Source organism: Anoplopoma fimbria, chromosome 11 (assembly GCF_027596085.1).
Source record: "Anoplopoma fimbria isolate UVic2021 breed Golden Eagle Sablefish chromosome 11, Afim_UVic_2022, whole genome shotgun sequence".
NCBI lineage: Eukaryota > Metazoa > Chordata > Actinopteri > Perciformes > Anoplopomatidae > Anoplopoma > Anoplopoma fimbria.
This window is the reverse complement of record NC_072459.1, coordinates 16,457,340-16,699,625: the sequence shown is the minus strand read 5'-3', so window position 1 is coordinate 16,699,625 and position 242,286 is coordinate 16,457,340. Positions and strand designations below refer to the sequence as shown.

At 40.9% G+C, this 242,286-nt stretch overlaps 21 protein-coding genes across 31 annotated transcripts; 11 read left to right on the top strand and 10 right to left on the bottom strand.

Moving 5' to 3' along the window:
• Positions 1–4,856: 4,856 nt before the first annotated feature.
• Positions 4,857–12,041, bottom strand: wipi2 (WD repeat domain, phosphoinositide interacting 2). 2 transcript variants are annotated; one of them, XM_054607017.1, is made up of 12 exons: positions 11,650–12,041; positions 10,701–10,783; positions 9,814–9,983; positions 9,534–9,630; positions 8,933–9,030; positions 8,493–8,585; positions 8,265–8,335; positions 8,012–8,119; positions 7,691–7,855; positions 6,897–7,004; positions 6,652–6,746; positions 4,857–6,354 (listed from the first exon to the last, which is right to left on the bottom strand). In XM_054607017.1, exons 1-12 carry the CDS (start codon positions 11,721–11,723, stop codon positions 6,242–6,244), a joined length of 1,275 nt encoding a protein of 424 aa, XP_054462992.1. In that variant the 5' UTR covers positions 11,724–12,041; the 3' UTR covers positions 4,857–6,241. The 2 variants fall into 2 exon arrangements, with proteins under 2 accessions (XP_054462992.1, XP_054462991.1); XM_054607016.1 differs by having other exon boundaries at positions 8,006–8,119; positions 11,650–12,039.
• A 4,040-nt stretch (positions 12,042–16,081) lies between these two features.
• LOC129098706 (monocyte to macrophage differentiation factor 2-like) lies at positions 16,082–25,403 on the top strand. The gene is made up of 7 exons (XM_054607792.1): positions 16,082–16,400; positions 20,268–20,349; positions 21,051–21,211; positions 21,883–21,957; positions 22,037–22,138; positions 22,313–22,382; positions 23,196–25,403. Exons 1-7 carry the CDS (start codon positions 16,372–16,374, stop codon positions 23,394–23,396), a joined length of 720 nt encoding a protein of 239 aa, XP_054463767.1. The 5' UTR covers positions 16,082–16,371; the 3' UTR covers positions 23,397–25,403.
• A 59-nt stretch (positions 25,404–25,462) lies between these two features.
• Positions 25,463–33,016, bottom strand: ap5z1 (adaptor related protein complex 5 subunit zeta 1). Of its 2 annotated transcripts, XM_054607789.1 has the most exons (18): positions 32,907–33,016; positions 32,269–32,406; positions 31,743–31,923; positions 31,248–31,398; positions 31,009–31,121; positions 30,688–30,862; positions 30,477–30,530; positions 29,366–29,506; positions 29,143–29,180; positions 28,495–28,657; positions 28,170–28,348; positions 27,872–28,014; positions 27,564–27,682; positions 26,884–27,011; positions 26,683–26,780; positions 26,418–26,550; positions 25,967–26,181; positions 25,463–25,870 (listed from the first exon to the last, which is right to left on the bottom strand). In XM_054607789.1, the coding sequence occupies exons 1-18, from the start codon at positions 32,945–32,947 to the stop codon at positions 25,618–25,620; spliced, it is 2,463 nt and encodes an 820-aa protein (XP_054463764.1). In that variant the 5' UTR covers positions 32,948–33,016; the 3' UTR covers positions 25,463–25,617. The 2 variants fall into 2 exon arrangements, with proteins under 2 accessions (XP_054463764.1, XP_054463765.1); XM_054607790.1 differs by lacking the exon at positions 30,477–30,530.
• On the top strand, positions 31,968–55,864 carry card11 (caspase recruitment domain family, member 11). 3 transcript variants are annotated; one of them, XM_054607787.1, is made up of 25 exons: positions 31,968–32,061; positions 40,776–40,975; positions 41,182–41,319; positions 43,392–43,568; positions 44,719–44,867; positions 45,017–45,196; positions 45,919–46,065; positions 46,612–46,737; positions 46,833–47,027; positions 47,184–47,339; positions 47,912–47,975; positions 48,074–48,270; positions 48,486–48,592; positions 48,765–48,805; positions 48,927–49,050; positions 49,142–49,343; positions 49,951–50,077; positions 50,165–50,408; positions 50,929–51,010; positions 51,292–51,387; positions 51,569–51,686; positions 52,385–52,567; positions 53,221–53,342; positions 54,200–54,315; positions 55,445–55,864. In XM_054607787.1, exons 2-25 carry the CDS (start codon positions 40,786–40,788, stop codon positions 55,647–55,649), a joined length of 3,486 nt encoding a protein of 1,161 aa, XP_054463762.1. In that variant the 5' UTR covers positions 31,968–32,061; positions 40,776–40,785; the 3' UTR covers positions 55,650–55,864. The 3 variants fall into 3 exon arrangements, with proteins under 3 accessions (XP_054463762.1, XP_054463763.1, XP_054463761.1); XM_054607788.1 differs by lacking the exon at positions 31,968–32,061 and adding an exon at positions 32,079–32,097; XM_054607786.1 differs by lacking the exon at positions 31,968–32,061 and adding an exon at positions 34,218–34,644.
• A 4,990-nt stretch (positions 55,865–60,854) lies between these two features.
• chst12a (carbohydrate (chondroitin 4) sulfotransferase 12a) lies at positions 60,855–65,755 on the top strand. The gene is made up of 4 exons (XM_054607791.1): positions 60,855–61,220; positions 61,689–61,841; positions 62,123–62,302; positions 62,549–65,755. Exons 1-4 carry the CDS (start codon positions 60,855–60,857, stop codon positions 63,095–63,097), a joined length of 1,248 nt encoding a protein of 415 aa, XP_054463766.1. The 3' UTR covers positions 63,098–65,755.
• A 1,022-nt stretch (positions 65,756–66,777) lies between these two features.
• Positions 66,778–72,569, bottom strand: c1qtnf6a (C1q and TNF related 6a). Of its 2 annotated transcripts, XM_054607908.1 has the most exons (4): positions 72,491–72,569; positions 69,163–69,366; positions 68,242–68,775; positions 67,141–67,165 (listed from the first exon to the last, which is right to left on the bottom strand). In XM_054607908.1, exons 2-4 carry the CDS (start codon positions 69,356–69,358, stop codon positions 67,152–67,154), a joined length of 744 nt encoding a protein of 247 aa, XP_054463883.1. In that variant the 5' UTR covers positions 69,359–69,366; positions 72,491–72,569; the 3' UTR covers positions 67,141–67,151. The 2 variants fall into 2 exon arrangements, with proteins under 2 accessions (XP_054463882.1, XP_054463883.1); XM_054607907.1 differs by having other exon boundaries at positions 66,778–68,775.
• Positions 72,570–80,500: 7,931 nt separating this feature from the next.
• il2rb (interleukin 2 receptor, beta) lies at positions 80,501–91,289 on the bottom strand. Its single transcript, XM_054607173.1, has 10 exons — positions 91,034–91,289; positions 90,063–90,166; positions 89,742–89,886; positions 89,562–89,628; positions 89,316–89,409; positions 88,914–89,059; positions 88,167–88,350; positions 86,588–86,690; positions 86,424–86,502; positions 80,501–84,633 (listed from the first exon to the last, which is right to left on the bottom strand). Exons 2-10 carry the CDS (start codon positions 90,157–90,159, stop codon positions 83,857–83,859), a joined length of 1,692 nt encoding a protein of 563 aa, XP_054463148.1. The 5' UTR covers positions 90,160–90,166; positions 91,034–91,289; the 3' UTR covers positions 80,501–83,856.
• Positions 91,290–96,358: 5,069 nt separating this feature from the next.
• Positions 96,359–101,563, bottom strand: LOC129098076 (SUMO-conjugating enzyme UBC9-like). 2 transcript variants are annotated; one of them, XM_054607031.1, is made up of 7 exons: positions 101,464–101,563; positions 100,877–100,962; positions 100,622–100,705; positions 100,072–100,144; positions 99,288–99,397; positions 98,272–98,351; positions 96,359–97,760 (listed from the first exon to the last, which is right to left on the bottom strand). In XM_054607031.1, the coding sequence occupies exons 2-7, from the start codon at positions 100,940–100,942 to the stop codon at positions 97,697–97,699; spliced, it is 477 nt and encodes a 158-aa protein (XP_054463006.1). In that variant the 5' UTR covers positions 100,943–100,962; positions 101,464–101,563; the 3' UTR covers positions 96,359–97,696. The 2 variants fall into 2 exon arrangements, with proteins under 2 accessions (XP_054463006.1, XP_054463005.1); XM_054607030.1 differs by having other exon boundaries at positions 101,212–101,560.
• A 2,162-nt stretch (positions 101,564–103,725) lies between these two features.
• On the bottom strand, positions 103,726–106,653 carry LOC129098361 (3-mercaptopyruvate sulfurtransferase-like). Its single transcript, XM_054607354.1, has 2 exons — positions 105,959–106,653; positions 103,726–104,564 (listed from the first exon to the last, which is right to left on the bottom strand). The coding sequence occupies exons 1-2, from the start codon at positions 106,545–106,547 to the stop codon at positions 104,266–104,268; spliced, it is 888 nt and encodes a 295-aa protein (XP_054463329.1). The 5' UTR covers positions 106,548–106,653; the 3' UTR covers positions 103,726–104,265.
• Positions 106,654–106,749: 96 nt separating this feature from the next.
• LOC129098362 (3-mercaptopyruvate sulfurtransferase-like) lies at positions 106,750–109,944 on the bottom strand. The gene is made up of 2 exons (XM_054607355.1): positions 109,220–109,944; positions 106,750–107,652 (listed from the first exon to the last, which is right to left on the bottom strand). The coding sequence occupies exons 1-2, from the start codon at positions 109,806–109,808 to the stop codon at positions 107,357–107,359; spliced, it is 885 nt and encodes a 294-aa protein (XP_054463330.1). The 5' UTR covers positions 109,809–109,944; the 3' UTR covers positions 106,750–107,356.
• A 5,520-nt stretch (positions 109,945–115,464) lies between these two features.
• On the top strand, positions 115,465–121,300 carry si:ch211-256m1.8 (uncharacterized). Its single transcript, XM_054607348.1, has 4 exons — positions 115,465–115,908; positions 116,019–116,420; positions 117,051–117,148; positions 117,371–121,300. Exons 1-4 carry the CDS (start codon positions 115,465–115,467, stop codon positions 120,954–120,956), a joined length of 4,530 nt encoding a protein of 1,509 aa, XP_054463323.1. The 3' UTR covers positions 120,957–121,300.
• A 1,061-nt stretch (positions 121,301–122,361) lies between these two features.
• Positions 122,362–124,012, top strand: LOC129097915 (MIEF1 upstream open reading frame protein-like). 3 transcript variants are annotated; one of them, XM_054606811.1, is made up of 3 exons: positions 122,747–122,825; positions 123,577–123,656; positions 123,763–124,012. In XM_054606811.1, the coding sequence occupies exon 3, from the start codon at positions 123,800–123,802 to the stop codon at positions 124,010–124,012; it is 213 nt and encodes a 70-aa protein (XP_054462786.1). In that variant the 5' UTR covers positions 122,747–122,825; positions 123,577–123,656; positions 123,763–123,799. The 3 variants fall into 3 exon arrangements, with proteins under 3 accessions (XP_054462787.1, XP_054462785.1, XP_054462786.1); XM_054606812.1 differs by lacking the exons at positions 122,747–122,825; positions 123,577–123,656 and adding an exon at positions 122,362–122,439; XM_054606810.1 differs by lacking the exon at positions 123,577–123,656 and having other exon boundaries at positions 122,741–122,825.
• Positions 124,013–124,333: 321 nt separating this feature from the next.
• mief1 (mitochondrial elongation factor 1) lies at positions 124,334–128,933 on the top strand. Its single transcript, XM_054606808.1, has 4 exons — positions 124,334–124,480; positions 124,625–124,805; positions 125,229–125,500; positions 125,700–128,933. The coding sequence occupies exons 1-4, from the start codon at positions 124,334–124,336 to the stop codon at positions 126,537–126,539; spliced, it is 1,440 nt and encodes a 479-aa protein (XP_054462783.1). The 3' UTR covers positions 126,540–128,933.
• Positions 128,814–134,295, bottom strand: napsa (napsin A aspartic peptidase). The gene is made up of 9 exons (XM_054606809.1): positions 134,081–134,295; positions 133,554–133,707; positions 132,958–133,081; positions 131,939–132,057; positions 131,607–131,806; positions 131,247–131,369; positions 130,619–130,763; positions 130,324–130,422; positions 128,814–129,759 (listed from the first exon to the last, which is right to left on the bottom strand). The coding sequence occupies exons 1-9, from the start codon at positions 134,146–134,148 to the stop codon at positions 129,598–129,600; spliced, it is 1,194 nt and encodes a 397-aa protein (XP_054462784.1). The 5' UTR covers positions 134,149–134,295; the 3' UTR covers positions 128,814–129,597.
• A 3,913-nt stretch (positions 134,296–138,208) lies between these two features.
• LOC129098354 (uncharacterized) lies at positions 138,209–142,035 on the top strand. Its single transcript, XM_054607347.1, has 11 exons — positions 138,209–138,277; positions 138,509–138,655; positions 138,745–138,894; positions 139,048–139,161; positions 139,299–139,421; positions 139,568–139,663; positions 140,121–140,249; positions 140,333–140,407; positions 140,761–140,800; positions 141,029–141,083; positions 141,291–142,035. The coding sequence occupies exons 1-11, from the start codon at positions 138,209–138,211 to the stop codon at positions 142,033–142,035; spliced, it is 1,743 nt and encodes a 580-aa protein (XP_054463322.1).
• A 423-nt stretch (positions 142,036–142,458) lies between these two features.
• On the top strand, positions 142,459–145,634 carry atf4b (activating transcription factor 4b). The gene is made up of 3 exons (XM_054607712.1): positions 142,459–142,622; positions 143,599–144,054; positions 144,215–145,634. Exons 2-3 carry the CDS (start codon positions 143,703–143,705, stop codon positions 145,201–145,203), a joined length of 1,341 nt encoding a protein of 446 aa, XP_054463687.1. The 5' UTR covers positions 142,459–142,622; positions 143,599–143,702; the 3' UTR covers positions 145,204–145,634.
• A 2,261-nt stretch (positions 145,635–147,895) lies between these two features.
• Positions 147,896–153,864, bottom strand: si:dkey-110g7.8 (GTPase IMAP family member 8). The gene is made up of 6 exons (XM_054607839.1): positions 153,371–153,864; positions 151,975–152,533; positions 151,096–151,193; positions 150,859–150,990; positions 149,504–150,094; positions 147,896–149,414 (listed from the first exon to the last, which is right to left on the bottom strand). Exons 1-6 carry the CDS (start codon positions 153,399–153,401, stop codon positions 149,341–149,343), a joined length of 1,485 nt encoding a protein of 494 aa, XP_054463814.1. The 5' UTR covers positions 153,402–153,864; the 3' UTR covers positions 147,896–149,340.
• A 688-nt stretch (positions 153,865–154,552) lies between these two features.
• adsl (adenylosuccinate lyase) lies at positions 154,553–160,847 on the top strand. Its single transcript, XM_054607424.1, has 12 exons — positions 154,553–154,910; positions 156,733–156,936; positions 157,150–157,194; positions 157,436–157,515; positions 158,387–158,558; positions 158,660–158,706; positions 158,921–159,011; positions 159,533–159,602; positions 159,700–159,847; positions 160,058–160,238; positions 160,323–160,499; positions 160,610–160,847. The coding sequence occupies exons 1-12, from the start codon at positions 154,767–154,769 to the stop codon at positions 160,694–160,696; spliced, it is 1,446 nt and encodes a 481-aa protein (XP_054463399.1). The 5' UTR covers positions 154,553–154,766; the 3' UTR covers positions 160,697–160,847.
• A 720-nt stretch (positions 160,848–161,567) lies between these two features.
• On the top strand, positions 161,568–164,764 carry tmem150b (transmembrane protein 150B). Its single transcript, XM_054608035.1, has 6 exons — positions 161,568–161,764; positions 162,310–162,369; positions 162,503–162,570; positions 162,789–162,916; positions 163,017–163,194; positions 164,145–164,764. Exons 1-6 carry the CDS (start codon positions 161,700–161,702, stop codon positions 164,354–164,356), a joined length of 711 nt encoding a protein of 236 aa, XP_054464010.1. The 5' UTR covers positions 161,568–161,699; the 3' UTR covers positions 164,357–164,764.
• A 22,077-nt stretch (positions 164,765–186,841) lies between these two features.
• pdgfbb (platelet-derived growth factor beta polypeptide b) lies at positions 186,842–199,215 on the top strand. Its single transcript, XM_054607752.1, has 8 exons — positions 186,842–187,575; positions 192,726–192,822; positions 193,516–193,572; positions 194,852–195,045; positions 195,161–195,343; positions 195,779–196,625; positions 196,857–197,006; positions 197,146–199,215. Exons 1-7 carry the CDS (start codon positions 187,510–187,512, stop codon positions 196,988–196,990), a joined length of 1,578 nt encoding a protein of 525 aa, XP_054463727.1. The 5' UTR covers positions 186,842–187,509; the 3' UTR covers positions 196,991–197,006; positions 197,146–199,215.
• A 4,036-nt stretch (positions 199,216–203,251) lies between these two features.
• csf2rb (colony stimulating factor 2 receptor subunit beta) lies at positions 203,252–214,334 on the bottom strand. 3 transcript variants are annotated; one of them, XM_054607416.1, is made up of 16 exons: positions 214,258–214,329; positions 212,381–212,454; positions 212,069–212,256; positions 211,070–211,187; positions 210,775–210,956; positions 210,511–210,665; positions 209,272–209,416; positions 208,842–208,974; positions 208,601–208,755; positions 207,607–207,740; positions 207,336–207,510; positions 207,046–207,142; positions 206,546–206,612; positions 206,381–206,460; positions 206,064–206,235; positions 203,252–205,165 (listed from the first exon to the last, which is right to left on the bottom strand). In XM_054607416.1, exons 3-16 carry the CDS (start codon positions 212,172–212,174, stop codon positions 204,767–204,769), a joined length of 2,118 nt encoding a protein of 705 aa, XP_054463391.1. In that variant the 5' UTR covers positions 212,175–212,256; positions 212,381–212,454; positions 214,258–214,329; the 3' UTR covers positions 203,252–204,766. The 3 variants fall into 3 exon arrangements, with proteins under 3 accessions (XP_054463391.1, XP_054463392.1, XP_054463393.1); XM_054607417.1 differs by lacking the exon at positions 212,381–212,454 and having other exon boundaries at positions 214,258–214,334; XM_054607418.1 differs by lacking the exons at positions 212,381–212,454; positions 214,258–214,329 and having other exon boundaries at positions 210,775–210,978; positions 212,069–212,148.
• Positions 214,335–242,286: the final 27,952 nt, after the last annotated feature.

The window sequence follows — 242,286 nt, the reverse complement described above, 5'->3', positions numbered from 1 at the left end:
TTAAACTGATAAATACCAGCTTTTGGCAGTAATGTCGCGTAAACTGGAGGTAAACTGTGTATTAATGAACATTATCGAGTTTCGAGACTATATCCTGCAGAAATATGTTTTAGGAGGCTTAAAGTCATAAATAGCAGCTTTTGGCAGTTATGTAGCGTTAACTACAGGTAAACTGTGTATTAATGAACATTATCGAGTTTCGGGACTATATCCTGCAGAAATGCCTTTTCGGAGCCTTAAAGTGATAAATACCAGCTTTTGGCAGAAATATGGCGTAAACTGTGTATTAATGAACATTATCGAGTTTCGAGACTATATCCTTCGTATTGGGCTTAAAGTGACAAATAGCAGCTTTTGGCAGTAATGTCGCGTAAACTGGAGGTAAACTGTGTATTAATGAACATTATCGAGTTTCGAGACTATATCCTGCAGAAATGTGTTTTAGGAGGCTTAAAGTGATAAATAGCAGCTTTTGGCCGTTATGTAGCGTTAACTACAGGTAAACTGTGTATTAATGAAAATTATCGAGTTTCGAGACTATATCCTTCGTTTTTGGCTTAAAGTGACAAATATCAGCTTTTGGCAGTAATGTCGCGTAAACTGGAGGTAAACTGTGTATTAATGAACATTATCGAGTTTCGAGACTATATCCTGCAGAAATGTGTTTTATGAGGCTTAAAGTGATAAATAGCAGCTTTTGGCAGTAATGTCGCGTAAACTGGAGGTAAACTGTGTATTAATGAACAATATCGAGTTTCGGGACTATATCCTGCAGAAATGTCTTTTGCGAGCCTTAAAGTGATAAATAGCAGCTTTTGGCAGTAATATCGCATTAACTTCAGGTAAACTGATAATGTTCATTAATACAAGCTGCTATTTATCACTTTAAGCCCCAAAAGCAGGATATAGTCTCGAAACTCGATAATGTTCAATAATACACAGTTTTTACTGATATTTGGGTAATGTTCAATAATACACAGTTTACCTGCAGTTTACGCAACATTCATACCAAAGGCTGCTATTTGTCACTTTAAGCCTAAAACGCGATAATGTTCATTAAGCCTCCCAAAAGACATTTCTGCAGTATAGTTACTGAAATAACACAGTTATGTGGCGTAAACTGCAGGTAAACTGTGTATTATTGAACATTACCCAAATTTCAGTAAATGTCCAGCAGAAATGTGTTTTGGGAGGCTTATAGTGGTAAACAGTTTTTGACGGTAATATGGCGTAAACTGTGTATTAATGAACATTATCGAGTTGCGGGACTATATCCTGCAGAAATGTCTTTTCGGAGCCTTAAAGTGATAAATACCAGCTTTTGGCAGAAATATGGCGTAAACTGTGTATTAATGAACATTATCGAGTTTCGAGACTATATCCTTCGTTTTGGGCTTAAAGTGACAAATAGCAGCTTTTGGCAGTAATGTCGCGTAAACTGGAGGTAAACTGTGTATTAATGTGTATTAATGAACATTATCGAGTTTCGAGACTACATCCTGCAGAAATGTCTTTTGCGAGCCTAAAAGTGATAAATACATCTGGCAGTTAGGGTTAGGGTTAGGGTTAGGGGTTAGGGTTAGGGGTTAGGGTTAGGGTTAGGGTTAGGGGTTAGGGTTAGGGGTTAGGGTTAGGGGGTAGTGTTAGGGGGTTAGGTTAGGGTTAGGGTTAGGGTTAGGGGTTAGGGTTAGGGTTAGGTTAAAAACTGGGTATCCAACACCCTAAGGTGTTGGGCGTGCACAGGCACGGGCCATCTACTTTTTTACTGTGTTTTAAAACCAACCCTTTTATAAAAAAATAAGGGGATAAAATAAATAAAACAAATACAAGAACCAGGCAAAGACACTGGGGAAGGGAGGGAAGGAACAATTCAAGGGGATAAAAACTGATAAAACTAATAAAAAGCTAGAGGGTTGGGGTTAGGGCTGGACCAGTGGTGTGGTTAGGTTTAGGAAAGGGTTGTGGGTGTGGTTAAACCCTTTCCTTTGTCTCCGCAGGTCCTCTACCACTGGCTGGAGACATGTCTCCTGCCCATGGAAGGTAAAACAAGAGAAGGTAAGTGCCCAAGGTTTCTATGTGTCCATATTAGTTTTTAAAGGAAATTCATAAAGGAAATTCATAAAAGAAATTCATAAAAGAATGCCTAGGTGTTAGGGACTAGGCATTCTAGGTAGGTGTTGTTGGTATACATGCACATCACACAATAAAATATTAAAATGAATGTCTCCTGCCTGGAAGGAAGGAAGGATAACACATACATATTGTGTTGTTTCTTCCCTTGGATCAAGGAGATGGAGAATGAGCTGGACTGGGACGACTCAAGGAGTTGATCTTTAGATAGGATATTTGACTTTTTTATTTTTGTCTAACTGGCCAACAACTAGCAAGTTATTAGCCTGCTGGCTGAAGCCTTATATTTAACAGACCAAGTTGCATCAATCTTCTCATCTAACTCTCCGCCAGCATGTTTCACAAATTGTTAAACAATTCCTTTTAATTATGTCACTTTTAATTATGCTACTTGGATCCCATTACAGTCTAGAACATAAAAAATGTGTCAATCAAAAAATGGGCCACTTCCTTGTAATTCCTCAGAAGCAGACAAGTTAGAGAGAATGCTGAAGACATTGTGCAAGACGTTTTGTGACGTAACAAACCTCTCGCCTGTGTCACTGCAGGTCAACAGCAGCCTGTCTAAATACAGGAAGACCTTCCACGAACTGGACGATGCTGAGGATCGTGCAGAGGTGGCAGAGATGACCCTGAATAAAATGAGGATGAGGAACCGAGCCTCCACCTCTAAGGGCTTCACCTCGGTTGAGATCGTCCAGGTCACTAAGCCCGCCAGTGGAGGACAGGACGGATAGAGGGGGAAAACACACACACACACACACACACACACACACACACACACACACACACACACACACACACACACACACACACACACACACACACACACACACACACACACACACACACACACACACACACACACACACGTAGGCATTAAACAACTTCCAAAGCACGTCATCGTTGGAACAATATTGTTCAGTCTGGCCTGTCTTTGTGCCCCCACAGAGTGACACGCACCCATTCAGCCCTCCAGAAGACACTCGTCTGAGGAAGGATGATCTCAGGCTCCCCCCGGGGAAAATGGAAAAAAAAGGACCCAGACAGAACTCCTTAGAAAGTCTTAAATAGTTTAAAGAGTCTTCAACATCACCGATAGTCTTAATCAATGCAGTCTTACGATTGGTCACTTCACGTCTAGTCGCTAGCCTGCACGCTAAGTATGTTTTACTGTTAGTGTGCATTGAATATACTGTGTGTGTCTATATGCTTTAAATGTACATTCAAAAGTGTTTTTATTTGGAACTTTCAGGTACAAAGCTTTGGTTGTGTCCAACTTTTGCTTTGAATCCCATCCATCCATCTTCCGTAACCTGCTTATCCAGTTAAGGGTCGCAGGGGTGCTGGAGCCGATCCCAGCTGTCAATGGGCGAAGGCAGGGTACACCCTGGACAGGTCGCCAGTCTATCACAGGGCTGACATATAGAGACAGACAACCATTCACACTCACACCTACGGGCAATTTAGAGCATGTCTTTGGACTGTGGGAGGAAGCCGGAGAACCCGGAGAGAACCCACTCTGACACAGGGAGAACATGCAAACTCCACACAGAAGGTTGTCCAGCCCGGGAATCGAACCCAGGTCCCTCTTGCTGTGAGGCGACAGTGCTAACCACTACACCACTGTGCAGCCCTGCTTTGAATCCCATATTGTTTATAAGTATGTGTGAATGTGCCTTGCATGATCTCAGTGAGTGTCTCTACACTGGAGGGGGGATGTGGGTAAAGCTGTGCTCTGTGTGTGTGTGTGTGTGTGTGTGTGTGTGTGTGTGTGTGTGTGTGTGTGTGTGTGTGTGTGTGTGTGTGTGTGTGTGTGTGTGTGTGTGTGTGTGTGTGTGTGTGTGTGTGTGTGTGTGTGTGTGTGTGTGTGTGTGTGAGAAAAGTGTGTGTGTGTAGTGGCCGGCTGCAAAGTCTTAATAAACTACAAGCAAATGAGCAGAGAGGTCTATGGCTTATTCAGAGGAAAGGTGGGGGGTCACACTTAATGAAGCAGCCTGCAACAATAAATGGAGTGTGTGCATCTCTAAGAAACTTCATTAAAGCTGCTCTAATCAATGAGCAACAATGCACAAGTGTAAGAGGTCACTTGCAGCGACCCAACACTGCACTTTGTCACAGACCTGCTGAGCTTTTTAGCTTCTCTCAGCTCGCTGTGTTGGTTCATTCCCATCCATCTTATTGGCCTTTTCAGCAAGAACACTATGCTAAAACCACTGTGAGATATGCTAGCTGGACAGAACCAAACGGCAGACGGGTACAGTTAGAGATTAGCCAGAGAACACAGCAGCATTTAGCAGCTAAAAGAGTCAAATAGCTGTTGGAGATAATAATAGAGCTAAAAAGGAGAGTGCATGTTGGACTCGCATTCATCAAGTGACCAGAAACACGACTCCACATGACTGCTAATGTTGCTCTGTGTCTGCTGGATGTGCACAAACGGGGAGAATACCTGTTTTTTATAGATTGCTGCACTGCCCCCAAGTGGAGAAATTCAATTCATGCAGGTTTAGATTTTTTACCTATTCCATGAGATTATTGTAAAATCAAAGTCAAATAATATTTTGTAGTTAAGAACGAACTAAAGAACTAGCTGACAGGAAGTAAACTTGGATCAATGCTGTTGCCATAGCAACAGAAAGGCAATGAGTCCTATAAGCAAATTACCAAAGTTACCAAAGTGTAACAAGAACAAAAAGGCACTTTATCTCATACATCAACATGGAATTTATTTTCATTTTTATGTTTCAGATGAACGTTTCACATTTTGTACAAAATCATTAGAAAATGCTAGACAATCCCTCGGCTGATCCTCGTTAAGCGGCTTCAGACACCAAAGGATTAATGTTGGGACTCATGCAGCATCCTGGACCAGTCGATGAGGCTCAGCCTGAGCTCAAGATCAATCAAACTAAGAATCCACAGATTAACTGACTATCCCGGGGAGTGTGAACTCTTCCGTCGTAACCTGACAACATGGTGTGTGGTGATATCTTTCCACATCTAGTAATGTACAGAATAGAGTTACAGTGAGGAGGCTGTCAATAAAGACGCTGACAGCTTCCCGTCTTTCTCATCTGATCCTCAACAACCCAAAATGTCTTCGATGTATGGACAAAGTACCACGTCAACAACACCATGCATGTTTTCTTACGCATGACACATCGTTGGCTATGATCGGTTATTTAGATATAAGAAAAAGATCATTAATATCAAGAGTTTAAAATCAACCAATGACGGCGGGCCTGAGGAGGGCGGGGAGAGGACGGAAAGGTCCGACGAGCCTCTGTATGGATGAGGTGAAAGGGGGAGGGGCGGGTGGTGTGGGGGGTTTGGGGACAAGTTGAGTCTAATTACTCAGTGTTTTGCTAATGTACATGCCCAGCACACACACAGATGAGGTCTCAGCAACAAGCGCACAAGCACACTCTTTAACGCAAACACCTCTGCCTCATGCCAAAGGCTTCTAAATCATTCTTTGGAGGGTAAAGTTGAGCCAGACGAGTGATGCAACACTCCTGTATGTCAGAGAGGAAAGGGTGAAAAAAGATGGTACACACCGTCTGTTAAGATCCGACAACTGAAAATAGATTTTATTTAGCCAATGCAAAGAGATCCCCCCACTCTCATAACAGAAGAAAGCACGACGCTGGGGCAGAGAGGCACTTACACAAACACTTTCATGTTACACAGTGCTTGCGTCTGTGTCTTAAGTGAAGACACAGCTACATTTTTTTTCTTTTATCAAACGTCCAACACACACACACACACACACACACACACACACACGCATACACACACACTCGCATATACTCGTTTTCACATTGGAGCAAGTTTTTAGCAGTTGGCACATGTACATGCAAAGCGTCAGTTTGTCCTGCACAGGCAAACTGAGAGAAAGGGGGAGCCGATGAGGGAGGGAGGAAGGGAGTGAGGGAGAAAAGATAGACATGTATGTGAACAGACAAACGCACAAACAGACTGACAGACAGACTCTTGAACACTTTTTGAGCGTTTAAAAACACCCCCGTCTTGGATCCTGCCCCCTGCCCCCCTTGTGTCACATGTTCATAGCAGCACCAGAGGAGCCCTCTGATTGGTGGTTACTAGGTCAGTCAGTTTCGAGGATGAGCGGCGGTTGCTCGTTCTCGTCCTCTAAGCGCAAGTCGTTGAGGTCATCTTCTAGCCCCGCTCCTCCCACGGCTCCCTGCTCTTCACAGTAACCTAAAATAAACACGAGGTCGAAGGTCATTTATTCAGACAAACAACTTTGTACGTGCATTTCTGTAACAAAGTCAAATGTCATAAAGAAAGAAAGATTTTTCTCGATTTCCTTCCTGAAATTACTAACTTCTAAAAGGATATAAATATAATATATCTGCAAATGTACAACGGCTTATTTATTCAACATAGCTAATGCAATACAATAACCAAATTAAATCATCCTTTCCACCAAACTTCCTGGCTAAAAAATGAAAAGAAAAAAAAAAGGTGGTACTTGTGAGCATTTGAGTGACATACCTTTAGTGACAGCAGCACTGTAGGTTTGGGCCACAAGTGGACGGTCATGTGACTGCTCAAGGATCTCATTGCCTGGCTCAGCACTGCCGTCCAACCTGAGGACATCCAGGAGCACAAACTCTCAGAACAACTCCCAAAACTTCAGGCTGTTGGTTGTGTAAAAAACTTCAGATTATGGTGTTGGGGAAACGGTTCATCTGCTACATTCGCTCTGTATTTACTGCGCGTGTCTGTGTGTGTGTTACCTGTGCTGCTTCATAAGTGTGCACTCCCCTCCCTCCTGTGGATCCAGGTTGTACAGATACAGGTAACCATCGGCCGCTGCCACCAACAACCTGGGAATCTTCTGAATCCTGATTTAAAACAAACAAAAACAAAGTATTTTAGTTCCATTTAATGATGAAAAACTGCCTTCAGCTACCACGGCTTGTATGTTGCTGCCGTCATGCAATTGCTTAAACTGTGTTTGGATCAGTTATCTTTGGCTGAATAAATGATCTGCAGCACTTTCTCATCAAATGGCTCGATTACAGCCAAATATAGAACACAAAAGTGATTAGGACTCCTTCAACTCCTTCTGAACCATGTAGGGTAACATTTTCTTGGATAAAATCCAGGGCCAAAGGAGGTTAGGTGATTCATAATTTATAGAAGCAGCAAAACTGGTAGTTAGCATGACAGAGCTGGACTGCATTAGTTAACATCATCAGCTGGAGTTTAAACATCACAGATGATTGACCCGACTGACATCTCAGGGGTGTGCAAGGACAAAACGATCTAAGTGACCAAAACATAAAGAACCAGCACAGGTGACCATGATGTAAATAATAACTGAAGAGGGACTGAAAGGCACAACACTAATTTGCATGACCTGTCTGGCCCTGAGAGCAGACGGGCATTGAGTCATGCATTTTACTTCCGATTCCACTTTCACATCATGTTATAAAGGCAGGACCCATACAACAACAACAACAACAACAAACAAATAAACAACCACAGTGCTGTATGTGTACATACGTGTGTGTATATATACACTCACACAGCTAAGGCGCAGATGTTCTTGTGTCCACAGAAAGGCAGACGTACGGTGGCGAAGGCTCGCCCCTGGGTGAACATTTCCGTAACCTGAGAAGGCAGGTAGGTGGTGGACGCCATCAGGACCTTGCCTAGGTACCCTCCCCATGTGGTGGGCTCCTCCGCTGGCCTATACACACACACATACAGAATGTGAGAAGCCTCTGTTACTCTGAGGAATATGAAGCTTAAGTAAATGGGCAGTAATCCCCACCCCCAGCGGCTTTTTTTTTTTTTTTTAAAGTCTGACGTAAAAGAACGGAGACCAAAAGGTACGTACACATACTTCTCCTTCTGCGTCTCTAATTTGAAGATGTGGACCGTCTCCGTGTTGCTGGAGGCCGACAGGTACAGGCCTTCCATGCTGAACGCCAACGAGCAGATGCTCACACACCTAAAATAAGAAACCCACACGTACGGGGAAGCAGGTGAACAAAAATGTGCGGCACATATGAAAAGCAAACACAAAAAAAAAATTCGGTTCATCACAGTAAAACAGCTTTCATTTCTGAAGTGTAGTCAAAGATCAAACCATCTACCTCTTGACTCCTCTTCGAAACTCAAAGAGCTTCTGTCCCTCTGGGATTGAGAAGACACGAATGACTGTGCCCTGGGAGGAAGCGAGAGACACAAGATACGCAGAGGATGACAAAGATTAGAGGCGAGGCAACGACAGTGATCCGTATTTGCTCAGGCGGAAAACAAAAGCACACACAAATAAAGCCAGATAGACATCGGGTCAGTGCACTGTACTGTAAGTGTCGTACCTTCTCTGAGGCTGTGGCCAGTTTGGTTCCACTGGCATCGAAGGCCAGAGCCGCTAATGGGCTGTCATGGGCTGGAATCATGTTAGCCGCTCGCTGGAAAAAACACACACAGACAATAGTTAGAGATGTGATGCTTCAAATTGGACAAAAACAATTGAGAGTATTAGCTGTGACTGATGAGAGGAAGCACTGGCTGTGCAGTGAGGACAGAGTCTCTCAGGACAATTTACTTTTCATTTCAGCTTTGGGCGTTTTATAGAATGACATACAATAAACACTATACAATTTAATAAGCAACAGAAACAGCACCTCAGCTATACATGCAACAAGTATTTCTGTGCCATGACATGTAAGCAAGGAATTACGGTTTGTGTGGAAGATTCAATATAAGAGCTTTTCATTGAAGGGCAGGGGGCTTTACAGTGTTGTGGTTCACCTACCAGGTTGACTGTGTCAAACACCTGGACTTCTCCTATCGTGGCACTGCCTGGGTAAGCCAGATAGCAGTTATCATTGCTGATGGAAAGGGCGCACAATCCTGGAGGAACACGAGCACAAATACAAACTGATTAACAAAAGGAAGCCAAAGAAAGAAAGATAAATCAGAATCCAAAATAACCCCATTCATCTCAGTTTGACATTGAGTGAAACTGAAAGAATGACATGGTGACACCACAATCATCTAGATGTTTATAATAGTACATGGTGACACTGCTGTCATTTAAATGTTACAATAGTTCTGACAGCATGAGTGGGTTTTTGTTCAGTGGTTGCATTAGAAAGACAAATATCACAGAAATAACTCAGACTGCAGTGAAAGTTTTTTTTAGCCGTTAGGGCAAAAGCAAAGAAAATGGAAGTAATTGTGAACTAAAAATAAACTTAAAAATATGAACGAGAAACCAAATATACTGAAAAAAATAACTTTTTTTGTATAGTTTTATGTTTTTTCACCCAAATGAGCATTTTACTGTAGTGTACCACATACTATGCCTACTATGCATATACTATACTTTGTTGCTCGTCATTCTTCACACTCACCTGAAGGGTTGGGTGGAGTTTCTCTGATAGTGTGCAGCACTTTCATGTCTCTGATGTTGTGAATGTAAAGGGACTCCTCCAGACACACAATCAGCCTCTGCAGAGAAACCACAAAACATCAACAGCATCACTGTCAAGGGTAAACACTAATTAGAAATTGATATATTAACAAATTATGATATCTGCACAGGATAAATACATCTTCTGTCGTTTAAAGAATATGTGACTGCGTGAGACAGAATGTCTGACAGACAGGCATTTATTACCCCCCTCCTCCTACCTGTCTGTTGAGCTTCACAGCCAGTATAGTGTTGGAATAGGAGTAGTTGCAGATCTCGGTTCCCTTCTTGAAATGACAGACTTTGAGCTTCCTGGGGGCCTTCAGGCTGACGATGGCCACCAGGCTGCTGGAGAACAGACGCTCCACAATGCACACATCCTCCGTGTCCGCTGCAGGGACAAACACAGATTTACACATCACCACAACGTTCAATGGTGCAAATGAACGCATCGCATATTACCCCACATTTGGACAGTTATCTGATTCACAGACGCTTCGTTGCTCCTGAACACACCGGCAAAACTTTAAGCACACTATGTATGTTCAGTAAACATATCGAGCAATAGATAGGTTCATGAATTATAGATTATGGCACTTACTGTCTTAAAACACTCATCGCCTTCGTCTGACTACACAACTTAAGTCTCCTACTGCCTGATTTGCATTTGCTATTTAAATTGAACAGGATTATCAGAAGATACAGGTTAGCTCACTATACATGGGTAGTTCCCATGCGTTATAAAGACTGCTGCAGAGAACAGATCATATTGTAAATTATGTAAATCCAATAACGAGGAGGAAGCTTGATGTTGCATGATGGTATATGGGTGGGGGACAAGTGCTGTTAAAACTTTATGAATATTTAAAGTGACAGCTATGCTCTCATGGTGCAGTGATTGTGTCTCAACCGAGCGTCCATTTAAAAACATTGACTCAAAAAATGACCGAACAATAATATAACCATAGTGATACTGTCAGTGTAGAACAAGAACAACAAACAAGACATTACACAAGGAGGGTGTACCAAGTCTGCTCCCTGACAGACTAAATAGACTGTACACATAAGTGGGGAGAGGGTCATTAGAAAGTGGGTAGACAATACTTACTACATTCATATATCTGCTCCAATTTGTCCACAGAGGACAGGGAGAAAAACTTGTATCCTGATTTGGTGCCAACAGCTAAGGACCTACACAAATAACAGAAACAGACACAACAGCAGCAGTGAAACAATCATCATATCAGCAAGTTACTAAAACCACACACACACACACACACACACACACACACACAATATTGATAGGCTACAATATATAGTCTTTGCAGCTCGCAGAGGCCTTTCATACTGGACCTGCAGGGATCCGGTTAATTGCTGGTCGCAGCCTCACCGGATGTACTGGTCAGACTGTTACAGTCGTCACACGACTGCAGCGGTTTTGCAATAAAAACAGGCCTCTGCGGTCTGGAGCAGAGGAGCAGGCAGCAGTACATTTAGCAGACTACCACTCACTGCACTACAAAGACGTATCTACATAACGTTACTTATATCCGTGACGTACGTTTACAAGAAACACAGCGACCAGGTTTGAGACTTACAGCGTGAACAAACCAGTCCTACAATAACAGGCACGCAACGCTAGCGTCACAAAACGTACAAAATCACAGACTTCAGCTAAGTCTTTCTTCTACAAAACTGTATATTAATCACAACAACCGTGCCCACCGCCCGTCATGAAGTCAGATGACACCTAACCTACATGTGTGTTGTGGCTAAAGTTAGCCTCGGAGCGCACAGCACCACGTTAGCCTCACCAGCTATGCTAGTGGCGGGTGCAATAACACGCAACGTCGTCCCGCGTCACCAGCACAGTTTACACAGACAGCTAAAGTTGTGTTGGTTAGTCATGTATCACAAGAGAAAGGGCCTCCACGCTAATTCACATCTAGAGCTGTCAACCCGCGACCAGTCCTCACTGAGCTAGCTTTAGCTCGCGTCCCCTAGCCTGACAGCACGCAGGCCGTCGGATCCCCGGACTCTCTCCCGGCCTGTCTTACGTGTTGTCCTGGTTGAAGTTGGCGAAGAGAAGCTGGCTTCCGCCAGCATCCCCGCTTTGACTGGCCAAGTTCATGGGCTCGACACCATCGATATATACAGCTCCGGTAGAAACAGCAGCAGTTCGGCCGGGACTAGTACTGCGATAAGGGCCAGAAGTGTTGAGCTTCAAGGAGCCATGTCTTTTTGCTGGCCCCGCTGTAGTGATTGTTGTTGTTTTTCAGAGGGGCTGTTGCTCCCCCCTACTGCGCATGCTCCGAGCACGCAGCGTGCAGAACCTTTAAAGAGCCAGGGCAGTTTTGTGGAGTGCAGAGGGCTGATGATAAGACATGTAATCATATACGGTATGAATGAGAATTGTATGTTTTTGTCCGTTGTCTCGGCTCCACGGCAAAGAGAGACAGCAGTAGCAAACACGGCTCTCTTGGAAACACCGCAGTGTACAATAAGTATTTGTGATTTGATCTAACAGCGCCACCCATCGTCAATATGTGCAAACAACATCTGAACAGAGCTCCTATCTCCTCTTAGGTCCATCCTAAAGTAGAATATTAATGTTTTATATAGTTTTTATCGCACCATTTTTAAAGCTGCTCTTCACTTCTTTACGTTAATTAGAAATAATTATCTTTATTTGAATACATTTTTTACTTTCCTAAACATTTTGAATATTTCCATGTTTGAACAAACACTGAATATATAACTATAACGCTGTGCAGCTCAACATGGTAAAATTTGGTGATCTAAATATAGCCGACTGTTTTTATATGAAGAGACAAAACTGTACTGTAAACTTGCTCTGTTCTTTCAGTGCATTTTCTGTCACTGCAAAAAATAACAGTTGAGTCACTCATGTCTTTCTGTTGTACCGCTCTGGTATAATGAGTTAGATATCTCTAAAAACAGCACATCCTCCTGCTTTTGAATTTACTAATATTCTATTGAACAAGGGTAAATTACATTAACAAATAACACACACACAGACACACACACACATGCACACACACACACACACACACACACACACACACACACACACACACACACACACACACACATACTGTATATAGGCATAGGATGAGGCGTGGGATGAGAAGGAAATGGTTAGTGATCTGATGTGTGTCACTGAGTAATTTTGGGTGTGAGTCACAGTTTCTGTTTCCCCGTACTCGTTTCATTGTAGTTTCAGGTGTAAGTCTGAGCATGTCAGAGAGTTATTGTGAACCATACAAATTATTCAAAATGATAACTTCATAAAGTCAGAGACAGATTCCGCAGACAGCTGCTCACCCTGTGAGAGGATCCCATAGAACAACTAATTGATTTAGAGTAGTAACACGATCAGCTAGTTGGCACAAGTTTAACAAAAGGAAAGAAAGCAAGACAAAAAATGATCAAAGGTGAGAAAACTATAAATGCTCAGCTGCACTGGGAATCCATCTTTATGAACTAGTAGCCAGTGGTGGAAGAAGTATTCAGATATTTTACTCAAGTAAAGGTATTGCAGTGCAAACAATTCTGTGTAAAAACTCCTGCATTCAAAATCTTACTAGGGTAAAAGTATTAGCGTTATAATATACTTAAAGTACCAAAAGCAAAAGTATCATAAGGAGCCCATTTCCCAACGATATATGTATTATGATATATTACTGGATTATAATTTAATGATGTATTTATGTGATCATCATTTGAATGTTGCAGCTGCTAGAGGTGGGGCTCATTTGAAGTACTTCATATACTACTGGGCAGCTTTATCAATAGTAATACATCATAATTTACAAGTAGATTTATATTTGTATTAATCATTTAGATCTAATGTTGTCATATCAATTTATTGTAGTACAAAGTACAATATTTGTATCCAAAATGCAGAGGAGTAGAAGTATAAAGTTGCATGAGATTGTATAAGAACAGTACTTGAGTAAAGGTACTTTGTTTCTTTAAACCACTGTTTTTTGCCTAATGAAAATGTCTCTGTTGTCGTTAGCAGCGATGATGTTAATTTAACCCAACGTTGCATGAGTTCAGTAACTAAATGTCAAAGTAGAGTATTCTCTGAATGATAAACCTGAGTGTACTTAATCCTTTATTAAAGCACTATTAAGCAGAACAGAGGTCAACTAAAGAGCATCACAGACACATTTATCATGACATTTCCTCTGTAGGAAGACCACAGTGACTCCATCCGTTTAGTTAATCAGAAGGCTCTTTGTTTGCTCCTGTGTGGTCGTGATTCTGTGCCAGCTGTGTCCTTTGGTCCAGTTTACTGTTTTCAGGGGCCGCGTGTCAGCCCCTCCAATAGAGGTCTGTCAGCAGAGGCAAAGCTCCAACACACTGTGTACTGGCCTTTGGTTTACACAAGCCGGAGCCTCCAAATAAACATGACGGACGGAGAGACAGAGGCGGGGTTTGTGAAATAGAAGGGAAAGCTGCATATCCAGCTTGAAGAGAAAAGGTTAACTTTTTTTGGATGATAATAATACGACGCTATGATGGTTACACACAGAAAATATACATTGGGTATATACACTTATATACTATAAGTCCCAGCAGGAATATATATATTTTATGTATGGTTTATGGCTTCAATATGAAGTCAGTCTACCTGCTGTAATTTTTTTAACGTTTATTACTCTGATCTACATATTTACATGCACAGTGTTAGTTGTACCCACAGTGTTGTAGGAATAGCCCATGCGCTGTACAAATATGCTTGTCTGGCCACTGTCATTGATGTTTTGAATCTTATCTCTAAACAGTACTCGTAACACGTTTCTGTTGGAAACTTGTTTGGATGCCTGTGCGTGTGTGTGTGTTTGCATAATGTATCTGTTCTGTGTCACACAGCTGCTGCACAGTGCCACAAAGGGCCTTTGCTGGCCACAGTTATTGTTGGGTAATATTTAATTTTCCATTCAGTTGGAGCGCGTGTGTTATGTGAAAGGGAAGCATGAGTGGATCTGCAAAATTTAATTTAGCGCGAGGGAACAAAACACTGCTACAAAGATTAACCATATCTGTTGGAATACCAATATACTGCTACAGCCGTGTTTGAGACTGAACCCTATGACATGTTAAATCATTTACTTTTTAGGTTTAGGATTGCATTTTTTGACGCATTGGTGAGAGAATGTGTTGGAATGCAAGACCATACATCTTTATTTTTGGGGAAATACTGGGCTGTTAGGAACCTGGAATGGGAGCTTCCATTCTATAAAAAAAAAACTAACACTTTGAGGGGATTTTACAGGCTGAATCATAAATGTTTTGTGCAAATAATATTTACATTTCACCACTTGTAGGCTAATAAATAAATACAGGACTCCACCTGTTTATTTCTGACAGGTTGGAGTAGGCAGGGAATTTAGGAAATAAAAAGAAAACACCTCATTGCTGGTAGTCCTTCATTAAAAGTTCCTCTGAAGTAAAAGTACATTATCAACAACATATACCAAAGTAAAAAAAATGACTTTTTCTGCAGAAACATGCCCCCTATGACTGATATATTATAGATTACAATAACGATTGTTACGCATTATTGTAAAAGCAGCGTTTTAAAGTTGTAGCAAAGTCACAATATAAATCAGAGGGGTTGTGAGATGACCGGTGTGAGAGGAAACAAGGCAAAGTTACACCAAATTATGTTTTTTAATTTTCTACCTTTCAGCAATCTTTGTTTTTCCTGTTAAGTATTCTGTTAAAAAAACAACACTTTTTGACCATGAACAGTTATTTAAATGAAACCATATGAGAAGTTTAAAAGTGGAATCACTCTAACAACTCATCAACAATAATGTTGAGAACCACTGGTTTAATCTTAAACAATGTGTTGTATTTCATAAATGTATCATTACTTATGACATATTGTTAAGTCTTAATCTGAAAAGTAACTATTATATATTAACTAAACTGTCAGATGAATAGCAGAGTAAAAAGCACAATACTAACTTACAACATAAAAATTGTACTTCTACTGAAGTATTTAAATACATGTAAAAATCACTTTCCAGCAGAAAACATCATTAAACAGTTGACAGCAAAATTAAAAATTAAGAATCCAAATAATGAGAAACATATTTTTTTGTGTTCTCCAAGGGGGTCAGAGGTGCGTTTCAGAAACCTTGGACTTCTGAAATCCTGCTGAAAACAGCTGACAAAATGTGTTTGCATTATTTTCTCACCCACGACAATATTTTATAATAAATTGGTCAAGTTGTACACCTGTGTTGCATTCTCTGTATTTTCTTTTAGATTATGATCCAAAAACATTCAAATCAGAGGCAGGGGAGTGAGTTGTTGTGGTGCGGGGAGCTGTTGCTGTTTGCTGGCGTGTTATCATCGGCCTGGATAGGGGAAAGGGGAGGGGAGGAGGGGGGAGGAGGGGTTACAAACCCAGTCCCGCGGAACATCCTGCAAACACATCTGAGACTCGGAACAAAACTCTGCACAGTTTCCCCTCACACGTCGCCTCCTCTGTTCCCAGCGGGATGGCTCGCTGTTTTCCCCCATCGGAGATGTCCCGACACTTGAGATAAAGTCGTGTAGTTGTTGTTGACTCTGCAGGTCGATGTTCCTGTTGGACTTTTTTGTGTTTATGTTTGGACGTGCGGCTGTGGGACATCCGGAATGGGGGATCCGTAGGAGGAGAGACGACGCTCGCTGGTGTGCTGTTGGTAAATAGAGCGCACCAACGCGCGCGCGTGCACAGAGCCACAACGCACGAGATGGACTTTAAGAGGACAAAATTTGGAAGGTATTTTTTTATTTATTTATATAAATTCACAGGAAAGTTTGACTGCTAAAATCTTGCAGCATGTTTTTCATGTGTGACACATCCTGTGCATCCATGCGAACTGACGCGCTGGCACAGGGACAAGGGATGTTATAGATTATAGATTAGTGTGTGTGTGTGTGTGTGTGTGTGTGTGTGTGTGTGTGTGTGTGTGTGTGTGTGTGTGTGTGTGTGTGTGTGTGTGTGTTTGTCAGAGAGAGATGAAGAGAGAAGCAACAAGCTTGGTCACCATTACTTTCATGAAGTACCAAAACGGCCTGAAATATGCATGATTTCATTTTCAGTTTCACCATCGAATCACTTTATTTCTCACTCCACAGTTCTTCTACATCTATGTTCCCAACCATCTCTCTGCTGTTCAGGTTCCTTTAATGGCTCTAGCTCAGCAGTAGTGAGCTTTTTGTATCATTTGCTCCTGCGTTTCACGGGACATGGCATCGCATACACAGCAGTTTACAGTATATCACATTGAATTCAGCTTGAGTGCATTCATCTGGCAGTTAGTCTCCATGTCTGTGTATTTCTTCCTGTGTGTGTCTGTGTGTTTGTGCGTGTGTGTATGTGTGTGTGTGGGAGAGGACGATCATCGTGAGAACCAGAGTTTGAGTCCCAGAGGAGGTGAAATTAATCTTAGTTGTAAAAGGAATAGCCCTGGAGTTACAGAGAGTGTGTACACAAACAATCACAAACACACACACACACACACACATTCCTTTAGTGTACATTATCCCACCATGATCCAAAAGTTCTGATCCTCTTAGATGCAACCGATCCTATTAATGTATGGAATGTGCTGTAATGGGCTTTTGTAACATGGAAAACCCTCGCTTTGTGAGGTTAAAATCACGCCACACACATGACGAACATATATATCCAAACCATATGACACACACGTGAGCACAAGAACAACAAAAAAAACAAAGTCATAATCTCAGTACATGAAAGAGAGAAAAGAGAAAGAATAGTGTGCTGATGAGGACAACAATGCTCTCTCTGATCAGAGCCTGTGAATCTCTATCCCGTCATTTCAGTTCACTACACACACAGACACACACACACACACACACACACACACACACACACACACACACACACACACACACACACACACAGAGCTCTGTCATAACCGATTAGAGGACATCAGAGTGCTACATTCAGGTCCATTGATATCCCTACAATACCGCAACAGTGCTCGGAAAAAAAACCTGCTCTCTTGTTATGCACTTGGCACGGCCTGTGGAACTGCAGGGGAAAACTAAAGGAATGGCAGACATGCAATAGTCTAATGTTACTAAATGTTTATTTAATGTTGATTACATGTTGAGAGTGATAGAGCATGTGACACAAGTTTATTTACTGATATTTGCAGAAGGAAACATACAGACATTCCTACATGAGCAGAACTTTTAAAGCTGCTAAATTTAAAATTCAGAGCATTAATATAGTAGCAAACAACTAATTACTATGTACAGATATAGTGGAGTTATTTCCACCTGAGCAGAGAAATATCACCCTCCCTCTGTGTGTGTTATAATCTTATTTTCTGTGCTTTGTTTTCAATGATGGGCCGGCTAGTGTGTGTTCCCCACTAGCTATTTTAACAGCACCACTCTGACCTGTGCTCGTACGGCGGATGTTTGTTAGCGCTGTTTGCGAACCGCGGGCCTAGCTGTTGCCTTGTTGAGAGCCATGTGGAGACAACAGATATGCTCTGAATTTGGAACTCAGCACTTTTTAAAAAAGGTGAAAAAAGTCTGTAATATAATACTAAACTGATAGGAAGCCTTGAAAAGTATTTTCAAAGCAGTAAAGTGAGTCAGACTGATGTAATGACTCTGTAATGAGCAAAAAACCTAACAGACGAGATATATGGAAAAGAGTGTGCGTGTTTGTGGAGGTTGTGTGTGAAAGACAGATGTTGTTTGAGCATTAGAGAGCCCTGATGCCTTTTTACCAGCAGCCTGACCCACAACAGGAAAACATACCACATTCTTGTTATGAGGGTTCTGGTGGTGAGAGCACAAACACACGCACCCTCAAGCTCTAACATAAAGAAGGTTGACCAATAGATTTTATTTTCTAGTTATTTTCCTGTCCACCAAACCGCAGGCACACATAACATTTTTTAAAGTTGAAATTTGTTATCAAAATATCCCATGTGCAGAACCATGAAATAAAATGTATCCATTATAAAGTCAGATATGTAGCGTGTACTCTAAATGTAGATATGATGCCTTTTATCACATAATGACGTCTTAACTAGGTTTCTTTTTACTGCAGAAAAAAATGATCTTGTGATCTCAGAGACTATTCTAACTTGTTTCTAGTCAATGTCCATCCTGGGAGAAGGATCCCTCCTCTGTCGTTCTCCCATAGGTTTCTTCCTTTTTTCTCCCTGTTAAAGGGGTTTTTTAGGGGAGTTTTTCCTGTGCCGATGTGAGGGAAGGACAGAGGATGTCGCATGTGCACAGATTGTAAAGCCCTCTGAGGCAAATTTGTAATTTGTGATTCTGGGCTATACAAAATAAACTGAATTTAATTGAATTGAATAATATAGAAGTCACTCTTTCACAAAAATGGTTGCAGCTTGAAAGGTTGGGACTTTTTTTCCAGATGTCAGCTTCATTACCAGGAGTGTTTTGGTAATCAGGTGTTTTATAGACTTTAATTGGAGGGTTCTGGAAAGTGATGGCGTCGGTTTGTCTGGTTCTTCTTCTCCTGATTCACTTCCTCCTCCCCTGTGTAGAATTAACAGTTAACAGACTCTTACAACAACAAACAGCTATGGAAGGTGTGTGTGTGTGTGTGTGTGTGTGTGTGTGTGTGTGTGTGTGTGTGTGTGTGTGTGTGTGTGTGTGTGTGTGTGTGTGTGTGTGTGTGTGTGTGTGTGTGTGTGTGTGTGTGTGTTGGATGAGGCGTGATATCTGTGTGTGCATGTGATGAGGCGGCGTCGGCCTAAATGTGTAATCACATAACACAGCTGACCGACGCAAACACACCTGTGGCCCTGCACGAGAGGCTGCGTTCAAATTATTCTGCGTGTGTGCCGTTAGTATGTGTGTGTGCTTGTTTGTGTGTGTGTGTTGTGTGTGTGCATCTAGTCGTATAAAATGTGGTTTCGTAACATCTCCAGATGTGTTTTTTCCTGTAAACTGGGATTGAGAGATTTGCTACTGATTAAATAGCCTACACAGCACGCACACACACGCACACGCACACACACGCACACACACACACACACACACACACACACACACACACACACACACACACACACACACACACACACACACACACACACACACACACACACACACACACACACAGTATATTTCTCAGTAGTATATGGCAACATAACAAAAAATGCAAATGCAAATATAGTTAATGGTTAGTGGTTAGTGGTATCCTGTTGTTGGAGTACAGCCACTGACATCACTGGTGACCATAGCGACGTGTACGGTTGCCCCAGCAACGATGAGGCACACTAAAATTCAGACAACGTGATGTGGATTAGAGACCTGTAAATCCTCCAAGAATGACCATCACACACACACACACACACACACACACACACACACACACACACACACACACACACACACACACACACACACACACACACACACACACACACACACACACACACACACACACACACACACACACACATTGGCCTTCGTGGGTTTAGCACACAGTAACTTATTAACTAATAAAGCAGTACCTTGTTTTGCCTCTAGATCTGCATTCATTGCCTGAACACTCCCCCCCATCTCTCCCCTCTTTTTGTCTCTCTCACTCCGCCTCCCCCACCTCCCTCACCTCCCTCAGGTTCATGAACTGCAGGGTCCCAGCCAGTAAGAGATACCAGCCCACTGAATATGAACATGCTGCAAACTGTGCCACACATGGGGTGAGCCAAACAGACATACAGAAATACACTTTCAGAGTAAAAGTGAGCTTCTCTAAGTTTTTTCTAGTTCACTCTCTCTTTGGTGAGTCTGTCAGTTCCGAGAAGCCTCTGAAAAGATGGAGAGAATTGCGAAGAATGAGGTGGAATACGGATGATTTTTTGGCCGTGCAATAGAGGCTTTAATCTGTGATTCAGCCTGTAGCTTTCTCTAATCTGCTGTAATCCCTGTGCGCTTCCGCCTCGAACAGAAAGTGAATGAAACAGACGGACGGACATGAAGGAAACAGAGAGAAAACATGTCCGTAATGACTGTAAAGCCTCAAATGGGCTTGGGATTTTATCATTCCATTCTTTCATTCATTTATTCATTCATCCATTCATTCACTTAAACAGTGCAGTGTATCCCACAAACATCAAGTAACATATTCACCCATACTAGATACAGAATGGATTAAAGGAGTAATAATAATAATAATAATTATTATTAGTTTGATGTTTTGGGAAATAAACTTTTGCCGAGAGTTGGATGAGGACACTGATACCAATCTCAGTCTCAATGTGAAGCTACAGCCAGCGGACGGATAGCTTAGCTTAGTTTAGCATCAAGACTGGAAACAGCATTCATGAATTAGCATGCATACATGAGAGTGGTATCAAACTCAAACTCGCAAATAAGCAAATTTCTTTCTTATCTTTTCTAGTTGTGGATTCTTCCCAGCCTGGTGGGCGGGTCTGTGCTCTTGTTCCTGTCTGTGGACCAATGGCATCGCGTGGCTGCCTGGCTCTACGGGAGCGGTCTCACCGGCCTGTTTGTCACCTCAACACTCTTCCACACTGCTGCTTGGAAAATCAGCCATCTCCGGTGTGTGTCCGTGCGTGTGTGCGTGTGTGCGTGTGTGTGTGTGTGTGTGTGTGTGTGTGTGTGTGTGTGTGTGTGTGTGTGTGTGTGTGTGTGTGTGTGTAGCAGAAAAAAACTCTGGTAGGGATTTGGCAGATGTGCATATTTGTGTGTTTATGTGCTGCTCCAGTAGACATTTACATCACACTCAGACGTACAGTTTGTTAATTATGACAGAGCCAGAAGGGCCAGGGAGCACACGACAGATGTGGCCTGCTAATGAAAATACTTCACATGAACTTCAGCTCACACCCTCTAAAAAAAGCCTTCACTCACATGTTAACAGTCAAACACACACTCACACTGCATAACTAAGAATGTTACTCTTAAACAACTCCTCTGGGGCATATCACACATAGTAGTCCAAAAAGACAGAACAAGCCCTGTTTTATGTGTTGAAGGACAGGGTCACGGGACGTTTGCATCTGAGAATGTGTGTGTGTTTGCACAACAACCAAATTTGTCTTCTAAAATGGGAAACCTGCCATGTAGTGAAACAAACTTCAGTTCCTAGGTAACTCAATCCCTTTCCTTATGAATGGGTTTTCTGCAGACCTGAATAGTTAGAGATTATGGATTAAACTACATTGTCATGAATCGGAAAATGAGCTCCCTCTCTCTTTGTCTGTGTGCAGGAAGGTGGAGCAGCGTTTCCACATGTGTGACAGAATGGCCATCTACTTCTTCATAGCTGCCTCCTACTCTCCATGGTGGGTCAAGAAGTCAAATACAGTCTGTGTGGATAATTTAACCAGTTCAGAGAGTGAATGTCCTGCTGCGTCTCCTCAGGTTGATGCTGAGGGAGCTGGGGCCCTGGACGTGCCACATGCGCTGGCTGATATGGGTCATGGCTACCGTAGGATCCATGTACGTCTTCTTCTTCCACGAGAGGTAACACAGCCGGTCTTTGTGTCCTTTTTGTGTCCCCGGTTTAACACAATTAACTTGAAACCAAACTCTCGTCCTCAAGTGTTTACAGCAAACACTGGGCTGCTGTTTGAAGCAGAAACAATTACACAGAGGATTGTGTGTTGTGTTTTTACATCGTCTGTTTTCTACCTGCAGGTACAAGCTGGTGGAGTTGTTTGGATATGTGGCCATGGGGTTAGTTCCTGCTTTGGTCATCCTGTCTATGGTAAGTTTCAAAAGGCTGCTTCTGAGAAAAAAATGTGCTTTCTTTCGTGAGGCGTCTTCCGCTGCAGCAGGCTTCCTGCTATTGTGTGGAAATCAAACAGGTGGTTTGTTTTAGCCCATTACCTTCAAACCACATTTAGTTACTGTAACATCACTGCAGACTCAAGTGTATGATTTAGATTTGACTGTTCTCAGGTATAAGATTTTATTATATTGTAATATATTCTTTATATTTTTATTATCTTCAAACCTTATGGATTAAAAGACCAAAACCAATTAATCTTTTATCTGTCTGTCAATAATTTTCTACCTCATCTGTGGTTCTCATCCTCAAGCCCCTTCATTCCTGCTAAAATGTAAATATTTTTAAATGGATCAGAAACATATAATTGTAAGCATTTTTTTGTAAAAAGATAATTTACTAAAGCTGATTGGTTCTGAAGTTATTGTTTCTTTTGAAAAAAATATTGAAAAAGGTGTGAATAGAGTAAATAATTTGTTAGGGACAATTTCTATTGCAGATTAATTCACATTTTGACCAAAAACAGTGTTCTTTGGAAAACAGTTGGCAAAAAAATTCAAAACACACAGAATTAACAATGTGAAATTCTTTGGTTTTTCCAGATACTAACTTCCACCACACCAAAACTATTTTTCTTTTGTATTTATTAAGTTTTTAAACATTAACAGTGTTGGAACACTATTGTTGTTTTTTTTGTTGAATGTGCTCTTTAAAAATAGACATGGTTTGATTTACCTTTATATTCTTTACCCCACCAACTCTTCACTTATGAGACTGCTTGAACTGTTGCAGGTGGAGCGTGCAGGTGTGTGTGAACTGGCAGTGGGAGGGGTCTTGTATGTGGTGGGCGTGGTCTTCTTTAAGAGCGACGGCCTTGTCCCTTTCGCCCACGCCATCTGGCATCTCTTCGTTGCAGCGGGAGCATGCGTTCATTATTACGCCATCTGGAGGTACCTGTACTTACCTGGGCCGCTGCTGCAGACATCGAGGTGACTAACCGCTCTCACCTGAGATCGCCACATGGTTCCACACCACGCGGACTGACTGTGAAAAAGTACATTTTAAGTCATGAGACCACTGTGTTTGGACTACAGCTTACCTGAATCATGAGGCTACACCTGGAGGGATTGCGATAGTCAGCAATGACTGCCGCAGATCAGATGAAATGTTCCACTGTTGGGGCCAGAACCCTGGGACCAAACACTAAACTATCAAAGAGGAGACTGATGCGTGAACATTCAGCCTGACGGGACCAAACATACACATGTTCAGTTAAAAGATTAGTTTTACAATTTGCTAATGTGCTTCTTCAGCAAAAAAGCCTATTAAAATGTCAAACTATTTCCTTAATTAAACATCTCAGAAACAGAACTCACAAAATGCAGTATCTGTGACTACACTTGCTAAACTAGCCTATGCTAGTTAACTCCACCCTTTCCATATTCTAACCATAAGTGAAGTGCCAAAATTACCACAGAGGCATTGCTTTAAATTGGTGCTAACCCCGACTATATGTTAGTTTTGTCCATTTTACACATTGGCAAGGTATGAAAATATAGAGCTGGTACTCTAGCACCCTTGCTTCCACTGGTTTCATAAACAAACATACTGTTTAGGTTGACTGAGGCTGTGTTCGAAATAGCATACAAACATACTTCATACTTAGTCGTTACGTACTGCACACTGCACTACTAATTGGTTTATGCCATTACCAGTAGACTGTTCAAACTAATGTAAACTCAAACAACACGTGAATGGGAACTTCTCCTTTGAGCAAAGCGTGTAGGAAATCCATGGTGGCGGATGGCCCTCTCTAGAGCCAGTGTTTGGTTTGTCCATTCTGGGCTACTGTAGCAATACGGCAGTGCAACAAAGCGGACGCTGTGAAGAGGATCCACTCCCCATATAGATTTAAACATCTCATTCTAAGCTAACAAAAACTTGACTCTTATTTTCAGGTAATTTTAAACAAACGAAAAGGTACTTACTAATATTATATTCCACTTCTGCCAATAAATCCCCCTAAATGCTTATACTGGCCCTTTAACGCAAATTTAAATTATTAAATATTTGAGAGTTAAATATGTTTTCTACAGTACATCATTTCAACTGTAACTTCGTGTAATTTGCCTCCTTTGGTAATTATTTTATCCAACGGTTAATTATCTGTTTTCCTCCCAATCTGCAATTGAACCGTCATACTCAGAACTTTCTGCTCATGTATACATGCTACATTCACATACTATGCAGTTGAACCACACTACATACATCAAATTAAGTCGTCAAATTTGGTATTAATTCTAGGTTAGTATGATATCTCGAACACAGCCTTTGACTGCATTAAGCAGCCTGCAGACAGAAGGTCACTGTATATCCGCTGAGTGACGCACTGATGTGAATTAACAGTTGAGCTGCTTTTCTTGCAGATAAAGGTCGACGGTTGATGATAACTGGCCTAAGTAGAAGTGGTCCATTTGTGATTCTACTGTGATTTACATTTGTCTTGAATTTGCCAAATAATCAAGTCTTATAATTTACTGTGATGTTATTTGAAAGATGAAAAAAGTCTGATCTAGAGCTAGTGTAACACTGTTTTCTGGGTCACATGTTAAATTGTCAAGGCTGTATGCGTTGGTAATCTTGTTTGGAAGTCGATGATTGCGAGTTGTTTTGTTTAAGTGATTCACTCTCACACACTTGAGCACTTTTTCTATCAGCAACAGAAGAATTTCCTAAAATCCTCAGAATATAACTGATTTAACAGATGGGCATGTTATACACCACTTTTACAGTCTTACTTTTTATACTTCTGCATCCACTGTATAGATCACATTGCAGGTTCTCCCTTACCCTCTTGTAGTTAAACTGTTTCTGTTTTTACAGAAAAATGGAGCACTTACTCAGGAAGTGAGCTTTTGTCTTTATTTTTATTTTTTTTAAATCAGATGATCTATTTTGTTAAATTGTATTTTCACTGAATTAAAGAAAAGACACTATATTACACTGGGAGGGGTCTGTGTATTTTGTGGTTGCCAAAAATGTTTCATCACATCAAGTGCCAATCAAATAATGTCATTTATTAACAAAAATAATGTGCAAGTATCATAAAAGATTCATTTCATGAGGGAATCTCTAAGTGCGAATTCAAAACAACGATGTGTTGTGTGCAGGTCAGTGTGCATGTATGTGTGTGTGTGTGTATGTGTGTGTGGTATCACTGTGAGTGTGTGAGGTTGGTGAGGGCCCTCAGTCGCAGGGGCATGGCCATGTTGGTGTCTCTGTGCCACTGGGGCGTGGTGACAGGAGGGGGTGGGGTCAGGACGCTCTGAGCCACACCGGGAGCCTTCAGCAGCGACCACAACTCCTCACCTCTGGTTACTATGGCAACAAGGTCCTCTTCATCTGAGCACCAGGCTACTGTCCCACCTCTGGTTACTGTTCTTAGCTTGGAGAGGAACAGAGACACCCTGAAATAGAAATCAACACACAATTACATGACATTACATTTGCCTGTATGAGTGAGAAAAAAAAAATCTATTAAAATATATGTGTATGGCTGTTACCTGGGTATGAGGTCATGTGATCGTGACGCCAGCTTAGCCAGCGCGCTCATTAGAGAGGTGACGACTCTCGGGACGGGGCAATCTGCCCCAGGGGGCGGGGCAGATGAAGTGATCTCAAACAGCACGGCCTCCAACGTCTCAAAACAGGAAGTGATGAGCCTCACGGAGCAGCGAGAGTCACACGACACGGAGAGGTATTCTCCCAGCACCCACACCTAAAAAACAAAATAATTAAATATTATCCCAGTGTCAGGTTTCTTTTGCACATTTTATTTGTTGTGATATTTGACCATAGTCCAATACACTTGAAAGGATGATGCGATTTGACTAAAGCCTGAGATTTGAACAGGATCCAAAACATACGCAAAGGAAAGAGAATCATCCTTAAGCCAGCATGATCCTCCTCTCTGCCACCCTCCGTCTTATGCAGACACACATACAGCTTCATTACCACGTGTGTGTAGATTTCTTCTTTGCTGTAGACCTTGGCTGTGGCTCCAGCGAACTCCAGCAGCTCGTGAGACTGGTCCACCACCAGAGACGGGTGGAGCTTACACAACCTCAGCAGGTGGCTGCTGAACACCCTGCAGAAAGAGAGTAAGAGAGAGAGAGAGAGAGAGAGAGAGAGAGAGAGAGAGGGAGGGAGGAAACAAGTGAGGAGATGAAGACATTCAGCAGAGTAACACTTTAGCTCTACTGCGTTTATTTTAGTTTACCTGTGTATCTCTTTATTGTATTTTGGGATGTTGAGGAGGAGGCTGCTTCTCTCCAGCATCACTTGAACCAAATGTGCTAAAAGCTTCTCATCAGCTACCTACACATACAGAAGAGGTTTTTTATAAGCTGAATTTAAACATCCAGCATTCTAATGTACAGTTCTTGCACTTTGAATTGAATTAAACGTTTAATCTCTTTACCTCAATGACTTTGTTGAAAAAAATATGCAACAGCACGGGCACAGTCTGGGCACACTGAACAACTCTCGGCCAATCAGCAGTCTCGGCTAGCAGCTCATGGAGCGTGCCAAGTCGGTCAATTGTGTCACCTGTGGTGCGAGAAAGAAAAGTGATTCAATTCGTTATTTTTCCAGACCAAAATTTACCAGCAGCTTTCCCGAGCTACTGTTACGATAGATAGTCTTAAAGACAGTCAATATTTCTTGAGAATTAAAATACACTATCTAATGTCATAGATATCTAGATCAGATTTATGAAAACTATTGTAAATATTCACTTCATTCATTCATTCATTTTCCGTAACCTGCTTATCCAGTTAAGGGTCACAGGGTTGCTGGAGCCGATCTCAGCTGTCAATATTCACTTATATACAAATATTACAACAACATATTCTTCATAAACCACTGTCTTTTAAAGGAATAGTTCAGAATTTTAGGAAATATACTTATTTGCGTGTACAGTAAATATGAAGCAACAACCGGCAGCCAGTTAGCCTTGCTTAGCATAAAGATGAAGAAACAACTGTCCTGGCTCTGTCCAAAGGTTACAACATCTGCCTACCAGCACCTCAAAAGAAAAAAATGAAAAATCCCCAAAATGTCAAACTATTCCATTATTATTAATTGTGTGACTGTGATTACCTGAGCCTGCTTCCCCTCGAAGCAAGAAGAGGAAAAGCCCTCGATAAGATTGGCTTCGAAATGCATCAAGTGACAGGAGGCCACGCCCTCCTGGCTCAGAGATGGGCAAACAAGTTGACCTGCAACACACACACACACACACACACACACACACACACACACACACACACACACACACACACACACACACACACACACACACACACACACACACACACACACACCCAGTAAAGATGGTGGTCAATTCAGTCTGTTCGGTAGTTTGGACTTTCTTTTAAAAAGAGTTTTTGCTCTGAAGTCTAGTGCACCTGACTTGCAAGACCAGCGTGGCAGAGAGACAGGGCAGGTCCAGCAGAGTGTGGAGAAGCTCCACTGCAGTTCCAGCTGTCACCAGAGAAGGCAGCAGATCCACAAAGTCATCCACCACTGCTGGGCTGTCCCATGCTAAGAACTACAGAAACAGACAGATAAAGAGCAGAAAGCTTGCGTATCGCTCATGTGGTATAACATGTTCTCCTCACTAGCCTACAGGAGGTATGTGTAGAGTATACAACAGTCAAAAAGATCTCTACAGCTCTGTATGGATGGGTTATCTCAGGTTTTTACCTTCAGCAGGTTTGGGAAGGAGTGGGTGTACTGTGGGACTCGGAGCTGTAGGCTTTTGAGGTTCAGTCGAAGGAAGCGTAGAAACTCGTGTGCCAGGAGTTGGTTGTTGAACAGCTCAGCAGGGAATCGGCCAAACACCAGCTTCCACACACTCTCACAATCCACTGCAGCCATCTCCCCTGGGTAGGTTCAAGTACACCGTTTAAAAATGTGAATGCTTTTGTTGTTATTGAATAAAGCTACCGAACTGTCAATGTGAAAGAACTTATATGCTAAAATCCATATTCGTGTTTATGTACATATGTGATCTGATGTGAATACACACCATGGTTGAGGTAGAACTGAGCTATGGGCAGCAGCACTCTGGCAAACGACAGGTCTGAGCTGAGCCGCCCGAAGAGCGCCTTAATGCACGGGAACGTTCGGAAGACCAGCGAGGCGTCCTCCCCACACACACAGTCGAGGATACACACCGCCTCCACCAGACACTAAGAGAGGAAACAGGACAGATGCAATAATAAATAATAATCTGGTTTCCAATGTTGATGGATTACGAGATTAATACAGCATTATTTCCCACAAGGGCTTTCTGCTCGCCGATATATTGGATTAGATTGTATTCAGCCCTTACAATGTAGTTGTGCAGGGACTTGGTAAAAGCATAGGAACAGAAGAGACTGCAATATTGAGACACTACACTATTTCACACTACCGACGGTTATTATTGATAATGTATCAGAAGTGAGAAAAATACACCAAACAGAAAACTATTTAAGGTGTTTTCTTCCCTTAATGTAAGTTAAGTTCAGCTTGTCTCTGCACAAGGTGTTTGAAATGGATTAGTGCCCATACACAGGACACTAAGGACATGTCGGATGTTGAGGGGGATGCTTGTTTATACCAGAACCTAACCAGTATGAGTGTATGAATGTTCTATCTATTCCAATAGTCCTAATGATAAATACACACTCACCGCTTTCTGCAGATCTGTATCTGTCCTTTTGTGTGCCTCTGAGACAAAAAGAAGAACACACATTACAACTGTAATACCTTTACACTGAGGAAATATAATGTACTGATACAAGAGAATACAAGTCAACCTTATCTGTAAGCTTTTAATTCAAAATCTGGATTTAGAACTACGCGACCAACTTTTCTCTCCCACAAACATCACAGTTTGACGCCCACACACTCACTGCGATCGCTCTGTTCGATGAGGCGTTGACAGTACTGGAAAGCCTTCTCTCTCAGACGCTCCTTTGGAGGCAGCAATCGGCTGGAGGAGGAGGTCGCTGAAACCATGGAAACCACTGATCCGTCCACCTCCGACCGGTCATCTGTAACGCGGGAGATCAGGAGTGAGAGGTCACGACTCATAACCTTCTGAGAGAAATCATCACATTCCGCATGATGTATTCTCAAACTTATGTTGCCGAATGTGAACAGAGAACAGGAGTTATAATTATTTGAAATGTTTTCTTTATAAATCACAACCAATGCGTTGAATAAAAGAAAGAAAAAACTTAAATCAAGAGGGATTTCTCATTTTAGCCTCCAGAACTACATGATTTAGTGACAATTTTTGATTTATAACCAGAAACCTTTGTTAGTTGTACAAAAAAAACTCCACCAGGCAGTTAAACTTAAACCTTTAAGATTAAACTTGCTGTTGATCAGAGATAATCAGAAAGGTTTAAAAACAGTTAGGTTAATCATTGACGCATACCTTTAGAAAGAAGAGAAAGTAACAGTTGGAAATATAACACAGCATTTAAAAAGCCCCAAATCAACCAGAATTAATATAAATTATATATCTATATGGATACACTGTACTTTGATTGAATTAAATGAAGATTGAAGACCTGGAACATCCACTCACAGAAGTGTCGAGAGTAAACAATCAAACTTTTAAAAAGGCAGCATCTGACTTATTCCTCATAATAAACACTTTACAACAAGCAACATGTACTGTAGCTCTACAGCAGATGTATGTTAAGTATAGTAACATGAATGAGAATCTGAATGTGGCCACTGTCAGAGCAGTTTATTAGTCATTCATCACCGTGATTCATCCACGATAACAAACTCACCAGGAGGTTAAAGGAAGAGTAAAAGGTGCACCCACCGGTGAAAGAGTAGTAAAGAAGTCACAGATCAGGACGGTTAGTTAGATCAAGTGTGAGTCATGATCATGTCAACTGTTGTGAGTTGACCTGTGCCGCCCCGAGGTTAAAAGAGTTTAGTTTATGTGCAGCTTCTTAGAAGCACGCGCATGCAGGGAACGTCCATGAAACTCGCTGGTCTTACCATTAGAAAAGGAGTGGGAGTGGGAGAGCGAGAGGCTGAGCTGCAGCCTGTTTGCTGGAGATGATGAAAACACAGAGCAGGTCATCTGAGACGAATGATATGAATGACTGATGTTCCTTGTATGTTCTCTGTGGCTATGACATGAGGCAGTGAGCCTTTCTAACATGGGGAGGCAAATGGTTGTGGTTTTTATTCGTTGGGAAGGTCATACCAGTGTCAGATGTGTTGTTGCTGTTGGAAACAGAGTGGTAGGTGAGGAGCCAATGGCGAAGCATGGAAAAGGAGTAGACGTTCATCCACTGGTCCTCAGTGAAGCCCTGGCCCACACACAGCACAGTGAAGAAATCCCCCGACACCGTCCCATCCAGCTCTGCTGTAGGTACCGGCTGATAGACAACACAGATACAAATATAAACAACAAAGAAGTGAAGCTTGACAAAAAAAAGCAGAAGGTAATGTCTATATATTCTCCACTTTTTACATGAGTGAAAGAGTTGAAAGCATAGACCGAATGTGAAAGTGGATTGCTTACCTGACGTGACCTGGGCCCTGTGAAGAACCCTCCTGAGGAAGCATTGCCTCCCTGAGTGATGCTAGCATAACGCAACCAATCGACAAGCTTTTTACTCAGGAGGGTCACGTGATCTGTAAGTCGGGTGGAGGAAAGGACAAAGGATGCTGATTTACGTGCACTGATAGGATGTCTTTTAACTTTCAATTTCAACTTTGCTTAATTTTGCTGTAAACTTTGCCCTACTCTCTGTCTGTTACCTTCAGTGAGGCACTCTGGGCTGTGTGTGAGAATGGTGTTGAGGATCGGCAGGGTGTGTGTGAGCGAGTTGGCCGACCCCTCTGATTGTCGGCTTTCCAGACTGCGGAGCAGCTGAGCGCAGAGTGATGACAGATCAGCCATGGATCCAACCTGTTGGGGTTTAAGTTTGCAGGACAGTGTTTAGGTCATCAGAAAACTAAACAAACTCCTTTATATATTGATGTGTCACTGTGTCCTGAATCCATGAATTGTGTTTGTGTCTTTATGTATTGTCACTGTCTTCAAACAATCTCATTCTAAAATGATTTACCTAAATACACACCAAAACAACCTATGGTAAGTTTTACTCTTGTTACTCAAAGAAATATTTTGTTGCAAAAGGATTTTGACAAAATCAACACCATATTGTCTGATTAGACAACAAACAGCCTCTTATAATCTCATATATTTCTAAAAATAAATATGGATGGAAAAACACCAGCATTACTTCACACCTGTGAGAGCAGCAGGGCAGCAGCATGACTGTTGAGTTGACTGAAGTTCTCCTGGTTGTAGTTCACTTCCTGACCAGAGAGGGGCAGCGTCTCTCTGAGCACAACTGAGCTCAGCACCTGAAACTGCTCCGCAGGTGAGGAGAGGAGGGATTGAAGTCTCCTCTGAAGCTCTGGGGGCAACCTTTGACCGATGACAACAGAGGAGAAATGTAGCAGATGTGTGACTCAAAGCGCCAAAACAGAAGAAGAAGAAGAAGAAGAAGAAGAAGAAGAAGAAGAAGAAGATTGATGACTTGGGAGGTTGAAGCTCAACATTGTGGTAATTTGTGTTTGAGCTAGCTGACTGAGAGGGCAGGTGAGATCACCACTGACAGTAATGGGTGTTCAGAGAGGGAGGATGAGAGAGAGATGGGAGAAGGAAGGAGCTGGAGTATGATGGAGCAGATTGAAAAGGAATGAGGACAGGAAGGGGACTGGACAGAGGGCTCGTGCATGGTGTCTGGTGGGTTTCAGTGGGTGCTCTTACGTCCTGGTGTACTTGGTAGCAGAGAGAATGAGGTGCAGCCTCTGCAGGGAGTCGACAGCCTCATGACCGAGCTCCTTCCCCTGGAGCAGCTTGACTAATCTGCTGTGAAACTTCTGCAGCTCAGGCTCCTGAATCGCTCTAGAAATGAGACACACAGAGCACCTGGTTTTGTCTCTGTAAAAGTCCTTCGAGACATATCGCTTAAATATGTTACAACCCAATTATTGACACAATATTAATTGACTCCATATTTGACTATTAATCAACCCTTTACTGTTAGTTCGTTTAGTTGTAGAAAGTTACATAAATACACAATATTGCAGCCTTTTACAGTGACACGAAAGCAACAGTTTTAAAACAACAAACACATTTATTTGACAATTTACAGAAAATTACGTTAAATTACTAAGAAAAACATCAGGTAAATAATTAAGCCGCCCTACTGGTGATAAACAGCTATTAAAGTCACGCTAAATGACACATGACAATTGTAAGTAATATGACAAAGCGTAGTGGGGTTTTGACAGGCTACCTAGCTTTAGCATCGTTAGCTTATTAGAGGAAATGCTGACACGACCAGTTGAAGAGAGAAACTGAAGGTGGCGAAACAAGTTTTTTTTAATTTATTTTGTTCCTACCTTGCCTGTTTAATTAAACTCTCCGAGCCGTGAGAGTACATTATGGGTGAAACTCGGGCATTCCTCTGCTATTTCTGTGTGCAGCGAAAGGTAAACAGTGCGGTCGCTAATCATGTCCTGACTGGAATCACATGACCGTCACTTTAGTTCCGCCTTCACTTTAGGGAAGCTCCGTCCTACTGCTAACTCACTCATGCTTAATATAATACACCATAAACAATGATGCATGTAAAACCATAATCTCCAGTCAATGATGTTTTTTGGCTAACAGCCTGTTTTTTTTCACTTAAATTAAGTATTAGTTGGTTACTTTAAATTTCTGTTTCACATTCTTACTTTTTCTTCAACTGTTTAATTGTCTAAAAATGATATCACGTGCATTTTACTTTTATACAAATGATCCCATAAGAACCATTTTTTCATCTTATGAGGACCAAACAGAAACAAAAAGCTGTATTATTCAGCAGGTGTCATTAATATGTCTACCCTCACGGATACCGGAGGAATAACACCTGTACTGTACTGGTGTTCTGCACTCGATTTTCCAAAGGTCATCAAAACGCTACAGAAATTATGCAAATTATACCTACATGCATTTTTTGAGGTAGTTGCACTTTACAATTTCCCTTTGCCATATAATCCTAAATTTCAAATAGAATATGGTACAAATTACCCACTATTTTCCAATTGTCTAATCACAGTACTTTGTAAGTAAAACAATTAAAGGATTTCTATCCACCACTTAAAATAATCAGATATTTACTTAGACTTTTTAATTACTGAATAGCAATGTCATTTTCCTACTAAGTAATATTAAAATATTAAATAACCCATTAATAAATGTACTAGATGAAATCAAAAGTACTCATTCTTCAGAAAAATGGCCCCTGTGATTTTCATAGCCTACTATTATAGGTTATATACAATTATTGGATTATTATCATCACATATGCATTAACGTAAGCAGCATCTTACTGTTCTTCTATAATTATCTCTAAGTGCAACATATTTTATAAGATCATCATGTTTTGTAGGCTGTGTGAAACTGTAAAGTCACTACAGATGTCCGATGGAGTAAAAATCTGCATATATAACTTCATAGACTGGAAATACTGAAGAGAAGTATAAATGCAGGTAACTTTAGTATTAATAGTACTATTTCCACGTTGCAAGAAGCTGACGTTGATTTCATGCAGCTGAAGGAGTAAACAATGATGTTAGATGAAACTGATTTCTGAACAATTATACACTTGACACTTAAAAATGAATATACGTCCATACGGCCACCGTACCTGATGACGGACGCAGAGCACAAAGTGAGACAGGTCACAAAAGCTGCGGGTGCGCTCTTCCTCACCTCTCTGCAGTAAACTTGTTATTTCCATCCGAGCTCACACCACCCGCCTCCGCTCTCTCTCTCTCTCTCTCTCTCTCTCTCTCTCTCTCTCTCTCTCTCTCTCTCTCTCTGTCTATCTCTCTCTCTCTGTCTCAGTTTCTCTGTGTCTATCTTTATGCCACTCAGTGCGTCGGTGCCACAGTTCCCATGCGCTCCTCACTTACTTTAAAAGTCACCTTTCTTGTGAATAAATGGAGACAACCTGAGCAGCTGGGATTCATGGTTAACCAACCGCTTTAAAACAAACAAATAAACAAACAAACAAACAAACAGGCTACCACACCTCGGGCCAAGTTTGACTACACTTCAGCTCTTTTTGGACAACTCTCCGCCGCATCTCAGGTAGGCAAAATACCTCTAATATAAATAATATAACTCTTTGTGACACATGTAAGTGACGTGTTGATCAGTTCAGAAATAAGGAAATATATTAGAAAAGTGTCCGAACAGGTGTGTAAACGTGCGCTGGTATGAATGGAAAGAAAACCGAGAAGCTGAGAAGTGATATTAGTTACATCCCGTATCACCGCAGCGGTGACAGCTTGTCACAGTATGTGTCATCCACAGGCAAACACACATCTGTCCAAACACAAGTCACTTTGACTTTCAGGAGAACTTTAATAACTCCAAGTTTGTCCCTTAACAGATGCCCAAATAACTTAATTATACTCAGATGCAAACTGTGACACCCATTCTGAAATCCAGTTTTGCACCTCTGTTTATCTTTATTGGCCCATAGTTAATTAAAGCTTTCACTGGCATCTTCTTGGCTTGTAAATTAAGGCATTTATTATTTTAGTAACACAATAGCTTCAGTTCTGTCATCATCGGGCCCTTGTCTTCCATCATCAAAATATTTGGGATTCCAATGGCAGGGAGAATGAGGGAGATGCAGAGGGACACGAAGGTTATGTGCAGTGCATTCACACTGACGTGACTGCGTTCTGCTTATTCATAAGTTTGCATTGATCTCAACTTTTTGCTGCAATATGTTTTATTATGAATGTTTCAGAATACGTTTTACGCAATAGAAAGATCTCCTCCCTTTTCGAATAATGCACAAAAAACCCCAATTATTTCCATTCCACCTTGTAACCAATGTGTATTAACCTGTCAAACGTAATATTATTAAGCAGAAAACTCTCCATAGGAAGATAGAATTCAGTTACTCTTGGATATCAATGCAACTTCTAAATATCTATATTAAAGTAAGCTGACTGTCCGTTTTCAAAAGAATAAATACCACTGCATATGTGTGCCTTTAGAAGAGCTGGATCTCTATCTCTCTTCCTCTCCGCATGGACCGAGCTCACATATCAAATTCTAATAAGTGCCAGCTATTTTGCCAAACAATGGAGCCTTTATTATGGTGTGTACACCTGAACCAATCATATCTGCCTATCAGCTAGCTGGCCAGCCAATCCCCGTCTAGTGCACCAACAGTAAACCATGCAACACAGCCTCTATAGGATCACTGAACCATGTTTCACTCACATGGACTTAAGAGAGCTCAAACCACCAGTTTCCACCCTGAAGAACATGGTCATGTATGTGCTGCAGATATTAGAAACATTATCAACAGGGGAAAGAAAAACATTCTCCATTTTCAGTGAATTTGGTACACATTATATGTTGTTGGATTGATTTGCACTATAATCTTATAACTTACCTATGGGTCAGTGGGACATTTACTTCCCTCTGTGTGTGTGTGTGTGTGTGTGTGTGTGTGTGTGTGTGTGTGTGTGTGTGTGTGTGTGTGTGTGTGTGTGTGTGTGTGTGTGTGTGTGTGTGTGTGTGTGTGTGTGTGTGTGTTGGTGCAGAAAATACCTGTGGTTGGCAGAGAGTGTACTCAAGTCCATGCAGGTTTGGCACTTTGATGAAAACAAAGTGGAAATGAATGATTTATGTGTCATAGTGACTCCTCAGAAATCATTTGGACTTCTCAATCTTAGTTAAAGTGAAAATGTGTCCACAGGTGTAATAAGACATTTAGATTATCTACAGAAAATGAAATCAGCATAACAGAAAATTGTTTTGCATTTCCACTAAACCATTAGCAAAATCGCTGCTGCTCCATCAATAACAGAAAGTAGCAAACCTTTAAACCTACTTTAACGCCTCTTCTAAAAACACTGAACCAACAATACAAAATGATTTACTTGTTTTAAGGATGCTTAGTTATTTTAGCAGCAAAAGCATGACAGACAATTATAATATATCATAAGAAATTAAAAGCAATTAAATAATCAAATATGAATATAAATAATCACATGCAGTGACTGTGGTGCATGATAATGATACATTGTAGAAGAGAATTGATTATACAAACACTTTGATGTTAGTTATTGGATGCAGATGCTGTTAGGATCCAAGAAACCTGCATGATGTCTTTTTAGAAATAAATGTAGGTATTAACGTAAATAAGTTATGCTTCTCAATCGTGAAAACGTCCGGAAAGAAGATATAAAAACAACAGGCATTAAAAAAAACATTTTATTTGTACCCTTTATAATAAACACTTTTAATAGAGTTAGCTAGGACCTGCATCCACACATGTCATAATCTCTAGAGCTCTAAAAAAACAGTGGCCCTATTTTTGGCTTGTTTGTGCATCTTTCTTCTTCTTTTTGGCTCCATCTTTAAAGGGGAAATCTCAGCCATCATTGATTCTCATTTCTTTAATGTTAAAATGCACAGATTGGATTTGGATTTTTGTAAATGCACAGATTAAAACCTTTTTTCAATAGTGTGGTGCCAACAAACTGATTTGCACTAAAAGGAGCACTTCTATGTGTTTCATTATATTTTCAAAACTGTTTGCTACAAGTTAGTTAGTCTCTATTTTCAGCTTACTTCACTGCTTTCCAGAGCAGATTTTGTCAATCATTTTATAGAAGATTGGTGACAATCTGGAGTTAGATATATTCAGATTACATGAAAGAACATTGAATTGACCGTAAAAATATATACATTTAGACATTGTGCTGCAAAAATCAAGAAATTACTAGATCGTTGGATCAAATTTACTTTCCAGTTTTTTATATATCTGCTTACTGTATGATGAAGGCAAAAATATTTGACCTTCAGTTTCATCTTAAATGGCCCTGATAGAGTACAAACTGTCTCAGTTTCATTTTAGCAATAATGATTCATTTTCAAACACCAGATCAGTCTAACTTAAATGTCATCATACTGTGCATTATGTGCTCACATGATATATGAAATTAAAGTTTAGTTTGTTTGAATAATCTTGGTAGGCTATCTGTACGTCCTTTATTGACAAAATGGTGGTCTACAACAAAGAGTATTTTACATTGAGTATGATTTCCCATTTTCCTAGCAGGGTAGCTGATATTCAGAGTGCTAATGTTATTAGTCGTATCCTGGTTTATTGTGATGTATAAGAGACATAAATGCAGAGCAAGGCGAGGTGGTAAACAGTTCAAATACTTAGCAGAGTGTTAGGAAAGTATGGAAACAACCACGCTGCTCTCTGATGCATGACAGTTATGTTTGTGTGTCTGCCTCTTTTAAGTCTGCAGTTGCTGAAAAAAAAAGGGAAAATGCAAGGTTTAGCGCAAGGACACAGACACACACACACACACATACACACGCACTGTGCACATACACTGCTCTAAAAAGCCATTCAACTCCTCTGACCACAATACTATGAAGAAAAGTGTTGGACTGAGAGGACTAAAACAGCATAGAGCAAGAGAGCTACTACCCACATCTGGTCTGAAAAGGAGGAAGCAAGGATGAGCTTTCTCGGTAATGATCTCCAAAATAAGAGAAGAGAGAAGAGGAAACATGTATGTGGTTACTGAGCGAGTCAGTGTGTGTGTGTGTGTGTTCAACGTGTGTCTGCACATGCACTGCGTACTTCTGCATGAGTGCATGGGTGTGTGTTGGTGTGAGCGCTTGTGGTTTCACCGTATACCGTGACTGTGGCAGTATACACACTGTAGAGAGAAATAATAGCTTCAAGTGTTGAGAGGGTGAGATATTTCTGTCTGCCTCAGACTGCATTTAAAAAGCAGCTTATCATTAATGTTGTTCATTGACAATCTGAGGGTCTAAATATTTGAAAATTTGTAAGAACAATATAGAGAAAGTCCCTGAAATGAGCTGCATCTGACTGAAAATCAGTTATGTTGAAACTTGTGAAGCTGACGTTGCTGATTCATTATTTCCATGCTATATAACCAGCATGTGTCTGCATGTGTATTGGTCTGCAGCATGAAGGCACAAGCACTCACTTTCACATGCAGGGTTCAGATGACAGCTGTATGCAAACGTATGTGTGAGTATGTGTGTTTATATGAGTAATGGCATCAGATAGCATTGATTTTGCCTAACTGTCACGCAAGTCACAAAGCAGGATTGTTGGGTAACACCCACGAGGTCAAACAGCATGCAAATCCCAGAGATGCATGGACAGGGTTTGTGTGTTTGTTTGTGAAATGATAAGAGAGAGGAAGTAAAGTGGGAGTGAGAGGAAGGTAAAAAGATTCAAAATGCGTCTCTGGAAAAAAAAAAAGGAGAGATAAATGGAAAGACGTCGGTTGATTAAAGTTGATGTTGTTTACAGAGGAAACGGATGAAGTGGAGGATGTGTGGGCTTGAATAAGCAAAGCCTCTTACATGCTTCTTTTGCAGATAATTATCAGTGATCATATTACAAGGAGCATGTCACTTATAAATAATGCTAATGCTTGTCGATGTTAGCTTGTTGCAGATATATCCTTACCTGTGTCTATGACCGATATTATAGTACAGAAATGCAACACAATTTTTTTTAAAGGCATTTTTTTTGTCTTTTATTGGACAGATGAAAGTGTGGAGGCAGCCATGAACGCCATGTGCCAATGCATAAGTGCCTTAAACTTGCATTCTTTATAAAAAGCATCAGGGGGCGACTCCTCTGGTTGCAAAGGGAAGTTTGATTGTATAGAAGTCTTTTTGAAAATGACTCTACTCCAGTGGTTCTCAAATGGGGGTACGTGTACCCTTGGGGGTACGTGAAGGCACTCCAGGGGGTACGTGAGATTTTTAAAAAATATATTTAAAATTAGCATCCTTTCAAAAATCCTTTAGAAATAGTTATTTAATAAATATTCAATAAAATATAAGTGTAAGTTTATCAACTGAATTCAATGCAACAATGCAATCTTCAGTGTTTAATAAGTCAGACACTGATGGCAGAGCGCTGTGTATTACATCTTTTTTTCAACCTAAAATGCTTTGCGCTGGTTAGGGGGTACTTGGCTGAAAAAATATTTCACAGGGGGTACATCACTGAAAAAAGGTTGAGAACCACTGGTCTACTCTAGTTTATGGTCTCAATCGCTAGTTTCAAGTCTTCTTCAATTAAGCATGATCTTCTTTTAGTAAATTATGTTCCTATTTAGATTAGAATAGACCATAATGCAGAGTATGCTTTAGGTCGTGGCTACCTTATGATTGACAGGTTGCTCCCACGGCATTGTCCGGTCTGGGAGTGGCTGTGATTTCGTCTTAAGACTTTAACCCTTCACAGTGTGTTTTTGGTTCATGAAAGTTAAAATGTTGCATTTTTTAGATACCTAAATATTCAGTGTTGTACTTAGCTCCACCCACTGGTGTCACTTCTGCTTGCAAAAAGCCATGACGGCGATAGCCAAAAACCGGCGATAGCCAAAAACCAAATTGGCGCCGGCCAAAAACAGCAGTCCACAGAACAATGGGTGAATTCAGACTGACTACATCCACTTCTTAGTTACAGTCTATGGTCTCCTCCTCTCTCTTTTCAATGCTACTTACTACATATCCCTGCCAATGACATGTAGACTGTAATGCAAGATGTTCACTTTGTCCCCTCGTCCCTACGGTGCTTATGTCACTCAAACTCTAGATTTTAAGTCACTTAACACTTACACTTCATCCTGAGGGAGACTGACTGTCAATGTGTGTATCAAACTTAATGACACTTCATTCAACAGTTGCTGAGACGCTTCACCTATAACCCTAGCATAGCTTAAAATAAAGCTCTATGCGTAAGATGATCTACATCAAATTCATAACCATTATTATAAATATTCACTGTTGCACAAATTAAAACTTCAACAGCGTGTTTTAACCCATTGACTTTATTCGGTGACTGATAACCTGAGCCTGTTTTCCCTTGAAGCAGGAAGAGGAAAAATCGTGCATCAGGGCCCATTTTCTGATTTGGTTTATCTCCCTAAGTCTTTCGGAGAACTAACTACAAGTAAACTAAGAACTCATGTCAGCTTCTTTTTCCTCAGAACCCAAAATAAATCACTTATTTGTTCCTGTTTTCTTTTCATTCACCATTTTATGCCAACATTTGAATATAATACAGGAGAAACCAGTCAGATAACAACCACAGGCGGCAACTCTCCACCAACAGTTCATATGAATACGAATAAATATTAATAAAATGACAAAAGAAAGTTTGTACCACTTTTCAGGGTGTAAGAGATGGAAAATGGGGCATGTGATGATGTGGAGGCGCTGTGGGAGAAAGTGGAGTGCAAACGTTACGAACTGTGTCGCGCCATCTCTCCGTCCAAGCTCACCCCCTACCTCCGGCAGTGCAAAGTCCTGGATGAGCAGGATGAGGACGAGATCCTCAACTCCATGCTGCTGGTCTCCAAAGCGAACCGTACAAGTAGGTAGAGGGATGTGGGTGCATGTTTGTGTACTTTTGTCTTCATCCTAGTGTTTCTATGATTGTATCTTGTATTTTTTTCTCATGTATTAGTCGTGTTGTCCTTCATCCAATAGTTTTTTCATCCTCTTAACCTGTGTGCAATGAATCTAGATACTTTTGTGTTAATGTGTGTTTAACTTAAAGTATGTCAATCCAACTCTCAGGCCGTCTACTTGACATCCTCCACACTAAAGGAGAGCGGGGGTACGTGGCATTTTTGGAAAGTCTGGAGTTTTACTACCCTGAGCTGTACAAGCTGGTCACAGGGAAAGATCCAACACGACGCTTCTCCACCATCGTAGGTGAGGCACACCTTCGGGTGCAGGCACACTCACGTGTGCAATGACACACAGCTTTTACATACCGCACACACACCTCATTACCGTTTGATTGTAATGGGCTATAAGGATCAATATACTTCTGAACTGAAGCAACTTGTATACTGTAAAGCTATTTGCCTCAAACTAAGTGCGTAAAAGTTTTTAAAAGATTTGATTATTATATGAAACCTTAAATTGCTTTTTTAAAATGAAAAGTAGCAGTTTACGACCCAGCAATTTGTGGAATGGGACAAACTCATATCCAGATATATATGGAACGGCAGAAAGCCAAGGATTAAATATAAAACCTTACAACTCAAGAAAGAACACGGGGGAATGGGGCATCCATGCTTGTTAGAGTATTATTATGCAGCCCAGCTGAGACACCTTGTGTGCTGGTGCAATCCGAGCTACCTGGCTAGGTGGAAGGAGTTAGAGTTAGCAATGGCAGACAAGATCCCACTTCAATCAATTATCTCTAACCAAACACTAATCAGACAACTATTGGATAGAACAAATCCCTTTATTAATTTGTCTCTAAAGATTTGGAAGGAAACTCAGAAACTGTGCAATATACAGAAAATATCAAAATTATTAAGATGGTGTGCTTTTGATAGTGACTTTCCCCCCAATGTGAGTTATAAGAGATTTGGTACATGGGCAAGAAAAGGAGTGACTGCTTTCTGTACTCTGATAGACAAGGGGGCTCTAAGGAGTTTTCAGTCTATGAGAGAAAAATACCAACTTGACCAACAAGATTTCTACAGATTCCTCCAAATGCGGCATTATTTTAGAACAATCATGAAGGACATTGACTTGACAAATTTAGAGGATGGATTAATGAAAATCTTTATATCTGCATACAAATCTGACTCCAGTACTAAAATTATTTCAAGGATATACAATTGTTTCTTAAATAGAAAATCAGGAGAGGCATTATATATTAAGGAAAAATGGGATATGGAAAGTGGCGGAGCTCTTCTAGGGAGGAGTGGCATACAATTTGCAAAGTACAGTGGAAAACTACAAGTTCTCTTATTTGGAGAGAATTCAGTTGGAAGAATTTGGTTCGATTCTTCATTACTCCTCTGCAAAAGCCGCACAGGATGAGTAACTCAGAATGTTGGAGACAATGTCAGGTCAACAATGCTGACCACTTTCATATATTTTGGTCCTGCTCTATACTCTCCACCTTTTGGAAGAATATCCACCAGACTTTAGAGGAGTTATTCAGAACTGATATCCCTTATAGATTTGATGTTCTATATCTAGGGAATATCCCACAAAAGCTCTGCTCCCTGGATAGATCACTTATGGTTAGTCTGTTGGCTGCAGGTAAAAAAGCGATAACCCGCAAGTGGCTGAAGCCCCAGGCTCCCTCGATTGAGGACTGGATAGACATTGTCCATCAAATATACACGATGGAGAAACTGACATACATTCTCAGACTACGCCAAGACATATTCCACAGTACATGGTCAAGGTAGCTCAAATTCATCAGGCCCCTGAGACAGGACTTTATATGAGATACTGTATATTTGTATCATTCGGATATGACCATTCCTCCCAGTTGTTTTGTTTTATGTTGTACACAGTTTTAAAAAAAAAAAGAAATGGAAGAAACTCATGTAAAGTACCTTTCAGAACTACAGTACTTGAATAAGTGTATCAATCTTCTCTGTTAGTATATCTCCTTGTTGCTGTTTTGTGTTTGTTTTTGTAATTGACTCTGGCGTATAAATAAAGGTTGAATGAAAAAAATTTAAAATTTAAAATTTAAAAATTTAAATAAAAGTAGCAGTTTAACTGCCAGATTTACCTGCCTGATGCAGAGCTGGTTTTGTAGCTCTGTTCAGGAAGGAACAGACATATAAATTACATTGTTAATATATCTTGTTCTGCTGGTTTAGAGTAGAATTTGACATTTATCCAAATCACTTCATAGTGCTGTATAGTCCTGTGACATTTGTATGTATTAGATATATTATACTCTGTGATGTGTCTTTTTTTTCTCCTCTTCTCCTCTCGACCTGCCATCTATTTCCTCACTGCAGTGGAAGAGGGTCACGAGGGTCTGACCCAGTTCCTGATGAACGAAGTGATGAAGCTGCAGCAGCAGTCCAAAGTCAAGACCCTGCAGCAGGTCGAGCTGAGCAGGAAGAACTGCACCCTGGAGGACGAGCAGAAAAAGCTACGGTTGGCCAATCAGGAGCTTCAGGCCTTCCAACAGAGTAAAAATACACGTTATATTTTAGATATGTTTCAATCATGTCATGCATGTCTTAATGTCTTCAATGGTGAGCATTAAATCCAAACCCAAAACTACCACTATTTAACTGAAACTGCTACCCCACCACAGATTATTGGTTTACCTTCCCTGGTGCACGACAGTTGGGTTTTATTAAGGCTAAGATCACATTGTCTCGCAAAGTCTATTCATGAAACTAGGACACTAATCGTATGTGTTACCAAGTCCTGTGTAGTTGAAACCTGCAACTGGAACAACAGGTTTAGACAAATGCTAAAAATAATTCAGGCTGGGTCAACATGTGTTTCCAACAGCCTTTAATGACAAAGATGAAGTCTGCATGGCATCTTTATTGCAAATCTCCTGTCAAAAAACCCCCAAAAACACATCCCTCCCTCCTGAAACTTATGTTGTGGCCTTCCTTTTTCTAAATGTCTGTATTTGTTTAACTCAACAATTCATCATGAACTACTTGTTCTATATATCAGGATAATCACCATAAATAGCTGATGTGCAGCCATTTATTAAACTACTGAAGGCTTGAAATAAAGATCAAAAGGACAGAAAGTGTATTTTTATTTGTCAGCAGGAGCTAGCTAACCCTGCTAACACTGCTTAGCAATGAGGAGCTGTGTCAAGCTTAGGCTTTAAAGCTAAAAAAAAGGTCAGTTTCCTGTGTTAACAGAAGCTAGCTGGCTAAATTGGGTAGCAGTTGTTAAGCTTGCTTATTCATATGATTATTTATGAATTTATTTAAAATTGAACTCTTTTTGCGATATCTATATTCACTCAGCATATCATTTGTATACAGTACCAGTCAAAAGTTTGGACACACCTTCTCATTCAATGGTTTTTATTTATTTATTTTTTCTACATTGTAGATTAATATTGAAGACATCCAAACTATGAAGTTTGGACATATGGAATTATGTGGTAAACAAACAAATGCTCAACAAACCAGAATATGTTTTATATTTTAGATTCTTCAAAGTAGTTGAAGGAGAAGGTGTGTCCAAACTTTTGACTGGTACTGTACATTTTGCAATGATTGCTAAAACTGACAGCATTGTTACCACCTAATATTCCTGGACAGCACATTCATGTATTGATGAGTATTATGTTTGGTTCTTCAGGGTACAACAAGTTGAAAGAAGAACGGAACACCTACAGCGACGAGCTGCTGAGAGTGAAGGATGAAAACTACAAACTGGCCATGAGGTACGCCACGCTGAGTGAGGAGAAGAACATGGCTGTGATGAGGAGCCGAGACCTGCAGCTAGAGGTACTGATGGACACCGGCATGAAAACATTGTCATTACATTATGTATTTGCAAACATAATAATAATAACAATTAATGCTTAAACTTTTGCTCCATGCATGTATCTGTATCTCACTATTCATTCAGCATCCTCACTGTATGTGCTGTATAGGTTGATCAGCTGAAACATAGGCTGAACAAGTTGGAGGAAGAGTGTAAGATGGAGAGGAGGCAGAGTCTCAAGCTGAAGAACGACATCGAGAACCGGCCAAAGAGAGAGCAGATCTTCGAGCTGGAAAGAGAGAATGAGATGCTCAAGATCAAACTACAGGACCTACAGTCCATCATACAGGTATGGCCTGTCATGCACACACACACACACACACACACACACACACACACACACACACACACACACACACACACACACACACACACACACACACACACACACACACACACACACACACACACACACTATATTGAAAAGCAATAGAAGAAGTTGTCCAGTGGGCGAGTAACAAGCCATCCTACAGAACAATGCATGAACACTGCAGGTCAACCACTTTCCTGTTTCAGACACTGAGATCTCAGTGCCATGTTCCACAAATGGTAGATCTGGTACAAGAGCACCTCTGATGATTCAGCCTTTATTTTATGAATATTTGCAGGAACAAGACTGGCAGATTACATTGTGCAAAGAATTCTTGCATAATAACATACAGCACGTACCTACTTGGAACTACATAGCAGTCCTCTCACAACTTAAACCTGCATACATAATTATTTTGGGCCACTTAGGGGCACTGCAACAAACTGTACACATGTTGATAACTTGTAAGCTAAAAATTGGCTATTTACACGTTCAGCAATATTAGCATTCATTTGGGGAAGTGTTTCTGGCCAGCAAAGGATTAAGTCTCCTTTTAACTATGTTTTTGGGTCTCCACCATCTCACATGAAAAATATATGTCTCTTTAGCTGCTAAATAACCAACTATGATTCATATTCATATTATCTAGCAGCCAGTTATAGACAGTTCAGACCCAACAATGTGTGTTTCTCAATACACAGCCTGGTCCACTGCCTGCATCAGACAAGGCCATCCTTGACATTTTGGAACATGACAGACAGGAAGCACTAGAAGACAGACAGGATCTGGTCAACCGCCTCTACAACCTCCATGAAGAAGTCCGACAGGCGGAGGAGCTACGAGATAAGGTAAAAAACAGACGAGAAAACATTTGGGAACCTGTAGACTACACTGCCTAACTAAAAATACAGTTGTTGAAATTATTGTAACTGCGACCAGTTACAACAGCAGAATTCTGTTGCATTGTTGATCAGTATTAATAATATAATTTATTAGTCACAGGGGACATTTCACTGCAGAACAAGTACTTTTACTTGCTAACCATCAGAGATAAGGTACGTGGAAGTGATGTTTGTTGCTTGGTTGAATCCTTGTTCGACTGTATAATGTTTCCAAATGTGTAAATGAGAGGCAGAGTTGGGAGCTGGGCGAAAACAAAAGTTAGAAAAAAAATGCACCCTAAAAACATTAACCCATGACCAGAGAACCTAATGCCCATGAGACCATCTGTGAAACACACCCTGTGAAAAAAACCCCATCTCAGGCCTCTCTCTCTACGTAATCTGCTCTTTCTTCTCTCTCCCTCTATGTTTCTCTTCCTGTATCTGCCTTTGTCTAAATATAATTAACTTGTGTCTGTGTGTGTGTATGTATGTGTGTGTTTGTGTGTGTAGTACCTTGAGGAGAAGGAGGATCTGGAGCTGAAGTCCTCCACGCTGCAGAAGGACTGTGAGATGTATCGCAACCGCATGGACACCATCACAGTACAGCTGGATGAGGTGGAGAAGGAGAGGGACCAGGTGAAAACACACAGACACAGATTGAGTGTGATTGTTTAGTTGTTGTTGTTGTTGTTGTTATCATGTTGCTTATTTCCTCTTCCCTACTGCTGCAGGCTTTTCGTGCCAGAGACGAGGCCCAGCATCAATTCTCCCAGAGTCTCATTGACAAAGACAAATATCGCAAGCAGATCAGAGAGCTGGAGGAGAGAAGTGATGAACTCCATATCGAGATTGTGCGCAAAGAAGCGAAGCTGGTCACTTTGGAGTCTCGACTGCGGCGGCTGTCCAAGGACATTAATTTGGACCAGGTTAGACACAGTAGAGAAATGAGTGTACACAGTTAACATGCATGATAAATGCTCCCATGGCATTTCTGGAACTTACAGTATTTCCAATGTCTAATTCAAAAAATTTGCCAACATATTAGTGACATTTTCCAATCGTTATTCTCTCTGTTTTTGCAGAGTCTGCCAAGGGACCTGCCTCCGACCATCATCTCTCAAGCGGGGGACTATAAACCCGTCCAGGACCAATCAGAATGGTCCAGCGATGAGTCGCCAGGGGAGAAGTTCTTATCTGAGGAGCCACGTCTCAAACGCAGACCCAACCTCAAAGCAGGGGTCAGCTACTGTCCCATACTCACACCTACATACTTACTTACTTATTAGACATTATGGCAAAGACCTCGGCCGGTATTGAGCAAACTTGTGAGAATTTAACTTAAGAACCAACTAAGGAGTAAAAAAGGTCTTACTTACCACCAAAGCACACAGTTAGCAACTTACTCTCTAAGTTTCTCACTCTTACAAAGTTAAAGAGTAACAGATCATATGATTGATCACATCTATGGGCAGGAACAGCCAATTAATCATAGATTTACCCAACATCTCCCATATTGTTAAGTCTTTTGAATAATCATTACATTTAACCAAGTGATGTTTTTCTTCAGAAGTTCATTTAATTTGTGTGAAATCTTTAATATCTTCAGTAGAAATTACCATGTAAAATGAACAACATTATATTATATTGTATATACATGGAAATGAAATGACAGGAAATACAAATTAAATGTATTAAAAAGAAAACTTCACTGGAGCAGGAAGGACTTTCTGCTGCTGGTATACAGATAAAATATTCTAAAAAGCTTTAAGTGAGATCTTTTTAACAGTAACTTTCCCTTTTTGTATTTTAGATCAGAGTAAAGTCTCCAGTCTGTTTACCCAGAGAAGTCAACTTAGAGTCCTCTCAATCTGCTGGTAACGCACGATCATAAAGTTCATTCATACGTTATATTCCACCATGACACTGACTTTTCTTTTGTGCAAGTTTATCCACATTTGTCTCCAACTCTCAGCTCTGTGTGTCAACGGGGGAGATTTCCTGGAAATCCAGATGCGGAACTCGCACGCCAAAAGCAGCTCCCTCCCTCCCTCCCCCAGCATCCCGATGTCCCCCATATATCCCCCCTTCTCAGTCACCTCACTCTCCTCCCCCCCTACCCCCTACCAAATCCCCTTAAATATGGGGGACGGGTCCAACAGGCCAAATATGGTGAGGTTTTAAAACTTTGGTTCCGAGTACTGCAAAGAAATGATGCAGTATTGTGTTAGATAAAAATAGAAATATGATAGATTTTCTCCCTAGAAGCCAAATAGATTCAATAGAACGTTCTCAAATCCTAATACATTGTTACATGAGTGGACATAGTTGAGTTTACAAGTCTGTTTTTGTAACTTCTGCTTTGTTCACTTTATAAAAATCTCCAGCTGCGTTACCGTAACGACAGCATCCTGTCCACACTGCCTGAGCCACCAGAGAAAGCATCACTTTACCGCAGAGAGAGGGAGAAGGAACATGACTTCCACCCTCGCAGGTAGTCACAACCCCAAACCAGATTATACGTGGCAGTTCATCTATTCTACTTAATAATTGTAGATTGTTGTGTGCAATACTAGTTTCATCCATTTTTATTAATCTGGGCTGGTTTGTATTTAATTTCCTGGTATGAATAGCTTCAAAATTGTCTGATGCTTGGTTTCTTTCAGCCTCTCGGACTTTGATAGTGACAACATGGAAATGGAGTTTGGTAAAGTGTGCTTTTTTAATGTTACACATCACAGATATGTTTCTGAACTGAATGACCGTGTTAATGTTCTGTCTACCGTTTTTTAAATATTATTTCTTCTGTTTGCCCGTCCCATCCTTAGAGGACGAAGTACAGCGTGGTCCACCTTCTGTCCACTCATCTTCCTCGTCCCATCAATCAGAAGGGATGGACTCTTACGACTTGGAGCAGGTCAACAATATCTTCAGGAAACTCTCACTGGAGCGGTACAGTACAGATAACCATGCACTCACATAAACAATAATTATTGCAAGTCAAGCTCACTTATAAACACTTTTCTTCTTCTTCTGTGTGCAGACCGTTCCGCCCTTCTCTGTCCTCCTTCTCCAGGATCAGCACTACCCTGAAGCCGGTGCAGGAGCTGTCTTTGCTAGGCGACAACCTGTTGAAGGACATCTCTTTCGTTGGTGGCAACGAGAGCGGGATTTTCATCTCAGCTGTCCAGTCGGGTTCCATCGCTGAGAAGGCGGGGCTTCGAGAGGGCCACCACCTCCTATTGGTATGTAGTTTACTCGCTGGTCCAGGTTAGCCAGGGCTGTAAGATGAAAATGTAAATATACTGGCTGCAGAAATGGAAAAGAACCAGCAAGAACCTAGACATCTGACAAACGTGCATGCACATTTCCATAAGAAGGTGTAAAGAGATTAAAACTCTGAGAAAAAAAATATATATAGTACCAGTCAAAAGTTTGGACACACCTTCTCATTCAATGGTTTTTCTTTCTTTTTTTTTCTACATTGTAGATTAATATTGAAGACATTCAAACTATGAAGGAACACATATGGAATCATGTGGTAAACAAACAAATGCTCAACAAACCAGAATATGTTTTATATTTTAGATTCTTCAAAGTAGTTGAATGAGAAGGTGTGTTCAAACTTTTGACTGGTACTGTATATATATATATATATTTTTTTTTTTTGTAACAGCGCTTTATTTTCAATATTTTCAGATGCCTGCTTGTTTTTCGAGATCATTTATCTTATGACCATTATCTATAATTGAGGGACTAATTTGCTAAAGTGCCAAAATTAATATAAAACACCAAAAATGTGAATGCTTTAATTTGTCATTCATTTGTCTTATGTTGCAATTGGCTGACCAGCTTGAGGGATGCATACGTGAGGAGACCCAAAGCATTTCATTGGATACCAGCACTCAGGAAGAAGCCTATTGGACGCTGCAGCACTGCTCCGGGCCAGTCAAGCTGCACTATCGAGCCAACTTTGACTGTAAGTGTTGGGCTTTGTAAACATGTGTTTGTGTAGGTCACATATACTATGTGTGTAAATAAAAATGTGTGCGTGTGTGCGCTCTAGCTTACCGTCGCCTTCAGAGGGACCTGGCGGAAGGCCCACTGGTTTCTGGCGACTCCTTCTACATACGGGTCAACCTCAACATCTCCGGCCAATCAGACTGCTGCTCTCTGAGTGTGCACTGCGATGAGGTGGTGCACGTGCTGGACACCAGGCACCAGGGCTGCAGTGAGTGGCTGTGCGCTCGTGTTGACCCCTACAACGGCCTTGACCTGGCCGAGCGTGGCACCATACCCAGCAACTCACGGTATAGAGAAGTTGTTAAAACTAAAACACTTTCTGACATTAAGACTGAGGGTTGGATGAAAACTTTTTCTCGTATATGAAGCCTGCACATTTAAAGCACAAAACATTGTGGTGCTAAAGGCAATTTAAATGCTGGAAGTAACTGAGTGTCATGCCTCTGTTCCTGAGCATGATATAAAAGTGCAGTAACAGTTGAGCAACCATGCAAAGTTTTGCAGGGGCTCTTTAGGTGTCTACATCTGCTTTCAGAATGTAAAGTTTCACTGATCTCCCCAACACAGCAGCAATACCCGGCTTCACACACACAAACGCAAGCCTTTCATTTTCACACTTGAGTTCCACAACCTTCTGTGGTCACCAAGAAGCACAGGAAGCAGCTTGATGGAGGACGGACTGTTAAAATAATAATGCATGTCGTTTTTACTTTTTGAATTGTGTCAAAAACTTGAGATGGGGATTATTTGAGATGGGGTTTATTTGATTATGTGTGTGTAAATGTGTTTAAATGTGTGTGAATTTAGAGCCCAGCAGCTGCTCCTGGTAAAGATTCAGAAGTTAGTATCTCGTGGGGGGAAAGAAGAGAATGAGATCAACCGCAATAAGGTAAGAAACTTCCTGGACTTTTTCTACCCTTTTTTTGCAAAGTTTAAAAAATCATACACATATATTTTTAAATATGGCACTAAAACATTCAAAGTTGACTAAAGCTAAATTGCTTAAGCAGCTCCTCTGCGACATCTTGAGGCCCATTGTTCACAGTCGCTTGTTGCTCTTAGTCTACTTGTCATAATCCCCTTTTCTCATATCTTACTTAGAATGTTTTCTTTCTCTGCTTATGTCAGGATTGTGCATTGATCTAATAACATGTGTACATGCCTGTGTAGAACCATTTACAACCAGAAGAAGCCAGCTCGTCACCTGAGCCTAAAGCCAGCCCACGCATGTCTAGAGCCAGCATCTTCCTCACCCAGATACTACAGGTAATGGAGTGTAAAGTAAACATCCTGTTGTAGAACAAGACTTTATGGTTCACCTCCAACTGGAATAACTGTTAACATGAAAGTATTATCACAAACTTGTTGACTGTGCAACATTACTGAGCAAATAATTGGCTCAGTATTGCCTCCATTTATACTTTTCGCTGTCTGTTTTGATTTGTAGTTCGTCAGCAGGGTGGATATCAAGTACAAGCGAATGAACAGCAATGAGCGTGTTAGGATCATCAATTCAGGCAGCTCAACACTACCCAGACAAGGTTTTGAAGCGCTCAGACCAGAAGGTGAGTACAAAGTGTTGCAGGAGGAACAAAACTCACCATGAGCAACAGGAAGAAACATCTGGAAAACGGCAACATTTTCTGAAAACAAAAGAAATATATGCAGGCTCATTGCTGAAAATTTACATTTGTAACATTTGAAATAGTGAAATGCTGAAATGTTTTATGTAAAGTGGCAACCGAAATACAAATACTGGAGGTAGTTGAAATAGAAGCACTGAAAGGAGATGAAGTTACAATCAAATGGTAGATGATAAATAAAGCAGAAAGTGTTAATTGAAATAAAAGTCTTGTATAAACCAAACAACGATGTCAGTCGTGTGCAAATTGAAAGAAATAAATTTGTAAAGTGGAAGTTTTGTTTGTTTTTGTTGTTCAAAACCTGACAGCTAAAAGAATTTGAAGGGTCAGTTGAATTTTGAGCATTGAAAGTTGAAATGTCAGTAGAAGAGTGAGATGAAAGAACTTAAAATGTCAGTCGAAGTGTGAGTGGTGAAAGAGGTTGAATTGTCAATGATGTACAAGTGGTAAAACATTTTGAAACTTCAATTGAAGTGGAGGCGTTGAAGTATGTGCACTGTTGAAATATATGAATATAACATTACTTTGTGGACCTTTAGCCTAGCTTGTCTTTCTGCCGACGGGTGTATCATTATGTAAAGCTCTTTTTCGTGTGTGTGTGCTGTCTTGGCTGTAAACAGACGCTGCTGACCCAGACAACGAGCTGAGCAGGAGTTTGAACCTGATTCCTTACAGTCTCGTCACCCTCCAGCGAACTCAGAGGAGAAGACCGGTCCTATTCACTCCCACTGCTCTAGCCAAAACCATTATCCAGAAAATACTCAACATGGGGGGATCCATGGACTTTGATATCTGCAAACCAGGTCAGTGTTTGAGGGGAATAAGCAAGCTCGCTATAGAACATGTTGTGTTAATGTGTTCACAAGGAATATTTCCATCTCGTTGGCATATTCTCAATGTGTTCGCCTTTTGTGAATCAAAGATGGAGGAGATAATGGATAACAATTACTTAAGAGAGGAGAAGTACAGAGAAGGAAGCTCCTCTTGGGATTCAGATCAGCTATTGTGTTGCACTGTGGTGTACATTTTAAGGAGAGTAACCAGAGAGGTGGAGGGGGCAGGACGGAAGATGGCCTAGTTGATAAATAGGATGATTAATGATGGAAGGATGATGATGCATGATGATGGTGGTGACGATGACAATGGCATGGAGGAGTTTAAATCTCCATTTAAGGATACAGATTTAACACTTCCGCCTCATGACAAACTAACTGATCCCAGGACAGTGGGGTCGGACACAGAGCTGCACATCTGGCAAGCCGAGAGACTGTGTGAAGTCTTGGTTAAGTGAAGATTCCCCAGGGAGAATAAAACCCCAAAGTTTCTGTTCCTTCGTTATTAAATGTTAATGATCATTTACAAATGAAACTGAACTCTGAACATTTTCTTAGTCAAATGTATTATTTACTTTCTTTCTATACTGTTGTATTTGACTATAATCTATTCCATTGTTTAGACACCCTCAACAAGGAAGAGTTTCATCTGAAGCAGAATGTGGAGCCATTTATTCACTACAAAGAGAAACACACCACATTTGAATGCATCACCCGAGAAAACATAGAGGCTGTTGCTTCTAAGGTAGGCTATTAATGACTAGTGTGTGTGTGTGTGTGTGTGTGTGTGTGTGTGTGTGTGTGTGTGTGTGTGTGTGTGTGTGTGTGTGTGTGTGTGTGTGTGTGTGTGTGTGTGTGTGTGTGTGTGTGTGTGTGTATGTGTGTATGGCACCTGCTTTTATCTGCCAATATGTTTGTTCTTAACAGAATACGACTCTTATATCTGTACGGTACATATGTAGCTGTAGCCTGCAGCCGGTTAGCTTAGCATAAAGATTGGAACCAGGGGCAAACAGCTGGTCTGGTTAGGTCCAAATATTTTTTAGTTTTAATTTGTGAGCTCTAGAGGTGTTGGTCGATTTTGTTACCGCTGGGCAGAGCCAGACTTCCCCCAGTTACCCCAGTATTTGTGCTAAGCCAAGCTAACCGACTGCTGGCTTTTGTTTCATTTTCACTTTGCCGATGTAAGAGTGGTAACAATCTATTAATGTAAATGTCTGTTGGAAAGCTGATTAACCTTTTTCCCAAATTTTTAAACTATTCCCTTTTGACGTTTTTGTATGTCACCCTATGCCTATTTTATGTTTGTTGTTATTAAATTCATAGATTCATACATTAATTCAATAATTGTCCATCTTTGGTCATCATTGGAGAAAAAAAGTTGTGATGATTATATTTAATTTTTTCCATTCGTATGAACTGTAAAATACCACAACATACATTTCTTCAATCAGTCAGAATGCCTTCTGAAAAAGATGTTTCATAATGTCATGAGAGGTGTTGTGTGCTTAACTTTGCATTAAATCTTGGACGCACATGTCCGCATTACACAGTATAGACCTGTGCTTATCTGTAAAGCCCATTCTTTCCATTCGTCACCAGGGAAAACACTGCCTGCTTGAGGCCGAGCTGAGCTGCGTTAAAGACCTTTTGCGGCGAGAGATTTACCCGATCATCATCTACGTCAAGATCTGTGAGAAGAATGTCAAGAAGTTACGGTAGGCCTGAAAAAAACATCACTCACTTTCACAATTTACCCACAGCTGCCAACCACAACCCCTTATTTCCAAACGCCAATACGTCAATCCTTGCATGGCATTTTGGCGCCAAGCAGGAGGTGAGATTGAACCTGCCTAAAGAAAAGTCTGCATTTTGACTCTCTTAAACTCTGTTTACTGCATAAGGAAATTCAGCAGCCTGCAAACAATAGCTGTGAACTTCAAACAGTGATAGGAATAGCGGAACAAGAGCTTGTTCCTGTCCACAAAGGTGAGAAGTGGACACAATACTCAAAATACAATATGTCGTGTGGCCTTTCAGTCTGGTGAGTTGATAATAATGTGAGTGGAGAAACATGAGTGAGTGGAAACAAAATCAGACGCCTGACATTTATTCTGGTAGATTGCGGAAATAGATGGAAATAGTCAAATAATAAAAATAACTTTATTTGTATAGCATATTTCATGAAATGATGGAGCCCAAAGTGCTAAACAAAACCACAAAACAACAACACCACCATTTGATTTCAATACAACAAAACATTAAAAACAATACTATTTAACTGAACCAGAATTAAATTTGAAATAAAAATGATAGGTCTTTAATTTATTTGCGAAATCTCAAAGGCTGTTCAAGGATCCAAAGGTAGGGGGCATAAAGATAGAAAGCAGCCTCACTTCAGAAACTTATAGAAGAAAGGCATTTAAAAAGATTGGAGTGTTCCTGTTGGGAAATAAAATGAAAGGCAGTCACTGATACAGGTAGCCAGTTTAGTGATGCGAGCAGAGGGCTAATGTGATCTCTTTTGTTGTAATTGGTCAAAATCCTGGCTGCAGAGCTCCAAATGAACTGTAATTTAAGACTTATTAGGGAGACCAATAGAAAAAAGAGAGTATCAATAATCTAAGCGGGTAGTGATAAAAGTATGAGTCAGCATTTCAGCAACATGCTGAGTTAAAAATGGTAAAAAGAAGAACCCATTTTCATCTGCCTTTGTGAGAATTACAACAAAGTACGCAAACCACTGTTTGCAAAGTGTCTACAGGATTTCATCACGGATAACGGCTTCCAGACATAACCACACTCACCACCGCAGCGCTGCTTCCTTCCTGTTTCCTGTTCACGCAGGAAGCTGCCTCTGCGCGTGGAGTCGGAGGAGGAGTTCGTGAAGTTGTGTCGGGCAAAATTAAAGGAGCTGGAGGGAATTCCTTGCCTCTATGCCAGCGTGGAGCCCGAGGCCTGGGCAGGGACGGACGACCTCCTCAGGGTCATCAAAGAGCGAATACTAGAGGAGCAGAAGAAGACGATCTGGGTGGAGCAGGACCTCCTGTAGACACACGAACACTGAAACACACAACGGTCTGACAGACATGTGTAGCTGAGCAACATAAAACGCTCTTGAACGTAATGCTCTTATGCATATTTATGCTAAGACTCAAAATTGCACTTGTGGACACTCACCCTGCTAAAGACTTAAAATAAATGCATTATATATTTTGTAAATTAGTGTGTTTACTTTGATTTAGATAAATAAACAGATGGAAAACATTTAAAGGGTCATTTTTTATTTCACAGTTGAGCATTTAAAAGCAAGGCGTTCAAAGTGCACTTCTGTGAGCAGTATTTTAGAATTCAGTGTGATGTGATTTAACTTTGATTATACTGTCCTCTTGTGGTTACTGTCAGGCTTTAAACCGTAAAGATTCAAGTCAAATCAGATTAAATCACATCAGCCTTATATTTATTTATATAGGACATTTTTTGTTTCAAATTTGTTATGCAGTGCTTCTCCTAAACATCTTACAGAAATAGAAATGTTACATAAACCCATAAACCACTGGTATTTGAATAGAATCAAGTAGAATAAACCTGAATGCGTAATGTTATAAAGAACACATTAGAAGTTCACACAGGAAACAGTGACAGAGAGATTTACATGGACACAAGGGTTTCAAAGGTCTAATTAGAGGGTTTTTTTCATAAAAGTGAATATAGGTATTAGTAATCCTGGCCAATTGTTCTCTACCTTTTTCTTCATTGCGGACATCTAATTATGACCAATGGAATGTCTAAATGTTGTGAGCAGTTCAGTCAAAAAATGATTTCCTCCGAGTCATTTTCAGAGGCCTTAAAGAGGCAAAACTGTGCAGCATTTCACAAAAAGAATAAAAGATTGGAAAATAGACTGATAAAAACATATTTCTGTGTATCAGAAATTATGTTATTTATAAATAAACTTAGGATGAATTTAGGTTCCAGCTGTTGGCTGGTGTTACTGTGTGTTGTAAGAGGCCTGGTATTCAATTTTGTAAATGGTAGCAGGTTTCGATCATGTGATTTGAGCTTTTGGTGCCGCTGTTTGATGATGAATTGTGCATTGAAGCCCATGTCTACTTATTACTCCTTGCGCGAATACTGTGGATTGCCAACACCATATGTTATGCAAATTGCATTATATTAAGTTCTAAATAGGCTAATTGTCAACAAATTATCACCCAAACACACAGATTTAATATTCAACTTGTGAACCTTATTCAGTGTGCCGCTTTACTCTGCCGAGTAACTCATGTAAATAAATAATTTATGTTTTTATTCACGATATTATCCATAATGAACTAAACCTACAAATTTGTAGATTGCTGCAGCTCATAAATCTGTTTTCTTTTCAAAGGCCACCAGATGTTCCAATCTGCCAAAACAGGCAGGCCAGAGGGGATTTAGAGTAACCTGTTTCATAAGGGTGCTAGATAATCCCCTCTTCTGCAAGGAAAGACATGAATCCAGCACTATGCAGCATTCCCAAAAATTATTATATCAGAAGCATACTGTTTGTAAGAAACCAAAAACAAACTATATCAGCTTTCCTTAAGTCAATTTAGCTACATTCAATGAAATGCCATGGCTAATATTTATACTACTTTGACTGTAGGCTACTCGAAATGTAATATGATTATATATATGATATATAAATGTCTCTCAGTACTTAGAAATTATATTAGAAATAATCTCGATTGCACATTTTCTTGAGAAATTTTCGTTCTTTGGTGTGTTGATTCTCGGTGTGTGTGTGTGTGTGTGTGTGTGTGTGTGTGTGTGTGTGTGTGTGTGTGTGTGTGTGTGTGTGTAAAGTAAAATGACTGCCAGGTTACAAAGTTATATTAAGCATATTCATGCGAGCACAGCGCTGCGAGTAAAATCAGGAGTGAGTGGAGGGGAAATGTGTGATGCTGATTTAAAGCACATGAATGTGTGCGTGCGTGCGTGCGTGCGTGTGTGTGTGTGTGTGTGTGTGTGTGTGTGTGTGTGTGTGTGTGTGTGTGTGTTGCAAAGAGAATCAGCGGCTCTGTAGGGGCTCCTTGCTATGTTTGCTGTCACAGGATGAAAAGAGTTGACAAATAACATGATTTAAACCGCATCAGCCTGAGGCAACAGAAATAGACGCAGATCCCCCACAGCCACATTTTCCTAATCATCATTCTTTTGGTCTCATGTTTGAGTGAAGATGACATTTGTTTTTGCAGGTACAGCAGGTTAGTTTCAGCGCACGGCACCGGTGGGAGGGAGGAGACTGTCTACATACATCATCCCTGAGCAGAGAGACACGTAGTGCTGGGGCTGACCCAGAAAAAGTAAAAAAATGTTTCCCCCCTCTCATGAGCTCACTCTGCAGAAACTTCAACTCCGAACTCTCGCGGTACTTCGCGTGTTCACGCTCCATCTTTCTCCGTGGAAAAAAAAAAGGAAAGAAAGAAGAGGACTCGCATCACAGGCTCAGCTGACGCGGCGCTGGGAGCTCTCGGGCACACAAAAAAAGAGGTGAGAATGAGTCATTTTTTTACTCGTCTTTGACATTATTAACAAGATATCTTAGAAGTAAGATATCTAACACGTCACTCCTCGGTAGTTAACACGTCTTTTTGCTTGCCCCGCTGCTCAGTGCGGTGCCTTTGACACCTAGACACCGCCACAGGCACACTGATAGCGGGTATTGATAAAACCACAGGCTGTGCGGAAGCTCGCTGTTGTCTCTCTGCTACTCTACATTGTCTCCACGTTAAAAAAAAACGTTTTCATGAACCGAGCCACATGCCGAAAAAGCCTCCCGGTGTGAGGAACAGCCCGTTCCCGCGGCGCCGCTCTCCCGTCAAAGGCTACATTGTGTCCGGGGTTTGGCATCCGCTGGCGGCTGCTGCGGACAGGACGGTGTGATTTATCCGTAGTCGGGTCAGCGCAGACACCAACACAGTGATGTGTTTGGAAACTAACAAACGCGGGACGACTAATCGAGCAACTCACCACAAAGACATGATAACTCATAGCTTGCGGCGTGATTTTTAAATCAGATTCAGACTTGTTGACATGATGTTGGCGCTGCGAGTGCACGTCCAAAACAAATCTGCATGTCAACCCCCCCCCCCCCCAAAAAAAGAGCGTGTAAAGCATTTTTTCCTCAATATCCCCCAAATATTGATCTAATGCTTCAGCCTACCGTCCATATCTGCGGTAGACAGTGGTGGAAGAAGTGTTCAGCTACATACAAAAAACTCCATCACAAAAGAAAGTCCTGCAGTTAAATGTCACCTAAGTAAAAAGTGTTTTTAGCAAAATAGCATATCTTAAGTAAAAGTGTCCAATGCAGAAACGTGGCCCCAGTGTTATTATAATATATTATTAATTTTACTGGTAGAGTTGGTTGAGGTGCAGCTAATCTTAACCAATTTATTTACTGCAGTTGAGTATTTTAATTTATAAGGATGTATCACAGTTTTTAAAATCATCACATGTCTTAAAATTTTCATTTGTAAGGGTCGCTGTTTAATTGTAGTGGAGTTTAAGTAAAAATGAAGTAGAAATACTAAGCTGGTATTTATTTTCCTACTCTCACTTGAATAAATCCCCTTTCCACATCCCACCACGGACAGAACATTTGATTGTTTCATGCCCCTCATATGTCTGATTTAATGTACCTTATAGGACAGCAGTTGATTCGTTGGTGTGCAGAGAGGAAGATGAGTGTAGCCTGCAGGCTTTGGAGAGGGCAATGAGGATTTTCCATGTCAATGGTCCCCTCTCTGCTTCAGGAAAAAGGAAATAATGTGACGTCTGCCGCATGAGAGCTACACATTTAGAAGAATGTCGTAATGAAAAAGTGACGCCTTGCAATTTTTTGAACTGCACCGGAAAGAGATTGACAGACTGGAGATAAAGTGGAATTAAGAAACATGAATTAGGATTCAGATAAACCAAAGGTAGAAAAGACACAGGCCATCTTTCTGCAGTTCTCAGTAAAGCTATTTTGTGCATTGCACGAGCACAGTAAGCTTCACTGTGTTTTCCTACATGCAGGCGTATCTTCTTAGGTAGGTGTGTAAACTATTGCCCTCTTTCAAAGGCTGCTAACATAGAGGCTCTTATTACTTCAGGGGTCCTCAGTATTAAAGTGTGCCGATACTGTACCATAAACCATAAGAAGCCTGGTATGGGTACAGCGGGATACTTGTGCAATTGCAAAAGTTATTACTTTATGGTATGCAGAGCCCCCTGGCATGCACACATTTGACAACCACTTGTGATTTTACTGCCGGGAGTGGGAGTTAAGTCAACGCTGAGAAGTGAAGGAGAAATGCAGTTAAAGAAATTGAAGCCTATAAACTGTCAGACTTTGCTCTTATTGCTCTTGTTTTAAGGCTTTTTTTTATTGACAGAATTGCAAGGATACCTCGCTCACATAAAATCTTTTCTTTTTTTTTTTAACCAATTATCTATATTTTATTGTACGTGTGAAACTCTACCTAGATGCTCGAGTTGGGGAAAAAAGAGGAACACAAGAAATTTAATTTAGCAACACTAAAAATGATCTCCAGAGTGTTTGTCCACAGCCTCTGTCGATTGTTATACTAAATGTGTAACTTGGTTTGTCATTTAAGTGCATTTGTTCCCTCTCGCTGCTGAATTCTCTGCGTTTTTGTGCGCTTATCTGCGTGTGTCAAAGATTCTTCTTGTTCAAGTGTGCTTACAAAATGACACAAAAAAAAACCAATTTAAAAGGAATAACGTCTCTTTTAAAATGTTTTTGGCTTGGAAATGCTAGCCAATGATGAGAAAAGCAAGCACATAGGCGGCTATTTAACTGTGAGAATGATTGAATATATAATGGTGGTTCTCTCTCTGTTGGTTCTGTCTGCAGGGTGCTGCAGGCATGGAGCAGAGGTGAGAGTTTGTCAATGGTTGGCCAGTTACACTCCCGAAGAGCACACTCCTGCAGCACAGCAGCATCATGATAAGCCCACCATCCTCTGCTTTAGCTGTCATCTATCTACCGATCTATCTCCATGGTGAGAGAGCGCTCCTGGACCTTGACTCTGTTGCCATGGTGACCCTGTAGCAAGGACCCTATGACTCCAATCTGTTGCCCCGGTGATCACATAAAAAGACCCAGGTAACTATTTTTCAATCTGCTGCCATGGTGATGGTGTAGAGACACCCTGCAAAGCCAGAGTCAGTTGCTATGGTGATCCTGTAGCGAGCAACAATCACTATGGGGACGTCCAGGATGTTCCGCATTTTTGTCATCCTGGGCTCGGCTTTCATGATCCTCCTGATCATCATTTACTGGGACGACGTCGGAGCCTCCAATCTGTATTTGCACACTCCTGTCTCTCCGGGCCCCAAAATCCCACACCCCCCTCCTCCTCAGCGGCCTCAAACCTCCCGGACCCCGTCCTTCCTATCCGACATCGATGCCTTCGTTAACCAGTTCTTAGAGCCGGGAACTGGTGAGCCCACTGACCCCGTCCCGGCTGACACAGGCAACCAATCAGAGAAAGCAGAGGAACGATATATACCGCGGCGGGAGTGGAAGATCCACCTGACTCCAGTGGCAGCCGAGCTCCGTGAGAGACAGGTGACTATCTGAATTATTATGATTATCATTGTCTTTAATTGTAATAGTATTAATTCAATAAATGAAAAAAGCTTACATAAGCTAAATTCTCCGAAGCCAAATGTTGTATCAACACAAGCAGACTTACAGGAACTTGCTAAAATGTAACACAAGTCAAAATTGCCAAATGTCCTTTTAAAGACCCACAGCCCACCCACACAGGTGTTTTCAATTATTTTGCCTAATTAGAGCGGTCTGTGTGGGCGTGTAAACACTGTGTTTGATTGACAGCTCTCTGACCCTCTTATTAAACTGCATTTTAATCCTCCTTATTGGCTCGTGTAGGTTTGTGACCTCGTTTAATTCCAGCAGAGCTCAGTCAATTTTCAGGTCTTCCTGAATCTCTCCTTTACTTGTGCAGGATGAACATTTTATCAATTTAATTGCTAATAATTAATGTGTCTGTGCTTTACCAAATGGTACAACCAGGAGCAGCGGCGGAGGTTACTCCAGGAGATGTGCGCTAACGACAGCGTGGTGTTTCCTGGCAAAAACCGTTCCTTTGACGACATTCCCAACAGGGAGCTGGATCACCTTATTGTGGACGACAGGCATGGTATCATCTACTGCTATGTCCCCAAGGTAGGCAAACACATTTACTGCTTTGTTAATGTTAAGTTTAGTGCACTTGTGATGCAAGTCTGGCAGAACTTTATGATCTCTCTAAATGATCAAATACTTAAAATAACGTTCATGGTGATTTGTGCTCTTTTCCATAAATAGTAAATAAGAGCTGGAACACTGGGTTGTAGTTCTCATATTACCAAATCCAAACAGATTAGTGTGTTTTGTCCAATCCAAAAAACACAAACCCAACTATAATGAATATTGACTAGACCTTTTACATATTTCCCTCCTCTTAGGTAGCTTGTAGTAACTGGAAGCGCATCATGATAGTTCTCAGTGAAAGCATGCTGCGGGACGGCGTTCCCCAGAGAGACCCGCTGGCCATCCCCAGGGGCCTGGTCCACAACAGCAGCATGCACTTTACCTTCAACAAGTTCTGGAAACGATACGGCAAGTTTGCAAGGCACCTCATGAAGGTTTGTTCAAGTACTACCATTTATCATTTATTATATCTGCTAGATTTAAATCACTCTTAGCGATTCTGCACCTCCACGACAAGGACATCAGTTTTAATTTTAAGTGTCCTCTGACATCTCTTTAAGCCTGTTGTTATTAGTTGCTCTATTTGTTATTTAAAAAAAGACACCATCTCAATAAATTGTAAATGATATGTGTGATGATAATGTGTTATGTGTTGATATATGTTTTGTCCATTTTTGAAGGTGAAGCTGAAGAAATACACCAAGTTTATTTTTGTGCGGGACCCCTTTGTGCGCCTCATCTCCGCCTACCGGAATAAATTTGAGCTGCGCAACGAGGACTTCTATCGGCGCTTCGCACAGGTCATGCTGCGCCGCTACGGCAACCAGCCCACACCTCCTGCCTCCGTGGACGAGGCGTTTGGTGTGGGCATCCACCCCTCCTTCTCCAACTTCATCCAGTACCTCCTGGACCCTCAGACGGAGAAGGAGATGCCCTTTAACGAGCACTGGCGGCAGGTGTATCGGCTTTGCCATCCGTGCCAGATTCAGTACGACTTTGTGGGCCACCTGGAGACGGCGGAGGAGGACGCGGAGCACCTTCTACGCCAGCTGCGGGTGGACAATGTGGTGGAGTTCCCCACCTCCCATAGGAACCTCACAGCCAGCAGCTGGGAGTCTGATTGGTTCAGCACGGTGTCCGCCGAGGCTCGGAGGGAACTCTACAAGCTGTATGAACCTGACTTCAGGCTCTTTGGCTACGACAGACCGGACTCCATCCTCAACGAGTGACTCACGTTTCTACAAAACTGACCCAGCCACACACACATGTTTTTTATGTAAGGAAATAATGCTACACTCCAACAACAGTGACACCTCCCCTTGTCCTGGGGTTTGCAGATGTTTCCTCCTGTCTTGTGTGTGTGTCCTACACTGAATGTGCATATTGTTAGGGACACTCGCTGCTCTAAAGAAGCACATTAATGAGGAGAACCCAGGTTAATAGCCATTATCCATTGTTGTTTTTATCTTCATCAATCACAAAGATAACAAGAAGCACACAAGTCGGAGTGAGACAGTTGACATATGGATTGTGCAAACAGCATGTGTCCCTAACATGTCGTATGTTCAGTGTAGCCCCGAACCCAAAACTCCACTCTGAGAGTCGAGCACTCCCAACCTTGATGTCACGCCACGCCTGTCACTTGTGATGTCACGGTTAAGTTGACGATCACACAGGCTTTGTAGCAGGATGCCGAGTTGATGTCACGGAGCCATACTCTGTTTTTTGATGTCATGGAAACAATTTTGGTCGTGACGCCGACACAGATGCAATGAACATGGAAATGTGGGCGACTAGTGAAAACATGGTGTTACTAGATTCATTTGGTCTTAGTGGTCGTGTCATTTATTTCACATTGTGTCAGTGCAATGTTTAGGTGGAGGATGAAAGGGATTTTTATGTATGTTTTAAACAGACATACTAAAGACAGCTATTGTCATCAGAGACAGAATTCTGTTATACCTCATACACAGATGAAGCTGATTGTCATCCGTTACATAACACATACTGCACCAACTCGACTGCTTCTTCAAACCTGGAACATGAGGTTGTGAGTTGAGAAGTCCATTAGATTACATTAATAGAAACATTTCAGACAACATGTTAGTATCTTGCCATATTTGACCAGGTTTTAAAGCATGAAATCATCTCATCACATAGAAGCACAGGCGTTGTCTCAGCTCGTCTCTGAGGCATAAAACTGGAGTTTCTACATTCTTTTCATTTTCTCTCAGCTGGATGTACACAGGTGAGCATTTTAACGAACAGTTCTCCAAAGGGAATATTATATTTTTATTGCTTGTTGTGTTGCCAGGACGCTGTTATCAGCAGCAATTTGATCACGTACAAACTGCAGTTATTAACACTGACCTACATTGGGTAACCCTGGAGACTGCAACTGTGTGGTTTCACGGGCAGCATTTCCATAGGAGGCAGTGTCTTGAAGCAGGGAGCTGTGCACATAATGTGAAGCCAACACAGATTGATTTTTCAGTATTTGAAGAGAAGATCAATCACTCCACAAGTTGTGTTGATGCAAGATGAGGCTATGCCAGTATTAATGTCAGACTATCCAAGTAAAGGGGGTTAAGAGTCAGGATCAATCATGAGCATGGATCGGGCTGCATGTTTTATATGAGGAGAAGGAAGATAAGACAGTGCCTTTGGTTGCAAAAGTTTACACAGCAAAAAAGTATTTTTGTAGGAGGACTTGATTTTTTACTTTGAACACGATGCAGTGAGAACTGTATGAAGCCACAAGGTATATTTGATATACTGGGCCTTGTTTATCATGTTTGGTTATTCTTTGGAAAGAATAGGAAAACAGCGGAGCCCTTCAGCAGAAATGCCGAACTGTCTTCATGGGAATTTGTACAATTAATGAGGACTCTGTCTGTGTGCTTTTGTGCAGTGGATTGCTTTCTTTATGTGTCATCAAACACAGGATTACGGTGTGGTTTGTACTGTATTGTGATTATTCTGCAAATCACAAAGTTGTATGTGTTTCACACTATTGACTCATTGTGTCTCACTGCCTTCTGGTACATTTGTTTTGCCCAAGTGTGGGGTGTTTTTGACTCCTGTATGACTTAGTTCAGCCAGTTCTGAATAGGACGGAATTTCTTCGGAATCAATGACTGGTTTTCCCAGAAGTCTGCAACCGTCTTGTGGTGTGTTATTCCATGTATAGGTCTCAATATACACAAAGAAAATCAGGTCAATCCTAGGCACAAAATAGGAAAGAAAACACAACTAGTCATCACACACTCCCACCTCACCAGTGTTTGGATTGTCAGGTTTTTATATCTCTTTTGTATTTTTGTTATGCTCTTTGTCGTTTTCTTTTTGTCTTGATGTCAAACATGTCAGAATTTCTGTTCCCAGCTGTATTTGCTGTAAAAGTGCATACAACAACACAGTAAGATGGAATCGTTTTGTAAGGGAAAAGAAAACGGTTTATTAGCAGAATAAAACTTGAATACATGCTGCTTATGTAATGGGAAAACAGTCTTTGCGTGGTAATGTGCTCTTTATGAAGATTAGTTTGACTGGTGGCATGTTTTTTTGGCACAGAATTATCTGACGCATCAACAGCATGGATGCTGTTAAACAGCTTAACGGTCTGCAGTGCCATATCTTGTCCTACATTTTGAACCTTATGCCAAATGCAACATTAATTGGTGTCACAGACTGTCAAAGAAAAATCTATTTTTATGATTCATGTTTTTGTTAAACATGTATTAATATTTCATAAAGTCACAAGAGACTTTGTTGTCTGACAAACTTGTTCCATCTCTCATGTAAGGGGAAAATGCAAAGTGTTCATTCAGTTTCATCAGTGTTATGCTGTTATGCATCATCTGGTCTTTGTAAATGGGGAATAAAGGTTGTGGGGCATGATGGAATACGTACTCGTCTCTCTTTGTGAATTAGGATGTCTACCGCAGCGTTATATGATTTAATGACAATACACATTTCATATTAGATAATATTGGCACAAGGATGTCCCCTAAAATAATTACTTAGATTATTGTCTCAACACCATGAAGAAGAATAGTCCCTTTGTGTAGTGACGACTGACATGAAAGCTTTGTGGGAAATGGGGACAGGAAAGGAAAACTGCACCTGCAAACATTTAAACAGGAAATGTGGACAATTTTATCAAAATCAAGGAAACCTCTGGATGTTTATGCCTGAAACATTAACATGCCAACCTTTAACATGCATACCGTCTTCACGATACATTCATGACAGTATATGTGTACCATTACATTACATTACAGTCATTTAGCAGACGCTTTTATCCAAAAAAGCAATGTGTATCAGGACAAACAACTGTCATCAGAAACCTGATAGGACCAAGGAGAACTTTGGGTAACACTAAAGTTTTGGGATAAGATAAGATAAGATAAGATAATCCTTTATTAGTCCCGCAGCGGGGAAATTGGCAACCAGTTAATTACTAAATAACTTTCCATTATATCCTCAAGGTGTCACTGTGTTCATTTTTATCAAAACCTTTGTTACAAGATATTTTGGAGACAGTTTAGAAGAGAAGTGAAAGTATCAAGATCTGCAACATGGGTGTGATCCCTCACTGGCTTCCCACCAACCTACGACTCCACAGGCATTTCCCATGGTGGGCGAAGTTGTGCGCCTGGGTGAATTTCCTGTTCCTTTAACTCAGGCTGGACCGATACTGACATGTATCCCAAACTATCAGAAAATAACTTATTACAACTATAGTAAATTAAAACAAATGAAACACACTGCAAAGCTGCATTGGCTGACGGGCTGACTGGCAGATAAACAGCATCATAACAAAGAGACCGCTGCTATCATCAGTGATGGTGTTAACAGCAATGTTAAGCCTTCACATAAACACAAACACGTTGTCTGTTTTGCCTGTTTTATTTGTAAAGTTTTTACTGAATGAGAGGTTGACATGAGATCACTTAAAATCATCCTCACAGTTCCTCACAGTGAGGAACTGCATTCAAATTTGTGGCTAAAACACAATGTTAATATCAGTATAAACAATATTAGTAAAACATGTACAAACATAGTACATTGGTGTGATTACTACAATAAAGAAAATTATAAAATTGGAATAACTGCATTAATGCTTTAATATTTGTCATGTTAGTACCAAAGTTAATAATATCTGTATTAATTGCAGGTTATTGTGTCACAGCTGACATGAGTCAATTTAATATAATTAACTTTTCACTTGTCAGATTACCTATTACTGCTTTATGTTGCAGTTTGGCCTCCAGATTATCTTCATTCACATGGAACTATAATAAAAAAGGGAGGGAGAGAAACTTTCAAGTACACAGAACATAGTTCAGTCCATAACAAATAAATCAAAATGAATCCAATATATATTTCTGTGACATCCAGACATTGTTCTTCCTGCAGTTTCACAACTGTAGTTCAGTTAGCACCATGTTTAAGCACCACATACAAAATTCAACAGTTCACAATAATCTGTAAACTCACTAAGTAAAGTTTTCTTATCATATCCAATTGCATAAACCACTGCTTAGTTCTTCATTACCGAGCGAGAATACTGTATATTCAAAATCTTTCAATTTTCATTCGTCACTGATAGTAAACATATTGCAAATTATGTATGACAAACCATGTCTTAATGTGTTTTAAAATCAATACTCTTATTGCTCTAGGGGTTCAATCTCTAAAAAAATACTCGTTATTTTAAATCCATCTAGTTTTACACTTTAATTTACAGGGAACATTAACAGCCCATGTTTGGAAATAGACTTCTTAGCTTTTTGGTTGAGAGTTAGATGAGAAGATTGATACACTCTCGATACTAGTTCCCAGCCGCAAGAGTGTGTAGCTAGTGTTGTTTTCACCTTGTGAGTCTGGGTGTTTGTGTAATGTGTAATTTGTGCAAATTGTGGTCCTGGAGACGCTGACTGAGGCGTACTTTTATATATATATTTCTGTCTTTGAACAGATTTTGTCACTGTGATAGCGTCACAATAGTGCATGATGCTGTCACAAATGTTTACAGGTGTGTAATTGAGTTCAAAATAATTGCGTTTGAAGATGGGTGTAGTTAGTATGTTGAACTATTACCTTTTCTATTAGGGTGATGAGCATATTCGGTTTATTTCTTCACATTATCTCAAAGAGGTAATCTTTTATTCTCGGTAACCATTTAGATTCAAGCACCACCGTGGAGCAAGCTGAACCACTTTTTTCAATCTACATATAGAATATATAAACAATTTTACATTGAATTGGATTTCTGCTGCCATGTCAGTTCACTTTGTCTGCTTTCCATCACACTGAGCTCAACAGTCCCATCCTCGGCCTTCCCTCACTCAGTTTCCCTCTAGACTACCTTTAATGAGGTATCCGTTGAAAGTGATATAGACATCGACATCATCACTGTAAATTGCGTTCTCTCTCTCCCTCTTGTACAGACGGATCCACACCTCGTCCTTCAGCTCCAGCTCCAGCATCAGGCTCTGACTCTGCATGATGGAGCGCTCGCTGGGCTGGGCGTAAACGATGGCCTGCTCAGTGTCGTTGTGCATGATGTGTAGATACGTCTCTTTGAAATTCCACGTGTGGATGTTGATGTTAAAGAAGTAGATCCCCGGGACTCTGCAGAGGAATTTCCCATCGAACATGTTGAAGTGGTCGCCAAGGTTGACGAAGACCGTGTCAAACACAAGCGCCTGGTAGGACTCCAGGCTGTGGAGGGATTTGCGACGGCCGACGGAGAAGGCAGAGTACTGGTCTTTGCAGGGGTCTCCAGGGAGACCTGCCTGGCCCTTAGAGCCTTTTGAGCCCATGGGACCTCTGGAGCCTGAAGGGCCTTCTTGTCCACCTTTACCTGGAGTTCCTCTGTCGCCACGGTCACCTTTGTCACCTGCACAGAGTGAAATGAGTCATACTACTGTCAGAAAGAAAGCCACCTTCCCCTCCCTGGTTTAGCTAAATTCAAGATAAACATCTAACATCTAGAAAAGGAGTCCTTTAAGTTTTCTGCAAATGGTACCAAAATTCCACTTAAATAGAATCCGTGGCAGCTACTTTGACAAGAATACTCCAAGAACCCTGAAGTATGCTCTTAAATCTTTTAAAAGTTCTGTCTGTCAATCAGCATATGTGAACTTTTAAAGCAGCAAAAGACAAACACTATTTGGCCATATATGGTGGGCAAACTGGAACCAAGACAAAAAGTGGTCTCATTTGAACCCAAACGGGTTGTGATGTACATGTATTGTATTTTGGGGCCTCCTAATGGATATAGTACCTTTGAGGATGGTCATGTTGATGTAGGTGCGGACTTCCGGCACATGGTTGAACCCTGCTGTGAGAGGCTCCGCTCCACTGCCCTCTGCTGGCTCCAGGTGATCACAGCACTGCCTGCAGAAGACAGGAGGAACGTTTGGAGGAGGCACCAGGGCCACCAGGGAGCTGAGGGACAGAAGGGTGAGGACACCCAACATAGCTGTGCCTACAGTAAGAACAAAGGAACATGTCAGGCGATTGGAAGTTTTTGACTCTGTAGCTTTAAGTTCATTCCTGCTGGTGGATCTGGACCCACTGAGAATGATCTGGTTCAGTGCTTCAGTAAACTGATGTCCCCTATTAAAGCTCACAGTGACAATGCAGAAAAGCAGATGTTTAGCATTGCTTAGCAGTATAATGTAATCTATGTTTACCATCTTAGTTTAGCATGTTAGCACGCTGACATTTGATAATTAGCATAAAACACAGCTGAAGCTGATGAGATTGTTATTAGTTCTGAAGGTATTTGGTCATAAAGTAAAGCACTGGACGGCTTAAGCCCTGATGATGGCTCTGGATGAAAAGTTAAGTGATCAAGTCATTAGGATTCATCCTCTGGGGTACAGGCATGTCTATAATAAATAATGTCTGTGATAGATAATATAGTCACAATTTCATGGCAATCCATCAAATAGTTTGACATTTTACTCAAAGCACACATGTTAACATCATGATAGCGCTAGAGGAAAAGTCTGAGGCTCACCAAAGTCATTAGGATTCATCCCCTGAGGACCATGAATGTCTGTACATAATCTAATAACAAATCATCCAACAGTTTAAGAGCTATTTCAGTATGAATAAAAATGGTGGACTGGTCAAACTGGGGCCTGAACAGTAAATTGAGCTGGAACTGCAGAACTTTCAAAGGCTTTTGATTAACAGCTGAAGTGGTCTTGGTGCAGCATATGGAGTTAAAAAGGTCTGAATACTGTATTAAAGGAGGCAAAACCTTGGAAAGCATTAAAAGCAATTCAAATGATTTTTAAAAAGTGAGTGTAAGGAGATAAAGGCATGGATGAGTTAGAGCTATGTTTTTAGGCACCACCGATCTGTTTTTTATTAAACACAATTCGAAGATTGAATAATTTGAATAAGAATCACGCAGAATTTTGTCTTTTCAATACATTTTGAATGATTTAAGAGAAAATAAAAGAATCATAAGTTCACATAAGGACAGAGGAAAATCAACAGAAGCAAAGACTACTCCTCTCTATTAATGAAACATATGTACTAGTCAAAATATCAGTTTTTCAGCAGCTGCTCAGAAAATAAAATATCATGTGTCCTTGATGTCATTCCCAGAGCAGAAGGAAAGAGAAAGTGCAATCTTCAACCCTGAGCCAGAAAAAACATTTAGCAACTGGAAGAAAAGAAAAGGGAACTGAGGGGGAAAAAATTATAAAGTGAATCATTCCTACAACCAAAATAAGCATATTTCTTTATGAGTTGACCATGCATTCACAGTGGCATTTTAAAATGCCATTGGAGATTACTGCTCTCATACATCCAGAAAGCTGACTCTGAGAGGTCAAAACGTGCCTCAAAGACTCACTAATGCGCTTCTCATCCAAATCCCAAAAGTAAAGAAAATGTCAAAATACTAAATAATGGGAGCGGGCATGGCTACGAGGATCATAAATCACATGAAAAATGACCCTGTAGGCCACCCATAATGTATCACCAAGCTCAGGAAAAGGTTGACTCATCACAACGGCTTATTTATCCAGACAAAGTCAGTGGAGTGGCTTTTCTCATACAGAAAGCCAAGCTGAGTGGTTTTCAATGGAAAAGTGATGGCTGTCTGCCAGACTCTCAGTGATCAGCCAGTTTTTGTGTACTGTAAGTAGAACAGTGTGTGCTGCTGTGTTTATACAGGGCAGCTGTATCCATACCGACTATGGACAACTCAGGAAAAGACCACAAACTCAGATATTCTAAGCATTCATAAACTTCATTGTCTGCGACAAACAGAAAAAAGACAACTTATACCAATGCTGTTCTCTCGCAATGGAATTCTTAAAGTGAAACAAGGTGTATTTGTGCTCTTTTACATTGAGTTACCAGTTTATTAGGTACATACTTACACTCTAATACAATCCAAATCTTTCTGAAAGTTTTTTGAAACTGTGTCAGAGAACTGTCCGCCATTTGGAGGATGAAGGAAATCCAATTATTACAAAGAGACACAAAATTACTACTAAGAGACTCAAAACGTCTACAAAGTGGCACAACAATTTCGAAAAAAGCAAGAACCTATGTGTTTTGTTAGAAGAAATATTAAAATGGCAGTTTTGGCAAATATTGACGGCCCCTGGATGCGAGGGGGGCCCATAGAGAATGCCTAACAGGATCCAAAATATTGTGCTACGCCCCTGAGAACAAGTACAAGCACAACACATTTGTTGAAAATGTCAACAAAGAGACATAAAACAACTAAGTCATGAACGGCTATAAAGAGACACAAACAGAGAGAAAAGGACAAACAATAGCTGCATCATTTGTATGTGTTGTGTGTCTTGTGGGGGCCTTTTACATGTCATGGGGCCCCATTGTCTCATAAACTGTCTATGCACACTTGCTGCGGTGCCATTTGCTCTCCCTATACAATAACTTTAGTGCTGATGCATCGTCAAAATTCTGTTGACAGATGGTGATCTGTCATCATTTACCACCAAACACTCACAATGCAGTATCTGTGTTTGTATTTCCTCCAGTTGCAAAGTGCACATTTAATCCAAAATGTTACTGTTGGTCCTGATGGTGTTTTATCTGATGTCACACATCTTGCAGCGGAAAGCTTGTGTTAAGGTTCTGTTGGGGTTCCCAGACTAAACCACAGATGCTCATTAGAGTTCATACACTGACCAGGGATAGGAATATTACACAACTGGTTTTCTTGGAAAACTTCTTCTAGAAATGGAAACTTGAGCATGAAATACAAAAGGCTGGATTCTCTGGAAGCAGCTGTTGAATAGCTTAGCCTACATCTTGATGCCTCTTGGTTTTCTGATTTAAAATGTACACATGTATTGTAATAATCCAGTATAAGCTTTAAAGTCCAAGCTCAGTGACGACACGAGCGTGGATACACGCAGTGGAATCAACACGTGCACTGTGCAGCTCTGCAGGAGGCTTTGCTCTGTTTCTCTTTGTGGTCTCGTGCAGCCCTGGTGCGGTGTCGGCTCGAGCGCAAACGGACGCGCAACCAGAAGTTCATCGTTAAGTCCAAACAAGGCGCTCATGCGACCACACGACTGATCGCTCAGATGTTTTATCCGAATCAATCTCACCTCGTTCGCGTCTCTGCAGCCGCTTCAGTCCGACGGGGAGACAGTTCCTGAGTCAGCAGCCCTCTCTCCCTCTCCCCCCGTGTCTGTGTGAGAGGTGTCCTATAGATCCCTCCTAGTTTCATGCAGACTTAGGCAACAAGTGTCCACTTACTAACTGGTAGTAACATCTGGGGTGTGATAGTTACTGCCTGTTAAAGATGGACCTGTGACCTTAAACTGAAGATAAAAAAAAACTGATGCTACTGATGCATTTTCTGTGATCCCGGCTGGATGACTCCCTTCAGAAACAGCCGTGTCCATAACTCTAGACCAATAAACAATAAACAAAGTCACTAAACTCCTGGTTGTTCCCACTGGGACTGCATTTCCTCTGTGCTGAATTCCTCCATTCCTCATTCTTTCCAATCTGCTGCAGCTGGCAATAGAGAGAGAAACAGAGAAAAAGAGGGTGGAGGCTGTAATCTATATTTCCAGACCTGAATTAAGACTAATGTTCCGCTTTATGTTTGATTTGGAGAGAGGCAGGGAAATGTGATTATACAGAGTATAAAGGATGCATTGAGAGAGAAAGTTAGGAACAGAAACTGCAGTAAAAGAGATCTTGGAATCCCTGGACCTCAAGGGGTGAGTGTTGCAGGATACAATGCGTTTATCCTTTGATAATGAAACTCTCACATACACACCAAAGTAATCCATACATGATCCCAGATCAACTTCAGATGCAACACCAGTGATGCTGCTTCTTGGCGGATGAAAAGACAAAATGTTATTTGCTGGTAGATCACACATTATTGAAAAAAGGATGAATGAATAATGCCTTGTTTGTTAGACTTGCTACCACTTGGCTTCATAGATGTTTCTGATGATGACCCTCTATCATTCAACCTAGAGAACAACATGCTGAAGATTTGGACCAAAAGGCAAAGAAAATGAAATAGCCAGGTTTTGTTTCTTGTGGTGTACACTTTCTTTCATCCGTGGAATGTCTTAGTCTAATCTAAACCGGCCATATTTTCATGATGTTATCTTTTAAGGCGGTGACTTCCAACCTTTTTGGCTTGGGGCCCAAAATAGACTTATTTTGTTTTCTTTCTAAAAAAAACAACATTGATAACATTCTTGTCTGATAATATAGGGCTATAAACTGCACCTGTTTGTCATCACACTTTGTTTTTTCCTCTGATGGAATCAAACTTTTATTTCAGACTCAGGGTCCGGATAAGACAGGACATCACATAGAATAAATTACATAAAAATCAAATAAACAATACAACGTTTTAGGGCACAGACACACATGCAGGGATGCAGGTGAGTGAAAGGTATCTGTGCTGAATGTAGGCAGTGACAAGTGGGTCAACCACACTCAGTCTTTGCTTTTGGTTGAGGCTGTGACTTTGCTGGTCAAAGTTCACCAAAGTTGAACTTCATGCAAGATGCTAAAATGGAAAATGTGAATTTGCCGCTGTTATTTTTGCTCATCTGTGACCGTGCCTTGAATAAATGAGCTTTTAAGGTGCTGTTTTTTTTCATTTTTTAATCTTCGGACAGGGTCAGGCCAGCGTACTCAGCCTGGAAAGAAAGCAAAAAAGGGTATGATTCAGAAATAATAACCCTAAATTTATACATATACACATCCATTGTCTCCTTAATGAAGATTATTGCAGAGGACGCAGAGGTGGCTGGAATAACTCCATCCGTCTATTTTATGACCCCATGTCACAGCTGTTTGCATATATGAGGCAGTCCTGTCAGAGAACAAGAGGAGGATGAGGCAGAGTTTGTGCACACGTGTAACATGAGCACAGCTGTTGAACATTACTGCCTTTGGGTCCCGAGGGTTGAGGTTTCATAGGCTGTTCTGCAGTTATATCAAGAGAACATTCCTCTGGTTTTCCGGCTGATGTAAACTTGTCTTGATGCTGTCTTTCTGTAAACATTTACTGTCTGTTGTCTTTGGGAATCAGACGCTCATTTCCCAGTAGAGCTCATAAGTCTGCTGTCTCTATATGTCTGTCTGACCCCAGTAATCCTCCTCTGGTGTTCTATCAGGTTGTGTTTCATTTGGAAGCGTTGCAGTTGTGAGTCATTTATCTCTCTGTTTGGTATCTATTTTATGAGCTCCAGCAGCATCACGCCCTTTGACAGATATTTGCTTTTTCCTGTGCGGTTAAATTGTGGACACTTTTGAGGCCCAAAGCAGAATCGTATTTGCCCCCCAGAACCTCACCCCGATTTTTCCAGCAAAAACGAATGTTAGTGGCTAACATAATTATGGGGCATTGCATTCAAAGTTGAACACCAGAGCTAGGTTCAAATCTTAGACCTCAAAACATTCTTTTGGTTCAAGCTCAGGAAAAAAAACAAAGAGGATGGCCAGTTGGTAAGCAAGCACACATTCAGAATCTAACAAATCTGATGCTCACAGCATGAGCCAGCGAAATTATTATGAATCGATCTACATTTCCTACCTGTGTTAAAAAAATTTTTAAATGGCAAGCATTTAAAAACATTATCATTTCCCCTAAAACTCACAAACTTTGCCCGAAAAAAAGAAACGATTGAAATCCTTTGCCACAAAAACAATGAATTTTACGAGCAAAATTTTAAGACCTATAATAAGTTGATTGTACTATTTGAGCCATGTGGAAATTTTGATTTCCGTATCTGACAGCATTGGGGTGATTTTCTGTTTCTACTCCTGATAAAGACAGTGAAACACACAATCAGCCAGACTCCACATCCTCTTATTTCACTATGGGTAAGATCCAAAACTAGCCCTGTGGTTTTTCAACAGAATCAACAAGGTATTTTTCATTCTCTCGACATTTTCTCTTAGTAGAGGACATTTAAACAGGCTGGACACTGCCAGAATACTCAGCAGGTAAAGATAATGTTTATTTAATCGGGTCACACAATGAATGTGCAACGATAATGATGATTGAGAGTTTATTTTGTACAGACATGACAGCAGTGACACAAACAAAAAAAACAGAGGAGGAAGAAGAGGAAGAGGAGTCTCTGATTCGTTTTGGTTCAGTTTTCTAATGTCACCTAGTGACAGAAAATACATAGTGCGTCAAAGATACCTAAGTTAATTCTGGGACACGAATGAGAAATGTAAACATATTCACACAAAATAAATCACTGGGTAAAATATGTTAAAGAGACAATACTAGGTTAATTCAACCTAGTGCCAACGGGCAGAAAAACATTGGGTCACCAATGAAACCCAAGACCAGTGGTGGAAAGTAAGAACATTAACTCAACTACTGGACTTTTAAACATCCTTCGGCATTGGTCCATTGTATTTGTATAATGAGTGGTTTTATTGTTTGTTAATTTTCTATGTGTTTCTTAAGGTTGTGCTAATTTATCCATTGTCAAGGTGAGTGCTTTTAATTTGAAAGGGTAATGCAGGTAAATTAAAATAGACTTAAGTTCAAACTTAAGGTGTGTGTCGTAGGCCTAACGGTACCTTTGTGTTTGTTTAGGACCTGACTGATGAGGGTTCAAGGTTTGCCAATATTTTGTTTCCTGTTATGGTTGCTAAGTGACTATATTATGTATTTCCGTAGTGTGCTTAGTTAGAGAGAGAGAGAGAGAGTGTGTGTGTGTGTGTGTGTGTGTGTGTGTGTGTGTGTGTGTGTGTGTGTGTGTGTGTGTGTGTGTGTGTGTGTGTGTGTGTGTGTGTGTGTGTGTGTGTGTAAACTAGCAAAGACAATATGTTGGCTCAACCGTTCGTAATGTAATCCAAATAAACAATCAATAAGCATGCCTTGCTATTTGTAGTAAGAGATGTATAACATCTTGCAGTATCTTTGGAATTTGTTGGAAAACAGAAAACCTGACAACATAGTCATTGAGAAAACAGATGATCTGCTTCAAAACGAGTGGAGAAAGGCCAAAGTTATACAGACTTTGACTGATAAAGATGGAGTTGTAAGAAGGATAAATATTTTTGTCTGGGATGGGGAGATGGTGTTCTGGCAAGAACGTGAGGTTCAGAAGCTGATCTGAGAATATTACCCATTCTTATAGACTAGGAATGAATGGACTTACAGTGTTTGATAAGCCTTTGGTTTCAGAGGTGAAAGGTCATTACCAAGTTTAGAAATAATTTGTTTACATAGCATAATGCGCTGAAAATGACTCATGATTTGTTTGGAGTGTAAATGATATGAACTTACTTAAATTATATATACAGTGGGTACGGAAAGTATTCAGACCCCTTTAAAATTTTCACCCTTTGTTTCATTGCAGCCATTTGCTAAAATCGAAAAAGTTCATTTTTTTTCGCATTAATGTACACTCAGCAACCCATCTTGACAGAAAAAAACAAATGTAGAAATTTTTGCAAATTTATTAAAAAAGAAAAACTGAAATATCACATGGTCATAAGTATTCAGACCCTTTGCTCAGTGTTGAGTAGAAGCACCCTTTTGAGCTAGTACAGCCATGAGTCTTCTTGGGAATGATGCAACAAGTTTCTCACACCTGGATTTGGGGATCCTCTGCCATTCTTCCTTGCAGATCCTCTCCAGTTCTGTCAGGTTGGATGGTGAACGTTGGTGGACAGCCATTTTCAGGTCTCTCCAGAGATGCTCAATTGGGTTTAGGTCAGGGCTCTGGCTGGGCCAGTCAAGAATGGTCACAGACTTGTTCCGAAGCCACTCCTTTGTTATTTTAGCTGTGTGCTTCGGGTCATTGTCTTGTTAGGTGAACCTTCGGCCCAGTCTGAGGTCCTGAGCACTCTGGAGGAGGTTTTCTTCCAGGATATCTCTGTACTTGGCCGCATTCATCTTTCCTTCAATTGCAACCAGTCGTCCTGTCCCTGCAGCTGAAAAACACCCCCATAGCATGATGCTGCCACCACCACCATGTTTCACTGTTGGGATTGTATTGGGCAGGTGATGAGCAGTGCCTGGTTTTCTCCACACATACCGCTTAGAATTAACGCCAAAAAGTTCAATCTTGGTCTCATCAGACCAGAGAATCTTATTTCTCATAGTTTGGGAGTCCTCCATGTGTTTTTTGGCAAACTCTATGCAGGCTTTCATATGTCTTGCACTGAGGAGAGGCTTCCGTCGGGCCACTCTGCCATAAAGCCCCGACTGGTGGAGGGCTGCAGTGATAGTTGACTTTGTGGAACTTTCTCCCATCTCCCTACTGCATCTCTGGAGCTCAGCCACAGTGATCTTTGGGTTCTTCTTTACCTCTCTCACCAAGGCTCTTCTCCCACGATTGCTCAGTTTGGCTGGACGGCCAGGTCTAGGAAGAGTTCTGGTCATCCCATACTTCTTCCATTTAAGGATTATGGAGGCCACTGTGCTCTTAGGAACCTTGAGTGCTGCAGAAATTCTTTTGTAACCTTGGCCAGATCTGTGCCTTGCCACAATTCTGTCTCTGAGCTCCTTGGGCAGTTCCTTCGACCTCATGATTCTCATTTGTTCTGACATGCACTGTGAGCTGTAAGGTCTTATATAGACAGGTGTGTGCCTTTCCTAATCAAGTCTAATCAGTTTAATTAAACACAGCTGGACTCCAATGAAGGAGTAGAACCATCTCAAGGAGGATCAGAAGAAATGGACAGCATGTGAGTTAAATATGAGTGTCACAGCAAAGGGTCTGAATACTTATGACCATGTGATATTTCAGTTTTTCTTTTTTAATAAATTTGCAAAAAATTCTACATTTCTGTTTTTTTCTGTCAAGATGGGTTGCTGAGTGTACATTAATGCGAAAAAAAAAATGAACTTTTTCGATTTTAGCAAATGGCTGCAATGAAACAAAGGGTGAAAAATTTAAAGGGGTCTGAATACTTTCCGTACCCACTGTATATATATATACATAGTATATTCGCATACTGTAGTACTCATTTTCTTATGACGTTTTTCAAGACATATTATACTCTGAAATACAATAAAGGTAGTGCAGTAAAGGAAAATATTTGAAGTGGGGAGTAAAATGCATTTCTTTCATAAAAATAAGTAACAAAGTGTGCAAAAACAAACTGTTATATCGCTTTTAAACTTTTGGAGATGTATCAAAAATAAAATTTTAACTCCATTTAACCCTGTGGTGCTCAAGATTTTAAAGTGTATCTATTAAACTAGACACTCCAAGCTCCACAATAATAGAAACAGTTTTTAAGATTTATTCAGAGTATTGAAATTCTTTTAGTTTTTAAGTTATTCTCATTTCCATTCTCGCCATTCACTTAAATACTATACGTCTTTTTATGAAATTTTTAGGACATACTATATTTTGGTTTTTTAACATACTATGACTTTTTTGACATACTACACTATTAATTTTCTCAGACATACTATAGTATTACTTTAAAGACTTTTTTCGGCATACTATATTTCAATTTCTTTTTACATATTACACTATGAGTTTTTTTTGACTAAAGTAAGACTATAGTATTTCTTATAGTCTTACATTTTAAGACCTTTTCCGATCTACTATACTATGACTTTTCGACATACTATACAATGACTTTTCATGACATACTATATGTCACAGGGACTGAAGAAAACTCAGACACAGACAAGGTAAGCAACAGAAGGTTTATATGGGTGGTGAGAATGATCAGGGCTGAAATGGAGGAGTAGAGACCTAGTGTGACAGGGCAATGGTGGATGATTGTCTGTGCAAAGCAGGGCAAGCAGAGTGGGGTGTGAGCAAGCAAGGCAGTAGGGTGGGGAACCGGAGATGATGATCTTGGAGGCACAGGGAGACAACGTAAGTACAAAGATATACGCGGAATACACTCAGAAAAACACATCCACTGGGCGGCCAAGAACGGCTAAAATACCATAAGGTTGTAACAACGATCTGGCCATGAGTGGATGGTAAACCGGGGTAGATATACTGCTGGGTTGATGAGAAGATGGAAGGCAGCTGAGCAGACTGGAACAGGTGAGGTGAATGAGTTGTAATCAGGAGGGAGCCGGGAGGAGACCAGGTAGGAACCACGCCCACTCTTCACACACAGAGACAGACATGGGAAATCATGACTTTTTGTGACGTACAATACTATGAAACTCTATCACCTTCCTCCAACTCTCCAACCTAGGACATACTATGGGGCGACTGTGACTCAGTGGTAGAGCAGGGTTGTCCTCCAAATAGGAATGAATGTATTCTTTTGCCTTTTTCACACAAACTATATTATGATTTTTTTCTAGACAAAATATAAGTGCATCCATCAGCCACTTTTCATGGCATTTTGCGACTTACAGTACTATCGCTCTCTACCAGCTTCCTCCCACTCTCCATACTATGACTTTCATTATATTTTTCGACATATTATACTATCCCTTTTTACGACATACTATACAATTTTATGAGTTTTTTTCACATACTATATTTTGACTTTTTTGCATACTATACTATGACTTTTTTGACATGCTAAACTATAACTTTCTGGGACTTTTTTTTACCTTAAATATAGTTAGTTAGTTAGTTAGTTAGTTAGTTAGTTAGTTAGTTAGTTAGTTAGTTAAAATTATTTAACTGGATCCAATAAATCAAGATATTAAGCTCTTAAAACGTTTTGCTGCAAAGGAAAAATTCCGGGCAATAAATTTAAGAAATAACGGCAATGCAAAGTGCTTAGTGATTGACTAACGCCGTTGCTGGCAATCTACCTCAGAATAGTTCATTTCACGGCAAAACATAATAACAAAGAAAACATAATACGACCGTTTTTGATTATTAACTGTCAAGATATTTACATTAGCTAATAACAGAGAAAATTCAATGAGGCCCCCCTCTTTGCAGCGCTGACCGAGATATAACAATATTTAGTCTGCCTAAATGCCCTCTGTTAACAATACCATGCAGTGTTCAGCAAAATTAACATATTGGTAAGGACATAGCTTAACGTTCAGTTAGTAAAGTTGGGGGGAGTCTGTATGATTACACAGTGCAATGTAAACAAGATCCACTTAATAATAAACTTCATCATTTATTTATTTATTTATGACATCATTTTCTGAGCTTTTTGTTACATGGCTTATGAGAGTAAAAACAGCATTATGGGAACAGTTATCCAGTCTTCAAGCTCAGGTCAACTTAGCCAGCAATTATGTTCACTCACATTTTCTCCAGAGTCATTTCTTAATTGTTAAGTTTACCCAGTAAAGACCAACCGTGATTTCAAGATTGATTAAAATGTAATTTTATTCTATGTCATAAAAAGTCTTAGAATACTATGTCATAAAAAAGTTAAAGTATAAAAGTATTGACCAAAGGAGACAAAGCCAAAAGATATATATTATTATCTTATACTTATCTTATGAGTTGTAGCAAATTACATGGAGAATGAATGGCGAGAATGGAAATGAGAATAACTTAAAAACTAAAAGAATTTCAATAATCTGAATAAATCTTAAAAACTGTTTCTATTATTGTGGAGCTTGGAGTGTCTAGTTTAATAGATACATTTTAAAATCTTGAGCACCACAGGGTTAAATGGAGTTAAAATTTTATTTTTGATACATCTCCAAAAGTTTAAAAGCGATATAACAGTTTGTTTTTGCACACTTTGTTACTTATTTTTATGAAAGAAATGCATTTTACTCCCCACTTCAAATATTTTCCTTTACTGCACTACCTTTATTGTTTTTTAAAAAAGTTTCTTAATCAATGTGACGGCCTGTCCTAACGTTAATTTAAAAAGGTGCCCTTGCAAAATTTCCTCGGAAGAAAACATTGTATTTGCCCCTAGGCGCTAGTTTTATGTTAAATACATCATTAAATATAACAGTTTTCATAGAACTGTTGTGTTTTTTCCCCAATCTAAATATGGTATGGTTGCAATGTGTTATAACTTACTCAAGCTCTTTATTAACTCACGTCATTATTTGTGACTGACCGTTAATAGCATGTGTATCTAATACAGTTTTGATTGTCACATACACGTTTGTACAACTCACAACGCATTTATGAGAAAAGTTAAAACTTTAGCGTGTTGTGTCTAACACTGGGTGAAAATAACCCATTGGCTTGAGTTTGATTGGTGACCCAGAAAGATGTCTGATTTACAAAAAACAGAGACATGCCAGCTCTCACTTTACTGCATCATTTTTCCATTTGGGTCAGCATAATGGGCCATGAAAAAAAAGGCTGTGAGTACTACGACACTCAGCTGACACATGAGAGTGCTCCATTTATGACAAATATCACTACTTTGTGTGCAGTTCAATAAAGTTTGACATCATTTGTGTATGAGGTATAACAGAGCTCTTGTGACATGAAATGAAGAGATTAAACACTGAACACTGATGAAAAGCAACATCTGTGTTGTTTTTTACTGACATGGCTAAATATCGTATGTTCTCTGTGAGGTGAACGGATGTCGCTGGTTCCATCTGAGTTAAATGTCAAACCACACTCTAATACACATTCTCACTCTCTCACACACCACCAGGACCACCTGACAGGACATGTCAACACTCAAAACTACACGCACACAGCTCATTCTGCTTCTCACACTCTTACACATGCCCACCCCTCAGCCCTCATTCCACAACGACACAGGAAGTCAAAGGGTGACCCATTTCTACCAGCAGTTTTATTTTGTTTGGTCTCTGCACAGATGTTACAACAGTGTGCATCGGAAATATACTGCATGTGTAGAAGCAAGAGCAGCAACATTTACCACTGACCTCAATGATTAACATGAATCCAGAAATAGCGACCTGATAAATATTATACTAATACTTGTCTACACTAAACCAGTTGTTTATTAAACTTTAGCAAGTGGATAATCTGTTTGTGAAACAATGAATAATTCTGATTCATAAGGTATTCAAATCGATCTCTTAAACAGCATGAAATTATTTATTAAAATAAACCAAAAAAATAGATTAAATACCAAAAACATCAGTGGCAAACGAGCTGCCTTTCTTTTGACAGCAGATCAGTATAGACTCAAATCACTCAATTAAAAGCTTAAATGTTGGTCATTTTCATGCCCTGAAACTTGGGTCATGCAAGCAATAACATAAATCATTCACAACAATGTCTTTGCATGATTTAACTCTCAAGCAATATGTTCTCTATTATAAGTAATTTATCACAATGTACATAATCAAAATACGTCTAAAATCACTTTTCCCTGCTTTCAAAATCCCAGATTCTGCCTGCAGAAATGAAGATTTCTTTTTTTTTAGGATGATATTAGAAATTTTAAGGAGCTCTCACAACATATGTCTTTGTAAGATTAAAGTTAAAGTAATTAAAAGCAACCTAAAATTGTATTTTTGTCTGTTTTTAAAAGTAATGTTTAAAGTAATGTCAACTTGCTTTGATTTGCAATGCTACTTTGTATGCATTTTAAAATTTATATAAATGAAGCATACTGAAAAAAAAAATACTTAGGAGTCCCAGAGTATTGTACACATTCAACAATGAGGTATTGTACACAATTCTACATATACAGTATATCGGCTAAATAATGACCCAGCAGTCCAAGTCAGTATGGCTATGAACAGTATATACAACTGGTTAACTTTTAGTCTCCCTCATATATCTGACTCTATCCCTTTTATTCAAGGTCAGGTTATTCTTTAACGATGCTGTGTCAGACTGTTCATTGGAACCCTGTTTCCACTTACAGGCCTTATTATCTTTTCCCCAAAAATCCTGTACAAGTATTGTTCTCAGTAAGCAAAGTAAATCAAATGTTGATTTGGAGGAAATATATAGCAACACAATTAAATTGTATTTAAAAGCTGCTCCACTCATTTGTTTTGTAATATATACAGTTGATCAAATGGCTCTGTGTAATGTGAAAGGGTTTGCACTTGAGGCGTACCAGCACAGAATTATCACCCAACCCTGCAGTAACCTTGAGCCCCAAAGAACGGATCTGCGAGTTTCGCTTACTGTTTTGGAATTCCAGCCAAAAACTTTACTGTTTTGGTTCACTCTGACCGGTTTTGTTAACATTGTTTTAAGCAGCAGAAGCTTTTTTTGGAGCCAAAACGTTCTCTGTACATGAGATTATCCAGTACCAAACAACAGCCAGCTGGTGGTTAACTGGGGGACATAGTGAAACAGTTAACAGCTACGGAGCCAAATATTTCACTGAAACAGGGCAAAGAAGAGAATAAATATTGGATTTACATTCATCAAGTGGTCAGAAACATAACATAACATAAATGCTAATATAGCTCAGCTTCTGTTGGATGTATAAGTAGGCAACTGTTTGCTAAGACGACATAAGCTTGTTCTGCTCTCCCTAAATGACCAAAAACTGAATCAAGCATAATAATCATGGAACTTAAGTAATGTAAACACATTCAATGAAAAACTGGTAATCGAACAGGGATTCTTTCAGATACATTACTGATTTTTCAGATAGATTTATTGCTGAATGTTGTCTGTAGCTCTTTGAGGGTCAGATACCCTGTTTTGCAGGGCTCCATAGGCATGGAGGAAGACCTGCACATGGCACCAGCCATAGGCCAGGCCGCATAGTTGCCAAAAGCAGCTGCCACAGGTTCGTCCACCTGTTGGCTATCAGAGGATATCAGAATTAGACTGGGAGCGTTAGGAGGGGGTGGAGCAGAGGAGGTTGGGCACATCTGAGAAAGACGATGAAGAGGGAGAATGAGAAGAGGAGGGCTCGGATTATCATGTGAAACCTCTTCCTCTTCTACATTAGCAAACCTTTCATCTTCCCTGCCTTCTTCATCTTCCTTTCCGATGCAAAAGCCAGAGTCAGGGCTCTGCGGTTCCCTCTTCAAGCTCTCGTAGGTGCGAGAGTTGTCGTGGGAAGGGCGGAGGGAGAGGCGAAGGTTGAGGCTGTTGTGTAGACCGTGGAAATCATCCTGATAGGTGAAGTAAGCAGGATTGGGGTCAGATCGTGCTGAGCTGCCTGAGGTGCTGGACATGAAGTAGCCCATGTTGGAGAAGCAGGATGAAGAGGAGGAGGAATTGTCAACGACCCCGCTGGTGTCTGAGCCGGCCGAGGGGTCACTCCTGAAGTGAAGCAGGACACTGGTGGAGCTGGAGGAGGGAGAGGTGGAGGAGACAACATCCCAGCTTTCGCATATCTCAACCGGGGAGATGATTTCGCATGGATGGGCTGTGAAGAATGACTCAGAAGCCGACTGAGGATTCATCCATTTCTAAGGAGAAGGAAAAAGTAGAAAATACAGTTGAAGAAAGACACCATAGTAGAGTTTCTAAATGTGTAGTCATAAACGTTTCAGTTTCATTTTCTTTGTATGTGAGTGTGAGTCATTGTTGTTTTGAATCCAAGCAACAGACAAACCACAACAACAGACATATTATTTTGCGAGATTGTTCGAATCTGGAACAGACTGTGACTGTAACTCTGTTCCTTTTAACTGGAAGTCAATGGTGACTGGGGAGTGACCATTTCACTTTTTATTAACCTGAACCAAAACTGCTAACTGAAAATAGGCAAGGAAGTTATTCAACGGCAAAGGGGCCTCTAGCAGCATTGGGTCTGCCTCTTTTATGATTTAACATTTGCCAAGGATAGCATAAGCAGGTTCCTTGGGAGGCTTGCAGTGGAATTTTGCCCAATAGTCGACAATAGCGTTGTATTGGACTAATAAAGGATTATCTTATTGAATGCTTTTTATAATGTTGTGGGACTCACACAATGTAGATTTTAAAAAGCATGGTTAAAATGGAAGCAGCAAAGGCAGAGATATCCGAACTTTTAGCCCCTAGTATGGGTCCAGCTCCAAAAACTCTGCTGCATATCCCATGATGCAACCATTAACATTCCTTTTCCCTCCCTGCCTGGTAATCTAACAACCTACACACCTGCTATTTGTGACATCACTATGACATCATCAGGGTTCATTTCTAAGACTTGACAAATCACCCTTAAGCCCCAAAATATATTATACTGTTTTCACAGGCCAATTGGAACTCAAGACTAGTAAACTGACTAATAACAGATTTTAGAATGCAGATGAATAAGTTTTTTTTTTTACCAGAATTGAATAAATGGAAATTTGCAGACATAACATTTTTACCATATATTAGACAACCTATAAAACTAAGTTGGATATCATATAGGTCAAGTACTTAGTTCCTTAAAGGTAACTTAAATGGATTTCAAGGTACTTAAGAATGTACACTTGATGCTAATTTATACTTTTACTTCACTACATTTCAAAGGGAAATATTGTACTTTGTTAACCCACTAAATTAGTTTGACAGCTAAAGTTGCTAGTTATTTGCAGAAAACTAAATAAATTTACTAAAGTACTACTTTGAATGCAGGACTTTTTATTGAGGTTGAGTATCTTTATAGTGTGGTATTGCTGCTTTCACATAACAAAATAAAGTCAGTAATGCTTCCACCAATGGAGCATTTGTAGGGTTATACATGTATGACGTAGCCATGACTGAACATAGTATATACAGTGAGAATACAAATGGTCCCAGCATTGAACCCTGGGACACTCCAATTAGGAGAGGGGAGACACTAGAAACAAAAAAATCTGTCCAGCGTCCCAGGTGTCCCAACCCAATGCCACAGCCTATTGTTTTAATTGTGGTTAATACATGAACACTTTTGTTGTAGCTGTGAATCACAGTGAGATGAGCATTTCTGACATTAAAAATAAAATAAAAAAGCCGACAATTAATTAATTAAATCAATGTCGTCAAACCAATGTTGAAGGATAAATTACAGAGAAGCAACTGGAAAGAAATTTAAAAAGTAACCAAAATAAGAAATCAAAGTGAAAAGTTAATCATACTTGAATATTGCTTGCTATGTGACTATTAGAGAATTATGTTACCTGTGTGTGTAAATAGTTCATGAGATTTCCTGGTAAAGACTACAGTGTGTAAAGCACATCTGTCAAAATGCTCTATGTGGTAAGAACATAGTGGTTAAAGGATTAGTGCTCGGTTAGAAGGTTTATTTTACCTTTAGATTTCCTCCGTGTACAGAGTGGAGAGTGTGAAAGTATTTAGAAGGGTTTGGTAACGGCTTTCCTTTGAGGAACCTGAAATGGCAAAAGGGAGCAAATAAATAAGACATAGTGCATCACAACAAACGCACACAGAGACAGGCACACTCATTAAACTCACCTTCTGCTCGCATAAGTCATGTAGAGGACTAGCGTTACAACGATGATACCCAAGCTGAACATTATTCCCCATGTTAGCAGTGATGTCAGACCCAGGTGCCACTCTGAAACAGAGAGCTGACATTACAATGTGCAAAAATGCATTTAGAAGTAAATCTTTTTTGTTCTCCCGCAAATCTTTTATATCTAGTAATTCGTTTACAGGCTCTCATCATTTCAACCCAAACCTTCCTTTGTTGCTAATGTGCTTCTTAAGGGGAAGATGTTGTGTATAACTGGTTCTTCAATATCTTTCCTTGTGGGTTTTAAATGCAAGAAAATTATTTACTTCTGTCTATTGACTCATAGGTAAGCTTATATAGCACATTTCATTCCATTACACAATGTGATGCACAACATGTGAGCAACCACGGAAGCTGCAGCACCAAACACTATATTGAAAGTGTCAAAATAAAACCCAAGACATGAGTAACCACAATTCAAAATAAACACATAAATGATACATTATTTAAAAACATTAAGAAGAGGAACAAATATTTAAAAAACTATTCAGTGACCAACCAGTTAGAATTAAAAAGACATGAGAATTAAAACCAAAATAATTAAAATAATAAAATCAAATAAAAGTTGACCAATAAAAGATATTAAGACATGTGGGCTAAAACCAATAAAAGAAGTAAATAAGAGTGAATAGAATAAAAATTAAGAAAGGCAACCAGACTACAGTTAAAAGGAATGTTTTCAAATTAGTTGTTAAGGTCGATAGTCTGGAGCAGAACTATGGGTAGGAGGTTCCAGTGGCTTGGAACATAAAAGCTAGCATTTTCAGCGTTTCCCAGGGATACAAAGCTCCTTACCTTTGCAATATTACTTAAATGTTAAAATTAGGTTTTAGCTATGCTGTTAATTTGGCACCGAAAAGTGAGGTCAGCAACCAGGATGACGACATGGTTTCTGACCAGATTGATGTTTTGCAGAGACAGTTGTAACAGTTTAAAATACATTTCATGTCTGTAAGCCTCTGCCCTGATAACAGGATTTCATTGAGGAATAGGGAATTATATAGTTGCCATCAGCATAGTTACTTTTGACACACAACTATATATTTCCCATTTATTATATTAAGCATGGTAACATGCATTGTGTTTCTTGATAAGCTGACCCAGAGGCAACAACCACAAACAAAATAATAATGGGCCTAAAATTGAACCCTGGGGAACACTACATGAGATTAAAACTGGCTTTGGAGCTAAAATTCCCTCATCTTGCGTGAAAGCTGGATTCTCACAATGTCACCAGATCACACGAGAATCGCGCGTCATACATTATTTTGTTGTTAAAAAAGGCTGCTAAGGCACAACACCCGACCCTTAATAGCGCTTACAAGGAAGCAACCCCATATGTAGCTCTGTTTGTCCGTGCGTGGTGTTGACGCTAAACAAGAAAGGATGACTACATTTCCCGGCAGGTCTTGGATAAGTTTGGGATCCCAGAAAGTAGATATCTATCTGCTCGTTAAAATGAGAGCTGTAAGCCTGTGAGCTGTTTTAATTGTCATTCAAAGAACATGGAAATGTTACCTTGATCCTGTAATGCCACCTTGTCTGTCGCACTAAACCAGGATGTTGTTGGACTCCAATTGCTCCAGTGGCTATTGTGCGGTTCCTCAGTAGGTTTGACTCTCACCCTGACCTGGCAGTGCCCCTTTAGTTGCCAAGTAGGTATGCTTAGCTCTTGTTCTAGTGTGATCAGAGTGCTGGCCTCCTGATAACAATGAAAACAATTCGGTGCAATATTAAAATTGGGTTGGAGCTCAACAACCAAAATTGATTTCTCAAATTGATTTAAATTACGAGCAACCAAAATTCTGTGGCATTTGTATGACTAATGTTTTAAATCAAGCACTGCCTTGCTGTGCAGAACAATAAACCAAAAATGAACATGAGCGTGCAACATACAGAACATATAGTGGAAATGAATTGTCTGCAAAAACCAATGACATTCCCATCAGCCTCAGCCGTACTTTGTGGTTGGTGCTTATTAGCAAATGCTTGCATGCTAACATGCTAAATTAAAACGGTGGACATTGTAAACATTGCTAAACATCATCATGTTAGCATGATGACATCATCTTTTAGCTTACAGTACCTGTGCCTAACTATGGCCTCAAATAGCTGCTGGCATGGCTATAGGGTCTTGATCTTGTTCTTTTATGCATATAATTTACAATTCTGCTTAAATAGCATGTTACGAAAAAGAGTGTAGTAAAAATGAGTTGTATTTTTTATAAAATGTCTATTCATGGATGCATGTGCATAGGCACTCACGTTCCATGACTTGTTCTTCTGTTTGATCTGAACTTGGAAGTGAAAGGATTTTAGGTAGTCAGAGGGAGGACTGCCGTGGCTCCATGATATCCTAGTCTCATTGGCAGTGCTGCTGACATTGGGGGTACCCGGGGGATGCAATTTGACTGTAAACACAGACACGGACACACACACACACACACACACACACACACACACACACACACACACACACACACACACACACACACACACACACACACACACACACACACACACACACACACACACACACACTTTTTCAACATTCTCTTGTAATGAATGAGAAATGATGTCAAATGTCTTTTATAACTAGATTTGTGAATAACTTTACAGGTGCAACTAATAAGGTGACAGCTTACTGAGGGAGTAAAAGCCACTTACTGTGATTGTACGGTGTATAGTTTGTGAGGTTCTCCACCATGGTCCCGTTACACTCCACACTTATGTAGGGCATGTCTTTAAAAGGGTTGAACTTCTGGAGGGACCCATAATATAATCAGTTACACAGTGAAGACAGAAGTCATATGAATCATTTAGCTTTGCAGCAAGACTGTTGGTTATTCTCATGGATTTATTATTTATTTCAGATGTTTACATGTTCTTGTAGATGATTTGTTGGTGACTTACTTGATTTTCAAAGACAAAACTGCAACCTGAAGTAGAGTTTCGGTGTTGTTTCAGCTTGCAGCTTCGACTAAGTGAGAAAACGGACAAAGATGAACACAAACTGCTGCAAATTTTATCAACTGACCAAATGTTTTAATCTCCAAAGCCCAACATAAAATAGATATATCTGTATCATCTTACATAATCGTTCCCTGATAACTTATGTGGTTCTTTACTATCCAGGTTGTCTTGACACCAATGATCCAGCAGTCCACACCAGGAGCCATGTGAGAGCTGTCCCACGTACAGCTGACATTGTTGACAAAGTCATTCACGCAGGAGAGTCCTTGAGTGACAGAGACATCACAAAAAAGAGTGATTAGGACGGTGTCACTTTATCAGTGTCATTGCACTTGTCCTTCATGTAGGACAAGAACTCAGTGTTATTTTCTTTCCCTTGTGCTGAAAGAACAATAACATAGAGACAAAGACATTTTCAGTTGAGACCGTACTCAGTTATACCTTGCGAGCCTTTGTGAGAGTGAGAGTGTGCTGCATTCACTGAAAACAGAACCGCCAGGACGTGTAAGGACACCAGGATCTCCATGGCCATGAACATGATATGACTGTGAGCAGAGAAGATCAGTACATACTGTACATTAGAATGAGAATATGAATCAATACTGTTAAATACATGAACATATTCAGCAGTAAAATGGAACTAGAAGAATGTAGCTTAAAATGAAAAAATAAGATTGTATATTTATTTAATTCAAAAGGGTCATTTTGAAATACGTATCTTGTTATTTTACCTCTTTCTTTTTCTTTACAATCTTATTTGACGCTATTGTCCTTGTTACATTCATGTCAATAAAGCATATTGAATTGAAACTGAGCAGTTGAGAACAGTTACCCAAACAAGTGTCTACCTCTATGATGTTTTCTTTTTTAATGTAGAGAAACTCATTTCTGAAACTGCGTCAGCCGATCATCATCAGCAGAGTGGTGTATAGTTTTGAGAGAAACTAATACTAGATCCACACTGAGCAGAATACTCATCCTGAGAAGGCGGCAACAAGCAGTTATAAGTGAAACTTGACTGAGAACACTGGCACCTGTTCTGGTGCACTACAGATAATTATATTAACAGTGTGCTATAAAGGAAGAGCTTCTAATTGGCCATACTGATAATCATTGAGAGATTTTTTTAATGTAAAGGCCCACAGTTTGTCACCAGTCTGAGTCATCAGTCGATGTTTTTCCATCAAAGCCTGAACTGAGCAGGACTGTAAGTGACTTCATGGAAAATGCAGATGTGTCGCTGTATATGATATTGAAACGTAACGAACAAACCAAAAACACTTGTTCCTGATGAGGAAAATGATATATCATCATCTAAATGCAATCGAAAAGTAAGAGCCAGTGTGAAAAGACACTTAAATAATAAGAAAGTAGAATATATAGACTCAAGTAAGCGGAAAGTGACACAGTACCTGTTGAGCTTCGGTCAGTAAAGGTAGCAGGGGGTCCCTGAGAGGAAACACATTTCAGTCTCCTCTGCTGGACTGACGAGTTTAGAAAAAGTCCTTTGCTTTTGTCTCTCTCTCTGTCCCTCTGTCTCTCTACTCACACATCACTATCTCATTCTCTTGTGCTATCTCCCTCCCTCTCTCTCTCTTTCTGTCTGTCGCTCATCCCTCTGTCTCCTCATTCTCGCCCCTCTGTCTTCTTTAAAGTGCCCAGTGACATTTTCCACTCGTAACCACATAGCCTGTGTCTGGGGCTTACAGGAAGCCTCGTGAAACTGTGTGTGATGGTGTGAGAGGACGGGCGGGGGGGGGGGGGGGGGGGGGGACTGTAGAGAAGAGCACCTCCTCCTGCTCACCACCAGCAACAGCTACCTGGACGCCATTAAGACAATAATTGCACCGAAAAACAAGAAATACAAAGCACACCACATCCTGTTTCAATCACAACGTAAAGTGGTTTGTATGAAGGGAAACTCGCACGTTGTCCTATGAAGTGGTTAATGTCAGTGAAACTCGGCTTAAAACTGAAAGAATCAGAGGATTAAAGTGGCTAAAGCTACCAGATTTAGAACCATGGGGTTATTAAAGTTACAAACACACACGCAATCAAATGTTGTACAGCGTCAAAATCACTGCTGTTACAGCCGCAACTGCTGAAGACGCATATATAAACATCTCATCTGCCTCTATAGCGGGAAAGAGGAAGGTTAAAGCAGCAGCCTGCTCTTTCACTCAAAGGTCACCAAACATTTCATTTCTGTAGCAACAGGCCTCAATAGATTTCCTCTAATTGTTAGTTTGCTCATCCATCGCAAACTGTTAATAAACTTCAGGTCTCAAACATAAGACACCTGGCCATGAGAGGGGACTAATATTTATGGGGCTGTATAGAAGTTATTATAAGAGGAGGCTTATAAAACCAAGAGATGATCAAGAAAATATCTATTTTTAGTTGAACCTTTTCTTGTGAGAGCTGCTGTTAAAAGAAGGTTGAATAGTTTGAACGAAACTGTTACGTGAGTGCACAATTTATGTTTCCCATCATTTTTGCAAATAGTGATTCCATTAATAGTGTGAGATTTTGTGGTACAGGATGCTACTGCTTTATCTGGACATCTGATTGGTTATCAACTTCAAGTCAAGGGGAGCGTCTAAACCACAACTGAATATGCCTAGGGAGGATTTTTCAAGTCATCTCATATCAAATAAAAAGTTCAGTCCCTAATTATCAACAGCGTCCTTTGTTCATCATACCAGGGCCTCTGCAATGCAACAATATATGATAAAAGACTAATGCGAGCTTTCCTGGAGATTTTGATTAACAAAAAGCATTTGTGCAAATGAATGTCAATCAAACTAAATATCGAAAATAAAGTCATGCTGCAGATGGAGTGGGAAGAAAAAGAGATGGTAAAACAGAAACATTTGTTAAAGTATAACAGTAAGTTAGGCACGGAATAGCTAAGATCAATGTTGGTGTCTACAAGTGCTCATCTCAGTCTTAAAGTTCAATGAAGGGCCATTGTGCAATGCTCATCCACGTTGTATGTAAGCGCTTTAACCACAAAGCATTCACGCATACAACAACAAATGTTGCAACACATTATGTTTGAAGCAGCAGCCGCCTTGTTTGGGTGCCTGAGTGGGTTTCAGGCCTGTAGTGGGCCAGAGGTTGATCAGATGCACTCACTTAGGTGTCAGCTTCAGCTTCAGCTTCAGCTTCAGCTTCAGCTTGCAGCGGTATGAGGAGAGACAAAGGCAGGGGAGGGCTGAAGTATGCAGAGGAGGGGCAACAGGAAGAAGAGCGTACATCTCTTACCTAAAGGTCAAAGACCGCCAAGCCTGAGGCGGGAAGCTGCTGAGGTGGCCGTAGTGATGTTTGTGCTCGGAAGGCAAAAAGAGAACTGTCTCCATCAACAGACCACAAACACAGGGGAGGGGGGCTGGGTGGTGGATAGGGTGAGAAGATGAGAACAATAACAAGGGAGGGCACACTCAAATTGAAAAACCTGTCTATAAAAAAAAACAATGGCGCAACTCTTAATTTTTACAGGTAGTCAATATGTTTCTGATTCAAAAACACTAATCCTGCTTTGTCTATTTAACAATTTAGGAAGGCTTAATTACAGTTAAGTTATTATTGTAATTCTAGAAACTATTGAGTCATAAATAAATAAATGATGATATAAAGGCTAAAAACTTATTCCACTATCGTTAACTCTCATGCCACTTATTCTTTGCTAAACTGAGACTGGCAAAAAACATGTGGAAATCATACCATTTAGCTTAAAGAAGCAAACTTTCTGTGCAAGAGTGAGGATGGTTTTGGTTTTGGTTTCATTATATTAAGCAGTAACACTGTAATACAGTGTAGAAACACACTGTAAAAGGCAAATTAGGAAGATGCATATACTTCTCAATAGTGAAGTGAAGTGTTGGCCTTTTTCCAATACCCTTTAATAGATCATCTGACATGATGTGTGACCTGCTTTATACTGACTTCACCCATAACGTTAGCTTCCTGTGAGTAACAGAGTTTAATCTATCTACCTAGATCAGTCCCGTCCTAAGATATCAGTTTATTGTTCGTTGTTGAGTCACTGTATCGACTTCAACCATTCCTCTCAAGCTCTTTATCTCTGTGTAGTAAAGAATGGATCAGTTTACTGATAAAGATACTCATCATCTAGGTCTGGTTTGGTAGGAGAGGCAGCAGGTTCTGACAAATAGCAAGTTTCAGTGGTTTTTGTTGAAACCACCTCCATCCTGCTGCCTTTACACATCACACACAGAGACAAGTAACCCCTTCAGCTGCTGCTAGCATTCAGCGGTTTAGGTCCTTCAGTTTTAGTCTGAGGTAGGGACTTCTTTGTGTTTTATGTTCCCTAAATTTGAGACAACACGTATCAATATCTCACCTTTAGGTAGGAGAAGAAAAAGGAAGTCAAAAACAATGAAAGTTTGATTTTGCTTAACAGTTTTTACAGTGTATCTAAATAAATGCACACACACAATATAAATGCTGCCGCGCAATAGCGCGCAACTGATAACCGTTTAGTTAAGCCTAAAGAAAATGTTTATCACAGATATCTTTTGTCAAACCAATTATCTTTCTAGTGCTGTTTCAACTCTCATATAACCCTCCTCTTGTTTGTTTATTGTTAAGCGACAAGCTAGCAACATGTATGTTTTCAAATCACACTTTATTATAGTTTTACTTCATTATATGTTACCCAAAGTGTTAATCATAAGGTAGCTGTGTGTGATGTGGTCTCCACCACCTCACTTTATGTTGCTCTTTTTTTTCATTTCCGTCAGTGTCTTGTCGAGCTTCTGGTTCATGATGTTTCTCTCCGTCCACTGGACTGCAGACGAGCAACAGAAACAGATGTTAAGAACAGTGAAAAATATAATACAGCACATCAGAATAAACAAGACCAGAACAATAAAAGAACAATAGAGAGGGACAGGAGGAATGAACGTTCTACCTACCCATTTCATCTGTCTTGTGGCCGTACCAGAGGTGGGGGTCAGCAGGCCAGGCAGACCGAGGGTGGCTTACGTACGAGTCCCTGGAGAGGGATTTCCATGTTAAAGGAGCACCTAGAGACAGAGTGTTCAGTGGGGTGAGTTAAAGGGGATGGGAAAGTGAAGACGTGTTAAAAGGGAGTTAAATTGCACTGTCACACAGGTCGATCTGTGAGTCTGAACTTAGGCACAGCAATAGCCTACTTTGATCTCAATGCTAACGTCAACATGATGCTATGATGTCTATGTGTCAAAATGAACATGGTGATTTTCAGCAGGTATCATTTTTTACCATGTCCACCTGCTGCAGTTTGACATGATTAGCAAGTTTCATCATGCAAATGGTAGTGTTTAGCATTTGCAAGTCAGAACTAAGCACAAAGTTAGCTGAAGCTGATGGGAGGGTCAATGTTTTGCATGTCAAAAAGAATTGGACAAATTAATACTTTGACATGATAGTGCTACATAAAAAATGAAGATTGTTAAACCTTAACCTCAAAGTTTTAATAGCCCCAAACAGAGTTTGTAGCAGTGCATTAAGGTCACAAATTTAAGATATAGTATGGGACATTGGTTGAGCCACTGAAGCGTACACATGTTGGATATATGCACAAAACTAGACTGAGTAAGTTAACTAGTCACACAGTGCACATGGCGAAATTCACAGGTGAATAATTCAGCAGGATAAGACAGATCATGTTTCAACTGCTCAGGTATCCCTTGATTTACTATAAATGTTTCCCATGTGGCCACTGTCTATAAAGTAATGTTAATTTCATGTTAGTCTAACAACATATGGGCAGCAGAGTATTGAACAGCTGAAGACATATTGTGAAACCCACAAAATACCATGGTTATTTGAATATTGAAGGAGGTCTTCACATATTTAAAACATACAAATAATGCACAGACCTGGAAATATGTTGGTGCGAAGACAGTGGCCCAAGCTGTGATAGCTGTGTGGGTTCGAACAGGCTGATCTAGGATCAGCATAGTGAGGCAGCGGCAGGGACGGCACCTGAAGGCTTTCTACTGGCCTCACCTACGGAACAGCATGTTCAGAGGAAATCATAACTAACAAGAACATACACATTGTTAACCTGCAGCAGCCGAAAAAAGAGAGAAAAACAATTTCCTCACCTCTGTCTCTGTCTGATTTTGCGTGTTTTTGGCCAATTGAGGTCATGGTGACATAATAAACCGCAGGAGAGGTGAGTCAAAACGAGAGGTGTTAAATTTCTTAAGAATGTCATGCAAGACACCCGAGAACATTACATCAGGTTGCACCTCTGGACATGAAAAAAAAAAAAAACATAAGACAAAAACTGACATTTGATAGAAACAATCTGCTTAAGCCTTGGCGTGCAAAAAAACTGTATACTGCACACATATGTATTTTTTGCACCATTATTGGGGTGTTATTTGCTATTCAGAGTCATACGCTTACGGCTTTGATGTCAATGGAGTGCAGAAATCAAGGAGACATTCAGAAGAAGGGTTTGTGATGATGTGCAGGATGAAAACTTTGAAATCTGTTAAATTTTAACCTCATACTTTCAAGTCACCAAGAAAAATTGGCTACTTTTGATACACTACCAGTGAAAATACAGAAATGCCATGGGGTTTGCAAAAGAACACATTCTCCATCATAAGACAGATACGTGAGGTGGACTGAATGTTAATGCATTCCATATATCATTTGTTATTTATCAGTTTTCGAAACCAACCCAAACTCAAAAACAAAACATTTTTCATTTCTTTTATTTAACTTTATTTCACAATTGTATGCCATTTATTGTGTTCTTTGTTATAATACCACACACAAATGTCAACTGGCTAAAACAATATAAAACATAACTTCCACAATTTGTCATTATTTATATTATGTACATGCACTCATATACTTAGAGGCAAAAAAATCTCAGGCCTTCGTTTTCTCTCAAGTGCACTTTCGTCTGTCTTCCCTGCTGGTTGAGAGGCCATTCCAATGAGGATCCTTCAGCTTCTGTTTACCAGATGGACTTAAAGACGTAATAGCATTTTGGTTTGTACAGGTTTGTATTCGTTTTGTGGGCATTGTGGGAGAAAAAAATAACCAAAGTGATGGTATGCTATTTATAACCAATCAAGAGCTGACACGAACACACACACACACAGCAACAGTTTTTGTTACTTTTACAATGCAGCATCTCATCTCATCCTGTAGCAGTTTGGGAAGCAGATGACAAACTAGAGTTGAATGTGTCTGAAGTTCAATACTGTGCCTGACAAATGGTTCACTCCCTGGTGGATTCACAGAAAAAGAATCTGAACACTAATGTAATCTTAGCTCCACTGCAATAAAAGATAATTTTGACTCCTTGGTGGAAGAAACGCCCTGACCCATGTGACAAATTTACCTCTTATCACTCTTCCGTTCTCTGAGGTGGACAGAGCACCACTTCATCACTTCCTGCCAAGATATCTTACAACCAATAAACAAGTGCCAGGATTGTCTTTTCCCTAAATTAATTGTATTTTTTTTTGATGGTTTTCTAGGAACTCAGAAGTGAGGGATGTGTGGTAGGAATGAAACAAGGGATCAGGAGCACAGTGGGAGGATTGACTTCCATTGTGCATTTGACTGCTTTAGCTCAGTTTATGCTCCTAATAATGAACTATCTACAATACTTCTGGGTTTGATAAAACTGGAAGTTTAAGAATAAACAAAATCTCCTCCTCTGCCAACGCGGACTGAACTACACACAGAGTGGTTTGGACATTTTAATTCTACAGCTCTGTTGATGGATTACTATGACTTATAGTATTAATGTGGGCATGAATGAGCTCATGACAAAGTAGTTATAGGATCATCATCAGCTATGCATTAAAAATGCAGAAATATTTCTTGAAGATGATCAAATTGGGATCGTACTGAACTTTTGTTGTTTATAAAAGAAAGGAAAAAAGAGAGACAGGCTGTCTTGTCACCTGTGTAATAGTATGATAATACTCAAAATGGGATTCTTATTGGAGTGGTCCGTCAGGTGCTGCCTGCCTCCTGTTTGTAACCTCCATCAGTTGAGGCTGCTCAGGTGGGAAAAGGGCGAGCTCTCCTCTCTATGTCGGGGCAAACTTCTTGGCCTGTGCTCTTACCCGCTTCTCATAATCCATCCTGTTCTGACTGAAACACAAAAAGAAAAATACATTTATAACCATGCTGATGTCAGTCAGTCACAAGTTCATTTAGAGGTACTATTTCAAAACAGATAACATATGAGTGTATAAAGTACTGAAAGAAAAGGAAACTTGTCTTTCTCCTTTTGTGCTGTGACTTGCCTTTGGTTTCAAAAGGTCTGTGACCTGACTTATTTTAGAAGAGGAACACTGCCCTAACAATTCATGACCTTTGAATAAAATTACGACTTGAACCAAAATTGGAATAAACCAGAAGCTTAATATCTTCAAAATTAACTTGAGGATTCATTTCAAGATACAAGTATCTATGTCTTTATTCCAAACCAAAAATATATGATATCAAACCCTATCCCCAAGTATTTTCCTTTGCTGAGTGGAAAAAGGAATACAATTTGTGGTATGCAGCAAAGAAACACTACAATATTCCATTGTAAATGTCAACTTTCATTCAGGCTTCAATTAGGCTATTTGGTGGGTTAGTTCATGAAAGCAGTTACCAGTAAATTGTGTAAGCCTCTGCTTGTGCGGGGTCTTGGATGTTGGGCTCATTCAGCAGCTCCTGGATTCCCAACAGGATCTGAAAACACAATAAAAGATCCTCCAGTCAGACGGCATTTCTTAACAGCAGTCACCCCTCCTGGATCTACGGCTGGGCTGCCCTGTACATCTTATGGTGGCTGTAGAGTGACAATGTCACGAGGAACCAGCAGATGTGTTTCCGTATCATTTGTGCAGATGTATAATTAACCAACTTTCAGTTCGTAGTTGGATTCTATTTGCACCATTTTACCATCTGTTTGTATTTAGGCGACTGTATATTGTGCTTCTTCATTTGTGCATGGATGTAGTCATGACAAAGAGGAAGATACTGACCATCAACCACACACAACCTGCAGGTCTGAATAGAACAGTAGGTACTGTGTAATATTTTGTGTAATAATATAAAGTGAAATATAAGCTGTAATTGCCCTGGTTCCATACGTTCAGTCACTGCAGTGTACAATTCACCTCTTCAAGAAGTACTACCCTGAGCCTTCCTCGTTGCACTTATTGCATTCGTATTAGTTGTTGCACTTATTGTATTCGTATCAGTTCGTTGCACTTATTGTATCCGTATTTGTTTACTGCACTTAGCCTATTCGTAGTAGTTTGTAGCACTTATTGTATTCGTATTAGTCTGTTGCAATTATTGTTTTCGTAGTAATTTGTTTCTGCACTATACTTTTGCTCTGGTTTATGCTTTAAGATGCTTGTTTAAGAAAGGAGATGCACTTATGGCTTCTGGTGACTAGTAGTTCTCTTGAATACCTATGTTGAATACACTTCCTGTAAGTCGCTTTGGATAAAAGCGTCTGCTAAATGCCTGTAATGTAATGTACAATTAATCAATATTCACAAGGCAACCGGCCACAGATTGCATAAAGCCTGATTGGTAAACAAAACAGGTTAAAAGTGAACAGACAAACTCCACCGTTGATACGAGTATTAGAGAGAGACTGTTGAGTGTTCAGACCTGTTTGATGGTGATGGCGGGCCTCCAGTCCTTGTCCTCCTCCAGGATGGACAGACAAACAGTGCCGGATGGGTAAACGTTTGGGTGGAATATTGGTGGCTCAAACTTGCCTGAGTGGAAGTCATTGAAAAGAGAGTGAGAATTCTAAAGCTTGAAGCAAGACTGACATGGGAAAAGTTAAGGTTTTAATAACATAGTAAAATAAAGACATTGTAGAGAACCGTTATTATCTAAAATCAATATCTCTAAAACACAAGAGGATCTGTGAAAGTCCTGTCATTTAGGGGTTTTTTTCTCCCATGAGAAGATGGAGCAATTTTCCTCACATCCATCTACCAACATGACTAATCAAACAATAGCTTTGTTCAACATCTGATCTGAATATCCTACACCCTTAGAATATTCATGTCTTATTAGCTCCATAAAGCTTTCATTAAAAGTTTCTTTATTTGATAGTCAGAGCATTAATATATCAGCAAACAACTTGCTTTGCAAACATATAGTGGAGTAATGTTTACTTGAGCAGAGAAAGAAGTCGCTCTCTAATTTCTAAAAAATAGCTTTCCACATTCACAAAAAAAGGTCCTTTATATTTAAAAATTCTGTCATCTTTTGCTCAGTGTTCATTGTTTACACAAGGTGGTGTAACGACTAAACCAGATATAACAACCAGAAACTCTTATTTTCTGAGCCGTTCCTCTTTATGTTGAATAGACATCTATCTGTAAATGTCTGTCAATTAACATGAAATGAAACTATGCAACAGGTGTGGAGTGATACTCACATTTTGGTGGTGAGGAAGGGTAGTCATCTTTGAACAGCATTCTGAGTTTATAGAGTCCCCCCTCCCACAAGGTCTAAAGAAAAAATAAGGAAATAATTGCTTTTGTAAATCTGAAAGGACATTAAACAACTGCAAATCACTAAACAAAAGTAAAAAGATAAAAGAACGACCTTAAAAATATTTGCATTTTTCAATTTGCCTTTCTTTGTATATTTGTACATCTAATGTAAGATTTAAAAGGTAAAATGACCTTCATGTGTTACAATTTCTTGCTCATGTATGTTATTTGAGTGGCATATATCTATGTTGCTATTAGCTAGATCTAAACAGAAAGAGGGCAATAAGCTTGCTGCATCACTTAAGAGTCATTTAACATGCCACATGATCTGGTGACAAATGCACAACAGAGATATTGAACAACTGGTTGCAATGTGTGTTGTTTAACATGCAGAACTACATCATAAATACTAATGCATAGAAAGGGTTTACTGCTGGTCATTCTGGAGACATGTGAGAGTAGCTGGACCTCTCTAATATGTAGCTGACTTACTCCTTTCTTCCCTGGGATTGCACACTCCCAGTTCATCAGATTCATGGTTCCATCGGGATTCTTTGTGGGCACAGCAACAAAACCCTGTATGGTTTACAGGACACAACACATCAATGGCCTACCTGGGTGCTGGTGAACTCAATGTGAATCTACTTTGTGTAAATGCACTCATGAACTTTAGGTAGTAATCATATGAAATATAAGCAACTGGTGAAAAAGTTCCTATTAAACTAGGATGGAAATGTTGCAGCTTACAAATGGGTGGTCTTTTCTCCAGGCTTTACGCTCCTGAGACAGTCTGCTAAGAGCGATGCCAGACATTGCTGCTCATCAACGCCTCCCTGTGGAAAAACAACCCAAAACAGATTAATTATTCAATTACAAATGTCCACGTACAAGTATTGTAGCCCCCCAATGCTTCTTCTGAGAACAGCAGTAAACCTTGGGAAATGTCGTCGAAGTGTATTTACGTTGTTTATGGGACTAGTATGTGTTACAGGGTACATCTGGCCGTCGTGCGTTAATTCCTTAAAAGGGTAAAATCTACAACAGCAACAAACGATGGACGGCGTCATTTCACCCGAACTTACCTTTTGTTTTATTGGGCTAACGTTAAATACCAGAACTACGTGGGTTCGAGAACGTCGGCGTGAAGGCTTCGCTAACGCTAACGTTACTGCTGCGTTAACGGCGGCCGAGAAAAACACACCCTTCGACGTTCAGAAACCAAACTACTGGGCCAGTTAGGGCGTAAATGACCAAACGGAGAGAAACTACGAGTTCATCAACATCCCCCAAAACAATGTTATCGACATATATTGGTGTTATTTTGGACAATTTACCACAGATGTGTAAAACAATGTGACTCGCGACGCCGTTTCGACAGCTAGCCTATCGCAAGAAAGGACCCCAATTTGTTTATTTCGTCAGGACCTTCAGGCAGTTTACGGGATATCCGAGTGACGCACGTCATAGACGAGCGGCCATCTTTGTTGTGGCATTCGATGCGTACTGGGTAGTTCACGCCTTTGAAGGATTCAATCATTTTGATTCATGCCGCCAGTTCATAAACGAATCACCTTTAACGCCATTATTTGGTCGTCTTTTTTTTCACATTACCTGTCTTTAACTCATAATAGATAGATAGATAGATAGATAGATAGATAGATAGATAGATAGATAGATAGATAGATAGATAGATAGATAGATAGATAGATAGATTTTTTTTTTTCATGTCATGCACAGAACGTGCCCAACCCTCATGGGTTTACAAGACACCAACAATACAGCTGCAGTGGATCCACATCTCATCAAGTCACATTTGATTACAAAACAACCGGTTGCTTAGTATGAATTATGCGTGTGCACTATAAAATGTTATTCAAAGAGCAATATACAACATTCAGAGCATTAATATGTTAGCAAAAAACTATTTATAATATGTAATAGTGGAATGTCTAGCTGGGTTGCTACGTTTTAATAGAGGATGAAGCCCATAGACGTCCCGAACACAGCATGTAAGAAATTACAGGCACAGGTTCTCAGGGTCATATGGTGATGATTGAGAGGGATTTTTTTTTTACTCTCAACATTGTTCTGTTTATTCTGGATAATCCAACTCATTCTAGTTTTGAGCCCACTAGTGTGTCAGTGGGTGAGGGTGAGAAGCCAAATATATACTGATGAAGCTTCTGTCAGTCACAGAAATGTTTGATTAGTTTTTAAGCATTCATAAACTGTATATAAGAAGTAGACGTAGTCATTATGATGTCACCTGATGGCTTATGGACTGCTGTTTTGAAGCCTGGAGTTTGGGGTTTTGGCCGTCGCCGTCTTGGCTTTTTGCAAAAAGTGAAAGGGAAGTGACTATAATTTACTCTGCTTTATGTTCTATTTTACTCTGAATGGGACCATCATTTACTAAATGAACATCAAGATGTATTGAAGAAGACCAGATCTATATATCAATTGAGACCATAAACTAATGATTACAATGTTTACTGAGGTAATAAAACAAGTGAAAAGTCGGGTAATTTTCTCATAGACCTCCATACAACAAAACTTTTTTTTGCAACCAGTCCCCTGCAGCCAGCTAATAAGTGAAAGTTTAAGACACTTAGACATTGGCTTCACTTTTCAGAACTGTAGGTTGCCACCTGTAGGAAATACATACCTCTGCAGAGACAGTAAGCAAAGTCCAAAACTAGAGAAGAATTGTTCAAAAATATGGATCGTTCTGTTTTTCCCAGTGGTAATGCTCTTTTGTTCTTCTCTTTTTTCCCAAATGGCACATAGCAACAGCTGACATCATACACAATAGTTAAAGCAACACATTACTTGCTTTATTTTACAGTTCAGAGGTGGCAATGCCATATTGACTGTAACAAAAGACATTGATGCAAGTTGAAACAAGTGCAAAGCTCTCACTGCAATCTTCTAAACAACTCTGAAACTAGGACTCTTGCTCAGACATTTAGAAGTTATTTTTCACATTAGTAGACATTTCTGGTCCTATGAATTAATTATTGAACATTGTACAGTTACACATGATAGCCTACTACCATGGTGTAAAAAAGCTAAAATATATAAACTTTGTTGTTTAAACCGGGCATATTGCCAGACACCTCAAATCCAGCACAGGAACCGGTCTGAACCGGTTTTGATTTCCTCTGCGTCAGCATCCAAATTTTTTTTATTTTCTTTGTTTGTTAATGTGTTGTGTCTCTAAAGCTACACCATTTTCGAAGGCTTCATTACCTGCCCTATTTTTTTCATTTGCTGGGTTCACAAGATACATTTTAGTAACTTTGTAATGATAAAAAATATTATGAAGTGAAAACAACATAAAAATACAAATGAAAAAATGATTTGACTTACAACAAAATAACTATTATAACTATTATTTTCTATAATCCCATGAATTCCGAGGAAGACTTGGTCAATGTCTATTTCCTCCATGTACAGTACTTTTCCCATCAGTCTTCCATGGCTTTCTACCAAAGCTAATATTTACTTTTCTGGTTACTGAATAAAATAGTTTTTCCTCCAAGTCATGAGCTAGATGTGTTTTAAAGGAAAAAAAGATATGACACTGTACCCATGTGTAGCATAACAAAACAACGACATCACGATTTATTTCAAAATTTGTTTCAAAATAATTCATCAATACATCATCAAGAAATCACAAAGTGCTCGTCTTCCAAGAACCCAACATCCATTATCTTAATACCCTCTTGGAGCAGATGTATTTATCTCTACCATCGTTAGCATTATGATATATAATAGTGAAAACCTTTACCATCATGTCATTTCACAATATTGTAAACTTTTCTACAATATACAACTATTGTCCTATTGAGGAAAGTCAGATAATTTGCATAAGTAGAGGAGATTTTCATTACAGGTTTCTACCAGCTGCTGAAACTTGGACCCGTTAAGTTGATAATTAAGTTTCATAACGAGCTCACTGTGCGTGCAGCCTTATAAAGTCTAAACTATCTCCTCAGTATTAGTAGAAAGAACACTGTGAGACTAGTTTTATAGTGTTGATCTATTATTCTTGTTAGCAGCAAAAACACTGCTTTCCCTTGTAACAGTAACACCACAACCTAGCTGGTAGTAATTCACTGCCTTTCCTCTTTTCTTCACACTTTTTTTCCCTCTCCCTCTGAGATGATATGCTCCGGTGATGCCCTTTTAAACCATTCAGACCAGGAGCCGTCATAAACACACACCCCAGGGTGCCCGAGCAGGTGAGCTGCCAGAGCCACATGACACGCTGTGACACCGGAACCACAGGAAGCCCAGAGTGGTTGCTCCAGGTCCACCCCCGCCTCTCGGAACAGTTTGGACAGGCCCTCGGTTTCCAGCTCCTTGCCAGAGGCGTCCAGGAACGAAGTGAACGGCATGTTGATCGAACCATGGAAATGTCCCGGCAGTGTGTCTGTGAGGGTGAGACAGAGGAGTGAGAAACATTGTGAAAATGTGAGGCAATAATTAAAAAAAAGAAAACACCCCTCAAGGTCTATTTATTAGATTTTTTCAAAGGGCTTTCAGCCACATCCCATGGTCTTCATTAGCAGACAGAGTTTGCTTAGAGATGGATTAGTTGTCATCGATGACAGTTCATATCTATTATAACCAAGCAAACTCATTCTGCTGATGAAGACCATGAGATGTGGCTAATAATTCTGGAAGGAATCTAATAAGTTTTTATGTTTTTGTTTGTCAAACTAACCTACTACCATAAGCTCGACATTGTGTTTGATTTAACTGTACAACAGCAAATAAAACTAGATATCTGAAATGACACTTAATCAAGTAAATAATCAGTTATTTTGACTCATCACAAGATCATAAATTATGTCAACATTAATTACAAAGTATATTCAATACATATGATACATAAGAAAACCATCATGTAGCACTATAAAAAACAAATATGTGACTGCTTAATTCATTGCTAAAACTTGTATAATGTATTATTTCCATGCAACAGACACTTTGTAAAGAACATTTTGGAAATAACATTTAGCTGTTTTACATGCCCAATTCTATAAATGGTGTACTTAACTATATCTGCATATTGGGGTCCCTGAACAGTCTTGCAATTGCATGAAAGCTGAGACTCTTGTGGATCCAATGAGCCCAGTTGTATTTATGTGTGATGACATTAGTCCCCATAGTATTAAACATAGTGATGTCATTTTTTTAAACTCACTGCATACCTGTTGTGACCTCTAGGATAATCACAGCCTTTTGAAACTTAACAACCACAAACTACAGACACCTTGGGCACACAGAAGATTAATGGCTTTCCTATTTTCATTGACAATAAGGAGGTTTCTAAACAGTTTTCAGAACATTAGTGCTCGCCATCCAATCGCAGAAAATGCAATTCTTGCCTACGTCAAAAAGTTTCTTAAACCGAATCACAGCAGGACTTTTTCTATGGTATTCCTCAAGGTCTTGGCATCTTAATGTGGTAATTTGGAGGGAAGTTTGATCTATTTTAACAATTCTCGAGTTGTAATTTATTTATTTTGCACAAAATCTGTGTAACAAATGATATCAACCCCCCCACATAATAGAGCACTGGAATGTCCATCATATCCTTCTATCATTGTGTCTTATGGCCTTTAAACTTTCACAATTTATATTCATTGTTTATTTTTATTTCTGATTTATGACAAGTACAACTTGACCCACTCTGCTGAGCTGCATTTCAATATCATCTCAATGTTTACAGCTTTCACATGATGTACACCACGTCTATGGGTCATCTACTGTTGACCTTCTATCCCTATGTGGGTCTCTGACATTACAAGTCCAGCTCACCGTCTCTGGGCTCCGGCTCAGTACCCCTGAACCTGCCTGCAGACCTGGCATCCACAACCTGGACCTCCTTGGTCCTGATGTTCTCCAACACATCTTCATAGCTCTTGACCCACGACTGATTCAAAGTCGCCTTGAACTCTCTACACTCCGGCTTGGAGTAGTCAGACGTCACCTGACGGCCGTCAGTCAGCCAGTTCTTCATGCCGCCGTCCAGCACCGACACCAGACTGTGTCCGAACAGCCGGAACATCCACCAGACCCGGGGCGCGCCGAACGACCCGAAGTCGCTGGTGTCATAGACAACCACATGCGTGTCGTTCCCGATGCCCAGCTCTCCCACGTACCGCGAGAAGTGGCTGGAATTCGGCAACATGTGATCCAGCGCGGAGCTCTTGTCGCAGCAGTCATCTATGTCAAAGAACGAGGAGCCCGGGATGTGCTTCTGGGAGAACTCCGCTCTCGGGTCCCGCTTCGTTTTCGGGAGATACCACGAGGTGTCGAGGATGCGAAGTTTGGGTCCGACCAGGTTGTTTCTGACAGCATCTGCAAGCCACTGAGCCGACACCAGAGCGCGCGTCTGTGCCGCCATGACGGGGCGCGGGGAAAATACAAGGTCCGAGCGCTAGAGGGAAACGCTCCTGACCGAGACACGGGGAGGGGACACGGGAGGGGACACGGGGAGTGACGGCTGCGAGCTCAACTGTTGATGTTCAACACCAACTGGTTTATACAACCAGACATGACATTGGAAATGAAAAAGACTTTCCTTTTAATAAACAAGTCAGTGTGGATATAAAAAAATAGATTACATTTAAATCACATATCAAGATTCTTTGGAACAAAGTGCATTTACCTGCTTAAGTGGTCATTAGTTTATAACTGAGATAGAGGGCATGCATATATTTTTTAAAAGTGCACTTCCTCTAAAGCACCACCAGGTTGTGCCATTTCTTAATAAGGTGCTAGAGTGGCAAAAAGCTTTTCATATTCAAGATTTAGCAGGAAATATGTCAAATAAGCCAGAAAAACAAGTATTCTGTTATGGTGTTCTGGCAGCACCAGCAGTCATTTCTTTTCACTTGTTCCAACATATAAGAAAGCTGTGACTTTCAATCCAACAAAAGTCAAATTGAGTTCAAACTTGCTTCTAAGCTGCCAACAAACAGTCCTTTATCAAACAGCCTTGTTTCACAATCAAGTATAGAATGTGTGTTAAATCCACATTCAAATCCTCTAACAAGCACACACAGCATAGGTTTAAGGTGCATATCTCTGCTTATTTCTGGATGTTAAAATATTTATGATAAGGCTTAATGTGCGATAAATCATTCAGTAACACAAAGTGATTTTGTTAAATGCTGATTTGTAAGTGAGACTTTGTCACGTCTTCGGCCTCCTTCAGAGCTTGCGTTTGACATCGGAGACAACATGCTCCGGTGGAGCCTTGGTGAACCACTCGTACCAGGAGCCGTCATACACAGAGGCCCCTGGGAACCCGCACAGATGAGCCGCCAGCACCATGTGACAGGCGGTCACACCGGAGCCACAGGATCCACAGATCGGCTTGTTCAGGTCTACTTTTGACTCCTCGAAGAACTTCTTCAGCTTCTCCGTGGAGAGCATCATGCCGTCATCATCGAGAAACTCAAGGAAAGGCATGCATTGGGAGCCGGGGATGTGACCCGGCTGGACACCTGTGGGGCGATGACAAATTAGTTACAACAGTTTCAGTTATTTCACAAGAGATTTTCTGAAGGATATTTGTGTCTTCCTCCATGCTCAGGAGCAAAACACATGATGTCACCTATTTCTGTGCACCAATCATGATTTAGCACCATTTGGATCTGATGACAGTTGTGTGGCTGTTTGCTTCTGTTGCTAGACAGTCAAATTAAACACACACCATCCTGATGAAGCAAGGTCCTGAAGAGTCTTTTGATGCAGATGCATACTGTTTTAAGGAATCATAATCTGCAAAGATGCATTCAGATCTTTGTAGAAAACCTATTTTATATCCATCACCTCCACCTGCCACTATCACTAAATATTAAGATCTTTTAACCTGAACAATCTCATGAAACAAAATTGACTTTTGAATAAAATTCCTTTGAACAAATTAAATTCCAACAAAACAATCACAGCTGTTAAGTGAATAATATATGGATAATGTGATGAAATCTAAAGAAATAGCCGGCAGTATATGTGAACTTTATGATGCGGATTGACATTTGCAGTGTTGCTACAGTCAGTTTAATGACTTTTCATCATTGTTTTTAGGGGTTGTGAGCACGGTTTCTCTTTTCTATGGGGCCCTTGGTGTATTTTGCAGCGATTTTGATGCTGCGCCGGGCAATTTATGCTGTTAGCTGACTCACACCTATCTTCTTTATTTCTTCCAGTTAATCCCATCCTAGTTGCCAAATCTCGATGTGTGAATCAATCGACATGACAGAGACCGAACTGTGCATGGTTACTGGGTACACTCAGCGTTGACAGGGATGACAAGACAGTAGGTCCTGCAAATAGGGCCAGGTGAAAATTCAATACGGTAATTAAGTATCAAACTCAGATAAAACAAACTTTTTCCTCAATCTGATTACTCTGTATTTGTGTGCATGCATGTAAACATAGTTTTAAACGGGATATTTATTCACTTATTTCCACTAAAATTTCACTTTGATATGTTATTTTAATGTTGCACTAAAGTTCTTAATTGAATGAGAAAATACTTAGTACCAGTGAGTATACAAAACAGGCTCGGCGAAGTGTTTATTTCATTTTGACTATACATTGAATTATCAGGAAACATGCTTATATATATGTCATTATAAAGATATGAAATTACCCATTTAGATAATGTTGGCCATATCGTCAGCCCTAGCCGCAAACATTAAAAAGGTGGCAGTAAAGTAATTGTATTTCCATACAATCCTAATACACTACATAGACTTTGACTTTATGACCTGCTCTATTGACAGGTATCAGTGTAAGCCGACACCAAGCTCTTATTGTGGTATGCAGCTGCACTAGTAGTTACCCACAATGCACAATACCACTTAAAAACTGAACATAAAAAAAACTTGTTTAACTTTAAAGTCATAAAATCAGCCTTTTAAACACAATTTAAAAAAAAAAGTTACTTATGAAGTTCATGGTGTTCATAAAAACAAAGCATATGACCCAAGTTCCAATAACAAATGCCCGCCCATAAGTTCACAAAAGCTCTTAATAATAACTAATACATGTAAATAAAAACCATACCCTCTCTTGGTTCTGGTTCTCTCCCATGAAACCTTTCACGGGGCCGCACATCCACGACCTGGAACCGCTGAGACGCAATATTCTCTGTGATGTCCTCAAACGACTTCACCCAGGAGCGGTTCATAGTGGCGGTGAAGCGCGCTGCTTCAGGCCTGGTGTGCGCGCTTGAGGCAGGGTACCCCTCCCTCACCCAGTCCCTGAACCCCCCGTTAAGCACCGACACTTGAGGATGTCCAAACAACCGAAACATCCACCAAACCCTGGTGCAAGAAAATGCTCCAAAGTCACTGGCGTCGTAAACAACCACATGGCTGTCAGTCCCGATGCCCAGGTTCCCCACGTAGTCTGCGAAAAACTGCTCGGTGGGCAGCGTATGATCAAACTTTGAGTTCCTGTCCGAGCACTCGTCTATGTCGAAAAAAGACGCTCCTGGGATGTGAGATCGTGCAAACTCCTTCTTGCCGTCTCGTCCCATCATCGGTAGGTACCAGGACGTGTCCAGGACCCGCAGACGCGGTCCGACAAGATTGCGGTTGACCATGTTTGCGAGCCATTTAGCAGTAACAAGGGCTTGAGTTTGCAACCCCATGTTTACACGACAGTCCAGAGCCAACTGATTTCAAGCTCTCCCCTTTGACAAACAACATGCAACAAATCGGTGCGTTACCTCCTCCGAGTGGTCACGAGTGTGGAAGATGAACGGATTAAAACGGATTTGAAACAAGAAAAAGAATACAGTACCAAATGTAAATCATTGAGTTTATTTTTGTTTACGTCTCTCTTCTCCCAGCACCACATCATAGTCATAAAAGCGTCGGGCCCACAAAGTGTGATCACTTGAATCTTTTCATGTTCACAAAAGTCACACTTTACTGTATGATGTCTTAACCTCGACATAATCCTGCTTCTTCCTGTACATCATTTTAACCTAGCTTTTCTTTTAACTCTATAACCTCTTCCCCTTTTCTCTGTTTGACACCTTTCCTTCAGTCTTTTCTGTCTAACTAGAAATAATAATTCAGGCTGACATTTTAGTTTTTAGACTGGCAGGGTCCACGTTACAGCAATTAACCAAGCCACACAACGGTATAATTGGTTTTTTTTGTTACAAATGTGTCCCATGACTGAAAGAATGTCCTCTTATGCCCTCTGGTATTCTGCTGGCTCACTGTCATGCTGTCATGATTTAAAATTGAACAGAACAGAGCCCTTGTTATTGTTAATACCTGTGGATTTCAATACTGTGAAGTGAAAATGTCCACAGTAAAGGAAATAAAATTAAATGACGAATTCAATTTGTCAGCAGCACTTTACTCATTTGCTTTTTGCTTCAATTTGAGTGAACTGTCTTTGATGTTATACCTCTTATATGATCAGGGGCTACTTGTGTTAATTGCTACTGAAGATATTCAATATTTCACACATGTTAACATCAAGCCTTATATGTGAGAGCTTGACGCTCATATTTAGTTTTTAACTGAATGAACAACAAGGCATATATCCACAAGTATAGTTAGCTGATTGATGAATTCTATTCACACTTGAAGCAAAAAACTTTATTACCCCAAAGTTTGCTCTTAGGAGCAAAAGTTTATATGAGAGAGTGTTTTACCTGTATTTTGCTATACATTTTGTTACCACATAAACTGATGATTTTTCTAGTAAGAATTTGAAATGTAGAAGTCCCCCAGAAACACCATCAAAGGCTCAGGCTTAATATTAATATGGAGGCCAGGGGATTTCGGTCAAGTTGGTGGGTGAGGATGAAGTCTGAGGCCGGCTCTGAGTCTCAGGCCTCATTGCCCCAGAGTCTGTGGTAATCCTTCTCCATGAGATCACAAGGTTGTGGGGAGATGTCATGTCTTCGGGAATTAAGAGAAACCTCTCTGCCAGTCAAATTTGTGTAATTCATGCCCATGTCTGGTGCGTAACCTGAACTATTAACAACCTCGTGTTGTGACAGAGTAATTCCTGCCAGTTACGTCTGTGTCCCTCCTTGGTGGTGGCGAAATCCACTACAACAGCCTTCTGATTGTAATGGTGGTGGAAAGTATGTACATTTGCATTTACTTAAGTACAGTTTTGAGGTACTTATACTTTAGTGGAGTAACTGCAGTTTCTGCAACTTTATAGTGTATTTCACTACATTTCAGAGGGGAATAGTGTACTTTGTAGTCCACTACATTCATGAAACCACTTTAGTTACTTTGCACATTTAGATTATCAAAACATATTTAACAAATATATTACGATACATTATTATAGATTTATCACGCTAGCTGACCCTGAAGTGATGTGCACATTGATGCATCAGTAGCATAATTATAATACAAAAGTATAATCTAAATGGGCCATTCTTTTACTTTGGTACTTGAAGTTTATTTTGATGATAATACTTTGGTGCTTTTACTTCAGTCATATTTTTGAATGGAGGACATAAACTTGGATGCGAGTTAAAACTGAAACAAATTGTTGAAACTATGCATACCAATGTTTCTATAGCAGACATACATGTGTAATGTTGAGATTAAATAAAGAAAAACTTTAATTGAAAATGTGCAAAAATACTACCTTTCTCTGGTGTGGTTCTTAGCTCAGTGTTCAGTTCTGGTGGTTCAACAAGGGGACACACACAAAGGCCACAACATATAATAGGGAATAAAAAATAAATAATAATGAGCTGCATGTCAAAGCTAATTTGTGGGTGCCAGATAGTGTTTTGAGAGTAGGAATCTCAAAGGCATAAAATGAATTTGCCTGAACACAAGACACATTAATCAATTTGTTTATGCTTTGTGGATGCTGACCTTTGGAAGATACAATTGGGAGCACACTGGTTCAATTAATGCCTCCAGATTGACGGCAAAACCTCAACAATATAGCAGACCATGTTCCAAAATTTCTAGCCATCATGTTTTTCGAAAGAGGACTTTTACCATGACAGCACTCCCTGTATCATATGTCTTTTTGCCTTAAATATGATAATGGTGCTGTAGTATAGTCAGATTTTGTACGGTTTATGTAACACACAAACAGGGAAGACAGAGAGAAAAGAGAGAGAGAGAGAGAGAGAGAGAGAGAGAGAGGGAGGAGGCATAAACTGAATTGCTTAATTGGAGTCACTGCTTCTATATTATAGGCAAACCCTTGTTTTTGTAGTCCAACCAAGTTTTCCCACTGACTGTTCCTCCATCCTACCAACTGGCCAGACCTTGGAGAAATTTCCATATTGAGGTAAGCTGATTTTCACTCTTAAATAAAAAAGAAATATGATATACTCACATGTGAAGTATGTGTATGAGTTTGAAGTTTGAAACTTGATGAGTCTTGTTTTTCCACAGAAGGTGTAAAAAGTAAAATAGAAAAATATAAGAAATACCTTATTGGGATATATAACTAAATGTAAGAACAAAAACTAGAGTATTCGTCTGTCCCTTTGATATCTTTTTGGCAGTTTTGGGTTGATTTCTTGTCTTGAGAATAGTTTAAAATGGAAGATTAAATAAATCCTCAAACTCAAGAAGTCGCAACACAAATAATACGTTTCATTAAAATTGAGATAAAAAAGGAGACCACAATGAAACCTGATGTATTAATATAACATATTGACATTTTAAAGAGTCTTCCTAGAAACTATACATCCAGTTAATCCACGCAGCTGAGTGTAAACAGTTTTCATAGGGACTGTTTTCTTAGTGGAATTTTTTTCTGAAATGTACACTTATCCCGAGTGAGTTGGTTGTTTTTCCAGAAAGGAAATGTTGTTGTAAAGGTTTTTATTTTAATTAATTTTTTTTAAGTGCTTTGAGCAGCCCAAACGAAATTCCAGAAATGAAAGAAAGGTCAGTGACAGTTATCGTTACAGTTAAATGAGAAAATCTGTTGATGAAATTTGGGTGAACTGGCCCTTTAAGGACAGAGAATTGGAAATAAAGAGAAAAGTAACGCATTTTTAAATACATTTTCTGTGCTTTGTTCATTTTGCTTGGTTTGAAAGAATGATTTAAAACCCATTTTAATGTACATACAATCAGATAATTTATGGAATATATGTCAGATGTCCATTAGTGTTACAATGAAAAACATATTATGTAATACATGGTAGTAGTAGCAGTACTGGTGGTACTGCTTGTATTCAGTAAATGAGCTATTGGAATCACAAGACCTGTATCCTTGCAGAACCTGAATCCACCCTCAGATAGAATTCAGACAGCCAGCATTGTGTGGAGGACTTGATCTGATGAGGCAAATCAGGAGAAATCTAATTTTCCAACAGTCATACTGCAAGGGATGCATTCCCATGACAACCAGCGACCAAAAATGCTGGTGAAAAGGGAGTAAGTGCTTTCACGTGAGAGCAGATGGGGTTAGTTATCAGTCATTACTTGGGTCCTTTTGCTGGCTTGAGTCCAGAGGGTATTGTCTCATACAGAAGTAAAATCTGGATACAAACCACTCATGTTTACGACATTAACAAACAAAGAGACCTGTGTTAGAGTCAGCTGTGCCTTACCAAAAATCGGATAATTGAATTGCAGGTTCCACTAATGTGGGAAAGGTTGGACATCATGTGAAGGAAATGTGAAGGGAAATGAGAAGTCACACTAACCAGTTAGTGTGTGTGTGTGTGTGTGTGTGTGTGTGTGTGTGTGTGTGTGTGTGTGTGTGTGTGTGTGTGTGTGTGTGTGTGTGTGTGTGTGTGTACTGTATATCAGTAAACCTGAATTTATAGCTTCACTACAGCCATGCTAGCGGCTCTGTAGGCACAGTGATGCTTTTGGCTAAATGCAAACGTCCACATGCTAACATGCTTACAATGGCAATGCTAACATGCTGATGTTGAGCAGGTATAATGTTGACAATGTTCATCATTAATTACTACTACTACAACTTTAGTATGTTAGATACATTAGAATGCTAATACATACTAATCAGCATTGATTGACTTCAATGCACAGTTGAGGCTGATGGTAATGTTATTACTTTTGCAGGTATTTAGAACAAAGTATTGGGCAAATACACATTTTTTTATCTTATTAATTCGCTAAACGAAAAGTTAACACATCACCAAACTCACCCTGGGGGGAACAAGAATGTCTGTAGCAAATTTCATGGCAATATCCTAATGTCATCCTGATGGTGGTGCTAGAGGAAATATCAGGGAGTAACCAAAGTCAACCAACCGACAGACCAAATGATAGACTGGCATTGCCTTTCTTACTGCCACGCTAGCAGCCAGTCCGGTCTCAAGGCATTTCTTATAAAAGACACAAAAATGAAACGTTTTGATTCTTGTACATGGGCATGATTTTTTTTTTTTTGTTGTGAAACTTAGTCTAAAAACAATGCCAATGGAAGGTGGATTTGAAGCCTGTTTTGTGGTGGACACACAATCTAAATGCATCCACGTGTCCATGCAAAAATTACAGTGGGTGGGTGGGTCAAACAAACACAGGACCTTCAACCAGGGATTGGTGTTCAAGATCACATTTCCTAAAGTGTTATTGTGAAATGATGTGTAGGTGACAGTTTTCTTAAAAAGAATGGATTTAGAGATCTTGGCTCTAAGGTCAAGTGAGAGAAGACAGTTTAATGGCTTTTCTTCAGTCGCTCTCATATAGAGTGCTGATGGTTTGATTGAAATAAGGACTGTGGTTATTGCTTAGAAGACTTTAAAGTTTTGTTCTGCAATATCAAATATTCCATTTAATATCCCCCTTGTGATGTTCAAAACTTTTCGCTGTCTTATAAAACTAGGTTGCTAAAACGACTAGTTCGCCTTCACAGCCTCATTGTGAATGACCTAGCTAAACCCGCTCATGCGACTGTGGTTTAACTAGTTTGAAGCCTAAAATCTGCTTTTTACTTCTTTTGATTACATTCAAGCTTAAAAAACTGAAAGGCGGGGTTCATTTGTGAAGATTATCTTGCTGAACAAAACCTGTAACTATCATACACAAAAGCTCATTTTGTGCAGTTATCCAAAATCCATTTGAAAAAATCCCATTGGCTTTTTGTCAAGGGATGCTAACTTCCTGGGTTGGCCTACACAATTACATAATCCCTGCAGCACTCTAGTTGTTATGCACTTAACATGCAGATGCATAGTTTTCCTTTTCTGTGTTCTTTGCATTTAATTCTGTTACAGCTACAATGCAGTCCTATCAAAGAACAGTACCTGGCATCACCATTCATTATTTCTCTCTTTTTCTCCTTCTCTATCAAGCCTCCTCCATATCAACAGGATGACCCTTCTCAACTACCCTGTTCCAGAGTTGGATGTTACCTTGCAAGAAGTGAGCCGTGTCCTGCAACTCACTTTAGGTCCTGACCTTTACCCGGAGTTCAAAAGTACGCTGGAACAGCACAGGGATCTTCTTCAAGAGGCCCAGCAAAAACTGGCAGCTATTGCTTCTGGCCAAGAGAACTGGGTGACGGAGCAGTTCAAAAGAGGTCTGCTGTCTTGCACTGATCCACTGCCCACCTCCACTGCCCTCCCTGTTGTTCTTCTTCCTTCCAAAGCAAATAAATGTACCCAGCTGGGGAGGGCAGCCGCTCTGCTTTGGGCAGCAGCAAAGCTGTACAGTGAGCCAATTTTACTGGAGGGCAATGTGCAAATGGAGCGCACACAGCAGTCTGAGGTATTCGCTGCCAGCAGGATTCCTGGAAGGAGTCAAGATGAGATTAAGGTAAGATTACTGGTGAGATAACTGGTGAGATTTAATCAAAATTAAATATTTATCAATTATAATCATGCCAGATCTGCTCTATTTCTAATCTAAAGTTTTGTTATCTCCAGATCTACCCAGATAGCCTCCACGCTATCGTCACCTGTGTTGGAGGAGTATTCCCTGTTGACATACTGGGGCGTCCCAGCACTGGTGGGCCGGTTTCTGCTCGACCCTTCATTGACATCTACAACCAGCTGGTTCAGGTGATGGACCAACCCAGTGCAGGAAAACAGAATGATCCCTCTGCCATTTGCAGCCTTTCTGCTCTAGAGCGCAAAGTCTGGGCTGCCACCAGGGAAGAGATCCTGGGCCAAGGAGGGGACGCAGCGGCATCACTGGAGCTGATGGAGAGCGCTGTGCTGACACTCTGTCTGGAGAACTGTAACGCACCCTCTGAACTGGCTGATATCCTAAATGCAGTGAGGCTGGGAGGAGGAGGAGACTGTCCATATCTGAGATACTATGACAAGGTAATGGGTAGAACCTGGATAACCATTTTAAACCAAGCCTAGATTTTTTCATTTTCTCATACTGTTGAATTTTGGATTTAAAGCCCCAGAGTGGCAGTAATTGGGAATTGTATTTCTGCTAAGAAATAAATGTTTTCATGGCCTTTACTGATGATGAAATATGGTAGTGTTTGGCAAAGATTGGTTCAATGTGCAGTTTAACATTTATACCAGGCTGTGTGTTTAAGACTTTTCCCTTGCTGCTTATTTTTTAGCTCTGTGGTCAAATTAAGCAATACAAACACATTATCAGATGATTTATACCAGGGTTCACGTAAACACTGCCATGTATTGCCACTTTATTTAAAGTAAATCAGTTCCACTTTCAGAGAAAAGGCTCAGTTCATACGATTTACAACAATATTTTTAATTGCAGCTCATCAAAGTTAAAACAGGTCAGCATATTTGCCACTTGGACATCCAGTCTGAAAAGTAGACATTAACAAGCTAAGCTAGTAAAATGCTTTGATTTTAATCAGTGCAAAAACTAACAATTCAACAATTTAACTAAATGTGGTCAGTGTAACAGTGTTCAATGATTTTCAATGGACTAAAAGAATCAACCAATCTTTATTTTTATATCTTTGACAGGTGGTGAACCTGGTTGTGTTCAAGGACAGCACAGCTGGGATGGTGTTTGAGCACAGTGCTGTGGATGGGATGGTGGCAGGGCTTGTAACTGAGCATGTGTACATTCTGTCTGAGACTGCTGACTTAAACCTTGTCCATAAGGACAAAGAACATGTGAATGGGCCTGTCACGGTAAACAATGTTAATTCTGTTTGTCCAACTTCCCTACCATTCCCCTTGAAAGAAGTCAATACACCCAAAATGAGCCCTGACTTAAAAGCAAAACATCCAGTTCTCACTTTTGATGTGTTCGCCTATCCTGATGTCTTTTCTACTCTCAGAGGGCAGAGAGGCCTCTGTGATGCTTGGATCAACTTCTCTCTGCAGCTTTCCCTGAGGAAGACTCTTGGGGAATCTGCTGCCAAGCATATACTTGTCACTCCTACCCATATGCGTCACTACAACCATGGCCGTTGTGATCCTACATACTCCGTCACTATGCATTCTCACAAGTTAGTAGGTGCCTTGGCATCTTGTATTGGCTCCGATACCACAATCCAATACACGCCTGAACTCCTACGGCTGTTCCATGTTGCATTTTTGGAGCATAAGAGCCTCATCAGAAACACCAAAAGTGGTAAAGGAGTTGGTCCCCACCTAGCTGCCTTGCGTCGATCTTTGCCATCTGACAACCCACTGAAGAAGTACCTTGACCCCTTTGGATGTCCATCTGTGTACCTCACAGGTACAGATCTGATGGAGGGTGTGGAGTGTGGAGTAGGGAATGTTTATGCCCAAGATCAGCTGGCTGTAACGTACCTTGGGAAGAAAGACAAGGTTCGCATTGTACTTAATGGGAAAGGGAGCTTTGCTTTAGCATTGGAGAAGCTTCAAGAAAGCCTGAAGATAAACCTGAAGTTAGTGATGCTTCTAGCTGTTAGATACGCCATTGCATACCAAATGGGAGCCCTGGAGTATCCACTGAAACAGAGTATAAATGAGAATATGAATGGAGAGACAAACCATTTCCCAGAGAGCCAGGACAAGGGCAAAACCTGTGTTGACTACACCTCTGGCATGAGCACAGACTACACTCTGGTGATCCATGGTGGTGCTGGAGAGGAGATGATGCTGCAACCCGACGTGATTGGGGTTATTGAGTTTGCTCTACAGACAGCCTTAACCCTTGGATCTCAAGTGCTTCAAAAAGGTGGAAAGAGTCTGGACGCAGTTCAGAAGTCAGTAGAAGCGCTGGAGGACTGCTTCTTGTTCAATGCAGGTAAAGGCTCAGTATTCAACAAAGATGGCAAAATTGAAATGGAAGCAACCATTGTGGATGGCAACTCAATGAGGTCAGGATCTGTTGCTTGTGTGCAAAGTGTGAAGAACCCCATTAAAGCAGCCAGATGCGTCATGGAGAAAAGCTGTCATTCACTCATTGTGGGAGATGGGGCTGAGGAGTTTCTGCAAGGGTTGGAGGAGAAAGAGAAGCCTGTTGGGGCTGATTATTTCTACACCGATATGCGTCACAGACAGTTAACTGCAAAGCTCGCTGATGGAAATGCCTCAAAAAACAATCACCCTCAGACAGTTGGAGCTGTGGCCTTGGATCGCTGGAGTGGATTGGCTGCTGCATCTTCCACAGGTGGGTTGGTGGGAAAGCTGAAAGGGCGAGTTGGGGATACAGCAGTAGTAGGGGCAGGAATATATGCTGATGACAAGTTAGCAATTACCTGCTCTGGAGATGGAGATGTATTTCTGAGGCAAACAGTTGCACAGAAAATAGCCAGTCTGTACCAGCACACTAGCTATAGCCTTAGGCAGGCATGTAGAGAAGTGATGGCTGAAAATCTGGATGGGGTCTGTGCAGGAGTCATTGCTGTGGACACTAAAGGTGATGCCATAATTGAAACAAATGCTGGAGTGATGTTTGTGGCCTCAATGATTCATGGCATTTCTCGTGTAGAGGTCCTCAGGCCCCTCAAGAGCTTCTCTCATGTGATCTGGGAAACAATTGAACTGGTTGCCTACCTGGATCCCAATCCCTGGATCCCTGGGTCAACCATTCTGACAAGAAAAACTCTTAGTGGGGCAAGAAGCATCTTCCAGTTGGCTACACCTGATTTTGTGGCTATGCTACAAGGAGCAAGAGCTGTGTCAAGCTTGCTATGTGAGCAATTGGGAGTGCAGCGCTGTGCCTTGGTTTTCAATCCAACCCCTGATCAGCAAGCACATATCAGACTGCTTCCTCTTCATGGCCTAGAGCCAAACTGGCAGCCCCATCTTGCAAATGAAGAGGAATTCCAAACTCACGATCCTGGCTACTGCACCTCAAAAAGTGGCCCACGCTGGGATGATGAGGCCCTCACCCAGGTTCAAGCCAAGATTAGAAACGGACTGCCAACACCAAATGCACCTTCTTGCTTTGACTTCTCCGGAGACCCTTCCAATGATAACCTGTTCAGTCGTATTGTACGTGGAGAGCAGCAACAGTGGAGAGTCTGGGAAGACAGTGAGCATGTTGCCTTCCTGACACCGTACCCAAACACTCCTGGACTAACCGTTGTGGTGCCACGCAAACATCTGTCCAGTGACATCTTTAAACTGGGGGAAGCTGACTACAAAGCACTGATCTTAGCCACTTATAAAATTGCCAGACTACTGGAAAAAGGGATGAGAGCTCGAGGAGTTGCACTGATATTTGAGGGCCTGGAAATCGATTATGCCCATGCCAAACTCATCCCTCTGTTGCCCTCACAAGATGGCACTAAGCCTGCTGATCTGCAACCAGAGTTCTTCCAAAGCTACCCTGGATATGTGTCATCACTGGATGGCCCACCTGCTGACCCAGAGGCACTCAAAGGCATCCACTCAAAAATCACCCACTGCAGGCCTTCTCACTCATGGCAAGACCCTCAGTCTCACTCAACACTTGCCATCAAGAGCCAGTGGTATCGCAACCTGTTCCAGATTCAAAACACTCTTTTCCACAGCACAGTGGAATATTTCCACTCTTTCTGCCAGTACTCCTACGCTCTAACCCCTCTCACCACAGACACCATCTCCTCACCAATGGGCTTGGGATCAGACTCAGAACCAGTTTCTGTTAACCTGCTGGGCCAGGACATCTACCTGGCTGACTCAATGCAATTTGTACTTGAATACTTCCTTCGCTTCCAGGACAACCTGCCGGGGACATACTACATATCTCCCAGCTTTAGAGGGGAAGATCCTGATGCAACTCACTTGAACCAGTTCTACCATGTGGAGTGTGAACTGTTGGGTGACATGGACAAAGCCATTTCTACAGCAGAAGGATACTTGGCTCATCTCACCAAGTCCATGCTGAAGGGACATTCTGATATGATCCTCAACACTGCCGGGACCCTTACACATGTCAAAGCCATGCTGAGTAAGCTCGATGGAAAAACTCCGCTCCCAAGAGTCCCTTTGGACCAGGCCATTCCCATGATGCCCTCTGCTGACTGCTTAGAGTGGATACAAGATGGCCAGCCGCAGTTTGGCAGAAAGCTAACACGCAAAGGAGAGCGGGTCTTGATTGAGAAATATGGTGGCGCTGTTTGGCTGACTGAGATGGACCATCTTGGCGTTCCCTTCTACCAGGCCTATGTGGAGGGCACTGGGCGGTGCAAAGCTAAAGCCGCTGACCTTCTCCTCGGGCTGGGCGAGACGGTTGGTCTTGGGGAACGTCATTCCACCCCTGAGATGGTAAAGGAAGCCCTCAGGCACCATGCAGTACCAGAGCAGTCCTACAAATGGTACATTAACATGCGGCAAGTGAAACCACTCCGCACCAGTGGATGGGGCATGGGGACGGAGCGCTACTTGTGTTGGCTGCTTCAGCATGATGACATCAGAGATTTACATATCATTCCTAGGATGAAAGGAATGAAGTACATGCCTTAATCAAAAGTACTCTACAGGTGAACAGGCCCTCGGATGTGATATAATTGTGAAAATGGGGCCAACAAGACATATACATTATGAAATTTAACCCTTAAATGCCTCAACAATGCCGATTTTTTGACTTTCATCCAACTTTGAGTGTCTTATAATCATCACCAGTGATATATCTTGAATTGTCCATGCCTCGAGAAAACTTCCGACAGTCTTTAATCCTATCCAAACCTTGAACCCTCAAAGTAAAATGTTTCTAAAAATGGAGATATCAAAGGAGTTGAATTTAAGGTTACAGGAAGTAAATAAGCAGTTGTTTCTCAAAAGTTAACATTGGAGTTGGTTTCATTTCATAGTGGAAAAGGTTTTTGCATCAATGTAACTGCAAATTGATAATGAAGAAAAAGTACAGCAAGTGTATTCACACATTTTTTCAAACTATGTAGCGATAACATGAAAGAATATATTTGTTTAAGTCCTTAAATGTTTTATAACTGTCTTCCTATATAAAGGATTTTGTGAAAGTCATATGGATTATGTTTCATTCCTCTATTTAATGACTTTTGCAGCTATCTGGTATTATCTGGATGTATTACTGACAGGGTCAATGGGTCATAAGTCCCTGGGCACAGGGAGAAATATCCCAAAGCTAAAAATGTGTGTGTGTAAATGTACCCGTTTAATTTTATGATAATGAATGACAGGATAGTGTGACATTGGTAAATAGATTTATGATTGGTTCTTCACACCAGATTTCTAATACTACAAGCTAATCTTTCACTATGCCAAGGACACTTCCGACCCAACCACACTCATCAGTGATGCTGGTCTGGGCAGAGGTGAAACAGGGATGACATTAATTTTTAGAAAAAGCATTACAGCACTGCATTTCAGTCGTATGTTAAGTATGTTAAGTAATACTTAAAATTACTACAGATTGAATTAGTCTTTACCATTCTACAATAACTTATCAGTGTCAATTTTGCATGCCTGAACAATAAGCTGAAAGTCACAGAATTCTGCATTGATCTGCAAAGTTGGGTCACCAGTAAATCTACACTGATGTTACAGAATGTTCAGATCATAATTAGCTTTTGATGCAACTTAACAGATAATCATTTGGAATTTTGCTTTGTAAACTGCACAATATTTGTATGGAATTTTTTTCACTAATTGCTAAGGCTAACACACACACTCATAAATAACCTGTGAAGCGGGTTCTTGTTCAGAAGTGACTCAATATTCAATAAAGCAACACATCTATGAAGGGTTAGAAATGCTCATATTAATACAAGTTTAACATGAATATTTATATTCCATCAAAACATGGTCAATGGACTAGAGAAAATGGCTCAACATCATTGGTCCTTTAACCTCATGAAGAATTATTAAAGCTCTGAAGATGTCGCTCTTTCAAACACATCATCCTCTTCAAGGTAACGTTGCAAAGGCATCCATGCAAAGGCAACCTGAAATTCAACTTCTCCTTAAGGTTGGTTCCCTCCATTCTATCAAATATCAAGACAATATTTATATATCTCAATCTCACTTTATATTGATTAATCTTTACATCATAAAAAGTTGCGTATACATCGAAACACACAAACATGATTTTCATAATTCTTGAATGTTTAATTATGTAGAAATATATGAGATGTGGCAAACAGATAATTAGTAAAGAATAGAATGGTAGTAAAGTAAAAAATAAAGAAATTAGATCAGAATATAAAATGTATTGTAATGCAATTATAATGACCCGGATGTAGTATTTGAGTAGTGGACTATTTGTTTCCGGTTGTCACTGTCCAATCTGACCCCCGGCTTGAGAGGAGCCCTGTCTGCAGCTGAAGACATCATCTGTGCTCTTATTTCTGAAACGTAGGTTTGCGCGTTTATTTTAATGCTTCGTGTTCTTGTGTTTTTGCTTCCACTTTATCCTCCGCACTTTTCCTATGAGTGTGTCTTGTCAGTCAGGCTAACTAAAGGTAAGGTCAGCGCTTTCTTAGCCTAACAGCTAGCTAGCGTGTCAAGCTAGCGTGCTAATCAAGAGTGAGCGAGTGTGTGACTTTCCGTTCAGACAGCCATTTTCTAAAGACAAATTAAGCTCGGTAGATTACATTGCTATTATTTCACGGTGGTTAGAGCCAATGCTCAAATGAGAGTCGTTGAAAATAAGGGAGACAGAGAGCCATGACGTGAAGCTAAGTGGACTCATGTGGATGTTTGCTAACCTTAGCCAGCATTGAAGTCTCTGCTAACTGTGAGTGGAAACCGATCGTCTGTTTGTGCTGTCAAACAGACGACATGTAGACTGACAGAGGAGCAGGTAGCTTTGAGCCTTTTGTTTAAGGTGGCTCTGAAATGTAAACTGAATCTATTACCTACGTTACTTTCTCCAAGGCAGAGAGTGACTGAACAAAGTATTTGCTGCATTGATCATGAATGGATTTGTATCCCTAAATACTACTATTTAGAACAGAGTTATTGGCAACCAAGAGTGAAAGGCAGTTAAAGTAACTTAACCTGAGCCTTCTTTATGATTTCTAAATGCAATGCATAAACAGTACAGATGAATCAAACAACTAACTGTTGTTCTCTCTCACTCTCACTCACTTTCCTTTTCCACCAGGTACATCCTTTGATAATCATGGTTTCAGCATGATGACCAGAACGTTTCATCTGCATGACCTTTCTAACATTATAGATAAGGTTGCTTTGTCATCCTATCTGCTCATTGCATATGTGAAATGATGCAACTTTGCTATCTCTCAGGTCAGATCCTTCATGACATAACTTCTGCTCTCCTTTTCCCCAGGAGCCAGGGTGTCCCCCCTCTCCATGTGTAGTCCCTAATGGGCGGCTGGTCTCGCAGTGCCGTGCTGGAGCTCTACCGGGCGCTGCTCCGCGCAGGGCGTCACCTTCAGTACACTGACCGCAATTACTATCGCCGTGCCGTGGCTCACGAGTTTCGCCGCTGCCAAGCCCTGACAATACCTGAAGACAAGGAGGAGGCACTGAGGAGGGGCCAGTTCTTCCTCAACAGCCGATTGGGTGGGCTTATGTAGGGGAAAGGGGTCCTGGGGCGTCTGCAGCTGGGTTAAAGGTCATCTGGAGGTGAAACACCCAGGTGGGTTTCCAAATAGGAAAATGCTATTTATGAAAGCGGTGAAATTTGTTAAGATTGAAGCATTTGTTGTGGGGGATGGTGGACAGTTCACCTTTGTAGGATAAGACAAAGATCACAGGTCATAAGTAAGACCATGTTGACTACTAAGAAATGTTCCTTCTGTGGGGGCAATATTCAATCAGTGCCTCTGAACTAAGCAACAGAACAAAGACATTCTGTCTGACTCTCTGTCTTTGTCTCCTTTGCTTTCAGTGGTAGGATGGCGGGGGTGAATGGAGACCGTAAAGGGAAGAAAGACGATAATGGGATTGGCACAGCCATCGACTTCATGCTTTCCAATGCCAAGCTTGTGCTGGGAGTGGGAGGAGCAGCAATGCTCGGCATTGCAACACTTGCTGTCAAAAGAGTAAGTGAGAAGAGATTGATCTCCAACTTTTTTTTTTTTTTTTTCTCAACCTTCCACTCCCATGTATGTTGGCTGGAGGGAAATGCTCTTACTTGAGCATCCAAATCAACGTTAGTGATTTGCTCATTATTCTCTGTTGTGCAGATGTATGACCGTGCCATAAGTGCTCCCACCAGCCCCACCAATATTGAGCCAACCGAAAGGAGAAGCTGGGAGGAGCCCGCCTGGATGGGTTCGTCACAACGGGTACTGAACCATGACATGAAGTCCACAGTTAGCAGGTCTCTGCAGTCTCTGCCCACATCCTCACATGCTTTTGAACCAGGTGAGGAAAATGTTTCTTCCATGTTGCATTATCCAGTATTGACCTGCCTATTTTGTGGTTGAGAATTTCAGCTAGCTGTCATTTTATTTGTTGACAGACAGCCTATTTGGAGGATTCTTGCTCTTCTTTTACAGTGGGTGTTGGCTCCCTGTGGTGCAGTAGTTAGTCAGCCAGCTGTTTTAGAGCTGTTTGATATAATGGATTTGAACCTTTTTAATGTTGTACCTCCTCAGATACTGTAGAAACCCCTTAATTTAGTAGTTGTAGATTAACATTTTAAAAACAATAGCCTCATGTCTTTTTTCAACCATACCTCCTCTTCAAAATTATTTATTTGAAATGGTAGAAACAGGACGATCACAAAATTCTTCTACATCTATGCAAAAGCATTTTTTAACTTTCAATTGCTTCTAATCTCCTCAGACTGTCTGCGTAGGGCTGTGGGTCGAGCTGCTGTGGGAGGCAGCGGCGCCACCAAGTCAGACCTGCAGCGGGCCCGACTGCGTCTGTCCCTGCAGGAACATCTTTGGTTGTTCTACCAAAATAATGTAAACATCCCTCCTGAGGAGCAGGCTGTGGCAAGGAGGGCAGCGTTGGACATCTGTGCCGAACTCAGAGTGTTCCTTCATGCCAAACTGCCTGACATGCCTCTCAAAGAGATGTACCTGAGTGGCAGTCTGTATGATGACCTGCAGGTAAGAGGTTCCTTACGTATGATCCGACTTTTAGCCAAAGGAGTCTTAATTTTATATCAGAGCCGAATCTTTACTTTTCGTCTCACGTCCATCACAGTTATTTTGATAGTTTTGTCACTTTTAGTAAGCATTTTGTTTGTAAAACCCTTAAGCCTGCCATGCTTTTTTCCCTTTTTTATAACCCTCTTCCATCTTTTAGGTGGTGACAGCGGACCACGCCCAGCTCATGGTGCCTCTTATCTTGGAGAAAAACCTGTGGTCGTCCATCCCCGGCGAGGACACCATCATGAATGTTCCAGGTTTCTGGCTCATCCGCAGGGAGAATTTGGAGTATTTCCCACGGAACAGCAGCTACTGGGACCGCTGCATGGTCGGAGGCTACCTCTCCCCTAAATCAGTCCTTGAGGTCTTTGACAAGCTTGTGGCCGGCTCTATCAACTGGCCGGCTATAGGGAGTGTCCTCGACTACATCATTCGTCCTGTGGTTCCCTCAGAAACGCTGACCCTGGAGGTGCAGTACGAGACGGACCGGAAACTGTATGTGGACTTCCTACCGTTACTTGTGATGGAGGACGGAACCTCGCTGATCGCTAAACCACATCGACTTGCCGCAGAGCGCCATGAAAACTTGTGGCGGCAGAGCTTCCGCGTGTCTGAGACGGCCCGACTCAGGGCCCTGGACCAGGAGGACGGAGGCTGCCGATGCGCCTGCCTGAAGCTGGCGAAGGCCGTGTGCAAGCTCAACCCCGCCCTCAACCGGCTCAACTCCAGCCAGCTCACCAACGCCATCTTGTTGCTGTGCGAAAAAGAGGGCGACTGGACCCAGGAGGCGCTGGCCGACCGGTTCCTTCAGCTGCTACGAGCGCTGGTGGGACATCTAGAGGCAGGGAGGCTGCCGTGTGCCCTCAGCCCTAAAGTTAACTTATTCTGTGAGCTGACTGAACAGGAAGTGGACGAGCTGGGGTACACGCTCTACTGCGCCCTCTCAGATCCTGAGGGGCTGCTGAGAACTGCTGTGGCTCAGCCGCCCCATCCCTGACAACCTCGTACAAGAACGTCACTACGCAGCAATGTGACATTGAAATGGCAAACACTGTTTTATGGGCAATGGTGACCTGGAGCCATCATGAGGTTCCTGGGGGAGGAAAAAATAAAAACAGCAGCATGGAATCATTCTCGGTCTCTTCAGTCTTATACGCATCAGTGAGAAAGTGTGACACACACACACACACACACACACACACACACACACACACACACACACACACACACACACACACACACACACACAGTAGCAGCTATTAGTCTCGAGATCTGTGTGAGCCTTGACATAAAAGCTGTATGTGGTGGGATCATGCAAATACTATTTTAATCTCTGATGAAAGCCGAGGCCCATTGGAGTTCATGGCTCTCGCTGAAGCCATTGTATTAATGAAGTTAAGTAGACATGCTGTCAGAGTCTAATTTATTGGGATGGAGGTATGGCCCGCTGCATTGGTTGGTCCATATCTAAATCTACGTCTGCATCATCTTTGAGCTCTTTTGAACCCATTGGAGAGGGTTAGGAGGACAGACATGTCCAAAAGCAGTGACATGTCATTTACTCTGTTTTGAGATGGGTCCAAGACACTGTGTCAAAGGATAGTGTCATGTTGATTGTGTGTATGCAACCCAAAAGCAAATAAATTGTCGATCAGCCCAAAGAGACAACTTAACCGTCTGTTCATGCTCCTTTTTTGTTACCACACATAATATGTGCTATTGTTCTGACAAAGTTCAGTTTGAAATCGAGGTGTTTGAATAACTTCATTAATACAGTGGCTGCGTGCAAAATGAATGATTTCCATGTTTCCAGGGATCTGTGACAACAAACATAAGGCTGTGATTGGAATATGTGCGGCTTGCATGTGTTATCTACCTAATCTAGAAATCGAACCACTGAGTATACAATAAGTTACATATTGTCTATTTGTAATAGTTCTCGGTACGTACTACCATTTATGGAACCGTCAAATGTCTGATTTGTCGGTGATCATGAAATTTGAACAATACAGCGCCACCATATTTTCTTATTTTGGCGAGAACGGAAAATACTGAGTCATGTGACTGTCTATCGGGTTTAATACAGAGCTGCTCTTTGTTTATGAAAAGGAGGTTTCTTCTTCGGTCTCACATTTGTTGCTTTAGTGCAAAAGTCTAATATGCTTTATCTCAATTTAAAAAATATATATTTTACGACCTCCATCACAGGTTATTTTGCACTGTCAAATGTTATTAAGTTGATCAGAAATGTCTCAGGACATGCTGAAAGTGCTTTTGTCTACTGGTTTTTGCTTTAATTTAAATTTTTGTTCAGATCCTCTTCCCCTTTAGGTCATTTCCTTCAATGTGGACTGGATACTCTCACTCTTAACTTCCTAGGCCTGATTGCAGTAAGAGCATGGAGCCTGCTAGCTTGGTATCTGTGTGCCTGTGTTTACCTGTTCATGTTTTAAGTCCACATTAAACCCTGACAGTCTGTCTGGAATAGGTAACCAGACACGGATTAGTGCAGTAAGGGAGGCCATGACACACAGGACATGTTACTAGTCTGGCACTGTGCATGACGTGTTTGGCACCAACATGAGCTGTGTTGATGATCACTACTAGCAGGCGGTCCGGTATAAGTATTAATAGATTACAGGTGCTAACCTCTCTGAGATCATGATCTATAAAAGCAGCTTTGATAGTCAAGCTTTCTGAGGCTAGGTCAGCTGTAGGTGGAGTCACTACAACAATAGCTGCAAAAGTGCAGTTTGTCTCTATAAAGGAATACTCGAAATAATGCTGTCTAAAAATAACCACATGGTTGCTTTTTGTTCCCACTTTTAGCCTTAGAATGAAAAAGAAATGCAGTGATATGGTGTCCCCTCAGTCCTCAGTCTGTATAGTCTACAATATGGAGGGGTTGTTTATAGTCCTGTTGTGCTTTCAGTCAAACTAATCATCCAGATAATAATGGAGAAACAGGTGAATATTTTTGTATTTATTGTACATTTGTAACCAAAATAAGAGCAGACTATTTATTTGTGTTCAATTCAACATGTAAAGCATCACTTGTGCTTCATTAAGTGCTTTGTTCTGGATGTACTGATTTAGAGCGACTCCACAGTAGTTGTTTGTCTGCATATTAAGAGTCTTCCTCTGCAGACCTCGTTTATGCTACAAATCGCTGCCGTGGTGAAGGGAGGGGAGTCACTGTGCCACATTTGTAATCTTATTGTAAAACAAAAACCCAAAGTAGATCACTACCTCTACCTTGTGGAGTTCATACTAGCCATATTGTTTGTTGCATGCTCTGTATTTTCCCCGAGCTTTTTTTATTTTAGCTCTGGAGTCCAACCTTGAAGCACTTTGTATACTTCATTAAATATTTAAAAAAAAAAAAAAAAAAGACATTCTGTAGGTTTACCTGTGCTTTTTGTTTGATTGTGAAATACTTGCATGAAAGATTAGTATTAACAAATCCATTCAAAATTTGAAAAAAAACATTTAAAGTTTTATTCAGGGTGATTTGGTAATAAAATTCACATAGCTGAGAACGTCAATGCACAAAAGCAGCCCCAATTATAATATCTATCATTAGACATTGGCAGCTGGAAATGTTCGGAATTAAACAAAATTCCATCCCAGAACAAAGTAAACGGCATAAATACGTCAAAATGCATTGGTCTGAACAAATCAAAGGATGAAGCTCAAAGCAAAAAGCAGATTCACAGACGAGTGAAAGAAACCGAGTTAAGCAGCTTCTTTTCAGAGGCACAAAACATAGACCCTCCTGGCTAAATGTGTGGAGATGGATATTAATGTAGCATCCATACGTGCTCATCAGCAGCCAGTTTCTCCTGGAAACCTCATTACTACAAGCACACGTGATATATTTATGTGGCAAGCCAGGTCCTGCAGTGATCTACAACAACCACTCAATGCTTTTGATTGCTGCAAATGAAATAACGCAACATCGATGATGAAATTTAGCTTCGCTTGGTGCAACCTTGAAAAGCGAAAGGACTGTTAGAAATTTTAAGTGCAACATATTTCACACAGTGTTCAGTTAACTACTTGGCCGAGGCAAACCCCACACGATCGGCGGCCCTGTCGAACACAGTGTAGTACTTCCCGATGAATACGTCTCCCAGGATCCACAGGGGCCCAGCAGGAGGCGGGATATCCATGGCCATGAAGCCTGACAGACAGATTGGTGAAAACTTCTGAAACTCCTGTATCAGATAGGAGAAAGTCATTTTCAGCAAAAAGCAAATTTGTTTTCAAGTTTTGCAAAACTCTGTCACAAACAAATGTTGGGGCTTAATTTCAGCTACAGATTTGTTCGCTAGTATTGACCACACCAGGACAGGTGTCTGATGACTCAACTCACAATGAACTGCAACGCCCAGGTTCCTCAACTAAGGGACACTTCATATGCACATCATCACACAGCACTCATTGGTGTGTTTAATAATACAATAACAGTGGAGGCCTGTGGCACAGAAGAATAAGCATTATTAGGCTTTTGCTGCACACAATGCATTGTTGGTTTTGGTTCGGTCATGGGTTTTGTTGACTGGAATAAAAATACAAAATATCCAGACTTATCCCGTACAAAAGGTAGGTTTAATTGCAAGATGTTTGTATTGGATTTCATTATATTCTGGATACATTATCACCAAGACCCTCATGTGTCTGTTTATTAACCTCAAAGTAAAAAAAGGACTCTCCACCTTTTAATTGGTTTAAATAACTGGCAGGGGCAAAATTAAAAGGTTATCCATGAGTGAATCTACCTTCATGATATAATCCTCTCCAGTCAGGTTAAACATCTTCCCTCCAATGTTGAAGGAGATGGTCGGGAGTGATGGGATCTTCGTACAGTCGATCCAGTACTAGAGCAGAGGGAGAGGAGAACAGGCTGAAATGATTTCAAGAAACCAAAAAAAAAAAAAAAAAAAAAAAAGACAAAACCAAAGTGAGCAAGTGCTCCAGTGAAGGTTTTAAAAGTTACATCTGGGATACAAGAGTTCAACTTCGGGGCCTCACTCCCTATGTCAAATAGTTTTGTTTCACAATTGTCAGCTCTACCTCTCCCATCAGCAAGGGCAGAGCTCCGATGGCTTTGTGCAGTGCTCGGATTTCCTCCGCAGGACCCACAATTAGGGATGTTCCTGTGTCGACAATAGCCTGGCAACCGGCTTTGCAGAGAGTCAGCTTGTTGCCAACGTCAACTCTGCAGGGCCGGTCGAGGAGGCGACAGCAGGGTGGGGCAGAGAGACAACAGGTATCGATTAATTCCAACACTTGCTAAGAAATATGTTGTCATGCAGCGTTTTAAGACCACGAGAACACTCATTTAAACTATATTATGACGCTATCCAAAGGACACCTTTTTTTAATAATGAAAATGTTCATGCATACACCTGCTTCATGGCTGCGGCAGACATTAAGGAATGTATGATATGTGCCTGGTCATGGTTTGGTTGTTTTTGAGAGGGCTGAGTCATTCACATTTGGCATGCTTTATGTGAGGAGGCTCCCAGTTAGAAAACTGTTTTCAGTTACAAGGTATACCAAAACTTTGAACTGTGTCAATGACAGACACGGAACAGAAAGTGAGCCGACCTCAACTACATTATCCCAGTTCCCTCTAATAATAATAATAATGATAATGATAATAATAATAATAATATAGCCACACAAAGTTCTTCCTCACCCATTCATCTTGATCTGCCAGTAGGCCTTTCGTGTGACATTGACATAGTGCAGGTCTCCGGTGTAGTACTGGGGGTCCGTCCCACCCAGCACCAGCTCTCCTCCTACTGCTGCCGTGGGGTCTCTTAGAGACGGGGGTGGACAGACATCACTTACTGCGTGAAACAATAAACACCCACATGTGCCGACTCGTTTCATAACTGTGAAAAACCCCACAGTTCAATTAACAACCAGCGGTAGCATTGAAAAAGTTAAGAGTGGGGTTTGATAACGCACCGCAAAGTCTCTCTGACCAACAGTTAAACCAGTACAAACGATAGAAAAACAGTTCTTCTGAAGCTTCTTCTGTCAAGACACCAACCTGCTTATGTAGAAAGAGAAAATGTTCTGGGGCAGCAGCTTGGCAGCCATGGCCGTGTCAAACACCGGTGTGACATTAGCTACTGATATGGAGGGGTAGGCCATGCCCAAGACCCCATCGAACCGGGCCACTGCAAATACGAGGCCAGGCTGCTTCACTGCTTCACCAAACTGCTGGCTGGGAACAGGCAGTCCAGCAATCTGCAAGCAGTTAGAGAAAACGCGAATAGAAAAAAAAGTATTTTAATGAAATGATAGGAATGGCATGACCACCAAAATTAAGTAATGTAGTTAAACAGAAGGGCTGTGTGAGTGAGTGTTTCTCAAACTCACAGAGACGGTGTCTCCACTGATGAAGCCAGACAAGCTGCCTCGGCCGTACCGGATGGAGAACCCTGTGCCGTTCTTAACGAATGTGCTCGACTTCCTCGAGTTGTAACGATGATGAAGCCCTAATGAGAGAGGACGATCAATCAAAATTACATTGTACAGCATTTATGGATTCAGAATACTTAACGTTAGTGATAATACACCATTAACAGTTTGAAAGCAGTGCCAGACAAAGGTCTCCCTGGAATCTGATTGGCAACCCCTGGTGCTACCTGAGTGAAACGGTGATAGGTAGCTTGCTTGTTAGTATAACAACCTTTGTATGAAGTGGCTGTTAAGATTTCTTGTTGAAATGGAAAGTTAAAAAAGACAGAAAAATGCGTAAAACAACTACAAATACACACAAAACTACTACAAAGAGATGCACAATGAAATCCATGGGCACTTTTACATGTTTTTGGGGTTACAAAATACAGCTATTTATTAATTTTAGAATGTTTAAAATTGTTCAACCTCCCCCAATTCACATGTTTCTATACACCCCCCTGAACCGAAGTGATGGCAGATTAAAGTGATCTGCTGTCATTAAATTCTCCTCTTTCATATTGTTAAAAGACATTTGCGCACATAAGGTCAAGTTTTGGTTTTACATCCTTTTTTTAAAAGGACAAGGGAACCTCTGTAATTTTTGAACTAGCCAATGTACTGTACGTTGTTATGTTGTACACTGTTTTGTTCTGAGACCACATTTATGCCAGAATGCTGACTTTTAGAATTAAGTTAGTCAGACATGCCTGAGGATAACTGTTACAGCTAATGGAAATGACACTGAAGTCAAAACAGCTGCAAGATACAGCTTAAGTGTTGCAGGCATACTTTAGATACAAAGGGGAAACTCTAAAAAGGAAAAAAGAAGAAGAAGAAGAAGAAGAAGAAGTGTGATATTTTAGTCACTGAGAGTATCTTACAGGAAGTGGCTAACAGGTACACATATAGATGTTTATGCTGGATGAGTCACTCACAGCAGGCCATGTCAAAGAAAGAGCAGTGGATGGAGGGCACCCAGAGGTTGGAGGAGCCGGTGTCAAACAGCACAGTGAAGTCCTGCGGAGGGGTGCCAATGCTGATCTTCCCATAGTACTGGGCCTGAGGAGACGATAGATAATTGAAACCCTCACTACATCTGCATCAGGACACAGATCAAGCGTGGGCATTTTGTTTTTCACAGAATGCTTCTGACCAAAAGCTTGCACAGGTGTAACTAATAGGAAAAAGTAGTTGATCTGTGTTGTTCACTCCGTTAATCAAAGTCAGAGGCAAACAAACTATTTGATGGAACCCCATGATGCCATGGATGTCTAAATCCAGTATTAACTTCTTTCCCTCCTGTTGCTCGCTGACAAAACTGCTTAAATATTGAAGGAAAAAAAAAACAACCTATTAGATCAAGTGCAAAAGTGTGAAGGACATTTGATATATTTGAAGTTTTAAGAGGCTGGCTCCCTCCAATAAGGCTGCACTCGCTCACTATCAACCTCTGTGAGTTTCTGCTGACATCAGAGTTGGAAGGTGACTTTTCATTCTGGGGGTTAACTGCTAGTTGAATTACAATACATACATCCATGAAGTTGGTCAGCCTTTCTATCGGCAATTTAGAGGAGGGGGAGCCGTCCGTCGCTGCGCTGCTCCTCGCTAGAGCCCGGAGCTCCTCCAGAGACATCCCGTTGTCGCTCATGAGGCGGCGGATGCTTCTGGTTTTATGGAGGGGGACTCTGAAAAGAGGTAACGTCATTATTCAATTAAAAGTCAAGGGCAGAACGGTGCGCGTGTAAAAAGACTGCTTCCTGGTACAGAGCGCTCGCGCTTACTTGCACGCACAGTTTGTAACTGTTTTAAACCTTTGAGCTATCGTTATTTTTAACGTGCACTGGTGTCATTACTGCAGGTAAATAGTTGAAACGTAATTGGAAACACGTGTGGCTAACGTTACCAGAGAATAAAACAAGGAAGTGTGCGCGTACATTCACCTGCATACAACGAAGACCACTGTTCCGTTTGCTCTGAGATTATACAGGCTGTACTGTAACATTAATAATGTAATGTAACACTTGTTGTCAAAATATCAGCTGATTAAAAAGTATTTACCTGAATATGGCGGCGCTTTGTGTTATCAGCAGCGCCCCGATGATGCATAATATCTTCAGCCGTGTCATTTCTGTCCTCGTGCAAATAATTCACACTTTTGTAATGTTTCTGATACTAACGAGCGCACGAACACGGACCCACTACTTTTACTGACGCACAACGGTAAATGGAAGCGCTTCGGCAACGTCCGCCTTTACTCGGCTTTCCTCGTTATGTGGCGCAGTGATTGGAGGGAAATAATCAAGAAGGCGTTCCTATTGGTGGAAGATAGACCGTTCCGCATCACACACCGGTGTACTGGGGCTTCAGGGGTCACGGGTTGATAGCACATTGTGCTTGGGAATGCTGACATTTCATATAAAAGAAAACTTTCTTTTAACAGTTCATAGAATACCTTTCAACAGATAATATATAAACCTGACCACACAGACTACAATTTAGAGATAAGAAAGGAAGTTAGTGTGCTTTTGGCCTGGCCTTAATCAAATCTAGCACTTTTGGTGAAGAATTTCTCAGGTTTGGGAATCCTAATGAATGACAATAACAACTCTCCTAATTAAATTAAAAAGGTACTCCAGTGGTTTAGGATTGCGATTCCATTACATGTGGGCCTTGGGGGACCTTGTACAAGCTCCATGTCCTCAGTTTGCAACACATACTGTCTTTTAAAGGGGCCCTCCACTGAGAGTCAGGGGAAGTCTATTGAAAAAATGCGTTTGATTCCAGTGCTTTTGGAGTTTGAGTCCTACTAGGGAATTAAAAGTCGAGATATATCCGTCTTTGCTGCTTCAATTCTAGCATTTTTTTCTCATATCTTTCTCGTGCAAGTCCCTCAATTGAAGAATTCATTTTAAAGTAAAGTGTCTACAACCATAAACTGAGGTTAAACTAACGACATCACAGTTTATCATTTTAGACATAGGAAAGTTCCTCCAGGGCGCGGCCTGGCTGCTTTTGGCTGCTTTTGGCTGCTTTTGGCTGCTTTTGGCTGCTTTTGGCTTTAAGACGCTAACCAAGATATTAATATGTCCCTGCATGGTTCAAATCTGGCAGTGGACTATTGCTGCATGTCATACCTCCTATCTTTGCCCTTATGCACTGTATCCTATATACTAAAAAAATAAAGGTAACAATGCAAAAAAAGTGTTTCTTTGAAGGAAAGGTTAAACATTTTGGAAGTCACGCTTACGTGACCAGGCGAGCTTTTCTCCTATTTCCCTTCTTTATGCTAAGCTAAGCTAAGCTAAGCTAACCCTCTGCTGGCTCCAGCTTCCCATTTACCGTACAGCCATGAGAGTGGTTTCAATCTTGTCATCTAACATTCTGCTAGAAAGCAAACAAGCGAAGTTCCTAAAATGTCCACATTAAATAACAATTCAAGATGAGTCATCCAAGCCACCACTCAACACGTTGCCCTTTCATGACAATGCCTGAAAGCATTCGCAGACAAGATCACAAAGCAAGACACTCCCTCGGCCTGTTGAACAAGTTTTTTAATTCCAACACAAACACTTTGACATAAAGACTCGCATACGCACAATAAATCGACACACACACACACACACCGTCCATCATCATCATTCAGACTACGAGCTGTTCAGAAAAGAGGGTCCCCCAACAAGGTAAACCACACAATTTTAGGGATAAAACTTAGTGTTTGGTTAAGGTTAGTGTTATTTTAGAATTAAGGGTGGAGTTTGGCATGTAGTGGTGATGGTTAAGGGATGGAAAACCTCCAGGTAATGACTGTAAGTCTTTGCGATTTCCTCGTATCTGAAGAGTTTGTGTCTCTGTAGATGTCTGAATGCCATTGTTGACACATTTCAGCCTTCTTTCCTCTTGTTGCTTATGTAAATGTGGAAGTTTTGCAAAAAGAGGGTCAACCCACACATTCTTTTCATTGTTGTGATGTCACAGGGAAATCACACCTTCAGAGGCGACGGCAGAGACGAAGAGGCATGGAATCGCATTGGAAAGGCATGGAACTGCATTGGAATAGCGTTTAGCCATTTCTTACTGGATCCTTAACTAAAGGATCAAACGGAACAGTGAAAAAAAGAGGACTGATAACAGATAGACATGATGGTAAGAATCAGCTCTTTCTGTTGTATATAAATAGTCATATATGTCTTTTATAAAAGAGTTGGGCCTAAAGGATACAGACTCTAACTTAAGAGTGTGTATCTGGTTTCACTATGCTTCTCCCTCCACTCACATTCAGAGATTCAGAAACATGTAAGTAATGCTTCACATGTCAGATTCATGCAGTGGTGGAATGTTACTGAGTACATTTACTTAAGGAGTGTACTTAAGTACAACTTTGAGTTACTTGAACTTTACTTTAGTACAAAATGTTAAAACGTATCAATTCTGATGTATTTTTAAGGATTAAGATATTAGGCAGTGTATAAAGAAGTTGAAAATTCACTTTTGTTATTGTGAGTATATTACGATGCTAACACTTTAATATTTTACCTAAGTAAGATTTTTAAAGCAGAGCTTTTATAACTTTTACTTAAGCAAAAGATCGGAGTGTTTCTTCCTTTCTTGGTTAAATGCAATACAAATTCTCTCATTAAAAACAATTTGTTAATGGATAATATATCTGATGGTCCGTATATTAATAAGTTACAGCAGGCATTTTGACCAAGCCAGTAAGATTTTGGCCCAGGCATTAAGATAAGATAAGATAAGATAATCCTTTATTAGTCCCGCAGCGGGGAAATTTGCAATTAGCATTAGCTAATTAGCTCAAAATTAGCTTAGTTCACGCATTAGCTCAAAATGAAATACTAGGATCAACCAAACCAGCCAAGGGAAAACAAACCAGTGATATGAACTTATATGATATGAATACATGAATAAAGCAGCGCCACAGTCCCGCTGCTCAAACCACTGTCCAACAGTTTATCTAATAAGATGCTTTTATCAGACGACAACATCAGAAAGGCACAAATGTTTCAGATACAATTTGTGTCTATTGAAATGTGGAGGACAACAATGAGAAGCAGCAGTTGCAATGCAGGTGGAATTACCAGTGTTGCATGAGTTTCCTGCAAACCACGAAGGCTTAGGTTGCTTTTGTAAACTATGCAGATCTCAACTCAGTTGTTTTTTAACAATGCATTACAAACATTTTTTATTCTTTGGCTGATCGACAGCACTTTCATCTCTTCACATAGTTGCACAGTGCTTACTATCTTGTCTGTCAAGAGTCCATCAGAGAAAAAAGTATTTACAGTAAGTCAGAGTAAATAAGATTACTTCCTTGAAGGGTTTGATTTAATTCATATATATTATGCTTTTATTGTACTGTGATCTGGATTAGGAAATAAGTTTGTTAGAAATCAACAAAATTGATAAACTGGAACAGTGACAGTTTTGATGAGCTTTTTATTTTTACAGCGAACATTTTTACTTGTCATTAGGGAAAGCAAAGGTGTTACCCTTAACATTAACGGAGGTTCTGTTCTTTACAAGTGTCCCAGTTAGTCATGACAGTGTGACAGTGTTGAAACACACACACCTTCTTACTATGACATGTCAAAAAGCCCTCAGTTATTTTTAATGTTAAATAGCATTAAACTTAATACACAACTTCGTTATGAACATCGGTCTCCTGCTAAAAGTATGGTAACCAGGACTATTAACTGGGAAAAGCGGGCCCCTATAAGCCCCATGGCCTATGAGTGTCAACGGATTTGTGGTCATTTCGTTGACTAAGAAAATTAGGGAATACGTACCTCTAAAGCACGACATCAACCGACATTATAAAGTACTTTCGGTATTTTCTGTGTCTGGAAGAGGGTGCCAGGGTCTTAATCTAATTCTTCATTATGACAGTATCAAAAAAACATGAATCAAATGAGGGATACATGTGGTAATCATTCACTTAAATGTGTTCAGGGGTTTGAGTTGCTGAAGAGCAAATAAACTGTGTATTTTTTTATGTAATCATATACAAAGAGAGGAACAGCACAGCTATACAATGACCTTTTACCAAACTTAAACCAATGATTGGTTGTTTGGCAGCCTTTGCTGTTATCTCACTAGTTCTAGTATCAGATAATTCATTTCTACCACTGTTGAACCCCATAGCCGCCGATACCCCCCAGGACAAAGTGCTCAATGAATACTGCTACCACCAGCTCCTATGATGTCTCAGAGAGTGTCTACGAAGATCCAGATAAACCAGTGGTAAAGACGAGTTCTGGTTCAAAGTGTTTCATCTGAATGCATCATTAGCTGAATGGTGTTTGGTGTGACCTTTTCATGTTCTCACCTTGTTTTATCTTTAGAGGAACCGGAGACAAATAGAAATCCTTGAGCTTGAACATCTTGGTATAGACTTGATGTTTTATGTTAAACTCTCTTACTTAGCTATGTTCTCATGCACTACTAGAAATGTTGTTTCACTTATGTTTTCAGCCTGCTGTCACAGATGGAAGTCAGTCAGAGGTTAAAGTCAAGCCTGTGCCTCGACCCAGGACTAGATTACAACCAAAGCCAGAGTGTAACAACAACAACAACACTGTTAACTATGAAGACGCAACCAGCAATACAACCAATGAGGTGGTGAGTGGTGATATTGTCTCTAAGATTGAGTCATCATATTTGATATAAATTAGCATGAATACATTTTTTTTATTTCATGCTTTCATCAGAGCTCCCAACTCAGTGAATATCCTGCAGACTATAAGACGCCTCGGGCTGTTCATCCTCCTCCCAGACCACCACCAAGCAAATGCATAATCTCCAGGAAACCCACAATCGACGGAGGCAATCACTATATGACTTCAGTTTATGAGCCAACAGTGAGGGCACATTTTAAACAAAATAACATAACATTCATTTTATTCCTTAAAGACTGCTACGTGTTACTAGAAATATTACTAATCTTTGCTTATATGATACAAAGGCAACTAGAGAGATACAGCTTACTTCCTCCTTTTACATTTCTTTTCTAGAATCAATCTGTCAATACTGAGAGAATACAATCTCCTTCAAAACAGCGGCCTGAACGCCCCCCTCGTCCCTCCATCTCTTACAGTAGACGCTCTACAATGACGATACAATCTGAGGTAAGGGCTAAAGTGTTTCACCTCATCCCAACCTTTCTGCAACATATTTTAGAGCTTTTTTGATGTTATGATATGATTTGTATCACCTGTAATGGGTTCAATAATGGTTTTTTCTGTCTTGTTAATATCTTGGATAGAGCCTCACTGATGATGAGAGTCAGGCATCCACCTGTTCCTACATCAACTATATGCCACCATCTCCAGTCTCATCAGCTCCCTCTAAAGAGGAGGTGAACCTCTGTGGGACTTTTCGTACAACGGTAACTTGCAGGTTAAATGTTATTCATTATGAACTCAGTGTTTTCTGTGAGTTGGGGTGATAGGTAAATATATGGGGTTACGTTCAACATTTTGGTCATATTCAACTGCATTATGTAACCACAATGTGAATGTCTTTGGTTTTCAGGCCACAAACAGCACAGACACCCCTGCAGTTCCGCCTCGACCCGGCCAGTCCTCCCTCACCTGCTCGGCCTCTTTGTGTGGAACCTCGCCTCCGCAGGTATGAGAGCCACTGCAGACTTCAGGTGATGAACCCTGCCTGGACGGGGACCAAAAAACAGACACAAAAGATACAGAGAGACATGGGCTTTTGTCATGCTGTAGTAGAAAATATGACTTCTACACAGGGCTTTTTTTGCTCTATTTACATGCAGATTTTGTTAGGGCTGGCCCAAGTGCTGTTTGTATTTCAAACAATCCACCTTTGGTGCACCAAGATGATTCAAAAACAATTCATTTCACCTATAAATTGAGACTATCGGTTGCAGAGTCTCCTAGTTTTTTTGTCAAATGCTTTGAATATCCACTCAACAAAGAGAAGAAGAAAAGGCACAAACAGAGAATCCTATTAAATGCTCAGTTTTAAGTTACTTTAGGAGGTTAATTTCGATGACAAAGACTTCCCATTCTCAGGTTAAGTGGAATATTACTTACTTAACTTTCTTTGTTTATCACAGACCAGACCACCACCTCCGTCATTCGCCCCGCCTCCCCCTCCTTCACAAGACGAACCATCGGATACATTGTACAGTGAGATAGAGCTCCCTCCCTACCTGGCCGTTCTGCCAGAGGACAATGATAAGATGGTGAGATACAGATCAAGACATAGACAATGGTATGTTCTAATTTAATTCTGATCCATTAATCTGTGTCCGTTAAACACTACCAGTGTCTAGGGCGGCCAACAGTATGCTACCAGACCGGTCACTACTCTCCTCATCATCAGACCACTGAGGACGCTGAGGTACAGTTTTTATTCACTTAGTACTAAGTTTGAAGAAGTTTCATGAATTAAATGTATTTTGTCTCCATGACGAATGTCTTTTAATACATAATTTTGTGATACTTTTAATACATCATTTTGTGATACTCTCCACATGAGAGGCCATACGAAGTATAAGAATTATAATGATAAACAATCAGTGTCATATAATGCAAAAGTAAAGGTCACAGAAGAGTGTATTGTCTTACCAACAGAAAAATATAAAGCAATGAAAATAAAAAAGAAAGATTAATAAATGAGAATAAAATAAGAATGAATGTAAATGAATAAAAACAAAAAGGGTTTTTGATAAGAATACTACTTATTTTCCTCAGGACATCAATGGGATGCTGAAATGGTTGAAAAGAGTATCAAGTAAGTACATTTTGTTTTGTAGATAGATATGGTGTAATTTTGTTGAAGCCTAAAGAAGCATCAAACGTTATTGTATTGACTGCCAATAATTTGTACTCATTCATTCTAAAAGAAATGTGTGATAAATAGTTAAATCAGTCACCATGCACAAAGGAGCATCCCAGGAAACAAAGAGCACTATTTAAAGTGTACTTTATCTAATCCATCTCTATGCTGTCACTCCAACAGAATCTGACTGCATGGCTTCATCCGTGTATGGGCTCAGTTTAGAGGAGGAAGTCAGGTAACCACACAGAAACTATCATATGTTTGGAACCTCTCCCGTTTTCTGTTGAACAGTTATGAATATATAATTACAACATGGCCTTTGGGTAACAAAACTTGAATCAAAATGAAAGTTAATTGGTTTAACTATTTCAGAATCAATATGGAATTTAACTGAATGAGCTTGATAAAGTAACAGGTTTTTTCATCCCTGACCCCTATGCAGATTGTTCAGTCAGAGAGCGATGAACGTGAGAAAGGCCCTGCGTCTCTACAACCTCCTCATGATGAAACGTAACAGAATCCTGCAGAACATCATCACAGAGTTCAGCTCCATCTCTGACAGCCTGGACAAGCTGAAGAAGAAGGGCAAAACCATGGACATTGCTGGGGGAACTACGGGTGCTGTTGGAGGGGTGACTGCAATCCTGGGTATCGCCTTCGCTCCCATGACCATGGGTGCCTCGCTGATTGCTACAGCTATTGGTGCTGGCATGGTGGCCTCCGCTGGGGGCATGGGCGCCCACACTGCCAAGGCCAAAAAGAAGATCGTGAACAGGATGACAGTTGAGAAACTAGTATACGATTATAAGGGAAACGTTGTTGATCTGGAACACTGCCTGGGCTTCATCCTCGACGGGATGAACGAGCTTCAAAGGCACGACATCGCCAAGTTACACAGGGCAGGAGTCGAGTCAGATTCAGTGAAGGTGGCACACCTGTCACAGTTTGTGTTTAGGAATAACATGAACAAAGAGAGGGGGACATCTGTAGCACACACACGTGGGATGTCATCAGAGAGACTGCTTCTGACTTTTGCAAAGGAAATTGATCAGTATTTTACGGAAAAGGAGGATCAGAAGCTGAAGAAATCAAATAAAAGCAAGTTTTCGGGTAGGGTTCGCCTGCTGGCTGAAAATCTGCAGGAAGAACTATATCACCTGAATCGTATGTGGGAAATGTTTGGTTGATTCAAAGAAGTTTTTGTTGGTTTGTGTGTTTTCATGTTTGACAGAGAGAAAGAGATGTTTTGATTGGTGCAACTGGAGAATAAATGCCTTATTTACTACTTATATTTTTTAATAAACATTTAATATTATCATATATGTCGAACCTCATGTGTGACTCCTTTTTATATATCTACTATTTAAAGAAAGTTCAAGATTGTAGTTCCACTACTATTTATGGCTGTGATAAATAAAACCGCAGAGTTGGAAATGGAAATAACTCATAGTTAAAGTAATACCATTCGTGCTAGTACCAGTGTTTACTTTTTAGGATGACAGTAGCGTATGCATGGAATGTGGAACATAAACACTGGCGGAGTGATAATGTTGGCACTGCGGAAGGATACCACTCGTCCTTGCTTGAACTATATTTAGACCGTGCCACAACATACGCCATCTTCTTTTCCCAGAAACAACAAACGAAGTAACATCATTGTCGAACATCGCTCTATTGGCCGAAATGGCAGTGTAAAAGTGCGCCGCGACCCCGCCGCCAACAAAACAGTGCATCCAGCCAGTGCACTGAGTCACTTCCAATTCAGAAACATGTCGTAAGTATATTTCTTTTATAATAATTTCTCGATGACAGGTGTACGGCCTACCGCGGCCGCGACAGCCTGACGTTACCGCGGGCACGACGTTTCATCGTATTTAAATCCTTTTAGAATTAGTTTGACGTTGACATTACTTTTTATACTATCTGAGACGTCGTATAGTTTGATGTAATGACGTGGGGTTGAATTATAATTCAGGGTTTTGCTACTGAGATGACTTAAAACGTGTCGTCAATATGAAATGTCACATTTTCTGTTTTATTTAATGTACCGAGACCATTTAAACCAATCAAATGTTTCAGGACTGCGCTTCTACATCTGTATTAACCGTTAGTGTTGCGGTCACGAGTGACTGCGTGGCAGCCAGAAAATGGTTCGTTTCCTCTTTGAGTCAAAATGGCGGCTTCGTGGAGGCGTACTGAGAACAATAGTGTGGCTGTTCATAGTGAGGGACGATGACGTCAGCCCGTGACCCTGTCTGGGCACGGACTGACGTCAGAGTCACAAGACTGGTCGCGTGGTGGAAACATGTGATGTCTAGCAGGTGCACTGCAGTGATGAGGGCAGTGTTGCGCCAAAATCACGATTATCTTCACTGTCTATTATTTTATTCAATAAATTGATTAATTGTGTGGTCTATAAAATGTCACTATTAAAAATATATTCAGTTTACTGCATAGGGGAGTAAAGAAACCAGTAAATATTATTTAAAGAAGCTGGAATCAGAACATTTTGACTAAATGACTCGAACTGACTGATTACTAAAATGTTGCCATTAATTGAATTATTGACAACTAATTGATTAATTGTTTTAGCTCTATGCTTTATTATTATTTACCCACACAAGTTCTTACTTTTATTAGTAATTAGTATTATAAGCTTTATTAATGTAAGTATATTTCTACAATATAACTGTAAAGATTTTAACCACAAATGTCTTTTTTTTTTTTTTTTTTTCTTTCCCTCTCCTCAGGTCCTACGTGGAAACCCTCACTGCTGCTGCATTCGACAGCATAAAAGAGTTCGAGACTTCCCTGTCCTCGTCACACACTCCTTTTGTGACCAACAACAGCCACTATGACCATGATGATGACAAACTCACAGTTTGGCCTGGAAGACATGGAGGCCCTTCTCTGGGGACCTTCCTCTCCCATGGCTGACGCCATGACCTTAACTTCACGCCCTGACCAAGAAGAACAACAGAAAGGAGGAGGGGCCTCATTGGAGGGTGACACTTCCCCTGTGTCACCCCTCACCTCCTCATCGCTGTCCTCTTCCTCATCTCCTCCTCCCTTCTACTCTCCACCTCCCTCGCCATTGGCCGTCCTCCTCCAGGGGGACAAAGCTGGGATGGAGTCTGACCTGCTCTCCCTCCCCTGGTTGGGCCACCCTGGTCAGCTGAGACACACCATCTCAGATGACAGCAAAGGTAACGACTGTGTAAAATATTAATCAAACAAATCTTTAAAGCACCATTATAAACCTATTTGAAACACTTTTTGAGCACCTACTCTTAGTGTAGACAACCAGTGCCAGTGTAACGGGAGAACAGACTGCTCATTAATATACTGCCCCTTTTGCCTCCACAGAGGATGTGTTCTGTGACCTGGACTGGATGGCTGAGAGGGTGGATCTGTCTGAGTTTGACCTGGACTCCCTGATTGGCTCCTGCAGTCCTACTGAAGAGTCCCCCAGCTGTCCAGAAGACCTCCTAGCCTCCCTGGAGTGCCCCATGGAGCTTGACTCCCTCCCAATGCCCACTCTCTCAACTCCTGCACTCTCGAGTCTTCCCTCTGCTTCTCTTCCGAGTATACCTCCCCCTGCCCCTCCCACGGTCTGCTCAGATCCTTTTATCATTACAGTGGATGAGCCTGAATCCTACATTGAAGTACAGGATGGTCCCTGCCTCCCCCTGTGTGTCCCAGAGCCACAGCAGGAGCTGGAAATCAAATCCGAGCCCACTTCTCCAGACCCCCCTTCTCCAGACCCCCCTTCCCCCTTGGTTGATTCTCCGTCCTCCCCAGCCTACACCCTGGACCTGGGCAGTGAAGTGGACGTCTCAGAGAGTGAGGTGAAGCCAGTGGTAGCTTCTGTCGTCTCCCAAGTCCCGAGGCTTGTACTAACCCTCTCACCCACCCGCATTGTCCTTGTGCTGGCTCCCAAAGACGAAGTCGGGATCACCACCACCACTGTAACCACCACGTCACAAATCGTTCATTCCTCCCCTCCTCCAAAGTCCTCCAGAAGCAGACCATACCCCGAGCCCACATACAAAGCTAGTCCACCATCTCCCAGTGCCTCCACTGTCAAAGTTGGAGATGAGAGGGCAACTTTGAAGACCCCGAAGACCAAGAAACTGAAGAAAATGGCGCAGAATAAGACGGCCGCCACACGTTACAGGCAGAAGAAGAGAGCCGAGCAGGAATGCCTTGTCGACGAGCACTCTGTGCTGGAGAGGAAGAACATGGAGCTGACGGAGAAGGTGGAATCCTTGGCCAGGGAGATCGAGTACCTGAAAGAGCTGATGGAGGAGGTCAGCCAGGCCAGGACCAACAAAGGTCTCGGTGCTGACCCCTAGTGGTCTGACCTAATAATGACATAATTAACACTTCATAACTACACATTATGAAGTGTTTAAAAAATATTTTATTTCTTTTAATGCAAGCAAGTATCCGTAAAGTATGTGTTCTGTCCACACAGCATGTCTTGGATCCACAATCCAGTAAAACTGATGTTTTTCAGAATACCTCCTTTTACCTTTTACACTGGTATTAAATAGAGATTACTTTTATCATTTTTAGAGTAGTTATATGGAAACAAGTATTTTCCATTCAGTATATATCATGTGTTTTCAGTATATATCTTGTATTTTTTGTAATGTATGTTAAAGTTTCCTATATCTGGACCTCAGTAACCTGCCAGTAGGATGTATTTTTAAAATTGTGTATTGTAGTATAACTGGACCATCTGTATTATGAATCTCTTAATAAAGAGTCTTAAAATGAATAAGTCATGTGGCGTAATTCCTTCTTGGGCTTCAGTAATATAGTACATCGTTCCCATCACTTACCACATGAGCATCGTCAGACTGTTAAAGAGGGAACAGTATACATAATCATTCAAGTCAATAAATGCTAGATAATATGGCATATGGACACTACTGATCATATCGCAGGTTTAAAGGTGAAGTCAACTTTAAGTTTACATCAGCAAAGCACAAGTTGATGCCTGGTTTTAAAAGTGCTTTTTGTCTGCTCAGAATGTAACCTTGTCCCTCACAGAGAGTCTTTGTTCCCGGTCTGATAATACTTTACAATGAGCCTGTGGATGTCCATCTGACTGGAGCCTCTTTCGAACAAACAAATTGCAAATAGGATAATGGAGCCGCCTGACCAGCAGCGTGCTGTAGAGACCTATCCAATCAACTGACAGTCATGTGAACTTAAAAATGCCCTTTTCTTAAGCACAAGGGAAACCAGTATCAGATAAAAGTGATTTGTTTTAGGTTGTTTTGTCCCTCTGCTGAAAATTAAATTAGGACACTTGCTGAAATATACAGTGTGTGCATAAAATACTCTATTTAGGATAGGAGTCTGGGTGAATAGACTAGCGTGCGAGAGCAGGATAAAGAGAGTGCTGACCTCAGCACAGCTTGAATAATATTACCAACAAAAGTGCGTGCGTTCAGCCTACAGCTGTCCCTGGCTGTGCACGCTGTAATTGGTCCAGGCTTTCGTCCAGATAGCTTAGGGACGATCTTTATCTGGACGCACGCCAAAGTCAAGATGGTGCAGAGCTACTTGCAATAGGACAAACATTTCCTCCAGAAAAAAAAACTTTGCTAACTCTGTAGATCCTACCTCTGTAAAATGCCCTTGTTTTTCAAGGGATACGTTTGGTTTCAGTCGACCTAGAACATTGTAATCGCAAATGTAAGATTGATATTAAACATGCGCTATAAGAGTATAGTAAATCATTGGGCTGTATTAAGATGAAACCTGGAGAGCGAAGTGACAGAATTAAGATTAATACTTTCTGAACAGTATATTTAAAAAAGGCCTCACTTTCTTTTCCTCACTTTCAGTTGGAAGACATAGTGACATACAGTATTAGGCTCCCTACAGAGTACAGCACAGTATTCCTACTGTATGTACCAACATCTTTTGACACAGGTAACCTTCAAATCGATTTGGTAAAAGGTTAAAGAAGTTTTATTTTACTGGCCATGAGGTACTTTGTACTGCCTGAGCCTTAATTTTAATTGCATAAAATAATAATACTCAGCATGTATTATTTCACATTGTTTATAAAAATGTTTTAACTCTTTACTCTAACTTTATTTATCCCCATGGTTTGTATTCTGTGGGTTTTGTCTGCTTGCTACAGTGACACCTAGTGACGATACTGCACATCTACAACTTCCACCACAAAGCATACAGTGTACATGGAAGTAGTTAGTGTTTAACTCCAACTGTGGGACCAAATCACATGGCAGATATAAAAAACAAAAAAACAATAGTTAAATAATAAGATGAATGCCACAAGTACACAACAATATATCCATATCTTTTATTTTTGTCTGAGGATGAGCAAAGTACTGATGAGGCAATCACCACTTAGGAGAGGGCCACACAGGAAGTAACATCACTTTGGCCACAGAAAAGTGGGAGAACGTACACAGTGCAAAACGCTTCGCTAAAAGCATACCACGTGACATGTCTTACACTGTAAATATATACACGGCTTATACAATATATTCACAGGTGAGGTGGGACTCTAAGACTCCGAATGAATGTTTGAAACATTCTCATATCAAATTGTAAAGTCATGCTCGTCACACAAAGTGCTGTGGTAGCCTACGTCACTATGGAGCACAGAGTCAGTAAAGCATAGGGGGAAGCAGTGTCAGGGTTTCTTTTATAGGCTACATCATTTGTAGAAAATAGGATTTTACAGCATGGCAGTGGTATCGGTCACATATTATATATGCTTCTGTTTGTACCTTTCAGAGTGTGAATTTTCACTTTTGTCCATTTTTTCTTTTTTTTTTTGCCATCGTAAAAGTGTGATGTCATAGCAGAAATTCACATGAACCTGCTCAAGCAAGAGTCACAGGAATAAGAAGTGAGGTTGCCTTCAACTCTATAGGCACTCGTTTATCTGCATGCGCTGTCTAAACATGCCTCTGAGAGTTGAATATATATATATATATATATATATATATATATATATATATATATATATATATTTATACTTATTTTTTTCATCGCTATTGATGTCAGAAACAGATGTCTCACTGATGTAGAAAAAGGTAGGAAAAGCCCTATGTGAGCTCTAATGGTTCATGAGGTTATGTTGTTTCAGTAGCATGCTAAAGCTTGATGTAGCCTATAGGATACTGCCCCGCCGCAGGGCTGCACAGTACTCCCACTCTCCCGCTTTGATGCTGAGGCACGTAGCTGAATCTACCTTTGTCGATAAATGTGCTGGATGCGTGACCGCGAACCGCTCCGCAGAGCCAGCCCGAGCCGCTCCGCAGGGATCTGAGACCGCACACAGTTTCAATACAGCCAATTTCTTGCTCCTCGTGAGCATGAATAACCACGGCGGCGGCGGGCTCAGAATGACTTGATTTACTTCTGTGGATGGATTCGATTTAGTTTTTTTCAACACACGAGGACCAAAGGAACCAATTACAACCAAAAGTGCAAACACTGACTCTCTTCTACTTCCAGCAAACTAAAGCAAAAATACTCACAGGACAACTCCACTCTGAATTAATATGTGACTTACGTCTGCAGTTCAGCAATCAGCATTAATCAGCGTTTCTGTAAATGTACCAGATTTTGCCCTGGAGGAAGCGATTCAACCCCTGACTCCCTGAGCAGAAACTAATCAAATGTTAATGATGAGGATTTAACCATCCCTTGTGTCTCAATGTATACTTTTATGATACTGAGGTGCACAAACAACTCTTTTTTTTCTCTTTGACATTTGTGCGCACACAGGATTATTGGTTGTCACACTGTCCATGTTTGGGTTTGGTATTCGGTCGCTTTCACTCAAACCATTTCCTTTGAAACCTTTTTGATTCAAACAAAGTTTTGAAGCGAATGACAGAAAATGGCACTTGATGTAGAAGGGGATGACTGCATTGTTAAGTCCAGTCCAAATTCACGACAATAGTTGTTATTCTTGGTCTTCCAATAACCAAGAGCGACCAACTAACTGCAGAAACATCTGACTGGCCACGATAACATTGTCTTGTTTTGGTTTCGCTTTTTATGTTTTATGTTCAACTTGTACCAGTGCAGTCTGATAGTAATAGTTACAATGACGAGTAATTATTTTTACTCTGCAGTGTTGAACCAGGGTCTCTTTAGCAGCAGTTGATTTTGGTGTACATGCTCATGGACAGGGATCGAGCTCCGGTCCCCTTGAAGCAGAAGCAGAATATTTCTCCTCCTCTTGAGGGTTTGAGGAGAGTTTGCGCTTTCAGTGATCAGTTCAGTTCAGTTCAGTTCAGTTCTAACTCAGAGCTACGCGTGGCCAAACTCCCCGTCCAAAGTCATTTGTTTTTCCCTTAAAAACTCTTCGGAGTCGGAGCGGGGATATCTAGAAGAGGTTAAAGTTAGGTGAGGTGGTGTTTGGGCTTGTTGAAGACCAAGAACAAGGACAGCAACACGGGACCTTTTTCCTTTGTAGGGTGATGGTGTCACTGTAGCTGGCATCCTCGACAGTCATCCTCAGGCTCGGTGTTGTCAGAAGAGTAGGAGCTCTCCTCGCTCACTGTCAAACGCAACATAGGTATATTAGACGGATGTTCAAATATGACATATAAGTGATTATTTATATCGAAACAAACTTGTATGACTTACACCACTCGGTCTGTATGGGCAGGAAGGCCTTGTCCCCGTTCTCTCTGATCATCTCCTCCATCTTGTCCAGCAGGACCGACACACTCCTGTCCTTGCCGGGGATCTTACTGTCCAGGACGTGGTAATAGTTCCCACAGAACTCCAGTAGTCTCTGCAGCTCCCTCCCACCTCGGAGGATGTGCTCCTCGATGGGCGTGCGGCCGAGCCAATCCCCACAGCTGAACAGCACCATGGTGTGGAGGCACGCGCTGTCGCCAAACAGAGTCTCTATGTGAGCCAGGAGCGTCCGCCTCTTCCTGGCGGTGAGGGACGAGACGACGGGGAGGACCAGCAGCAGGGTGTGGGGTCCCGGTCGGAGGAGGGCGGCGCCTCGCTGGGACTCTTGGCGGATGCGCTTCGGGGTTCGCCTCACCGAGAACCAGTCCCAGCCCGGGGTGTCGACGATTGTTATCCGCCGGCCGGACACAAGCGCCTGCCTCCTCAGGCACAGCTCCGTCTCCTGGCCCGACTCAAAGTACCGACGGCCCAGGATGGAGTTCCCCACCGAGCTCTTTCCAACCCCCTTCCAGCCTAACAAGAGCAGTCTCAACTCTAAACCAAGACAGAGAGACAGAGTGAGATATGGAGAGGAAGATGGTGAGAGAAATGGTGGGAGAGAATGAGTTTAGTTGATTTTTTAGTTGACTTAAGTTGATTAAGCTGACTAAGATCTCTTTAATTGATTATGCCTTCGTTTTGGTCTTAGTCAACTAAGATCTCTTTAGTTGATAAATCTGTTGTTTTGGACTTAGGCGACTAAGATCTCTTTAGTTGATAAATCTGTTGTTTTGGACTTAGGCGACTAAGATCTCTTTCATTGATTAAGCTTCCGTTTTGGTCTGAGTCGACTAAGATCTCTTTAGTTGATTAACCGGTTGTTTTGGTCTCAGTTAACTTACATCTCTTTCGTCGATTACTCGTTCTTAATGCTTTTTTTAAATCTTAATTGACTTCCCTGCACAAGAAATGTATGAGCTCATCTCTTGTAAACAAAAGATTCAAAGTGGTGCTTTTGTTTGATTCTTTGTGGAGAATCGCAGTTTTACAGATCTGTCGTTCAAATTGTATGACTGTTATTCTATTCAGAATTTCGAGGACAGCCTAATTTGGAATAAAAACATGAAAAAAATCATAATTTATGTTCTTGGAAAAAGCTTACTCATTCTAGTAAATCAATAGGTTTTCTCCAAGAACATAAATTATGATTTTTTTTTTTCTCTGAAGCAGCATGACAACACTCATCTCTCTCCTGTATCTTATCACACACACAAACACACACTGACACACACACACACACACACACAGGCCCCCCATACCTCTGGGAGGTCCTCCGATCATCTGCTCCCTCTGTCTAGCGTGCTCCTCCATCCTCATCCTCTCCTCCTCCAGAGCTCTCCTGGCCTGCTCCTCCTCCAGCAAAATTAACTCATTCACCTCAAAGTACCAGCCTGCATGAGAGCAACAATAAGTAACCCACTGTTTTCAATCGGTGCATTCATTGATAACGCAATAATATTACTTCACATTACTATCACTTCATATGAAAAACAAACCTTGGTTGTCAGTGATCATTTCCTCCACCTTCTCCATCAGCTCGGGTACCTGTGTGTTGTCTTCTGTTTCTTTCCGAGTGTTATCGAAGGCGTGGTACCTGCGGGTGGATAAAATGCAAATTTATAAGGGGCACTCCACCAATTTTACACATAAAGTTCAGTAAACTCGTCTTAAGGAGTCCTATTTCAGCTTGTGAAAACAGCGGTGTAATGTTTAAGAAAAAAACCAAAACTGGTGATGTCATAGTGATGTCATCAGGGTAAGTGAGTCAGGATATCTTGGCCTCTGCCGCATAGTAATTTTTTTTTATCCGTTTTACGTCAGTGCCCTGACTTTAAAAAAACTCAATACTTAATCACTGGAGTGCCTCTTTAATCAATGCAAACAAAATGTAATGGTTTAAACAGTCAGATGTTTACAGATGTCGGTCCGTGAAAAGTACTCCTATTACATTACCCAGAATGCAACCCGACTGCCAACAGTTCAGTCGCAGTTTTGGGTTTGTCATGCTTGTAGCGGCTAATGTTGCTCCACACCCCCAGATTTTAAATATTTTTTAAAAAAATGTTGAAGAACATTCAGTCCCAACCGACGCTGACTCAAGTGACATCACATGAGGCAATTTGTCAGATTTTGAGCAGCTACTTCTAGAGCCGCAGAAGGCTTTATACAACCTTTTTCACATATGCATTAGGAGCCTACTGAACAAACAGTTCCCCTTTAAGCTGCCTATTTAACCACAAGATACTGTAATTATATTGGGATGCTCTTGCTTGCACTAACAAAGACTTGACGCAGACAAGCTCCACTGTTTAGATATGGATTTTTTTGTGAACTCCCATGGAGCAGAGAGAGGGAGGTAAAGAGACACACTGTACCTGCTTCCACATCTCTCCACCAGCCACTGCAGGGCCTCTCCAGTGTTCGCTATGTGCTCCTCAATGAAGACCCCTTTGGGCAGCTTGTCCACCCCAGTAAAGACCACCATGGAGTACCTCCAGGTCCCTCCACCCAGGGCCCCCAGCTGGTCCTCCGCGGCCCTCCTCTCCGTGTCAGTGAAAGGCTGGGTGACCGACACCACCAGCAGGATGGCGTGGGGTCCCGGAGGGCAGAGAATGGCCCCCATGCACGGCCCCTCGCTGTCCAGGCTCTGCGGGGGCCGCGTGGGGTTATCAGACTCTGCGGCGGCGTTGTCGTCGTTGTTGTCAACCTCTGGGCTGTCCTCCGGGTCAGTGGGGATGGCCCACGGCGGGGTGTCCACCACGGTAACCCGACGGCCGTAGATCTCTGTCTGGCCAACGTTGCTGTGAGTAGTCTCTGTCCCGATGTCGAAGACCTCATCCCCCAGGATGCTGTTGGCGGTGGAGGTCTTACCAGACTGCGGGCCCCCCAGGATCAGCAGTCTGCGCTCAGGGGGATGTCGGCCCCTGGGGTCCCCTGTTGAAACACAGGAAGATTAGACTGGAGGTTCCTCACAAGGATGGGTTTGTTCATTTTCTTTTAGAATGATCTTTATCCTTTATTTTGATTTAATCTCTTGTTTATCTCTAAAGTAAGGTTTCGCCACAAAGTGTTTTTTGGAGATGATGAAGAATCTGAATTCTTTCAACATTAACACATCAACAGCCAATCCCTCTACTACTGATGCACTCTCTTCTATTCTCGCTCCTTACATTTCCTCTGTGTGCCCCTCTTATCGGATCTCCTTGTTACCTTATACCTCCCCTCCTTAACTGCCCCCTCTTTCACTCTTATCCCCCTAACCTCCCTCCCAGCATGCCGGCTTTTTGTTTTCCTCTATCCTTAGCCTTTGGAAAAAATTGGGTCAGGGCAAAGGGAACCTTGGACTCCTTCCAGAGAGAACGGCACGTAGAGACAATGTGATTTAATGAAAGTTAAATGAAGAGGATAAATGTTTTGATAAACGCCATCACAGAAGAATGTGAAAATTCGGAGGATGGCAATAAGAAAGACGCTGTCCTTCTTATTGTCTGTCTGATAATAGTGGAGAACATGGGAGGAGAGGGAGGTTTACTGACTCACCCCTGTTCCTCACCACTGCTGACACTTTCTATGTGAGCTGCTAAACACAGGAAGTTGACACAAGCAACAGTTTCTGAGTATGTTTTGGTCCAAATGTGAAACAGCTCTGAGGGTTTTACCCCAGATGCTGTGACTGAACGGATGGTGATGGTGGTGGTGATGGTGGTGGTGGTGGTGGTGATGGGGGTGACCTGCAGCGAGGTGTGCAGCAAAGGATGAAAGCCCACTTACCAGTGTCAGAGGCAGAGGACACAGCAGCCATCTTGTGTGTAGAACCTCTGGCTTCCTCCTCCTCAGCCCCCCTCCTCCTTCTCCTTCTCGCCTCCACGGTGGATTCCTCTTCTAGCCTCTCTTCAGAAAGCGACGGATCCTGAGTGGCGTTGGAAAGGCTGGCAGCTCAAATACTTCTTTGCTCTCTCTTTCACTCTCACCCTCATTCTACTGCAGTGGATCTCACTCTACGCTCTGTTTCCTGTGTGTACCCCTGCCTCCCCTTCTCTCCTCATACCTCCTCTGCCATTCAACCTCTCCTCCTCTTTTTTTTTTTTTTTTTTAATCTATTATCCTCCACACCCCCTCACCCCACTATGGCTCTTTACCGTCCTTCCCTCTGTAGCTTCTTTACCCCGATCCGTCTCGTCTTATTTATCTGTCCAAGCAGAGGGGACAGATTGTGCAATGCAGGATACTTGAAGCCAAATACACCCCTGCAGCAGCAGCAGCAGCAGCAGCAGTTCCAGGAAGATGTTTTTGCAAAAACAGAGGAAGCTGTTCCTCCCACTTGCTCGTATCACACAGCAGCAGCAGCAGCAGCAGCGTGGGACTGTATGCAGACTGCAGTCAGGAGGACAGATAGAAAGATGGATAGACACAGAGAGAGAGAGAGGTAGTGAGAGAATGGGAGAGAGAGAGAGGAAGCACTCTGTTCTCTGTTTACAGCTGGATGTATTCCCCAGCTGCTGCATCACGCACAAACACAACTATTTATATGATGCCTGCAGACATAGAAACACTGGGAGGCAGGGAGGGGATGTATGCTGCATGAATAAATTTAAATATTGATATATAAGACATGCAACCACCGCTTACATAATACATAAAGGCTCCCATAAATAGCAGATGACTGCATTTAATTCAATGCACTGTCACTTTAGTGCGAATTATTCCTGAAAAAAACATGAAAAAATCACCCTGAATGTCTGAGCTCATGCTTGGCTCCTTCAATAGCTTAATTATACATTCCATTCACGGACGAAATCATGTAGAAGACGGTTAAAAATGAGTTGTATGTACTTTTAGGTAAATAATAACCATATTGATCCTTGTTGTAACGTTTGTTTGTGTGACGTTACTTGGGGCGTTGTTTAGCTCTGTTGCGTCGCAGCTGTTTTGGACAAAACAATTGAAGAGCAATTAGGCGATGACCTCAGTCGAGCGCTGCCGTGACTAGTGTCGTAGTCAGACCTCACGCCGTACGCCGACTTGTAGTGTCGTAAAAACCGCTTTCCTCGTCCATGTGACGCTGCAGGTTGAAGTCGGCGCGGCTACTCGGGAAGCTAGTGTGTGCAAGTGTAGTTGCAGGGCAGACTTTTGGGGGGTTTTAGCGGCACCACCTCGTCTTACAAACATGGAGGGAGACGACGAGTTCATGAAGTACCGGTCCCCGCTGGTGTCGAGGTATGCCAGCAAGGAAATGGCCTACAACTTCAGTGACAGGAAGAAATTCACAACCTGGAGAAAGCTGTGGATCTACCTGGCCAAGGCTGAGAAGGTTTGACACATTGTAGCTGCATAGCAAACGTAAACTGTGAATCCCTGCAAGTGTTTTAAGTATATGCACAATATTTCATGCTTGAAGACTCTTATGAACTTTAGTTTGCGACCTCCAGAGAGCCCTATTAAGTTCCCTGCTCTAAATATAGTTTTAAGGAGAACCCTCTTTAGGAGCTTTCGGGAGTTGTCATGTCCTAAGCTAAGCAGAGCTATCTGTGATCCATGTATCATACAATAAGCAGAATAACACACTGTTTGAGGCGAGGGGGAGAGTTATTTATCATTAATTCAATTCTATCAGGTTTAATTTACACAAAAAGCATGCATAAATCAATACATTATTTAATCTGACTCATAGATAGAATTCAAATGTCCTTTTTCATTAAAGCATTTTAACAAATGAATATGAAATTCAGTAATTAAAGTAGAAATCAGTTACAGCTGCAAACATACATTTGTATTCTAGGATACCAAATACTACTTTTTTTTTTTTTTTTTAAACTACCATGGACTGTTTGTCCTGCATTTAGACAAACCACATGCCTTTGTTCTTCACTTTCACAACCAGAGACAGAAAACCCTCACATGACCCTGACTGTCAGACAGTACGACATCTATATTCTGAATCAGTACATTTATATAGTCAAACCCAATACTCTAAACGTCTTTGGTTTCTTTGTAAACGTATTGTCTTTGCAAAATCTAGAATAAATGAACGTGGATATATATATATATATATATATATATATATATATATATATATATATATATATATATATATATATATATATATATATATATATATATATCCACCCTCCGAAACTTCTTGACATTTAGCTCCCAAACCAAACAGCCATGTGATCCCTTTAATGTCCCTCAGCTCATGTTTAACATGCCGGCATCAAGGTTTATCCAAAACATCCAAGGTAAATTTAACCCAGCATTCCTTGCTGGAGATTTCAAAACACATTCAACATTATTATATGGGCATCAAAAACACTCAAACACGTATTCTGTAAAGCTTATAAATCCTCAGAGTAAATTCTGCAGTTGTTACATCAAAAAGGGCAGAAGGGGGCTCTAACTGGTGACAGACCCTGTCTCACATGCATCACCTCACATGACTACACACTAATCAGGACTAATCAGACTCCATCTTTTTTCTACTTTTCCAGTGTTTTTATGAGATGCTCCTCAGTGGGTTTAGCTTTGCTACAGTTTGCCTGTGCAGACTTAGCGAGGCCTGTGGCTGCCACTGTGTGGCTTGTGAGTGAAAATAGCTCCCAGTGAATGTCACAGTAACAGGAGACCGCCTCCCCGAGAGGCTGCATGTTAATAGTCTAACAGCCTAACCTCTGCAGCCTTTGAAGTGTTCTTTTCATTTCTTATGTTGGGTCACTATTTCCTTGGACGTGGCCTGCCCAGAGTCTGACCTTTGACCTGGCAGGGTTTAAAGTTGTAACATAGAGGGAAAGACATACTTCCAGAGGGTTGGGCTCAATTTCTCAATTAACCAATTCTGTCGTCCCATCACATGAGTGCTCAATCCAAATCTAAAAAAACTCAATCTAATCAGGATCTCACGAGGAGAGCACATGCCAAGACTATAGAACATATGATCCTCAGGCTGTCTGTCTCCTGTTCAAATTTCTGAAAGTGACATGATCTTTAAAAGAATGAGAAAATAAATTAAAGTAACGTGGCTTATATAATCCATTCTCTAAATACATTTACTGCACACTACCAGCAGCAAATTCCTCCCATTTTTTCACAGTGTCTATCTTTCCCTCCTCTCTCCGTCTAATCGTTCTCCTCCTCAGGCTTTGGGTCTTCCCATCACGGACGCCCAGATTCTGGAGATGGAGAGCCACGAAGTGGACATTGACTTCACCATGGCGGCCGAGGAGGAGCGTAAACTCAGGCACGACGTGATGGCTCATGTCCACACCTTTGCACACTGCTGCCCCACTGCTGCTCCCATCATCCACCTCGGTGCCACCTCCTGCTACGTGGGAGACAATACTGTAATTCCGATGGACTTCTTTACTATTGATTATTTGATCAATAGTCTCATATTTTCTCTTCACTTATGCTGTAATGATGAAAAAACTTCCAAAAGGATCACTAGCTATGTGCCCTTGAAAAAAACCAATTCCCATATAGAAAATATAGTAGTGCTTTGGGATTAAGTGTGTAGTTCCAATGTTCTCTTAAGTGGTTCTGTGTTTCCTCCTCAGGATCTGATTATGCTGCGTGATGGATTTGATGTTCTCTTGCCTAAGGTGAGGCTCAGCTGTTTGCCAGAAAGCACACACACACACTAATTGTCATATGATTGTTTTTTTTCCATTGCAAGCCTCAGCTGTTCCGTAATGAGTCAACAATGTAGAAATAATCACCGCAGTAATTATTCCGTTGCAGTGTTTTGTTACACCACACATGGAATACATAAATTAGTTTATCATGCGAGGGGCTGTTATGTAATAATTCGGTACTAAAACCCTTTGTTCTTTTTTTCCACAGCTGGCCAGAGTCATTGACAGACTGGCAAACTTTGCAGAGAAATACGCCGACCTCCCCACGCTTGGCTTCACACACTACCAGTGAGTCCGAATACATCTGCACCCCGCTGCACCTCGCTGCACCTCACCTAATCGGATGTGTCCCGTTTGCAATGTTCCCTTGACTTGATGTCTCTGGCCCAATCCAAATCTCCAGACTCACAGACTTTGATGCGCATTCCTGCAAAGTCTGTGAGGGTTTAGGGTTGTCCCACTGTCAAATTGTGAGTGTTTGAGGGCTCTCTTGGAGACATTTTGAGCCCTTTTTGAACCCTTTCCGTAAGCCGCATTTTTGCAGACTTTGCCGAAGGGAATTACCCACAATACCTAGCAATGTGACGTTAAACACGGCGTAACCAGTTGTAGCTGGAGATGTTAAAAAAAAAATTGTAAACAAAGAGGATGGCACATAAATGTTCGGCTATCTTATTTAATATACTCAGAAACATTAAGGATTAAAAATGGATCATAAAAAAATCATGAAATCAGAGCAATGGAAGCAGAGATTATACTACACAGATTTATTTGTCTAACATTTCCTTTTGTCATCGAAACTCTTTTGACAAAAACAAGTAAATAGATTATTTGGAAATACCTTGTCTTGTGAGAAAAGAGCCTGGAAGATGTTCAAATCAGGGAGTAAAAAGTTAAAATAAATACCCACAGTTGTACATAATAAAAAAAGTTGACGTTGTCATGGTAACATGATATGTCGCAGCAAAGTGTTGTCCCATTCGTATTTACACCATTTCAAGCCCTTACAGTCTCTCTCACGCAACCATTTACCAGATGACGTCAATAAGCCCCTGAGGGGTTCAGGGTTTAAGTCCTGATGGGGGACATTGGGATTGGACCTCTGACCAAGAGCAGCAGTGTTTACATATTTCCTTCCTCCTCCATGCTCTGTCTGCAGGCCTGCCCAGTTGACCACGGTAGGAAAGCGGGCATGCCTCTGGTTGCAGGACTTGGCCATGGACATGCGGAACCTGCAGCGAGCCCGCGACGACCTGCGTTTCCGGGGGGTCAAGGGGACCACCGGCACCCAGGCCAGCTTCCTGCAGCTCTTTCAGGGGGACCATGACAAGGTATACGTCTTCAGTGTATCTTATGTGGACATGATGGAGATTTATAATTCAGAAATCTTTTTATTATGATGGATTATAAATATAATATTTTCCTCCATCAGGTGGAAGATCTTGACAGAATGGTGACAGAGATGGCTGGCTTCAAAAAGTAAGTTCTGTAGTAAAAAAAAGATTTACAGTCCCCTGCCTCTGATATTGAGAAGAATCCTTTCTGTTCTCTAAGTGTAACGTAAGGAATGTGATTATTATGACAAGACATGGAGATAATACACAGTTATTGTGTAAACTGTTAAATGCCACAACCACAAAAAGGTTGGTGAGTTAGATGTTATCCCTGATGGTGTTGTTCCCATGATGCACAGAGCCTACCTGGTAACAGGACAGACGTACAGCCGTAAGGTGGACGTAGACTGTCTGTCCAGCCTGGCCAGTATGGGAGCTACTATTCACAAGGTAAGCTGCAGGAGCCGGAGACACGTAGAGAAACGGGGCCATCTAGTGGTGTTTAATGGGATTTTTGCTGCTCGTTTAACACAACTTTTAAAGTTTTTGTTTGTCATTAGGGATGCACCAAGTCAACCTTTTCAGTCCTGATGCCTATACCTGGGCTTTGGGTTAACTGACTGACTGACTGACTGACTGACTGACTGACTGACTGACTAGCTAGAACAGATACCAGTGTTTAATTAAAAAGCTGTATAGAAGTGACTGGGATTAATCGCTAATGTGTAAGACAACACCAGACTTGACTTAAACATTTCTTTCTTAACTTTGTAAACATAATTTAACTGATAAATAGATAGATATGAATTTACTGATTTTTTTCTTATTGAAATAATAGTATCAGATACCAGATTGGCCCATTGTCACCGACAACCGATCCAGATTTAAATCAGTATCTGACCAATATTAATATCCGTGCGTCTCATTTTAAAATAGTTGGAGCTCATCTTCCATCTGTCTCTCCGCTGCAGATCTGTACAGACATCCGCCTGCTCGCCAACCTGAAGGAGATCGAGGAGCCTTTTGAGAAAGAGCAGATCGGTACATTCACTCATTACTTGCTTTACACCGATCACATTCCGATGTGCTGTCCGGTAATGTCGGTATCAGTCATCATGAAGTTGTCTCCCTCCTCCAGGCTCCAGCGCCATGCCCTACAAGAGGAACCCCATGCGAGCAGAGCGCTGCTGCAGCTTGGCCCGGCATCTGGTGGCTCTGCTGGCCGACCCGCTGCAGACGGCGTCGGTCCAGTGGCTGGAGAGGACACTGGACGACAGCGCCAACAGGTCGACTCCCCAGATACACTTATGCTCAGCATGTGTGAAATATTGTTATGAAGTTCATCTGTAACTCACAGCTATTCACTGAGAACTTGTTGCTTGTTACTGAATCAGCTGAAAGTATCCAGGCGCTGATTTGGTCCTGGATCATGCAGAGGCTTCTCTCTCTTGCTTCTTCGTCATATTTACTAATTTCACCCCCTCGCTTGTGTGCAGGAGGATATCCCTGCCTGAGTCCTTCCTCACTGCTGACATCATCCTCAGCACCCTGCAGAACATCACAGAGGGACTGGTGGTCTACCCCAAAGTCATCGAGAGACACATCCGCCACGAGCTGCCCTTCATGGCCACAGAGAACATCATAATGGCCATGGTTAAGGCTGGAGGAAACAGACAGGTATTGATTTGTTTTTTTGGTGTAAATAAGTTTGTAATCCCTCGTGTAATCAATTTTAGCGCTTAAATCGGTCTTCTCCTTCAGGACTGCCACGAGAAGATTCGCGTTCTGTCCCAGGAGGCAGCGGCCGTGGTCAAACAGGAGGGTGGTGATAACGACCTGCTGGCCAGAGTGCAGCGAGACCCCTACTTCGCCCCCATTCTGGGGCATCTGGACGCCATACTGGACCCCAAGACCTTTATAGGCCGAGCTCCCCAGCAGGTACGACATGAGCCGCCCCTCGTCTGTACTCTAGCTGCCATCCTGACCGCTCCTCTGGTATTACAGGAGAATCTGTATACTAATTAGGTGTAATGTATCCTCTTTTCTAGGTGACCAGGTTCCTGTCTGAAGAAGTACGCCCCCTGCTGCAGCCTTACAAGGCTAAGATGGATGTCAAGATCGAGCTTGAGCTCTGATACACACACACACACACACACACACACACACACACACACACACACACACACACACACACACACACACACACACACACACAAGCACAAGCCAAGAAAAGGAGACTTCATTACAGTGTGTGGCCATGCTGAACTCTCCACCCCAATAAAGAACAAGCACTGAATGAATCATCGAGGTCCTAGTGTTTTAATTTTTACCTGCTGCATTTAAATAGTTGAATAAAATGTGTCGTACTTAAAATCCTATACTTTAAAAAAAATATATATATAACTCAAACAGACGGTGATTAATGATAATGTGGTCATAAATGATGTGAGTAATGTTTCTATCATCTTTATTGATGGGAACCAAAGGTCGTTTGTGCTTAAAGGGCTTTTACAACCTGCGTCGTCAAAAGAAAAAAGGCTAAAATAAATACTAGAGTGAATTATTAATCCGCTAATTTATTTCTTAAAGAACGGTCCTCACCACCAAAGCCTGAATATGGCTGCTGAGACTGCATTTCACTCATTACTATTTACTATACGATGAGAGTGTTTAGACTTTCAGTTAACAGAAAGGAGAAGTTAAACTGCGGAGGAGAGGAAACCCTCTGTTAGAATTGGGAGGAACTTGTACAAGAGGTTGTAAATCGAAAAAGAAAAAACCTGTCTCAAAGTCCAGCACAACCCCAACATGGAAACGGTTACCGTACATTGCTGTGTAGTGCACCACTTAATAATTCCCAGAGCAGAGAATGCTCTGGGAACCATTAACATGCATAACCAATGTGATCATGTTGATGGTTAACTGCTGACGCCAAGTTGACTTATCACTTGTGTGTGAGACATCAGGACAAAGTGCAGGGGGAGTCCAAGCTCCCATCATCTGTTAGTGTCATTATGGTAAAGGTGAGAATGGAATAAGCTGCTTTGTGGGAGTGTGCTTTTACCCAACCTATGACCACTGTATTCTGTATGGGAGAGGTGGTGGTGGAGGTTTCCCTCAAGCAGCAGCCGTAGCAACATGTGGCTGTGGGCATTGCTCCCCGTCTGCCTGGCTGTCTTTGGCACTGTGGGCATTTGGACTGTGTGAGTATTTATTTACTCTTTCTTGCTGTTTTTATAGAGTTTTGTAAGTAATCTTTATTGAGATCTTGTAACATAATGAGGATTTGTCCACAAAAAAACAGCATTTGCAGCATTTATGACCTTGCTAAAGCACAGTAAGACGTCAGTACTATTACTATAAGGCTGTAAACGTATAAATACTAGTTTCTAAAGCTGCAATAAATGGTACCACAAATCTAAATGTGAACACCTGCACCTTCTGTGACCAAGAGCCACCTCCTGTCAAGGCAAAATAACAATGTATTTATTTGTATTATTTACTCATAAGGTAATGCCTCAGATTATATCCTGCAAAAATTACAGTTTAAAATGTTTTTTAAACATTTTTAAACTTGGGTAACAAATGTGCATTAAGGAGGGAACTAGCAATATGTTACACTGTCAAAATGTCAAATTATTACTATTTATTTAAAGCAGGAACATGTTACATTTTACAATGGCGTTGGATTCATAGGCCTATTCACATACAATTTAAAATAAACCAGTGGTTGTTTTCTTCCCGTTAGGTTTGCTGTAGCTGTATCAAACGGATCAGTCAACCTCACAGAAGGAGTCCCTTTCATCAGGTCGGTTTGATTCCACTGATAGATGATGAAAAATCATTTAAGTAGATAAAATAATCATGTAAAATGTCAAACCAAATCATGATACGAATAGCTTAATGTTGAATGATGATGATTGTATTCTCATCCCCGTTAGTCAGTGTGGCACCTACCAGCCTCAGAGCTGCCTCTTCTCCCAGATCTGCAGCATCTGCTCTGTTTTAGGTAATGACGGATAATTCTAACATTATGGGTAGTAGGACATGTTCTGTCCATCGTATGTTCTAGTCTCTATATTGATTTCCCATCTATAAGGGCTGTCGTAGTGAAGTCTTGAACGTTTTCTTCCTCTGTTGCCTCTGTTTTTCTTTAAATATTCCTTTAATCAATTCATCTTAAGTGACTTCTTGACCATCTCTTTTCTCTGTATCGGTGTCTCTCAGCCCTGTGGATTGTGGTGATCCGTTTCCAGCAGGTTAGGGACTGTGGTAACCATGGGAAGGCCAACATAGCCAGCATAGTGTTGGGATTCATCTCCTCCGTAGGAATCTCCATCACTGGCAACTTCCAGGTAACAACTTTCAAAAAGAAATAAATACAATAATATAAGACTCTTATTTCTCTTTCTCTAACCCATAATAATCACTAAAACATCTTCTCCCTCTGTCTAGCAATCCGTCCTAAAGAGTATTCACCTCTTGGGAGCGTTCCTAGCTTTCTTCCTCGGCCTGGCCTACTTCTGGATGCAGCTGTTTCTCACCTATAGAGCTCAGCCGTCTCGGGACCGATGCTGGGTTGGACCTGCCAGGGCCACCAGCTGCTCTCTGTGTACCATCCTGGTCGTCGCTAGTATCCTTCTGAAAGTATGCAGTAAGAAAAAAACATATTCCGTAAATATAAAACACTAAAAGCTAAATTAATACTTGTGTCCTTCTGAAGAATAATAGGATTATTAGGAATACAAGGATTATTAAAAATGAATGTGTGCTAATTGTTGCAACCACAGTGTTAATGCACAGCTATTCATTGTCTATAGTGGTCCCTAGACCTTTTAATCCTCATCAACACCAGTATGAACCAAATGTGTTCATTTGAACTGGATGTTATTTAACGTTAATAATTATCTTACATTCCAACAATTTATCCAATATGTTTAGCTATTTATTTCAACCTCTATCCACAACTTTTAGTCATTTTAAATCAACTTTTAACCAACCAAATGCTAACTATTTAGATAATTTATCCACACCCTTCTAACATTATAACTATGTCAACTGTTTTTAAGTTACTTTTATTTAATTACGTCAGCTATTGTCCATTATTTTTTAGCTGTATAAACATTTATCCACCACTTTTAGCTAACTCTTTAGACTTCTAACTACAATAACTCGCGGGAATCACTGCTCTAGACTACAGTGGGTTATTGCCACAATTAAAATCTCTTAAATAGATGGAATAGTTGTATTTATTTTTTTAAAGATGTATATTTTTAAATGACAGATTTAGCTCATGTTGAATGGCACTGTGTATGTATAAAGTGTGTTTTGAAAGGTCCCTCACATTGTTTGCGATCACAAACCAGGACAGGAAACTGCAGACAGAGAGGCTCAAGAGGAAGGGGCTGAGAATTCAAACACAAACTACATCACGTGGGTCACACAAACGCAACACACACCCAAGTGCAGATATTGTCAATGAACCTGCAAAGGCGAAATCACATTTTTTAACAACTATTTAACATACCATGACGATGCCTTTATTTAGTGTTACACTCCTTGACCGCTCTTTCCCTCCTTCAGTGGTCGTTTTCCACAACACTGGCTCTCCCTCTGAGGCTGCTGTGTGTGAATGGGCCTTGGTCATGTTGTTCTTCTGCCTGTTTGGACTTTTTGCAGCCGAGTTCAGACACATCGACTGCCACCGCCTCACCATACAGAAGCAAGCTCTTGGGGATGGCCGCAGCCCTGCCTCAGTAGAAATCAATGGTCATGTCGCAAATGCACTCAGCTGAACACACAACAATCTTACCTGCATTTGCCATTTTGTCTTTAATGTAGTCACAATGACTGCATTATTTTCAAAATGTACACATAACATTTTCTGTTTTTGATATACTACACTGTACAATATCAATTTTTAGATTTGCAATTTTGAAAAATACAATAATATCAGGTATGATAGCTGTATATTTGAATCTTTTAACAAAAAACGGTATTTGAATCTTTTTGAACATTTTTAAGTTTTTTCAAGATTTACTATTTATACCTTTACCTTTTTTTGCTGATAAATATATGAGGATAGTAAAGAATGAGTTTTCTTTCTATTTCTTTCCAAAGATAATTTGACTATTGACTTATTAATCGTTTGACTTAGTCTATAGAACTTGTCCTGACCTAAACTGCAATAAATGTATAAGAACACATGGTGGCACCATTCAACTATCATTTAATACTTACATTGCTTTGATGTCTATTCAATAATCACCCTCTAAAGGTGATGAATTAATCCACAGATCAATCAGTCATAAATATCTATCTCTCTCTCTCTCTCTCTCTCTCTCTCTCTCTCTCTCTCTCTATATATATATATATATATATATATATATATATTTATATATATAACTTTTTTTCCCCAATCAACCTCCTCTTCCCTCTCTCAGCGCTGTATTTCATACTCTATAACAAGTCTCTTATTAATGCATAGACAGAGAATACCAGGAAAAGTTTGGTCTTTTTCTCCCTCGCTCTCCATCTGTCAGCTGGATGTAACACAATAGAGGACGGGGAATAGAAACGGAGGATGGAGCTAAGCAGGAAAGGCTTTGTTAGCAAGAGAGACAAAGAAGTTTCCTTATGCCATAATGCATAATGAGAACTGTAACTTAATACATTTGATACTTTTAAGCATTTATTTGAAAGGACTTTGCAAAAACGACTAACCAAAGCCCTGCAATACTAATCAAAATGCTTCCTGCACATTGAAGTTGCCCTTTACAGCCACAGTAACTACACCGATCAGCAGGGGCGCTGTTAAGCAATGCTGTCTGATTAGCATTAATCCTGATGGGAAAATAGAGCTCTGGCGCAGTGCCAGCATGTTTTTTCGAAGATGCCTCTAGTTTATACAGAGGTTTCGACATTCAGCACAATTTGTCAGGGCTATTTGAGATGGTTAAAACAATGAAGGCTCTCACAGCCATGCCGATAGAGGGTGAGGTCCTCCTCTTGGCTCCGGCACTCAAACTATTTATCTCCAGCTTCTCTGTTTATTTACATAAATTGTCTCAGGGTTTTTTGGCATGGGTCTCTGGTTGTACTCTGTGATCAAATTTTTTACTTTTATTTGTATCTTTATTGATGCTATTAAAAAAAAAATAATAATAATTGAGCTGGGAATCCTGGGCCCCCAGTGTCCTACTGTGTCCCGACAGCATTCTTTCACATACTCCATGCTGTGTGATCACCAGAGGGGGGCTTTGACGAGCGGGCACAGGGATCAGACGGAAAGCTTGGAATTCTATGGGAATTTCTCAAGTGCTGTTGGTTACCAGTGTTTCTGCATGCAGATTTGCTACTTACACTTGTGATTGAACAATGCTGTCGCGGGTCTCTGATAAACTTGTTTACTGCAGCTGATTGGCAACATGAACTTCAGGTCCCTCTTGTGACGCCTGTATTTACTCCAAAATGCAGACGTGCACTGGGAAGAAATGTTGAGAGAATTTGGTTTGTCCTCCCTTGCATACGAACTTTTGAGCCAGTTGGTGCATCTGACATCAGATGGCGTAAATATTTGTATTTGAAAGTGCAATCTATCTTGGCTAGGTCTGTTGAAATGACGATATGTGCTTGAATTATACGACAGGTCGTACAGAGGAATTCAGAGGGAGAGCGTTGGCGCCAAAATATTCTCGGCCCTGCTGTTTTCATTAGTGAGTATAAAAGGCATCCGATAAAGTAATAAAACTCATAAAATCACCTGTAGCGACGTGCAAAGACTGGGAGGCCCTTGATGTAAATGTCAGTAAAAAAGGTCTGGATCCTCTATTGCTGTGTAGGAGAACATGGTTTATGTATCGCCCGCCTTGTTGCTTTTGACTTTGATTCAAGAAAAGAGATGCATGCTTTCTAGGGCTATGCTGTAATCTCTCCCAACACCTGCTCACGCTCTAGTCCCTCTTATCCCCTCAACAGCTCTCGAACCAGAAACAATAGCAATGCCTTCCTATCATGCAGCGGAGCGGTCGCCTCCAAGTTCACTATCAGATATCGCCGCTCGGCTTCTCTGAAACAGTCTGTCAGCTCTTATCGTCGGAGAGCCAAATCCCGGGCATTCCTTCTCAAAAGGCCACTTCATATGCAAGATGGCTGGATCTGCCTAGTGTGAAGGTTTGGAGAGGAGTTAAGTGTTAGGGAGGTGGGGGTGTGACAGGGTGAGCTTGACACAGAAGAGAGATTGGATTGTCCATAAGTGAGAGCTAGATCCAGAGACTGATATAAAGAGCCAAGAGAAAAAGATTGATTGAGTGATAGAGTCAGAAGAGAGAGAGAGAGAGAAAAAAACTAAAGAGTGGGCACCAGCAGCCGTGATCTCACCCCCCTCTACTCTCCTCTGGCAGCGGCATCCAGAAAGCTGCCCTTTCGCTGAAAAATGCCAAGCACACCGCATTCCACCGCCTCACAAAGGCCCTCCCTCGTCTCAGCTGCACAGACACAATCAGACAAGGGATAATTATATAATTAGGCTGACTGGTGCAGACAGGGACCCTCAGATGGTGTGTTGGTGTGTCATATTTATGTTATCAGACAATGAAGAGAGTCTGGTCTTATCAGGGGAGGCAGCAGAGTGTGTGTGTGGGGGCTCCAGCTGTGGCACTTAGGGACAGATTGTCATGATGGAGAATAACGGGTTGATAGAACGACCTTCAGCATGTGGCCCGGCCGAGATCAGGGCCTGTATTGTGGCCGAGCCTTGGTGTGTGTGTGTGTCTGTGTGTGTGTGTTTTGGATCCTGTGATATGTGAAGAGGTGGGGACTTTTGGGGCTCTGACAAACAGACAAAAACACAGAGGAGCAAATTAAATGGATGTAATTTAACATCGCTAAATGTATAAAATGGATATTGTCATAATCATTTTTTATAGATTTTGTAGGCTACTACTACCATCTGAGTGGGCAAGCTGGACATTTCAATCTTTTATCCATTACTTTTACTTTTAGCTTACTTGCTAATTTAGCTAATTTAGCAATTTACCATTTGCTATTTCAACTATTTGTCCCATCCCTTTAGCCTTTTCAACTTGTGTCCATTACTTTTAGCTAACTAACTGTTTATCCATTGCTCAATCTATTCTGACAGTTTATTCATTATTTAAAGCTCTCCACTTCAACCATTTATCCAATAGCTTACATTTTCTTTTTAAGCTAACTAGCAAATCTTGCTAATTTGAACCATTTGCCTTTTTAACAATTTGTCCACTCCTTTTAGCAGTTTCAATAATTATCCCTTACATTTAGCCACCTACTTGATCTGTTTATCCATTGCTTGATATAGTTAAACAATTTCTACTTTTCTTTGTGCTAACTGTTTAGACTTCTCTGCTCGCTTGCCAACAAGTTTTCATGCGCTCTGAACAAATGGTGGTGTTCAGGTGTTACAGCTGACTCAATACATGGATATATTTAAAAAAAGTCATAATATATATATATATATATATATATATTTTAAATGTATTCAGTTGCTCCACAATCTTTCCATGTACCCTTGGCAACATACTGTAGTGGGCCTACCCATCGCTGCAGTAAATGACCATTAAAAATGCCCAAACATACCACCTCTTCCCCCTTTGTCGAGGCAGGATCCACGCTCCCAGACGAGAATTGAGCCAGTGTCCCGCTCAGTTGGCCGGCGCCCAACAATCTCCCCTCGCACCGTGGCCTTGGCTTTGGGTGTGTCTCCACTCGCACGGGACGGCACAGAATAGACTATTGTTGATCGCACAAGACAGCAAGCCAGGGGAAGAAGGAGGGGGGGGGTGGTGGTGTTGGGGAAGGGAGATGGTGGAGGGAGAAATTAGCTTTTAACGAGCGAGCGAAAAGCACATGGACAATGAAGCTCCCCTCCCACTTACATGCGTGTGTGTATCACACACACACACACACACACACACACACACACACACACACACACACACACACACAGTGCCCAGTCTTTTTTCCCTTAATGTGTGCACATACGTGTAGTATTTATTTTGAGATCAACACTGTGCACAAGAAGCTTATAACAAACAAACATGCATCTGATGTGTCATCAGGCCCAGAAGCTAACAAGGCCATGCATGTTAACAATGATGTGTATCAAGAGACACCCAACAATACACAGACATCAAGTAGTTTTAAAGAAAAAGAGAAATGTTTCAGGAAATAAGCTTACTCACTATCTTGCAGACATGTACATCATATCTTTACATCACATTTGAAGCTTCAGCCAGCAGCCTGTTAGCTTAGCTTAGCACAAGAACTGGAAAAGGGGAAACAGCTAGCCTGGCTCTGTCCATAGGTAACAAAATCCGCCTTCCAGCGACTCTAAAGTCAGATAATTAACACATCATGGCTCATTTGTTTCATTCCTACTTAAATGATGGTGTAAGAGCAACAGGTCGTTATGTGCAGCACTGTCTCCTGACCACGATTGATGACTTCCTTGAGTTCCTGGTTTCCTGGCAATCTCACAGTGACCACAAGACTGCGGTGCCCAACTAATAAGTAGTCCTGGATTATTCTGTGATTGGATTTTATTACCTTTGGAAAGAGCCAGGCACGCTGTTTCCATTGTTTTACTGGTGCAAAACATTGGTGAAACACTGTTTTTAGTGCAAAAATAAAGTCTGCAAAACTTACGTTAATATCCCCCTCATATTTATTCAGAAACTGATATTGATGTACAGTTTAGGAGAAATGTCTTCAGAAAAACCCATGTTTTTTAGGTATGAAAATAGAAAGACCTCTGAAGGGTATATTAGTTGACTCATTTATGACAGTTTACCTATAGCTATGTTGAAATGACACCTGTCCTAAGCAAACATCTACTGAACCCTGTCAGACCCCTAACAAGATTGAAGTGGAAATTGTAAGGTAGATTTTTGTGGCTATCTTTACTGGACCCTGGTGTCCCCACTTTCCCTACCCTCAAGATAACAAAACAGAATGTGTTACGTTCAAGAGTCACTCAGCTTAGTCAAAAAACAACTACAATTTTTTGCAACTTAGTTTCTGTAAATTCAAATGAACCATGTCAGTTAGCTATTTAACTCTAAATTTAGTCACTTACATTAGTTCTGACCATTTTTTAAAGCACAGCATAGATTTTAAGATTGATTTTTAACTTCTGGGCAACCTTCCATTTTTTCTAGAGGGTAGAAAATCAATCAGAAAGACATGGTTTGCTTTGGAAAAGTAATGTGAACCATTGTAGTTAATGAGCTGAAACATGCAGGTCCAGTATATGGTACATACCATTTACTATACATTTGGTACTTTCTGCCTTGATGCTTTCTGTCTGACACAAACTAGAAACGGTGAAGAATTTATTTCTCTCACGTAACTGCAGGCGACTGTTTGCCTGAAGCATCAGCAAACAGTCATTAGCACTTACGAGGCTCCAATTGTCTGTGTCTTTGGTGAGATTACTGCTTTTGAACGCGTGGAAAAATAGATCTTCATACAGTAGAAAGTATCACTCTCACGGCAACAAAAACAACCCCCTTCAATTACAGATTCTCATCCAGCTTGGATTAGATATTCACATGTAACCCTTAGCTGCATAACTATATTTGGGCTTTAGACATTCTTGAGATGTTGAGAAACTACTGTCCAAGTAGAAATGTGTGCCATCACCATGGCTTTCTGTTTTTAATCATGCTGCTTTTAGATATTGGCAGCAATATCTTAAGCTTTGTTTGTCCCCAGAGGTTTGCATTTCTTTGGAGCTTTGATAAACATTTTCCAGGGGAAAGAAAGTCATTGGGCAGAGGTCGGAATTATTGGCATGGAACATGAATTAGAAACAAAGCTAAACTTTTTTTTTTTTCACTGCATGCCATGTTAATCTGAACTAAAAAGTAGATGAAAGAACCATGAATTGTGTTCAGTTTTACCCTTTAATGGTGATCAATGCTATATGAAACGACTAAACTGATAGATTTGTCACTTACTATGACGGTGATCTAAGCCACCCACTCACCACACCAGTTTAACAAAGCCAGACTTGAATGCACAGATTCATAGGTCACTTACCCACAATAACTGTGACATAATCAATAAGTCAGCATCAAGGTCAGAGAGGGGTTCAAGGTCATTCTCTAATTGTTCAAATTCCCACTCTGCATGCTAACCTTTTGCGTGATGCTGAGGCGTGCATGCCAGAGCCATTCTCCTCTCTCTAATGTCCTGACCTTTTTGTCTTGTTGGAGGACTTCAATAACGGGCAGAGGGGTATAGCTGCTGTGTGCTGACAGAAAATACATGCAGGCAGGGATTATGTAATGGCCTTGACATTTCAGAGTGGGCTGTGACCTGCTCTGCTCCTTCACTGCTTTGAGGATCAGTCAGACGTTCGCTCAGACGGACCCAAGAGGTCGGCGCCACTCGTGGGCTGAATTGATGTCTTCATGCACCATCAGCGGTTCCAGCAGAAAAGGCTTGTCACAGGCTCATTCTGTGCGATGTATGGCGACAAAGACGTCACTATCTACACCACGTAAATACCTAATATGTGATATTTTCTAAGCACCAGTATTCGTCCCGGATGAAGCTTAAAGTCATCCTCCACTTAAGGATATGCTTTGTTACTTTGCTTGAATTTTTAACCGTCACTGTGCAGTTTAAATGCTAGAAGGCTGTTTACACGTACAATAAAGGTGGAAAGTTTCATCACAACTAGGCTAGGATTTATTGTGGCAATTACCTTTTTTGTTGAATAAATTATCTGAGACACAAATATTATATTTTTTTGTCTAATGAAGCATAAATTAGCAGATTTAACCACACATAAAGGATTCAGGAAGCAGGTTTTTTTTATCCCCTGCTTTTTATATAATGAAAATCTTCCAACTGATAACGAGGCATAATTGTAAACTTTTTAGGTTGCAGTGATATATGAAATGTGACAACACAATTAGGGATACTTGTTGATAAACACACAATGAAGTTATGTTTGCTGTAGTTTGAAGGTGCACCTTTAAAGTATATTTTAATCTCACGTGTTCACATTTTGTCAGTTCATCCCAGTATTTTGTTTAGAAGCCACACAGGTGTTTAGATCACTTCTCAGGACTGTGTGGACTTCTACGGACTAATTGAATGACATCCTTCTGAGTCTCCTGTTAGCTTTGTTGCACCTGTTAGGGCGGGACAAATGACACCTTTACCTTTCTTATTGGTAGATGAAGATTTATGATTTAGGTCTCATCGGCCAGAGTAACTGAAAACATCTGTGTGGGTGTACAGAGGCTTTAACACATTCAGCTAATAGTACCTTTACTAACTTAGTTATTGTGTGTTGTGTTGATAAAAGCAGATGTGATTCACTTGGCCCCTCACCAGAGATCTCGGATGAACCTGGAGTCCAATCCAAGGCCGGGTCAGGCCATGGGAAACTTGACGTCAAAGAAGTTCACCCTCCAACATAAGTAACCTTTTTCTCTGCGCAGGTCCGGCCTGCATTTTCATATTTCATTGGTATTTCCGAATGGCTCCCCACATTTGCAAAATAAAGGCCATCAGAGTAATCATTATAACGTTGGAACAATAATAACTGAGGGGAACTGAATGAAAGCTTGGAGAGGCTTGTTGACCTTTCGGAGCTAAACTGGTCCTGGCTTCTGTCTGTGCACTGCTGAGCCCATTGTGTTCCCAGACCTTATCATTGTGCTGCAGTTTCCTCTCCCCGCTGCGAGTGCGCAGACGTGCATGTGAGCGTTTGAGTTGATGCGCGTGTGAGGGTCCTGTCTGTGTGTAGAACTGTGCGTGTGTGTGCATGTATTTTAGTGAACTGGACCGGCGTACAACAAAGTACAGTGGCTTGAAGAGTGATACATGCTGTTTCACACTTACAGGACACCTCTCTCTCTCTCCCTCTCTCTCACACACACACACACACACACACACTTACCGTATTTTCCGCACTATAGGGCGCACTGGATTATAAGGCGCACTGTCAATGAATGGTCTATTTTCGATCTTTTTTCATATATAAGGCGCACCGGACTATAAGGCGCATTAAGCGAAACAAAACAGTCAGTCAGTCAAACTTCCTCCACTTCCGTACCATTGATTCATTAATGTTGAATTCTCTCGCAGCTGCTCTATTCCCATGTTCTCCTGCGTGACTGATAGCCTTGAGTGTTCAGTCCGCGTCGTAAGCGTGTCTCTTGACAGGTGCCATGTTGGGGTCCTTATACACACACACTGTAATATTATGGTGAAGCACAGTATGTATTACTCCGCGACGCTCCTGACTACGGTAGCCGTAATGCTGCAAGCGGTGCGGCTTTGTAGTTTACCAAAGTCGTACTAAAACATGTTGACAGAGCGCCGTGTACCACACAAAATCGCTTCGAGGTCAGTAAGCACAACCAGAATTAATCCATATATAAAGCGCTCCGGATTATAAGGCACACTGTCGTTTTTTGAGAAAATTAAAGGCTTTTAAGTGCGCCTTATAGTGCGGAAAATACGGTACTTGAAATCACTATTTGCCACAATGTGTGATGTTTTTTAACACTTAAAACAGTATGACATGTAAAAGCATGGCTTTTTTAATATTTTTTTTAATGACCTACATTATGCAGTAATTTATAAAAAAAATATTCTGGAAAGTAAATATATTAAATTTAATAATGTGGAATATGTATTGTCAACATCCACACTTACAGGTGTCAACAATTCTCCAGCAAAGAAAAACAACCAAAACATATTCTACAAGGTGTTTTTAATGCATAAGAATGATATCATTATTTAATTAATGGATATGATCTCACAGATATGTCAACTCTAACATAAGTGCCAAGATCCAACAGTAATATCATAATCATTTTCTTCCTTCGACATCACTTCTCAATCAATGCTTTCGCTAAATCCTACAGAAAAAAAACTAGACTCTTAACAGTGAGTCTCATTCATAAAAGTTAATAGCTGATGATAGCTGCAGTTATCAAAGTATTAGTACAACTCAGGAATGAGTGACAGATTCTGCTCTCACCAATCCGTCCCTAAGTATAAGAAAAAAAAGAAAGAACCACTGCCTCCACCTGGTCGTCGCCCCCCCCCCCAAACTTCTCCACCGTATGGCGTGGGAGCGAGACGTCCTATGATGTCACGGTCAGCTCTGTTCTCCCTGACAATACACCCACACCTCCGGGGCTTCCCCTGCCCCGGCAACAGGGGGAGCTGTTGTGTCCTGGTGGTATGTGTGCTATGACTCATCGCCTCCGTTTCTCCCACACAGTCGTTCACATGCACACACATACTTAAACAGCCGTACACAGCTGCCGTCAGCTGGAGCTCCATAGTGATACACACACGCATATACAAACACACGGTGCATCATTGGGTACACAGCACAGCGCATGGACAAAAGGGACAGGGGCTTCATGTAGGATGTGGGGGCGGACTGATGGAGATGTTGCCTTGGGCAACTGATATCCCAACACAGCTCTGCTGACCCCGGTAACGCCTGTGGATAATTGAATCAATGGTAGTATTGATACTCATGGAGAGAGTGAGACAACACAGGAGAGAAATGAGAGGACACTGTGTGTGTATGTGTGTGACTAGTTGCTGAGTTTAATGCTGAGTTAACTTGTCTTTGTGCACTTTTATTGTTTTTACCAAAATACTGAAACTCAGAGCCCTGTATGCTGAGAGTGTATTTATGTGTGTGTGTGTGTGCGTGTTTGTTTGTCTATGTCACACATACCCTTGGTGAATTCTCTAACCTTGTCAGGACGTGTGTTTTTATACTGTATTTAGGACAAATACGGGCCAGTGTGCTGAATTTAATACCTCAGGGATTAAATGCATTTAATACAGGACTATAAAACAGAGTTATATCCATTAAAGAAAGCCATAACCAATTTGATTTTGACAACAGCAGAATCAGAAGTGGTTTATTGCCAAGTACATTACACATACAATGCATTTGGCTAGGTGATTGATTGGTGCAACACTGGCACAATATCACTTTGTTAAATTGGTAAAAGTATTACTTACAGTTGCCTAAATACACATCCAGTAAATTCTGAGAAACATTCATTAGGAGTTGTGTTTCTGGTCATCCAACAAATTTAAAGCCGATATTTCCTTTCCTTTTAGCTCTGTGTTGGTCTCTACCAAGTCCTGATGGAAATAACTTGCTCTTTAGATTCTAAATGCTTGACTATGTTCATCAATAAGTCCCTCTTAACCTCCCCATAGCTGAAAGCCGCAAAAAGCACTTCCTAGTTCTGTGGGAAACAGTTAGATGCTGTTCGTTCATCACTAGATGCAAACCCTATCACTTCATAGCTATTTGATCAATTGTTAATATAGAAAGATCCATTAGTGCAGCTTTAATTACATTACAAATGACAATGAATAAAGTGGTGCAAGTACCTCATATAACAAACAAAATGCTTTGAAATCAGGCATGTTACACAAAGTCAATTAAAATAAGCTGTTGCACACGTAGAGCCAATATTTTGCACAAAGGAGCCGTTAACTTTTCAAAAAATCACATAACATAACTGGGCAGGATAGGCATTTTCATAATAATACACATACGCTCTTCAAATACCCTGAAGCAAATAGGAGAAAGCTTGCAACAACGAGATATTTTTTAGGTTCTGTCTGTTGATGTAGTGGCACGTCGTCCATACATCCTCACATCCTGACATCCTGACATACTGGTTAAACGATAAAGGCGTTACGCACAGTAGGATGCTGCCAGGATCTTTAGCTGATCGGCTGATGTTGGGCCCGATAAGGGAGTATCTACAACAAACCACCTCTGGCCATCAAAGCTATCCCACTATTGTTCCCTACGCACAGGAAGCAAGGTTTGTTGTGTTATTGTTGGATGAGGGAGAAAGAGTGAGGGAGCTGGAATAAGGCTGTGTGTGTGTGTGTGTGTGTGTGTGTGTGTGTGTGTGTGTGTGTGTGTGTGTGTGTGTGTGTGTGTGTGTGTGTGTGTGTGTGTGTGTGTGTGTGTGTGTGTGTGTGTGTGTGTGTGTGTGTGTGTGTGTGTGTCTTGCATACTACAGTATGTGTGTGTGATTTATGTCTTTGTTACAATATTTGCCCAGTGTGTCACACTTGTGTGTTGTGTATTGCAGTAAGGGGAAGCCTTCGCTACCTGACTCAGAGCGGAAGAGGAGCCTTAAGCGGCACCTCTGCTCAGCGGAACATGGAGCCGCGCAGGAAAACACCTGGGACCTGAGCAAGAACAAACAAACCCAGAGAAGGGAAGAGGAAGAAGAGGGAGAGGAGAGGCAGGATGAGGAGGGGGAATTAAACAGAGAGAGTAAGAGAGAGAGAGAGAGAGAGAGAGAGAGAGAGAGAGAGCAGCTGCTGTTGAAGCCATGTGGAGTCCAGGAAGAGAGAGTTCCGGTTTATACGTCAGTCTAGCATCATTTAGATTGAGCTGCTGTACTAGAAGTTGCTTTGTGAGGGACCAGAGCGGTTTTAAAATGAGTGGGTATTTTAAGTCTAAAAAGTCCGACATTATGAGACCTAACAAATTAAGAAGACTCTTAGAAACATTACAGCCCAGTCACGTTGTGACAGTCCATCATTTTTTCGGTACTTGCTGTCATTTCCATTTTTCCCAATAAATTTTAGCTGAATGTCCCAATTCCCCTGAGTTGATTGGAGGGTTATTCAGATCACCTGTTGTGCAGGGTGTGGTTAGTGACTTCTAATTAAGTATTGAGAGCAGCTTGGTGCATTTCAGCTCGTGGCCAATCAGAGTGTGACAACGCCCTTTCTTTAGGGCTTAAGAGAGGTGGAGAACTGAACCCTCAGGGTGTTCTGGTCCTTCATTTTAGAAGATGCATCTGGAAACTCTTATCTTAAGGCTCTTTTGATACTTCTTTGCTGTTTGTTATTTCTGAGCAAGGCTTATTTTAACCATTATGGAACCTCTCTGGAGTGTATATTAAAGAACAAGTTACCTACATCTGGGCAGACCATAGTGCAATTTGTTCAAGCGTTTGTGCTTGTGGTAAACTAACGCCCCACCGGCTTTATTTCTCATTGAAACCCATATTATATAGATTTCATTATCAAAGTGCCATTCATTTATTATTGAAAAGGCATTTTTCTTCTTCCGAAGGAGTAAATTACAGAAAGAGTTTGAGAAACCATTACTTTATGATGAGCTAAGCTAACCAGCTGCTGGCTGTAGCCTTGTATTTAACGTAGAAATATGAGAATGGTATCAATCTTAGGCGCTAACTTTCGACAAGAAAGCAAAAAGGCGTATATTTGTAGCGCATGTTAGTATACAACATCGGAAGTTGAATATAGCATACAGTATAGTACAAACAATAAAAGAAAGGTAACTAACTGACATTATCTGAACATAAAGTGGACTGAATTAAGTTACACACATCCAGCTGTCGACAGTCACTGTTTCAGAAAGTGGAGGACCTTAGCATGTGCAAATGTCTTTAAGGTGGTATGCTCAATAAGAATGGGTTCCCACAATGTGTTTGGAGGCAAAAGTGTTTATAGCTGAGAGAGGGAGGCAATAACGGTTGAAAATATCACATTTTCAGGCAGTCTCTCCTGGAAGACATTCGTATGTTGCACTCAAACAGGGATGGAAGTAGCTGGTTGAGGAATGAAAACAGAATACCAACGCCTTTCTGCCCTGAAAGCAGACTTTGAAAATACAGGTTTGTTTCAGGACACAAACAATACTATACAAGAAAAAAACTGTTATTGTGATACAAATAATTTTTGTTCACTCAGACGGACTGACACAAAGTAACACAGACACACACACCATAGACTGGCCCTTCCTAAGCAACATGCACACAGAGGCCCTGCTCTGTTTTATCCAGACATCACATCCTCGACACAGTTCCCTGGCTGCCACGCAGCTGAACCGGGCCACTCCAAAGTTTCTTCCCACTCTGTCTCTCCAGATGGCATTGTTTTCAGACACAATTTTCATTGTATTTGGAGTAGGAGGGGACGGGAGATCGCTGGTGCAGCAGACGCCAAGCGCTTATGTACTCAACGACCCTGGTTGGCATTCGAGAGTCAGTCCCAGCTCCCAGCTCCCAGCTCCCCCATTCTCCCCTTCTCCTCCCCTACCGCTGCTGTCTTCTGGGAGGTAAAGCCTGGATTTCCCCGTTTCCACTCTCCCTAGCTCTTTAACAACTAAGGCCTAGCTCTCACCCTCTCATTTAGCACCACTCCTCTCATTTCCTCTCCTCCCTTGTTAAACCTTTTTATTCAAAAGCTGCCCCCCCCCCACCTGCACTGTGCCTACCTGCTCTGAACATGTCCTCATTGCATGATATATTGGATACTTCCAGCAGCAAATTTCTCATTGGACCAATTCTATGTGACAAAAATTAAATGACAAATGAAAATATCCCCAGCATTAGTTTTAAAGTTGTGGTATCAGACACGTTTTTATATATAAATTAAGCTTGTGTGAGAGTATATTCTCCTCCCTTTCTTTATCTTTGCTTACCCAGAATTCCCTGTTTTTCTACCTCCAGTCACCTAGCTGGAAAGTGGCAACATCGCTCGCTTTTATCCTTCTCCCCTCTCCCCTAGCCACCCCCCAAATCCATTGGATAAGTAATTACCTTCATAATGTAATAAGCAGGTACGGCATAGATATTTAAGGTTTTTTCGGATGCAGTTAGGTATTCACTGTGCACCACTCCTGTGCTGTCTGGACCTGTCTTAATTGTTCGCTTTGATTACAGGGTCCTCGGCTCAACCAAAGTATTCAAACGTCTCACTGAGTGTGTGTGAGCTACCGTAGAAGGACACAGTGCAGAGACTGCGTTTGTTGCAGTGTGTGTGGACTGCAGTAACGGCTAGGTGTGCGCGCTTACAGTATATATGTGTGTGTGAACGTGCCTGTCTGTGCAGCACATTATACATGTGGTTGTGAATGCAGGTGTGCGCACACTCACGTTTTAAAAAGCCTTCCAATAATCTGTGCGGAGGACTTGACATCTGTGTAATTTACGGCGCTCTAAGGATTTTCAACTTTCGGTGAAGCAGCTGCATGGCATAACAAAAAAGAGCAGTGCTACCAAATTACAAAGGTGTCAAGCGTGGGTGTGTCACATTAATTACCTGCCGCCTCCTGACCTTTAAAAAAATAAATAAATTAATGTCTTTTTCAGTGGATCTTTGGTGTCTTTATTTTCCATTTAAGAGACTTAACAGAAATGTTTCCCCTCTGACCCTCCTGCAGAGTTAATACCAAGTTTTTATGTCTCTAAAAAAGTGAATAGCTGTGTCAGTATGTCTACTGTGTAATGATAGAATTATGTCTACTGATAAAATTAAGGCAAATTCTACAAATGAACATCCATCAGTAAATTTCAAATGCGTTTTTTGGCCTTAAATATAAAGCAAGAAAAACAAGTGAAATACCATAGCAGAACAGATATTTCAGACAACCATGCAGGTGTGATAACAATAGATACAAAAACAGCAAAAACAGCACAATGGAACACATTAAATCCAATAAACAGTGTGCGGCAAGTTATTTCATAAATGTAATCAATTACTCACTAAAGACCTTCCTTTTTATTCGAGCATTTTCTTAAATGAACACTCCATATTAGTACAGTGAGTTTGTTTGTACATGTGAATGTTTATGTATTTTTATGTGTATTTATATATGATTGGGTGGCTCTGTTTTTGTGCACATTTTTTGAGTTTTTGCTGTTTTTATGTGAAGCACTCTGAATTGCTTCTGTATTATATGGTGGTATACAAATTTTAATTGAATTTTATTTTGTTCCCAGAAAAAGTGATTACACTACTTTACTAATTATTCAGTGAGCTGCTTTAGTCGTTTCTTTACTTTCGTTACTCCATTGAAGGTGCCTTTAAACAAAACCTCCACACATCACATATTCTGTATTCAACACATGCCAAGACACTTCTTTGCTCCTTTTGCAAACAATTACACTTCTCAACAATTTTTTTTGGGTGTATTTCCTTTATCAAAATAGAAACTTTAAATTTGCTGGCATTTCCGCGTCCACTTCCCATTTTTGTTTTGGCTCAGGGGTCAGGTTATGACAGCTAAATCAACAATTTCAAATTAGTCATTTCATAAAGTCAGAGAACAATGTCATGTCCTCTAAACCAGGATGTGTAACATATAGACATTACAGCTGAGGCCCACAGGTTAAGAAAAGTGATCACCAAAGGATTGATGTTAGGGATCCTCAATCAGAGGAAGGAAAGAGGGGAGTCTATCTGAAATCTATGTAAAAAGCTCAGGATCAATAAGGACAGTATCAATCCATAAACATACACACAGACACAGTGGTGCTGCTCTCTGAGAGGAATACCAGATGACGGACCATGACACACACAGTACAACGTCATCAGGAAGCAACCTTGTAAACAGGAATGACTGGGAGGAGGCTCAGCAGCTTAGCAGAAAAAGTAATGGAGAGAAACAAAGTTCATGTAGGCATTTTTAGATTGACCGTTACAAATTCACCTGTGATCCTGTCTCCTCCCTCTCTATTTCTAATTTTGTTATGTGATGACTCCCGGCCACCTTTTTGTCTGTCTGACAGGCTGTCCCCCTTTACTCCCTCACACGCTTGACTGTCCTTTCTTCTCCCTTTGCTCTAAAGGCTGTCGGTAAAGTGAAGGCTAAATAGCTTTGTAATACAGAAACTAATAAACTAAATACTACCATCAAGACACAAGCACATTACATTACATTACATTACATTACAGTCATTTAGCAGACGCTTTTATCCAAAGCGACTTACAGGAAGTGTATTCAACATAGGTATTCAAGAGAACTACTAGTCACCAGAAGTCATAAGTGCATCTCCTTTCTTAAACAAGCATCTTAAAGCATAAACCAGAGCAAAAGTATAGTGCAGAAGCAAATTACTACGAAAACAATAATTGCAACGGACTAATACGAATATAATAAGTGCTACAGACTACTACGAATAGGATAAGTGCAGTAAACAAATACGAATTCAATAAGTGCAGCGAACTGATACGAATACAGTAAGTGCAACAACTAATACGAATGCAATAAGTGCTACGAGGAAGGCTCAGGGTAGTACTTCTTGAAGAGGTGAGTTTTCAGCCTGCGCCGAAAGATGGGCAGTGACTCTGCTGTCCTGACGTCGGTGGGGAGTTCATTCCACCACTGAGGGGCCAGGACAGAAAAAAGCTGTGACCGGGTGGATCGGCCGCAGGGACCTCTGAGCGACGGGGCAACCAGTCGCCCCGAGGCAGCAGAGCGAAGTGGTCGGGCGGGGGTGTAGGGCTTGACCATGGCCTGGAGATAGGAAGGAGCTGTTCCTTTCACTGCCCTGTAGGCTAGCACCAGAGTCTTAAACTGGATGCGAGCTCTTACAGGGAGCCAGTGTAGAGAACGGAGAAGGGAAGTTGTGTGAGAGAACTTGGGGCGATTGAACACCAGACGTGCTGCAGCTTTCTGGACAAGCTCCAGAGGTCTGATGGCCGACGCCGGGGCTCCGGCAAGTAGTGAGTTGCAGTAGTCCAGGCGGGAGATGACCAGAGCCTGGATGAGCACCTGCGCCGTCTCCTCAGTGAGGAAGGGGCGAATCCTCCTGATGTTGTAGAGGAGGAATCTGCAGGAGCGTGTGACCGATGCAATGTTTGCTGAGAACGACAGTTGGTCGTCCAGGGTCACACCCAGATTCCTCACAGTCCGAGTTGGCGTCACTACGGCATCATCAATGGTGATGGACAGGTCTCGGTGCGGGCAGCCCTTCCCCGGGAGGAACAGTAGCTCGGTTTTGTCCAGGTTGAGCTTCAGGTGGTGTGTCGCCATCCACATAATTGTAAAACATATATATATATATATATATATATATACACACACACACACACACACACACACACACACACACACACACACACACACATCATTTTTTTAAAAGATATTTTTGTGAATATATTTAATTATTATTTATTTTTTTACAAATTTGTGTCTGGTGTACTAGCTGTCTGTTGTTTCTTATAGGGTACAAACATGAACTCATTAAAAACAGAGTTAACAAAAACATAACTCTGGTCTTAAAGCTATGCTAGCAGCTCCATGAGGCTGCAGGCATGGTGAGCTGCAGTCGCACTGTGTGAGTATAGGCTACAAACAACCAGCAAACAGCATTAGCGGATATGTCAAGTGAACCGGATAATATGCTTGTGTGTTGGGCCCTTTAGAGGTCTTGGGCCCCAGGACAACTGCCTCGTTGGCCTTTTGGTTGAACCGGCCCAGCTAACTTTTAGCAAGCGTTATGTTTAATGTGGTCACCATCTTGGTTTATCAATCTTGTATGTTTACATTTTACCAATAAGGACACCAGATTATTCAAGTTGTTTTGAGCTGATGAGCCAAATGAAAAGTTGTGGGATTGCTCACGTTCTTTACAATTAATCTTGATAAGACCATGAATGCCTGTATGAAATGCAATGCTAATCCATCCAATAGTTGTACAGATATTTCATTCTGGACCAAAGTGGTGGAGCCTCTAGCTTGGCTAAAAACAAATATGCTGAATATGTAAATTAGTGGATAAAGCTGATCACAAAATAAAAATTGATTCGAAAGACACCTTGTTGCGTTTTGCAAACTACCTCTTGCTTGTTAAGTATGTACTGATGCTTGCATTTTTTATCTTTTACTGCTATGTGGCCTTTGGAATAGATCGAGTAGCCAATAAGTTGGCTCCGTGCTGATAAATGTGGATGATTGACAAGTTGGCATATGTACAGTATGTTAAGGATAAAGGTCAGACCGAGGTGAATCATTAGGACCCTGTGCATGGCTATATTAATGACACAGATATAATTATTATTACAATAGTAGGCCTACATGGAATTCATCAGAGTAGTTTCAGTACAGTAGAGAGCAGGGAAGTCCCCCTGTGAACCGGGACAGGGAGGGGAGGCTGGCAGAGGAATGCTGTTGTATACAGCCTCTCTGAGCTGAACAAAACCAGGCATTCCTCATGGAGGTGTTTATGCTCCGCAGCGTGGTGTGGTCCATCCTCTCCGTTATCTGTTAGCGTCAGCAGTATGCTCATCCAACAGAAATAAAAACCTAATTTAGAAAAGAGATGTTGACATACTCCCAATTTTGGCAAAGCTTGAAGAAAGCGTAAAGAATTAAGTTGGTTACATTGGGAAAATTACAATCAGAATCTACGCCCATAAACCTGCCATTGGAGAAATACATCCGAACTTATATAACATGCATTAGAGGACAAGCTTTGGCTATTTTCTTTGATCACCCATGGATCAGTTTTGACTCCCATTAAAAGTCAGTGCTGCAAAAGCATGAGTAGCAATGAGTTGCTAAAGTTTAGGTATCCCATTTGCACTTCACAAAATCTCTATTTGTTGTTCCACTTAAAACATGATGGAGAATACAGACTTGTAAAGGATGCAGGCTGAGTCCATATCAGCTGTGAGAGTAACATGGCTGTAAATCAGCCTCGGTTGAAACAGCAGACTACAAACATCAGATGGACTACTGTTAGCTCTCATCCAGAAGCACTCTGAGACAAACCGACTGAATGGATTCCCCAACACTTTTCTACATAGATTTGATTTGTTTTTGTCTTTCCTAGTTTTCAATCTATTCTGCCACTTTGCATATCTCAGTGTGTCTCTCCGTCTGTCTGTCTTTCTTTCCTCCATACCGTCCTCTCTCTCCGTTCTTGTCTCAGTAGAGTGCATTCCAACAATTCCTCCCTGTCAGTCTCTCTCATTCAGACCCATTCGTTAGATGCTGGTGACAGATCCCTGCTGAGACATAAAGGCTTTCAGCTGCTTTGACTCTGACAAGCTGATCATTGGTCAATCACTATAAAAAGCCCCACATCTAAGATGGATTATTGCTATGATGTGACTGTTCAGAGAGTATGTTTTTTGGGGTACTTGTGCTCTTGCTGAATGTGAATAAATCAGCCACGGGTCTCTGCACCTGAATCTACCCCTGTTTTTATCTTTTGATCTGATTCAGCCACATTCCTCCTCCTGGGATTGGGAAACCTGAGAGCCGGGGTGAGTGGTCATACCCGAGGCTTCGAGGGGCCAGCTAATGACTTCCCATTAGTCCATTTGGTCGACATGATCCTCTATTATCTCCGAGACACACGCGCCGGAGAGAGACTATCCCTGCGACTAATCGAGGGTCAATTGTCTCCCCTCTTTACTCTGATGCATGTGACAGCAGCCAGAAGTGCACCTCTGCGCACACACGTGCACAAACCCATGGCGCTTTTGTGCAACACAAATACAGTACATTCATGTTTTTCATCTAGAGAAGCTGACTGTGTGGGGTGGGGGGGGGAGAGGACCCAACTATGCGATTACTGCGTCAAATTAACCGCAGAAGCTTCTCAGCCAACGGTGGAAAAAACGCATGAAATCAAATGGCATCATTGTTCAACGGGAGATTAGTTCAGGGTGCTGTGACCCTCTCCGGATCTTCTGAAAAGCTCTTAAATATTTGAGCGAGTACTGTCATTTCTCACTCAGTTATTAAGCATAGAGAGGCCTCTGTCCTCCTGAAATCGGTTGTCAGCTCGGGACAGTGAGCCTGAGTGTGTGTGTGTGTGTGTGTGTGTGTGTGTGTGTGTGTGTGTGTGTGTGTGTGTGTGTGTGTGTGTGTGTGTGTGTATGTGAGTGTATGTGAGCCAATATTTGAGGGGGTGTGATCTGTTCCACACAACAGTGCTTTAACAAGTGTGGATGCTGGAGTCTGTGCATATTTTGTGGGTACATTTGGGTGTATGCGTGTGCACATGCAAGAGTGTATTTGCATGCATGCATAAGAATGTAACTTTCCTAAGATAAATGTGTGCACACATGTCTGTACGCACACACACATAAAACATCACAAAAAAACACTCACACACACTACTGAGCTATAAGCACGGGTGCATGTACAGTATTTCTATAAATGTTTCTTGTTAAGTTGTCGCCTCTTTAGAAAATGATGGCTGGCCTTCTCTATCTTGGGATTGTGGTGAGATGTTAGAGTCACAGGTGTGAGCATGTGTGAGTGTGTGTCTGTGAGAGCGAGTCAGCTATGGTGTGAGACGGATGAAGGTCCTGGTGGGAAAATCCCTACCTCTAGTCAAGAACCTGCTCCTCCTCCTCTTCCTCCTCGTATCTCGTTAGAAACCCAACACACCACACACACGTGGAAGTATAATATAAAATATGTTTTGAGGTGTACAGGGTCGTAAAACTGGCAACACAAATAGCATCGGAAAGAGGAAGAACATTAACAAAACCACTTAATTGTAACTGTCTTTTCTGATAGTTAAACTCAGCCCCTGGTTACATTATAATACTAGTGATGCAGATCAAGCCCATATTTTACTCACCATGATCATGTCTACAGACTTCCATTAGTAAAAAAAAAAAAGTACATTTTTAAAAGAGCGCAAATGTTTTAAAAAGTATTTTGACTTTCAAACATTGTAAATATCTTTGGAACTTTAGACTGAAAACGAAAGGGAACATAAGCTATTTTTTAAATCTATATTTAAAAAACGATTTTTTGTTCAATTTGACCGTTTCACTTTGAATCACTACTGTTTCCTCAGTGCTGCATTAAACCGGTGTCCTAAGTCACAATTGTTAGTACAGTGGCCTTGACCAAATGTGCGAATATGAAACGGAGTGTAAATATAGCTCCATAGCTCATGCTGTTTCCTCCATTGACTCTTGTTAGGAAAACAATGGCATCCTATTATTCACCGGGCCATGATTGAACTGGAAGAAAATACTTTTTACTGAGTGTAGGGACTTTGTTCATGGCTGCCCTACACTGATGTTTGAGAATCTGTCTCAAATTCCTTCACTCAGAAACAATGTATGAATCAAATGAGCAGCTTTGTTCTCTACAGCGCTTCACCTTTTCAAATGTTTGTGTCTAATGATAAAAACGTTCTTGCTCTTTCCCCCAGGTCACGTATCACTATAGGTCCACGAGGTTGGCGGGCTGATATACTATTTTCGGGCCTGGGTCGGCTGAGTTTAAACGTGCAAAGTCACCGTCAGACATTGTTCAAAAATGTTCCCTAAACATTGGGTGACCGTCAAAGGTCAGGAGTCTGAGAATAACTCCTGTGATATTTAGAAACACCTTTTGTTTCCTGATAGCCCGGCTAGCCGTGATGCTGAGGTAACAAGAGGAGTCAGTTGGCATGGCAACTATCCCCGTGACCTCTCCAGCAATAGTAGCTGCATAAAGGTCTGTTATGCAATAGGCTGAATTTAGGGTCATGGGTTATTCATAAGTGACAACTCTGCTTAAAGCATCTTTTGTATACACTCATTCTCAAAACCAGTATCTCATACATCTTAAACTTTTAGGCGAAAGGTCACATAAATACTAAAGGGTTTACATGGCTAAGTTTCATACTGTTCATAAATTATTTTTTTCTAGACAGTTATATAAAGTTGTTAACCGTTACCTGTTGTGGTTTTTAATCATTTGTCAATGTGGCATCTGTTACACTCTAGAATACAATTATAACATGGGGGTTGTCCACTCAGATCTACCAATAGTAATAAAACTATCAATGCTACAATAGGAAAGTACTCCTTTATGGTTCAAGTGCATTAATGTACTTAAGGTATACATAAAGTAGTTGGCCTGCAGACAAAAAGTGTTAAATGATCACATATTATTGGATTATTAATACAGATTCATTAATGTGGAACTAGCATTTTACTATTGTAGTTTGTTAACTTTGTGTTTGTAGAGGTTATAGTGTAGTAGATAAAGTAACATTAGGTGGAAATATTCAAGTTCAGTACCTCAAACTGTAACCTAAATGCAATAGCTGAGAAGACCACTGAAGTGTTAATTTAGGCCCACTAATCATATGGACTGACTCTATGTTGATATTTTTACACCCTCAGGGTTAATAATACTAACATTTCAAACCAGATCATGTGGCAGAAAAATAATTCGGATCAAGAGACAAACCCGCAGGGCTTGGCCCAGCCTCAGGAATATCGGCATAAATGATTCACGGCGGAGGAACTATGGCTGAGGGTCTGGTGTGAGGCGGTCGTTTGTGGACTGGTGTCGCCTCTTTGTGCGCAGACTATCACCCATTCTTCAGGCAGGGGGCGGGAGAGAGACTCTTGGAAATGTGCTCTTCCCCTCACCACACCACCACCACCACCACCATCATCACCATCACCACCGCTGCGTAATCAGGCAGGTCCAGGGCTGAGGCGCACCGAGCCACACAGACTTTTGCATAGTGATAAGACTCCTTGGAAGAAGAAGACCCGCAAAGCGAGCTGACCTGCGACGTTTTTAGACGTTCAGCGTGAGAGCTGGACTTTTTTTGACGCGTCACGGTTAAAGAGACCCCTTGACAAGAGAACACAATTGGATATATTGTATTTTAAAGAAATCTGGACATCCTGGGAATAATTGAAACTTTCCTCACTCTCTGAGTGTCCTGGATAGTTTTGTCTTGTGAAGTTTGTGACTTGGAAATGTCGTTGATTAAATGTAACCTATTGCGCTTTTAGCCAAAAAACGCACACTTTTGCGCAAGGTGGACTAAAAAAAAGAAGAAGACTAAACATCACTTTGGAGACCAAGCGCCCTGAAATTAAAACTTGGAGGTTTATTATTCATCCAATTCAGTGGAGATCCTTTTTTTTTTTTTTTTTAAATTTTTAAGCGCTTTCTTCCTCCTCTCTTCTCCGGATAATCTCTACCGGAGAAACGACAGTGTGGACGGACCGTCTACGCGCGCGCAGCTCTGCAGTGCGAGCCGCCGTCCCTCCCCGCGCGCAGTGCTGAGGAGAGAGGGACCTCTCGCGCTTCCATAAATGCCCGGTCCGTCGAAGTGGCTCGAGGCTGGGCAGCAAGATGAGCTCGTGGGTACAGCTGCTGCTCGCGTTGCTGGCGGCGTGTCTGCGGTTTGGCGTGGCCGAGGTGAGTCTGCGAGCTCTCACAGTTGGACGGACATTTAGAGAAGTACCTAAGTCCTTATATTATATTATATTATATTATATTATATTATATTATATTATATTATATTATATTATACCAAATATCATCCTAACATGAAGCACCATGTCAGTTTTATTGGAAAAGTGTTACACGGGCAATGACAGAATAAAGCTGTTAAAGCATGCTGGCAAATAAAAACTTATTATGGCCTTGTGTTCAAATCCCTTATTTATGTGAGAGTGTAGCAACTATTTCATAATAATTATTTCAAACTGAAGAAGAATACTGTAATATATGCTTGTAACATTGAACTTTTTTTTTTTATCACATATAATCCTATTGGGGGCTATTTTATTCTCTTTTTGAGCCTAATTCAAGTACACATTTATGCGTCAAGAGCATAGTGTTCTTTACATTACATTACAGTCATTTAGCAGACGCTTTTATCCAAAGCGACTTACAGTCAGTAGTATATTACATATCATTCACCCATTCACACACTGATGACAGGCTACCATGCAAGGTGCCACCATCAGACTCTAACTAACATTCATGCAACATCCAGTCCACACCGATGGCAAGCCTTCGGGAGCAACTTGGGGTTAAGTGTCTTGCCCAAGGACACATCGACTGCCAAAGCCGGGTATTGAACCACCGACCCTCTGAATGGAGAACTACCTTGCTCTCCACTACGCCACAGCCGCCCCGTTCTTCCTTAGAAACACAACACATAGACAAACATGACAATCACATCCAGGAGTGTATTTTCTAAAAACTTAGTGCACCTGCTTTATACTTGTCTTATAATAAAATCCAGTCCTTCTCTTATTGCTTTTTTCGAGGGGTGGGATCCTCGCAGTAAATAACTGTTATTCCTCCCATTAAATGGCGCTATGTATGGATGCCCAGGGGCACGCACGCAGAGGTCGTCCTCCTGTGGGTGACGAGCCTCGTTAGCCATGATGGGCGCTTTCACAGCTGGATGCCCCACGTGGTGAGGGGGTGCATCCATGGATGCTGCTCCAGATGTTGAGTCCATAAATGAGTCAGTGAGCAGAGCATCACACTGTAGAGGCCAGATGTTAGTTAGACAACCAGGAGAGAGCACACAGTTGCAGTGACACATTCTTTTCTCTCTCTCTCTGACTTTGACATGTTTGATATGTGTCATGCATTAACACATTGTAAATCACTGGTGTCCTAAAATACATTACATTGAAATAGATGCAGAACCCCATCGCGTTTTCAGCTGAAAATTATACTTAGTGTTGTTTTCCACTGACGGCAATTTTCTTCACCACAGCTGCTCGATTTTCATAGAAATCTGCAGTAGATTAAGTGGGCAGGCAATAGTGACATATGGATGCAGGATAGTCTGACCGTCTGTTGAGGTCAAACAGGAAGACAAAACTTAACTGAGGGTCTTGTTGAGGTCAAGTGAGGCTTAACTGACATCACGTTAATTAAAAAACATTTTGCCTCTTGACTAGCTATAGAAGAAGGTTGAGATGCACATTGAATCAGATTGTATCTGTATTTCTGCCGCCGTTCAGATTCCATCTGTGTTTGCAACCCAGAGGATTCATATCCACAGTGAAACACCAGTGTCAGCCACTTGTTAAACTAAATGGGGTCAAAACACACACAGTTAACAAGTCAGTCATTGGAAGTGGACATTTAAACAAGTCAAACAAGAGGGCACAACTGAGTTTGCTCTTTTTCATTCAGACAGAAGGAGGGGTTAGTCATTTGATATTGCACCCAGGACTTCTGCACATGTTGAAAAAGTATAGCTTTTAATGAAAGAAAAAATCTATAATAAAGAAGGGAAAAATCCAAGCAGGTTTTCTGCAGAATGTGAACTGGTGTCTTGAGGCTTTTATTCCTCCTTTCATGCGCTAAACCTTTACAATTTGGTGTACGCATGTAATCTACCATCACCGTGACTACTTCACATACAGTAAAGATAGATTAAGGGTGAAGCACAACTATGATGGATGACTTTAAATTCCTGTCATCAACCCGTCGTTTCATTTTACGGCCTCTGAAGGCACCACATGTAAAAGAGAACTCAAATTTGACGGGACAAGTGTTTTTGAGGGAGAAAGTTGCAAAGGCTTTGAGGTATACAGCCAGGAATTCCCCATGTCTAATGTTAAAGTTATGGTATGGCAGCTGTGAAATGATGGAGTCTGTATGCAGGGTTCAATCACATCCCTTATAAAAAGAGCATAAACTTAAGAGAATGAAGATACATTGACTAAATGTAGACTGAGTGATAATTTAAAAGTGGGCTTATACATGAAGTGCATGGACCACCAGAGAGGAATCCAAACATTCACTCCTAGCTTACACAGAATCATCATTATCTTTAATTGCATCAGGCGCCTTTCCAACTCAGATTTAAATGATGACAACGGAATTAATTAAAGTCACATTTATACACACATTCCAGCGCACGTGTAGGCGCCGTTTCAGTGACTACATATGAAACCTCACACGTGCGCTGCTGCTGCGCCGGCAGCACACTCGACCCCCTAATTATGTACGATTAGATGTTCCCTATCCTCCCCTGCCCACTGCAGCCGCTGCCTGAACCTGGCATTCCTCAATGTGTCCAAGGCACCTTCAGGGTATGGGAGCTCATTACATTACATTACATTACATTACAGTCATTTAGCAGACGCTCATGTTAACTGAACCCTGTAAAAAGACAAAAAGTATACAGGAAAACCTGAAATCTTATGATAGTAAAAGAGGAACCTTATGGTCCGACCATCTAAGGAGCAGTTTGGTCCTACAATCAAGTTTATAATGAAACAATATGAAAATAGTGATAATTGTCCTGGCCAATATAATTGCAATTCACGATAAAATTCAGATTATCATCACAATATGCTTCAAGCTCTTAAAATGTCACTAAACATACTGGAATGACTTAACCTTATACCATACTTTTTAGCGAAAAACAAACATATTAAATATCTTAAGTGGAAAAAAAAAATTAAATAGGGTAATCTTAAATCACTTTAAAAAAATCTAAAAACATTGTGTGAGTCTGTTGTTTCTTACATGATGATGTGTGTATTTTTAAAATCAAGCTCTATTGTTGGATTCTGTACCGTGATAGAGAGCTAGAAAGCTTTTTCAAATCACTGATGAGGATATTCATAATTATACCGATAATTCAATTTAGCATCAACTTATTGTGAGTGTTTTTTTATTGCAGATTGTCCCATCCTTAGTTTCTAAGAAGTGTTACTGCTAAAAGTCTTCTGGTTTGCAGTAGATTGACAGTAGGCCAACATTTGTCTTACAGCTGTCTCTCTCATAATGAAAAGAGTTCTGCTGTTGCTCACTGATATCGTCCCTTCATGCTCCTGTATACCTGAGTACAGGTCATAAGAAATTCCCCTTAAAAGTAATGTTTTCAATATCTTGATACATTGAACGTATCATAATCTTCATCCCATAGTTGTACATTGAACATTATCAATGTGTGTTTACACACTCTGTCTGTGGAGTTTACATCTGTTTTGTTTATCGGAACCAAAGTGTTTATTCAGTATTTCCTGCTTAGACACAAATCGTCATGGCAGCAGGCACCACTGTGAACAAAAGGCACACATCCTATAATTAACATCTCACACACAATTAGCCAAGCAGTCTGGTTCGAGACGTTTGGCGAAGGGAAGAAAATCATCATGATGACTCCTTAGGGGGCATCGACATCTCCGCAGCAGAGATGTAAGTGTAATACAGCAGGCATTTCCCCCCGCTGAGCAGTTTGACTCTGAAAAAGCCAACCAACAATGGAGGAAAGTCAATGGCGTATAGTACGGACAGGATGAGAATACATGTCCACGCATGGATGGATGCTTCCTCTGGCTAAAACCTGCTTCCCATTGGGATTCATTATATGCTCCAGAACCTGAATGTTACCGCACACACAGTGTACTGGACTGGACTTGCATAATAACATCATATTTAACTATTATACTATATATAACTATTTTAATCACATTTTCTCCCTTGAGATCACCTTAACTTCTTTAGTCTCACCGTGTGATGACAAAGAAAATTAAGCACATCCACAGCATTTAAACCGATGTGAGGAAGTGTCTCGACCCATGTCTGATCCTTGTCCACGTTAACCCGTCTTTTTATTCATCTATTATCCCTCTTTTTTTCAGATGCACCTCCCTTCTCTCCTCCTCCCCATATCACTCCTTCCCCCACTTCCTGACTCCTTCCTGGCTCCTTTGACCCCTAAATGTTAGCAGATGAGAAGACACAACGCCAATAGTCATTCACCCTGCTCTTAGTGACCATTGTGTGTCTGCTTTGGTTAATACCCCCTCACCCTCTCAGCTCTCTTGCCCAGTAATGACCGGGGGGGTTAAACCCACAGTCAGTCCATAGAATCACAATGGAGAGCTGTTTCTTGGTGTGATGGTATGGAAATATTCAATCAAATGCATAATTCTTAAGTACGAAGCTAGTGTTTTCTTATCCTTTTATTACAACAAAGAAAAAACAAAAGAAATGAATTGAGAACTTCCTTATTATTTGTAACTTCCATGCTTAAAACCCTATTGTCTTCCAGTTTTCTATAAAAATAACAAGTCAGCATAGACGATGTATAAAGGCCCAATCAGTAATTTTGTACCATTACGATTTGAGGTGTAATCGCATACAAAAAAATTGCAAAAGCATTTTTTTTGTTTTTCTCAAACAGTCAGAATTCACTGACGTAAACAAATCTTGCAACCCCCAGAGAGCATTACAAACTTAAACTATATTAGTCTTTGTATCCTAATACCTGTCAATTTGAGACCTATTGTGCCTCAGTCAAGCAGATACACACACACTGAAACACTTGTGAAGCGGTTGTTGCAGACGTGCTGCTGTGCTACTCCATTTCCTCAGAGGAATTGTTTGGAGAACTCTGTAATGTCTAATGCAGGATGAATACAGGGTGGGAAAGTACCTATTCTTATCACGTGCACTGCTGAAAATCTTTCCAAATGCTTATGTGTCTTTTCCCATATTCATGTTCTAAAACAGTCCAGAGTTATGTTTCTTGTTTCTGTGGTCTCGTATATGAATTTGTAAATACTTGTGTGTTTCAGGGGGAGCCTCTGCCTGCAGCCCTGGTGGAGCTGGTTAGGAACAGCCCCATCTCCTCCATAGAGGACCTTCAGCTGCTGCTGCTCACTGACTCCGTAGGTAAAGACCAGCGCATTCTGATATTACTGTTGATAATACGCTTAGATCAGACTCTGTATAGGGGCTGTCATGCTTATGAGTATCCTTTCAAAATAAAGTGCAAAATGTTTTGAAATCAAGCAAACGCAGCACTCTAGATATACAATGCATGAATAATAACGATGACTGATGCACAGACAACAAACTATATATACTGACTTATGTAACAATATTTTTCTCATAAATGCAGACAAAATGATACATGCAATGATAAATTGAAAACTAACAAGACATAATAATCAGTGGCTTCATTTCTACCCTAATTGTGATAAGTAAACATCACGAGTGATAAAAACCAACTCAGACAAACAAATGGAGTTATAACAAGGAGCTGAGAGAAAACAAGAACTTAGCAACACAAAACACATGAAAATAAACAGAGTAAGAATTATAACAACAATGGCAACAATGACTTAGGTCTCTCTCTCTCTCTCTCTCATGTGCATGTGCATGATCAGCACACACACATTAGCTACCCCCACACCCTCTTTGTCTCTCCCTTCCCTGTCCACGTGCAAGGCCTCTTTATGTCTCTATACATGCAGAGGGCGCTAGAGGGCCTTAGAATAAAACATACACCACATAAAAAAACACACCATTCATAAATCAGTTTACATAATTCAAATGCTGTGTTTGTCTATTGTTTTGTCTCAGATGAGGAGGACGGGAATTCTGCAGCCAATGGAGGTCACAGACTACCAAGGAGCCTCGGTGAGCTAAACACGCTCCTTCCTTTCTATTCCCACACAGTGTCATGTGAAAGGCTGGATCTTTGTTGTAACCAAGGTGTCAATTTATTGCACATCATAAAAGATGGAGACATCACTGCTCTTCTTTGGATCTCAAAATGATCATGCTCATGGTACTGCTTTGTTAGGATACATCTGTGTGTATTCATACGCATTAATTGGTTAATGGAAGGTTGTAGTGCTGACATGGAGGATTCCTGATTTTCCTCATGAATGTAGAAGTACTCCATCCTCATTAGTGGAGTGCGGGTGTGTTCAGTCCGCCTTCCTGGGAGTTGATTAATGTGACAAGTATGGCTTTAGTGACACGGTAAAATTCTTCCCATTAACCTTTTTTTCCCGCTATCATGATAAAGCAGATGTCTGAATTAGTGGACACCAATCTACAACAGTCTGGGTGATTTTGTTGGATTCCCTCTAGCATGATGAGATAGTAATGGCCCTACATTAATCATCGTGTAAACTATGTCAAATATTTTCTTTCTTAACAATAAGTCTGGTTAGAAGATGCTGTGGCATATCTACTCATTTGAAATGCACAAGTTTCATTTTTACCTGCTTGTTTCAGGTCACTACGGATGAATGAGTCAGCACAAAGTACAAAGTAATTAGGCATCTCATATTTGCATCTCATATTTGCCACATGCTCAACTCCTAGCAACTTGGACTTCTGTAGCCAATCATGATTAGCCCCAATTACATTTAGATATTTTACTTATTGGTTAAACAAACACCTACATAAAGGGAAGGGGTTTGCTAAAGTCCGTGGATATTTCTCGTAATAGTCAAATAGATTAAAATTATAATTTTAACAATGCTGAATAATAATGCTAACACAAGTTCAAACCGTCATACTCACACTGATGGATGGATTACTGAACAGTCCTATTGGGCAGAGGCCCAGGGGCCAAGGGGCCAGAGGGTCAGGGGCCCCCTGAGTTTTCCTGCAAAATGTCACAGAAAGAGACGCCAAATGACCACAAAGAAACACAGAGCAACTACAAAGAGATGCAAGATGACCAAAAGACCAGCAAAACAACTATGAAGAGACACATTAGTGACCACATAAAGACACAAAATGACCACAAAGAGACAGAAAACAGCTTCAAAGAGATACAGAATTACCATAAAGAGAAGCAAAATGCCTAAAACAGATACAAAAAGACTTTGTCTGTGCTCAGGAGCCCATTGTTTCATAATCCATCCATTCTCACACTCATATCTCATATCTCGTCCCTCAGATGCCCAGCCGGCTCAGCAGGCTCTGTGCAAAGTTCGTACAGAGGTGGTTGAGGTCACCAGGGCGATGTTAGACCGCAGCAACGCTAACTTCCTGCTATGGCCGCCCTGCGTCGAGGTGCAGCGCTGCTCTGGCTGCTGCAACACCAAGAGCCTGGAATGCAACCCTGTCGTCACGCACACCAGATACTTGCAGGTATACAACCACAAACCACAGAAACATACAGTACACAAAATCTAAACACACAGATGTAAGGCTGAGCTATGTTTGTGTTATACTCAGAATTCTCCACTATAACCAACCTCTCCAGGTCATGAAGATCGAGTACATCAACAAAAGACCCACTTACGCTAAAGCTGTGGTGTCAGTTGTCGATCATGTGGAATGCCGATGTCAGCTGGCTCCTCGCCCTCCTGTGCCAAAGAAAAAATCATCGCGCAGACAGCATAACCACCACCATCGAAACCACACACTCAGCCAAGAAAACGGCCAGGTATGAATTCTATTTTGCATGCCATCTTCTGCTGGTTGAATGCTTTAGAAGTAATATTTGTGTATGTATATATTGACCAAACTTTAACCTTAGTTAAAACCTGAGTATTCTAAGCATGTACACAATATTACGATGCCTCAACACTTATTTTACCTGCTTCACAATAAAGTTTGTATGGTTTGCATGGCTTTATTGTTGTTTAATTTAGTAATAATCCAAAGGGTTGATTTTAAAGTATAGATTTGATTTATGTTTTACCATTGGATAATAAATATATTGAAATATCTAACTCTAATTTTGTGTGAACAAATGTCTAGAACACATAAGTTATATTTTCTATCTACTCTCTTTGTGACTGGTACATTTCATTTGTAGGATGAATGAGCTAATCTGAGATTTAGCTGAATTGTATATTGTTTTATTTCATTGGGAAAGGTCAAGATGCAGTCCAAAGATGAACTCCATCAGTGGGATGAACTGAAGCAGAACCAGAGGGCCAACCTGGAGGACCTCCTGGAGCAGCACTGGAGCCCCAGAGGAGACACCTTCACTCAGCCAGAAGAAGGGTACAGCCTGGCTGGGAAAGACACATCTCGCTCTGGAGAGGCTGTCCTTTTTGCTCCACATTGGGCGCATAATGCCACCAGGCTCCTTGAGACTAAAGACCAAACTGAAAATCTGGAGGATGTTGAGAAGACAAGTGGGAGGATCTCAGATGGCAACAAGACTGTTTCCTCAGTGGATAATGTTGACGTTGAGGTAAAGAAAGAGTTGGTAGAAGGTGGGGAGGGGCTGCTACTCAGCACTGAAGGGAAAGTTAAAGAGGGAATCGGTAGCAGAGACGAAGGCATGCAAACACACAGTCCATTATGGCAAGACGACAAATCCAAACTTTCAAAGAGCCACACAAGTGGATCTTCTCACCCTGTTAATCAGAATCCTGAAGCCAAGTCCAGTCCTACTAAGGCGCCCAGTGAGAGAGTTGGGAACAGGTTACGAGCGACTAAAGAGCCGAATCCAGAGCCTCGGGAACAGGCGAGACAGAGAGACAATGAAACTCCTGAGGAGGTGAGAATATTACAGATTGAGGAGGAAAAACTGGAGCAGGAGAGGAAAGAGCTTCTACTTCTCCACAAGAGGCTGGACCAAGAGAAGGAAATTTTGAGACAGCAGCAGATGAAACGAGAAGAGGAGGAAAGGCAGAAAGAAAAGGAAACGGAGAGCCAACATCACCTGCATGGTAAACATCATCATCATCTGCAAACAACAACACAGGGACCAGGTACGAGACATTATTTTATACTCTGGGTTAATCAAAATAACGAAATTGAGAATACTAGCATTTAGTAGCATGTCGGAGTAAAATGCTAGAAAACAACATAAATAATTGTTGTTTTCTCTGTTGTTCCATTGTACATTTTTAACTTGAGTATTTTCACAATAACACAGAGCCACAATAGAAAAATTCACATATTTTTGGTAATGTTACTAAGATATAAATCCTATTTAACAGCGACAACATCAACGACTACCACACAGCAGCCATCAGCTCCAGCAGGCCCCAGACCCCCAGCCCGTCCAAGGAAAAAGATTAGGAAGAATCGCAAACGAATCAGCAAGGCAGCTATGAGAGCAATGCTAATGTAAAGCAAAATAAAGCCAGGTGAGTTTACTAATAATTAAAAATAATAAGGAATAAACTGAAATCATTTATAAACCATTTAGATTGGAATGACTGAATGTCATTTTTTCTATTTTCTGATTATGCAGTTTAAATTACGTCTTCTATGTTTCCCCCTCAGGACACCAAGTGAACTTGGTTCATTTCGTGGATCCAGAGGTGAAGCAGAATGACTCCCTTCATATAAGTACTTATTCACTTGTCAGTAACCTGCTCGTCCTGTGAGATCTCCTCCGTAACACTACTAATGACTGTCTGGTGAACCTGTAACTACACCTGTGTGGAGTAAGACGAGGATGAGAAGAAAATGGAATATAAATAGAAGGTGGACCTTGTCAAGAAAATTTGCTTGCCTCTACAACGACAGTTGCTGGTATGAAGACTGACAAATTGTGTTCAAGTCCAGAACCTGTGGGGTGCTGAAACTGCATCGCTGTAGAACTGTGGACAATTGTGCAATTTCTTCTTGAAACCTTGTTTTGATATCAACAGAGATAAACTGCACTTAGATGTTGACAGAACCGAGTCTATATGGGGTTTGAATTAAAAAGTCTGTTGCTGAAAGACTTTTTTGAAAACCACAATCAGATGGACGACAAAGGACACCTGGGCGAAAAAATTGACGTAAAAATGGACATTACTCTTTTGTGTCATTGAAGATTCTGTTGTATTTTAATCAGATAATCTTAGAAACAATAATCTGCAACAAAAAGTGATGTTGACTGAAATGAGCAGTCTCTCCACAAACTGAGGGGCTCAGTGTTGGGAAGATAAAGCTGTGTAGATTTACCGTACCATGGCCTGATATCATTTATTAGCTCCGGAAAAAACAGTGATGTCCTCTCATTAATCGTATTTAATTATATTTAACTCATTGCAAACACTGGAATAACACAGATGTGATACGAGAACAAAAACATTATATGTTGCAATTCAAAATCTCATTACAGGTGTGAAGAAAAAGGTGCTATCTGAATACGAGGTGATAGCGTTGCACCTGTGACCTGACGTCGCGCTATGTTTCTTATTTATTTATCTCTGCCATTTTCTTTGGATTAACTTTTTTTATACAATTTACTACAAACAAGATGAGGTTGGTGATGGCTGGGTGGATTCAAATGGAAAGAAAGACAAAGAAAGTTTTAAAAAAGATCAAAACCTTCTGTGTCCTCCCAGAATCATGCAGTGTTTAACTTCTATGTCAAAAAAGTGTCTGTTTTGTATGACTAAGAGTGTTGTGTTGTGTGTGTAAGGGCTTGGGCCAACACCTGCACTGCTGTCATGCATCTCAATACTCATGTAGAAGCATTAATCTGTTTTTCTCTGTCTCTTTCTCTCTTTGATAAAGACATGTCTCTCTTCCATTGAAACAATCACATTCCTTTTAAACTCTTGGAGGAGGGAAAATAAACCCCTATGTTTCTTTAAGGGCCCCCACTGCATTTGTTTTATTATTCCACAACACAAATTATTCCACAATTTTTTTGACATTTCAATTACAGGAAGCGAAAAGCAAGAAAAGCAAGAGTCACTTAAAAGGACAGCAAAAAACTAAACATTGCAAATGTAAAAAATGTTGTGTCCTTTATATTTCCATTAGTAACAACATGTGGAAACATGCTGGTGATGATATTTGTGTCCAATGATCCATAATTGGCCAAAAAAAACATTACCCGCACGTTCTTTATGCCAACTTACAACTGTTACTGTTTTTGTCTGTTTTATTATGACAAAAAAAGCAAAATGTTTGCAATAATTAATGCTATTTTCATATGGGTATAAGAAGTTAATGTGCTTAAATCTATTTTGTTTTGTGTTTTTATTCCTTTTGCACCAGTTACTCTTCTGTATCTAACAAATTAGCTTCTAAAAGGCCAAAGGTTTGTCATGAAATGTACAAAATGCTTTTCAGAAAAAATCTCACTGGGCCATGAATGTCAACACGTGATGAGCAACAGACAAATAACAACAAAGCCTTAATTATTTCAAGAGTCCATAGTCATGCTAGTTGCTCTGCAAGGTTGTACTTATGCACTGCGATGCTTCAATTGAAATGCTAATGAAACATGCTAACATGCTGATGCTAAGCAGGTATCATTTTTACCTTGTTTTGCGTCTAAGTTAGCAAAATTAGCATTCAAATATTTGTTAATTGTTACTATACAAACAAAATGTACAGCTGGTGGAATTGTACTAGAGGAAGTTAAGCTATCACCAAAGTTATTGCAATTCATCCTTGTGTGGCACCATCATGGAAACCTGTCCTATAGTTGTCAAGGCATTTCATTAAAGTACAAAAATGACAAGCTCATTGTGGGGCTAGAGCTAAAGTCAGGGGTTCACCAACGTCAGTAGGATTCTCCCTCTAAACGCCATGGGTGGCTGCATAAAATTTCATGGCAATTTATCCAATAACTTTGTTATTTAGTCCAAACAGAAAACCAAGCAGAAAACTCCAAACTTTCGAAGGAAGGATGAACACGATGAACTCTCTGACTTTCCTACCACCTTTTGAACCCAGATTGATTTACTGAGCCTGTTGTGTCTACACAGTGCATCTGCAGCCTCCAGAGACATTATTGGCTCCTAAAATTAAATTCAGAGTTCAGCACTGCCTTGTATTGAGCGTTAGTCTCAGTGACGTGCAATGAGGTTTGTTCAATCTGACAAAAGAGAGAGGGAGAAAAGAAAGAGTGGGGGTTGATGTACTGTAGGTGAACTCTGGCACACACTCTCTTTGTGGTTTGTTTTTCACATTTACCCACTTGACTCTTGGCTGTAAAAACTCCCTAACTCAGCAGCCACCTTCTCAGTTTGTCTGCTAATTATCTAGTCAAGAAGTCATCGTCTCCGCTGTCTAAATGAAATCATATGAGGAATGGCTTTGAGGCACAATAAATGTCCTCGGATTTAAACCATCTTTAGAGTAAAGGGGACTTACCAACATGTATTTAGTTATATGCATTGTTCACTGGGTTTGATGATTGTACTAAGCGACAACTTTGCAGAAAGCTTCTAGCGTATGTCTCACACTTAACCCTTTGTGTGCCAATTCAGTGTGTATTCTGGTATTCATGCATTGCTTTCCGTTGCCCCACTGTCAATCTCACACAGACGCACTACTTCTAAACAGCAGACCATCTCCAAATTCAGCATAGAGGTGGGATGCCTGTGTGTCCGTGGGTGTCCCAGCAGCCCCCCTCCCTGCGGACTTCAAACGAGCGGGAAAGAGAAGTGCGTGGAGGCTTGTTGACTGTGACAAACACACACAGGGGTCAACCACCATGACAGTGTGGGAGGGTCTCTGAGGGACCAGAGACTGTGACTAAAGACATGAGATGGTTCATAGCTCACTGATTGACCTTAAAGGACGATATGGCTTGTTGGGTCTTAACAATACAGTTACCTAACCAGAAAACAACCATTGGAACAATATAATGACCCATCAAGACAATTTAAGGAAGACCAACCCACTTACAAACCACGATCCGACCATTATCATTAGTTATTTACAATCAAAGCTTGTACATAATGTTATCTGTGTTGGGATTCAGTGGAACACTGGTGGTTTTACTCACGTCGTGGGGCCATAAGTCCCACAGTCACATTGTTGGGACTCAGCCCACTATCAGGAAAAAAAACAGTGTCTCCAAAGAGTTGGTTTAAAGTTTGGTTAAAGTTAGGATAAGGGTTTGGGTGAAGCGTGAAGTGGGTATGTGTAAGGTCAGGGTAAGTCTTTTGAGAATTAATGAGATTAATGAATACAAGGTCCTCTTAAGTGATAGAAACAAGTTTGTGTGTGTGAACTCAGGCATTGAAACATGTGGTGGGCCCCTGGGAGTGTCCATCCATGCAGAACAGGATCAGCTTCAACGTTATTTAACTTAAAGCCCGTTTAGGTCCCATTCTTCTTCATTGCCCCTATCATGTTGATCGGAGGTCAGGGGACTCATTTTTGCAAATGTCAAACTGCACATTATCAAACACCAATGAGAAAGCTTTGCTGTTATTTCTGTAAACCACTGCCTCCGTTCCAGATCTTTTCCATCAAAAAAGAGCTGTGTAGTCTGAGTAAATTTTGAAAATTGTATTAATCATAATTCCTTTAAACCTCCGTGCTGTGAATGGTGGTAGATCTACTTTTGTTACAGAGCACGTGAGTTTATATGATTATAAGGATGCTTTGGGTAATGATTTCAGACTTTTAGTGGAGAAAAACAAACAAATGGGAAATGTATTTTTACAACAACAACAACAACAACAACAACAACAACAACAACAACAACAACAACAGTATAGTGCCCTGACAGACTGCCCTTGTAGACATAACTGTCTGTGTTTTGGTAAGACCTGGATTCCCTGATGTACAGTAGTTAGGAAACAGGAGGCCTTTGAACAGGAGGTTACACAAGCATCCGGATGGAGCCACGCACTCCCTACACCTTCCAGCGCTTTTATTTTCCTGTTTTTATGTACGACAAAGGACAGGGACATGTTGTACACAGATGGCCACACAACTACCCTGTCATCAAGCACCTACACACTTACTCCGGTCTTTCCATAAAGACACACCTTTGTCCTTTCTTTTCTTTTTTCACTGATTCAGATCAATATGAATCCTTCACTTGTTCACTCACCCTCTCCTTCCAGGGAACAATAGCAGACTGACGGAGACTGTGAGGAATGTGACTTTTTTTGGGGGGGCTGAGCATCTGAAAAAGACTGGAATGCCTGGAAAACACATCAAATTGCCATTCACGTACACGTCAAGGCCAAACAGAGGAGCGGGTGAGCGTTTTCGCGGGCATCATGACTCAGTCCGTTTGTGTCAAACTGCTCCGCAGCCTCATCGGACAGGAAGTTGTACCTAGCGATGGGCTGAAAACACAGGAAGTCGATATCAGCATGCCTGAAATTCCAGCATTGTGTTCTCCCTACAGAGACCAGAAATACTTTGCTTATGCACATGGTATGAATGTGTTTACAGCACTGCAACCTCATACGTGCATGCACACAACACACCTGCTTCCAGAAACTGACAGACCCTAAATATTCTACACAGTCCAGTCAGACTAGACAGATGTGCAGATAAACAGAACAATAATTAGATTACAATGTGTTTGCGTGTTAGAGAAAGAGAGGGTCTATACACAGTTCTGCAGATACTTTTGATCTGAAACTTTACTGCCAAATTAGGCCTGGTTGACATGTACACAGGCATTTTTGCAAACTTGGCTTTTTCTTTGTGTTTTGGCCTGTAGTGCACACCCAAACGCCGTTTCGAATCGATAAAAACTGAGCTTTTGTTAAACTCTGGCCAGGGCGAAGTTATTCAAAAACTACGAAACTAGTCGGGGAAAACAGAATTTTTAGGCTTTGGAGATTTTTTAAAAACAGTGCTTGTGTGTACAGGATTATTTTGAGAAGGAAGGAAAAAAAAAAGTGTGCTCTTTACAAAAATACCCGTGCCATATGGACGAGGCCTTATGGCCACTGTAGCCTACATACATGTCTAACCTGAAAATGTTGCACCAGTTCACATATAAACACATACTAGTAGATAAATCAAATCATGATATAGAAAGTATGACGGCCTTGCTCTTGGGTTCACAGTGAATGTGATTGGAAACAAGGAGAGAATAGTATTTTATATCTGAGAACTCTGGCAGCTGACAGTTTGAGTCCCAACAAATGAAGAAGACTCTTAGAACCATTAAAGCCCAGTCACATTGTAGCAGTCCCTCATTCTTTGGTCATTTCCCTTTTCCCCAATTCAGTTCGCAATTGCCCTGAGTTGATTGGAGAGATATTCAGATCACCTGTTGAGCAGGGTGTGGTTATTGGCTCCTAATTAAGTATGGAGAGCAGCTTGGTGCATTTCAGCTCTTGGCCAATAAGATTGTGACGACGCCCTTTCTTTAGGGCTTAAGAGAGGTGGAGATCTGAACTCTCAGGGCATTCTGGTCCTTCCTCGACTTAATGCGGTCCTCATTTTAGCAGATTCAGCCAGAAACTCTGATCTTTAGGCCCTTTTGAAACTTTTTTGCTGTCTTTTCTATTTTTCTTATTTCATTGAAATCCCCTATATGCACATTTCATTTTCTTGAATATTTGTCTTCAAAGGGGGGCAGGTGAGACAAAGTTTGAAAACCACTGATCCAAATACAATTCAACAACTCTCTGAAACAGTTTCAACAAAAACTGAACCTTACAACCTTCATGGTGGTAGGACTTATTTATTGCAGGACAGTTCCATCAGACTGCATGAGTTTTACCTTTTAAACTGGCATCTAAGAGTCTAACACAGTTTGCCAGCCAGCCTGAAACTTTAAACCCTTGTTTATATTTGGGTGTTGGTGGCGAGAAGGCGTGTGCAAGCCATTCTTAAAACATAAAGTTTAAGTTATTAAATACAAAAATGCAGCAAACATTGCTAACTTACATTATTCCTCTCTGATTATTCTTTTATCAGCCATTACAAAACCTTTACTGTAAGTAGCATTACTGAAGATTGCAAGTCTTATGTATTGTCACTTAACATATTCTACGTACATTGTGATTTAATTTAATGTCTCTGTAGGCCTCAGTCCATAGCTAAATACTTTATCACAGTGAGATATCTAGTTCCACACAACATAGCAGCACGTCAGCGTGTAGTTAACATACTGTATATATATTTATATACATTCAGCAACACATATGCTACAACATTGACAACAAGGTCCTAACTCGCACACCTTTGTGCAAACGTGCATACATGACCGCAGCGAACATGGCTGTCAGCAAACTTTCACACTTTTCCCATGAAATGCAGTTGACATAATTCTGCATCTTCCATCACAGCTGTGAGAGAGACGGGGGATTCAAGGAAGGTAAAAAAAAAAAAAAAAAGGGTTACATTTCAACACAGCTCTTAAGAATCTGTGGTTTGACAAGTCTATATATTCTGTGAGTAATATTTACATGTCTGGGAACATATACAAGGAAGGAAGTGAAATAGGTGATAATGATGATGATGATATTACATTACATTACAGTCATTTAGCAGACGCTTTTATCCAAAGCGACTTACAATCAGTAGTATATTACACATCATTCACCCATTCACACACTGATGACCATGCCACTATCAGACTCTAACTAACATTCATGCAACATCCAGTCCACACCGATGGCAAGCCTTCGGGAGCAACTTGGGGGCCCAAGGACACATCGACTGCCGAAGTCGGGTATTGAACCACCGATCCTCTTAATGGAGAACAACTTGCTCTCCACTACGCCACAGCCACAATGATGATGATGATGATGATGATGATGATGATGATGATGATGATGATGATGATGAAGAAGAATAATCTCTCTGACCTCAAAACGAAAAGTCGTATTGTATTATATCAGAGTGCAATGTGCTTTTGTTATTTAATTCTGACCTGGAATGTGTGAGGAAGTTTCCAAAAAAACAACATACTGAAGTCCATCACTCAGATTTGCTTGCATTTTACTCAAAAACTCAGCTCACTACTGCCCTCCATTGTTTGGACATCCAGCCTGATGTTAGGTCAGATAAGACCATCAAAATGGTTACTTTCTAATGTATAAAATTAAATTAAAGTGAATGCATTTTTTCACATGGAAGCAAATGTAGCTTAAAATAAAGTAGAAAGCATGTAAAAAAAAACAAGAAATCCCTGATTGATTAATGGTTAAATCTGCTGAGAAAGCCTTATAGGTCCTCATTCAGTTCACTTTGCTGCTCTTATGAAAGCTGCGGGGAGGTGGCAGTACCCTGTGGTCTGTACGGCACCCCCCTGAGGCCACGTGGTGAAAGGTCCTGAGGTGTAGGGTGGCGGTTGGTTGGTGCTGGCGGCCTCGCTAAGACCCGGCTGCACGTCCATTTCGTCTGGACACTGTTGGTCCAGCTCGCCGTTGTCGGGCCTGTGTGTGTTTGTGTCGGCGCCGCTGTGAGACACGAGATCCTGTGTGGACCTGGAGACACTGCGGCCGGGCAGACACACATAACCTTCCCCGAAAAGGGTGAAATTCACCGGGGAAGGAGATGCAAAGTTGTCTGATGGGGTTTCTTGTTCCCTCTCTTTCTCTTCGCACTTGACATCCGCTGACTTGCGGCTCGCCTCCGAAGACTGTCAGATAGAAACAATGCTGTTCAGTGTGAAACTTAATTGCTGCAAAGTTTACAAATGAATAACATTTCTTTAATAACCTTTAAACATTTGCTAATCTATAAACTGCTATACAGTATGTGCAAGTGTTTATCTTCCTTTTGTCTTTGTTCTCACTACATGTCCCTAGTACTTAAGTCATAAAAATGCATTTTATGTGCGATATTATGTGCATTTTGCTTAAATTAAAGGAAAAGTTGATCATTTCCACTTTATTGCAGAGGGTTAGATGAGAGGATTGATACAGCAGCCGGTTAGCTTAACGTAGCATAAATACTGGGAACAGGGAGATACAGCTAGCTTGCCTCCATCCAAATGTACTAGCCACACTAAACCTCACTAAGCCTCATTAAGACGCTATATCCTGTTTGTTTAATTAGTGCAATGTGTAAAAACGACACATTATTGTTTTTTAAGGGTTATGTGACGCACTACTTCTTGTCCTGGAACATGGACTTCCAATAACTGCAATAAATAGTACATAACCAACCATATAACCGCAACATTTTAACGTGTTTACAATTTTTTCAGTTAGCTTGAAATTTTCTTATTATTTATATCAGTAGAGTTAGCCATCGGACCAGAAGAAGGACTCCGCTACTTCACAGATAAGGGCTCAATGCCAACACAATTAACAAGTATTTCCCAAAATGCCAAACTATTCCTTTGAGGCTGGTGTTCATCTGCAGCTCCTGGCAGATGTCCTAAAAGGCAGATCACTCAAAACTATGATGCATATTTAGTAATACGTTATTGGACAGTATTTCAGCAGTTATAGCATAGCTGATTTACACCAAGTGCTTGAGAAATTCTCAGCACCTGGAAACCTGACCAAAGACACTGGTTGTGAGTGACTAACCTGACAAAAGATGTACGGACCGCTGAAGCTCATGGAGGACTTGTCAGAGCAGTTAACCTTCTCAGCAGGGGGGGGCATCTTATCAAACTTCCAGCAGCCCTCGTCCTGCTCCAGATGCTCCAGGTGCTTTTGTTCAGTGTCCTTGGTTGGCCACAGCAAAGCGTCTGAGGAGCTGCAGGGAAAGAGATAGAGTAGACACATTGATTTATCCTTTCATGCCTTTCCTGAATTATTACAGCTGTATTTCACACATCTTTTCTTCCATGATAGAATCATTTGTTATTATAAGTATCCGTCTAGAGTGTGAAACGCGTTACCATGTCGACGCGCTGTCCAAACGCAGCACTTTGCAGATGGTCATGCTCTCACTCTGCATGAGGGTTCGGCTGGTGGCAGACTGGATCACAAAGAAATACATCATATTTTACACATTACAACATTACTCAATGTGCCAGTCAAAATGTATAATTATTAAGTCTCACCTTGATCTCGGACAGGATTTTGCTTTTGCCTGGAGAAGGGACTGAGTCCACCCACAGTATTGCCCTTCTGTTTGTTCAAAAAATACCATTTAAAGAGTTTTATTAAAAACAACACATCCTGTCATTTATGAAACTTTTAATTTGGTATCTAGTAAAGCCTGTGTGCTACCTTAATGTTTTACAAGGCAACATATTTCCATAATGAAAACATCTGTAGGTTCAAAGTAATGTGAAGTATTGTTTACATTTTATATTTCAATGTTTTTTAGATGTAATGCCTTAATGTTATATCATATTAAAGGGGACATACTCATATTTTTCTTAAAAGCCAATGAAAATAGACTTTTTAGGGCCTTGAAAATTAACATGATATGCCCCCTTTTAAATATACTTTTGTATCAGGGTGCATGTTCTTTACTTCTGGCTTTATTTTCCCTCAAGTGTTCAGGTAATCAACCAACAGGTTATAAGATAATCAAGAAGCACAAATACAGAAGTACCTTTGACAAGCTGGAATTGTGAAGTAGAGTGTGAGGAAGACAGCGGCCACAAACACACCGATGGTGAAATAGATCAGCATTGTTGGGGACCAGATGGCTGTCAGGAGACAGAAAACAGAATGAATGATGTTACTGATAATAATCACTCTTTTTTGGCCCATGATGTTTACCTTTGAACAAACTATACAAATCAAACACAATAATAGAATGTAATTCCCGCAGGAAATCTGTTTATTTATGTTATAGATGTGGAATATTTTGGCACTGCCTGTGCTGCTAATGTAAAGTACCCTCTTGCGAAGTCCAGTCCACAGGATCGGTCCACTCAGAGGGGATTCCTTCATAGTTTGTGGGGACGACTAGCGACCTGACCTTGACCTGGTAGCGCTGGGACGGGGCTAGAGAGGCTCCCAGGATGCTCAGGGATGTGGACCCCTCTGCAATGTTTAGCTGGACAGAAGATCCCTGAAAAAAGATTACATATAGAGTCCACTAAATGGGTGTTCATAGTTAGCATGAAGGGATTGCAATACAGGGAAAAACTCTTATATAAAAGCTCACTTGATCCTGTGTCCTGTAATAGCACACTTGATAATACAGGCTGAGTTTTGAGGCTGTGCTTGGATCAGTCCATTCCACAATCCAGTTGGCGTTTTTCTGCCTCACCTTCACCTGCTCTGGTGGGCTGGGACGAACTGGGAAACAAGAAAGTTTTGTAGCAAACAGGCTTGATGGAAATTGTTTTCATTTCAATAAGTGAAAGAGTGAATAGTGCTGCAACAACATACTGTCCCCAATAACATCTCATTGTATCTGATATTATCTAGGAAATGATTTTACCCTGAACATTGAAAATAAAAAAAAGTTTCTCAATGTAAGTTTCAAGAAAAAGTTGTTTATGGCTTTGATACAATCAAGACTATGCATGTCGTTTCTACTATAATGGTCTTCCTAAACAAAACCCGGCCGACTTAAAGATTGTACGTAATAAAATGATTGGTTACACTTTGGATTACAATTAAACAACCTATTTATATGTAAGGCATTTTAAAGAGGGTTCACTCTTTAGCAGTAAGTCATGCAAATGCATAAATGGTGATGCACCAGACTGTTGTGTTTGAGCCTGGTGTACACCAGCATAGTTAAAATAAAATGTGGCTCTTTTTGATCAAAATCAGTGTGGCAATATATTAGTTTTTTAAAAAGGCGTAAAAACCTTTTTTTTTTTAAATAATTAAATGGTTAGAGTCTTTTTGGTTTGTTTTGTGGTGAATATTTTAAAAAGTGTGTTATATGTTAAGTTATTTTATGACATAATAAAACCGAAACAATCGGATCATATCTTATTGTCTGGTAATAAGCAGACAGGGATGCAGTAGTGCCAATCAAACACTAGGTGGGGTCACTTAATCACGTCGCTCTGCTCAGTGCTGTGTGTCTGTACAGCTCCCTTCAGTTTTATTGTGTGTCTTCAATTTAGCAGGACACGCAATGTCAACTCCCTCCACCTCTCAATCTCTCTTACAACGTACGAGTCCATCTCATGTCCACTCACTGTGTTTGTCGACCTTAAAGCTCTTTGCTGTGTGTGCTGGAAGGAGCTCCAGGAGCATATGTGCAGGGTCTGCGACAGTCAGTGAACAGCTGTACCTCAGCACAGCCCTGCCGAGGTCATAGCTGACTGTTGGGTTCACACAGCATCTCTCAGACCTGCAGGCATGGAGCAAAATGAGAGGAATGAATGGATGATAACGGGATGCACTATTCAGCCTCAACCTCATGTATTGTCCACTTACGACGCGGTCTGGTTGTGTCGACATTTCAGCTTGTAGGTAATGAAATTATCCACCTCTCTGCTCACCTCCCAGCTACACATCACCTCCTTCTCTCCATCCAGCACACAATGCACACTGGGAATCTGCCCAGAGTCTAGAGCCAGAGTCAGAGAGAGAGCGAGCTAATGACAACAGCTGCAAAGCATCTGATTACTCCCATGAAAAATGTTCAGAGGGAGAAGATTAGAAATGTGAAGAAAGGCGATAAGGAGCAGGGTCTTTCAGAGGAAAAGACCTGTCTGGAGTAAAATGATCAAATACATTGAATATCCGAGCCAAATGGTTTCACTCAGAAATGTCAGAGCTGAAGGTTATTTGTACACATACAGAGAAGGATCCGCATTTGGGTTAATGGGTTGCATTTAGGTTTTAAATACATTCTTTGACTCACCCTCTTCAGTGCGCCAGGTGACCACAGGACTCCAGTCGCTCCACTGACCCATGCTGGCCCGGGCCCTCACCCTGGCCTCATACCTGCGACCCGGGAGCAACATTCCCTTCTCTAGTTTCAGACTGGTGTTTGTGATGTCCTCAGTCTGTAGAGAATGAAAAGAGATCTGTGAGAGTTCCAGAAACTGCTTTGCATTTATTCTGGCATTGTGAAGATTTCCTGCAAACCTATGTGCTACATGGAAAACCACTCATGTGTGAACAATTATTATTAAAATGGCCAAACTCCTTATAAATTGATATATTTATTTTAGGAAACAAAGGACAAAAAAAAAAAAAGATATCTGTTAGTTTTGGTGTAGAGAATATTTAATTGAAGGTCTTAAAAATATTTATTTTTCTGTTTCTGCTCCTGTGTGTGTTGATAATATAGTATTAAGTACACTTTATATATTAGCATTATAGCTGTAGCATCAGCTAGCTACAAATCAACAATGCCTTTGATTTTAGCCGAACAGTTAGCAAATGTTAGCATGCTATCAAACACACTTAAACTTAGATGGTGAACATGGTCATTATTACACACGCTGAACATCGGCATGTTAGCATTGTCATTGTGAGCATGTTAGCATGCTGATATTAGCATTTAGCTCAAAGCATCGCTGTCCCAGATGCTAGACCCTTGCAGTGGATGCTATTTGACAGTTTTCTTGTAAGAGAAAATCTCCAATCTGATTTATAGACAACTGCTTTTTTTATTTACTAAATATAGAGCAGGAAGCTGTTTTTAAACATCAGTTATTAAAATAGTTTGGGGACTGCAGTTGCATAGGCATCCATTAATGCTACTGTTTGCAGATAAAAATAGACAAATCCATCTTCAGTTAAAATTTCTGACATTTCACTCCATTCCCTGACCTTTTAACCCTTTCATGCATAGAGGTCACTACAGTGGACAGCTATTCAAATGTTGTTTTCTTGTATATGCATGGGTTTTGATGGCATAGTTGCACCTCAGCCACTACAATAGCGCTCACTGTAGTGGCTGATGTGCAACTATGACATCAAAACCCATGCATATACAAGAAAACAACATTTGAATAGCTGTCCACTGTAGTGACCGCTATGCATGAAAGGGTTAAATACCCACTCCATGATTTTAACAATGTTTGTCACTACATAAATGTGTCTGGTAGTCAAAGGCTGGCGGCAGATTATGTAAAGTAAGACAGATGCTAACCGTCCAGTTGTCCTGTCTGTCTGTCCTGTAGCTGAGCTGATAGGTGATGTTTTTGTTCAGGGTGGAGGAGGAGGGGTAGGGGCTGGACCAACTGAGCAGTCTGCCTCCTACACCTGCACCATGTGTGGACAGATTCCCCGGTGGGCGGGCTCTCACTGTACAACACAAACACACATAACTAGTCAAGTGAAACACTGCCATTTATTTCCTTAAAAAAACTTAATTTCAGTAAAAGTGACATCTATAGCGGACAGGTAAACTCACAGTGCTGAGAAAGATCCAGAGGCTTGTGTTGGACAGACGAGCAGAGGGGCAACGTTTTGTTCTTGAGGAAGAAGACTGTGTGTTTGATGCCAATGGAAAATACAGGGGTTTCATATCTACACTGGACAGTCCTGTGCTCACTTGCATTCTGTACTTCAGCACCGTAAGGAACACACTGCTTCCTGCAAGGACATGGACACAGAGCTGTGGGACAGAAGAGGTTGATGCCGAAATGACATATTCCCCATAATCGCATACCCTTAACAAGTATTGTTCCCCCTACTTTTGTTCTTACCTGCTTTTTTCTTTCTTGAACCAGAGCTGCAGTGTTGTGTTTCCTTGTTCCCTCCACTTGCAGTGGACATAAGACTCGTAGTCATTGTGACACTGTAAGGATTTCAGCAATGGAGACACTGGTATAGGGAGAGAGACGAGTTGTTTTCAGATGATGCCCAGTAACTGTGGCTAATTAACCTAAGTGGCTTTTGTTTTGTGTGGATTAGCTATTGGAACAAAAAGTATAGAGATTCTTTAGTTAATACATCAATGTAAAAGTATTCTGTTAGAATAATAATAAGTCTGTTTTGCAATATCCTTCTCATAAAAATATAGAAGTATTAAAGTACGTATACATATTTTATAGGTTTAATGTGTCGTAATGTGTTAACAGCTTTTTTTGGTGCAGGTAACTATTTTAGTTTGGGGCAATTTCATCTTCTTTCATCATACTTAAACTTGTTTTTAATTTAAATCAACATTTAAAAATGTTCTAGAAAAGAGCTTCTGTAAATTAAAATTTTAGAGATTAGAGGGAACTGCCGCACTAGAACAATGAACAATATGACTTTTATTAAAAAAGTATTGAAGTTAACTGGCATTTAAGAAGGGTAGAAAAAGTCCAACAACACACTTTTTTTTAAAACGGAACAAGTGATTATGTTTAAGAGGCTGATAACATTCTATTATGATTTGCAAAATATGCAAATTAACAACATGTTCCTCTAAAATGTGGTGCAGAAGAAGTAATAAGAAGCAGGACATATAAATACCCAAGTAAAGTACAAATATGTGCATTGAAAATAGTAACTAGTGTTCAAGTATAGTACTGGAGTAAATGTACTTAGTTACTTAGTTGTAATTTTATGATGTACCACACAAAAAACATCCCAAGATAACCGAATAACTGAACAATGATCAAATTTGGAATCTGAAATATGATCAAACTGAGAAATGTTCAATGACCTATTTCCCTAAACAATCTTGATAATGTCTTGTAAATACTGTGGAGACTTACTTTTCTGTAAGTCGCTGCTCTCGTGGACGATGCAACTGTCTGGACTACAGGAGAGAGCCAGAGGAGGGAGCATTGACCAGAGCACAACCCAGAAAAGAGCCATCATCCCTGGGGACTGACAGGAGCCCTTTGTTTTTCTGACTGGGTCCCTGGAATCGTTCCTGTGTGTATTCACATCGTCTAGAAGTCTGTAGAGGAGATGAGAAGTCCGGCATATAAAGATAAGTTAAGTAAGGAAGAGGGAGTGAGAGAATTAGTGCATTTACTAGAAATAATGAAGAAATTAGTCATAACCACTCTACCAGCACTCACTTCTGCTTTGGGAGTCTGCTTGCCTCTTATCTCTCTCACTCACATGTGATGGACCAAAAAAACACATGCAGCAACTAGGGTCCAAATACATCAACAAATAAATACAACCAATTAATGGTGACAAAGATGAGCGTTTTTACCACACTGCTTTAATATACTGTATATTAATATATATACAGCCTGGCACACTGTGGAGAAAATGCTTAACACTCTCAAACTGCAGCATCTCTATGAAAAGGCAATTAATGGAGCTCTCACCATGCTAATATGACATTTACATATTACATTTCTTTAATAGTTGATTATCTGCACCCAAAAGCACCAGTCATTTACATAGCTGTAGTTTCTACATTTTTATCCATCATGCACCCTAAAATTCACAAAAAAGCTATTTTTTTATCATCATTATATTGCGATGATAAAAAAAAAAGCTTTTTTGTGAATTTTAGGGTGCATGATGGATAAAGATTTTTTTTAAATAATACAATTTCCACGATTCTAAATTTTTTGATGACAGAAACTGAATATGAAAATAATTTAAAGATTTGTTGAAAATGCATTTAGTGACAGGTTTGATTCCTCATTTATTTGTCAGCTATCATTTTTCAATTCTATAGCTTCCTATTAAAAAACATTCTCTTAACAATGATTTTTGTTGATATTTAACATATTTTATTGCAGATCCCAGGCCCACAAATAATAAGAACTATTTCAATTTAACTTTTGAATAATCTTAGTAGACTTAGAACATTTAAAATTAATAATATCATCAAATAAAGCGATAAAAACCTATTAAATAAAAACAACGTCAACGCTTAACAAGATTTGAGAAAAAGAAAAGATTAATGATAAACCTAAGGGGGGATTTTAAAGGTTACTCAAGCGTAACAGACTCCACTTCTGCCTTTCTGCAGTAGCTACTGTCTACAGTAGCAGGTTTTAGGGGGGAAAGCCCCAATAGGAGAATGACACCAAATAATGTGGCGCAGCATGTCGCACAGCGGCAGGTCTGACACGTGAAAAACCACAACTCTGGTAAGATCAAAGGCAACCCAAAAACAAGCGGATACATGGAAAAACTGCATATGTAGACAAATAACAGCATTCATAAAGCATTTGAGAAGATATGGAGGAATCATGTTAACATAAAATGCAGGAACTGTAAACTTATTTTGCTCTTTGGATGATAAGATCAGCTTTTACACAATACCTACACTTCTTCTTGTGTCACTCTGTTACAACATTATCGTCTGATTATGAAAATTCACTGTAATTTACAAGTAATTCCAATCTGAGTCACAGGATGTCAACATGTAGGATTTCATGTCGTCACTAAACACATTTTAACATCGGTTCTAATGAAGGGCCAGTTGCCTTTAACTTCCTCCTTTTAAGATGAACCAATATGATGGAAAATTAGTGCGAAACATACATGAATATCAGGGCTCACACAATATCAGATTTTCCCTGACCAAAAGAACTCACGATAGCGATATAACTGCGATATCTATAGAACATTTTAATAGAATAAAAATAATAATGCGATCAGTCAATTTCAGCTTTAACTTTGTTTATAGTGCGTTTTGTTCCCTTTTGTGGCAAATTAATGACGCTCAAAATATGAGAGAGTTTGTAACCATAACTGTGTATAAAATGATTTTAGAGGCACTAGATTATTTACTCCATATTATCATATTTGTATTATTAACATGATATCAATATTTCATCCTTAAATATCACAGTTATATTTAAACATCCCCAGGTGATATTTACAGCATTCAGACAATTTCAAGCTGTGAAATGAAACATTAAGTCAAAGTACAACAAACTTCATTTAAAGTCCTCTTGTAAGTGCAGTTAATCTTCCAGTCACATACCTCTCACAAAGAAGACTTTCAACATTTTTCTTTGTCCGTCTGTCACCGCTGCTTCCTTCTTGTCAGCCGGCTCTTCATCAACACTGTCGAGAACTCTGTGGGAGTTTCCTCTGTGACGAATTCAGTTTCCCCTTTCTGTCCCCTCAGACACTTAATGTCATGTTCACTTTAATGCACTTCTTTTTGTTATTTATTGCAGAACTGTATTATGGAGAACTGGCTACTAGAGCTAAACACATATATTTGAAACCTATAAAACCTGAAACACAAGTAATATGATTATGATATGTTGCCGGCACTGTTTTACATAGATGGTGGAAAAACGTCTTTTACAAGCACTAAATAGAAAGTTGTAATAGTAATTCATATTTATGGTCTGCTGAATCAGGAAACCTGCTCCAGTATGTTTTAACTGACTCAAGCCACTAACAAGTTTTCTACATTACTTTTAGGTTTCCTGTTTAAATGCAATAAATCAAGCCAATTTCGCTTTCTGGTGTCACAAATTATATTGTTTTCAAGATACACATACTGAAGGTTTGCCATGTAAATAGAAGTATCAGTGGTTAATCTACCGCATCCTTTGAGATAAGGTTGCACACTTCCTTAACCTATCTCTGCCATATACAGCTGTCACACTCAGGATGTTTGTTTACATTTTGAAACAGTGTAATTTAATCAATTATTATTATGTATAGCTACCGTCTTACTTAAACAGCCACTTTCCATTTTCCAACACGTGACTTTAAACGCACCACAGATATGGCCTGACCTCGCTGCTGTCAGTCAAAGGTGAGTGAAATGAACTAAGTGTGAACATTTGCTGCCGGGGCGTGTGTTGCACCCACTTCTTCTGAGGGAGCACGGTTTCACAACTCTGTGTTAGTAAAATGTGTACTTGTAATAATACTCAAAGGCACTTTACATGGTAAAGACAGAAACAATGAAAGAATAAAAAAATAAATAACTCTTAATGACACTTAATGTCATGCAATTGTGCCTCAATTCAGAATTTACTTGCAATCAAAGCACAAGTGATTAGATTAGATTAGATCGACAAGAGGGAGAACTAAAGAAAACATCTGTTAATGATCTGCATGATGGAGATACAATTTACATTTTTGCATTAATCATTTTCTGTTATCAATTAATTAAGCCTATTTGCACAGTGTAAGTATAAGTACTCTGTAGAACTGCACCTATAAGTATGATTATGAATTAAAGAGACTGTACTTTTACTCCATTTAGTATTTGACAGTTATTATTTTACAGATTTCACAAACAGAACATATGAGCAGATTCTAAAATAAGATTTATATTAATAAACATTAAACTACTGAAACAGCTTAAACATCATATTGGCACTTGCATGTTAAAGCATCAATAATAATATTAGGTCTAATAATGTTATACTCTAAATAGCCATATTCTACATGAAAAGTACTCATGATAATTTAAGTATATTTTGCTGATTATTATTGTACTTCTGTATTTTTCCTTAAGTGAGATTTTGAATACAGGCGTTTTAATTGTATTAATGTACAGTTCTATTGATGTTTTTTACCCTTGAGTGAATAATCTGAATTATCCACCGCTGCATACACAGAGAAAGTAGCAAAATACTTTTTCAAACAGATTGAGATTTTAATTATTTAATTAATAATGTATTCACTCCATTTCATGATAAAACCTGAAACAAAGCTTTACCAAAATGTTTGTCTATTTGTCGCATTGAAGACTTATCTCTTAACATATGAAATCACTTATGAAATATTACAGCATTAGTTAAACGCTGAGTATGTTTTACGAGTAAGTAAGACTAAGAATTCAAATTTATAGAGAAAAAGATTATAGACTGTAAATGTAAATGTTGGTTAACCATTATTTTTTTCAACAAGCGCTCTCTCAATGTTTCTCTGCTCTCCTTTATGATAATGAGTAATTTGGGTTGGACGCTTTCTAGTCAACAAAAGTGATATTGAGTCAGAACACCTCAACCACCACCCCATGATGGTCACACAATCACTAAATCAGACCTTTACTTACCATCACACTCATTCCCAATATGCATATTTATCACACACAGTACATCTTTACACCAATAGAATAAATGAAACAAAAAATGTTCTCTCTTTTCACCTGTTTTGACCAGTTTCAAATTTTAAAAAGGGGTCATAAACTGCCATTTCAAAAGTGAAAATGAGCTTTTCTGCTCAGTTTGCATCATCACTTGGAGCCCTTACACTTTCTAATTAATAACGATTCCTCAAAAACAAAGAAGAAACTGAGCTCTGACTCACACATCTCTTTCAGATCTTTATCTTTATCTGAAGCAAAGTCCCTGCCACATGGACGTTACATAGCAGCGTGTCATGCATATGTTTATGCTACAGTTACACTTGTCATTTAAATAAGTGTGGATGTTACCCGACAGATGCTTCAGTTGACTTGCCTCAGATCCTGAGCCAAGTCGCCGTCTGACGGCACTCTTGGCTTGATGCCTTTTGAGTCATGAGGGAGAAAATAAAAAATACAAACAACAAAATGAATGTGACACAGATGAAAAATGTAAAGGACATTTTAAGGCCATGTTAGGAAAGCCCAAAAACATGCATGCACTGCATCAGATGTTTATGACATGAAATAAATCTTGGTTTAAATATATAAAAAAGAAACCCTACTGAGTTTACTGCTTACTCTTTCTGATCAAAAAGCCAGTTCATGTCAAGTCAACTTCATTATTCACACTACTTGTCATTTACAGCTGACCCTTTCTCTCTCTCAGTCTCTATCTTGCCCTTTGACTTCCTGCTAACAAACATCTTGAAATGCCACAGCCTGAGAAAAGTTGATGATGAGTGAAGACCAATTCCTCATTTCAGCTGCTGTGACTTTGCTGTGACTCAAGTGATTCACATTTGCTCTACATTTTGATATTAAAGTAAATGGTCACTGCTGAGCAGTGTTAGCTGTGTGGCATATGCAAAACATATTATTAGATGCCATGTGCACAATGGGCTCAAAACAATGAAATATCCTCTATCCTCTATTTCTATAAACATGCACAGGTTGTCATTCTTTTTCATTTCAAACTGATATAGAACCAGCTGGAACTGTTGCTACAGAGCTGTCAGTGTTCACACTTCACGTAGTGTTTGGAGAAGTTGGGGAGATGAGAATAGCTTCTTTCTCTAGAGACCTTTTAAAAAAAAAACTTCCTCTGGTTCTCGGAAACAACAAGAAACTCGCCAATCAACTTGCTGATCTGTAAATATGTGCTACTTGAGGATTATGTATGTCAAGATATGTCATTTGGGCAAAACGGGGCCCGGTCCAATGATGGGAGGAAATGTATCAGAGTCTGGTATTTTGCAAAAGCAAAGCTCAATTAATTTTCTTTGCTCAGCCCAAAAGTCTAAAACATAATCTAATGAAGTCCATAAAAGTAGGTAAATAGAGCGGGAAGTGTGGTTGAGCTGTTACTAAAGTGTCATATGGCATGAAACTATGTTACAGGTCATGCTGCCGGTCTTATATGGCATATGGGTCACCATAAATAAATATCCTATTTCCTACAGTATATGAACGCCCCTTATCTTTATATCATTCAGCCATGAACTCTTTATCTGACCTCCTAAAACAACTATGCCACCTAGTGATCACAAACTACAACTCCTGTTTACTTTAGGCTCACACCCTGCTGTAGATGGTGGATGATAGCAATTAATGAACACAATAATTGCTTCTAGTGCTTTATTTAAGTCTTTGTTCTTATTCTGGGGTGACAAAAGCCTTTAATTACTACAAACTTGACTGAATTTGACAAATTATTAGGACAGCCAAAAAAAGCACTCCAGCAGTGCCAAGTGTCAGAGGTTTAGGTCATAATTATGCAACCACCTCTAGGGGTTTAAAATCGGTTTGTGTTTAAATGACTTTATCTCTGTTTCAGAGAGCGGGAAATAACATCCGTCCCAGAGACCATCATCTCCAAATGAAATCAAAAGCCAGAGTGTGATTCCACAGATGCACACACCACAGCATGGACACAGAAAACAAATGCGTACACCTTCATTTATTTAGTTGAACTCCAAGAGTATAATGAAATAAATTGTTGGTGCTCTATTTAAAAAAGAAAATCAAACTGAAAGGGCCAGACATTATGTGGTACATCTGTCAAAATGCGGAGTTTAACTTGTTTACAGTTTAAGGAACAATATTAGCTTTAATGTAAAGTGGTAACCTGATTTCTAATACAGTACAAGCTTACATGGTGAGAACAAACAGGAACATTTTATTTCCTTTTCAACACAATGACTTTGTTTGTTAATCATCACATATTTGTTGTTGGATAACACAGCTTTTTACCAAAGGAAAAATATGGATGAGGTAACGGATTGTGCGCTTCTTTTAAATTACTTCCATTTTCGGCAGATGAGGTGCTCCTCTGCTGTTTTGTGACCTCTACTGATAAGAAAGATATGCTGTTATTAATCTTGCCTTGTGCTGCTTCAACAGTGCGGAGCATGAATTGATGGTCTCAATTAGGCTTACCTTCACAGAGATGTATTCGTTCTTTTGGTCATCAATGCAACAGTTAAATAAAAGTCATTTTCATGCAAAAGATTTATGTTTAGGTTTACACAGTCAGGGATCTTAGCATTATCTAAAAAATGCGACACACAACTCTAACAGCATACACATGCATTGCAATTGAAAACAGGCAGCAGCTTGATTTCCACACAGACAAATCATATTAAATGGTTGTGTCTTGCATTTGAAATCATTGTTTTGGGGGAATATTTTACAGTTTAAACAGTGCTAATGACATTTATACACAGCATGACCCGAATGATTGAACCCGTCTGCTATTGTTGAGTAATAGTGCTGCTTTCACCATTGCACAGCCATCATCCTGCTGGTGTAAAATTAAATACTCTTTGAGGCTAATGAGAATGTAATGTAAATTAATGAGATCAATAGTGAGTGTTTCAGAGGGAGAGTGGAGGACTGGAGCAGGAGATAGAGGGGAGAGAGTCAATTATTGGACTCTTTATTAAGAAAGCCATACTTGCCCAATACGAATACATTATAGTAATTATAAAGTAGTTGTAGTTTAATCCGAGCAGAGTGCTCTGGGCTGATAAACAGCTGGAGGAGACACGTCTTGTTCTCTTCCTCCTGTCTCATTAATTGTGTTCATTCTCTTTCTATCGCAGGGCACACACACACACACACACACACACACACACACACACACACACACACACACACACACACACACACACACACACACACACACACACACACACACACAAATCACTCTATAACAAATTAAAGCAAGACTAGAAAGCAAACTGAAACTTATGCAGGTGTGAATGCCGTTGAAATGAAGCACTCAAAAGCTTTCACTTAAAGGAATACCTCACTTCCATAATGCTTATTTGTTTATCAATTAGTCAACCTGTGTTTCCTTGTATGCGTGAGGGTCTTGATGAATTGATGTAAATGGAGGGCGTGTTTAATAGAAGCAAAACTAAATCAAAACATCCATTTACAAACTCTCTCGCCGTTATGTCACCCATTGGTTTGTGGTCTGCTATTTTGAAGCCTTAAGTTTTTTTGCAAAAAAGAGGTGACACAACAGGGATAGAGCTACGTACAACCGAACGCTGAATGAAACAATTTTTACGCAACGAAAGTGGTTACAATTATCTCTCATGAACTGATAACACACTGTGAAAGGGTTAAAATTGTAAGACGAAAAACACAGACGACTCCCAGACCGGACAACACCGTGGTAGCAACCTGTCAATCACAAGATAGCCAAGCCTTAAGCATACCCTGCTTAATGGTTTATTTGATTCTAAATGGGACCGTTATTTACTAAATGAACTGTATAGACAACTTTGGACCATCATGTTTACAATGTTAACTGAGGTAATAAACCAGGTGACAAGTAGGGTAATTTTCTCCTTAGAATCAGACTTTCAACCAGAAGAGTCAGCCCCTGCTGGGCATTAGAAAGAATGCAAATTTACGGCACTTCCACATTCGCTGTTCAGTTTCTTCTGCACAACCTATGCATTGGCATAGGTTGCAGGCTTTTCAACACTGGATATGGGCCAACAGCTTACTATATAGAACACTTCTGCATAAACAATCTCACTCTTGTTACTGCATGCTACACATCCAAGGAAGTATACTAAGCATAAGTGTTTTAAATAGTAATATTTAGCGAAAATGCAAGTGCTTGGGAAGTAGTAAGCATAATTAAGACTCTCATAACCTGCACAAGTTGTGTGTGTGATTTATGTTGTTTTACTTCGGAGATTGTGTGATCACTTCCCCTGTTGAAGCTGAAGTTCTGGGTTCGACAGAAACGTAGAAACTTAAAAGACAAATCCATCACAGCTGGCCCATATCTCTTGCTGTCCATCATTTTTTACAAACCCAATATAGAGTAAAGAAGAGTAAAAATGGGCTTCATTTGCAGCACAATTTCATGCACACACAACCTGGAGGGGGATTTGCATGAAAAGGCCAAAGTGCAGCACATTAGTGTGTGGAAAACAACACATTACAGGCAAGCCTTGGGTCATTCTAGATGTTTTCTTTTGAAGCTCTGTATGGTTGGTTTTGCAGGCTTTTGTTGAAATGGACTGCCACTCTCAGTAATGTGTTTAAACACCTGAGTAAAGCTATTTTTGAATGGGAGACCAGACGTTCCAGGATTAAGCTCTGTGTTGGTCAGCATCCACCGTGCTGAAGTGTCCTTGAGCAAATGAAGCCTCACCTTGAGGAAATGAATCCTCGCCTCCTCAGCTCCAGAGCACTGTAGCTGACCCGGACCTCTGACACGGTATTCAAGAATAGATTTTCAATTGCATCTCACCTGTATTATCACAGGTCCTTTTTTGGCCCTCGGGTCCTACTAAGAAGAATAAGACTTGACCCGTAAATCAGTACCTATTTTTGAAAACCATGTCCCGAAGCCATTCTACCATCCAGCGAGGGATTCATTCACCTGCAAAACAGTCACATACACAGCCACACACACACAAACAGAGAAAACCCCTTAAGGTTTGCACGGATTCAACACATCACCGGATTTCTTTTACCACACTGTAATCTTGGATGCGTTACTGACTTGGAACTATTGATAATTAGCAGGCAGAGCCTCTGTGTGAAGTGACTTTTAATATTTCTTGTTGAAAAGTCAAACAATTAATCGAGCACAAAGAGACGCAAGAAAACAAAAATGCAAGATGACTACAAGAAAATGCAACATGGCTATACAAACCCAATGAGTACAAAGAAAATGACATAACACTCCAAAGAGATGCAAATGCCTACAACCACAGAGAGACAAAAAACACCCAAAAGAACAAAGAGACTTTATACAAACACAAAACACTGGCGATGCAAAAACGACATGAAAACATGAATAAATTCAAAAAGGAGAAAAATGACTAGAAACGATGCAGCGATGGTTTAGCATGTCTTTCAGTCTGGGAGTCCTGCTGCATATGGAGGAGGGGGGCTTTTACTAGTCTGTGCCCAGGGGCCTGTTGTTTCATAATCCGTCCATGACTATGGTGTGTTTCTAGGTCGCATGTAGTCAGTGACACTGTACATTACCATTCACATCACCCCACATAAGCTCACTGAAAGGCACATGACAGATCAGTGGATTTTGATAATATCATCATCCTCCATTCAGACGTGTTCTCTCCTCTCTTTCTTTCTCTCATCTTCTTTATCATCCTTTCATCCCTGAGTGCAATTAGCCAGAGGCCAATGTGCTCTTCTTCCTCTACTCTCCACATGTCCTGTCTAATGACTTCCGTCATAATCACTCCATCCTTTGATTAGACTACCAAGCTCCCCAATTCCATTTTTGGCATCATCTTTCACAAAAGCTCTTCCTTCTTCACCTTCTCTTATCTTTTATCCCCTCCTCCTCTCCCAGCCCTTCGTCCGCCGGCTCTGGTAAGTTATTGCTCCAAAGTTATTTGCAGTATCCGTACTGCAACACACCAAAGACCGGATTGGATTAAAGTGTGATGGAAAGAAATTTTCACATCAAAGCCCTTTAACATGAACATGCTTGTGTCAATGCTGTCTACCTTTTTGACTATTTTTTTTACTGTTTCTGCTGCTCCCCCATCTCTCTCCCTCTCCTCTAACCAGCGTCCCCCCTCTTTCCTCTTCCTCTGCATCCTTACCATTCCTTCCTCCCCCCTCTCTCTAACTTTCCTCTCCCTCCATTCCCTGCAATCCCTCCTCCTCCTCTCAAACATCACACAATCCCCTCCTATCCCAATCCAGCGCACCCTCACTCTCTCCCTCCCTCGTCCTTTATCTCTCCCTCCCTCTCTCCTTCTCCCCTTCATCTCACCTCCAGCCAGCCAGAGCACCCTCCTCCTCTTCCTCTTGGATCGCACAGCCCGCCTGGTCTCATCCACTTTCTGTCTCTCTCTCTCTCTCTTTCTCTTTACACCTCTCAATCTCTCTTCTTTTGTCTTTTATCTCTCTTTCTGTGTCTTTCTGTCCTCCACTTCTCGCCAGCCGCCAGACGCTTGCAGGCTCGTCGCTCTTCCTTCAACTACTGAGGATCCAGAAGCACCCGGGACGAAGACCCTGTCACTGGAGGTAAGTGTCCACAGTATGTCTGTGTGTGTGTATGTGTATGTGTGTGAGTGTTAGTGGTCATTAACCTTACATGCATCAACTGCTGCTTTAGGAGGCAGGTAGAGTGACTGGTGAAAGGAAGTGAATTCAAAGGGTAGTGGAGAAAGCCAGCTGTTCTGCAGTATATGGCAGTGACATGACAGGATAGTGAAAAAGATGTAAAAAAGACTAACAGCACTATTTGATGATGATGACGATGATGATGATTATAATGATGACGGTAATGGTGTGTCAGGGGATAAATGAAAGAAAAGAAAAAGGAGAAAGAAAGGCAGTCACAATTGACTGCTGCATCAAAAAATAGACAAAAAAAGAGTCTGAGAGAGTTTATGAATATGAAGAGAAAGACAAAAATGGAAATCAGGGCATGAGCAAAAAAAAACAAAACAAGAAAAACATTGAAAATGAATTATAGAGCAGCCAGAAGAGAGTGGAGAAATAATTCAGTAATGAAAATGGGATGCCGATGTCTCCCCGGTGAAGCAGCTGCATGCCTACAAACACAGCGGTGCCTGCCTCCTCCTCTCCCGTAACAATCCCATTCACAAACAGGACCTGAGAACAGGAGACGGTGATTGGTTCCCCGAGTGCTGTGTGTGTCTGTGTGCGCTTCATTGTGTGTGTCTATGTGTGTGTGTGTGAAAGAAAGAAAGAAAGGGAGGAGGGGGGTGAAAACTCATCACATTCCTATGCGGGTGATGCTGGGGCTTCCAAGCAGATGCTTGAATGAAACTGCAGGGTATGAGCTTGTACATTAACATCACATATTCCATACTATATAGGAATGTAGAGAAGGTGAGGGATGTAAAGTGAAACAACATTGGCACAGTGCCGGAGTGTCTGTGTTTGTGATTTTTTCCCACCAGACTCAAACTTCGTCTTTCTCCCTCATTGCGTCATTCTCAGTGCTGCTCCAGATTGTCATCCCTCTCCCCGCCACCGTCGCTGTCCGAGCCACAATCTCACTGCCACTGGCCAACCCCTCTTAGATTAACAGCTGTCCGAACAAAAATGCTCTCCTGCCTTGCCAATGCAGGCCAATTAGAAAGTGACATTTGTTTGGGGAGGGGGGGAGCTGTTGGTGAGTAGACCTGAAAGGCAGGTAATGGAGAAGGGAGAGAAGGGAGAGAGATGGAGGAAAGACTGGGAGGAGGAGATATACTTTCTCAGGTCATAGTATAGAGACAGAAAGACAGTAAGAGAGATGAGAATAATGAGGCAGCTATTTGACCAGAATTGTATGAAGTAGATGTTGAGATATCTCTCAAAGTAAAGGGAAACTTTGACCTGCTGTTGATGCTAGAGGAGGTCATTCATACAATAATCCAGATGGAATAAATAACTTTTCTGTGCTAACAGCAGATAGAAATTGTTTGATCCAGGCTGGGCGTTTAAAATATTATCTCAATCTTGTCCTTGTTAGGATGGAGAACGTTACACGTCATCCAACATCCTCAAATCAGTCCTTTAGGGAAGTCAAACTTCAAGAATCAGCAGGGTTGACAGGATGACACAATTGTGCATCAAATGCATTTATATGAAACTATATTTTGACCTTGGGAAAGGATGTAAATAGAAAAAGCAATGGGCTCCAGAATTGAACCTTGAGGTACACCGCAAGTACATTTCATAGATGAGGAAACAAACGGATAGGATTTGAACCACTCAAGAGATAAGGGTGAAACAGAGAGCAATACTTTTTATCAGCTTCACTACAGAAGAAAGAATAAAACTAAGTAACTATTATTCTCCTCCTTTCCCACAAGCAGGATACTATAGATGGCATACAGGCTATACGTTAACCATCCATCCACCTCTCTGGACATTCCCGTCTTCCCCTGTGCGCTCTCTCTCTCTACTCTCAAACCCACACATCATACGTCCCCTTAAACTTTATCACCACTTCTCCATTATATATAAAAGTCAGGCGTGACGCATGGTGGCATATCCTCTCCTGATTTCATGGGAAATCAGTGATTTAACGAGCGTGGAGCTCTGTGGAGTGTGAAATACCCAGGTGTGATATAATGCTCCCGAGGGAGGAAGCCTGGGTATGGGACGTTAGTGTGTATGAGAGAGAGAGAGACAGAATGGGTTTTGTATGTGTATCAGTTGCGTGAGGGAGACAGAAAGAGGGACAGATGGGTGGAGGTGTGGATGAGTGTGTGTGAGAAGGACAATGAGAGAAATAATAAAAAGGTGTGTGTGTGGAGCTGTGCAGTACTGATGCTGGTGCGTTAAGGGAAGTGTGGAGAACTAGTGTAGGAGAAATTTCAGACTCGTGTCAGTGGGATTGGGACCAGTCGACTGAGAAAGGCATTGAAGCACCATAACAGTCAGACTGTGGATTCATTCAGAGTATGAACATGTGTGTTTGTGGTCTAAGCGCTCTGATTAACTACAATAACTCAAAGAGCTGCTAAATGCTGGTTTGAGGAAGCTCTTATGGATTGTGAATTGAGATGAAAAAAGTGTGTATCTATGTGTGTGTGCACTTCTCTCTCTCCGTCACAGTACACTGATCCAGACACAGTCCTTCACACTGACACGGTATCCACCCTTGTATATCAGCGTTGTCATCGGTACAGAGGCAAACCATCAACATTGTTGTCAGCACATCTGCTGAACTGAACGGAATTTGTCACCAGAAAATAATCACAAAAAAATCCCCCACTTGGAAAAACTGACACTCTTCTCTGCAAAAGGAGGTGCAAACTGTTTAAACTAAATTCATTTTTCCACTACTCTACAGGCCACTCCTGTAAAGTGTTCTCCCTTGACATTTCATGTAGCGGATGATAAACTGTTCTTTTGTCTGTACTGCCACATAATGGCCAATGATTGAGTCTATAATGAGGCGAATGATCCAAAGACGGTTTGCTTCATTGGTTTGTCTTAAAAGTCCTTACAGTTAATGATTCTCACTAATGGGGCATGCAATCATCTGCCCAGATGTTACCGCAAATTAAAAATCAATCGAAACTTGTGAAATCATTCAAAATACAATTAGGTGTGGTCTTTTTAAATGTACGAGTCTCAACTAGTTTAATTTCAGACTCTGGCACTAATGTAAAACAAGACTAAGAATCTGCAGCCATGCTAGCAGCACTGCAGGGTTGTAACGCAGTGCTTTGAGCTAAATGCTAAATGCCAACTGTAGTACGCTTACTTGCTCACTCTGACAAGGCTTATTATGTTTACCATCTTACATTAGCACGTTAGCTAGCATTTGTTAATAAGCCCAAAAGGCAAAGTACAGCGGAGGCTGATTGGAATGCCACGAGTGTTGCATGTTAATGGAAATCTATTTGTTTATAGAGTAGTCTTTGAGAAATTTTACAAAAAAACCCTCTACAAAACAAAAACCAAATTAACCTCTCTAACAAATGTCATGGCAATCCATCCAGTAGCTGTGAGACATTTCAGTCCAAACCAAAGTGGACAGTGGACAGAAACAGAAACATGTATTTTCAATCTGCACATAGAGTTGGATTCATTTTCTGTTACTACCTTGGGACGCATTCTACAGACCTCCATTCAGACTTGATGCAAAACCACACACAATGAGAAAAAAGACAATACTAGCAGTTTTGGTGATGGTTGTGTGTAGGCGTGTACGTGTGTGTGTGAGTGTGTGAGTATTAATGCATATTTTGCACATTGCCAATTGCCCTCTAGTTCTCAATTTTCTCTCCTCTGCCGTTCATTGTTGTGTGGACACATAACGGTGAATGTGAGTGAGTATGGAAGACTGGGCGGGACTGGTTAGGGAAATGCCATTTTACTGGGAAAGCTAGAGGGATGGTTGTTTGTGTGGGCTTGTTATCATAGGTGAGAGAGGTCAGTTAATTGTGAGTAGTCAGGAGGCAGCACAGTCCTTATGTAGGCAAACATCCATGGAAAGATGCAAAAACAAGTGTCTCTGGTCGATTCTTTTGAGCTTGTTTTTCATCTTTACTTTTATTTCTTTTTTTTCTCTCCTACCTACTTTCCATTCCCTCCTCTTCCTCATTTAACCGTTGTTTAAATTAGCTGTGATCTTTTACTCCTTTTTCTACACATCCTCCACCACCTGTGAGCTGATAAGAAATCGTAAGATATGCTGTGACTGCTGAGCATATGGTCACTACAGTCTGTCCACGTCTTAAGAGGTTTTCTGGATAATTAAAACACTGTTTCCAGCCACGGAACAAAGCTCGCCCGGAGACAATTTGCATTTGGGCAGATTTTGTCATGAAAAGCACAATTAACCTTGTGTTCAGGGTCCTTGTTAAAAGGCATTAATCAAAACACTGATATTGATAAAAGAGAATAAAGTAGAGGGTTTTTTTCCCGCTGAGGTTACAGATTTGAGAAAGAAGGGAAACTGGGGGTTTGTCTGCGATCAGAAACACTGATTTACATCAGAGTCTTCTTGTACAGCTTATATAGCATGCATAGTATACTTTATACTTTATGACTTTATGCATGCAAAGTCAGCTAGGTTGATAACACATGCAAGTTATGATAAACCGAAGCAGCATGGGTCACTGGACTTTGTCCCGCAGATGCAAACTGGTACAAATTGGCTTATGCAGGTGAGCACACGTACAAACTGTGCACTGATGCAGAGCAGGTCACAGATAACAGGAATCTCTCCCGCCAACCATCCAATCACATCCACACAATGATATCATAATGGGCCTAGACGGAGGGCTGCAGACAGGCTCGTCAGCAGTGAGTCCTCATTGCCAAGGTCAAGGGCAGATGCTGTGCAAGGCGACCAGCATCTGGAAAGCGCTTGATGGTCGCACCGATACACAAGATGATCAGTGAAAAATGTGCCCGACGCAGCCGGTTTGGGGCTTATTAATGTGTGTGTATGCCTGCAGACACTGGCGTAACGTTGTGCTCGTCGAGTCATTGTTTGAGTGGGCGGCACAGGGCTGGAACCGAGCCCAACTGCTAATAAGGAATTATGAGCATGAAGGGAACAGCATCTATTGAAACATCAGATGTTGCGTTTTGGCTAATATTGGAATAAGTGATGGGATGGATGGCGCACAGTGTTCTGCCAGACAGGTCCTCAGCTGGACTTTGTGAGGTCATGTGAAGGTGTTGCACCCAATCCCAACGAGTGGAAAGCTCTCAGGTGTTGTGTTGCCCTATGACAGGATAAAAAGCAATACCTGCATTAATATAAATACCTTTGGTTTGATTGTATTCTGTGCTGTTGCTCATTTGCACTCCCTCTTATAAAACCACACATGCACACTGGAGAGTAACTCACCTTTTGTCAAATGTTCTTCAAGCAAAGCACTTGTTTGCCTTAAGGGGGAACTCAGGTCCAAAAAGTGGTTTGAGCTATTTGAAGGGTTGTTTCTAAGGACAGCGGTGACAGAAGCGTGAGTCATTTTTAACAAGGTCAAAGGGTCGATACTAACTTTAGACTGTCACAGGTCAGCCCGCTTCCAATTAGAAAACCTGCGACCTCTTAAATGAGATCATTAACGAACCCATGGTCAGATGGGACAGAGCGGGACCAAAAACGGATTGAGACTATTCTTATATTAGAGCTTGATCTTTTTTTTTTTTTTAGAAAAGAACAATTAAATAGGATGATGATGTGACCTATTTCATCAAAGCCACTTAAAGCCTCCATCTTTGGGGAACAAAGTGAAGTTAATTTTAGAGTTACATTGTCTTTCTAAGCAGTGAATCAATCCTAAGGTTAAACGTTTACCCGGTCAACAAATGTAATTTTGTTCTGTGTTGGGTTGTGAAACATCAGTGCTGAATTATATAAAATCTGCTCCCTCATTGGTTCTCACTTTACAGGTAACCTGCAGCTTGTTTTATTATATTATTTCAAATAAAATACTATGGTGGAATTAACATAAACACACACACACTACGATCTTCATGCAAAAATAACTGAAATTAAAAAACATCATAAGATTGATTTAGTGGTATCAATATTCTCATTTGGCCATATTTTCGAAAATGTCTAACTATTCAAAAAACTTGAAATAAAGTCCATAATATATAAATATTTTAAGTAAATAATTATTTAAAATTTAAGAAAAATGTCCATGAAAAAAAACCAGCCTCAGTAAGGCTGCATCTCTTTCCTAGTGATTAATCTTTAGTTTTGTTCTTAAAAGTTTAAATCCACCAAATAACTTTCTGGAAATGGAGCACCATTTTAAATTCCTTACCTGTTCCCCGTTCCACATCTAATGTTCTTTAAAGTAGGATTATTCAAAGTGAGTGAAAAGTTTTTGGCTCCCAGCACAGCACAAGTGGGAAAAAAGAAAAAAAAACGACTTACAGGCCTGTTGCCCTATATGCAAAGCAGAGTTATCTTGAAACAGCTCAAGCTAATGTGGAGCAACGAACTGTCAATGGTCAGATGGAATTGCATCGTCGTGCAGTGAATGACAGCTCATCTCAATAGCAGAGATTAGGCGAGATGAGCCGTTGTTGTGGAAAGCAGCGTTCATTGTGAACAATATCCATCACTTCCCAGGCCGCGTCCCACCCCTCAGGAACAAAGGCCAGGGGAAGTTTCCCTTCCATGTATGACTTTATCCTCTTCCTGTTCTCCCCTTTTCTTCTGACCTTTATTTCCAATCCACTGACTCTACATTTAATGTAATCTGCATTCCTTATCCCATCACCCTCTCTCTACAGGGGCAATCTCTGCATTAACGCCTACAGTGCTTTGCTACTCGACTCTATGCTAAAACATTCCACACTGAGTTTGGGCCGGAAGACTCTGATGTAAGTCTGATTCATTCAGGCCAGAGCCCAGTCAGGGCTTTGCCTCAAAGCTTTAGGCCCAAATCTGACTTGAAGCTGACCCGAACCCAAAGCTAGTGATTTAACATTACTGCTTCCTGCCTCTCTACAGGTCTCTCTCATTTTCTCTCTTCTACACAGATTTGCCGTGTGCAAGAACATGTTATGAATTGAGAAAACATCTTTGTGCACATGCCATGCTGAATGACTACTTCATAAACAGAGAAGGACAAAAACCCCTGAAAAACAGAATATCGGACTTAACTAATTTAAAATAGATTCAGCAAAATGTATGCGGGAGAACCAGAGATATCATCTGTTTTATTCCACATATTTTTAGTTTTTTCATAGCCTGGCACCTACATTACCTACAATGCAACTGACCCACAACAGTTTGGTCAGAGAATTGGGTGTTTTATGTAAAAAAGGCCCAAGCAGAGTTGAGGAGTGAGCTGCAGAGATCAGACTCAACCCAACCAATGCTGACTCAAGTGACATCACTCGAGACAAGTTTTCAGGCTTTATACTACTATTTATATATATATTTTCACATATGCATATGGGTCGATGGCAACAAAATACCTCTCAAAAGTTTAAATATTGTGATTTTTTCATTCGGAAATTCATATCAGTGATTGGATACAGCAAGATGAACAAACAGCAGCAGCAGAAGCAGCACTCAATTACACAGTTTATCCCAAATTGCCATTCACTTTAGTGTCATATTCAATCTGGTGACTCCAGGCTGAGGCCTCCATTATCATTAGTAAGAGGCGTTAGTTTGGAGAGAGACAATGCTTTTATGAGGCTTTCAAATTGCAATTCTATGGGGCAAACACTTTTGAAGTTGACTTTTGTCACAGGAGTTGTTGTGCGTGCTTTTCTGTGGAAGTGATAATACACATTGCATTACATGTTAAGAGGCTGCGTGCTCATGGAGATACAGTCATAGAAGTTTCCAGGACTCTGTCTTGTTTCTATTCCCATCTTCCCCTGAAGATAAACCTCGCTTACACTGTCCATGTCTTTTGTTACTTCATGAATGGCTGCGCATTTCTTTCTCTTGCGTGCATGTGCATATTCCATCCTCAACCCCATTGCCATCCAACTCCATTTTCCATCCTGCTCTCGACTCTTTCTCTTGCTTTGTAAGAAGGCAGGCCTTAACAACCGGGCCCGAGGCGAGTCCTAAGCACCAGAGTGTGGACCACGTGCCAGAATGAACATGAGACAAAGGGAGAGTGCGTGTGTCGATGTGCATGCCCCTCTTGGAGCGCATTTCTTTGTGTATGAGCAGTCGAGAGTGTGCTACCACTGCTGTGACTGTTAGTTTTTTTTTTGCTGCAAGGTCAATGGAGCTCTACTCCCCCCCCATCCCATCTCCTCCATCGCTCTCTTTTACTGCAGGAGTTGCTGCCAGTGACAAGAGAGTGTCAGCTGCTGCTGCTGACCAGGCATCACTGCCGGGGTTAGGGATACAGGGCAACACATACATACTGGCATCCATGTGCACACTAAAGCGTGCGGCCCAGAGTTGCTCACTCGGGCGAATGCAGATTCTAATGCGTGTACGCACACCATGCCACCACGCAGCGCTGAATAAAGGGAATTGACGAGCGCTCGCGTTGATGTGTGGATCTCACAGATTCTCAGACGGCGCTAAACGCATCATTATCCAACTGAGAGGGCACACCGTCTATATTTAGACAATACTAAACAACCACCAAGCGCAGTGCAGGCAAGTCATATATCAATATACAAACCACTGGTGTAATGATGCAAATAATTAGATGTATGAATAATACTCTGCGAGATGAATGTCTAATTGCAAGTAGCAGCAGAAGTGGGACTCATGATTATGATATAAAGTGGATGTGAAGTCACTCATGTATTTTGCCTTGATGACTCAAGGTCAAACTTCGTTCCTTGAGAAGAAAGAAATCTGCCAACAGTGTAGGTGAACGCCCCCAGATACTCTATGTCCGATGAATTTAACCAACTTCAAACTGTGACTTTAACAACCCCTCCTCTCCTCGCTTCCTCCTCTCCCGCCCCTCTCCGCTTTCCTCTCACATCACAGACGTGGTCCAGAATACAAATTGTGTTTTGCTTTCGTTATTTGGGTAGCCCATAATGCTGTGGGCAAGAATAGAGTGAGAGACTCTATGCGTCCCGCCATAAGAAAAGGGAGGCGACAATGAGGTGGCGAAGCTGCTCGTAGTGAGGTAGAAATAGAGACACGCCGAGATAGAGAGAATATGTAGTGATGAATGGAAGATACGGGAAGAGGGTGAAAAGACACAAAGGCAAAAGGTAAAATTATGACAAAGGAGGGTGCATTTGGGATGTGTTTGATAAAGGACAGGCTCTTGAATAGTCTTCAAAGATGTGGCTCATTGTTTGTTCCTGGTAACAATGGTACAAAGTCTCCCCAATACTGGCCGGGAGCTGATTAATGCCACTGAATGGGATGTTTATTCTCAGTGGGATTTACAGTACGAGTGACCCTTTCACAAAGAGTCCTTTAATTCCATAATCAGATCAAAAATATTGATCTATGGAGCTTTGACTTTCCCAGTAAGATAATACAACACAACAGTTACCGCCTGATTCACTGAGTCTGCATTCAGAGGGAACATCGATGTGGTTCGTGGTGTAAAATAAAGGGCAAAGAGAATCAGTGTCCTGGGACAAATACAAACTTAAGAAAGAGAATCAAACTATTTCTTTTTTCCCTTAAGTTGTTTTTAAGGCACAGGTCAGACATGAGAAGCCTTATCCTGATTACGTCTGTTTTTGACGTATCAAAAAGCCTTTCTCATCAAGGTCTGTGTGAGTCCACGTAGGGGGTAGGTGGCGAAGATGGAAAGATGAAACAAACACGGGACTTACACCCATGATACGATTTGGGCTGAAACTTTCAGCTCTTTTTTTACTGTTTTCCAGAACTCAATCTTAAACCAGATTACTTGGTGCAAGTGGTTCAACAGGAATCCCACCGTAGATACCTACAACAAAGGTTTTGATTCATAGTTCTGGGTCAGATTTCACCCCGGATAGCAGAACTTAACCGATACATAGAATTTATTAGTATGTTAATGGTGTCCATTCAGACAGATAGGTCTGTGGGTTAACAGGATGGACGGATATCTGACAGCGACAAAAGAAGAACAGGTGATGACATTATGAGACCCAACAAATTAAGAAGGCACAGTCCCTCATTCTTTGATCATTTCCCTTTTCCCAATTAATTTTAGCTGAATATCCCAATTCCCCTGAGTTGATTGGAGGGTTATTCAGATCACCTGTTGAGCAGAGTGTGGGGACTGGCCACTAATTAAGTATTGAGAGCAGCTTGGTGCATTTCAGCTCTTGGCCAATCAGAGTGTGATGACCCCCTTTCTTGAGGGCTTAAGAGAGGTGGAGAATTAAACACCCAGGTCATTCTGATCCTTCCTCTGTTTAATGCAGACCTTATTTTAGCAGATTCAGCTGTGAACTTTGATCCTTAGGCTCTCCTGAGCAAGGCCGGTTCCAGGCATGGCAATGCCCCCACAAATGTTATGCCTGCCCCACCAATGCCAAGTCGTGTACTTACAAAGTACAATTTGTAATTATAACTCAAAACTGCACTAAAGAAGGACTCCAGTGATTAAGTGCAAGAGACAGTTTAAAAGGGTCAAACTTGAAGCAGCAGCAGTAGTAGTGCCGTAGTATGTGTGAAGCTCCAAGAACACTGATTTCCCATAATGCAACTCAATAACAACTCTTTCATTAAAACTCCCTGCCTCCTAAATGCCCCTTATTTTTAAATAACTCTGTTTCAAACTTTGGAAAGCTTTCTCCAGAGCCACATAAAACATGACCCGGTGGTTTTCACTGCCTTAATACTTAGTACTCCGTCTGTATAATCAGTGTTTTGCAAATGTGTCTTTCAGCGACCTACAGCAAATACAGAACTCAAACAGAACTTGAAGGTAAACCCTGTGTAGTTCTGCAGAATGTAGAGGCATCAGTGGGGCATTGTGGGTGTTCTTCTGCATGAACTCGCGTCCGCCTCAAGTGCCGTTGAGCCAGACACCAAAAGGGTCTGTTCCCTCCCAAGAAGGACGAGACTTGTGATATATACCCACCGTGCCACTGACGAAGAAGGCCGTTACTCTTAACCAGGCAAGGTTGTCCCGTGGCCCTCACAGACAGCTGACAGTGAGTCAGAACTCAGAGTTTGTCAACTGTAGCGGGGCTGTCTGCCACTCACCACATAGGACCCTTCTCTTTGTCCACTTCACTCAGGCTTTTACACCGCGTGGGGCGGCTGGCAGAGAGAAACATTAGAGGAAACAAAGCCGGTGCAGGGAGAGAGGGAGAGGAGGGAGGGGAGACGATGGGCACCAAAAGGCCAGGGGTGTTTTGTTTGTGTGACTGTGGACGCCTATGTTTCATTTTGTGTGTGTGTGTGTAGACCACTGTAGGTTTTAAAGAAGGAGACATTGGATGCTCTCTGACTCCATTTTCTCAGGGCTCGGACACTTTTTGTGTTGTTGCCCTCAGCGCCACAGCAGCACACACACACACACACACACACACACACACGCACGCACGCACGCACGCACGCACGCACGCACGACGCACGCACGCACGCACGCACGCACGCACGCACGCACACACGATCGATGTCTGTCCCGTTTGATTTAGTCTCTTCCCTAAACAAAGCCCAGCCCGACTGGACTCCATCACTTTAAAGCAGCCAAGGAGAGAATATGCCCTTACATCACACTGCTGTGAGCCAGCCAGGCATGACGAAGACTGCAGTATTTTCAGCCGGGGAGACACAAACTGAAACACACACACACACACACACACACACACACACACACACACACACACACACACACACACACACACACACACACACACACACACACACACACACACACACACACACACAGTATGGCCCCATAGCTCTTTTAAGAAACTACAGTTAACACCCACTCTATAATGCCGCACCTTCAGTGACAAAGACACTTATCTCGTAGAGTATAAATTGGCGAGGAAATACGTAAAAGCGTGAATGTCTCCTTCTGATGAAGGTTAAAGTAACACTATGATTTAGATTTTTTTTCCATTGCATGAATCCATCACTATCAAATAAAAACATTTATTTTGATGATAAGATATGTTGATATGAACTTTTTATGCATGACAGTGCTTTGACTCTTCTGGTCAGTGCCTCATCAAGTTGTTAAGTGTGTGTCTGTGTTTTATGTGTGTGCACATGTGCAGTACCTGCTCTCTAAGTGCACGCATGCATAAGTGTGTGGGTGGATTTTTGAGGTGTGTGTGTGTGGTCTTCAGGCTCTCTATCTTTCAATGCTGACGAATAAAACAAGAGAACAAGGCAGTAAAAAAGATGAGGCGGCACGGTAAAGAGCCTGCAGGACGGGGACACAGATCACAGAGAACACTTAAAAACAGACATTTCACAGTCAAAGTCAAGGGCATGTGTATCATTTAAATTCTGTTGGGGAAGCATCACATCCTGTTCTCACTGTGCTCAATATTCAAAACTTAATGCAAGGTTAATGACTTGATGTAGTTTAGATAAGATGTAAGTGGTATCCCCGGGGTCAGGCTGGGACAGCCCCCCTGCGACCCTGAAAGGGCTAAAGCGAGTATAAAAGACAAATAAAACCCAACTCTGTTAAAAACAGTTTTATGATCTATACCTTCAGGATTTGCAGAAACTCACCCTCAACAGCATCTTTCCCTAAAGCTCCAACCGGCCAATAGGAAAATGAAATTTGTTTTCCTATCTGCTTGGTGGAGCATCAGAAGAGCCCATCTCCGTGTTTCCCCTCATTCTTTCATTTCACTTGTGTTTTTTGCCCCAGAATAAAAGGCCGGTGTATGTATATGTCCCTACACAAACAGAACCACCTTGCACTGCTAGTTAAGTACAATTTTCTCTTGAATAACAAATAACTCGATGCCACAACTGCTTGTATACTTGACACAGGCTGTTGGGATTAAAACTATTATGTAGCAGAGGTGGTGACTGGTTAATTAGACATTTTATTTATCAAGTCTGCATTGTTTTGCTGCATTTCAACCCTTTTTATCTATTTTGCCTGATTGAGCTTACTAACAATGGAGCTATTCCCATTTGGTGATAAATGCAGAAACTGCATGAATCTGTCTCTCAAGTCGAGCTCACATAAATATCAATACGAAAAGTAATTAATTCAGAAATTCTCCTCGGCTGCTGGAAACGTCTCACCGAATTCTACCGTGAAAGATGACTTCCATTACCAAACTCCCATTGAGATACAATGATTCTTCTGTCTCTCCCAACAAGTTATAATAGCCGTTTTTACACCTCATTGAGCCTCGAGGCAAAATTATGACAGCGCAGTCTTGAAAACTATTGATGCTGCTGCCTATTTAATCGGCTGGATGAATTAATCCATTTGGAATGAGAGTGGAAAGAGAGAGGAGTGAGGAGAGAGTCTGGACGAGGACCCATCGGATGAGGAGATGGAAGACACATTTGTCACATAGAGACTCAGACTTCAAAAGGACTGGACCACCCTTATTGAAAGACTAAATATTTATAGTAATATATTATATAAGCCCATTTATTAGTCACAGTGTGACAACACTATCATCTGAATCAGGCTTTAAAGCAAAAGCTGAATGGCAAAACATGACAGAGTTTTCCTGGAAAGAGAAGAAAGAAAAAAGGAGAAATGCTCAATGATGGAGACATTGGCTCTGCTCAATGTATGTGTGTAGGTGTGTGTTTTTGTGTGTGTGTGTGTGTGTGTGTGTGTGTGTGTGTGTGTGTGTGTGTGTGTGTGTGTGTGTGTGTGTGTGTGTGTGTGTGTGTGTGTGTGTGGAGCCACATCCTGGTCCTCCTTTGGTCATCATTCAATGCACCACACCTGGAGCACAAGAGCCTCTCTGCTGCAGCCAAATTATCCTGCCAGATGAGTGGAGGGACACAGGAATGGAGGGAGAGAGATAAACGTGAGGGAGGGAGAGGGGAAATGAAGGATTTAAGGGTGAGAGAATGGGGGATGCAAAAATGTGCCAGGGGAAGAGGATGATGTGACCACATAGATGTGTGTTGGTAAGAGAAAATTGTGTGTGTGTGTGTGTGTGTGTGTGTGTGTGTGTGTGTGTGTGTGTGTGTGTGGGGGGGGGGGGGGTAGGAAGGAGAGTGTGTGTGAGAGAGAGATGGAGAGTCAGGGAAGGACAGCCAAATGAGAGGGAGGAGATGGATGGAGAGGCAACGAGATAGATGACGGTGTTAATTTGGGTTGCAGGGACACATTGTCTCTGCAGCTTCCAGAGGATGGAGAGGAGCCACACTGACAAGGGGAAATGACAAAAAAAAAAATAGGAACACGCTGTTATTCAAATAAGACACAAAACAAACAATAGAAAGAAAAGGTAGGATGAGTGTTGCTACTCAGAGTTCAGCTCTGCTGTCCAGTTTGGCTCCAGTCCCAATATGATTTCAGAGCACTACTTTAGAACTACTCTAACATCAATCTGGCTTTAAATGAATACGAGTTAGCTCCAAGGACACCCGCCTCCATCCCTCACAAACTCACTCACCCTAAAAAAGTATCTTTTAAATTGTCAAGCTGGCAGAGACAGGCCGATGCAGTGTGTAATTACTCTTTAATATGCAACCCATGGAAAGTCTTTGCTGAAAGTTTTCCTTCAGGTTGATTCTTTTACTTAGACGTGAAATATAAACGAATGATGCGTGAGAGACGAGGTTAAAGTAACAGCCGGTTTTAAAAGACAATTTGACCCTTGTTTGGACATGTGTTTCCCCAAATTATCTTAACTCCACAAGTAATGTGTTGCTATTATGATTAGCATGGCTTTATGAGCCAGCCAAACAGCATTACCACACTTTTGCACTCAGCAGCTCACGTTACCTCAGTCTTGAAAAAGGAGGAGTGAGCAGAGGGGTATTCAGTTTGTTCAACCACACCACTAGATGTGACCTAATCCTAAGCAGTTTCCCTTTAAATGCTGTTCCAATATATGCCAATAAAATATATATATTTAAAAAAAAAAAAGGTGTTTACATTTCAATAATTGACTTGAAGTCTTGGTGGCAGAAATGAAACTGTCGAAGTAAATAGAACATTAATATTGCATACTGTTTATTTAAGGTTTTTATTTTTAATCTAGTTTAAAACATGCAGTGAAAAGTTCTTTACACGGTACGAGATATAAAATAAGGTTGATTGAAGGTTGGACTTAAAAATTAGCTTATAAAATCTCCCTCTCTGTAACTCAGTAAATTACTGACCAGTTAGGAATTTTCATTACTGGGGAAATGCACTGGTCTTTATTTTGGTCTAAAATGTTGCCCACTTTTCTTGTTCTCCCTTTGAGCTGTTTGGTAATATCTGCTTGATATGAAGAATTTTAAAGCTACTTGAGATGCAACAACACACCTATCATTGAAGCACAGCATCTGATCTCGACTTGTCAGCGTGAGAAAGATGAGAAAACCATCAGAGACCTTGATGAAACTGACAGATGGCAGCACTCAGCTGAGAGACAGATGTTTCCCCCAGAAGGACATCAATAAAGAACACATTCCTTTGGCCTGGAATCAGATGTTACCCTGACAAGAGAAGAAGAGAGGAGAAGAAATGGGATGAAAGAAAAAAAGAGAAATAAACTCAAAGAATGAAATAAAGTAAGTTTATTTTGAAAAGAGACTGTTTGCATGTAACGAGCTGAAACTGCATGTTTCCTGTGAACAGCAACGTTTATTTCAAAAAGACACTTCGTAATGAGCGGAATGTGACACTCGTCCCTGACGTCCAAAATTGTCAATGCAGGGGAACCTAAGAACGTCATAGTTTGAACTATAAAGCCAAAGATGGATTATTGAACCTGACTACTGGCCACAGGCCCAGGGGCCCAAAGTGTAAGCGCCCCCCCTGGCCTTCACCTCTAAAATGTCAAATAGACACGCACCAACAAGGGAGAGATTCAAAATGAGCACAAAGAAACACCAAATGACAACAAAGAGACCCAAAAAGACTACAAAGAGACCAAAAACTGCTACAAAGAGATGCAAAAACAGCTGCAAAGAAACATGCAAGGACAATGGAAAGTGGCAAAAAAACACAAAGACATACAAAATGTCTCCAACGAGAAACAAAATAACTACAAAGAGACTTAAAATTGACTATATGAGACACAAAATGACCATAAAGAGACACAGACGAGCTACAAATGGAGACAAAACCACAGAGAGTTTGTAACGCTTACAAAGAGACAAAAAAAGCGTGTGTCTTGCTCAGATGTAGGAGGGGTTGTGGGGCCTCTTGCATATCTGTGCCAAGTGGCCCATTGTCTCATAATACAAGTGTCAGTATTTGTCGTGTTGGGAGTGAGAATGTTTTGTCAATCTATCCAGTCCTTTTTGAGATATTTAAGTCAGGACTGAAGTGGAGGACCGGCCAACTGATTCTGGCTGCCATCTCTGGAGCAATGCTGCTCCCGGGGCTAAAAAGAAAAAGAAGAACAAGAGCCAAAAAGATTTTAGGAGGGCCATCAATAGTTTGGCCCCTTATCCATCCCATCATAGCAGTTGAATCACACTCGCCACTGAATGAGGGGACATCAGTCCAGTTAGATTCCCTCCTTCAACCCACCTTTCCACTCTCAGCTATTCGTCTCCTCTCTACAGTCCCCCCACCCCCACCCCCTCTCCCCCATCGCATGCCTCTCCTAATTACTCCCCCTGTCCGTCTCCTTGTCTCCCTCTACCTCCCCCCACCTCCCCGCTCGCCAACTCACCTGCCTCATCTGTCACCTCCGATTCCATTGTCAGCAGCATTTATTGGCAGGGCCCGATTCAACAACTACTACAACCGAAATCCTCCATGTGCGGCTGTGTGTGTGTGTGATGTGATTTGAGTAAGGGTGACCTGATGCGTGTGTGTCCCAACTCCTGGCAGGTGTTGTTAACGATGCGAAGCATGCAGGGGAGACACACAAACCACTGTTGAGTGAATGATAAACCAAAGCCCAGAGAGGGGATCGGAGGAAATCACTCATACTCAAACACACATTCTGCCATTCACTCCCTTTCTCTTTCATGTATCATCTCATTGGATCTGCCTTCCCTTCATCTCTTTATGTTCTGCGAGACGACAGATGTGAAGAGTTAAAAATCTTTGGATTACCGTGCAGTATGTAGGAAGCATTGTTACCTCTGCAGCTGTATGTGCGCTGCACATAAACACACACACAGACACACACACACTGACATGCTGACATGCACTAGTGGGGTGTTTAAGTTTCTGATGCGGGCCACTGAGCGCTTTCTCCCTTGGGTGCAGCAGTTACCCTTCAGTTGGCAACAACAAAGGTCAAAGTATTGATCATTATTCATTCTCACGAGCTCTGTGAGTTAGTGAGCAAATACTTTCAGTCTTTTTTTTCCTCCCCCTCTGACACACACTCATATACACACAGTATTCCTCTACAGGGGGAAGGAATGCGGCGGGATGTTATGGAGCTCTGCTGACTGAAAAAAACACTCACTCCTACGTTATCGTTGCACTTTGGGCTATACAGTGATGGACTTCAATACTGATAATGTTCAGCCTACACAGAAAATATGCACAAACAAATCCCACTCACATGACTTTATGAATAAGTTCATACATACATGCCTACATAACCACAAAAACACTCCAACCCTATATGATGTACATTATGTAATGCTTCCCAAAGGCAGGTTAATGCATGTTAACACTGTGAGGGAACAGTAACAGAGTCCCCTTTGTTTGTGGTAGATTTGTGTGTACAGGCTTTGTGCAAAGGTATAAAAGGTGTGCAGCGGATGTGTGTGTTGGTGTGTGTGTGTGTGTGTGTGTGTGTGTGTGTGTGTGTGTGTGTGTGTGTGTGTGTGTGTGTGTGTGTGTGTGTGTGTGTGTGGAGGGATGAAAAAGCCAAAGGGAAAGCCAGCGGCAGATAAAGTTGCATTTGGAGGAGGCTTTTTGATCCAAAGCAAGCTCTAACATGAGAGCACAAGAAAAAGAAACTGAACTTGCAATTGAATCCTGAGGCTGTTGATGATTTTCCAAAGAAAAGCTCAAGCAGTTTTCTAAAACAACTCTCTTACTTTCTCTCCTCTTTTCTTCTTCTTTTCTTTTCTAAAATAATAAATTAGATAAGTAGTTACATTTCTATTAAAGCAGACACCATTCTATAAATATTTAAAATGACCACTGACCATCTCGTTCCTTGGGGATTTTAAAGCTTTCCATTAGCTTTAAAACATCAATAACATTAACCCCAACCACTTAGTGTGGCGACATTCACTCTGGAACCACTGTAATAACTTATCCTTAAGTTCATTTTTAACATATTTGCCAACTAATGTTCTAAAATCCAAGATAATGCAGGTTGAGTCATGCGGTCTTTGTTACTAAATACATTTATGTATTTCTACAGGGGGAACAGTGAGAGCAAGCCATTCTTCAAAATATTTATTATGTCGGTTTCCAGAGAAGTCATGAATGATATAGTTTCTTCAAAGGCTTGGAGACACTTTACCCGAACTGCTCGATTATAACTCCGCTCTGCTTCTATCTCCTCCATAAAACACACTGCGGCTGGTTGTGTATGAACTCGTTCTAATCCAGGAATTAAAATGAAACCAATTTCTCTTTTCGCAGGGCATAAAATGAAACACAGTGCGACATTTTTCTCATTACACTAAGATAAGAAGACTTTGCATTTCTGGGGCTGCACAGGAAAAAAAAAAATGCATCATTTGCGTGACTTAATGTCTTTAATGTTACTGCTGCTGCATTCAAAGACAGCACCAATGACTCAGCATGTAGGTTGGATGAGTGCTCTCTCAGTCTATCTAATCAGATCATACTGCGGCTGTAGGTGTGCACTTAATAAAGCTAACAAGTCGAGCCGCTATGGGACATTAGCAGGGAGTGGATCGATGCACATGAGATGCCAGTGCATTAACTTGACTTAATCATTGTGTCTCTCAAGGGTCAAAGCCAACCTCATCACTCCCTGTAGCACACGGATACACATATAGGTCTACACCTGGCTAACACAAATGCAGTCATTGTTGTAATGCTCAGTTTTAAAGGTGTTGATTCAATTTAATCTTAATTTTGGAAACAAGTATTTGTGGTGCAGCTGAGTTGCAATATTCACAGAGATGAGGTTTTTTTTTAGCATTGCGTATTTTTGAGTTTTGTGTCTTTCTCTTTGTCTTTCTAGTTAGCTGGTTGGGTACGTAGCATGTGCTGCCTCGTTAAGCTAAATAAAAAGAGAGGCTGGTTATTGTTCTATAACTCTGCACTGTGTTTATGGACAGTTGGTTGATTGGAGAAACTAACTGACTAAACGTTGTCTAAATATGAACCAAACCAGGAAGAGCACCGGACATTACATTTTTTTTTCGAACCAACAATGTAATTTAACATCTTACAAGTCCGTCACGCAAATGCATTGAGCCCAAAAGGTTTTTTCCCA

What these genes read in the sequence shown, in the direction of transcription:
- wipi2 (XM_054607016.1), bottom strand. Translation starts at nt 11,723, where the DNA reads ATGAACTTGGCCAGTCAAAGCGGGGATGCTGGCGGAAGCCAGCTTCTC. An exon ending in TGTTTGACACAGTCAACCTG is followed by an intron (nt 8,586 to 8,932) that starts GTAGGTGAACCA and finishes TGTTTTTTCCAG; the next exon opens with CGAGCGGCTAACATGATTCC. An exon ending in TGGCCACAGCCTCAGAGAAG is followed by an intron (nt 8,336 to 8,492) that starts GTACGACACTTA and finishes GCTTCCTCCCAG; the next exon opens with GGCACAGTCATTCGTGTCTT.
- LOC129098706 (XM_054607792.1), top strand. Translation starts at nt 16,372, where the DNA reads ATGGACTTTAAGAGGACAAAATTTGGAAG. An exon ending in TGGAAAATCAGCCATCTCCG is followed by an intron (nt 21,212 to 21,882) that starts GTGTGTGTCCGT and finishes GTCTGTGTGCAG; the next exon opens with GAAGGTGGAGCAGCGTTTCC. An exon ending in GCTGCCTCCTACTCTCCATG is followed by an intron (nt 21,958 to 22,036) that starts GTGGGTCAAGAA and finishes GCGTCTCCTCAG; the next exon opens with GTTGATGCTGAGGGAGCTGG.
- ap5z1 (XM_054607789.1), bottom strand. Translation starts at nt 32,947, where the DNA reads ATGTACTCTCACGGCTCGGAGAGTTTAATTAAACAGGCAAG. An exon ending in GCTACCAAGTACACCAGGAC is followed by an intron (nt 31,924 to 32,268) that starts GTAAGAGCACCC and finishes CATCGGTCAAAG; the next exon opens with GTTGCCCCCAGAGCTTCAGA. An exon ending in CTGCCCTGCTGCTCTCACAG is followed by an intron (nt 31,399 to 31,742) that starts GTGTGAAGTAAT and finishes AAACCCCAACAG; the next exon opens with GTTGGATCCATGGCTGATCT.
- card11 (XM_054607787.1), top strand. Translation starts at nt 40,786, where the DNA reads ATGGAAAATGGGGCATGTGATGATGTGGAGGCGCTGTGGGAGAAAGTG. An exon ending in GCCGAGACCTGCAGCTAGAG is followed by an intron (nt 44,868 to 45,016) that starts GTACTGATGGAC and finishes TGTGCTGTATAG; the next exon opens with GTTGATCAGCTGAAACATAG. An exon ending in CATGACTTCCACCCTCGCAG is followed by an intron (nt 48,593 to 48,764) that starts GTAGTCACAACC and finishes GGTTTCTTTCAG; the next exon opens with CCTCTCGGACTTTGATAGTG.
- chst12a (XM_054607791.1), top strand. Translation starts at nt 60,855, where the DNA reads ATGGGGACGTCCAGGATGTTCCGCATTTTTGTCATCCTGGGCTCGGCT. An exon ending in CCGAGCTCCGTGAGAGACAG is followed by an intron (nt 61,221 to 61,688) that starts GTGACTATCTGA and finishes TGGTACAACCAG; the next exon opens with GAGCAGCGGCGGAGGTTACT. An exon ending in TCTACTGCTATGTCCCCAAG is followed by an intron (nt 61,842 to 62,122) that starts GTAGGCAAACAC and finishes CCCTCCTCTTAG; the next exon opens with GTAGCTTGTAGTAACTGGAA.
- c1qtnf6a (XM_054607907.1), bottom strand. Translation starts at nt 69,358, where the DNA reads ATGTTGGGTGTCCTCACCCTTCTGTCCCTCAGCTCCCTGGTGGCCCTG. An exon ending in CAACATGACCATCCTCAAAG is followed by an intron (nt 68,776 to 69,162) that starts GTACTATATCCA and finishes CACTCTGTGCAG; the next exon opens with GTGACAAAGGTGACCGTGGC.
- il2rb (XM_054607173.1), bottom strand. Translation starts at nt 90,159, where the DNA reads ATGTTCATGGCCATGGAGATCCTGGTGTCCTTACACGTCCTGGCGGTT. An exon ending in AGTTATCAGGGAACGATTAT is followed by an intron (nt 89,629 to 89,741) that starts GTAAGATGATAC and finishes TTTCTCACTTAG; the next exon opens with TCGAAGCTGCAAGCTGAAAC. An exon ending in ATGACTTATGCGAGCAGAAG is followed by an intron (nt 86,503 to 86,587) that starts GTGAGTTTAATG and finishes TTGCCATTTCAG; the next exon opens with GTTCCTCAAAGGAAAGCCGT.
- LOC129098076 (XM_054607031.1), bottom strand. Translation starts at nt 100,942, where the DNA reads ATGTCTGGCATCGCTCTTAGCAGACTGTCTCAGGAGCGTAAAGCCTGG. An exon ending in CAATCCCAGGGAAGAAAGGA is followed by an intron (nt 100,145 to 100,621) that starts GTAAGTCAGCTA and finishes TTTTTTCTTTAG; the next exon opens with ACCTTGTGGGAGGGGGGACT. An exon ending in CCCTTCCTCACCACCAAAAT is followed by an intron (nt 99,398 to 100,071) that starts GTGAGTATCACT and finishes ACTTCCACTCAG; the next exon opens with GCAAGTTTGAGCCACCAATA.
- LOC129098361 (XM_054607354.1), bottom strand. Translation starts at nt 106,547, where the DNA reads ATGGCGGCACAGACGCGCGCTCTGGTGTCGGCTCAGTGGCTTGCAGAT. An exon ending in TGAGCCGGAGCCCAGAGACG is followed by an intron (nt 104,565 to 105,958) that starts GTGAGCTGGACT and finishes TCACCCTCACAG; the next exon opens with ACACACTGCCGGGACATTTC.
- LOC129098362 (XM_054607355.1), bottom strand. Translation starts at nt 109,808, where the DNA reads ATGGGGTTGCAAACTCAAGCCCTTGTTACTGCTAAATGGCTCGCAAAC. An exon ending in AGAACCAGAACCAAGAGAGG is followed by an intron (nt 107,653 to 109,219) that starts GTATGGTTTTTA and finishes ATCGCCCCACAG; the next exon opens with GTGTCCAGCCGGGTCACATC.
- si:ch211-256m1.8 (XM_054607348.1), top strand. Translation starts at nt 115,465, where the DNA reads ATGACCCTTCTCAACTACCCTGTTCCAGAGTTGGATGTTACCTTGCAA. An exon ending in ATCTGAGATACTATGACAAG is followed by an intron (nt 116,421 to 117,050) that starts GTAATGGGTAGA and finishes TATCTTTGACAG; the next exon opens with GTGGTGAACCTGGTTGTGTT. An exon ending in GGGCTTGTAACTGAGCATGT is followed by an intron (nt 117,149 to 117,370) that starts GTACATTCTGTC and finishes TTCTACTCTCAG; the next exon opens with AGGGCAGAGAGGCCTCTGTG.
- LOC129097915 (XM_054606812.1), top strand. Translation starts at nt 123,800, where the DNA reads ATGGGCGGCTGGTCTCGCAGTGCCGTGCTGGAGCTCTACCGGGCGCTG.
- mief1 (XM_054606808.1), top strand. Translation starts at nt 124,334, where the DNA reads ATGGCGGGGGTGAATGGAGACCGTAAAGGGAAGAAAGACGATAATGGG. An exon ending in CTCACATGCTTTTGAACCAG is followed by an intron (nt 124,806 to 125,228) that starts GTGAGGAAAATG and finishes TAATCTCCTCAG; the next exon opens with ACTGTCTGCGTAGGGCTGTG. An exon ending in GTCTGTATGATGACCTGCAG is followed by an intron (nt 125,501 to 125,699) that starts GTAAGAGGTTCC and finishes TCCATCTTTTAG; the next exon opens with GTGGTGACAGCGGACCACGC.
- napsa (XM_054606809.1), bottom strand. Translation starts at nt 134,148, where the DNA reads ATGACACGGCTGAAGATATTATGCATCATCGGGGCGCTGCTGATAACA. An exon ending in TTCTCTTTCTACATAAGCAG is followed by an intron (nt 131,370 to 131,606) that starts GTTGGTGTCTTG and finishes CCCGTCTCTAAG; the next exon opens with AGACCCCACGGCAGCAGTAG. An exon ending in TGGCAGATCAAGATGAATGG is followed by an intron (nt 130,764 to 131,246) that starts GTGAGGAAGAAC and finishes CCGGCCCTGCAG; the next exon opens with AGTTGACGTTGGCAACAAGC.
- LOC129098354 (XM_054607347.1), top strand. Translation starts at nt 138,209, where the DNA reads ATGAATACTGCTACCACCAGCTCCTATGATGTCTCAGAGAGTGTCTAC. An exon ending in CAGAGGACAATGATAAGATG is followed by an intron (nt 140,250 to 140,332) that starts GTGAGATACAGA and finishes AAACACTACCAG; the next exon opens with TGTCTAGGGCGGCCAACAGT. An exon ending in AGTTTAGAGGAGGAAGTCAG is followed by an intron (nt 141,084 to 141,290) that starts GTAACCACACAG and finishes ACCCCTATGCAG; the next exon opens with ATTGTTCAGTCAGAGAGCGA.
- atf4b (XM_054607712.1), top strand. Translation starts at nt 143,703, where the DNA reads ATGACCATGATGATGACAAACTCACAGTTTGGCCTGGAAGACATGGAG. An exon ending in CATCTCAGATGACAGCAAAG is followed by an intron (nt 144,055 to 144,214) that starts GTAACGACTGTG and finishes TTGCCTCCACAG; the next exon opens with AGGATGTGTTCTGTGACCTG.
- si:dkey-110g7.8 (XM_054607839.1), bottom strand. Translation starts at nt 153,401, where the DNA reads ATGGCTGCTGTGTCCTCTGCCTCTGACACTG. An exon ending in GTCCTCTGCCTCTGACACTG is followed by an intron (nt 152,534 to 153,370) that starts GTAAGTGGGCTT and finishes GTGTTTCAACAG; the next exon opens with GGGACCCCAGGGGCCGACAT. An exon ending in GATCGGAGGACCTCCCAGAG is followed by an intron (nt 150,095 to 150,858) that starts GTATGGGGGGCC and finishes GTCTTGGTTTAG; the next exon opens with AGTTGAGACTGCTCTTGTTA.
- adsl (XM_054607424.1), top strand. Translation starts at nt 154,767, where the DNA reads ATGGAGGGAGACGACGAGTTCATGAAGTACCGGTCCCCGCTGGTGTCG. An exon ending in CTTGGCTTCACACACTACCA is followed by an intron (nt 157,516 to 158,386) that starts GTGAGTCCGAAT and finishes CTCTGTCTGCAG; the next exon opens with GCCTGCCCAGTTGACCACGG. An exon ending in TGGGAGCTACTATTCACAAG is followed by an intron (nt 159,012 to 159,532) that starts GTAAGCTGCAGG and finishes TCTCCGCTGCAG; the next exon opens with ATCTGTACAGACATCCGCCT.
- tmem150b (XM_054608035.1), top strand. Translation starts at nt 161,700, where the DNA reads ATGTGGCTGTGGGCATTGCTCCCCGTCTGCCTGGCTGTCTTTGGCACT. An exon ending in ACTGTGGGCATTTGGACTGT is followed by an intron (nt 161,765 to 162,309) that starts GTGAGTATTTAT and finishes TCTTCCCGTTAG; the next exon opens with GTTTGCTGTAGCTGTATCAA. An exon ending in TACCATCCTGGTCGTCGCTA is followed by an intron (nt 163,195 to 164,144) that starts GTATCCTTCTGA and finishes TCCCTCCTTCAG; the next exon opens with TGGTCGTTTTCCACAACACT.
- pdgfbb (XM_054607752.1), top strand. Translation starts at nt 187,510, where the DNA reads ATGAGCTCGTGGGTACAGCTGCTGCTCGCGTTGCTGGCGGCGTGTCTG. An exon ending in TGCGGTTTGGCGTGGCCGAG is followed by an intron (nt 187,576 to 192,725) that starts GTGAGTCTGCGA and finishes TGTGTGTTTCAG; the next exon opens with GGGGAGCCTCTGCCTGCAGC. An exon ending in GCTGCTCACTGACTCCGTAG is followed by an intron (nt 192,823 to 193,515) that starts GTAAAGACCAGC and finishes GTTTTGTCTCAG; the next exon opens with ATGAGGAGGACGGGAATTCT.
- csf2rb (XM_054607417.1), bottom strand. Translation starts at nt 212,174, where the DNA reads ATGATGGCTCTTTTCTGGGTTGTGCTCTGGTCAATGCTCCCTCCTCTG. An exon ending in CACCTGGCGCACTGAAGAGG is followed by an intron (nt 208,975 to 209,271) that starts GTGAGTCAAAGA and finishes CTCTGGCTCTAG; the next exon opens with ACTCTGGGCAGATTCCCAGT. An exon ending in CTTTAAGGTCGACAAACACA is followed by an intron (nt 207,741 to 208,600) that starts GTGAGTGGACAT and finishes CTTGTTTCCCAG; the next exon opens with TTCGTCCCAGCCCACCAGAG.